Here is a 288,358-nt window from a genome sequence, read left to right as displayed (position 1 = left end):
GAAAATTCCTATTAATATGGTGTATTATACTGATTGATTTTCATAATCACATCATCTTTGTATTTATAGAATAAATTCCACTTTAGTTTTGGTGAAGAATACTTTTAATACGCTCTTGTATTCAATTTACAGTATTTTGTTGAGGATTTTTGCAACCATAGTTGTAAAATATATTGGTCTGTAGTTTTCTTATATCTCCTTTATTGGGCTTTGATATCAGGACAATGCTTGCCTCTGGCTTCCCTGGTTGCTCGGTAAATAATCCGCTCGCCAATTCAGGAAACATGTTTGATCCTTGGGTCAGAAGGATTCCCTGGAAAAATAAATGAAAATGCACTCTAGTATTCTTGCCTGGGAAAGCTCATGGACAGAGGAACCTGGCAGGCTACAGTTCATGAGGTCTTGAAAGAGTTGGACAGGACTTAGTGACTAAGCTGTGCTTGCCTCATGGAATGAATTGCAAAGTGTTCTCACTTTGACTAAATCATGGGATGCCTAGATACTTGGTTAAACATTTTGGGGGTGTGTCTGTAGCATGTTTCTGGATAAAAGTTGTATTATAATTTGTTTACTCAGTAAAGCAGTTGTCCTCCTTAGTGTTGCTGTGCTTTATCCCACCTCTTGACAACCTGTAAAGATAGAAGAAAGAAGAAATTGCCTCTTTCTGTTTGATTGTTTGAACTGGTCCATCAACCTCTTCCTACACTCAGTGTTCCTGTTTCTCAGGCACTCAAATTTAGTTTGGAATCTACATCTTTGGCTACCCGGGTTCTCAGACTTTCTAATTCACTGTGAATTACACTACTGTCTTTTGGGTGTCTCTACTTTGCAGACACCAAATCATGGGATTTCATAACCTTCATAGTTGCATTAGTCAATTCCCCAAAGTAAATACATTCCAGTATACATCTTTCTAGTCTGTTTCTCTAGAGAAACCTGACTAAAAGATCACATTGTATGGTTTTGTAATTAGTAAGAATATATTACATGTTAGATAAACATTCATTTAATTTTGCCTTTGAATGGCTAAAATCAACCAAAACTGTTTCAAAATTAGTGGATTAATTCTGGATTCTCCAAATGTAGGTCTTGAAAAAGTATTGGTTATAAGTAGATTGTTTTGGAAGGTGATGCCAGGAGAAATTTTGAGGGAATGGGCAAAGCAAGAAAGGCGGAAAGCCAAGGAAGTGTATATGTATGAGCCAACTGGCATTTAATCCCACTAGATGTCTTCTGAGAAACCTTGTGGAATATATCTAGAATTACAGTGAAGGGTGAGGCTATTGGGGCATTTACCCTCTATCCCTCATTACACATTTTTAGTATTGTCCCTGGTGCATTAATTCCTTGGCATAGCTGAGCTACTTGGTTATCAGGCAGAGCATACTCTGAAGACCAATTACATTCTCAGAGTAACTGGATATTGTCAGTCTAATATGGGAATAGCCTGTGATAAAATAAAGGGAAATGGAGAGGGGTGCTAACGACAGTTTTGAAGCTTTGGTATTGTAAGAATAGGAATATTCAATATTACAAATAAGAAATGATACATTCCTTTTGAAGAATTTTCCCTCAGTGGCATCTAAATGTTATCTATAAACTTGATATATCAAGGAAATTAAAATTATAAGAGACCTTGACAATATAATTAAAGTTAATTTGCTTCTGGTTATAAAACTAGTTCAGGAGGTTCTTGCTAGATCAATGTGAAAGTTCACCATGTGAGAAGAGTGAATGCAATTAAAATGATATTGACACTTCAGTTTAATTACATAACACAAATGCTTCCATCAGATAACACAAAGCTTTCTAGTGATGTACAAATAGTTCTAACATTTCTATTTCATAAAGAAAGCTTCAAATTGCATTACCAAACTAAAGTTGAAAGAGCTTTAATTGCAATATTTAAAAAGTGATATTTTGTTGTATGGTTAACACAAAAATATTTATTTTTGCCACTGGAATAAGAATTATAACCACTGTTGTACTGAAAGATTTAAGAAAAAATAACACATCTTTTAAACAGAGATATCAAGTAAACATGATGGCAAATAATCACCTTCAAGGGATAATTCACCCCACAAAGATTAATATTCTATTTTTAAAAGGTTATGTATTTTATCCCTCTTATTTCTCTGTATGTTTGATTCTCATGAGAGTATTTTTCAGACATTTACATGGACATCACTTTAATATTTCAAACTCAGGTCAGAAAATGCAACAGAAATGTTAGGAGTACAAATAACTTCATGTTTTGTATTGTCTGTTTGTTTTCCTGTTGTTTTTTTCTTCAAATTCCCTGCTATGCCCCATACAGAGTAGAGAGTTCAGGGCAGAATTGCATAGCAGCTTCTCCTACAGCCTCTCATGGCTATTACCTTCTATGAAAAATTAGACATTCAGATATTGTAATGAATATAATGTGTATTGCAAATCATCTGTCTCTGTTTGACATATATTATTTTGAGGGGAGTGTAATAATTTTATTAAAAGATATCAGAAAATATCTGAATGAGACTTACAGTGAATCTATACTCTCAATTCAATGCTATGTCAAAAATATACTTTCAAGTTAACTTTCCTTCATTCTAATTAAGTATAGTTAATTTATAATATTATATTAGTTTCATATGTATAGCATCAGTTCAGTTCAGTCGCTCAGTCACATCCGACTCCTTGTGACCCCATGAATCACAGCACGCCAGGCCTCCCTGTCTATCAGTATCTCCCGGAGTTCACTCAGACTCACGTCCATCGAGTCCATGATGCCATCCTGCCATCTCATCCTCGGTCGTCCCCTTCTCCACCTGCCCCCAATCCCTCCCAGCATCAGAGTCTTTTCCAATGAGTCAGCTCTTCTCATGAAGTGGCCAAAGTACTGGAGCTTCAGCTTTAGCATCATTCCTTCCAAAGAAATCCCAGGTGCTTAAAGCTCAACATTCAGAAAATGAAGATCATGGCATCCGATCCCATCACTTCATGGGAAATAGATGGGGAAACAGTGGAAACAATGTCAGACTTTATTATTTGGGCTCCAAAATCACTGCAGATGCTGACTGCAGCCATGAAATTAAAAGACGCTTACTCCTTGGAAGAAAAGTGATGACCAATCTAGATAATATATTCAAAGCAGACACATTACTTTGCCGACTAAGGTCCATCTAGTCAAGGCTATGGTTTTTCCTGTGGTCATGTATGGATGTGAGAGTTGGACTGTGAAGAAGGCTGAGCGCTGAAGAATTGATGCTTTTGAACTGTGGTGTTGGAGAAGACCTCTTGAGAGTCCCTTGGACTGCAAGATCCAACCAGTCCATTCTGAAGGAGATCAACCCTGGGATTTCTTTGGAAGGAATGATGCTAAAGGTGAAGCTCCAGTACTTTTGCCATAGTAATTTAATATTTGTATAAATTACACTCCATACAAAGTTATAAAATAATGACTATATTTCATGTGTTGTATGTTATATCCTTGTAATTTGCTTATTTTATACCTAGTAGCTTGTACCTCTTAACTTCCTTCACTTATTTTGCTCCTCCCTTCACCTTTCCCTCCTCTGGTAATCACTAGTTTGTTCTCTGTATGTGGATTCAATTTCTGTTTTGGTATAATGGTTTGCTTTATATATTTTATATTTGTGTTATATATATATATTTAAATATAATTTATTTATTCATGCATAATTATATTCAAATTTTTTTCAGATTCCACATATACAGTGTTTGTCTTCATCCTAATAGTTCAATTTAACATCAAAATATCACTAAAAATAATAATTATCTCCATAGTGATATCTATATTTAATGCAATACTAATCCAACCCCAACAGGCAATTTGTTTAAAAAGACAAGCATATTCTAAAGTCCATTTGTAAATGCAAAGGACTTAGTATACCCAAAATTATTTCCAAACAATTTTAGGACTTGCAATTCCTGATTTTAAGAATTACTATAAAAATGTAATAATCAAGACAGTGTGACATTGATATGAAAAGAGAAAAACAGTGATAGAACAGTAGAGTCTAAAGCCAAAGGTATGTCAATTGATTTTCAATAAAGATACAAAGCAATACAATGTATAAAAGGAAAATATTTTCAACAAAAGGGGATTAAATTATTGGATGAGCAAACGGAAAAAAAAAATTAAATGTGTGTATATATCAACTACTGTCTCATTTCAAGCACAAAAGTTAATTGCAGATAGATTGTAGCCACAAACTTAAAAATTAAACTCCATAAGTCCTTGTAGAAAGCTTAAAAAATTATCATGATCTTTGTATAGGTTGCAAATATATCTTGGATTGGAACAATAATCATCATTCTTAAAAAATACTTGTATAATGATTTTCATAAAAATTTGAAACTTTTCAAGAGAAACTTTTAATAGTGATTTATAAAGCAACACTTTGAAAAGTTGTTTGTAACATGTATCTCTGACAAATCAATCCTTTTATTCAGAAAATATAAAGAAATCATATAACTCAATTATAAAATATGAAAAAATAAAAAATATAGATAAATGATTTGAATATACACTTTACAATATGCATAAGAAATTTTTTCAACATTATACTCATTAGGGAGATGATACTCAAAACCTCAGGAAGATACAGTTATATACACTCTTTGCAATGCCAAGTGTTTAAAAAGGAACTGACAATACAAAATATTGGCAAGAGTGGGAAGCAAATGAAACTCATATGTTATTGTAGAAATAAATAATGGTTAATTAACATTGTAAAATTAAAGTAACATTTTTCTCCATGATACAACAATTCCGCTGCTAGGTTTTGATTTAATATACATGAAAATATATGTATACAAAAAGGTATGTGTATGAATGTTGTTGTTTCCATAACAGCAACAAACTAGAAATGACCTAATGTTCATTATCAGGAGAATGGATAAACAGATTGTAGTATATTTAGTCAATGGAATATCTTCATAAATAAAATGAGCAAATTATTAACACATGATACAAGAATGAACTGCTGCAACATTACTAAGTGAAAGGTAGGCAGGCATAAAATAGTAAATGTTTTAGTGTTCCATTCATCTGTATTTTCGAAGAGGCAGAGTATGATAATAGAAACCAGAATGGCAGTTGTCTTCAATGAGGCAGAAATTAATTGGCAAGGGACATGAGGAAAACTTTGAGAGTAATTGATGTGTTCAACATTTTGATTGGAATGTGGATTACTCCATTTATCAAAAGTCATCAGGCAGTGCACTTAAAAATATAGCTAACCTTATTGTAATTTACCTAAAATTCTATTACACCAAGTTTATGTTTTTCTGAGAAAATCCTAGGAAAAGCAATGGAAATACATTTGAGTGTCACAGAATTCAGTGAAACTGCTAAATACAAAATATAAAACATGATCAATACATATTAGAATTAATTCTTATAGAATTCTTCCTTTCGAATGGGCTTCCATTGTGGTTCAGCTTGTAAAGAATCCGCCTGCAATGCAGGAAACCTGGGTTTGATCCCTGGGTTGGGAAGATCCCCTAGAGAAGGGAAAGGCTACCCACTCCAGTATTCTGGCCTGGAAAATTCCATGGACTGTATAGCCTATGGGGTTGCAAAAAGTCAGACATGACTGAGTGACTTTAACAATGATGTAAATATAATTTATTGTACTTGAAAGTTAACTCGAGGTATCTATGTTTAATTCTAAACTGATACAAAATATGCTGTTGTTGTTGTACAGTCATGAAGTCTTGTCTGACTCTTTGCAACCCCATGACTGTAGCACGCCATGCTTCCTGTGCTTCACTATCTCCTGGAGTTTGCCCAAATTTATGTCCATTGTGATGAAGATGCCATCCAACCATTTCATTCTCCGTCACCCCCTTCTCCTCCTGTCTTCAATCTCCCCCAGAATCAGTCTTTTCCAATGAGTCCACCTTTGCAGCAAATGGTCAAAGTATTGGAGCTCACTTTCAGCATCAGTCCTTCCAATAAATATTCAGAATTGATTTCCTTTAAAATTGCCTGGCTTAATCTTTTTGCAGTCAAAGGGACTTGCAGAGTCTTCTCCAGCACCACAACTTGAAAGCATCAATTTTCAGTGCTCAGCCTTATTCATGGTCCAACTCTCACATCTATACATGACTGCTGGAAAAACCATAGCTTTGACTCTATGGACCTTTGTCAACTAAGTGACGTCTCTGCTTTTTAATACGTGTCTAGGTTTGTCACTGCTTTTCTTCCAAGGGGCAAGCATCTTTTAATTTCATGGATGCAGTCACTGTCCACAGTGATTTTGGAGTCCAAGAAAATAAAATTTGTCATTGTTTCCATTTTTCCTCATTTGTAAAATATGCTAAGAATCAGCCTTAAACCATTAGTTTTAAGGCTCTTAATATAAGTGCATATACATATAACACAGTACTATATGTATTAAAATATGTAAAATATAGTATAAAAATATGAGTTTGGATAAATTTTAACCTACTAACTACAGGGGGAAAAATAGAAGTAAAAAGAAATATATATATATATTTTATCAATGATATATTATCACAATGGTTTAAGCCAAGAGTCACTCTTCAGTTGATATAAGAATTTTTGTTTGCATCCTATCCAATCAATTTTTAAAAGTTTTCCACTATGAATTGTTTTGTAGTTACTCTAAGACTACAACCACCCCAATTAATCAAACAGTATTTGGTGGCAAAATATTCAACTGTGCTTGCTTAGAACTGTCACCTATAAATAATTTCTCAAACCAGATTTTCTTATGTCTACAGGCATTCACAAACTGATGTTTTTCATTTAATCTTATTTACCCATAATATTTTCTACACATCAATAAAGCATCATTAGTTGCATTAATAAAAGTACATAAATTGTATATAAATTGTATATAAATTGTGCATAAATTGATTATGTTTTTGACATTTGTATTTCTGTCCCATAGATATGAAAATAGACCCCAGAAAAATCATTTATAATCTCTTTACAAACCTTGAAAAACACTTGTAAAAAAGAAATAATCCTTTATTTTTGTTATATAGTTTTTCACTGCTCTTATAAGAAAAACAATAAAGGCTAGGAAATGTCAAATAGATTAAAATATATATATAGTAAGGAAATAGTTATCAACATAGAACAGTAAAGTTGCATTTATGATTCAATCTAGCTTTGTCAGATGCAGTTTTCCTTTTTATTTAGAATATTTTAAAATAGAAATACAGAAATTTCACAATTTTAGATACTTCCTTTATTCAGTTTATTGGCATTTAAAGGCATTTAAATACATTGAACACAAACAGATATGTGATGGGGTAGATGTGCTTTTAACGCATGAACATGGCAATTAATCTAGATGAGCTCCAGGGAAAGACTTCCTTTTGGAAACATTTTGCCAGATTTAACAAATAAGATACAGAATGAATGATATTTTAGCATAAGAAAGTTGCAAATATTTCATGGCATATATTGTACTGAAATATTATTTATCTAAACTACAAATTTCATGGGGAAGCCTGCATTTTTTTCTGCAAACAGACTGACGAGATAAGTCAGAAGTTGAGTTTTGAAAAATAAGTTAAAGATATAGGGCTGAAGAATAGGAGATCACACATTTCCTAATCAGATTAAAACAGAATTTCCACAGTTGGAATTATTCAGAGTAGATTGCAAAATGTAGTGATAGGGAATAACAAATGATGATGATGGAGACCAAATCAAATACAGACTGGAAAGAGGAAAGAGGTCTGAACATTTTGTTGAAGATATGTGGCTAAGAAATCAGGGGAGAGATGGTGGCATTTGGAAGATTATTCCAGCCGCAATGAGAACAAGGATATTAAAAGGATATGATTGAAAATAGTGTAGTTATTTATCAGTCTGGAACATTTTTTTAAAATTCACATAAAAATGATGAGAGGTAGATTTAAGGTACTATATCTGATAGATACAGTGCCTGGTGAACTATGGACAGAGGATCGTGACATTGTATAGGAGACAGGGGTAAGGACCATCCCCATGAAAAAGAAATGTAAAAAAGCAAAATGGCTGTCTGGGGAGACCTTACAAATAGCTATGAAAAGAAGAGAAGCGAAAAACAAAGGAGAAAAGGAAAGATATAAGCATTTGAATGCAGAGTTCCAGAGAATAGCAAGGAGAGATAAGAAAGTCTTCCTCAGAGATCAATGCAAAGAAATAGAGGAAAACAACAGAATGGGAAAGACTAGAGATCTCTTCAAGAAAAGCAGAGATACCAAGGGAAGATTTAATGCAAAGATGGGCTCAATAAAGGACAGAAATGGTATGGACCTAACAGAAGCAGAAGATATTAAGAAGAGATGGCAAGAATACACAGAAGAACTGTACAAAAAAGATCTTCACGACCCAGATAATCATGATGATGTGATCACTAATCTAGAGCCAGACATCCTGGAATGTGAAGTCAAGTGAGCCTTAGAAGGCATCACTATGAACAAAGCTAGTGGAGGTGATGGAATTCCAGTTGAGCTATTTCAAATCCTGAAAGATGATGCTGTGAAAGTGCTGCACTCAATATGCCAGCAAATTTGGAAACTCAGCACTGGTCACAGGACTGGAAAAGGTCAGTTTTCATTCCAATTCCAAAGACAGGCAATGCTAAAGAATGCTGAAACCACCACACAACTGCACTCATCTCACAGGCTAGTAAAGTAATGATCAAAATTCTCCAAGCCAGGCTTCAGCAATATGTGAACCATGAACTTCCAGATGTTCAAGCTGGTTTTAGAAAAGGCAGAGGAACCAGAGATCAAATTGCCAACATCTGCTGGGATCATTGAAAAAGCAAGAGAGTTCCAGAAAAACATCTATTTTTGCTTTATTGACTATGCCAAAGCCTTTGACTGTGTGGATCACAATAAACTGTGGAAAATTCTGAAAAAGATAGGAATACCAGACCACCTGACCTGCCTCTTGAGAAACCTAGATGCAGGTCAGGAAGCAACAGTTAGAACTGGACATGGAACAACAGACTGGTTCCAAATTGTGAAAGGAGTATGTCAAGGCTGTATACTGTCACCCTGATTATTTCACTTATATGCAGAGTACATCATGAGAAATGCTGGGCTGGAAGAAGCACAAGCTGAAATCAAGATTGCTGGGAGAAATATCAATAACCTCAGATATGCAGATGACACCACCCTTATGGCAGAAAGTGAAGAGGAACTAAAAAGCCTCTTGATGAAAGTGAAAGAGGAGAGTGAAAAAGTTGGCTTAATGCTCAACATTCAGAAAATGAAGATCATGGTATCTGGTCCTATCACTTCATGGGAAATAGATGGGGCTGCAGATGGAGACTGCAGTCATGAAATAAAAAGACACTTACTCCTTGGAAGAAAAGTTATGACCAACCTAGATAGCATATTGAAAACCAAAGACATTACTTTGCAACAAAGGTCCATCTAGTCATGTCTATGGTTTTTCCAGTGGTTATGTATGGATGCAAGAATTGGACTGTGAAGAAAGCTGAGTGCCAAAGAATTGATGCTTTTGAACTGTGGTGTTGGAGAAGACTCTTGAGAGTCCCTTGGACTGCAAGGAAATCCAACCAATCCATTCCAAAGGAGCTCAGCCCTGGGTGTTCTTTGGAAGGAATGATGCTAAAGCTGCTCCAGTACTTTGGCCACCTCATGCGAAGAGTTGACTCACTGGAAAAGACTCTGATGCTAGGAGGGATTGGGGGCAGGAGGAGAAGGGTACGACAGAGGATGAGATGGCTGGATGGCATCACTGACTCGATGGATGTGAGTTTGAGTGAACTTCGGTAGTTGGTGATGGACAAGAGGCTTAGTGTGCTGTGATCCATGGGGTCACAAAGAGTCAGACACGACTGAGTGACTGAACTGAGCTTAACTGAGTTCATAAAAGAGTTGGAAAGAAAGAAATATTTGTTTATTATAGAAATGTAAATTAGCTGGTCATTTATTAATACCAACTAGATGTAGAGCAATAAAATGAGGGAAAAATGAAGACTCTCTTCTGGTTTCTAATGTGGGTTACAAAGGAGTAATGATGCCATTTATGAGCTCTGGAATGTAGGCTAAGGGTAGTGTTGAGAGGGAGATGGTGAGTTTAATTTCAACATCTTGAATTTGAGACACTGCCAGGAGCCCACACGGGAGATCCCACCCATGACAAGGTCATGTGGAAGAGATCTGATAAGCAAGGCTTCAGGCCTCGAGGGACCCCCCTGGACCAGCTCGAGCATCTACCCCAAAACCAGAATCTGTCTGTCTTACTATTTTATGCCTTTCACCAGCTTTTCTGACATTAACAGGGGGTTATCCCCGATCACCTTTCTCTGGAGAAAATCAGCTTCGGGCTCTAGCTAATGTCTCTTGGACATGAAAGGAATATTTCAAATCAAACCCCCTCTGTTAGCATTCTAGCCTGAGACAGGTTTATCCAGACTTTTGCAGGTACGCTTGTGATTGTTCACAGCCTCCCAACTGTGAGAGGCGTGGGAAACCTAAAAATATAGAGCCTTTCAAAAGTGAAAAACTACTAGTGTAATGCTAGTGTAGAATTTCACTGTTGAGCCAATGCTTGTTGCCAAGTTCCCATATCCCTTATCCATTGTGCACCTGGGAGTGCATTAGTTAACGTAGTTGGAATTTAAGAAAAACAAGCAGTAGCCTTGGAATTAACCACATCAGACCTTTGAGCTAATTGGTTCTTTCTTGTAACTCACTGCATCTTTGCTCCGTGAGAAATGTAACTCTGTTTCTGAGGCTGACATAGATTAGAAATATAAAGAAAAAACATTTCAAGGGAAAATAAGTTTCTGGTTAAACAGCCTTTATCAAAAGAGGATCATAAAATGTCCACAGGCCTCCAAGGCCAGAAGATAATGTACACAACATTGTTTATGGGAAAAGTATGCAGAAAAAATCCTGGTTTTGATAAGGGCAAAACTGCTGGAGTGTTTGGGCTGATTCTGCATGACCTTGCATCTTTCATTTCCCTCTATGTATATGTTAAGGTATAAAAGTCCCTTTTGAATACAAAGTTATGGGCCTCGCTCACTGAAGAAGCTTGGTCTCCCCGTGTCTGTCTGTCTGTCTGTCTTTCTTTCTTTCTTTCTCTCCTCCATTTTCTTATCTGCAACATTCTTTATTTCTCTCCCTAAATCATTCTCTTTGCTGACACCATTTCTCTTGAGAGTTCCCCTGGATCCTGCAGGGACAGGACCCCAGCAAGACACCTGTACAATATTTAGAACTTTGGAGTACGGCATTGTATTTATGGTCTTGGAATTTAGTTCAGTTCAGTTCAGTCGCACAGTTTTGTCTGACTCTTTGGACCTCATGGACTGCAGCACACCAGGCTCCCATGTCCATCACCAAATCCTTGCTGCTGCTGCTACACCTAAGTCGCTTCAGTCATGTCCGACTCTGTGCGACCACACAGATGGCAGCCCATCGGGCTCCACCGTCCCTGGGATTCTCCAGGCAAGAACACTGGAGTGGGTTGCCATTTCTTTCTCCGAACCAAATCCCTAAGCTGGATTAAACTCATATCCATTGAGTCAGTGATGCCATCCAACCATCTTATCCTCAGTCATCCCCTCCTCCACCTGCCTTCAATCTTTCCCAGCATCAGGGGCCCATGTGTCAGTTCTTCAAATCAGGTGGCCAAAGTATTGGAATTTATTAACAGGAAATATTCGCTGAAGATAAAATTATTGAATTATCGGCATAGAAACAGTAGTTTAATTCATGGGAGAAGATGCAATGATTCAGCATTTATATATTATATTATATAGTATATATATATTATGTTAATTATATATAATATATAGTATGAAAAGATTATTTCATCAACTCTAGAAGGTATTTTTGAAACTTCATTTACCTCTTTTAATAGTTTAAAATTTGAAAAATGAAGATAATTTAATCTTCTTTTAAGCAAGCACACAGGGGAGATGTTATAATTCCCATTTTCCAGAGGAAGAAACTCAAATTAGTTGAGGGTAGACAATGTGATCATGGTTATATATGTAATAAGAAAACAGAAGGTCAGTGATATTGTCAGAGGACTCTAAAGATTAGAATGTCTTGATTCAATATTTTTTTACCTTCATCTTCATAATAAACACTATTATTGCTGCTGCTGCTGATGCTAAGTCGCTTCAGTCATGTCTGACTCTGTGCCACCCCATAGATGGCAGTCCACCAGACTCCCCTGTCCCTGGGATTCTCCAGGAAAGAACACGGGAGTGGGTTGCCATTTCCTTCTCCAATGCATGAAAGTGAAAAGTGAAGTCGCTAGTTGTGTCTGACTCTTAGCGATGCCATGGACTGCAGCCTACCAGGCTCTTCCACCCATGGGATTCTCCAGGCGAGAGTACTGGAGTGGGTTGCATTGCCTTCTCCAAACACTATATTCAGTTCACTTCATTTCAGTCACTCAGTCGTCTCCGACTCCTTGCTACTGCTTTCTACCCCATGAATCGCAGCACACTAGGCCTCCCTGTCCATCACCAACTCCTGGAGTTCACTCAAACTTAAGTCCATCGAGTCTGTGATGACATCCAGCCATCTCATCCTCTGTCATCCCCTGTTCCTCCTGCCCCCAATCCCTCCCAGCATCAGAGTCTTTTCCAATGACTCAACACTTCGCATGAGGTGGACAAAGTATTTTAGTTTCAGCTTTAGTATCAGTCCTTCCAATGAACACCCAGGACTGTTCTCCTTTAGAATTAACTGGTTGAATCTCCTTGCAGTCGAAGGGACTCTCCAAGTCTTCTCCAACACCACAGTTCAAAAGCATCAATTCTTTGGCGCTCAGCTTTCTTCACAGTCCAACTCTTGCATCCATACATGACCACTGGAAAAACCATAGCCTTGACCAGACAGACCTTAGTTGGCAAAGTAATGTCTTTGCATTTCAATATGCTGTTCAGGTTGTTCATAATTTTCCTTCCAAGGAGTAAGTGTCTTTTAATTTCATGGCTGCAATCAACATCTGAAGTCATTGTGGAGCCCCCAAAAATAAAGTCTGACACTGTTTCCACTGTTTCCCCATCTATGTCCCATGAAGTGATGGGATCAGATGCCATGATCTTCGTTTGCTGAATGTTGAGCTTTAAGACAACTTTTTCACTCTCCTCTTTCACTTTCATCTAGAGGCTTTTTAACTCCTCTTCACTTTCTGCCATAAGGGTGGTGTCATCTGCATATCTGAGGTTATTGATATTTCACCCAGCAATCTTGATTTCAGCTTGTGCTTCTTCCAGCCCAGCATTTCTCATGATGTACTCTGCATAGAAGTTAAATAATCAGGGTGACAGTATACAGCCTTGACATATGCCTTTCACAATTTGGAACCAGTCTGTTGTTCTACGTCCAGTTCTAACTGTTGCTTCCTGACCTGCATACCGATTTCTCAAGAGGCAGGTCAGGTGGTCTGGTTTTCCCATCTCTTTCAGAATTTTCCACAGTTTATTGTGATCCACACAGTCAAAGGCTTTGGAATAGTCAATAAAACCAAAATAGATTTTTTCTGAAACACTCTTGCTTTTTTGCCCAGCAGATGTTGGCAATTTGATCTCTGGTTCCTCTGCCTTTTCTAAAACCAGCTTGAATATTTGGAAGTTCATGGTTCACGCATTGCTAAAGCCTGGCTTGGAGAATTTTGAGCATTGTTTTATTAGTGTGTGAAATTAGTGCAATTGTGTGGTAGTTTGAGCATTCTTTAGCATTGTCTTTCTTTAGGATTGGATTGAAAACTGACTTTTTCCAGTCCTATGGCAACTGCTGCATTTTCCAAATTTGCTGGCATGTTGAGTGCAGCACTTTCACAGCATCATCTTTCAGGATTTGAAATAGCTCAACTGAAATTCCATCACCTCCACTAGCTTTGTTCAGAGTGATACTTTCTAAGGCCCACTTGACTTCACATTCCAAGATTTCTGGCTCTAGATTAGTGATCCCACCATCGTGATTATCTAGGTCATAAGCTCTTTTTCGCACAGTTCTTTTGCATAGTCTTGCCACCTCTTTTTAATATCTTCTGCTTCTGTTAGGTCCATAACATTTCTGTCCTTTATCAAGCCCGTCTTTGCATGAAATGTTCCCTTGGTATCTCTACTTTTCTTGAAGAGATCTCTAGTCTTTCCCATTCTGTTCTTTTCCTCTATTTCTTTGCATTGATCTCTCAGAAGGCTTTCTTATCTTTCCTTGCTATTCTTGGAACTCTGCATTCAGATGCTTATATCTTTCCTTTTCTCCTTTGTTTTTCACTTCTCTTCTTTTTACAGCTATTTGTAAGGTCTCCCCAGACAGCCATTTTGCTTTTTTGCATTTCTTCTCCATGGGGATGGTCTTGATTCCAGTCTCCTGTACAATGTCATGAACCTCCATCCATAGTTCATCAGGCACTCTATTAGGTCTAGTCCCTTAAATTTATTTCCCACTTCCACTGTATAATCATAAAGGATTTTATTTAGGTCATACCTGAATGGTCTAGTGGTTTTCCCTAACACTATTATTAAGTATATGTTATTCAAAAAAGTAATGACCTAGTTACATTTTTTAAGGTAATAGTTTGTATGTAATATATACAAAGGTTATCAAGAAGATATGCCTACATTTAGTAACAATTTTAAAATTTTCAAGTTGCCAAATTTTTGGTTAAAATAATATGCCATGACATAAAATATATGAACAATGTCAAATATTTCGTGACTGTTTTAACCATGGCTGCCAATGGAGTCAGATGATAAGACTTTTAATTATGGTGTCCATGGGTCCCAATTTGCTTGGTGACCTCCTAGGTTATGTCTATTTTTCTAGTGTAATTGTTTACATCATCCCCTTTCCTTCTAATCTTTTTCCTGCTAAGTGACAAGTTCTGTGGTTTCCAAAACCTATCAGATGTGGTGATATGCCAGGGTTATAATAAGGAGGAATTATTGTTTATGGTCATAGAGTAATATTAGAATCCAATTTTTTCACTCTACATTTTCTATCTAGGTACTCCTCTGTCTATATTTATCCTCTCCTATGTTGTATCAGGATATTTTAGCATCAGGAACTATATGCTGCTTATGATTTATGTTAACTGCCTGATTTTCTACACTATTTCTTTTAATTCACATGGAAAGCAGATTTTAGCTTCATTTTTAAATAAATGATAGGAGAATTGACTCTCAAAGTCATTTAACCTCTAATAATCCTAGAGTCTTGAGCAGAAAAATAGGGATTTAAACCTAGATCCCCAATTTATATCAGGCAACACCATATCCCCACAAGAAGCTCAAGCAAACTGATTGCCTTTATCTCATTTCTAGTGATAAAAAAATCTAAAGAGGGGATTCCTTGTAAACTCTTTAACAAATAAACTAATTCAGAGTAAGCTTGCCCAATCCTAAAAGAGAGAAAGGATGAAGAGAGTTGACTGTAATTTCATATATGAAAACAAGAATTAAGATGAGTGGTTAGCAATTCCTCCATGCTCTGTATGACTAAACAGGCATTCTGGTGTAATGCTTGACTGTGAGATGATATCGGTGCTTGGAAGCATTAAGCAAATACGTGAGTGCTAAGTTTCTTCAGTCGTTTCTGACTCTGCAATCCTACGAATTGTAGCCTGCCAGACTCCTCTGTCCATGGAGATTCTCCAGGCAAGAATATTGGAGTGGGTTGCCAGTTCCTTCTCTAGGGAATCTTCTCGACCCAGGGATAGAACACATTTCACTTGTGTCCCCTCTGTTGGCAGGCGGATTCTTTTACCACTACCATCACCTGCGAAACCCCTAAATAAATATATGGAGCATTTTTATTTTTCATAGTGATTGAAGGATACTGGTACTTAATGGGTTAACAAAGAATGCAGTCTGCAACCATTGTCATGCACGGGGAATTGCTCCTTGCTTCATATGTGATTTTAATGTCCAGCAGTCATAGAGATGAAAAACATGTTTATGATAAACTGGATGTAGAATTTAAATTTCTTTACATATGAATACATTTTTTTTTCAGTTTTAAGATACAAGTTTCCAGGGAACACAAATGCTACTAGTGAGGAAAAAAGATTTTAATTTGTTTTATTCAGGAATTTAGAGTTGTCCTTAATTTTAGGTACTAGACCATTAATAGTAATCCCTCTACTGGTATTTGATTTTCCAATGCAGGACACCGGAAGGGTGTGTTTGTTGTAGCGAACTTACAGTGCATGTGGATGATTACATAATTTCTTCCAATTTTGTCATGCCTGAATATTTACATATTAAAATTCATGTTATTTTTACTACAAATGAATTTTCTCTTATTTCTCCTTATAGTTGTATCGTATTCATCCTTTGAAATTATATTTACAGATGGGCTATATTATCTATGGATTTCATTTCAAAGTAATAAAAAAGGCATTAAGATTATTATTATTTTTTAATGAAAATGTGTGTTGTGTCTACGAAAACTACTTCCTCAAAGGAATAGAGGAATCTCTCTAGAAGGACACTGGAGAGTTCTGACTCATAAACTTTATAAATTCTGAGGAATTTATACCATAACCAAACTTAAAATAGAAATTAGCTTGTCGTATCATACCTCACTGATGGAGTTGGTTATTTTGTTAAAAGAGCTTTGAACACCCCAGTTATTACTGCTCACACCCAGAATATTCAAGGAGATAGATGGATCGCTTTGAAAAACTGGAATACCTCAAGTATTGTCTATATCAGGACACTGTCCTGCAACTTACAGATCCCTTCTTCACGTCTGAGGATCTTATCTAAACTGTTGAGAAGGTTCTTGTCTGCCGGTCCTAGGTATCAGTTCTCTTGGGGAATTTCCTCATCTGGAAATTATTTTTCTTAAAGACATGTCCCCTGCCCTGGCAGTTTGTATTTGTTGTCTTCTAAACAAAGAGTATATAGTCTTGGCTCTCTTGCTTTGAGTTAGAAACTCTTTAAAGAGCCACCTTTGGCACTCCCTGTGGGGTCGACTGATGTCTTATATCTGTGCCGTAAGTCCCACTCTTTGTTTAATGGTGCTACACTCCCTTCTTCCCATGAATATTGATCCCAGGAGCACTAAACACTATGTCAGGCTTAGCTTTCTAGGGAAGACAGCTTGTGACACTCAGATCCTATGTATACAGGCATATTTAGAGTAGGGATTACAGGTGTATATGGATAGATATTTAGAAAAAGATGTAGTAATTGGTAGATAGGTAGATGGATAGATTGACAGATCATCTTTGTTAAATAGATCTAGTAGCCATACAATATAATTACCTCACACTGGAAATGAGGAAACAGTTCTCTAGTCTTGTTATTCATTTGAAGCCAAATAAGTGGCAGTGAGTGACAGAAATCCAGGTGTTCAAGAAAGCAGAGGTTTCTTCCACAACATAGGGCTGTGACATTTAAATTAACAATTTATTCTTTTGATCACTTACATTTACTGTTTCTCAGCTTTAATTACTATTTAATCACTATTCTATTGTCTCTGCATCCACTATATGCTAATTTGCATATTTTCTGTATGTAACGTTGAATCATTTCATCATGTCTTGTTTTCTATTACTCTATCATTTATTACCTTTTTATTATTATTTATGAAGATCAATAATTTAGTAATAAATAATATGTATTCTTAATATATATGCATATTAACAATTTATTATTATTATTTAGAGATTATTTTTATTCCTTAAAGGTGAGGATATTAAAATTTATGTATGCCTAGGTTCATTTTCATCTTCTTTCCCACAAAGATATTCTACTTCACTGTAAGCACATACTATAATTGTGTGCTATATGACATACAATAATGTAATAATATATACTTCATAAATGTATGCAACTCCACTATTTCAGTTATATGTGGCTTCAATTTTTTATTTTGATTTTAGAGTCTAAATAATGCATTTTTCTCTGTCCCTAAACTTTTTTTGCATGTGTTCTTTTGTCTTCATCTCTGTTTTTCTCTTTCTTTACATGTTTTTTATTTCCAGTGTCATCAAATGAACTTCCTTGGTGGCTCATGTAATAAAGAATCTGCCTGCAATGCAGGAGACCCAGGTTTGATTCCTAGGTCAGGAAGATCCCCTGGAGAAGGGAATGGCTACCCATTCCAGTATTCTTGCCTGGAGAATTCCATAGACAGAGGGGGTAGGCAGGCTACAGTACTATAACATGTGAAATTTAATATAAGAGAATACATTGGACATAATAGACTTAAGCATAATCCCTACTAAATTGATAGCATAAGAAGTCATGTTATCATATTATTATGAATTTGTCATTATTGAAATTTGCAAATTTCCCAGGGGTTGGAAAAATAAGAATAGGAAAACAAAGGCAATTATGGCAAAATGTAAATTAATTGGCCTATGTGGATAGTCAATATAAAGGAATGTTAGTTGTTGACTTATACAAATTAATATCAAGGGAATTGAAAAAAATAATGAAGCAACTTAATCATTAAGTTTAATCATTAAATATGTGAGAAAATATATATTTATACACTATAAAATTAAATACAAATATCTACATTGTATTTATATTTTGAAATATACAAGAAAATAACTGCATTATGTATTTATATTTAATCTAAGCCTTTTCTTTTTGGTAAGCATCTTCATTTATTTGGTATCTGTATTCAACAGACTGCTTGATAGCAAAATTATTTTATAGTACAGAGTTAATATTTTTATAACATTTTCACATAACTGCACCCTCTGAACTTGGGATGAAATGAATTAAATGAGGAAAAGGAAAAAAACACTACCTGCTATATACATCTTCAGAGAGAATTTCACCCCCAAAATTAATAGCTCAGAATCATCATCCTAGTTAACAGCTTTATTTAATATTTTTGAATGTTATTTTTCTCAAAACAACTAGATATTTAGTTTCTGTGACAGAATATATTTTTAAAAAATCACTTAAACTTATATGAGAAACTCAATGGCCTGTCTCCAATGACCCACTAAATCAGAATAATTTTTCCATGACAACAAAAAGAAGTTTTCCATATTTCCATGTTTAAAAGTTAATATTAAAGGAGAATTGAAGAACAACAACAAAAAGAATCAATACAGACATTTAGAGTAGCTTGAAGTTTTACTTGCTCAGTCAATGTCCAATATATTACATATATATAACATATATGTTATATATATACACATGTATATTACATGTATATTACATGTATTATGTAATATTCACTTCTACTAGTGTATGAAGATAGTTACCACCCATATTTTTCAGTGTAATTCTCAGGCTTGGACAGGTTAACATGCCCAAGGTTATAGTGTTCATATAGGAAAAAGATGAGCCTCAGATACTGAAGACTCAAGAAAATCCTATCATGTTTATAATAGGGTTTCTCACTCAATTTTTTAAAAATTATTCCCTTTTTTAATAACATACTGATTCAATATAACTATTGAATTTCTGAAGAAACTTATATTCCTCATACTGCAAATTGTATTATGATCTTTAATTTTGCATGTCATCACATAGGCTATATTGTATGTATAAAAATCTCTATCCACTGATAATAGGATAGTTATTAGTATTGTTTTTATTTTATTCAAATTTGATAATAATGTTTAACTTTAGACAAAATTTTGGTATTTTTATTGATAATTTGAACTGATATTATTGTTTTAAGCTATTTCTTTAAAGTACTATATGCAGAAGCAACAGATATTATTTTTTTACTATTTGCAGCATTTCTTCACTAGATTAATCTTATATCTATCATTAAATGCAAATTTTTGATGAGCTTATTTTTTGTTGATTATGGATTATATATGATTACTCAAATCCCCATTTCTATGCATGACCAGCAGCTGGCAGCCTGTTGCTTCTCTGTATATTATTCAATTTTAGTGTAATTTGGTGACTGATGTCCATTTTAAAAGGCACACTTTGCTTGGTAAAATATTTGATGATATGTAAAGTATTTGCCAAGGCTTGATGATTGAGGAGTGCAAATATTGTTGTACTAGGCATTCTTCAAAGATGTCTACAGTATAGTTTGAGATGGAATGGAGATGTGTAATCACTGTCACCAATGTCATTTTTTTTCTTATAATGAAAGACTACAGTGAAGATATTATGATATATGTGCTGTGTTCAGTCTCTCAGTCATGTCCAGCTCTTTGTGACCCCATGGACCAGGCTCCTCTCTCCATGGAATTTTCCAGTGAAAGGTACTAGAGTGGGTAGCCATTTCCTTCTCCAATTATAAGGTATAGTAGTTAAAAAATTTGTTCTGCATCTGTTGACAAGTTATTTCTTATAAACAGCTGCAACAGCACTCCTGGAAATTTAGATTTCTAAACTTTAATTATTTTAGGGGAAAAAGGTATCTGGTGAGAAGCCAGTAAAGAAATCAGAAGAGGGTGAAATTACTAAAGCTTTAATTAAAATTATAGTAATTTATATTCTTTCAAGATTCACTTAAACTGTGTTACTTGAATTGAGCACTGTTAATCTCAGTATCTGGATACATTTTTTTTTTAAATTAAGAGAAAACCCTGATAATGGTTAGATTGGTAATCAGGAAAACTTAATTTCTGTAGAATATGTGTTTACACAGAACAATTCTTTTAAAAGTGGTAATAGGGAAGCCTATATGCAGAAGCTGGATTAGAGTTCTATTTCTTTAGCATATATAGTTTACAAAATAGTTTTAATATGTTTTACATTATTTTATATTCAGTGTTACTGTCTAGCCTTGATCATATTAGTTAATATGTTTGAGGCTTTTTTTACTCATCAGTAAATGGTAGCAATATGTTCTCAACACAAACCCCAACCTGTAGAAGAATCAAATGAAATGGAGGAGATAAAGCAAATGAAAGTATTTTATAAATTTTGTAGCCATACAAAGACTGCTGCTATTATGCTGATTATGTAAATACAGGTGTGTTATGTCAATACCATGTTTCCTGAACTAGTAAATCAACAGTATTTAACTCAAATAACTTAATATTTAATATTTAGTATCATAAAGTTAATTGCATTCATCTCATACTCTAGCAAAGTAATGCTCAAAATTCTCCAAGCCAGATTTCAACAGTACATGAACCATGAACTACCAGATGTTCAAGCTGGATTTAGAAAAGTCAGAGGAACCAGAGATCAAATTGCCAACATATGCTGGATCATCAAAAAAGCAACAGAATTCCAGAAAAACATATACTTTTGCTTTATTGATTACACCAAAGCTTTTGACTGTGTAGATCACAGTCTGTGGAAAATTCTTCAAGAGAGGGAAATATCAGACCACATTACCTGTCTCCTGAGAAATCTGTATTCAGGTCAAGAAGCAACAGTTAGAAACGGATATGGAACAATGGACTGGTTCCAAATTAGGAAAGGAGTAAGTCAAGGCTGCATATTGTCACCCTGCTTATTTAACTTATATGCAGAGTGCATCAGGTGAACTGCCAGGCTGGATGAAGCACAAGCTGGAATCGAGGTTTCTGGGAGAAATATCAATAACCTCAGATATGCAAATGACACCATCCTTATGGCTGAAAGTGAAGAGGAACAAAGAGCCTCTTGATGAAAGTGAAAGAGGAGAGTGAAAAAGTTGGCTTAAAGCTCAACAATCAGAAAATAAAAATCATGGCATCCGGTCCCATCATTTCATGGCAAATAGATGGAGAAACAATGGAAATAGTGACAGACTTTATTTTCTTGGGCTCCAAAATCACTGCAGATGGTGACTGCAGTCATGAAATTAAAATACACTTGCTCCTTGGAAGAGAAGCTATGACCAACCTAAGCAGCATATTAAAAAGCAGAGACATTACTTTGCCAACAAAGGTCCATCTAGTCAAAGCTATGGTTTTTCCAGTAGTCAATTATGGATGTGAGAGGTGGACCATAAAGAAAGCTGAGCACCAAAGAATTGATGCTTTTGAGCTATGGTGTTGGATAAGACTCCTGAAAGTCCCTTGGACTGCAAGGATATCAACCGGTCCACCCTAAAGGAAATCAGTCCCGAATATTCATTGGAAGGACTGAAGCTGAAGCTGAAGCTGAAGCTTCAATACTTTGGCCACCTGATGCAAAGAACTGACTCATTGGAAAAGACAACGATGCTGAGAAAGATTGAGGGCAGGAGGAGAAGGGGATGGCAGAGGATGGGATGTTTGGGTGGCATCACCAACTCGATGAACATGAGTTCGAGCAAACTCTGAAAGTTGGTGATGGACAGGGAAGCCTGGCGTGCTGCAGTCTGTGGGGTCAGAAAGAGTGAGACATGACTGAGCAACTGAACTGACCATAAAGTCCCAGAAAAGCCTTCAAATATACTTTCTTTCAGAACTTCCTTGTAGCTCAGATGGTAAAGGATCTGCTTGTAACCCTGGAGCCCATGTTTGATCCCTGGGCCAGGAAGATGCCCTGGAGAACTAAATGGCAACCCACTCCAGTATTCTTCCCTGGAGAATCCCATGGACAGAGGAGCCTGGCAGGCTACTGTCACAAAAAGTCACAAAAAGTCAGACACAACTGAACAACTAAAACTACTATTACTGTATTTTCTTTCAGTGTATTTGACTCAAGAAATACTCACTCCATTGCAACTACAACAGCAATAATGGAGATATTCACTTATGGGGAGTTTAAAACTTCAATCTTATCTTTGACATCTAGAACTGGCATAATTAATCACTTATAAATAATATTCTTTGTACCAAATGCCATAGTACTAAGTACCAGAGTAGATTCATATCAGAGAAAGAGGTCATATACATACCAAACACTACTTCACTTAGATCCACCTTCCTCCTTCACCAAATCCTCATGCAACAATCTGATAAGCCAAATAGGAGGAACAATGGAATGGTCAAAAGAATGCAAACTTTAACAATCATTGTATAAATTAGGAAATATGCTTCCACAAATGTAAATGATGGCAAAATGTTTCTACAAGCCAAAAAAATAGTAGGGTCCATTTATTGAGTGATCTCCTATAAAAGCAAAATATTTTGTCAAATTAAACCAACACTTCCTATTCCTCATTCCCTGCTCCCTAATGAATGAGAAAATAGGGTTCAAACATTTTATCTAGAAGGTAAATATTTACCTTGAAGGTAATCTTTTTGGGTATCTTAGTCAACTGTATGTGTACTAGATCACTCAGTCATGTCTGACTCTTTGCAACCCCATGGACTTTAACCCACCAGGCTCCTTTGTCCATGGATATTCTCTAGGCAAGAATACTGGAGTGAGTTGCCAGGCCTTCATCCAGGGGATCTTCCTGACCCAGGGATTGAAGCCACTTCTCTTATGTCTCCTGAGTTGGCAGGTGGGTTCTTTACCACTGAGCCACCTGGGAAACACTTTTAGTCAACTACTTGAAGACAATAAATAATATCACAGCCACACTCTACTCACTAGATTTATAAAAAGTTTGACCTAGGAAGGCAACTCAGGAATATACTATGGTTGGCTGATGCCACAATGAGTGAATATAAGCTTAAGGAAAGTTTTTGGCAATAACCCAGAACATTGATCAAGACCCTGCTTCTTTGCCTCTGCTTCTTCTTTGAGACAGATATGTAGGAAAGATTCTCCAGGATGTCAATGCTTCACTCTTTGTCAAGAGTTTAGAACAATATTTCATTCCTGAGCTATAAATGAAATGAAATGGAATAAAATGTGGAAACTGGGGAATGATCATGGTACAACTAACAATAAAGGCAGTGTGTCCTTAGGTTGGCAGCAAAATACAATATTAAAATGTTCGGAGTGGCTGAGAACCCATACTTGGTTGAGGTATCCCAGATTCTGAGCTAAAGTGTGAAGTAGCAGGAATGTACTGATTGGTTCCTAAGTCTTGCTGGTGTCAATATGTCCATGATGTGTTTCTTGATTTTGTCTAGACTATGTCATATTGGATGGCTAATAAACTAGTTCTACAGGTTAGATTATTTAATAAATAAATCTTCAGACAGCTGAGAAAGGAAAATGGAGATAAAATGAAGACAAGAATCATAGTTGTTTTGTTTTTCTTTTTCCAGGTAATTTTGGATCAAATCTAGTAGTGAGAAATGTTTACAAGCACTACAATGCAAAATAAACAATACAGAATAGTCATTACTTCAGTCTAAGTAATGATCTCTCAGAAATGCATTTGGTGTAGACACTGAGAGTTCAGGGCTTCCCAGGTGGCGCTAGTGCTAAAGAATCCACCTGCCAATGCAGGAGATGTAAGAGATGCAGGTTTGATCCTGGGTCAGAAAGATCCCCTGGAGGAGAGCATGGCAACCTACTCCAGTACTCTTGCCTGGAAAATCCCCATGGACAGAGGAGCCTGGTGGGCTACAGCCCATTGAGTCACAAAGAGTCAGACACGACTGAAGCAACTTAGTTTACGTGCACTGAGATTTCAAGAATATCAAGGGCATCAAAGTCAAAGGGACCCACATGACAATATTCTAACTTGTACCTACAATATTCAGTCAAATAATTATGTATTGTTTTTCCCCAAAATGTTTGTTTCTCTTTATTCAAATTTATCCTTATTATTTTTTTCTTTATAGAATATAACTTATTACTCCCTTTCTAAACAGACTACATAATTCCATACTTCTTTTAAGATTGTTCTGAATTTTGCACTAATTTTTCTCTTCTGTGAAGTCTTTCACAGTCTAACAGTTCCTGTCTATTATTTATTACCTCCTAATTAAAATTTTACCAAGGTTAATAGTTAACTCTTTTGTATTGATTAGTGTTTGTTTATGGTTAGTGGAATCATACTAAAGTTAAAAATATTGCTGCAGGTTTTCATTTTCCTCTCTTTTCCCCTTTTTATACCCTGGTACTTACTGGGCATATAGACAAACAATAAAGGTTGAATTGGTATAATTATCATTAAAACATTATTATGTTAATTTTTATATTTGAAAAGGAGAATTTCAAAAGAGTTCTAGTTCTAGCATTGTCCTGCTATAAAAGGAGATAATGAGATACTGAAATAAACATTCAAAGTACGATTTACATTGACCATTTCTGCCTTTTAATTTTTCACTTTAGTAGCCACTGCAGTTTCAATAAAAATCTTTTTTAAGTGTTTTGACTGTATCAATTTTTAAAGTTGAGTGACCTAAAAAGACATATTTTGCTGCTATAAAGTGGAAAATAGAACACTAAAACATGCCTCTTAAATTTTGATATGTTACATATGCTACTTGGTATATGTTGACATATACCAACCACTCTGCTGATTAATGTGATTGTCACAAAGCGGTCAAGTTCCCCTCATCATCTCAGCAGACATCTGCTACAATAGTCAACGGTCAGATGACCTACAGACATGCGGGCAAGTGCTGTTTATAACAGTAGACTCATATATCCAACAATCCAAGATTCATGATCAATGGATGCTATTGTTGTATGTCATTAAAATTTTATTATAGAATATTATCATGGCAATAAATATTTAATACAATGGTATGAATTATAGATTAAACTTTGTGGAAGAGTCTGAATATACAGGTTCTTGTGAAGAGTGAAACAGAAAATGTATGTGATAATCCTGCACTTAATAGCCTCTCAATAGTTGTTTATTATCTCCTTATCATTCCCAAGGAATTTCTTTAATTCAAGATAGTTATATTTGAAGGCAAATAAGAGAGTTAGATAGTTAAGCCAATCTTAAATAGCTGTGTTTGTATGAGATAATCATTGCCACAAACTCACGTATGGCCCATGGACATAATAAGACACATCTGTATCATCAATTTTCCAATTTTCGAGGATACATTTTCCTTCAGTTTAGATAGAATTTCACAAACTTTTGTTCTATATAGTCCAAGCAGTTACACACTGCACCTTCATATTTCTAAGAGACCTAGGCAGAAACAGGGCTGAACTAATAAAATTTTCCCTGTTTGGTTCATTCAGCCTCCTGCTTTTCTGACGCTGATGATCTACTGCAGTCTGGTTTTAGCAATCCCTGTTCATGGTTGTCATCTTCTCTTGCTTTTTACTTCCTTCTTCATGTTGTGCATATATCTCTTTACTTCATCCCCTCATAGTATCCTTGAATGTATAAAACATATTGAATGATTCTGGATGGCAGAATATAATTACAATGCAAGACATACCACAATTTTAAATTCTTCAAATTCTAGAAACGTCTGTATTTTCACATCACAAAAATTATCTTTCCTATTCCTCTGTTATCTTACTCTCTAATTTTCTTTTCTCCCTTTTCCCTCATAAATTTCCTCATTTACCAGATGTGTTATCTTCAAAACCACACACCCAAATCTTCAGCTATTATGATCAATTCCCCAAGATGGCTGGTTACTTTTTATACAAAACAATTTGCTGTTCTCTTTGTTTTTTTTCCTTTCCTTTCAGACTTTTTCCTGGAGTAAGAGTGGTTTGGTGAGTAATTCAGTTCACTTGTCCATCAGAATAGTTCTAGAAAAACAGCCGTAACAAAAGGGTCCCTTATTTTTCCTAAAATTGTAAGTGACTATTTAAACAATTTATGCACTGATATATGTATATAGTAGCAAAATTTATACATAATATCTTATGTATGTATGGTATCCACTCTTACAGTACATAGTGACTAAGTTCAAAGTGTTGATAAAATATTTAAGAACATATAGTTAAGCAAAATAGTCTTCCATGGTACTATTTAGATATATTTGGCTGCCATAATCACATTGTGTTTTTGTTATCTTCTATCTCCATCTCACTCTGTATAGAATTTTTTTATTTCTTTGCATGTGCTTTAAACTTCAAATGCCAGAATGTGCCACATCTATTACTTTATTCTTTCAATTTCAGATGAAGAATGTAGTGCAACGTATACTTATTCTAGGAGCAAATGATGATTGATCCATCATAAGACTTAGCTTAAGACTTTTATTTTTAAAAAGTTGATAAACGAGAATTAGAGAAAATTGTTTGAATTATAATAGACTGATAACATATTAGAACATATCTAAACCTAATTTTGATTTTCAGTTATTATAAAAGATAAAATTTGGTGTATTGGACATTGTACATTTTAAATTTTGTTGTCCTTCCTTTGACTTCACTTTTAATTTTGTGAATTTACAATCCAAATTGTTATTGGGAAAAAAGGTCTCCCTTCCCAATACAAAAGCTCAAAATAATAATTTATTATAATACTTCCTTTCAGTTTTCTCTATATGTTAGTATCTGTCTATATATTACAATTTATTCTAGAGTGACAGAAACCAATTCAAGATGTCATAAGGTAGAATTTTCTAGGTAAGATAGTTGATGATGAGGCTCCTAGCACTTGAAGAATAAAAAGCAATTAAGAAGGTTTGTGAATAAGTGGATGGGCCACTTAAAATCATTTTGATTTCTGAGTATTAAAGAAGCTGGTTTTGTGAAAGAACACAATATCCACGTGAAGATAAAAGATCCACTCTGTGAGGATCCATGGTTTTCAGTCCATTCAGCTTTCTCTAACAAAATATCATAGACTGGGTAGCTTATAAACAATAGAAATTCACTTCAGACACAGTTCTTGAGGTAAAATCAGAGTGCCAGCAGGGTTGGGTTCTGATGAATGCCCTCTTTTGGGTTATAGATGATCAGTTTATTAGCGTGTCTTCACATAGTGAAAGGGAATCTCTGTGTGATCTCCTTTATAAAAGCACTAATTCCTTCTGTGAGGGTTTTCCTTTCTTGAACTAAGCACTTCCCAAAGCCTCCCTCCACAATCTATCACATTGGGCTTTAGGATTTCACCATGAGAATTTGACACAAATTTTCAGACAGTAGAATATAACCATTCTCTTTCTCAAAGCAGTCTTGGTTCCAGAGATCCAGAATTGATGTATATTTAATACATTTGGTTTCACCAGGTCAACTCTGGCTGCTGCTATGACTAAGGGCCCAATATACCAGCATCTGCATTCATGTCTCCTTCATAAAGGACCATGTCTTGCAGGAACCAACCAGCCACTTAGTGTCAGGTTGGCTATACCTCACTGGAAAGGCAATTAGTTTGGATTATGGTTTTATTTTCTTTCTGCCTTGCTTCTGCTTACATCAGTATTGTGGATTCCTTTAGTTTTTTCCTTTCTTTTATGTTGTGCTTTAACATTGATTTTGCAGTCTCATATCTGGTGTCACCTGAAAGACAACACACTCTGAGTTTGGGATACTCTCTGCAGAATGAGGTACATGCTGTGAAAATATTTTACCTTCTGACATAGCATGCGGGTCCCAGATCCATGGGACAGAAGAGCAAACATCAATTCTTATTACATGTGAAAATACATTTCATTCTCATGGCTCTTGAGTCTTAAATTTACATATTTTAAGACTGAATGGTGCTCTAAGGCCTTCACAATAATCATTCTACAGGATTATTTTAATTATAGTCATTTCACCATTTCATAATTCTCTTAACACTGAGTGAATGAAAAAACATATTGCAGTTATTGATATTATCTAGTAAAGTTTTTCTCAACTACCAAGGGGGTTCTGGGTAATGGCTTGACAGTGTAGCCTGTGAGAAGCATGAATAAGACCAGAGAATGTGGATGAGAGGAGGAATGTTATCTCAGTGCCCTGTCCAGTGAAAACAACAGAAGGAACATTAGAGCTGTTTCATACAATGGCACCCCATTCCAGTACTCTTGCCTGGAAAATCCCATGGACAGAGGAGCCTGGTGGGCTGCAGTCCATGGGGTTGCTAAGAGTCAGACACGACTGAGCAACTTCCCTTTCACTTTTCACTTTCATACATTGGAGAAGGAAATGGCAACCCACTCCAGTGTTCTTGCCTGGAGAATCCCAGGGATGGGGGAGCCTGGTGGGCTGTGGTCTATGGGGTCACACAGAGTCGGACATGACTGAAGTGACTTAGCAGCAGCAACAGCATGCCATCAAGATAGCAATGAATTTGGATCCCTCAAGATAGATAATTTGGATGTATTTAAATGTATTCAGTATGATAAACTCTGAGCCATAATCTGGTATAAAGCAAGAAAACATGCACATTAATGATATCTTGTCACACTGAAAAACCATGGCTTACTACAAATAAGTCCAGCAATACATAGGAAAAACAATATGGCTCAGTTGGAAAATTTTCATGAAGACTCCAGTCAAAGCAGTGAATGTCAATGACTTCTCATAGTAAGGCAGCGCTTGAAACAACATTATTTGGTTGTTAGGTGGTACTCTTATTCCCTTTCATAAGACAGGGCAAAATCAACTGACCTCTGAAAGTTAATTCTAGTTCCATGACTATCAAACTTTATCTCTGCCCCCTTTTGTTTTTCATGATAACTTTCATCTTACTTTTCCTTTCTGTTTTTTTTTTTTTTTTAACTTTGGTTAAAGTTACAGCATTCCTTCTGAACAAATTCCTATCCCAAATATTAATACAGTATGGCAAGACATAGATAATACACCCTACATAGATGTGTAATATCTGAATTGCAAGAGATATCAGATTCCTTTGCAAAGAACCAATTTGCAAAGTATATTTTATAAACCAGTGCGCTGCATTCTCAATATTACATATCAATCAATATTTTTTTCTCAGGAGACTAAATTTGCTTCTTTCCATTCTATTTAAGGAGTCTTATATGTGGGTTCATTCCCACATTTTTAGGATAAATTTCCTTATTAAAGAACAAGGCATTCCTTGATTTGTTCAAATTTCTTAAATATTTTCATTCAGTGATTTTACTTTAAAAATAGAGGTTTAAAAAAAAGAAAAATTTTAAAGCAAAGATGTACAAACACATTTCTGTATTTTAAGGATTACGAAATAGCTTCATTAAAAAGGCAAGTAAAACTTCAGTATTATGTCTGCTCATGAAAAATATTTTGGGTTTATTATGAGATTTATAAAAATCTGTAAGACTTGTATAAGTAAATAAGAAATATGTCTTAAGGGAATGACATTCATCCATTAATGGTTGTTCCCAAGGAGAGAACATTTCTTCACAGCCTCTACTGGTCATGGGTGAACTCTACTGTTAATGGTCTGTGAATACCATCATGGATACTCTCCTGGGGACAGGCCTAGTTGCTAATAATTCTTACCATGCAAATATGCTCATTAACCTACAATGGGGATGAAAGTGCAGCATTCTGGAGCTGTTTGCAGCAGTTAAAGTCATTGCCCAGGGTGGATAATTTCTACCATCAGAACAAAAAGAGTGGCTAGTTCTGAGCTCCGTCTTTTTCTCATATCCTGTTGGGCTCTTGTTGCCTTCTCACATCTTGTTGCCTTTCTCCTAAAACCCCATGTCAAACAACTTCTTCTAGTGAGGGTTTCCAGAAGTATCAATGTGTCTGCATTGTCACATATATGAAATAAGGCAGTTCAGAACATAGTAAAACTATGAGGAGTATGAGGTATGGGGAGTATGAGATATCTTTACTGTACATTAATCCCTGTATTTTTGATGTACTTTCACTAAAACCTGAAGGTGTGTAGGTGGAAAAGACAGCCTAATAGAGCTATATAAGGGCTGTAATTTGGAAAAGAGCCAGGGAAAATGTAAGAGAAGTTTTTTACCCTCAATACATGAACTTATTCCTCCTTGAGGGATACTAATATACAATGATAATTATGTATCTGGTTTTGAATGTTTGATAGAGTGATAATATATTCCTCAAACTCTAACCCCAAATTGGAGAATGAAGAAAATGTTACCACTTCTACCACAATAATTAAAAAGCCTGAGACAAAAAGGTATATATTTTCTAATTCCTGTTTTCTCTTCAATCAGAAGAGACTGGCACAAAGAGCCTCAAGTGTATTTGCTTTAACTATACCATTTAACTGCCAGAAATTGCACCTTTTTAAAAAATATTTCTTTAACAGTTTTTACTAACAGAGATCAATATGTAATTTTAGAGTAGGAAAAAAAAAATAAGCTTCACTGTCTGAAAAAAATCTCTCTATCTGAAACCTATGACGAAGTTATGTTTCTTTGAGTGACTGGACAAGATATCAGCATATTTTACTTTTAAGTGTATTTGTTGATGTGTGATTGTTGATTTATTTTCTCTTTGTAAAATGATGCATTTAAATAAAGAACAGTTGTTAGAAAAGGGATTCAGTTCAGTTCAGTCGCTAAGTTGCTTTGCGACCTCACGAACTACAGCACACCAGGCCTCCCTGTCCATCACCAACTTCCAGAGTTTGCTCAAACTCATGTTCATCAAGTCGGAGATGCCATCCAGCCATCTTATCCTCTGTCATCCCCGTCTCCTCCCACCTTCAATCTTTCCCAGCATCAGGGTCTTTTCAAATGAGTCAATTAGTTGCATCACGTGATGAAAGTATTGGCATTTCAGCTTCAGCATCAGTCCTTTCAATGAACATTTAGGAATGATTTCCTTTAGGATTGAATGGTTGAATCTCCTTGTAGTCCAAGGAAGTCTCAAGAGTCTTCTCCAACACCAAAGTTGAAAAGCATCAGTTTGTCTGCACTCAGCTTTCTTTATAGTCCAACTCTCACATCCATACATGACTACTGGAAAAACCATAGTCTTGACAAGATGGACCTTTGTTGGCAAAGTAATGTCTCTGATTTTTAATATGCTATTTAGTTTGGTCATAGATTTTTTTCCAATGAGCAAGTGTCTTTTAGTTTCATGGCTGCAGTCACCATCTGCAGTGATTTAGGAGCCCCCTAAAAATAAAAATAAAGTCTCTCACTCTTTCCATTGTTGATAAGAATTAATAGTCTTTAAATCTTTTAAATTTTGCAATAGATGAAAATCTGATAAGTCTCCAGAACATAAACACAAACACAAATACGTCAAAGGGAAAAAAAAGAAGAGCCTTGAGTACTCATTAAATATAAGCCTGAATTTTGGTTAAAATTCCTAATTTTCTCTAAGAAAACCCAAATTACATTTCCAGAATTTCAGTTTGCAAAAGCTTTTTGTTTTTGTTTATCTTTTTAATTAGCGACATCATTGATAATTAAGTGGGTGAAGTTCAATAGCTCTCAATAAGCAATTTGAAGAAATATTTTGCATGCATATTTAAAGAATATGTTGTCCATGAATTCCCTAGAGAAACCACATTGTATTCTTAAGATAGATGATTGTTTTTACATTTTATATTTTTATCTATTTCTCGTCAAATCCAGCATATTTTATGTTTATTATATTTATTGTTTTCCTGTCATTCTAAAATGTAACATTCATGAAGGCTTGGATTTTGCTAAATTTTCAAATTCTATGTCCAGGAACCAAGACCAATTCCTGGCACCTGATGAGTGCTCAATATACACTTTCATGGAGAATGAATTAGTCAATGATATTCTTTCAGATCTCAGGTGGCTTTTTATTTTACACCATAGACACTAAGGCTTCCCTGGTGGCTCATATGGTAAAGTACCTGCCTGCAGTGTGGGAGACCTGGGTTGATCCCTGGGTTGGGAAGATCATCTGAGGAAGGGAATGGTTACCCACTCCAGTATGCTTACATGGAGGATTCCATGGGCAGAGTAGCCTAGCTGGCTATAGTCCATGGGATCACAGAGAGCCAGGCACGACTGAGTGACTGACACTTTCAGAGACACTATGGGTCTTATAAAATAACTTTTTTTCTTCTTTGACTATCAGGAGACTCAAGATTAAATAGTTGTTATATATGTAGCTATTAAAGAATACCAGCTTAATGTCTTCTGGGTTTGACATAGTGTTGTTGATATTATTTTCTTTTTGTTTTAATTCTCATAAATATTTAATATACTTTCTATTTTGTTATTCATTAATATGATATAAAATACTGTTTTATAAATTTGGAAACTAAGCAAAAAAAAAAAGATAAAGAAAGAAGATGGTATACTAAGATTACAGAAGTGAAAAAAAAGAAAGGTATAAAAACAAGAAGAAAAGAAAGGAAGGAAAGAAGGGAGGGAGAGAAGGAGAGTTATGCAAAAAGGAGGCAAGTTAAAATAAAAATATTAGTAGAACAATTCAATGTGAGGAGTGGTTAAAGAGAAGGAAACTGAGAGGAAATGACTTTGGTAGTGAGGGAGAAAGGACTTGGAAAAACAAAATGAAAAGACTGAAACTACAGAATAGATTATAAATATTTCTTGCTTGAACATATATTCTGGGTAAATACAAACCATGGGTAACTGTACTTTGCTTAGAAGTTGGAAGACCTGTGAGAGTTTTTAGCTCTCACTTCATCAACCAACTAACCAATGAGATGAGATGAAATAAAAGTTTTGCATTTAGGTGATGAAGGTGACCTAATGTAGTAATTGTTTCAAATTCTGAGTAATAGTAGAAATAATTTAGTTGTTTTATAAATAAATCTAGAAGGGATTAAATTAGGCAAAATGCAGGCTGCTTCTGCAGTTAAGAGCTGAGTGATAACTCATATACTCTGAGAGCAATGAACACACAATGAATAACCAAGTATTGGGTTGATAAGAAGAGTGAAATTTGCTTGTCAAATATATCCATCAGTATATTACAAGGAGAATAATTCATGATATGTTTGGAGATAGAAAACACAACTGAACAGTAAGCTACTCCAAAGCACTGGAGTTGGTTTTCCCTCAGCAGTTAGGTCATTGAGCAATACCAGCATTTGATGAAATATGGTTACAGGTTAACACATTAACACAGGAACCACATTCAACTCTTTTCTCTCAAACCTTCGTTCAGAATTATTTTAGAGAAAGTAAGAACTATTTCTCATCATTCAGTCCCTCACAGAAAGTCTCCTCTTTCTGAAATCTACTAAAGATAAGTGTTTTAATGAGAACTGAACAGTTATTGAACTCATATACTGTTGGCTTTCTGTATCTGTGAGTTCTGTATATCCATGAACAACAGAAAGCCTCCATGCTATACCATTTCGTATAAGGAATCTAAGCACCTGCAAATTTTGATATCCCTAGAGATTCTGAAACCAATCCCTCACAGGTACCGAAGGATGGCTGTACTCTTGCATGTGAGTATGTCATGTACTCATATACTCTTGCATATGAGTATGTCAACACTATACCATCCCACTCTTTTTCCCAGTTGGTCTTGTCTCGATTACCTTGCATTGTAATACATACTGGGGTTGGACTGAAAAATGTCTAGTTAACCTTCCTTCCCTCCTCTGCCCTGCTCTGTGTTTTGGGAGACTGACTATTTTGGACTGCATCGATTAAGTGTCCTTGCCTTCTGGCTTCATGTTGGATTTGACCAAAGAGCACAGATGGCAGGAGTTTAGAGAGTAGAGAGAGAAGAGAGCCAGGTTGTTTATTTACTCACTTCTAGTTTGAGTCTTAAAGGGATGTCTTCTATTGAGTAGTCTTCCTTCCTATAACTAGCTCTCACTGGGCTCTAGTTAACATCTCTTTTTCTCTTTGCTCCTTCAGGGTTAATGAAGCAATGATTTTCTGCAGTTGATGGAGCCTGTGTGCATTAACATCCCTTATTGGTTACTGTACCCAGATCACATTGTACTAAAAAGGACCTACTAATGTGCCTTCAAATGATCAGGTTCTGTATCTTTCCAAAATGCAATGACACTGTGTGTCAAAAAATCCATTGTAACCTTGCTATTTCAGTGTCATGGGGAGCTTAACAAACTGGGATTGGAATTAAATACAGGAAAAAATAACTGTATCTTCAGTTCCATCACATCATTAACAAAACAAAGTGATACTATTCGTTTTTGTAATTTTGAAATGACTTACGCACTATGGCAGGGATCAAGACCATCCCCATGGAAAAGAAATGCAAAATAGCAAAATGGCTGTCTGGGGAGAACTTACAAATATCTGTGAAAAGAAGAGAAGTGAAAAGCAAAGGAGAAAAGGAAAGATATAAACATCTGAATTTAGAGTTCCAAAGAAGAGCAAGAAGATATAAGAAAGCCTTCCTCAGTGATCAATGCAAAGAAATAGAGGAAAACAACAGAATGGGAAAGGCTAGAGATCTCTTCAAGAAAATTAAAGATACCAATGGAACATTTTGTTCAAAGATGGGCTTGATAAAGGACAGAAATTGTACAGACCTAACAGAGCAGAAGATATTAAGAAGAGGTGGCAAGAATACACAGAAGAACTGTACAAAAAATCTCCAAAACCCAGATAATCACGATGGTGTGATCACTTATCAGAAGCCAGACACCATGGAATATGAAGTCAAGTGGGCCCTAGAAAACATCACTATGAACAAAGCAAGTGAAGGTGATGGAATTCCAGTTGAGCTATTTTAAATCCTGAAAGATGATGCTGTGAAAGTACTGCACTCAATATGCCAGCAAATTTGGAAAACTCAGCAGTGGCCACAGAACTGGAAAAGTCAGTTTTCATTCCAATCTCAAAGAAAGGCAATGCCAAAGAATGCTCAAACAACCGCACAATTGCACTCATCTCACACGCTAGTAAAGTAATGCTCAAAATTCTCCAAGCCAAGCTTCAGCAATACGTGAACCATGAACTTCCTGATGTTCAAGCCGGTTTTAGAAAAGGCAGAGGAACCAGATATCAAATTGTCAACATCCGCTGGATCATGGAAAAAGCAAGAGAGTTCCAGAAAAACATCTATTTCTGCTTTATTGACTATGCCAAAGCCTTTGACTGTGTGGATCACAATAAACGATGGAAAATTCTTCAAGAGTTGGGAATACCAGACCACCTTACTTGCCTCGTTAGAAACCTATATGCAAGTCAGGAAGCAACAGTTAGAACTGGACATGGAACAACAGACTGGTTCCAAATTGTGAAAGGGGTCCGTCAAGACTGTATACTGTCACCCTGTTTATTTAACTTATATGCAGAGTACATCATGAGAAATGCTAGGCTGAAAGAAGCTAGAATCAAGATTGCCGGGATAAATATCAACAACCTCAGATATGCAAATGACACCACCCATATGGCAGAAAGTGAAGAGGAACTAAAAAGCCTCTTGATGAAAGTGAAAGAGGAGAGTGAAAAAGTTGGCTTAAAGCTCAATATTCAGAAAACGAAGATCATGGCATCTGGTCCCATCACTTCATGGGAAATAGATGGGGAAACAGGAGAAACAGTGTCAGACTTTATTTTTGGGGGCTCCAAAATCATTGCAGCTGGTGACTGCAGCCATGAAATTAAAAGACGCTTACTCCTTGGAAAGAAAGTTACGACCAACCTAGATACTATATTCAAAAGCAGAGACATTACTTTGCCAACGAAGATCAGTCTAATCAAGGCTATGGTTTTTCCAGTGGTCATATATGGATGTAAGAGTTGGACTGTGAAGAAAGCTGAGCGCTGAAGAATTGATGCTTTTGAACTGTGGTGTTGGAGAAGACTCTTGAGAGTCCCTTGGACTGCAAGGAAATCCAACCAGTCCATTCTAAAGGAGATCAGCCCTGGGTGTTCTCTGGAAGGAATGATGCTAAAGCTGAAACTCCAGTACTTTAGCCACCTCATGCAAAGAGTTGACTCATTGGAAAAGACTCTGAAGCTGGAAGGAATTGGGGGTAGGAGGAGAAGGGGACGACAGAGGATAAGATGGCTGGATGGCATCACCGAGTCGATGGATGTGAGTCTGAGTGATCTCCAGGATTTGGTGATGGACAAGGAGGCCTGGCGTGCTGCAATTCATGGGGTCACAAAGTTTCAGACATGACTGAGCGATTGAACTGAACTGAACTGATACATCATGGCTTCTACCCAACTGAAAACTGTGATACTCCAAACTTGATTATTTCCCTCCTAACTGTGGTGATGCAAATTCAAAGAAACACTTTAGAACAACTTAATATGTACAAGAGTTTATGATTTCAAAAAGTGTTACTTCCTTTAAAGTCATTTTATTTTGGTTTCATCACTTATGATACTTACCTACTTTCTAAAATATTTGAACATTGGCTGATTTCTGTTTACTTGGCAGAATATATCAGAGAATGTTCAGAGTGAGACTCTTTCTCTTTCTCTCCCTTCCCCAACCCATCTCCTCCTTTAAGTATTGCATGAGATCCTTTAGAAAGATCTAAAGACCTTATAAAGAATGTATCTTGGCTCATATCAACATTACTGAGAAATTATGTGCCACTACATGCCCAGGAATTCCTCATTTGGCTTTTCTTCTGTTCACAGCAACCTCAAACCTGTCCTCCCCATGACTCTGGTAGTTTAGAGATTTAAGCCTTAGGCCTTAATCTTGGGATCTGATGGTAATATTAATAAATGTGTGGTGTTCAGCTGTTTATTTCATGTTTCTGAACTTTGCTTTCATTAGTTATAAGGGAATGATGATAATAATCAGGTACTGCATTTTTAAAAAAGAAGAAAATCTAGATGAAAATAATTATCACCTAGAAAGTATTAGATAATTATTAGCTATTGTGTTTATTATATTCCCATAAGGATAAACTATATAACACTGTAGAGAGAATGTCTGAATTGTTAGAGAGCCTTTTTTTTTTTTTAAGAGAATCAGGCTTTAAATCTGGCTTTGAGTCCACTAACTTCAGTTTACATTTCTAGTAGCATTTTCAAAATGACTGCCATGGTTTATCTACACCTATTGACTCAGAATCTCTTTCACATTTTTTTACATCTAAGTTCTTTAAAATTATTTAAGCAAAATGGTTTCTTTATATTATGATAGAAATCATCTCTTAAAATATAAGGAATAGAGAAATATTTTGAACTTTTTAATGCTTTTTGATGTTTTTCTTAATTTAGTAAAAAATATTTTTTCTGTCAAAATTCTCTCTCATAATTAAAAATTATATATTTCCTGTTAATTCACTTAACAAATGTTGAAACCAGTTTGAGTGCTGACTAAGAAGATATTTATTTCCCTGCTCATTCATTGAATTTTTTTTCTTGAAGAAAATTTTCATAAAAATAAAATACAAATATAAATTAGTCAACTGAAGGGATTCAATAGAAGTAAAAAAAAATATGTGATGTCTAGTTGTTTTCATTTTATAAAATTATTAAATATTTATTAAGCCTTTTAATTTTACTTTGAGAGTTAGCAACAATTACAGGAAATAAAACCAATGACATGTCATTTGAAGGTGAGGTTTTGTCTGGAATAAAAGCTTTACTGGGTATTGAAAGATAGCCTGACCTAGTTATGATGCAAAACTTTCAAATAAAAGAAGGAATAATGTTTCAAAAGAGAAGGCTAAGGATTTAAAAGATTGCCTTTGAATTTTCCAGAATAATGACTTTTCCTGAGAAACATTCTTATGTTACCTTGTTGGAAGATTAGAATAAACAGAAGCAAGTAAGATAGAATGTTTAGAAGAAGTGATTTAGGAAAAAACAAACAACAACAACAATAAAGAAAAATTCTTTACTTAATGTATGACACATATTTCTGTTTAATAATGCAAATAAGTATAACATCAATATACTGTGAAAGGTGATTTTAAAATGATGCACAAAACTAATTTCTATTGAATTGGCAGACTATATTTTAATCCTGTAAATGTTTTTTTCATCCACATAAGACATCATAAGATGAGTTAGATTTCTTCTGGGGTTTTCTCCAGCAAAAGTTTCCTCGTGCCCCCTTGTAACTCCTTTCTCTCAGACCATTTTATCCCACTCCCCCAGGTAAAGACAACCCTAGTTTGCTTTCTGTATTTGTAGATAAGTTTCAGTCCTCTAGAATTTCATTCTTCAAATCATAATCAATATAATGATTTATTTCCAGATTTCTTCTTGAAACATAATTGTTTTAAGATTATTTCATCTTGTTCCATGTGTCATTATTTCATATTTTATTAAGTTGATAAGTAGTGTTTTACTAAAAGAATATACTATAATTTTTTGATTTGTTAACCTTCTGATAGACGTTGGGTTGTGTGCAGTTTAACTGCCATAAACTTTCTTGTTTAAGATTTTATATAGATATAAAAGTTAATTTCTCTTGTGTAAATATCAAGGAATAGAATCACAGGGTCATTTTTAAGAAACTGACAAACTTCTTCTTCAAAGTTGTTGGACCACTTTACATTTTCTTCATAACTGCTTGAGAGCTAGATCTTGTTTAAGCTTTGTTAAAGCATGAAGAAAGCCTTTAGCTTTGGGTTATATTTACCCCACCACTGAGGGAAAATCCACCTGAGCACAATCAATTATGAGCTTTTCTATTCTGCCTGATGGGAAAAGGAACTATTCTTAGCTCTTGTGAATGCTCGTAGTTGTTTCCTCTTATTCTTTTGGGTTATTTGCCCCACTAGACTCAGCTCTTTTTCTAATATGAATGAGTGGTCAATACTCAGCTGAAGACTTGAGGTCCTTTGGCAGACACCCAGTTCTTTCTCTCTGTGTAGCTCTTTCTTCTCCAGTATTCTGTCCTATACACTACACTACAGGCTCCATCACCTAAACCCAGAAAGACCTCTGAACTCTGTTGGTTTCCTCTCCTTTGGCCAGGCATACAAACTCTCTTCAGGCAAAAACTTATGGCAGTTTTTAGCTCCTATCTTTTGGTTTCAGCAAAAAGGAAATTTATGTCTTATTTGGCTAGAAGCAGAAGTCTACACTTTTTTTTTTAATTGCCTTTTTATGTTACTGTTGCAGAAGATAGTGTGGTCTGTGCTGAGATAAGAGCTTTCAGAGTCAGAAAAATCAAAGAGACCATATTCTCTTCAAGTCCCCAACTTGTAGATAATTCCAACATTTCTATTAATATGAAAATTAATAAATGCTCTATGCAAGTCTCTATTAAAGATAAAAAGATACCAGCTTTTCTTAGTAATTCAAGTTCTTTAATTCTCATAGTAACATGTCTACTTCAGTGGATCATACTCTAACTGTATTCTGGAAACACCAGATTGAGTTTTCAAACCTCTTTCATTTTACCCTTACCCTTGAAATTAAAGAAGAATCTCTGGGATTACGCCTGCAGTGGAGGATACCTGGATTAACTCCCAGGGTCTGGAAGATCACCTGGAGAAGGGAATAGCTACCTACTCCAATATTCTTGCCTAGAGAATTCCATGGACAGAGGAGCCTGGAGGGCTACAGTCCATGGGGTTGCAAAGTGTTGGACATGACTGAGTGACTACATATTTAGTATTCTTAAAGAACTCCCAAGGTGATTTTAATGTATTTGAGAACTACAGTCGTGGACTAATTTATCTTGAAATGCTCAGTGTGTGTGTGTGTGTGTGTGTGTGTGTGTGTGTGTGTGTGTGTGTACACATACACATGTGTATTTGTTAATCAAGTCTAACATAAAATGCTGTCAAATACAAGCAACTTTTTAGAAATCTTGTAAACTTATAGTAACACATAAAATAGTAAAATAACTCTTACTGAGTAAAGATCCCTTTATTGAGATGATTTTTAGGAGTTTGTGATTTTTCTCTAAGGTAAATAAAAGGAAAGGAACTGTAGTTTGAGGGAGTAGTATGATCAAATGCAACAGAATCAAAATCTAGGGAGCATAATATGAAAGTACATTTTATGAAAAAAATTAGGATTTTAGAAAAAATAGTGTATATGTGTGTGTGTGTTGTATTCTATATTTATGTATAACAGAAGTAAAGGAAGGTAGACATAAAGAATGACATGGTTTGCCAGTCCAAATTATAGATTGTATTGTTTTATGTTCAAGGGTTACACTTTATGCTGGTAAAAGGGAATTATCTATACAAGAATTAGCTCACATAAATATAGATCAGTGCTTTGGATGTGGTATATTATCAGATCTGGTAAATATGAACACAGTTTGGATCCACTTCCTATTTTATTTAGGGTCTTAAGATAGTGCTATAGATTGTCTAGAGCTCATATGAATATGCTCAGCTAGATAACAGAAGCTTGAAAGTCAGAGCAAGCTACATTTATTCTTCATGTATTTATTTAATAATTCATGTATCCAAATGACACTGAGGTAAGATCTACATAATACACATTTTCCTTTATTATATAATAAACTATTAAATAATTTGAGAAAATATCACATAGTCCAGTTGCTATCACTAACTGCTATTTACTCACACTGCTATACTTTCTTATGACTAGAACAAAAATTTAAACAATGAACAGATAAAGTTATAAAGAGAGATGAAATTTTTTCTGTTTAATATATAATGTGCTAGTGTTATGGGAACAAAATTTTCAGTTTGAAATGTTCTTGGATGACTTTATTGGTCTGATTATTAATTCGTGATCTATTTTTCAGTTGAAAAATGTGAAGAAATAAACAGTGATATTTAGTGACATGTATTTGTGATCAACATATATTATAACTAATAGCATGCAATGGGATTAGTATCCTTTCCATCAAGGTTGCAGAAGAATCAGTCTAAACACCCAAAGGTGGAATCTATCCAGGAACAAAAATTTAAATTAGGCTTAATTGTGACAATATTAGGTGGCTGAATAGCACATTTTCTGTTAAATATGGAGAGTGGTAGGCAGTTCTGAATATCTTCTTAAAACTTAAGGGAAGAGAGTAGCAAAGAAACACAGTCACATAAACTGTCTAATATGCAAATCGTCTACAAGACATGACCAAGTTACATAAGTAGAATTATTCAAGATAAAAATAGAAAATTGGAATTTTAACTCTGGCTCAAAAATCCATCAAGACAACTTACAGAAAATTGTACTATTAAGCAATAATTCTATGGTGAAAGCTTAAACCAATAATTATTTAGCCGAATGTACTAAGAAAGAGTCATTAGGAAGAACTGTATAGCTTCACTTCTAGATGTTTTAGATTATGTTTTAGATTATGTGAGCATATAATGAAAAACCCTGGTGGTTCAGCTGATAAAAAACCTGCTTGCCAATGCAGGGACCATACGAGACTCGGGTTTGATCTCTGGGTCGGGGAGATCCCCTGGAGAAAGAAATGGCAACCCACTTCGGTTTTCTTGCCTGGAAAAGTCCATAGACAGAAGAGCCTGGCAGGCTACAGTCCATGGGGTCTCAAAGAGTCGAACATGACTGAGCACACATGCATGCATGCAAGCACATAATGAAACTACAATTTTATGAAGCAGATTTTACCTTACATTATTCTGGGCATTTGCTCCTGTTGTGTTTTTCTAAACTAGAGTAATGGTAGACGTAAGAGATAAAATCTCAAATTCCTCTTTTTCATGATAGAATGACTTTGGAACTAAGGGGGCTTTCAATCTCATAAGGAATATGAAGAAATCCATGTCTGAAAATGTTTCATTCTGCTTCTTTGAACAAATAGTAACTAAGCCTTGTGACTCACAACACAACTGTCTGAAAGAGCATTATTTTTTCTGAAACAATGTGAGAAAATGAAAGTGAAAGTTTCTCAGTCATGTCCAACTCTTTGCAACCCTGTACACTATAGAGTTCATGGAATTCTCCAGGCCAGAATACTGGAGTGGGTAGCTTTTTCCTTCTCCAGAGGATCTTCCCAAGCTAGGATGGAACCCAGGTCTCCCACATTGCAGGTGGATTATTTACCAGCTGAGCCACAAGGGAAGCCCAACAATGTTATTATACCTTTAAATAATTATATGTTATCTATGGTGAGGTAGGGCTTCCTTGGTGGCTCAGGGATAAAGAATCCACCTCTAATGCAGGAAGGCAGGAGACTCAGGTTCAATCCCGGGATCAGGAAAATCCCCTGGAGGAGGGCATGGCAACCCACTCCAGTATTCTGGCCTGGAGAATCCCAGGGACAGAGGAGCCAGGTAGGCTACAGTCCATAGGTTGCAAAGAGTCAGACATGAATGAAGCAAGTTAGCACACATGGTAGATGTCTCAAGACTTTTTTTGCATATGTGGATTGCATTTTTGACTGTCTTGCTTTGCTTGGTTAATTTAATTTTGGCTCATCATTGATTTTGTCTGCACACTGTAAGATTTGCCTTAAAATATGAGGAGAAATGGGACATGTGTTTAACTTTGTGACTCCCATAACTTTGGTTCAGATTCTAGCATAGGGAATGGAAAATTAAATATCTAATTGAGTTTGGAAATGATTCATAACCTTCTTTTTTGTATATTATTGTTGTTTCTTAGTCACTAAGTTATGCCCAACCCTTCCTGACTCCATGGACTGTTACTTGCCAGGCTCCTCCCTCCATGGGATTTATCAGGCAAGAATACTGGAATGGGTTGCCATTTCCCTCTCCAGGGGATCTTCCCAACCCAGAGACTGAACCCACATCTACATTGGTAGGCAGATTCTTTTCCACGTGTGTGTGTGTATCACACGTGCTAAAATTTTTATTGATGAAAATTTTCTCAAGTTTTTGTACTTCTTCATTTACTAACCTAAAAATCACATTTAGGATTCTTAATCCTAAATGTATACTTCAGTCAAACTACATTTCCATAAACTACATAAAAGTGGGATTTTACCCCAGCAATGGGGAGAAAATTTTTAAATAATAATAAGCTTATACATACTTATAATGATGTTTGAGTACTATTCTAGAAAAATCAATAAACTCAGATATGCAGATGACACCACCCTTATTGCAGAAAGCAAAGAGGAACTAAAGAACCTCTTGAGGAAAGTGAAAGAGGAGAGTGTAAAATCTGGCTTAAAATTCAACATTCAAAAAATGAAGATCATGGCATGTGGACACATCACTTCATGGCAAATAGAGGAGAAAGAATGGAAACAGTAACAGACTTTATTTTCTTGGGCTCCAAAACCACTGCAGATGGTAACTGCAGCCATGAAATTAAAAGATAATTGTTCCTTGGAAGAAAAGCTATGACCAACCTGCTGCTGCTCCTACTAAGTTTCACAGCATATTAAAAAGCAAACACATTGCCAACAAAGGTTCATATATTCAAAGGTATGGTTTTTCCAGTAGTCATGTGTGGATGTGAGAGTTGGACCATAAAGAAGGCTGAGTGCTGAAGAATTGACGCTTTTGAACTCTGATGTTGGAGAAGACTACTGAGAGTCCCTTGGACTGCAAGGAGATCCAACCAGTCCATTCTAAAGGAAATCAATCCTGAATAGTCATTGGAAAGACTGGTGCTGAAGCTGAAGTTCCAATACTTTGGCTACCTAATGTGAAGAGGTGACTCATTAGAAAAGACCCTGATGCTGGGAAAGATTGGAGGCAGGAGGAGAGGGACAGCTGAGGATGAGATGGTTGGGTGTCATCACTGACTTGATGGGCATGAGTTTGACCAAGCTCTGGGAAATGGTGATGGACAGAGAAGCCTGGTGTGCTCCAGTCCCTGGGGTCACAGAGTTGGACACGACTGAGTGACTGAACAACAACAACATCTTCTAATATAAGACAAAAAGCTATTATTATATTGTTATTTTCTTTCAGGATATTTCAAATATTTTTATGAATACAAATACATAAAAGTACATAAAACACAAATAGAAAATCTTGATCTTCCTTCATGTTTTAGGTGATAGCAAAGACAAATAGAGAATTTATATTTAATTTTCAATAATCTGAATTATTTTCATAATTTTGATTTTTAAGAATTAAAAATAATATACTTTAATAATACTTTATTGTTATAAATAATTTTGATTTATTTTATTTTTTTTAGTTAGAAGTATTCTTTTTTGTTATTTTTTCATTAATTTGTGTCTGACTTTGTGACCCCATGGACAGTAATCTGCCAGACTCCTCTGTGCATGGGATTTCCCAAGCAAGAATACTGGTATGGGTCAACATTTCCTCTTACAGTAAATATTCCCAACCTGTGGATAGAGCCTGTGACTCTTGTGTCTCCTGCATGAGCAGGCAGATTCTTTACCACTGAACCACCTGGGAATCCCCAGAAGTATTATTAAGATATACTATTTTTAATTCTTAAAATTTCTCTTAATATGATTGATTAAAAATGTGTTCTATGATTTGAATTTAAAATATAATCATTTAGCTAATTAAGCAAAGATAGAGACAGATAAAAATATGCTGCAGTACCTCACTCATAAACAGAGGCAGAAAAAACTGCATAAAATACTAACAAGAATCTATCACTGTTTTTCAAAAATGGTAATACATGGCCAGAATAGTTTAATGCAGGAATGCAAAGATAATGAAATATTAGGATCTAGTTATTACTAGATCTAGTTATATACTAGTTATATCTAGTTATATACTAACCAACTGAATAGTGAATAAAAATTAGTCTTTATAGATATTAAAAATATGTGATAAATTATAGAATCCACTTCTGATTATCTATAATGGAATAGGAGTAAGAATAGATTGATTTTTTAATTAATATTAAAAATGAGAATCATAATAATTGATGATGTAAGATGAATTCATGTTATTGTCAGGAACAATATAATCTTTTTTCAATGTTGTTAAAAAATAGTATACAAAGCAATTGCATATAAATATTAAATATATAATAGAAGGCAAATATTGTTTAGATAGCATGCAGTTCTGTCCTTGGAAAACCCTAAAACAGTACCTGAATATTTTCAAAAATTGTAGGAGAATTCAAGAAGATAGCAGGATTCAAAAATCAATGACTTACCTGTTTATGATCAATGTCCAATATGAAAATATGAGTGCTTATAAGCTTTTGGTGATATTGGATAAAGCATGTCAAATCTATCCCTTGCTGAGAAAAATTAAGTCCTCAAATTAATAGGATCTATATGATTAGAGACAGCAGAGAATTAACAAAGTAGTGAAGAATTATGGACTTTCGTTCAACAGAAGGAAATCCAATTCAAATAAACTGAGCATCTGGAGCTTTTTGCGGGCCTTGTTATTATTATTTTTTAATAGCAGTCTAATATAATTTTTGACTTCTTTTGACAAGTGTATTTTAAAGCATAAGTAAAGTTTGATTATTAAAAGATATACCTCACATTACAATGTGTTCTCAAACAATTTTAAAATTGTGACCAAAGAAAAATATGTTTAATATATTTGAAAAGATAATAACACTGCAATAAAATCTATCTTAATTTCAAAATTTCAGGCTGGATAGAAACAAAACAAAGAAAACAGTAACAACAATAAAACAGACATAAAAGGATGGAAAAACTATTACTGTACTATTACTATTACTAACCACTAGAGAAATTTTGCATTATGTTGATAGCAGCTAATGTAGATTTAAAGAGTAAAAGTGGATATTATAGAAAAAAGGAACATTTATTATAATAAAAAGGTGGTTTTACCAGGAAGATATAGTAAGCTCCTAATAACTTAACCTCAAGTGTATAAAGAAAAAAATAGAATTAAAAGGAAAATGAATGAAACCCATTATGAGAATGGAACTTTTGTACACACATTTCTTAGTAAGTTATATAAAAAGCAGGAAGGAAAAGACACAAATTTAAGTTTTTTCAATGAGCAAAATGTTTTAGCAGCAACTTCAAAACTGAGGACATATAATGATCAATAAAATATGAAAGTATATTCATTAGTATAGTTCAGTTCAGTCGCTCAGTCGTGTCTGACTCTTCGTGACCCAGTGAACCGCAGCACGCCAGGCTTCCCTGTCCATCATCAACTCCCAGAGTCCACCCAAACCAATGTCCATTGACAGTGATGCCATCCAACCATCTGATCCTCTGTCATCCCCTTCTTCTCCTGCCCTTAATCTTTCTCAGCATCAGGGTCTTTTCAAATGAGTCAGCTCTTCACATCAGGTGGTCAAAGTATTGGAGCTTCAGCTTCAAAATCAGTCTTACCAATGAACATCCAGAACTGATCTACTCTAGGATGGATGGGTTGGATCTCCCTGCAGCCCAAGGCACTCTCAAGAGTCTTCTCCATCACCACAGTTCAAAAGCATCAATCCTTTAGCACTCAGCTTCCCTGATAGTCGAATTCTCATATCCATACATGACCACTGAAAAAACCATAGCCTTGACTTGATGGAACTTTGTTGGCAAAGTAATGCCACTGCTTTTTAATATGTTGTCTAGCTTGGTCATAACTTTCCTTCCAAGGAGTAAGCGTCTTTTAACTTCATGGCTGCAATCACCATCTGCAGTGATTTTGGAGCTCAGAAAAATAAAGTCTGACACTGTTTCCACTGTTTCTCATCTATTTGTCATGAAGTGATGGGACCAGATGCCATGATATTAATTTCCTGAATGGTGAGCTTTAAGTCAACTTTTTCACTCTCCTCTTTCTCTTTCATCAAGAAGCTCTTTAGTTCTTGTTCACTTTCTGCCATAAGGGTGGTGTCATCTGCATATCTGAGGATATTGATGTTTCTCCTGACAATCTTGATTTCAGCTTGTGCTTCTTCCAGCCCAGAGTTTCTCATGATGTATTCTACATATAAGTTAAATAAGCAAGGTGGCAATATACAGCCTTGACATACTCCTTTTCTTATTTGGAACCAGTCTGTTGTTCCATGTCCTGTTCTAACTGTTGCTTCCTGACCTGAATACAGCTGTGAAAAGAAGGGAAGCAAAAAGCAAAGGAGAAAAGAAAAGATATACTCATTCGAATGCAGAGTTCCAAAGAATAGCAAGAAGAGATAAGAAAGCCTTTCTCAGTGATTAACACAAAGAAATAGAGGAAAACAATAGAATGGGAAAGACTAGAGATCTCGTCAAGAAAATTAGAGATACCAAGGGGATATTCTATGCAAAGATGGGCTTAGTAAAGGACAGAAATGGTATGGATCTAACAGAAGCAGAAGATATTAAGAGGTGGCAAGAATACACAGAAGAACTGCGCAAAAAAGTTCTTCATGACCCAGATAATCATGATGGTGTGATCACTCACCTAGAGCCAGACATCCTGAAATGTGAAATCAAGTGGGCATTAGGAAGGATCACTACGAACAAAGCTAGTGGAGGTGATGGAATTTCAGTCGAGCTATTTCAAATCCTGAAAGATGATGTTGTGAAAGTGCTGCACTCAGTCATTAGTATAGGAAAAATCTAAAATGCTACTGTATAGTGTGATTTTACACCCATCAAAAATAATGAAACTGTAAAGATTGGATAATCTCAAATGTTGTTGAAGATATGAAATAGTAGAAATTATTTAACTACCAGTGGTAGTATAAAGAAAGAAAAAGAAAGAAAAGAAAGCAAAGTCGCACAGTTGTGTCCGACTCTTTGTTACCCCATGAACTGTAGCCCACCAGGCTCCTCCATTCATGGAATTTTCCAGGCAAGAGTACTGGAGTGCATTGCCGTTTCCTTCTCCAGGGGGCCTTCTTGACCCAGGGATCGAACCTGGGTCTCCTGCTTTGCAGACAGATGCTTTACAGTCCAAGCCACCAGGGAAGCACCGTGGTAGTATAAATTGTTGCAATTACATTAGGAAACAATTTTACAGTGTATAGTAACTGTTAAAGTGTATATGTTCCTTGAACCAAGATTTCTCTTCTGAGTATGAACCAAACAAAAATATGTACAAATATACACTAAAACATATGTATACAATTTTAAAGATGTTATTATGTTACAGTTCCAAACTGCAATTAATCTTTATGTACAACAGCAATGCTATGGATAAAGTTATGAGTGAATCACTGTCCTGCCCTGATGGGTTCCCAATGTGTTCTTTCAAATATAAAGAAACAGAAAGAAACGAAAAATGCTCTTTCCTCCGCACTAAAAAAAAAAAATAAGAATAAGAATAATAATACTGTTTCCTAGGTGAATGAGTGGTAAAGAATCCGCTTACCAATGCAGAAGCCACAGGAGATGCCATTTCAATCCCTAGGTTGGGAAGATCACTTGGGAGGACATGCCAACCCACACCACTATTCTTTCCTAGGAAATGCCATGAGCAGAGGAGCCTGGCAGGCCACACTCCATGGATTTGCAGAGTCAGGCATGACTGATTGACTGAGAACACATGCAAGAATGAATCTCACATATGAATGTTTCACAAAAGTAGCTAAACACAAAAGGTTAAGAATTCATATTACTATTTATACAAAATTAAATTACAGAAAAACAATCTATGGTATTAAAAGTCAGAACAGTGTGCATTTTGAGGAAAGATTGAACATTTTGCAATATGTTTATTTTCTATTCATAGATCTTTACATGTGAAATTATTTAAAATAATGTAAACTTGCCTTAGCCAGAGAGCTATTATGTTGACAATTATTATTTGTGTGTTTATTTCAAGTTACAGAAAGAAATTTCATTTCTTGGGATATCATATGGTGACTGTCCACCTTCACAATGTACACACAATTATCAAGTATTTACTGTATGTAAAGTCTAGTTCCAGCACTGATAATGATTGTTTTTCCAGTGAGCAATTTTCAGAGAAACTATTTAAAATGTCGATTTGTGCTTGCACTGTGTGATACAGTATTTTCCTTGACTAACTAACTATGTGCTCTTGGCTCTTCTGCCTTCATTGATTATATAGCATCCTTGAACAAAGACTAATGATCAAACAAGAAAGGCAAAATGGACAAACATGGAGAGACCTAGTTAAAGGAAAAGCCTCCATGTCTTATGTCAGAATTACTCTTCTCAGTTTATTTTTGGACAGTGTCTATGAAGCCTGCATAAGCATAATTGTCAGCATGTGCTGATTCAGTTGTGTCCCTGATTATAAGACAGAAAGTATACAGATTAGAAAGTTTATGACCTAGAGATTCCTCTAAAAGATTGGCTATTCCTTGCCCTAGTATTAGAGACTTGCAACTGAACACGAAACTTCAGTAAATAGTAAATATACAAAATAAAATTTTATAACAGGTAAAATACACTATCTGTATTGTAATATTACTAAATGCAATTCACTTTATCAGTGGTAATAAACAAAATTTCATGTGAATATGCTTCATGCGGAAATAGTTTGTAAATAACTGTAAGTCCCATGTAAAAAATTATTTTGTCTAAAATTTCATCTTAGTGTAAATATTCTCTAGAATGAAATACCTAGCATGGTTTTAAGTGAAATACTATGTTTAATCAAACCTTATTTTCTAACATATGATAACCCCTACAAGATCATAAAACTGTCATCTGCTATAATTTCACAATTGTTTTTAGAAGTAATGGGATACTGATATATATATGTATATATATATGTATATATATGTGTATATATATGAACGCAAGTTTAAAAACATATAACTTTCACATTAATTGATATTCTCATTTGTTTGTGTGCTTAATTGTTCAGTTATGTCCAACTCTTTGTAACCCCATGGACTATAGCCAAGCAGGTTCTTCTGTCCATTGGATTTCCTAGGCAAGAATACTGGAGCAGGTTGCCATTTCCTTTTCCGCGTTTGTTTATCCACTAGCTATTTAATAAATTCCTAATATGTATTGAAAAAAGCTAATATTCTATTCTAGTGATGGTCTTATAACCAATATTGTTAAAATATTGATTAAAAGTGTTGATTAGATGTATTAGTTTTATATACATTTATTAAGATCACATCAACACCAGGTAGTTCATTTCTTTAAAGATCAGAAATAGCTAAAATATAACAATGTGACATATGCATTCATACGTGCATGTTTGTATATGTGTGTATACAAAATATATGTATCATCAGTAGTTGATTTCTAAATAAATTTTTATTTTGCTCTGCTTCAGTTATTTCCACCATTCTTTATCTTCCAGCTCTCTTATCCATTCTTCTGCCTTGGTTATTCTGTTGTTGGTTCCCTCTAGTATATGTTGTTTTGTATTTTTTTTTTTAATCTCAGTTATTGTGTCATTCATTGCTGATTGTCTATTCTTTATCTCTTCTATGTTTTTGTTAAACATTTCCTGTATCTTCTCAATCAGTCCATGCATCCATTCTATTTATCTTTGTCTCCATTTTATTTCCAAGGTTTTGGATCATCTTTGTTATTGTTACTCTGAATTTTTTTCAGGTAGATTTCCCATTTCCTCTTCTTTTGTTTGGTCTTATGGGTTTTTACCATGCTACTTCATCTGCTGCATGGTTTTCTGTCTTTTAATTTTGTTTGATTTACTGTATTTGGGATATCCTTTCTGCAAGATTCAAGGTCGTAGTTCCTCTTATTGTGTGGAGTCTGCCCTCAGTGGGTGGGGATGGGTCAGTATCTTGTGCAGGTTTCCTGACTGAGGGGACTGTCGCCTGTGTTCTGGTGGGTGGAGCTTGATCTTGTCCCCCTTAAGGGCAGTGCCGCACCCAGAGATGTGTTTTGGTGTGTCTGTGAACTTGGTATGGATTTGGGCAGCATGTCTGCTAATGGGCAGGATTGTGTTTCTAGTTTACTGATGATTTGGTATGAGGAATCTTGTACTGGAAATTGTTGGCCTTTGGGTGGGGCCTGGTCTTGGTGCTAAGCTGGAGGCATTTTGGAAAGCTTTCACCAGTTAATGTTCCATGGGATCAGGAGTTCTCTGGTGGTCCAACATCCTAGACTTGGGTCTTCCACCTCAGAGTTCCAGGCCTGACACCTTACTGTAATTCCAAGACTCCCAAAGTCACACAGAACAGAGTAAAAGACAAAGAGATAGAGGAAAATAGGGGGAAAAAAAGAAGTCGATCAAATATAGAAACAAACAAAGGACAGCAAAAGCCCAAGCAAATGGTGAAAGCAGTACTCAACAAACAGGAACACCCAAAAACTGACACACTCACAAAGAGAGAAAAAAGAGGGGGGAAAATGATAAAAACAGGAACCAAAAAAGAAGCAATCAATCAAGGCAATAAATAAACACACATATGAGAATGAATACTAAAAACTAGACCAGCAAAAAAACAAAATCAAAAACATGGGGAAAATGCAATGTAACTGAAGAGTACTGTAAAAATAGGAAAATAGTATACAATATTTTAAAAAATAAAAGCTTTTAGAAAAAGAAAAAGTAAGGAGAGAAATAAAAATTAAATAATAGAAAAGAACAAAAATAGAACAATACAAAAAAGAAAAAAAACAAAGGCATAGATATAGATAGGTAGTAAGAAGAATGTCCTCCTGTGTCCTCCATTGTCCTCACCACACAGTGAGCACCAGCCCATTGACCTACCCAGAAAGTCCTCCAATATTTCTTGGAAGGTTTCTGTACTTGCTATGGGTACTGTGGGCTCATCTCAGACTCAGATCTGGCCTTATTCCAGCTTGCACTTGCTTCCAAAGTCCACAATCGCCCCCAAGATCCACAGACTGAAGCTAATTATGGGGATTTAATCTATGGCACCTGTTGCTGCAGGAGTGCATTTCCTTCCTCTTCTTTGGTCACACAGCCCCTGGAGCTCAGCTTTGGTTATGGACCAGCCTCTGCTTGTAGAGGCTGCCCTCTGATGTCTGTTCCTTGTCCAGACAGAAGAGGACGAACATAGCAGCTTCACTTGCTCAGTTGGGCTGGGGAAAGAAGGGTGTATGGCAGACATAGTTTGGCTATGTGAGGAGTGCCTGCTGTGGTCTGGACCTGTGGAAAGTTGTCACAGTCTGAGGACAGTCGTGCACTCCCCCGGGGATGTTGACCTTGGTCCCTCGGCAGAACTCAGCTGCACAGCCTCCCAGGAGAGTATGGGTAGCAAGCCGTGACTCTCACAGCTTGGTGGCAGCTGTGCCACTGAGGTTGAGACCACAGTGGCCTCCTGTCCTCCACCTCTGTCACCCATGCCAGCTATCCCTCTGGGATAACAAACTGTAGTTATGGGTAGTCTGCCTCTGGCACTCATGCCAGGTTTGGCTTATATACATCTGGAGTAGCAGTTCACAGCCAGGACTTGTCCCATGTATTAACACTCATGAAGTTGGGAGCCTGCAATAGGCAAGCATGTGGAGTTAGAGGGTCTTGGCAGCAACGATCTTTTGCCTGTCTGGGAGGCCCAAGCATTTCCCTGGATCGCTCAGCTGTATCTTCAGAGTATTTTCACAGCAGTCAATGCTGGTCCTCTTTCTGGGGTCCAATCTTGGAAGCCTGAGCCTCAGCACCCAGGCCCCACTTGCCCCAAGAGGTGTGCAAACAGCTTCTCAGCTGGGAAGGGTTGGTCGGAAATGATCTCTGTGGTGATGTCTCTCTGTTTTGCCTTCTGAGAACCTGTTGCCGTGTTCCCTTCTGAGGGTACAGAGCTCCCCCGTCTGACCCCCAACACAACTTGTGAGGGGGTTTCCAAGCATGTAGAAACTTTTCCTTCTTCATGGCACTCTTTGAAGTGAGGGTCCCCATCCCAAGACATTTGTCTCTTTATTTTCGTGTATCTTTTGTCCTACATCATTCTGCGGAGGTTAGTTTGCCTTTTTGGAAGTTTAGGGTCCTCTGCCAGTATTCAGAAGGTATTCTGTGGCAATTGTTCCAAAAGCAGATATATTTTTTATGTAATTGTAGGAAAAAAGCTGATCTCTCTGTCTTACTCCTCTGACATCTTGAAAATTCCCCCTAAAAATGTTTTAATACAAATAATATTCTGTAACATCACTTAAAGCAATCCAGTTTCATAATACTTGATATCACTATCTGTGATTCAGAGATTGCAGATTTGATTTTGCTTTTTAGGAAGCCTTTAATTCCTACCTGGTAAATCAGGAATTTATTGACACTTATTGAAATTTACTGTACATTCTTAATTTAATGAAATGATGAAATCAGCAGATTTTATAGGTGCACAGAGATAAAAGATTCAGTGCTAATGCAAAGAAGGATAGAAGAGATTTAGAATTCTTATGTTATAGATTGAAACTGTGTAAGAATTTTAAGCTTCCCAAAGCATGATGAAGTAAAGAAGAAAAAGAGAACTGAGTCTATATTAAAGGCGTATCTAGAGAAAAGTAAATCCTTTAGCTTATAATCATTTGTTAAAAGAACATAATTTGGGACGTCATATAAATTTTCTCCCTCTGCTGTTAGTAAGCTATGTGTTCCCATCTGCTCCAAGGGTTGAATAAAACATACAGTATCTGATAAAAGGAAGTAGATGAATCATTTATATTTTAGGATCATTTTCTTTATTTTGTAACTATATGTGAGTATTATATCAAATTGGATCCAATTTGTTCCCTAATATATATAAACTATCATACATCATATTTATATCACTCAAAATAATATAGTTTTATGGATATTTGTATTCTAGTTCTTAGAGTATCAATAATTGACTTGCTTACATGTGATATACACTTTTATCTTTCCACAAGCTGTTCCCTGTCTAAGAATTTTATTTCCCCTATGTGTTGTTAGTATGCATGAATTCTTGAGCCAAGGTACCTGGATTCAAAATCTGGCTCTACCATCTATTAGCTGAACAAGCTCTGAAAAGCTTTTTTAAAATATGTTTTAGCATAAATATTTATTTATTTATTTTAATTGGAGTCTACTTACTTTACAATATTGTAGTGGTTTTGCCATACATTGACATGAAAAGCTTCTTGCATTCTTGCATTCTCTGTGCCTCAGTAGCATTATCTATAACCAGGAGCCAACATTCATATCAATGTAATGCAATCAATATGAAAACTAAAAGAAAAAAATGTATGTGTATATATCTTAAGTTCTTTAGAACAGTGCCAGCATATTATACACACTTAATAAATGTCAGCTTGGTTATTTACCACACATAATGTCACTACTTTTATTATTTGATTTAATTCTGTAAAAAGATTTACTAAAATTCAAAAAAGTTTCTTTTTCTTTTTTTTATTTTTTAAATTTTAATATCTTTAATTCTTACATGCATTCCCAAACATGAACCCCCCTCCCACCTCCCTCCCCATAACATCTCTCTGGGTCATCCCCATGCACCAGCCCCAAGCATGCAGCATCCTACGTCAGACATAGACTGGTGATTCAATTCACATGATAGTATACATGTTAGAATGTCATTCTCCCAAATCATCCCACCCTCTCCCTCTCCCTCTGAGGCCAAAAGTCCGTTATACACATCTGTGTCTCTTTCCCTGTCTTGCATACAGGGTCGTCATTGCCATCTTCCTAAATTCCATATATATGTGTTAGTATACTGTATTGGTGTTTTTCTTTCTGGCTTACTTCACTCTGTATAATCGGCTCCAGTTTCATCCATCTCATCAGAACTGATTCAAATGAATTTTTTTTTTACGGCTGAGTAATACTCCATTGTGTATATGTACCACAGCTTTCTTATCCATTCATCTGCTGATGGACATCTAGGTTGTTTCCATGTCCTGGCTATTATAAACAGTGCTGCAATGAACATTGGGGTACATGTGTCTCTTTCAATTCTGGTTTCCTCGGTGTGTATGCCTTCAAAATCAATTTATTTTTTATTAAAGGATAATTGCTTTACAGAATTTTGCTGTTTTCTGTCCAACCTCAACATGAATCAGCCATAGGTATACATATATCTCCTCCCTTTTGAAACTACTTCCCATCTTCCTTCCCAACCCCATCCCTCTAGGTTGATACAGAGCCCCTGTTTGAGGTTCCTGAGCCATACAGCAAATTCCCATTGGCTATCTATTTTGTTATCTATCATGCATCTAACATGTATCTATCATGTTACTCTTTCCATATATCTCACCCTCTCCTAGAAACTTTTATAGTTTCTATAACATTTTACAGAATAATTTTCTATAGACAATTTTTATAGTTCCTCTGATTAGAAATTTCTCATCAGTAAAAGCGAGAAAAGAAGTAAATTTCATTTTTTTTGAATCTTATCAAGAACCCAAATTTATAAAGGGGTATTACTTGAACAGGATCCAAATATACTAATTCATCATTTAAAGTTATATCTGGACCATTTTACAACATGATTTGACGAATTACAACATGATTTGCTTTTGGATCATGCTCGATCTGATGTCCAGTCTTCATTAAATGGTTTTACAATGAATTAGAAAACATGAAATATTATGTTAACAATGGTAAGAATTTCTCTAAGGAAATGTTTAATAGGTATCCTACTGAACTAAAAGACTAAGAAAAGGAAGTAATAGACCACTGCAAAATTTCATTTACTCTTTTTAAACTTATTTTCTCCATCAAGAAATATTCACTTGAGGTTTCATTACTTCCAGTAATTCAGTTCAGTTCAGTTCAGTTCAGTTCAGTTCATTCACTCAATCGTGTCCGACTCTTTGCGACCCCATGAAACGCAGCAAGCCAGGCCTCCCTGTCCATCACCAACTCTGGAGTTCACTCAAACTCATGTTCTTCTAGTCGGTGATGCCATCCAGCCATCTCATCCTCTGTCGTCCCCTTCTCCTCCTGCCCCCAATCCCTCCCAGGATCAGAGTCTTTTCCAATGAGTCAACTCTTCACATGAGGTGGCCAAAGTACTGGAGTTTCAGCTTTAGCATCATTCCTTCCAAAGAACACTCAGGACTGATCTCCTTTAGAATGGACTGGTTGGATCTCCTTGTAGTCCAAGGGACTCTCAAGAGTCTTCTCCAACACCACAGTTCAAAAGCATCAATTCTTTGGCACTCAGCTTTCTTCACAGTCCAACTCACACTTCCATACATGACCACAGGAAAAACCATAACCTTGACTAGACGGACCTTTGTTGGCAAAGCAATGTCTCTGCTTTTCAATATGCTGTCTAGGTTGGTCATAACTTTTCTTCCAAGGAGTAAGCGTCTTTTAATTTCATGGCTGCAGTCACCATCTGCAGTGATTTTGGAGCCCAAAAAAATAAAATCTGACACTGTTTCCACTGTTTCCCCATCTATTTTCCGTCAAGTGATGGGACCAGATGCCATAATCTTCCAAAGAATGCTCAAACTACTGCACAGTTGCACTCATCTCACATGCTAGTAAAGTAATGCTCAAAATTTTCCAAGCCAGATTTCAGCAATACCTGAACTGTGAACTTCCAGATGTTCAAGCTGGTTTTCGAAAAGACAGAGGAACCAGAGATCAAATTGCCAACATCTGCTGGGATCATCAAAAAAGCAAGAGTGTTTCAGAAAAAATCTATTTTGGTTTTATTGACTATGCCAAAGCCTTTGACTGTGTGGATCACAATAAACGATGGAAAATCCTGAAAGAGATGGGATTACCAGATCAACTGACCTGCCTCTTGAGAAACCTATATGCAAGTCAGGAAGCAACAGTGAGAACTGGACATGGAACAACAGACTGGTTCCAAATAGGAAAAGAAGTACATCAAGGCTGTGTACTGTCACCCTGCTTATTAACTTCTATGCAGAGTACATCATGAGAAATGCTGGGCTGGAAGAAGCACAAGCTGGAATCAAGATTGCCGGGAGAAATATCAATAACCTCAGATATGCAGATGACACCACCCTTATGGCACAAAGTAAAGAAGAACTAAGAAGCCTCTTGATGAAAGTGAAAGAGGAGAGTGAAAAAGTTGGCTTAAAGTTCAACATTCAGAAAATGAAGATCATGGCATCTGGTCCAGTATGTCATATTTACATAATTTGTTGTGAAACCAAAATATTTTAATTCTATTCCCCACCAACCCCTGCACACACAAGAAAAGAATATATAACAAAACAAAGTAGTCCATAGGAAAAAAAAAAAAACATTAAGATGCTTTTTTTTAAAGTAATTTAATTTCAACCCTTTGTATATTATAAGAAATATAATATGTATTATTACAAAAATATGAAATCCCCATTGGCATTTCAATATAAGTTTAATTAGACTGATATTTATAAATTTAACTTTACACTTAAATATAGATTATCTGAGTATTTTTTGATATATGATATTATGAGCATATAAATAGTTCGATGATATAATAGAGACAAAGTGATATTATTTATTTTCTCATTAACAATTTTGATTGCTTTAGAAACATAAATCAAAGTATCATTTAAAGGAGATAAATATTCAACTATTAAGTTTTCAACAAATATATATAACAATGACATATTAATTATCAATCGTTACTCAAAATATGATGCATTTTTTTCTATAAGCTGTAAATTTGTATCACATCTTTTTGAAAGAAAAGTTCCCAGAATCTATAACTAAGTTTCCAGAAATTTTTATTTCATTTATAACCATTTTTTTCAAAATATTCAGTATATTAATAGGTTTTTAAATTTTATTTAATTGATTTTTAATTTTTTTCTTTGATTTACATGTACAAAAAATCAGATAAATCTAATTTGTGTACCAGTGCTGCTAAGTCACTTCAGTCGTGTCCGACTTTGTGCGACCCCACAGACAGCAGCCCAAAAGGCTCCCCCATCCCTGGGATTCTCCAGGCAAGAACACTGGAGTGGGTTGCCATTTCCTTCTCTAATGCATGAAAGTGAAAAGTGGAAGTGAATTCGTTCAGTCGTGTCCGACCCTCAGCGACCCCATGGACTTCAGCCTTCCAGGCTCCTCTGTCCATGGGATTTTCCAGGCAAGAGTACTGGAGTGGGGTGCCATTGCCTTCTCCGTCTGTACCAGTACATGTTCATATACCCCTCATTCTGTAAGATAAATCTTATCTTAGAAATTCACTGTAAACTTTGTAAGAATGCTTGTAGAAAACATACGAGGCTCATAGGACCTGTCACAAAAGAACAAACAAATTAGCAAATCAATTATCTGAATATGGAATAAACAATATGGTAGTTTTCCTCTCATGCATATCTGACTACTGACAAATTAAAATCCTGGAGGTATGACCTTGGTCTATAATCTATTGGCTATAACCACTAAATGCTCTGCTTTACAATTAGTTTTATTTTGTACTAATTTTATCATTTCATCTAGAACAACTTTATCCTAAAGTCTTAATTTTGCATTTGATTTTAAAATCTCTTCAAAATGAATCTGAGTCTTCAAGTATATACACACTAGGATTTATATTGAATATTTCAAAAAGTAAAATGAAACAAAGAGCTTTTCAAGTGCATATATTTATGTGTGTGCATATTCAATAGACTTAACTGTGATTCCTCTGAATAATCATCCTCTAAAAAATGTAGCAGATCAATTAAAATTATGCCTATTCACATGTTATTATATAATTCAAATTTCAACTATAAGCAGAACATGCATGTATTACTATAATGGTTTTGAAAACCTATTTGGTAGTGGGGGGAGAGTAATATGTGTTTTATAGAAAAATTCTGGTAGAGATTCTTGAGTAAGTCTTTGTTATCTGAGGAAGTACTTATATCATGTTGTATGTGATGAAGTACTTTTAGCCATGAGAGGGGGGGTCAACAGTGGTTAAAATTCACTGGTAAGGACTGTAATAAATATTATTGGTGGTTTTGATAGAAAAATACTGATGAAGGATTATTTTCATACATAGACTAGGAAGTCTTCATAGAACATCATTAGTACAATAATTTGCACTGGTTTATTTTAGTTAAGCATATCCCTTCCCATCTCTTTAAGTAGGGACACATACTCTTATAATGCCCATGTAACTCAAATCTGAATCCTAGTCTATCCCAATCCCTGACATTTGTGTTTGTCTTTCTGACTGTTTACACTATACTATAAATGTTGACCTTTAGCACAAATCCATTTTCTGGTCCCAGTGGATTTCTCTGCCTACTGATTCTTTGTCTCAGAAGACCCAACACTGACTCCCATATAAGGCATTCTGCCCTTCATCTGGCAGCAAGCCACTTGTGTGTCAGTATTTGCTTGTTTCTTAGTCTAAGGCAAATATGAATTATATTATCAAGTATCAAAAAAATTAGATGACCAAAAAATGAAAATATTTTCCATGTAACTAGTGAAGGAAACAGAGAATAGATTTCTAGAAACATGAGCTTTTATAAAATATTGTTTTAATTCCTCTTTATTTTAAAAATATATTTTGAGATTTCAGAGCAGAGTGGTTAATATTTAGGTTCTAAAACCACAAATTCCTGAGTTCCAATCCTACTTCTATGTCCTTGGATTGTTACTGTCTTGAGTGAGTCACTTAATCTGAGTGTGCTTCAGATATCAGCTATAAAATAGGTAACAGAGTTATTTAATAACTATATTACTATAGTTACTATGCTATTTAATAACTATATTAATGACAATTATTTAGAAAATAGGAAAACAAAATAGTTAATCATTTATATAATTGGGATGATGGTCAATACTGAAATTAGATTGATTATATTCTTTGCAGCCAAACATGAAAAAGCTCTATACAATCAGCAAAGACAAGACTGGGAGCTGACTCTGGCTCATATCATGAACTTCTTACTGCAAAATTCAGACTTAAAATGAAGAAAGTAGGGAAAAGCACTAGACCATTTAGGTATGATCTAAATCAAATCCCTTATGATATACAGTGTAAGTGATGAATAGATTCAAGGGATTAGATCTGATAGACAGAGTGCCTGAAGATCTATGGATGGAGGTTCGTGACATTGTACAGGAGGCAGGGATCAAGACCATCCCCAAGAAAAAGAAACTTTAAAAAAGGCAAAATGGTTGTCTGAGAAGGCCTTACAAATAGCTGTGAAAATAAAAGACATGAAAACAAAGGAGGAAAGGAAAGATATACCCATTTCCATGCAGATCTCCAAAGAATAGCAAGGAGAGATGAGAAAGCCTTTCTCAGGGATCAGTGCAAAGAAACAGAGGAAAGCAATAGAATAGGAAAGACTAGAGATCTCTTCAAGAAAATTAGAGATACCAAGGGAATACTTAATGCAAAGATGGCCACAATAAACAACAGAAACGGCATGCACCTAACAGAAGCAGAAGATATTAAGAAGAAGTAGCAAGAATACACAGAAGAACTATACAAAAAAGATCTTCATGACCCAGATAATCAAGACGGTGTGATCCTTCATCTAGAGCCAGACATCCTGGAATGTCAAATCAAGTGGGCCTTAGGAAGCATGACTATAAACAAAGATAGTGGAAGTGATGGAATTCAAGTTGAACTATTTCAAATCCTAAAAAAAAAAAAAAAAATGATGCTGTGAAAGTGCTACACTCAATATGTCAGCACGTTTGGAAAACTCAGCAGTAGCCCAGGACAGGAAAAGGTCAGTTTGCATTCCAACCCCAAAGAAAGACAATGCCAGAGAAGGCTCAAACTACCACACAATTGACTCATCTTACACACTAGTAAAGTAATGCTCAAAATTCTCCAAGCCAGGCTTCAACAGTATGTGATCAATAAACTTGCAGATGTTCAACCTGGATTTAGAACAGGGAGAGGAACCAGAGATTAAATTGCCAACATCCAATGGATCATCAAAAAACCGAGACTTCCAAAAAAACATGTATTTCTGCTTTATTGACGATCCCAAAGCCTTTGACTGTGTGGATAACAACAAACTGTGGAAAATTCTGAAAGAGATGGGAATACCTGACCACCTCACTTGCCTCCTGAGAAATCTGTATGGAGGTCAAGAAGCAACAGTTAGAACTGGACATGGAACAACAGACTGGTTCCAAATAGGAAAAGGAGTATGTCAAGGCTGTATATTGTCACTCTGATTATTTAACTTACATGCAGAGTACATCATGAGAAATGTTGGACTGGATGACTCAAAAGCTGGAAACAACATTGCTGGGCAAAATAGCAATAACCTTAGATATGCAGATGACAGCATACTTATGGCAGAAAGCAAAGAAGAACTAAGGAGCCTCTTGATGAAAGTGAAAGAGGAGGGTGAAAAATTTGGTTAAAAACTCAAAACTTAACATTCAGAAAACTAAGATCATGGCATCTGGTCCCATCACTTCATGGAAAATAGATGGGGAAACAATAAAAACTGTGAAATACTTTATTTTGGGGGGCTCCAAAATCTCTGCAGATGGTGACTGAAGACATGAAATTAAAAGATGCTTGCTCCTTGGAAGAAAAGTTTTGACCAACCTAGACAGTATTTTAAAAAAGCAGAGACATTTCATTGCTAACAAAGGTTCATCTAGTGAAATGTATGGTTTTTCTAGTAGTCATGTACAGATGTGAGAGTTTTACCATAAAGAAGTCTGAGTGCCTGAAGAGTTGATGCTTTTGACTGTGCTGTTGGAAAAGACTCTTGGGAATCCCTTGGACAGCAAGGAGATTTAACCAGTTCATCCTAAAGGAAATCAGTCCTGAATATTAATTGGAACGACTGAAGCTGAATCTGAAAGTCCAATACTTTGGCCACCAGATGCAAAGAACTGACTCCTTTGAAAAGACTCTGATGCTGGGAAAGACTGAAGGTGGGAGGAGAAGGGATGTCAGAGGATGAGATAGTTGGATGACGTCACTGATTCAACGAACACGAGTTTGAGTAATTCAGGGATTTGGACATGGACACGGAGGCCTGGCATGCTGCAGTACATGGGGTCTCAAAGAGTCAGACAAGACTGAGTGACTGAACTGAACTTAATTGCTGATTTATATATTAATGCATATATTAGAGAGAAAGTAATTTTATGTCTGATAAGACATTGACTGCAAACTTGGTGTATTTCTAAGCTTCTATTGTCTAAATCCAACTTTGAAAACGAGATTTATTTATGCTTCTCATTTAATAAAAGGTGATAATAGTCAATTAAAGAAGTGTTAAAATAATGAGAAGTTTAGCAAAAAGAAATGAGAGAATGAAATGAGTAGAGATTTGATTTTTTAAAGTTGCTTGTAACAAACAATTAATTCTATTAAAAAGGAGAGAAGAAGCAATGCAAAGACAAGCAATTTACAAATTGGTATAAGAAAGCTAGTGAGATGATGTTGAATGTGAGCTGCAAGGGAAAAGTGTAGAAATAAACCGTTTGTATCTTTCTCTATTTGACGATTAAGAACTTAATTGGATAATGTAATTTGGACTAAAAATTTCTACTAAAATGCCTCCAAATATTCAAATCGGACAGCCCTTTTAAAACTCTGAGGCAACTCTGAAGTTTTATTTTTGTTTGTTTGCTTTTTATGTTTTATAAAGTATATCTTAATAACAGTGCTTTCCTTATATATTACTTTGATTTGACACACATAACACATAAATGATGAATCTTTTCAAATGGTTATACTTAGAAAGATCTTTTTTGTACAGTCCTTCTGTTTACTCTTGCCACCTCTTAATATCTTCTGCTTCTGTTAGGTCCATAACATTTCCATCCTTTATGGAGCCCATCTTTGCATGAAATGTTCCCTTCATATCTCTAAATTTCTTGAGGAGATCTCTAGTATTTCCGATTCTGTTGTTTTCCTCTATTTTTTTGCATTGATCGCTGAGGAAGACTTTCTTATCTCTTCTTGCTATTCTTTGGAACTCTGCATTCAGATGTTTATATCTTTCCTTTTCTCCTTTGCTTTTCACTTCTCTTCTTTTCACAGCTATTTGTAAGGCCTTGCCAGACAGCCATTTCACTTTTTTTCATTTCTTCTCCATGGGGATGGTCTTGATCCCTGTCTCCTGTACAATGTGACGAACCTCTGTCCATAGTTCCTCCTGGAATATGAAGTCAAGTAGGCCTTAGAAAGCATCACTACGAACAAAGCTAGTGGTGGTGATGGAATTCCAGTGGAGCTGTTTCAAATCCTGAAAGATGATGCTGTGAAAGTGTACACTCAATATGCCAAAACTTGGAAAACTCAGCAGTGGCCACAGGACTGGAAAAGGTCAGTTTTCATTCCAATCACAAAGAAAGGCAATGCCAAAGAATGCTCAAACTACCATACAATTTCACTCATCTCACATGCAAGTAAAGTAATGCTCAAAATTCTCCAAGCCAGGCTTCAGCAATATGTGAACCATGAACTTCCTGATGTACAAGCTGATTTTAGAAAAGGCAGAGGAACCAAAGATCAAATTGCCAGCATTCACTGGATCATTGAAAAAGCAAGAGAGTTCCAGAAACACATCTACTTCTGCTTTATTGTTATGGCAAAGTCTTTGACTGTGTGGATCACAATAAACTGTGGACAATTCTTCAAGAGATGAGAATACCAGACCACCTGACCAGCCTCTTGAGAAACCTATATGCAGGTCAGGAAGCAACAGTTAGAACTGGACATGGAACAACAGACTGGTTCCAAATAGGAAAAGAAGTACATCAAGGCTGTATATTGTCACCTTGCTTATTTAACTTCTATGCAGAATACATCATGAGAAATGCTGGGCTGGAAGAAGCACAAGCTGGAATCAAGATTGCCGGGAGAAATATCAATAACCTCAGATATGCAGATGACACCACCTTTATGGCAGAAAATGAAGAGGAACTACAAAGCCTCTTGATGAAAGTAAAAGAGGAAAGTGAAAAAGTTGGCTTAAAGCTCAATATTCAGAAAATGAAGATCATGGCATCTGGTCCCATCACTTCATGCGAAATAGATGGGGAAACAATGGAAACAGTGTCAGACTTTATCTTTTTGGGCTCCAAATCACTGCAGATGGTGATTGCAGCCATGAAACTAAAAGAAGCTTACTCCTTGGAAGGAAATTTATGACCAGCCTAGATAGTGTATTGAAAAACAGAGACATTAGTTTGTCAACAAAGGTCCGTCTAGTCAAGGCTATGGTTTTACCAGGAGTCATGTATGGGTTCAGATTTGGACTGTGACGAAAGTTGAGTGCTGAATAATTGATGCTTTTGAACTGTGGTGTTGGAGAAGACTCTTGAGAGTCCCTGGACTGCAAGGAGGTCCAACCAGTCCATTCTAAAGGAGATCAGCCCTGGGAGTTCTTTGGAAGGAGTGATGCTAAAGCTGAAACTCCAGTACTGAAACTCCAGCATGGCCACCTCATGCAATGAGTTGACTCACTGGAATAATCTCTGACTCTGGGAGGAATCGGGGGCAAGAGGAGTAGGGGACGGCAGAGGATGAGATGGCTGGATGGCATCACCGACACAATGGACATGAGTTTGAGTGAACTCTGTGAGTTGGTGATGGACAGGGATGTCTGGCATGCTGCAGTTCATGGAGTTGTAAAGAGTCAAACATGACTGAGTGACTGAACTGAACTGATATTTGGAAAATAAGCAATAGGATATCAGTACCACTCTTCTCAGTATTGAATGAACTTGGTTAGTAGAATATGTTGAAAAGTATGATTAGGAAAAAAAAAATTAACATTTCTATGCATTATCCATTTGCTCCAAATTCATGATTCTATCATCATATTACACTGATGTTAGTATCCTTCCATTAGTGTCAGGGCCAGAAGGATCAAGATCATCAGGTGGTGAAATTTGTTGATATATATCCACAACTTCCTGAATCTCACATTCTGCTGTCTTACTAGTTTTCCAATGCCCTGATGCAATACATTTCTTTTAACTGCAGTATGGTACCACATTTCAAGCATTTCCTCTTCAATAATATTTCACATAACTACATTCAAGAAGCTTAGAGAGTGGCTTCTTGGACATAATTATATTACCATATTATAATAGTTGTGCATATTGACAACAGAGTCTAGAGAATTTTATCATCTTTGTGTAAAAGCACCTATATTTGTTAGTGTGTGTAAATCAATGCAGTAGTTAATGATAAGGTGAGGAAATAATTCATTTGTTTAATAAATATTTGCATAGTACCTATCACACTTATCTTTTCATACCAAGTGTGATAGGTACTATGCAAATATTTATTTGTATGCTAGAGATCTCTTTGAGAAAAATGGAGACACCAAGGGAATATTTCATGTAAAGATGGGCATAACAAAGGACAAAAATGGTATGGATCTAACAGAAACAGAAGATATTAAGAAAAGGTGGGAAGAATACACAGTGTAATTATACAAAAAATATTTAATGACCCAGATAAACATGATGGTGTGATCACTCACCTAGAGCTTGACATCCTAGAATGTGAAATCGAGTGGGCCTTAAGAAGCATCACTAAGAATAAAGCTAGTGGAGGTGATGGAATTCCAGTTGAGCTATTTCAAATTCTAAAAGATGATGCTGGGTGGGAGGGGGGTTCATGTTTGGGAACGCATGTAAGAATTAAAGATATTAAAATTTAAAAAATAAAAAAAAATAAAAATTAAAAAAAAAAAGATGATGCTGTGAAAGTGCTACACTCAATATGCCAGCAAATTTGAAAAACTCAGCAGTGGCCACAGGACTGGAAAAGATCAGTTTTCATTCCAATCCCAAAGAAAGGCAATGCCAAAGAATGTTCAAACTACCACACAACTCGACTCATCTCACATGCTAACAAAGTAATGCTGAAAATTCTCCAAACCAGGCTTCAATGTTATGTGAACTGCAAACTTCCAGATGTTCAAGCTGGATTTAGGAAAAGCAGAGAACCAGAGATCAAACTGCTGACATTCACTGGATCATGGAAAAAGCAAGAATGTTCCAGAAAAACATGTACTTCTGCTTTATTGATTACGCGAAAGCCATGCTGTGGAAAATTCTTCAAGAGATGGCTTATTCTCACCAACTTACCTGCCTCCTGAGAAATATGTATGGCAGTCAAGAAGCAACAGATAGAACTGGACACAGAACAACTGGTTCCAAATTTGGAAAGGAGTATATCAAAGCTGTATATTGTCACCCTGCTTATTTAACTTCTGTACAGAGAACACGATGTGAAATGCCAGACTGGAAGAAGCACAAGATGCAGTCAAGATTGCAGGAGAAATATTAATAACCTCAGGTATGCAAATGACATGACCCTTATGGCAGAAAGTGAAGAGGAACTAAAGAGTTTCTTGATGAAAGTGAAAGAGGAGAAATGCTGGCTCAAAACAACATTCAAAAAAAAGAAGATTATGGCATCTGATCCCATCACTTCATGGCAAATAGATGGGAAAAGAATGGAAACAGTGACAGACTTTATTTTCTTGGTCTCCAAAATCACTGTAGATGGTGACTGCTGCCATGAAATTTAAAGACGCTTGCTTTTTGGAAGAAAAGATATTACCAACCTAGACAGCATATTAAAAAACAGAGACATTACTTTGCCAACAAAGGTCTGTCTAGTCAAAGCTGTGGTTTTTCCAATAGTCATGTATGGATGTGAAAGTTGGCCTATAAAGAAAGCTGAGCACCAAAGAATTGATGCTTTAGAACTGTGGTACTGGAGAAGACTGTTGAGATTCCCTTGAACTACAAGTAAATCAATCAGTCCACTCTAAAGGAAATCAATCCTGAATATTCATTGGAAGGACTGAAGCGGAAGCTGAAGCTCCAATATTTTGGCCACCTGACACAAAGACTTGAATCATTGGGGAGACCCTGATGTTGGGAAAGATTGAAGATGGGAGAAGAAGGAGACAACAGAGGTTGAGATGGTTGGATGACATCACTGACACCATGGACATGAGTTTGAGCAAGCTCTGCGAGTTGGTGATGGATAGAGAATCCTTGCATGCTGCTAAGAGTTGGACATGACTGAGTGAAATGGAGTTATCACACTTACATTGCTCTAAGCCCTATGAATATTGTGGAACATAAGGCCAAAAAAGTTCTCCTTACATAAAAGTTAAGGTCCGTATTGTTTTGTCTCTAACCTCAAAACCCAATTACTTCTATATAATTTTGAGCATTTTGTTCTCTCTTGTTGCAGAATTTTTACCTCCTGATTGAATCATTGATTGATTTTTATATTTGTTCTCTTTAACCTTGAAAACACACACACACTGAGTCAAACATTCAGTTATATCGTTAGAAATTTGTCACTTTTTTATTTGTTTGGAGTTAATTGCTAAGATAATATAAGATAGCTGGAACATCAGAAAAATAACAAAACTTTTCCCTTAACCTAAAATTTAGGTGTCACTTACTATTTTTTAATTAACTTTCAGTCAATTTTATTTTTATTCTCTGCCTGCTAATACTCCCACTGTATTTTTTCACTGATATCCATAAAAGATTTAGCCTCTTCATTGTGTAAGCAGTTTTGAGTTTTAAAGGTAATGTATATGCAGCATTTTTAAAAAATCACCTTAAGTTAATCAATTACTTTAAATGTCAAAACCTCTATGCCTTGAAGTGTGATAGCTGTCTCCTCAATCAGGATAAAACTTGACAGAAACAGAACAAAAGTCTTAATGTTGATCTGTTGCTAGAAGGATAGGGATGGTATATTGGAATATCTTTAGTTTAAATTGTTCAAGTTTTGAGTTTGAATTGAAAGATGCATTAAAGCAAAAATATGATTTTTAAATGAGAACTATGGTAGCATAAGCATAACTTTATCATTTTTACATCTCTGATAGTTGTTTAAACTTATAAATCAAGGGTAGAAATTAGCATGGGCTATAAGATAACACTGTGGTAGAGTTCAAAATAATTTTACATCATAGTTCTGGAATTTCAGGATCCTTCATCTTTTTTTTTTTTTTTAATTTCATAGAATTACACACAGTTACTCAAAAATGTTAGAAGAAAAAATGGACGTGAATATTAAAGAATACCTCAAGCCCTCTGAAGTAGCAAAGGTACTAATCATTCATAATCATGTATTATAGTTAAAAGCAAGCATTTTTATTTTTCACTAAGTACCAAGAGACAGGTACCGTTAGCTACCTGGGTTTCAGAGCTTCGTGTCCTTGGCGTGAAGGGGCTTTCAGATACTTATTTATTCCAGCCAGTGGGATTCCAACAGATGTGAAGAATGGTAGGTAGAGGGTAGAGTGTTTACTTGTGAGCCTCAAATAAAATATGCCCTAAAATGTTCATATTTTAATACGTATAGGAATTTGTATTTCAAATAATCTAGTAGATCCCTTTAATGTAAGAGCTTGCAACTTGAATTCACATTGGGAAATCTTATTCTAGGAAAACAAAACAACATACAAACACAAAAACAATTGTATACCATTTCATAATCCTCTTGCCCTACCATTTACTCTAACCAATTGAATGTTGACTAGTTTCATATAAGCTTTGCCCAGTTTAGTGCAAGTAAAATTAGACTGCACCTTAGTTCAACCAGGCCACTTTCCCTTTGGGGCTGCTCTCATATAAAAATAGAATGCCCAGGAACTCTGGCCTACACACTTGTATTCACTCATAGTCAGAAAAGGTATGTGTGTTAGTTGCAGTCAGTCATATCCAACTCTTTGTGACCCTGTGGACTGTAGCCCATCGGGTTCTTGAGTCCATCGAATTCTCCAAGTGAAGATACTGGAGTGGATTGCCATTTCCTTCTCCAGGGGATTTTCCTGACCCAGGGATCAAACCCTGGTCTCCCGCATTCCAAGAAAATTCTTTACCATTTGAACCGCCAGAGCCAGAAAAGGAAGAGTAGTTAACTTCTGTGGAAGTGTTAAAACCCTTGATGAATGGCAGATGAGGATAAATGCTTTCTTCTTTTCTTCCAGGAAAGGGGTTGAGGTGAACAGTTGTGAAATACAGTTTATAAAACTGCTTATGAGACTTTGGCAAGTGGAAAACCATGCAAACTCAATATTACCATTTTGTACTGACTTTCTCTCCATCTCTATTTTCTTCCTTTTCACTGCATCTCTGTTGCCTGGGTTAACATTCTTAAATAAACTACTGCTGATAAGTGTTTTCCTAACTTTCTGGGAACTCAGACTAAGAGAACAACCTCATTAATGAAATTTTTAGTTATATATAAATGAAGAGAATATTTCCTGCTGGGAAAAAAAAAAAGATAGGCCCTAAGAAAGTAATTGATCCATCTGGACACTCTGGGTTACTTTGGGAGAATATTACATTGGTGAAAATGTTGATAGTGGACAAATCAGGGCATATAACTACTAGCTGCTTCTTGGGATTCAGCAGGCCTGTATCTTCAGATGATTTATAAATTAATACATTTATTTGTGCAGTTTTAATAATTTTGTTTGGAAGATGAGGGCCATCATTTCATGAGATATTTTAGACCACAAGTTCAAAGACAAGACTGCATTCTAGCCCATGTAAAAATGTTTGGCAGAAAATTATAAGCACATTCGTTTTCCATTCCCTTCCTGGACCATAGTATTACTCTAGAAGTATGTTGTTTGATTCAGTAGCCACTAGGTATATGTGCCTGAAAATATGATGAACTCAAACTGGGACATGATCTGAGTGATCTCAGATATTAGTGAATCTTGTAGAAGAACTTTTTCTTTCAACTGCCTTATAAGCTTGACTTTTTTCAGATAAACACATAGAAATATTTTTTATTTCAAAATTAAATCAAAATAAGGAAAATAGAAAACTGAAACCAATGGCATACAATGAGATAAGAAAATTGTGAAGACCACTGAGAGGAACACTGTGTTCTATCTGGGGAACATGGTGGTCTCTCTTAGGTTTTTATTACCTGTGTTTTTACTGTAAAATTCTATGTTAACATTTAATATAAACCAAATAAATTGAAGCTATAGCATTTAAATTTCTAAATGCTATTTCATGAAAAAGTTATGTGGTAATAAAAGTATTAATTAATATATAATCTATTTTCTTTTTAATGTAAATTTATTCATTTTAATTGGAGGATAATTACTATACAATACTGTATTGGTTTTGCCATACATCAACATGAATCTGCCAGGGGTGTACATGTGTTCCCTATCCTTAACCCCCCTCCCACCTAATTGATAAAAATGAACAACTTCTTCTAGATATACACCAATTAAGACAAAAAAGGTACTTGCGTCATCATTATCATGTCCTCATCTTTAACACTTGTATTTCAAATATGATATCTCAGCATGTGTATTTTTAAAATAAAAGCTAATAAAAGTTTTCATTTATTAACTTGTTAGAAAAATACTAACGTGCAAAAAAAAAAATTCAAATGTCAGTTCAGTTCAGTTCAGTCGTGTCCGACTCTTTGTGACCCCATGAATTGCAGCATGCCAGGCTTCCCTGTCCATGACCAACTCCCGGAGTTCATTCAGACTCACGTCCATCGAGTCAGTAATGCCATCCATCCATCTCTTCCTCTGTCGTCCCCTTCTCCTCCTGCCCCCAATTCCTCCCAGCATCAGAGTCTTTCCCAATGAGTCAACTCTTTGCATGAGGTGGCCAAAGTACTGGAGTTTCAGCTTTAGCATCATTCCTTACAAAGAACACTCAGGACCGATGTCCTTTAGAATGGATTGGTTGTATGTCCTTGCAGTCCAGGGGACTCTCAAGAGTGTTCTTGAACACCACAGTTCAGAATCATCAATTCTTCAGCACTCAGCTTTCTTCACAGTCCAACTCTCACATCCAAATATGACCACTGGAAAAACCATAGCCTTGACTAGATGGACCTTTGTTGGCAAAGTAATGTTTCTGCTTTTGAATATGCTATCTAGGTTGGTCATAACTTTTCTTCCAAAGAGTAAATGTCTTTTAATTTCATGGCTTCATTCACCAGCTGCAGTGATTTTGGAGTCCCCCAAAATAAAGTCTGACACTGTTTCCACTGTTTCCCCGTCTACTTCCCATGAAGTGATGGGACAAGACGCCATGATCTTTGCTTTCTGAATGTTGAGCTTTAAGCCAACTTTCTCACTCTCCTCTTTCACTTTCATCAAGAGGCTTTTTAGTTCCTCTTCACTGTCTGCCGTAAGGGTGGTGTCATCTGCATATTGAGGTTATTGATATTTCTCCCGACAATCTTGATTCCAGCTTGTGCTTCTTCCAGCCCAGCATTTCTCATGATGTACTCTGCATATAAGTTAAATAAGCGGGGTGCTGTTAAGCTGCTAAGTCACTTCAGTCGTGTTCAACTCGGTGTGACCTCATAGATGGCAGCCCACCAGGCTCCTCCGTCCCTGAGATTCTCCAGGCAAGAACACTGAAGTGGGTTGCCATTTCCTTCTCCAATGAATGAAAGTGAAAAGTCAAAGGGAAGTCACTCAGTAGTGTCTGAATCTTTGCGACCCCATGGACTGCAGCCCACCAGGCTCTTCTGTCCATGGGATTTTCCAGGCAAGAATATTGGAGTGGGGTGCCATCACCTTCTCCCAAGCGGGGTGAGGAAAATACATTTTTCAAGGTTACACAGAAGGTGCTTAATAATTACTTTGAAATATATTTTAATATATTCCATTATATTTATGTTTAGATTTATAAAATTGGAAATTAATGTTTAATTATATTAAATAAAGTTTAATTAAATTAATTTACATTGTTTCAATCCCTCTTAATTTTGGTTTTTAATAAATTTAAGAAACATTTTTATATTCCAAATATATAAAATATACAGTGATGTTGAAATATAATAATACATTTTAGAAACAAAAGTCTATAAAGATATCAACAAAATAATTATAATAACAGCAAAATAACTTTTTGAATAAGAATGCTGGCTAATGGATATAGAAATCATGGAATTATGAATTAGGAAATGACCTCATATGTTAAATATAAAGTGTAAAAAGAGAAATATTCCCTCTCTCCTTAGTCAACCATTTTGTCAGTACCAACTGAGGAATCCACCATAGCTAAACTTTCTTGAAATGTAAAAGTGTTAGTCACTCAGTTCTATTTGGACTGAGTTGCCATTCTCTTCTCCAGGGGACATTCCCAACCTAGGAATTGAACCTGAGTGCCTTGCATTGCAGGGAGATTCTTTACCATCTTAGCTACCAGAGATCCTAATTGTTTTTGACTGATATTTTCTAAATATTCCTCACAAATTTAGGTTTATATAAGAAAATAACAATAAAGTATCCTCCCTCCTTTTCACATAAAATATGTTATTGTATCCTTAAGACATTTCATTAGTACACTGAGAACTTTCTCTATCTTCAATAGCAATAAAAATAGTGTTGAGTGCAAAGATTATCACATTTTTAAAATTGCTATATATGAGATTGTCCATTTCCCCATGCCTCACAAACTGACTTCAAAATTTTGAAGTTTTATCCAATTGAAGGCTAATTTATATTTCTATTATAAATAAGGAATTTTTTTGACAGCAGTGTGAACTTATTTTGAGTGCCAGTAATTTTTCCAGGAAGTCATTAGTTTATGTTTATCTTATCATTGAAAAATTTTAGTCATACATAAATATTTTGCCTTCTGGGTTTTGAGTCATAATTAGAAAGGCATTTCCATCTTCAAAGCTAACAAAATATCTGTTCACATATTTTCAACTAGTAGTTTGATGGTTAAAACTTCATTTATATCATTCATCCACTTGAAATTTATCCATGAATATGAGCTGACATACATCATGGAACAACAGACTGGTTCCAAAGAGGGAAAGGAATAAGTCAAGGCTGTATATCATCACCCTGCTTATTTAACTTGTATGCGAGTACATCATGAGAAATTCTGGGTTGGATAAAAAACAAGCTGGACTCAAGACTGCTGGCAGAAATATCAGTAACCTCAGATATGCAGATGACACCACCCTTATGGCAGAAAGCAAAGAACAAAAAAGCTTCTTGATGAAAGTAAAACAGGAGATTGAAAAAGTTGGCTTAAAACTCAACATTCAGAAAACTAAGATTATGGAAACCAGTCCCATCACTTTGTGGCAAAAGATGGGGAAACAATGGAAACAGAAGCAGACTTTATTTTGGGGGGCTCCAAAATCACTGCAGATGGTGACTGCAGATATGAAATTAAAAGCCACTTGCTCCTTGGAAGGAAAGTTATGACCAACCTAGACAGTATATTGAGAAGCAGGGACATTACTTTGTCAAGAAAGGTCTGTGCATTCAAGGCTATGGTTTTTCAAGTGGTCATGTATGGATGTGAGAATTGGACTATAAAGAAAGCTGAGCACTGAAGAATTGATGCTCTTGAACTGTGGTGTTGGAGAAGACTCTTGAGAGTCCCTTGGACTGCAAGCAGATCCAATCAGTCCCCCCTAAAGGAGATCAGTCCTGGGTGTTCATTGGAAGGACTGATGTTGAAGCTGAAACTCCAATACTTTGGCCTCCTGATGTCAAGAACTGACTCATTTGAAAAGACCCTGATGCTGGAAAGATTGAAGGCAGGAGGAGAAGGGGAGGACAGAGGATGAGATGGTTGGATGGCATCACTGACTCAATGGACATTAGTTTGAGTAGACTCTCGGAGTTGGTGATGGACAGGGAAGCCTGGCATGCTGCAGTCCATGGGGTCGCAGAGAGTTGGACATGACTGAGTGATTGAACTGACTGATATTCAGTTTTAATCATTTGTTTCCTTTTTCTCTTTTTTCTTAATGAAGAGCTATCCATATTGATAAAATAAAATTTATTTAATTTTCCACTATTTTTCTCCAATGATTTTAGTAAATAATTTGTCCTTAGTCTATTTCTGGGATTTATGTTTTATTTTTAATGTATCAGATTATTCATGGACTTTTGCAACACTGGTTTAATATTTAAAGCTTGATAAAAGATGCTTACTCATTGGAAGGAAAATTATGACCAACCTAGATAGCATATTCAAAAGTAGAGACATTACTTTGCCAACAAAGGTCCATCTAGTCAAGGTTATGGTTTTTCCAGTGGTCATGTATGGATGTGAGAGTTGGACTGTGAAGAAAGCTGAGTGCTGAAGAATTGATGATTCTGAACTGTGGTGTTCAAGAACACTCTTGAGAGTCCCCTGGACTACAAGGACATCCAACCAGTCCATTCTAAAGGAGATCGGTCCTGAATATTCTTTGGAAAGAATGATGCTAAAGCTGAAACTCCAGTACTTTTGTCACCTCATGCGAAGAGTTGACTCATTGGAAAAGACTCTGATGCTGGGAGCGATTGGGCGCAGGAGGAGAAGGGGACGACAGAGGATGAGATGGATGGATGGTATCACCGATTTAATGGACGTGAGTTTAAGTGAACTCCGTGAGTTGGTAATGGACAGGGAGGCCTGGCGTGCTGCAATGCATGGGGTCACAAAGAGTCAGACATGACTGAGCAACTGAACTGAAGTGAACTGAACTGAACTGAAAATGTTTTCTCATTTAGTACAGTGCGTCTTCCCTTATTCAATTTCTTTTTCAAAGATTTCCTATAATCTATGTTTAGCTTATTTTACACATAAATGTTAATAACAAATTGTTCAATTCTAGAGAAATCTATTGGTCTTTTATAGAGATATTAAAAATTTTAATGAGCTTTGGGAGAGAAAAATAGATATGTTCTTTCTTGAATTAACTGCGTGGAATGGATCTGAACTTTTTGTTATTGCTCAAGATTTGCATAAATATGTTTTGAGATTGTCGTTTCTATTCTACAGGAATGTCTTAAATTTTTCATTATATAGATCTTAAATTTATTTGTAAATAAATTATAATTTACTGCTGCTTTGAGAGATATATTCTAATCTACTATATTTTGAAATGTATGAAAGCAATAGTTTCATATAATAATTATTTGTCTCATTTAAAATATTATAGTTTCTTCTCTTTATTTCTCAAAGATACAATTATCTTTTTTGAATCTGATTGATTTACCTTTATTTTTTATAATACCTATACTTCTAGTTTATAAAGGGTTGTGAATGTTATCAAATGTCTTTTTAGCATCTGGATAGGAAGTTGCTAATAGTAGGCCTATATATTCTCCCTCTCAGATACAAGAGAGGTATACAGTATCTCAATCAGCTATCTCTATAAAACAGCTAATGATCACTGCTCAAACCTCATTATTAAACTTTTCAGTAAAATGTTTTTAGTAGAACACCTCTACCCAGATTTTTACTTGTAAATAATCCAGGCATATATGAATTTAGGGAGCATGGTTGGTTAGAAAAACATGTAACCTGTGCAATTAATAAAATATAAAATGAAGAATTCCATAAATGGAAATGACTCCTTTTGTGTGTCTGATGTCTCCACATACATTGCTCAATAAAATTTTATCTGTTAAATCTGAAATAAAGATGCATCCTCATGGAAGAAAGCAAAGGGGAAGGGGTGCATTTTATGAAACTGTGTCGGATAATCTTAGAATTCTCCAAAATGGACATGTTTGTGTTTGTTTGTTTGTTTTAAACTCCTATGTTACAAGCATTGCTTGTAACCTTTGAAATATCAGAAAACTTGATATAATTTGTATAGTTCGTGTTTGTCAACTCAACACTTTGTGTTTAATGGCATCTTTGGGAATGATTATATAATTTGTCTCCATTCATCTGCCATAACGATACATTATAATAATACATATCCTAGTATTGAACCATGCTTTCATTCCAGGACTAATCCACTTTTGTCACAGCGAATTATAGTTTTAATATGCTAGTAGATGTCTTCAGGAATAAAAGCAAAGGTTTATGAAGATTTTTTTCTTACAAATACTTTGGAATTTTTTTTTTAATTCTTATATGTTCTTACTAGTTAAATAGTATTATAATTCTGTAACTAAAAAGGATATATATAACATTCTGTGACTCTGCCTGGGCCTGATGATTTGGGAGGATTGTATATTCTTTGACAATATTCTTCAATTCTGATAAAAAAATATTCATATGACTTAGAGGGAGAGGGAGAGGGTGGGATGATTTGGGAGAATGACATTCTAACATGTATACTATCATGTGAATTGAAGCGCCAGTCTATGTCTGATGCAGGATGCAGCATGCTTGGGGCTGGTGCATGGGGATGACCCAGAAAGATGTTATGGGGAGGGAGGTGGGAGGGGGGTTCATGTTTGGGAATGCATGTAAGAATTAAAGATTTTAAAATTTAAAAAATAAAAAACTAAAAAAAAATATTCATATGTTTATCTCTTCTGTCTTCTATGTGGTATATTTTGATAAACTATTGCCCTGGATATTCAGGAAGAAGTGCATTTGCAGAGTTGAGAAAAAAGATTTCCCCCCCAAATCATTCCTGTGTTCAAGTGTTGTTGGGCTTACTCCATATTTTTCTTAAGGGTGGGTAATGGATGATCACATTATTATTATATTATTGTATATTATATATATGTGTGTAATACTTATGTATATCTCTTTCACAGGTCAGCTTTTGTTTGCATATAGTATTTTTTATTTTTTATAATGTATATTAGTGTTCTTTTTTTTTCACTGTACATGTTTAAATTATTATGTTATATAAGTTTTAACCTTATTGAATTGGATAGTTTCTTATTTGGTTTTGGTCTTTATTTTTTGTTTATAGTTATGGGTTACCATATGTTTCTTGTATTGTTTTTTCTGTCTTATGCTCCATCCAGTTCAAAATTTATGTTATTGATTTCCTCCTTCCCTCTATAGTGATTGATTCATATATTTCATCCACATGAGAATAAGAATATATTTATTCTTATTACAATTTTCCCTTCTTTGAATCTAATGTTTCTGGATTATGGTCCTTTGTTACATGAATGAGGGGTTTATTGATTTTTATTTGGTTTGGTTACTTAATTATAAATGTTTGATTATTTTCATTTGTTGCTTGGCAACAGGTCTTTAGTAAATACTCTTCATCTGATGGTAAGATTTGATACTCCTTCACATTCATGGTTTTACTCAAAGTACTTTTGTTCATTATATCCACATTACATTTTTCCCTTGGACATAATTAAATAAGAAATTTCAGAAGCTAGTGATATTCAAGAGGTTTCTGTGTTTCTCTGTGCGTGGCTTTGTTTGCTAACTGCTTCCTTGCTTGAAGTAGATTTATATTGTCTGATTCTTTGGAAAGACTCCTGCTTTTGCAGTAAATGTGGTACAAAAGTGCTTCTGGCATCAGTCTTCCCTATATTGGTTTTGCATTCATTATTGCAAATCATAGACCAGTTTTGTACTGTAGGATGAAATCTTCATCTTCAGAATTTATTATTTATTTCTTGGTACTTTGTAAGTTGTTATTCAACTGGGCTCTGTCACTCCTCTCCCTACTTCTTAATCCACATCTTTCCCAAGACTTGTGGCAGATCTCATTTCTCTTGTGCTTATTTTAGAATCTGAAGGTTTATTTTTTTACGTTTTTTTAAATTGATTTCCCAGAGTGTTTTAATTTTTTTTTGGTTGTTGTTTTTCTTTTCCCTTTGTCAATTTTTTGTATTTTCCAGGAGAATAAGGAAAAAGGTGCTGAATATTCATTTCTACCAGAAAATTTTGAAATAATTGGAACATATATAAATAATTTAAAAAGCAACAGGATATATAATCTTTTTAGATACATAATCTTTTTCTCTTTTATAAACTTAAAGGTTTAAAAGAACACTCTTCATAGCAGGAAAAAAAAAAGAGTATTATCCTGGATTGTATAATTCTATTAGAAGCTAGTAATAAAAATGATCTTAAAAAAAAGTGGACAACTGGTTATAAAAATAGAGAACCACAAAAGAATGATTATACCAGAGTCATTACATGTTACTCTGTTTTTGTGCACTATGGTCATTAAATTCTGAAGGAAAATGTTTGATTTTAAATTGAGGAATAGGAGGGCGGTCCTAAGATGGCAGAGGAATAGGACGGGAAGATCACTTTTTCCCTCACAAATTCCTCAAAAGAACATTTCAAAGCTGAGCAAACTCCACAAAACAACTTCTGAATGCTGGCAGAGGACATCAGGCAACCAGAAAAGCAGACCATTGTTTTCAAAAACAGGTAGGAAAAAATATAAAAGATGAAAAAAGAGACAAAGGAGGTGGCAAGGGCGCTCCATCCCAGGAAGGGAAGCCTGTTCCCGGAAGGGAATTTTAAGAGAGGTTTCCAAACACCAGGGAATACTCTCCCTGCCGAGTCTGTGGTGAGCCTTGGAAACACAGAGGCCAACATAACAGGAAGGAAAAACAAATAAATAATTAAAACCAACAGATTACAAGCCCAACAGTAACTCCCCCAGCGGAAAAGCAGCACAGATGACTGCATCCGCCACTAGCAAGTGGGGGCAGGGCAGGGACGCGCGGGAGGCGCGGCCTGCAGTGCTTTGTAAGAATCGGGCAGGAACGCCCCACATGTAACCCGAACGATCTAACTTGGGCCAGCAAACCAGACTGTGGGATAGCTACCACGCCAAAAGCTCAAACATAAGACACTGCCAGGACTGTGCACAGAACAAAGGACAGAACGGAAATAGCCGGCTGCAGACCATCCTCCACCGGGACAGGCAGCCAGAGCCGTAAGGGCTGGAAAGGGCCAATTGCAGCCCCGGAGAGACTTTACCTACCAAACTGCAAGCAGGCTTCTTTGCTAAGACTTCTGGTGGTGCTGGACAGTCACCATCTGCCTCACAAGGGGTGCCAGTGGTACACCCAGAAAACTGAGCAGCAGAGGCAGAAAAGGAGACAAGTCGCAGCGACTGTGCTCGCCAAACTCCTGAGCTACTCAGACCTGGGAAGGGCACAAAACACAGTCCCAACCGAATCTGTGCCTCTTGAGGGCTACCTGAGTGCCGAACCTGAGCGGCTTAGACCAGGGAGGTGCATGCAGCCTAGGGCCAGCCTCAGACGGTTCCCGGCTGAGCATTGTACAGCTGGAGTGGTTTGTGTGCCTCGAGAAGGGACAGGTCCAGCGGGGCTGAGACACTGTGTGCACACGACAGTGCTATTTGTTTGCATCATCCCCAACTCTCCACAGTGTGACTCAACTAGTGAGCCTAAAAAACCAGCAAACAGAAGAAGTTAAACAGAGGGAACCACCTTGGAAGTGACCCCACACTGCCCACAACATCAGAGAAGGGCTAGAAATATCTTTACTATTTTTACAATCATTCCTTTTTTTTTTCCTTCTTTTTTTTTTTTGTTTCTAACTTTTTTTTTCAATTGTTGCCTTTTATGTCTTCTCTAATTTTTATTTCTATAACCTACTATTACTTTTCAAAAAAAGACTTTTTTTAAGGCAAACACCATATATAGTCTTTGTGTGGTTGTTGTTGGTGTTTTTTAATAATTCTTGTGGCTTTTTTTTTTCTTTTTTCCTTCTGCTTCTTTTCTTTAATATTGTATTTTTGAAAATCCAACCTCTACTTTAGATTTTTAATCTTTGCTTTTTGTTTTTTGTTGTCAATTTTGTACATTTAAAAACCCAAACTTCACTACCCAATTTTACCTGAGAGTGAGATTACTGGCTTGGCCACTCTCTCCTCCTTTGGACTCTCCTTTCTCTCCACCAGGTGGCCTCTGTCTCTTTCCTCCCCCATCTCTTCTCTATCCAACTCTGTGAATCTCTGTGTGTTACAGACGGTGGAGAACACCTAAGGAACTGGTTATTGGCAGGATTTGTCTCTCTCCTTTTCATTCCTCTCTCCTATCCTCCTGGCCACCTCTGTCTACTTCCTCCCTCTCCTCTACCCTGTATAACCCCGTAAATACCTCTGAGTGGTCCAGACTATGGAGTGCACATAAGGAAGTGACTTCTGGCTAGCTTGCTCTCTCCTCTTTTGATCTCACCACATATCATTCCAGTCACCTCTTACTACCCCCTCCCTCTTCTCTTCTCCATGTAATTCAGTGAACCTCGCTGGGTGTCCCTCAATGTGGAGAAACTTTTCATCTTTAACCTAGATGTTTTATCATTGGTGCTGTATAGATGGAGAAGTCTAGAGGCTACTGTAAAAATAAAACTGAAAACCAGAAGCAAGAGGCTTAAGTCCAAAGCCTGAGAACATCAGAGAACTCCTGAATTCAGGGAACATAAAGCAATAGGAGCTCATCAAATGCCTCCATACCTACACTGAAACCAAGCTCCACCCAAGGACCAACAAGTTCCAGAGCAAGACATACCACGCAAATTCTCCAGCAACACAGGAACACACCCCTGAGCTTCAGTATACAGGCAGCTCAAAGCTACTCCAAAACCTTTGACGTCTCATAACCCATTACTGGTCACTCCACTGCACTCCAGAGAGAAGAAACCCAGCTCCACCCACCAGAACTCCAACACAAGACTCCCTAACCAGGAAATCCTGACAAGCCACTGACACAAACCCACCCACAGTGAGGAAGCTCCATAATAAAGAGAGCTCCACAAATTACCAGAATATCAAAAGGCCACCCCAAACGCAGCAATATAACCAAGATGAAGAGACAGAGGAATACTCAGCAGGTAAAGGAAGAGGAGAAATTCCCACCAAACCAAACAAAACAGGAAGAGATAGGGAGTCTACCTGAGAAAGAATTCAGAATATTGATAGTGAAAATGATCCAAAATCTTGAAATCAGAATGGAATCACAGATGAGCAGCCTAGAGACAAGAATTGAGAAGATGCAAGAAAGGTTTAACAAGGACCTAGAAGAAATAAAAAAAGAGTCAATATAAAATGAATAACACAATAAATGAGATCAGAAACACTCTGGAGGCAACAAATAGTAGAATAACAGAGGCAGAAGATAGGATTAGTGAAATAGAAGATAGAATGGTAGAAATAAATGAATCAGAGAGGAAACAAGAAAAACGAATTAAAAGAAATGAAGACAATCTCAGAGACCTCCAGGACAATATGAAACGCTCCAACACTAGAATTATAGGAGTCCCAGAAGAAGAAGACAAAAAGAAAGACCATGAGAAAATCCTTGAGGAGATAATAGTTGAAAACTTCCCTAAAATGGAGAAGGAAATAATCACCCAAGTCCAAGAAACACGGAGAGTTCCAAATAGGATAAACCCAAGGTGAAACACCCCAAGACACATATTAATCAATTAACAAAGATCAAATACAAAGAACAAATATTAAAAGCAGCAAGAGGAAAACAACAAATAACACACAAGGGATTCCCATAAGGATAACAGCTGATCTTTCAATAGAAACTCTTCAGGCCAGGAGGGAATGGCAAGACATACTTAAAGTGATGAAAAACAATAACCTATAGCCCAGATTACTGCACCCAGCAAGGATCTCATTCAAATACGAAGGAGAAATCGAAAGCTTTACAGACAAGCAAAAGCTGAGAGAATTCAGCACCACCAAACCAGCTCTCCAACAAATTCTAAAGGATATTTTCTAAACAGGAAACACAAAAAGGGTGTATAAACCCAAACCCAAAACAATAAAGTAAATGGTAATGGGATCATACTTATCAATAATTACCTTAAACGTAAATGGGTTGAATGCCCCAACCAAAAGGCAAAGATTGGCCGAATGGATACAAAAACAAGACCCCTCTATATGCTGCTTACAAGAAACCCACCTCAAAACAAGGGACACATACAGACTGAAAGTGAAGGGCTGGAAAAAGATATTCCACGCAAATAGAGACCAAAAGAAAGCAGAAGTGGCAATACTCATATCAGATAAAATAGACTTTAAAACAAAGGCTGTGAAAAAAAAAAAAAAAACAAAGAAGGCAACTATATAATGATCAAAGGATCAAACCAAGAAGAAGATATAACAATTATAAATATATACACACCCAATATAGGAGTATCACAATATGTAAGACAAATGCTAACAAGTATGAAAGGGGAAATTAACAATAACACAATAATAGTGGGAGACGTTAATACCACACTCATGCCTATGGACAGATGAACTAAAAAGAAAATTAACAAAGAAACACAAACTTTAAATGATACATTAGACCAGTTAGACCTAATTGACATCTATAGGACATTTCACCCCAAAACAATGAATTTCACCTTTTTCTCAACTGCTCATGGAACCTTCTCCAGGATAGATCACATCCTGGGCCATAAATCTGACCTTGATAAATTGAAAAAAATAGAAATCATTCCAAGCATCTTTTCTGACCATAACACATTAAGATTAGATCTCAATTACAGGAGAAAAACTATTAAAAATTCCAACATATGGAGGTTGAACAACACACTTCTGAATAACCAAAAAATCACACAAGAAATCAAAAAAGAAACAAATTATGCATAGAAACAAATGAAAATGAAAACACAACAACCCAAAACCTGTGGGACACTATAAAAGCAGTGATAAGAGGAAAGTTCATAGCAATACAGGCATACCTCAAGAAACAAGAAAAAAGTCAAATAAATAACCTAACTCTACACCTAAAGCAACTAGAAAAGGAAGAATTAGAGAGCCCCAGAGTTAGTAGAAAGAAAGAAATCTTAAAAATTAGGGCAGAAATAAATGCAAAAGAAACAAAAGAGACCATAGCAAAAATCAACAAAGCCAAAAGCAGTTTCTTTGAAAGGATAAATAAAATTGAAAAACCATTAGCCAGACTCATCAAGAAGCAAAGAGAGAAAAATCAAATCAATAAAATAAGAAATGAAAATGAAGAGATCACAAGAGTCAACACAGAAATACAAAGGATCATAAGAGACTACTATCAGCAATTATATGCCAATAAAATGGACAGCATGGAAAAAATGGACAAATTCTTAGAAAAGTACAATTTTCCAAAACTGAAACAGGAAGAAATAGAAAATCTTATCAGACCCATCACAAGCACAGAAATTGAAACTGTAATCAGAAATCTTCCAGCAAACAAAAGCCCAGGTCCAGACGGCTTCACAGCTGAATTTTAAAAAATTTCGAGAAGAGCTAACACCTATCCTACTCAAAATCTTCCAGAAATTTTCAGAGGAAGGTAAACCTCCAAACTCATTCTATGAGGCCACCATCACCCTAATACCAAAACCTGACAAAGATACTACAAAAAAAGAAAACTACAGGCCAATATCACTGATGAACATAGATGCAAAAAATCCTCAACAAAATTCTAGCAATCAGAATCCAACAACACATTAAAAAGATCATACACCATGACCAAGTGGGCTTTATCCCAGGGATGGAAGATTCTTCAATATCCGCAAATCAATCGATGTAATTCACCACATTAACAAATTGAAAAATAAAAGCCATATGATTATCTCAAGAGATATAGAGAAGGCCTTTGATGAAATTCAACATCCATTTATGATAAAAACTCTCCAGAAAGTAGGAATAGAAGGAACATACCTCAACATAATAAAAGCTATATATGACAAACCCACAGCAAACATTATCCTCAATGGTGAAAAATTGAAAACATTTCCCCTAAAGTCAGGAACAAGACAAGGGCGCCCACTTTCACCCCTACTGTTCAACATAGTTCTGGAAGTTTTGGCCATAGCAATCAGAGCAGAAAAAGAAATAAAAGGAATCCAAATTGGAAAAGAAGATGTAAAACTCTCACTGTTTGCAGATGACAAGATCCTCTACATAGAAAACCCTAAAGACTCCACCAGAAAATTACTAGAGCTAATCAATGAATATAGTAAAGTTGCAGGATATAAAATCAACACACAGAAATCCCTTGCATTCCTATACAATAATAATGAGAAAGTAGAAAAAGAAATTAAGGAAACAATTCCATTCACCATTGCAACGAAAAGAATAAAATACTTAGGAATATATCTACCTAAAGAAACTAAAGACCTATATATAGAAAACTATAAAACACTGATGAAAGAAATCAAAGAGGACACTAATAGATGGAGAAATATACCATGTTCATTGATCAGAAGAATCAATGTAGTGAAAATGAGTATACGACCCAAAGCAATCTACAAATTCAATGCAATCCCTATCAAGCTACCAGCGATATTTTTCACAGAACTAGAACAAATAATTTCAAGATTTGCATGGAAATACAAAAAACCTCGAATAGCCAAAGCAATCTTGAGAAAGAAGAATGGAACTGGGGGAATCCAGTTGCCTGACTTCAGGCTCTACTACAAAGCCACAGTCATCAAGACAGTATGGTACTGGCACAAAGACAGAAATATAGATCAATGGAACAAAATAGAAAGCCCAGAGATAAATCCACACACCTATGGACATCTTACCTTTGACAAAGGAGGCAAGAATATACAATGGAGTAAAGACAATCTCTTTAACAAGTGGTTCTGGGAAAACTGGTCAAGCACTTGTAAAAGAATGAAACTAGAACACTTTCTAACACCGCACACTGAAATAAACTCAAAATGGATTAAAGATCTAAATGTAAGACCAGAAACTATAAAACTCCTAGAGGAGAACATAGGCAAAACACTCTCAGACATAAATCACAGCAGGATCCTCTATGATCCACCTGCCAGAATCCTGGAAATAAAAGCAAAAATAAACAAATGGGATCTAATTAAAATTAAAAGCTTCTGCACAACTAAGGAAACTATAAGCAAGGTGAAAAGACAGCCTTCTGAATGGGAGAAAATAATAGCAAATGAAGCAACTGACAAACAACTAATCTCCAAAATATACAAGCAACTTATGCAGCTCAATTCCAGAAAAAATAAATGACCAAATCAAAAAATGGGCCAAAGAACTAAATAAACATTTCTCGAAAGAAGACACACGGATGGCTAACAAACACATGAAAAGATGCTCAACATCACTCATTATTAGAGAAATGCAAATCAAAACCACAATGAGGTACCACTACACACCAGTCAGAATGTCTGTGATCCAAAAATCTGCAAGCAATAAATGCTGGAGAGGGTGTGGAGAAAAGGGAACCCTCCTACACTGTTGGTGGGAATGCAAACTAGTACAGCCACTATGGAGAACAGTGTGGAGATTCCTTAAAAAATTGCAAATAGAACTGCCTTATGACCCAGCAATCCCACTGCTGGGCATACACACCAAGGAAACCTGAATTGAAAGAGACACATGTACCCCAATGTTCATCGCAGCACTGTTGATAATAGCCAGGACATGGAAACAACTGAGATGTCCAACAGCAGGTGAATGGATAAGAAAGCTGTGGTACATATACACAATGGAGTATTACTCAGCCATTAAAAATAATACATTTGAATCAGTTCTTATGAGATGGATGAAACTGGAGCTGATTATACAGAGTGAAGTAAGCCAGAAAGAAAACACCAATACAGTAAACTAACACATGTATATGGAATTTAGAAAGATGGCAATGATGACCCTGTATGCAAGACAGCAAATAAGACACAGATGTGCATAGCGGACTTTGGACTCAGAGGGAGAGGGAGAGGGTGGGATGATTTGGGAGAATGGCGTTGAAACATGTATACTATCATGTAAGAATAGAATCGCCAGTCTATGTCCGATGCACATACAGGATGCTTGGGGTTGGTGCACAGGGATGACCCAGAGGGATGTTATGGGGAGGGAGGTGGGAGGGGGGTTCATGTTTGGGAACACATGTACACACGTGGTGTAATCATGTCAATGTATGGCAAAACCAATACAGTATTGTAAAGTAAAATAAAGTAAAAATAAAAATTTTAAAAAAATAAATTGAGGAATAAATTTTACTTTAGATCAGCGTGCGGTGAAATAAAAACTAATTTGATCCTTTTTCAGGAATCACGTATTATTGTTTATATTTAAAAGTATAGTAAGTGGGGGAAAGGCATGGTTTTGTTTGCAAAGTTTATTTTTAATGAATTAAATTAAGTCCATCCTTGCTAAACATGAGGAACAGTGGCCTTTGACAAATCCCACACTAGGTCATTTGTTTTGAGTTCCTGGTATTTTATTTCCTACTTCAGCTCTGTGAGCTAGTGAATCCCTGTGTACAACCAGGGTTTCTATCATAAGTGGAACTATTTACTTATTTACTCACTTACCAATATTGTAAATGTGTAAATATTTTGGCATAATGGATGGAAAATGGTCACTCAACTTTTGTGGATTTTATGGCATAAACAAATAAATAAATCTTTATGCAGTAATGCTACAGAATGAATCTTTGGATCATAGGAGGAGCAAAATATACCACAGTGTAGAAGACAGTATGTGACCACATGGCCAATTTTAATTATTTTATATCCATGCCGAAATTCGACTTTTAAAGTCAAAAATGTTGTTTTTCCTTTTATTTTTAGCAATTGAAACTAAATTAAAGACCTGAATGCAAGATAGGATAGTTGCTAAGAGCTAGATTTGGCTTGGTCTCTGTTGTAAGTCTGCACCATAAAGATTGTTGAAAAAATAGATTTGTGAATCATGTTCACTAAACCTAGTTTAATACATTTGATAGTGTGTAAAATATTGTGACCACTTTGAAAGACCTGTTTGCTGAGCAGTGCTCAATCATGACATTGGGGGCAGCCTTCACATTTTTCCACTATAGAAAGCAGCAGTTGGCCATCAAAATGTGATAGTGTTTGTTTTGGAAAGGATGGCATTCCCTGATGACAATAACAACGATAGTAGTGACAGACAAATCTAAAACCACTGATTTCAGAGGTAAGCAAATTGATAGAGTGATTGTTGACCTAAAACAAATAGGTTGCCAGTTGCTTCTCTAGCGAAGATAAGTTTATTCAGGATCAGCTGAAAATTGCTACTTGGGGTCTGTGGAGAACCACATGTAAGTTCCTGCACAGCATGGGAAGAAGAACACTTACAAAGAGGAAAAGGAAGCTTGGAAAAGCAAGAGTAAACAGAATCCATGGAGAAGAGTTTTCTTCCTTGTGGGCTCTGCTGCTGTCTTCCCAGGGTGTGAGAACACCCCCCTAGTTCTGATCTCGAGACTCTACTTAATTAAAGTTTCTGTTTATTATTTTTCATTTACATGATAAAGATCATGAAATTTTGTTAGAGCGAAACACAGTGGGACTGGGGAGCAAACTCAGGTACTTTCACTATTTCAGACTGATTTGCTCTGTGTGCATTTCTTTAGAAAGTTATCCAAACCACTTATTTAAAAAGGGGCATTGATAAACAAATGGAGAGAAACTGAGGAAGAGGAGGAGGGAAAGAGAGAGAGAGAGAAATCTGGTCTTTGGGCAATTTACCTTTTTGGAAGAAAGGCAATGCCAAAGAATGCTCAAACTATCGCACAATTGCATTCATCTCACACTCCAGTAAAGTAATGTTCAAAATTCTCCAAGCCAGTCTTCAGTAATATGTGAACTGTGAACTTCCAGATTTTCAGGCTGATTTTAGAAAAGTCAGAGGAACCTGAGATCAAATTGCAAACATCCACTGGATCATGGAAAAAGCAAGAGAGTTCCAGAAAAACATCTATTTCTGCTTTATTGACTATGCCATAGCCTTTGACTGTATGGATAACAAAAAACTGTGGAAAATTCTAAAAGAGATGGGAGTCCCAGACACCTGACTTTCCTCTTGAGAAGCCCGTATGCAGGTCAGGAAGCAACAGTTAGAACTGGACATGGAACAACAGACTGGTTCCAAATAGGAAAAAGAGTATGTCAAGGCTGTATAGTCACCCTGCTTATTTAACTTATATGCAGAGTACATCATGAAAAATGCTGGGCTGGAGGAAGCACAGGCTGGAATCAAAATTGCTGGGAGAAATATCAGTAACCTCAGATATGCAGATGACACCACCCTTATGGCAGAAAGTGAAGAAGAACTAAAGAACCTCTTGATGAAAGTGAAAGACGAGAGTGAAAAAGTTGGCTTATAGCTCAACATTCAGAAAACTAAGATCATGGCATACATTCCCATCACTTCATGGCAAATAGATGGGGAAAAATTGGAAACAGTAGCTGACTTTATGTTTTGGAGCTCCGAAATCACTGCAGATGGTGACTACAGCCATAAAATTAAGACACTTACTCTTTGGAAGGAAAATTATAACCAACCTAGACAGCATATTCAAAAGCAGAGACATTACTTTGGCAACAAAGGTCCATCTAGTCAAGGCTATATTTTTTCTAGTAGTCATGCATGGATGTGAGAGTTGGACTGTAAAGAAAGCTGAACACCGAAAAATTGATGTTTTTGAACTGTGGTGTTGGAGAAGACTCTTGAGAGCCCCTTGGACTGCAAGGAGATCCAACCAGTCCATCCTAAAGGAGATCAGTCCTGGTGTTCACTGGAAGGACTTATATTGAAACTGAAACACCAATACTTTGGCCACCTGATGTGAAGAGCTGACTCATTTGAAAAGACTCTGATGCTAGGAAAGACTGAAGGCAGGAGGAGAAGGTGATGACAGAAGATGAGATGGTTGGATGGCATCATCAACTCAATGGACATGGATTTGGGTGGACTCCGGGAGCTGGTGATGGACAGGAAGGCCTGGTGTGCTGCAGTTCATGGGGTCACAGTCAGACACGACTGAGCGACTGAACTGAACTGAACTGAACCTTTTTGGAGGTCAAGGGGAATTTAAGATCCAGTTCACTCAAGGTGAGTTTCTTGGAACAGGATATTTGCTATTAAACTCTTCAGAGTTCAAAAGCATTTTTATTATGAGAATCTTTGGGAAGAATAGGTAAAGGAAGACTTTTATGTGAAAATCAGCCTTCATTTAGAAGTATTCTGAGAATTCCCTGGATATGGAGAGTTTCAAGAAATTTTTAAAAATAAAAACCAATCAAATATATAAGGGAATTTCTCCTCCCAGATATGTACTTTTTGGCTTGGGGTGCTTGAAACAGGCCAGTTTGGGAGGTAGGAACAAGTTTCCAACTTTGCAGCAAGTTGCCAAATATTATACTGAAGGAAAATAACATATTCAAGTATTTGAGCAATAAACATTTTTCACATGTAATTTATAGTCCTGGAACTGGGATTTTAAGAATTTATAATATGTATCTGAACTTGTTCTATTTATCTAGGAAGAGACAAAAGACTTATATACAAAAAGCAAAAAAAAAAAAAAATCCATAATAACCTAGGCCATCTTCCAGGCCATCAATTCCCAAGGTCAGACCTCTGATTGATTGTGACTGACATTTTGGTGAGCATTTTATTCTAGACTATTCAATGAAAATAACTGGCAACAGCAGCAGCAAAGCAGAGATAATCCTTAGTAGCAGAAGAGTGTACGTGTATGTATGTGTGTTAAATAGTTTGGTTTTAATATAGTACAAATTAACATATTATGAGAAAATTTATAGGGTTGAGTTTAGAGGGGGTGTTGCCAAACAAATCCATTCAGTACTGTAGTAACAAGTAGTTAGTGATTGGTGGGTATGTTGAAGGAGGGGAATTTGAATATTAAAAACCCCATATTATCTAAGAGAATAGTGACTAAAAGCAACAGTTTCCCTATGCATGAACATAAAACCTCCCCTACATAAATACTACATTTGGCAATGGAAGAAAACACTTACTTATAAAAACAAATCTGAATTTATGTAGGGAATACATTAAACCATCTGCATAACCATAGCCAATCTGTAAGATAATCGACGTATTCAATTTTTGAAAATTCACACTGTATATAAGCTATTATTTCTGGATAAAAGAACTATGGCTACATGCAATCCACTAAAAAATATATATATAGGTATTATATGTAACAGAAACTACAATTGCTTCACTTTGCTGTAGAATATGCTGGCTTGTACCTTAAAACTAAGGTGCATGGTATTTGAAAACTTACTCAGATTCTATTCAGAACCTAGTATTACCTTAGCAAAAGCTGTCACTAATTTTTTCAAGGTATTAGCTAATTTATCTCAATTGTCCTAAAATGCTTTAATGTATTGAACATGTTAATAATAAGATGTAGCTGTTATTGTTGATAGCAATAAAACTACTGAGCATTATCATTTTATGTGTCAAAAATTCTATGATTTTCAAGAGCTGATGCAAATTTGTCTATCTAGTTGAAACTCCTCGTTTCTGTAAGATTTATCTCCTAATATTTTTAATAATTTCAACGTTTCTAGGATTTATTTGATGATATTCACCATTTTATCTCTTGTACTTTTTCCAACTTACTTTATTTTAAAAGAATTTTAATGTACAAAACTTGAAGAAATGGTATAAAGATCACTTATACCTTTTACCTAGATTTAGTGTCTGTATTTTGCCTTATCAGTTCCTATACATATTTTCTATTGTTTTGTGCTGAATTTCTGAAAGTAATTTTAGAGTGTCATGATATTTCCCCTATAAATACTTCTGTATTCATTACCCAGATTAAGAATATTCTCCTATAAAATCACAATACAATTATCATTTATGAAAAATTTAGCATTAGTATAATAACAAACTAAAACAACTACATTTAACTAATTCTACCAATAATGACTTTTCTATCTGCCCTTCCCCTAGACCTCTAAGTCAAAAATTATGATCTTATTGTCACGTTTCTTCTTTGTTCTTTTTCTAGAATAGTACCGTCCCATTTTACCTTATCTGACATGTATATGTTTAAGAATCTAGGTCAATTGTCATCCTCATTGTAAGATTCAAGTTAGATAATTGTAATACCTGGTTGATAATGTCATCCCTATTCAATCATTATCACAGAAAACACATAGTATCAGTATGTTCCATTTTCAGTGATGCAAAATTGGATCATTTGGCTAAATTTTATCCTCAAGGTCTTTCAACTATATATTGTCTTTTTTTTCAATTAATAAGCAATTTGGAAGGTGATATTTTGAAATTATGTGCATATTCTATATTCTAATGCTCTTCACTGAATTATTTTTGTTTTCACTTATTATCTTGCTTGAATAAATTATGTTTTTTCTTATAAGACAATTCTTGTTTTCACCATGTATACTCTAAAACAGTGGTTCCAGGAACATCAGTATCAACATCACCGAGGAACTTATTTTAAAAAGTCAAAATTTCAGGCTCTATCACATATCTCATAAGAAAGGTAAAGACCAAACATAGTGTTTTAATAAGCTCTCCTGGTGATTCTGATGTACAATAAAGTTGGAAACCAATGCTATAAAATTGCATTTTATTCTAGAAGGTGTAATGGTTATCATCTTTGCTTAAGTATAACTTGACAACACCTTTCATCAGCTGTACCTCATACCTTTAACTTTGTGCTCAGGGTTTAATTATCTCCATGTATATATGTTCACTCTCCCAAACACAAACCTGGAGGAAAATGGAGGTTAACAATTCATGGGACAGCCCCCAAAGAATGAGGGCAGTAATCAGTAGATAAGTAGTCTCCTCTCTAGTGTTTAATGGTACAATTCACAGGTGTATTTTGCAGGATTACTCAGAGGTTCACAACAAGGTGAGCCTCTGTTGGCAACGTGCAATAATGCACCCTAGAGTTAGTTTTCTCTTTTTCTTCATACTGTTTCTAGACCCTCTCAGCTCTTCTCTGAATTTATATCCATGAATAAACTACTTTCATAAATATCATGTTTCAGGTTCTGCTCTCTAAGGCCAACAAAAGATAAAATATTTAGAACCAGATGTGACACTGAAAACCCCACACTGAGTCTGATATGATAGAATTTTATCACTCATCCATCACATGGGGATGTTAAAGGTTATATTGTGTGTGTGTGTGCGTGCTTAGTCGTGTCTGACTCTTTGTGGACTACATGGACTGTAGCCCATCAGGCTTCACTGTCCATGGAATTTCCCAGGCAAAAATACTGGACTGGGTTTCCATTTTTTACTCCAGGGGGTCTTCTCAACCCAGGGACTGAACCCATGTTTCCTTGCATCGGTCTTATGCATTGGTGGGCAGATTGTTTACTACTGCACCACCTGCAAGGCAAGGACTATATTATTTATGGCAATTAGGGAAATGAAAAAGCTTGGAATGTAGTAGTGTCACAATTAGCAATATTTGGTTTTAGAGGAAGATGTTAGATGTAGTATAGGCTTATGTGGTAGTTGTGTAGTGAAAGGAATGGAAGCAGTGGTTATTACAAGGCTGTGAATTTAGATGGGTTTTTGTTGTTAGTGGCTTGTAAGCCTTTAAAAAGCAAAAGATACATTTAGATTATAGCACTTAAAATCCAAGACATGCTGTAAAAATCAAAAGGCTTTCACAACAATATTTAGAGACATCATATCTTACAGGGTTGACTAAGAAAAACTTGGGCCAGGAATTAATTATAAGGGTAATGAAGTTACAGATGATACTAAACATATTGCATTTACAGGTCTAAGTTTAATTCAACTCCCTAGTAGGATAAGAATAATACTCTGAGACTTGTCTGGGATGAGGAAATTTGAATGATGAACTTAAGATTCATGAAACCATAATTTGTTTTGAATCTTTGTGCTCATAGAAGCAGCGTCTCCCTCGTTGAAAGAGGAAACACCTCTTCCCTCACACACACCTCCCTTGTCTAGAAATTTGATAAAGGCTCATAAGTTGTTGATTGCCCTCTTAAAGATTCTCCTCTTCTTTATTGTCACTAGACCAATAACTAAGATCATTTAACAGCACAGCCTGAGCGATAATGAAATTCCATATTGGGGAGAAAATAGTGTATATACACAAAGAATTGTAAGGCTTGCCCAATATGTCCCTGGCAGGACTGGAGTGAACATACATGGAAGTGGATTTTGGAGGTATTGACAAGGGAATGCATAATATAAAGCTAAATAGGAGCAAGATTATTGAATCTTTTGTGACTGAGTAAATTATGTTCTGACATAGACCCAGTGCTCATCCTGATATGTCATTAAGATGTCCAGTTTTTAAAGCTTGCCATAAATAAATTAGGAATGCTAGAATTGCCTTAGCAGTGAATTGCATAAAGGGTCAGAAAGATAAAAGATGTGTATTATTTGAGTTGTTTAAAACTTCTGGAAAATGTCTAGAAGACTGGAAGGCTGATATCCTTTAAGATAGTAGAAAATTAAAATGTTTCAGTTCTTAGACATGTAGTCCATTGACTATGAGAATATGACTCCCCCTTAAAAAAAGATTTTACAATGCCACCGTAAGAATATATGACAATATTTTCTCAGTATTTTGTAAAGCAACCTGTATCCAATTACAGACATATTTTACTTTGAGGAAAGAGACATATTCAGACATTTCTAGTGCATAAACTTTGCCAAAAGACCTTTAAGGCTACTTTAGTTCTCCTCTTAGAGTGGAAGAGAAAATAACCTAGATATTGAATCGAGTTCTGTCCTAGTTTATCATAAAACCATCCCACAGTATTCACTGACCTACTATATAATCATATTTGCAGCTACTACTTCATAATTGATATGGATGTTTAAAGTAATTGAGATAATGCATCAACAAGAAGAATGTTAGGAATTCAGAGAAACTCTTGAAACTGCCTACTTCTTTCTCAAGACAAGAGAACAAATCTGAAATAACATATCAATTTGGGAGAAATGCACCATATTAGACTAAACATTTAGAAGTCTTGGACTGAAACTTAACCCCATTTAGTTACTCTCTGACTCTTGCAAAAACCATGGAACATTGAAGATAATGATGAACTACCATAAATATAATAAACTACATTCTCAGTACAGCAATTGTTATCTCAGTTGATGTATACTTACAAGAAGAGATCAACATTAACTCTGGCATTTGCTGTGGCTCTATTGATATGGTGAATACATTCTTTTCAATCTCTAAGAGTAAAGAGCATTAAAAGCATATATTCTTGAGGGAAGGTCAGTGTAACAAACGGACCCACTTTCCCAAGAGTATATTCTGTCTATTCTGAGTCACAACACAGGCTGCAGGGACATTGATCATGACATTGCAAATAACATAGTGTTGGTACAATATTGTTAACACCATACTAACTGGACAATTTAATAAAGAAATTGGAAGTGTCTTGGATAAGTTATAAGATATATATGTACCCATAGTTCAGTTCAGTCACTCAGTCGTGTCTGACTCTTCATGACCCCATGAATCGCAGCATGCCAGGCCTCCCTGTCCATTACGAACTACCAGAGTCTACCCAAACCCATGTGCTTTGAGTCAGTGATGCCATCTAGCAATCTCATCTTCTGTCCCCTTCTCCTCCTGTGTTAGGGTTAAATCCTTCACAGCGTTAGGGTCTTTACCAATGAGTCAACTCTTCAAATGAGGTGGCCAAAGTATTGGAGTTTCAGTTTTAGCATCAGTCCTTCCAATGATAATTCAAGACTGATCTCCTTTAGGCTGGACTGGTTGGATCTCCTTGCAGGCCAGGGGATCTCAGGAGTCTTCTCCAACAGCACAATTCAAAAACATCAATTCTTCAGCACTAAGCTTTCTTCACTGTCCAACTCTCACATCCATACATGAGTACTGGAAAAGCCATAGCCTTGACTAGATGGACCTTTGTTCACAAAGTAATGCATCTGCTTTTCAATATGCTATCTAGGTTGGTCATAACTTTGCTTCCAAGGAGTAAGCGACTTAATTTCATGGCTGCAATTACTATCTGCAGTGATTTTGGAACCCCCCAAAATAAGGTCTGACACTGTTTCCACTTTTTCCCCATCTATTTCCCATGAAGTGATGGGACCAGATGCCATGATCTTACATTTCTGAGAGTTGAGCTTTAAACCAACTTTTTCACTCTCCTCCTTCACTTTCATCAAGAGGCTTTGTAGTTCCTCCTCACTTTCTGCCATAAGGGTGGTGTCATCTGCATATCTGAGGTTAGTGATATTTCTCCTGGCAATCTTAATTCCAGCTTGTGCTTCTTCCAGCCCATCGTTTCTCATGATGTACTCTGAATATAAGTTAAATAAGCAGGGCGACAATATACAGTCTTGATGTACTTTTCCTATTTGGAACCAGTCTGTTGTTCCATGTCCAGTTCTAATTGTTGCTTCCTGACCTGCATACAGGTTTCTCAAAGGACAGGTCAGATGGTCTGGTATTCCCATCTCTTTCAGAATTTTCCACAGTTTATTTTGATCCACACAGTCAAAGGCTTTGTCATAGTCAATAAAGCAGAAATAGATGTTTTTCTGGAACTCTCTTGCTTTTTTGATGATCCAGCAGATGTTGGCAATTTGATCTCTGGTTCCTCTGCCTTTTCTAAAGCCAGCTTGAACATCTGGAAGTTCACAGTTCATGTATTGCTGAAGCCTAGCTTGGAAAATTTGAGCATCACTTTCTAGCATGTGAGATGAGTGCAATTGTGAGGTAGTTTGAGCATTCTTTGGCATTACCTTTCTTTGGAAATTGGAATGAAAACTGACCTTTTCCAGTCCCGTGGCCACTGTTGAGTTTTCCAAATTTGCTGGCATATTGAGTGCAGCACTTTCTCAGCATCATCTTTCAGGATTTGAAATAGCTCAACTGGGATTCCATCACCTCCACTAGCTTTGTTCGTAGTGATGCTTTCTAAGACCCACTTGACTTCACATTCCAAGATGTCTGGCTCTAGGTGAGTGATCACAACAATGTGATTATCTGGGTCATAAAGATCTTTTTTTTTTTTTTTGTACAGTTCTTCTGTGTATTCTTGCCACCTCTTCTTAACATCTTCTGCTTCTTTTAGGTCCATACCATTTCTGTCCTTTATTACACCCATCTTTGCATGAAATGTTTCCTTCATATCTCTAATTTTCTTGAAGAGATCTCTAGTCTTTCCCATTCTGTTGTTTTCCTCTATTTCTTTGCATTGATCACTAAGGAAGGCTTTTCTATCTCTCCTTGCTATTCTTTGAAACTCTGCATTCAGATGGAAATATCTATCCTTCTCTCCTTTGCTTTTCACTTCTGTTCTTTTCACAGCTATGTGTAAGGCCTACTCAGACAACCATTTTGCTTTTTTGCATTTCTTTTCCTTGGGGATGGTCTTAATCCCTGTCTCCTCTACAATGTCACGAACCTCTGTCCATAGTTCATCAGGCACTCTGTTATCAGATCTAGTCTCTTAAATCTATTTCTCACTTCCACTGTATAATCATAGGGAATTTTTTTTTAGGTTATATCTGAATGGTCTAGTGGTTTCCCTACTTTCTTCAATTTAAGTCTGAATTTGGCAATAAGGAGTTCATGATCTGAACCACAGTCAGCTCCCAGTCTTGTTTTTGCTGACTGTATAGAGATTCTCCATCTTTAGCTGCAAAGAATATAAGCAGTATGATTTTGGTGTTGACCATCTGGTGATGTCCATATATAGAGTCTTCTTTTGTGTTGTTGGAAGAGGGTGTTTGCTATGACCAGTGTGTTGTTCTCTTTGCAATACTCTATTAGTCTTTGCCCTGCTTCATTCCATATTCCAAGGCCAAATTTGCCTGTTACTCCAGGTGTTTATTGACTTCCTACTTTTGCATTCCAGTCTCCTATAATGAAAAAGACATCTTTTGGGTTATTAGTTCTAAAAGGTCTTGTAGGTCTTCATAGAACTGTTATTCAGCTTCTTCAGCATTACTTGTTGGGGCATAGGCTTGGATTACCTTGATATTGAATGGTTTGCCTTGAAGATGAACAGAGATCATTCTATCATTTTTGAGATTGCATCCAAGTACTGCATTTCAGACTCTTTTGTTGACCATGATGGCTACTCCATTTCTCCTAAAGGATTCCTGCCCACAATAGTACATATAATGGTCATCTGAGTTAAATTCACCCATTCCAGTCCATTTTAATTCACTGATTTCTATAAAGTCAACATTGACTCTTGCCATCTCTTGTTTGACCACTATCAGTTTGCCTTTTTTCATGGACCTGACATTCCAGGTTCCTATGCAGTATTGTTCTTTACAACATCGGAGCTTGCTTCTATCACCAGTCACATCCACAAGTGGGTATTGTTTTTGCTTTGGCTCCATCCCTTCATTCTTTCTGGAGTTATTTCTCCACTGATTTCCAGTAGCATACTGGGCACCTATTGACCTGGGGCATTCATTTTTCAGTGTCCTACCTTTTTGGCTTTTCATACTGTTCAAGGGATTCTCAAGGAAAGAATACTGAAGTGGTTTGCCATTCCCTTCTCCAGTGGACCATATTCTGTCAGACCTCTCCACCATGACCCATCTGTCTTGGGTGGCCCCACAAGGCATGGCTTAATTTCCTTGAGTTAGACAAGGCTGTGGTCTGTGTGATCAGATTTACTCGTTTTCTGTGATTATGGTTTCAGTGTGTTTGCCCTCTGATGCCCTCTTGCAACACTTACTGTCTTACTTGGGTTTCTCTTACCTTGGAAGAGGGGTATCTCCTCATGGCTGCCCCTCCTGACCTTGAATGTGGAGTAGCTCCTCTCTGCCCTCCTGCACCCACGCAGCTGCAGCTCCTTGGATGTGGGGTAGCTCCTCTCAGCCCCCGCCCCTGAACTCGGACGTGGGGTTGCTCCTCTCAGCCTCTCCTGTGCTGTCACAACCTGGTGCTTTGGTAGCCGCCCCTGACCTTGGATGTGGGGTAACTCCTCTTGGCCACGCTTCTGTGCAGTCTGTGGCAGCTGCCATGCTTCTGTGTTCCCTATGTGCCCATAGGGTAGAGATAAATATACACAGATTTAGGATCCTGCCCTACTAGTAAAATTAAAAGATTTTAGGAGCTCCATCATTTGAAATTTTCTTAAACTTCCCTTTTATTTTTTATTTTTATATTTTTTATTTTTAAAAAATTTTTATTTTTACTTTATTTTACTTTACAATACTGTATTGGTAAACTTCCCTTTTAATATAAAGGTAGGATATTCTGTTTTAAGCCCACTATCATTAAGAGTCACTCTGCTTGGTGAGCCATTTTAGATTCTGAAGGCAACATATATAAACTATTTTCAAATACTTATTTGACTTTTTTGTTGGGTGCCTCAAAATGTTGTCAGTTTTGAGTGGGGTTTAGAGTAAGTCAGAACATTTCAGCATATTAAAGCCATTGTACCAGCTGACCTACTCCCTTAGAAGATCTGATAGTTCTAGAGATGTTAGTGATATGGCATCTCTGACAACACCCATAAAAGATTCTTGGTCAGTATTAGATGTTTAAGGTTCTAGTGTAGGGTCATATTTTCTGTGGAAACAAATCAGTCAACATTTGAAAAGCAACTCCTGGTGTTGGGTTGGCCATAGTAGAAACAGAATGCCTGACTACTCATTAACTACACATACAGCTGAAGCTCTTGTCAGAAGCTGGTGTCATTAAATACATCATCATGAAGCTGGCTTATATTAGAATGTTATATTCAGGACTAGCTGTAAGATATGCACACGCCAACCAAAAGTAGACATGACTGAGGCACTACAGTCTCTCTGGAACATCCCGAAGAGCAGTGGTAAAAAGGAAATCCTACCAGTAGAGAGAATTTTGGGCAATTCACCTGTCTATTTACTTTGCTTAGAAGGAGAAATGGCCACATGTGGTGTGATTATATATCGATTCATGGGCTGTGGCCAGTGGTTTGGCTTGATGGTCAGGGACTTGGATAGAACATAATTGAAAAACTAGTAATGAAAATATTTGAGAAAGAAGCATATGGATAGGCCTTTCAGAATGGACAAAACACATGGAAATATTTGTGTTCATGTAAATGTTTTCTTTAGCAGAGGAAGATTTTAACAATAAGTGGGTAGGAAGATATGTTTTTTAGATGCCAGTCAGTTTCTTTCCCCAGTCACCTCTGGGAATAGGCTCATGAATAAAGTGGCCATGGGGTTAGGATGAAGATTTTGTATGGGCTCAGCAATGTAGCCTTCTCTTACCAAGGCCAACCTGGCTAGGGCCACGGCTGAGTGTTCAATCTGCCGACAGCAGAGACCAAAACTGTCGCCAGTGTGGCATAATTCCCTGGGATAATCAGCCAGCTAATCTATAGTAGGTTGATTACACTGAACCATCTCCACTGCAGAAGGGGTGGCATTTTGTTCTCACTGGATTAGATACTTACTTTGGATTAAGTTTTTTTTTTTTTTTCTTTCTCTCTCTACACAACACTTCCATCAAAATTAACCATCTGTGAAACGCAGGCTGCCTTATCTAGCATCATGGTATTTCATACAGCATTGCTTCCAATCAGGAAACTCATATCATAGCAAAGAAGTGTGGCAGTGGACAGATGCTCATGGAAATCAATGGTCTTACCATGTTCTCACCATTTTAAAGCAGCTGGCTTGAAAGAAGGATGCAATGACCTTTCAAAAACTCAGTTATAGCATAGGCTAGGTAACAAACAGAATAATGTTTTTTGGGCACCCTCTACTCTTTGTCAACTTGGCAATCATATTAATTTCTTTAAACCATACCTATTCTCCAGATATGACAATGGTAAAGCCATAACTCTACCTAACATGATATAATTTTTCTCCTTACAATGACAAATTTTGCAGGGCTAGTGTAAGGTTCTCTCAAAAGCTGTATATGCTCTGAATTAACTTTCAGTTTAAGGTGCTTTTTTCTGTCTTAGCTAGGATTCCTCAGTCCAGAAATCAAAGGGTAGGAGTGGGCATGGAGCCACTATCTATTACCCCTAGGGACCCACTAGCAAAGGTTTGCTTCCTGTCTCTATGCCTTTATGCTTTTCTGGCCTAGAGGACTTAGTTCCAGAGTGAGGAATGCTTCTGCCATGAGACACAACAGTAATCCATTTAACTGGAATTTAAGTCTGCCACTCAGCCACTTTTGTCTTCTCAGGTCTCTGAATCAACAGACAAAGAAGAGAGTTAATGGCACTATGTGGAGTGATTGATCCTGACTACCAAATGGAAATTTCCCTATCAGGAAAAGATCATAATTATGTATATAAAAGAGCTGTTGTGAGAAACTGTTAGGAACTTAGAGCGGCAGTTGTCACAAACTAAAAACTCAGTAAATGTGAGGTATTCATTGCTATTATTATTGTTATTATTATTATTACAAAGGAGCATTGCACATTTTTTCTTAAGAATTTTAAAAATGTCAGTTGTCTAAATGCCTACTCACAAGGTGAATTTTTGAAACATGATAGTCTATATTCACTTACTGAGTCATTTCAAGAATCAGACTAGACAATATAAGAAAGGACATTATAAGCTTCAGTGGAATACAATAGTTAGATTGTATTATTATCATTATCAAACAAGAATATAGGTAGAATAGCTTATACATTTCATAGGTAGTACATTTTTTGCTTCTTTTCTGAAATGCCTTTGGCATTCAGTTAAGACTGACCATGCTTCATGAAAGTCTTCAGGAGCAAAGGAGAAATGTGATGTAATTTGGTCTTGATCTTTCGGTCTCTTCTGAGAACTCTCCAAAGAATATGGAGATAAAAGTTGAAATTTTCTTAGATCTACTGCACCCTTGTTTTAATTCTACTGTAAAATGTTTCAGAGTCCATTTTAAATTCTTGTTTATATGTAGGCCATGATTAAGTCAATTTGTGTTATTTTCATACCAAATATTCATGAGATGTGTGTTTTGGACATCAGAGGTATACAGCTTAATTTCTAAGAGTCCATGTTTTATGGGCTCTTAGCTAAGAGCTCTAAGATCTTATTCTGGACACACTGATATTTGATAAATTATTTATCATCTTGGGTTACTAATGTTGAATCAGTAACATTAAAATCATAATATTAAGCAGTTGCTGAAGCTGAAATATTTTAAGACACTTAATCATAAAGCTACAATTGATAAGATGACAAACATTCAGTTCAGTTCAGTTCAGTCGCTCAGTCGTGTCCGAATCTTTGCGCCCCCATGAATCCCAGCATGCCAGGCCTCCCTCTCCATCACCATCTCCCGGAGTTCACTCAAACTCACGTCCATAGAGTCGGTAATGCCATCCAGCCATCTCATCTTCTGTAATCCCCTTTTCCTCCTGCCTTCAATCCCACCCAGCTTCAGAGTCTTTTCCAATGAGTCAACTCTTTGCATGAGGTGGCCAAAGTACTGGAGTTTCAGCTTTAGCATCATTCCTTACAAAGAACACCCAGTAATACTGAAGAAGCTGAAGTTAAATGGTTCTATGAAGACCTACAAGATCTTTTAGAACTAACACCAAAACAAAATATCTTTCATTTTAGGGGACTGGAATGCAAAATTAGGAAGTCAAGAAACACCTGAAGTAATAGGCAAATTTGGCCTTGAAATGCAGAATGAAGCAGGGCAAAGGCTAACAGAATTTTGCCAAGAGAACACACTGGTCATAGAAAACACCCTCTTCCAATAACACAAGAGAAGACTCTACGCATGGACATCACCAGATGGTCAACACCGAAATCAGATTGATTATATTTTTGCAGCCAAAGATGGAGAAGCTCTATACAGTCAGCAAATACAAGACTGGGAGCTGACTGTGGTTCAGATTATGAACTCCTTATTGCCAAATTCAGACTTAAATTGAAGAAAATAGGGAAACCACTAGACCATTCAGATATGACCTAAATCAAATCCCTTAGGATTATACAGTGGAAGTGAGAAATAGATTTAAGTGACTAGATCTGATAGACAGAGTGCCTGATGAACTATGGACTGAGGTTCATGACATTGTACAGGAGACAAGGATCAAGACCATCCCCATGGAAAAGAAATGCTAAAAAGCAAAATGGCTTTCTGGGGAGGCCTTACGAATAGCTGTGAATAGAAGAAAAGTGAAAAGCAAAGGTGAAAAGGAAAGATATAAGCATCTGAATGCAGAGTTCCAAAGGATAGCAAGAAGAGATAAAGCCTTCCTCACTGATCAATGCTAAGAAATAGAGGAAAACAACAGAATGGGAAAGACTAGAGATCTCTTCAAGAAAATAAGAGATGCCAAGGGAACATTTCATGCAAAGATGGGCTCAATAAAGGACAGAAATGGTATGGACCTAACAGAAGCAGAAGATATTAAGAAGAGGTGGCAAGAATATACAGAAGAACTGTACAAAAAAGGTATTCACCATCAAGATAATCACGATGGTATGATCACTCACCTAGAGCCAAACATGCTGGAATGTGAAGTCAAGTGGGCCTTAGAAAGCATCACTACAAACAAAGCTAGTGGAGGTGATGGAATTCCAGTTGATGAGTATTAGTCATATATTAAAATTTCTCAAGACACATCTTTTCTTAGGTGAAAAAAATGTAACGAGATGATTGTTAACTTCTAACTTTACAGATAATAATATTGTTGCATCCAAAATTGCAACAAGCATCAAAAAGAGAAATATATCTTCTATGGCTTTTATTTTTTAAAACTTAATTACATTTTCTGTTACTTTTATAAAAGGTTTTATTTATTTGATTTTTTAAAAATATGCAGTGATGTTTAAAATAATATTTTCCCTTTTCTCTTAGCATTATGAGAATATCTGTCTCTGGTTCTCATGCCAAGTCTCACATACAGTTATCTGTGAGAATCATCAACAATGAGCCATTATGTCAAAATCAACCAGTACTGTTCTTTAAAGGGTGGCAGGAAAAAAAAGTACCCATACTACTAAGATGCTTTTATATTAAGGCTCTGCTTTTGAAAATGAGTTACATACTTTTGCCTGCTCTATTTTATCCTTTTGTTTCAGGTGAAATTTTTGTCTTTACCAAATGAAATCTCCTCTACTATTCTAACTTGCTAATATATATCTGGGGGAGCAGAGATGACATATACTATGCTCATTTGATCTCATTTTGTTCTCTAGTTATTTTATTTTGCAAAAGGTCAATGCTTATTTGGTTTCTGCTTCTCATGTCCCTGTCACCTGGTGAAAATAGTTACAGGTTCTGGCAGCTGATGAACACAGGCTCCAGTCCCAGTTTGGCTACTTATAAGCTGTGTGCCATTTGGTAAGTCCCTTGAAATCTCTGGCCCCTAATTTTCGCTCTTATTAAGTGATTATAGTGATTCCACAATACCCAGGATTGCCATGATTTTACTGATACTATATATAAAATTATATATACCCTAGTAGGTACTCCACAAATATTAACACAGAAATTGTAAAAAGGTACCTTTTTTTTCAGTTCCAGATTTTTGATAAATTCTAATAGTCCCACTCCAGTACTCTTGCCTGGAAAATCCCACGCATGGAGGACCCTGGTAGGCTGCAGTCCATGGGGTCGCGAAGAGTCAGACACGGCTAAGTGACTTCACTTTAACTTTTCACTCTCATGCATTGGAGAAGGAAATGGCAATCCACTCCATTGTTTTTGCCTGAAGAATCCCAGGGACGGGAGAGCCTGGTGGGCTGCCATCTATGGGGTCACACAGAGTCAGGCACAACTGAAGCGACTTAGCAGCAGCAGTAGTCACCAAAGTCCACCAAGTTATAGGTCATTAAATTTTTGTCAGATGTTTAATTTATATCAAATTTAAAAGACATAAATGCAATAGGTCACATAATCCTTGATGAACCATTTGTAAAATTGGTATTTAATATCTAATTAAATTTTTTGTGTAATTTCGATATTTTATTTATTTTATTTTTTCTTTTTTTTAAGTTTTTTTAAATTTTAAAATCTTTAATTCTTACATGCATTCCCAAACATGAACCCCCCTCCCACCTCCCTCCCAATAACGTCTCTCTGGGTCATCCCCATGCACCAGCCCCAAGCATGCTGCATCCTGCGTCAGACATAGACTGGCCATTCAATTCTTACATGATAGTATACATGTTAGAATGTCATTCTCCCAAATCATCCCACCCTCTCCGTCTCCCTCTGAGTCCAAAAGTCCATTATACACATCTGTGTCTTTTTTCCTGTCTTGCATACAGGGTCATCATTGCCATCTTCCTAAATTCCATATACATGTGTTAGTTTACTGTATTGGTGTTTTTCTTTCTGGCTTACTTCACTCTGTATAATCGGCTCTAGTTTCATCCATCTCATTAGAACTGATTCAAATGAATTCTTTTTAACGGCTGAGTAATACTCCATTGTGTATATGTACCACAGCTTTCTTATCCATTCATCTGCTGATGGACATCTAGGTTGTTTCCATGTCCTGGCTATTATAAACAGTGCTGCGATGAACATTGGGGTACATGTGTCTCTTTCCATTCTGGTTTCCTTGGTGTGTATGCCCAGCAGTGGGATTGCTGGGTCATAAGGTAGTTCTATTTGCAATTTTTTAAGGAATCTCCACACTGTTCTCCATAGTGGCTGTACTAGTTTGCATTCCCACCAACAGTGTAGGAGGGTTCCCTTTTCTCCACACCCTCTCCAGCATTTATTGCTTGCAGATTTTTGGATCGCAGATATTCTGACTGGTGTGAAGTGGTACCTCATTGTGGTTTTGATTTGCATTTCTCTAATAATGAGTGATGTTGAGCATCTTTTCATGTGTTTGTTAGCCATCCGTGTGTCTTCTTTGGAGAAATGTCTATTTAGTTCTTTGGCCCATTTTTTGATTGGGTCGTTTATTTTTCTGGAATTGAGCTGCATAAATTGCTTGTATATTTTGGAGATTAGTTGTCTGTTAGTTGCTTCATTTGCTATTATTTTCTCCCATTCAGAAGGCTGTCTTTTCACCTTGCTTATGTTTTCCTTCGTTGTGCAGAAGCTTTTAATTTTAATTAGATCCCATTTGTTTATTTTTGCTTTTATTTCCAGAATTCTGGGAGGTGGATCATAGAGGATCCTGCTGTGATTTATGTCTGAGAGTGTTTTGCCTATGTTCTCCTCTAGGAGTTTTATAGTTTCTGATCTTACATTGAGATCTTTAATCCATTTTGAGTTTATTTTTGTGTGCGGTGTTAGAAAGTGATCTAAAGGCTGTGAAAAGAGACAAAGAAGGCCACTACATAATGATCAAAGGAACAAACCAAGAAGAAGATATAACAATTATAAATATATATGCACCCAATATAGGAGCACCACAATATGTAAGACAAATGCTAACAAGTATGAAAGGGGAAATTAACAATAACACAATAATAGTGGGAGATTTTAATATCCCATTCACACCTATGGACAGATCAACTAAACAGGAAATTAACAAAGAAACGCAAACTTTAAATGATACATTAGATCAGTTAGACCTAATTGATATCTATAGGACATTTCACCCCAAAACAATGAATTTCACCTTTTTTTCAAATGCTCATGGAAACTTCTCCAGGATAGATCACATCCTGGGCCATAAATCTAAACTTGATAAATTCAAAAAAATCGAAATCATTCCAAGCATCTTTTCTGACCATAATGCATTAAGATTAGATCTCAAGTACAGGAGAAAAACTATTAAAAATTCCAACATATGGAAGTTGAACAACACACTTCTGAATAACCAACAAATCACAGAAGAAATCAAAAAAGAAATCAAAGTATGCATAGAAACTAATGAAAATGAAAACACAACAACCCCAAACCTGTGGGACACTATAAAAGCAGTGCAAAGAGGAAAGTTCATAACAATACAGGCATACCTCAAGAAACAAGAAAAAAGTCAAATAAATAACCTAACTCTACAACTAAAGCAACTAGAAAAGGAAGAACTGGAGAACCCCAGAGTTAGTAGAAGGAAAGAAATCTTAAATATTAGGGCAGAAATAAATGCAAAAGAAACAAAAGAGACCATAGCAAAAATCAACAAAGCCAAAAGCTGGTTCTTTGAAAGGATAAATAAAATTGACAAACCATTAGCCAGACTCATTAAGAAGCAAAGAGAGAAAAATCAAATCAATAAAATTAGAAATGAAAATGGAGAGATCACAACAGACAACACAGAAATACAAAGGATCATAAGAGACTACTATCAGCAGTTATATGCCAATAAAATGGACAACGTGGAAGAAATGGATAAATTCTTAGAAAAGTACAATTTTCCAAAACTGAACCAGGAAGAAATAGAAAATCTTAACAGACCCATAACAAGCACAGAAATTGAAACTATAATAAGAAATCTTCCAGCAAACAAAAGCCCAGGTCCAGACGGCTTCACAGCTGAATTCTACCAAAAATTTCGAGAAGAGCTAACACCGATCCTCCTCAAACTCTTCCAGAAAATTGCAGAGGAAGGTAAACTTCCAAACTCATTCTATGAGGCCACCATTACCCTAATACCAAACCTGACAAAGATGTCACAAAGAAAGAAAACTACAGGCCAATATCACTGATGAACATAGATGCAAAAATCCTCAACAAAATTCTAGCAATCAGAATCCAACAACACATTAAAAAGATCATACACCATGACCAAGTGGGCTTTATCCCAGGGATGCAAGGATTCTTCAATATCCGCAAATCAATCAATGTAATTCACCACATTAACAAATTGAAAAATGAAAACCATATGATTATCTCAATAGATGCAGAGAAGGCCTTTGACAAAATTCAACATCCATTTATGATAAAAACTCTCCAGAAAGCAGGAATAGAAGGAACATACCTCAACATAATAAAAGCTATCTATGACAAACCCACAGCAAACATTATCCTCAATGGTGAAAAATTGAAAGCATTTACCCTAAAGTCAGGAACAAGACAAGGGTGTCCACTTTCACCGCTACTATTCAACATAGTTCTGGAAGTTTTGGCCATAGCAATCAGAGCAGAAAAAGAAATAAAAGGAATCCAAATTGGAAAAGAAGAAGTAAAACTCTCACTGTTTGCAGATGACATGATCCTCTACATGGAAAACCCTAAAGACTCCACCAGAAAATTACTAGAGCTAATCAATGAATATAGTAAAGTTGCAGGATATAAAATCAACACACAGAAATCCCTTGCTTTCCTATACACGAATAATGAGAAAGTAGAAAAAGAAATTAAGGAAACAATTCCATTCACCATTGCAACAAAAAGAATAAAATACTTAGGAATATATCTACCTAAAGAAACTAAAGACCTATATATAGAAAACTATAAAACACTGATGAAAGAAATCAAAGAGGACACTAATAGATGGAGAAATATACCATGTTCATGGATCGGAAGAATCAATGTAGTGAAAATGAGTATACTACCCAAAGCAATTTACAAATTCAATGCAATCCCTATCAAGCTACCAGCCACATTTTTCACAGAACTAGAATAAATAATTTCAAGATTTGTATGGAAATACAAAAAACCTCGAATAGCCAAAACAATCTTGAGAAAGAAGAATGGAACTGGAGGAATCAACTTGCATGACTTCAGGCTCTACTACAAAGCCACAATCATCAAGACAGTATGGTACTGGCACAAAGACAGACATATAGATCAATGGAACAAAATAGAAAGCCCAGAGATAAATCCACACACATATGGACACCTTATCTTTGACAAAGGAGGCAAGAATATACAATGGAGTAAAGACTATCTCTTTAACAAGTGGTGCTGGGAAAACTGGTCAACCACTTGTAAAAGAATGAATTTCGATATTTTAAATCTAAGAAAGCATTTGTTCAGATGAACACAAATCTAACCACCATGCAATTATGCCCAAAAAACAGAATAAAATTCTGAATGGTAATTATAGTGTGTGAAATATTTTTATCCAAACTAGAAATTTGAATTTCTAATTAAAAACATCTCTCTCTGAAAACTATTTTCTCCTGATACAGATTTTGTTGGTTCACTCTTCCATTAACATAAAAAGGCTCACAATTCCATGAAGCCTAGTTTCACCTTCGCCAACCCCAATACACACACTGTCATAACAGCTGATTTTTAGTATTAGATTAGATCCATTAGTTTATCAGTTCATTCACCAAGAACAGCAAAAGTAGCACTGTGGCTTGCAATGATTTGATTCCTCAGTAAGATTGACCACTGAAAGCTTGTTTGGTATGCCAGTCATGCTACTTAGGGTGATGTACATATGACTTTATGTCTCTTTTCAACCTGCTCTAGAGCTCAGAAATTCTCAGAATATTATGTTTTTTAGTTTCCAAAAATTAAATTAATATGACTGGATATTCTCCAAGTAATTATTTTCAGTGCCTCTCAGATATGGTTAGTGTGTTCTATGTGAAAGTGTGTGTCATAGTTACATCATTTAATCATATTAATCAGACAAATATACACTAAGTAATGGGACTAGAGATTATCCTGTAATGAAGAGGTAATGTAATTTTAAAGTACAAAACTAGGCCAGCATTTGGAGTGGTCTGTTGGATTAATCATTTACCTCAGCACAATAGTTTCGGTTAGTATATATGTTTCAGATATACATAACATATTAGAAATTAGCACTCATCAGGTTTGAAAGCCGCATAAAAATCCTCAGGGGAAAATAACTGGAAAGAAAAATAGATTTGTTGAGACTTGGCACCTTCAGGGTATGACAAATGTGTCTATAGAAAATTTGTAAAAAAAGAAAAGAAAGAAAGAAAGAAAATTTGTGAAAATTGTATAAGAAAACTTTGTGAAAGTAGATAGATGATAGAAATATACTGAATGCAAAAGTGAAGATTATATTTATCTTTCAGGAATAAAATTCTAGATTTCCTAAAATATAAGAAGTAAAGGAATAGCCTATAAAATAAAAGTTTTATCATTTTAAAGTTCATTTTCAGAAACCTCAATAGTTTAATATTGTAGAGATGGAAGTCTTCCCTCTCAGATCAGTGGTAAAGAATGCACCTGCAAAGCAAGAAATGTAATTATGATCCTGGGGTTTGGAAGATCCCTGGAGAAGGAAAGAGCAGCCCATTCCATTCTTGTTGTCTGGGAAACCCTGTGGAAAGAGGAGCCTGGTGGTCTCAGTCCATGGGGTCACAAAAAAACTCAGACATGGTTTAGTGACTGAAGAGCAACAAATAGAATCACCAATAACATAGTCACCATTATAAAGGTTAGTTGTCATTATAAGATCAGAAAAAAAAAAAGTGGGATTACTTCCAATTGCAAAAGTCTGTATTTTCTAATAAATTCTACTTCAGTTGACTGTGTCTCAGATCATGAACACCTTACTGCCAAATTCAGACTTAAATTGAAGAAAGTAGGGAAAATGACTAGACCATTCAGTTATGACCTAAATCAATTCCCTTTTGATTTTACAGTAGAACTGAGAAAGAGATTTAAGAGACAGGATCTGATAGAGTGCCTCAAGAACGATGAACGGAGGTTTGTGACATTGTACAGGAGACAGGAAGCAAGACCATCCTGATGGAAAAGAAATACAAACAAGCAAAATGGCTGTCTGGGGAAGCCTTACAAATAGCTGTGAAAAGAAGTCAGCAATCAATGCAAAGAAATAGAGGAAAAGAACAGAATGGGAAAGACTAGAGATCTCTTCAAGAAAATCAGAGATACCAAGGGAACATTTCATGCAAAGATGGGCTCAATAAAGGACAGAAATGGTATGGACCTAACAGAAGCAGAAGATATTATGAAAAAGTGGTAAGAATACATAGAAGAACTTTACAAAAAAGATCTTCATGACCTAGATAATCATGATGGTGTGATCAATCACCAGGAGACAGACATTCTGAAATGTGAAGTCAAGTGGGCCTTAGAAAGCATCACTATGAAAAAAGCTAGTGGAGGTGATGGAATTCCAGGTGAGCTATTTCAAATCCTGAAAGATGAGGCTGTGAAAGTGCTGCACTCAATATGCCAGCAAATTTGGAAAACTCAGCAGTGGCCACAGAACTGGAAAAGGTCAGTTTTCATTTCAATCCCAAAGAAGGGCAATGCCAAACAATGCTCAAACTACCACATTGCACTCATTTCACACTCTAGTAAAGTAATGCTCAAAATTTTCCAAGCCAGGTTTCAGGAATATGTGAACCATAAACTTCCAGATGTTGCAGCAGGTTTTAAAAAAGGCAGAACCTGAGATTAAACTGCCAACAACCGCTGGATTATGGAAAAAGAAACAGAGTTCCAGAAAAACATCTATTTCTGCTTCATTGACTATGCCAAAGCCTTTCACTGTGTGGATCACAGTAAACTGTGGAAAATACTGAAAGAGATGGGAATTCCAGACCACCTGACCTGCCTCTTGAGAAACCTATATGCAGGTCAGGAAGCAACAGTTAGAACTGGACATGGAACAACAGACTGGTTCCAAATAGGAAAAGGAATACATCAAGGCTGTATATTGTCACCCTGCTTATTTAACTTATATGCAGAGTACATCACGAGAAATGCTGGACTGGAGGAAGCACAAGCTGGAATCGAGATTGCCGGGAGAAATATCAATAACCTCAGATATGCAGATGACACCACCCTTATGGCAGAAAGTGAAGAGGAACTAAAAAGCCTCTTGATAAAAGTGAAATAGGAGAGTGAAAAAGTTGGCTTAAAGCTCAACATTCCGAAAAATAAGATCATGGCATCTGGTCACATCACCTCATGGCAAATAGATGGGGAAACGTAGAAACAGTGTCAGACTTTATTTTTTTGGGGCTCCAAAATCACTGCAGATGGTGACTGCAGCCATGAAATTAAAAGACGCTCACTTTTTGGAAGGAAAGTTATGACCAACCTAGATAGCATATTGAAAAGCAGAGACATTACTTTGCCAACAAAGGTCCATCTAGTCAAGGCTATGGGTTTTCCAGTGGGCATGTATGTATGTGAGGGTTGGACTGTGAAGAAAGCTGAGCGCCAAAGAATTGAAACTTTTGAACTGTGGTGTTGGAGAAGACTCTTGAGAGTCCCTTGGCCTGCAAAGAGATCCAATCAGTCCATCCTAAAGGAGATCAGTCCTGAGTGATCATTGGAAACACTGATGGTAAAGATGAAACTCCAGTACTTTGGCCACCTCATGCAAAGAATTGATTAATTGGAAAAGACTCTGATGCTGGGAGGGATTGGGGGCAGGAGGAGAAGGGGACGACAGAAGATAAGATGGCTGGATGGCATCACCGACTCGATGTACATGAGTTTGAATGAACTCTGGGAATTGGTGATGGACAGGGAGGCCTGACATGCTGCGATTCATGAGGTCACCAAGAATTGGACACGACTAAACGACTGAACTGAACTGAACTGAATTGAAACATATATCAAAACCAGAAAAGCTAGAAAAAAATGAGGCATATATGTGAAAATAACAAGTATTTACTTGAACATGAAAAATATCCAGGTGTCCTTATACACTTTACATGAACCTTAAAAGGATGTGAAATTCAAAATAATTCTTTCCATGTAATAAGTTTTAAAATCCTTTTTTACAGTATGTCATATTAATTGGAAACTAAAATAAATTGAGAACTCTATAGAAATATAAAATTACTATGGTAACAAAATTTTAGAATAATATATTTAACAAGCAAGTCTTCCCCCCACCCAGAGACTATTTCCCCAAGGTGTAATAATATTTATGCCATTGTCTTTAACTCTCATAGTAGGGTGTAAGTGCAGATAGTGCCTAATCATTGCTTATTTCATGCCAAGTTCTCAAGTGATGGTAAATGATTAAGTGCACTGTCCTGCCAAGTAAATCAACTTGTGATGATGACAAAAAGTATAATTTTAGCTTCAAAATCATTCTTATAATTCAGAGCTTATGATCTATGAGAAAGTACCAAACTTGGCACTTAAAAGGGAAAAAAAAATGTTGCATTTTATGCAACCCATCTAAAATCCTTCAATGAATTTTTATTTTCTTCTTCAGGTGTCTGTGCTAATTTCTGATAATTTTTCTTCCCCTATAACTCCTTCTACTCTTCTTTTTCCTATCCTTCCTTCTCCTTTTTTCTTCTTTACAATCTGTGATATCTGAAGTCTCTTAGCAAACAAGTTTCCTATAGCTATAGTTTATCTGCCACTCCTTGTGGGCTCATAGACAAAACAAGCATAATAGTCGGCTTTGACATGTCTCTGAAATGACATATTCCGATAGTGTGTTCTTTCAGGTCCCACCCACCCCCCCCACCCCTGCCGCCTTCTTCTTCTTTTTTTCTAATTTTACCTCTGGCATCATTTTCTATCGAAGTTATTTCATTTTCCACTCAGAAAAATTAACGAAGTGTTAGAATGATCTTTGTTAGTAACCACCAACTACAGCCTTTCATTTATTTTTGGTATTTAAATTGATTTCATATTTCTTTCAAATCAAACTCTGGATTTCTGAAAGTTAAATGATAGTGAAAGTGTTAGTCGCTCAGTCCTGTCTGACTCTTTGCAAACCCATGGACTATAGCACACCAGGCTCCTCTGTCCATGGGATTCTTCAGGCAGAAAAGGATATATGATTATCATTTCTGTCTCCAGGAGATCTTCCTGGCCAGTGGTCAAACCTCAAACTGCCAAATAACAGATGGATTCTTCACCAACTGAGTCATCAGGGAAGCCCAATATGTGATAGTAACACTCATGATTCTTAAAGATTACATATATATGGAATATATACATTACAGTTATTAGAATGATGAAAATAATAACTAGTGTGCATAAAATACTTTTGTTTTGTTTTGTTTTTTTTTTGGTACCTACAAAACACTATCAGTTACTGTAAGTTCAGTTTAGTTGAGTCACACAGTTGTGTCTAACTCTTTGTGACCCAGTGGACTGCAGCACGCCAGGCTTCCCTATCCATCACCAACTGTCAGAGTTTACTCAAACCCATGTCCACTGAGTCGGTGATGCTATCAAACCATCTATCTTCTGTAGTCACCTTCTCTTTCTGCCTTCAATCTTTCCCAGGATCAGGGTCGTTTAAAAATTAGTCAGCTCTTCGCATGAGGTGGCCAAAGTATTGCAGTTTCAGTTTCAACATAAGTCCTTCCAATGAACATTCAGGACTGATCTCCTTTAGGATGGAATGCTTAGATCTCTTTGCAGTCCAAGGGACTCTCAAGAGTCTTGTCCAACACCACAGTTCAAAAGCATCAATTCTTTGGCACTCAGCTTTCTTTATGGTCCAACTCTCACATTCATACAGATTACTCGAAAAATCGTAGCCTTGACTAGAAGACCTTAGTTGGCAAAGTAACATCTCTTCTTTTTACTGTGCTCTTAAGTTTAGTCACAACTTTTCTTACAAGCAGTAAGCATCTTTTATTTCTGCAGTCACCATCTGCAGTGATTTTGGAGCCCAAAAAAATAAAGTCTGACATTGTATCCACTGTTTTCCCATCTGTTTGCCATGAAGTGATGGGATCATATGCCATGACCTTGCTTTCCTGAATGTTGAGATTTAAGCCAACAGTTTCACACTCCTCTTTCACTTTCATCAAGAGGTTCTTTTGTTCTTTACTTTCTGCCATAAGTGTGGTGTCATGTGCATATCCGAGGTTATTGATATTTCTCCCACCAATCTTGATTCCAGCTTGTGCTTCCTCCAGTCTAGCATTTCTCATGATGTACTCTGCATAGAAGTTAAATAAGCAGGGTGACAATATACAGCCTTGATGTACTCCTTTTCCTATTTGAAACCAGTCTGTTGTTCCATGCCCAGTTCTAAATGTTGCTTTCTGACATGCATACAGATATCTCAAGAGGCAGGACAGCTGGTCTGGTATTCCCATCTCTTTAAGGATTTTCCACAGTTGGTTGTGATTTAGTCAGTCAAAAGCTTTGGCATAATCAATAAATCAGAAATAGATGTTTTTCTGGAACTCTCTTGCTTTTTTCATGATCTAGCAGATGTTGACAATTTGATCCCTGGTTCCTCTGCCTTTCCTAAAACCAGCTGGAACATCTGGAAGTTCATGGTTCACGTATTGCTGAAGCCTGGCTTGGAGAATTTTGTGCATTACTTTAATAGCGTGTGAGATGTGTGCAATTGTGTGGTAGTTTGAGAATTATTTGGCATTGCCTTTTTAGGGATTGGAATGAAAAGTGACCTTTTCCAGTCCTGTGGCCACTGCTGAGCTTTCCAAATTTGTTGTCATATTGAGTGCAACACTTTCACAGCATCATCTTTTAGAGCTTGAAATAGCTCAACTGGAATTCCAACGCCTCCACTAGCTTTGTTTGTAGTGAAGCATCCTAAGGCCCAGTAGACTTCTCATTACAGGATGTCTGCTCTAGGTGAGTGATCATACCATGATGATTATCTGCGTTGTGAAGATATTTTTGAACAGTTCTTCTTTGTATTCTTGCCATCTCTTCTTAATATCTTTTTCTTCTGTTAGGTCCATACCATTTCTATCCTTTACTGAGCCCAACTTTGCATTAAATGTTCCCTTGGTATCTCTAATTTTCTTGAAGTGATCTCCAGTCTCCCATTCTAATGTTTTCTTCTATTTCTTTGCACTGATCACTGAGGAAAGCTTTCTTACCTCTCCTTGCTCTTCTTTGGAACTCTGCATTCAAATGGGTATATTTTTCCCTTTCTCCTTTGCTTTTCGCATCTCGCTCTCTCTCATTTTTTTTTTTCAGCTAATTGTAAGGCTTCCTGAGACATCCATTTTGCCTTTTTACATTTCTCTTTCTTTGGGATGATCTTGCTCCCTGTCTTCTGCACAGTGTCACGAGCCTCCATCCATAGTTCATCATGCACTCTATCAGATCTAATCCCTTAAATTTATTTATTATTCCACTGTATAATCAAAAAGATTTGATTTAGGTCATACCTGAATGGTCTGAACATGGAAAAACAGACTGGTTTCAAATAGGAAAAAGAGTATGTCAAGGCTGTATATTGTCACTCTACTTATTTAACTTATATGCATAAGTTAAATGAGAAATGCTGGGCTGGAGGAAGCCCAGGCTGGAATCAAGATTGCCAGGAGAATACCAATATACTCAGATATGCAGATGACACCACCCTTATGGCAGAAAGTGAAGAACCAAAGAGCCTCTTGATGAAGAGGAAAGAGGAGAGTGAAAAAGTTGGCCTAAAGCTCAACATTCAGAAACCTAAGCTCATGGCTTCTGATCCCATCACTTCATGGCAAATAGATGGTGAAAATTGGAAATAGTGTCAGACTTTATTTTTCTGGGCTTCAAAATCACTGCAGATGGTGAGTGCAGTCATGAAATTAAAAGACACTTATCCTTTGAAATGAAAGTAATGACCAAGATAGACAGCCTATTGAAAAGCAGGGACATTACTTTGTCATAAAGGTCCATTTATTCAATCAAGGCTATGGTTTTTCCAGTGGTCATGTATGGATGTGATAGTTGGACTATAAAGAAAGCTGAGTACCAATGAATTTATGCTTTTGAACTGTGGTGTTGGAGGAGACTCTTGAGAGTCTTTTGGACTACAAGGAGATCCAACCAGTCCATCCTAAAGGAGATCAGTCCTGAATATTCTTTGGAAGGACTGATACTGAGGCTGAAACTCCAATAATTCAGCCACCTGATGTGATGAGCTGACTCACTTGAAAAGACCCTGAGGTTGGGAAAGATTGAGGTCAGGAGGAGGAGGAAACGACAAAGGATGAGATGATTGGATGCATCATTGAGCCAATGGACATGGGTTTGGGTGAACTCCCAGAGTTGGTGATGGACAGGGAGGCCTGGCATGGTGCAGTTCATTCGGTTGCATGGAGTTGGACACGACTGAGTGACTGAACTGAACTGAACTAAATAGTCTAGTGGTTTTCCTTACTTTCTTCAATGTAACTCTAAATTTGGCAATAAGGAGTTCATGATCTGAATCACAATCAGCTCCCAGTCTTATTTTTGCTGACTGTATAGAGCTTCTCCATCTTTGGCTGCAAAGAACATAATCTATCTGATTATAAGGTTGACCATCTGGTGATGTCCATGTGTAGTCTTCTCTAATGTTGTTGGAACAGAGTGTTTGCTATGACCAGTGGATTCTCTTGGCAGAACTCTATTAGCTTTTTTCCAGCTTCATTCTGTACTCCAAGGCCAAATTTGCCTGTTACTCCAGGTCTTTCTTGACTTTTGCATTCCAGTCCCCTATAATGAAAAGGACATCTTTTTTGGGGTGTTAACTCTAGAAGGTCTTGTAGGTCTTCATAGAACCATTCAACTTCAGCTTCTTCAGAATTACTGGTCAGAGCATAGACTTCTATTACTGTGATATTGAATGGCTTGCCTTGGAAATGAACAAAGATCATTCTGTCATTTATGAGACTGCATCCAATTACTGCATTTCAGACTCTTTCGTTGACTATGATGACTACTCCATTTCTCCTAAGGGATTCTTAGCTACAGTAGTAGATATAATGGTCATCTGAAGTAAATTCCCCCATTCCAGTCCATTTTAAGTCACTGATTCCTAAAATGTCGACATTCAGTCTTGCCGCCTCCTGTTTGATCACTTCCAGTTTACCTTGATTCATGGAGGCAATATTCCAGGTTCCTGTGCAATATTGCTCTTTACAACAATGGACCTTGCTTCCATCACCAGTCACATCTACAACTGGGTGTTACTTTTGCTTTGGCTCTGTCTCTTCATTCTTTCTGGAGTTATTCCTCAACTGATGTCTAGTAGCCTATTAGGCACCTACAGACCTGGGGTGTTCATCTTTCAGTTTCCTATCTTTTTGCCTTTTCATACTGTTCATGGGGTTCTCAAGGCAGGAATACTGAGGTTCTTTGCCATTCCTTTCTACAGTGGACCACATTATGTCAGAACTCTCCACCATGACCCATCCATCTTGGGTGGCCCTACGCAGCATGGCTCATAGTTTCACTGAGTTAGACAAGGCTGTGGTCCACGTGATTAGATTGATTAGCTTTCTGTGGTGGTGGTTTTCAGTCTGCCTGCCCTCTGATGGAGAAGGATACAAGGCTTATGGAAGCCTCCTGATGGGATAGACTGACTGAGGAGGATACTGGGTCTTGTTCTGATGGTAATGGCCATGTTCAGTAAATCTTTAATCCAATTTTCTGCTGATAGGTGGAGCTGTGTTCTCTCCCTTCTATTTATCTAGGGCCAAACTATGGTGGAGGTCATGAAGACAATGGTGATCTACTTCAAAAGATCCCATGCATGTACTGCTACAGACCATGCCCTCAACCCTCAGCAGGCCACCACCGACCCACATATTCACTGGAGACTTCTGGACACCCACAGGCAAGTCTCCTGTGGGTCACTGTTCCTTGCTCCTTGGTTCTAGTGCACAGGGTTCTGTTGTGCCCTCCAAGAGTCTATTTCCCAGTCCTATGTAAGTTCTGGCAGCTCTATGGAGGTGTTCATGGTGAGTTCCTTCAAGAGGACTTATGCCATACCAACACCCAAAACCCCTGTCCCTGAAGCAGACCACTGCCAACCATAGGTGATGCTCAAACAAAGTTATATTTCAGTCTCTATAGGGTCCTGGGTCCTGGTGCACACAAGATTCATTTGAGCCCTCTGAACATCTCTGGTGGGAATGGGGTTTGATTCTTTGCGAATTCACCCCTCCTACCATCTGACTGGGGATTCTCCTTTGCCGATGGACATGGGCTATCTCCTCACGGCTGTCCAGAGAAGTGCAGAAGCTGCTCCTGACCTTGGACATGGGGTATCTATTCATGGCTGCTCCAGCGAAGCACAGGAACTGCTCCTGACCTTCAGTTCAGATCAGTCGCTCAATCGTGTCTGACTCTTTGCAATCCCATGAGTCGCAGGACACCAGGCCTCCCTGTCCATCACCATCTCCCGGAGTTCACTCAGACTCATGTCCATCGAGTCGGTGACGCCATCCAGCCATCTCATCCTCGGTTGTCCTCTTCTTCTCCTGCCTCCAATCCCTCCCAGCATCAAAGTTTTTTCCAGTGAGTCAACTCTTTGCATGAGGTAGCCAAAGTACTGAAACTTCAGCTTTAGCATCATTCCTTTGAAAGAAATCCCAGAGTTGATCTCCTTCAGAATGGACTGGTTGGATCTCCTTGCAGTCCAAGGGACTCTCAAGAGTCTTCTCCAACAGTTCAGTTCAATTCAGTTCAGCTCAGTCACTCAGTCGCGTCCGAATCTTTGCGACCCCATGAATCACAGGACACCAGGCCTCCCTGTCCATCACCATCTCCTGGAGTTCACTCAGACTCACGTCCATCGAGTCAGTGGTACCATCCAGCCATCTCATCCTCAGTTGTCCAATTCTCCTCCTGTCCCCATCCCTCCCAGCATCAGAGTCTTTTCCAATGAATCAACTCTTCACACGAGGTGGCCAAATTACTGGAGTTTCAGCTTCAGCATAATTCCTTACAAAGAAATCCCAGGGTTGATCTCCTTCTGAATGGACTGGTTGGATCTCTTCACAGTCCAAGGGACTCTCAAGAGTCTTCTCCAACACCACAGTTCAAAAGCATCAATTCTTCTGCGCTCAGCCTTCTTCACAGTCCAACTCTCACATCCATACATGACCACAGGAAAAATCATAGCCTTGACTAGATGGACCTTTGACGGCAAAGTAATGTCTCTGCTTTTGAATATGTTATCTAGGTTGATTATAACTTTTCTTCCAAGAAGTAAGCATCTTTTAATATCATGGCTGCAGTCACCATCTGCAGTGAATTTGGAGCCCAAAAACATAAAGCCTGACACTGTTTCTACTGTTTCCCCATCTATTTCTCATGAAGTGATGGGACCAGATGCCATGAGCTTCGTTTTCTGAAGGTTGAGCTTTAAGCCAACTTTTTCGCTCTCCTCTTTCACATTCATCAAGAGGCTTTTTAGCTCCTCTTCACTTTCTGCCATAAGGGTGGTGTCATCTGCATATCTGAGGTTACTGATATTTCTCCCAGCAATCTTGATTCCAGCTTGTGTTTCTTCCAACCCAGCGTTTTTCATGATGTATTCTGCATATAAGATAAATAAGCAGGGTGACAATATACTGCCTTGACGTACTCCTTTTCCTATTAGGAACCAGTCTCTTGTTCCATGTCCAGTTCTAATTGTTGCTTCCTGACCTGCATACAGATTTCTCAAGAGGCAGGTCAGGTGGTCTTGGATTCCCATCTCTTTCAGAATTGTCCACAGTTTATTATGATCCACACAGTCAAAGGCTTTGTCATAGTCAATAAAGCAGAAATAGATGTTTTTCTGAAACTCTCCTGCTTTTCCCATGATCCAGCAGATGTTGGCAATTTGATCTCTGGTTCCTCTGCCTTTTCTAAAACCAGCTCGAAAATCAGGGAGTTCACCATTCACGTATTGCTGAAGCCTGGCTTAGAGAATTTTGAGCATTACTTTACTAGCATGTGAGATGAGTGCAATTGTGTGGTAGTTTCAGCATTCTTTTGCATTACTTTTCTTTGGAATTGGAATGAAAACTGACCTTTTCCAGTCCTGTGGCCACTGCTGACTTTTCCATATTTGCTGGCATATTGAGTCCAGCACTTTCACAGCATCATCTTTCAGGATTTGAAGTAGCTCCACTGGAATGCCATCACCTCCACTAGCTTTGTTTGTAGTGATGCTTTCTAAGGCCCACTTGACTTCACGTTCCACGATGTCTGGCTCTAGATTAGTGATCACATCATCATGATTATCTGGGTCGTGAAGATCTCTTTTTACAGTTCTTCCATGTATTCTTGCCACCTCTTCTTAATATCTTCTGCTTCTGTTAGGTCCACAAAATTTCTGTCATTTATCGAGCCTATCTTTGCATGAAATGTTCTCTTGGTATCTCTAGTTTTCTTGAAGAGATCTCTAGTCTTTCCCATTCTGTTCTCTTCCTCTATTTCTTTGCATTGATTGCTGAAGAAGGCTTTCTTTTATCTCTTCTTGCTATTCTTTGAAACTCTGCATTCAGATGCTTATATCTTTCCTTTTCTCCTCTTCTTTTCACCTCTCTTCTTTTCACAGCTATTTGTAAGGCCACCCCAGACAGCCATTTTGGTTTTTTTGCATTTCTTTTCCATGGGCATGGTCTTGATCCCTGTCTCCAGTACAGTGTCACGAACCTCATTCCATAGTTTATCAGGCACTCTATCTATCAAATCTAGGCCCTTAAATATATTTCTCACTTCCACTGTATAATCGTAAAGGATTTGATATAGGTCATGCCTGAATGGAGGTATCTCTTCCCAGCCACTTGCAGCTCCAATGCTGTGCATCCGTGCAGTTATTTTACTCACCCCTCAAAAGAATATTTTATTTAAAGAAAAAGCATCCTTAAGGAATTTGTTCTAAAACCAGTAGAATTATGTTAGCAGAAATATGTCTTTATATTGTGTCTCATGTCAGTTTTATTAAGTATAATGGATACATAGTTAGATAGCTGGATATATATTGACATAAATAAACTGAATCATAGATTTCTAAATTGAGAAATTTACAAATATGTAGAAATTAAACAAAATAAAATACATAAGAAATCACAAAGAAAGCTAGCAATACTTTGGGATAAATGAAAAGTAAACCAATAATACAAGTTTTAATGGGATATTGCTAAATCAGTAGTGAGAAGGATATTTGTACCTGTAAACACTTATTTTAAAAAGAAGAAGAAATTGCAAATTATCGTCAATGTTCCAACATTAGGCACTGGAAAAAGTGTGAATTAAAAAGAATGTAAACAAAAGGCAAGGGAAAATAAAGATTAAAGAGTAGTTAAATGAAACGTAGAATTAGAAAATAATAGAAAACCCAACCAAGCCAAATTTTGCTATTTTAAAAAGATCAGTAATTTGATAGAAAAAAATCTGCGACGATTGCCAAGAAAAATAAAATAGAAGGCTAGATTACTAACATCATGAATGAAAAAGGGGAACCACTATAGATACTACAGAAATAAAAATTGATTAAGAGGAAGTAGTATACACAACTGAGAGAGTCATTTCCTAGATAGATTGATAAGAAGTCTAGGGGTCCCCAAGGAGAGAGGGGTCTGGAATTCTCAGGGAGGAAAAAAGGACAAACTTTTTTTTTTTTTTTCTTCTGCATTCCTTAGGGTTATGTATACTGCCTGAGGAAAGTCTCTGGATAAAACCCTCTAGCTAATCCTGTTATCTTAAAATGTAAATTATGGAAGAAGGCCTCATCTTTACAAGGATTATATAACAATATTGTATCCTGCCTGAGGACAGTCTCTGGATTAAACCTTGTGGCTAATTCTGTTATCTTAAAATGAAAATTTTGCGATTAATTTACATATCAAAGGAGCAGTGGCTGCCTGGGCAAAGGAGGGCCTAGAGGAGCTATCCCACTTTGAAGGTCCAGTGGGACTGCAGTGAGGAGATACCCTTCCTCCAAGGTAAGGAGCAGTGGCTGCACTTTGCTGGAGCAACCATGAAGAGATAACCCACTCCCAAGGTAAGAGAAACCCAAGTAAAATGGTAGGTGTTTCAAGAGGGCATCATAGGACAGACACACTGAAACCATACTCACAGAAAACTAGTCAAACTAACCACACTAGGACTACAGCCTTGCCTAACTCAATGAAACTAAGCCATGCCCTTGAGGCAACCCAAGACAGGCAGGTCATAGTGGAGAGGTCTGACAGAATGTGGTCCACTGGAGAAGGGCCACATCAGTATTCTTGCCTTCAGAACCCCACAAAAAGTATGAAAAGCAAAATGATAGGATACTGAAAGAGGAACTCCCCAGGTCAGTAGGTGCCCAGCACGCTACTGAAGATCAGTGGAGAAATAACTCCAGAAAGAATGAAGGGATGGAGCCAAAGCAAAAACAATACCCAATTGTGGCTGTGACTGGTGATGGAAGCAAGGTCAATGCTGTAAAGAGCAATATTGCATAGGAACCTGGATGTCAGGTCCATGAATCAAGGCAAATTGGAAGTGGTCAAATAAGAGATGGCAAGAGTGAACGTTGACATTCTGGGAATCAGTGAACTCAAATGGACTGGAATGGGTGAATTTAACTCAGATGACCATTATATCTACTACTATGGGCAACAATCCCTCAGAAGAAATGGAGTAGCCATCATAGTCAACAAGAGTTTGAAATGCAGTACTTGGATGTAATCTCAAAAAAGACAAAATGATCTCTGTTCATCTCCAAGGTAAACCATTCAATATCACGGTAATCCAAGTCTATGCCCCAATCAATAACACTGAAGAAGCTGAATTTGATCGGTTCTATGAAGACCTCCAAGACCTTTTAGAACTAACCCCCAAAAAAGATGTCCTTTTCATTAGAGGGGACTGGAATGCAAAAGTAGGAAGTCAGAAACACCTGGAGTAACAGGCACATTTGGTCTTGGAGTAGGGAATGAAGCAGGACAAAGACTAATAGTGTTTTGTCAAGAAAATGCACTGGTCATAGCAAACACCCTCTTACAACAACACAAGAGAAGGCTATACACATGGACATCACCAGATGGTCAACACCAAAATCAGATTGATTATATTTTTTGCAGCCAAAGATGGAGAAGCTTTATACAGTCAACAAAAACAAGACCAGGAGCTGACTGTGGCTCAGATCATGAACTCCTTATTACCAAATTCAGACTTAAATTGAAGAAAGTATGGAAAACTGCTAGACCATTCAGGTATGACTTAATCAAATCCCTTACGATTATACAGTGAAAGTGAGAAACAGATTTAAGGGTCTAGATCTGATAGATAGAGTGCCTGATGAACTATGGACTGAGGTTCGTGACATTGTAGAAGAGACAGGAATCAAGACCATCCCCATGGAAAAGAAATGCAAAAAAGCAAAATGGCTGTCTGGGGAGGCCTTACAAATAGCTGTGAAAAGAAGAGAAGCAAAAAGCAAAGGAGAAAAGGAAAGATAGAAGCGTCTGAATGCAGAGTAGCAAAGAATAGCAAGAAGAGATAAGAAAGCCTTCTTCAGCAATCAATGAAAAGAAATAGAAGACAAGAGTAGAATGGCAAAGACTGGAGATCTCTTCAAGAACATTACAGATAACAAGGGAACATTTCATGCAAAGATGGGCTTGATAAAGGACAGAAATGGTATGGACCTAAGAGAAGCAGATGTTAAGAAGAGGTGGCAAGAATACACAGAAGAACTGTACAAAAAAGATCTTCACTACCAAGGTAATCACGAAGGTGTGATCACTCTTCTAGAGCCAGACATCCTGGAATGTGAACTCAAGTGGGCCTTAGAAAGCATCACTACAAACAAAGCTAGTGGAGGTGATGGCATTCCAGCGGAGCTACTTCAAATCCTGAAAGATGATGCTGTGAAAGTGCTGCACTCAATATGCCAGCAAATTTGGAAAACTTGGCAGTGGCCACAGGACTGGAAAATGTCAGTTTTCATTCCAATTCCAAAGAAGAGCAATGCCAAAGAATGCTCCAACTACCACATTGTACTCATCTCACATGCTAGTAAAGTAAGGCTCAAAATTCTCCCAGCCAGGCTTCAGCAATACGTGAAACGTGAACTTCCTGATGTTCAAGCTGGTTTTAGAAAAGGCAGAGGAACCAGAGATCAAATTGCCAACATCTGCTGGTTTATGGAAAAAGAAATAGAGTTCCAGAAAAACATCTATTTCTGCTTTATTGACTATGACAAAGCCTTTGTATGGATCACAATAAACTGGACAATTCTGAAATAGATGGGAATCCAAGACCACCTGACCTGCCTCTTGAGAAATCTGTATGCAGGTCAGGAAGCAACATTTAGAACTGGACATGGAACAACAGACTGGTTCCAAATAGGAAAAGGAGTACGTCAAGGCAGTATATTGTCACCCTGCTTATTTATCTTATATGCAGAATACATCATGAAAAACGCTGGGTTGGAAGAAACACAAGCTGGAATCAAGATTGCTGGGAGAAATATCAATAACCTCAGATATGCAGATGACACCACCTTTATGGCAGAAAGTGAAGAGGAACTAAAAAGCCTCTTGATGAAAGTGAAAGAGGAGAGTTAAAAAGTGGGCTTAAAGCTCAACCTTCAGTAAACGAAGATCATGGCATCTGGTTCCATCACTTCATGGGAAATAGATGTGGAAATAGTGAAAACAGTGTCAGGCTTTATGTTTTGGGGCTCCAAAATCACTGCAAACGGTGATTGCAGCCATGGAATTAAAAGATGCTTACTCCTTGGAGGAAAAGTTATGACCAACCTAGATGTTATATTCAAAAGCAGAGACATTACTTTGCCGACTAAGGTCCATCTAGTCAACGTTATAATTTTTCCAGTGGTCATGTATGGATGTGAGAGTTGGACTGTGAAGAAGGCTGAGCACCACAGAATTGATGCCTTTGAACTGTGGTGTTGGAGAAGACTCTTGAGCGTCCCTTGGATTGCAAGGAGATCCAATCAGTCCATTCTGAAGGAGATCAACCCTGGGATTATTTTTGGAAGGAATGATGCTAAAGCTGAAACTCCAGTACTTTGACAAGCTCATGCAAACTGTTGACTCATTGGAAAAGACTTTGATGCTGGGAGGGATTGGGGGCAGGATGAGAAGGGGACGACAGAGGATAAGATGGCTGGATGGCATCACGGACTCAATGGACGTGAGTCTGAGTGAACTCCGGGATATGGTGATGGACAGGGAGGCCTGGTATGCTGCAATTCATGGGGTCGCAAAGAGTCGAACACGACTGAGTGACTGAACTGAATTGAACTGAACTGGTGAGGTCTTTACAATCTCCAGACATTCTTTAGATTTATTGGAGAGTATATAACTCCATTGCTAACACTAGCAAGGTGGTAGTCTTTCTGCCCCTTTCTGATGTCTGTGTAAAAGCTTTAACTATGTCCTTTATACTTTAATAAAACTTTATTACACAAAAGCTCTGAGTGATCAAGCCTCGTCTCTGGCCCTGGATTGAATTATTCTCATCTGGAGGCCAAGAATCTCGGTGTCTTTGCATGATTCAGCAACAACCTTTCACAACTATATGACAGAAAATTAGATAAATTTTATGAAATAGATTTATTTCTTTAAATCCACAAACTACTAATATTGGGTCTCGAAGGAATAGCAAAGCTGAATATAGTTTCTATAGCATAGAGACTGAATTATTTATTTAAATACTCCCCAAAAGAAGAGACCAATCCAGATGGCATTTCTGGTAAGTTCCAAGAAGCATTTAAGAATTAGTAACTATTCTCTTCAGCAGTGGCCACAGGATTGGAAAAAGTCAGTTTTCTTTCCAATCCCAAAGAAAGGCACTGCCAAAGAATGCTCAAGCTACCGCACAATTGCACTCATCTCACACGCTAGTAAAATAATGCTTAAAATTCTCCAGCCAGGCTTCAGCAATATGTCAACCGTGAATTTCCAGATATTCAAGCTGGTTTTAGAGAAGGTGGAGGAACCAGAGATCAAATTGCCAACATCCACTGGATCATGGAAAAAGCAGGAGAGTTCCAGAAAAACATCTATTTCTGCTTTATTGACTATGCCAAAGCCTTTGACTGTGTGGATCACAAAAAAATGTGGAAAATTCTTCAAGAGATGGGAATACTAGACCACCTATCCTGCTTCTTGAGAAATCTGTATGCAAGTCAGGAAGCAACAGTTAGAACTGGCCATGGAACAACAGACTGGTTCCGAATAGGAAAAGGAGTATGTCAAGGCTGTACATTGTCACCCTGCTTATTTAACTTATATGCAGAATACATCATGAGAAATGGTGGGCTGGAAGAAGCACAAGCTGGAATCAAGGTTGCTGGGAGAAATATCAATAACCTCAGATATGCAGATGACACCACCCTTATAGTAGAAAGTAAAGAAGAACTAATGAGCCTCATGATGAAAGTGAAAGCAGAGAGTGAAATTTTTGGTTTTAATCTCAACATTCAGAAAACGAAGCTCATGGCATCTGATCCCATCACTTCATGGCATATAGATGGGGAAACAGTGGATACAGTGGCTGACTTTATTTTTCTGGGCTCCAAAATCACTGCAGATGGTGATTGCAGCCATGAAATTAAAAGACAGTTACTCCTTTGAAGGAAAGTTATGAACAACCTGGACAGAATATTAAAAAGCAGAGACATTACTTTGCCAACAAAGGTTCATCTAGTCAAGGCTATGGTCTTTTCAGTGGTCATGGGTGGATGTAAGAGTTGTACTATAATGAAAGCTGAGCACTGAAGAATTGATGCTTTTGAACTGTGGTGTTGGAGAAGACTCAAGTGTCCCTTGTTCTGCAAGGAGACCATCCTAAAGGAGATCAGTCCTTGGTGTTCATTGGAAGGACTGATGTTGAAGCTGAAATGCCAATACTTTGGCCACCTGATATGAAAAGCTGACTCATTTTAAAAGACCCTGATGCTGGGAAAGTTTGAAGGCAGGAGGAGAAGGGGATGACAGAGGACGAGATGGTTGAATATCATCACTGACTCAATGGACATGAGTTTGTGTGAACTCCAGGAGTTGGTGATGGATAGGGAGGCCTGGCATGCTGTGTTTCATGGGACAAGACCGAGGGACTTAACTGAACTGAACTGAAACATTCTCCACAAACACAAAATATTCCAACAATGTAAGAATGTTTCCTTTTTCTCCACAGCCTCTCCAGCATTTAATTGTTTAAAGTTTTTAACTGGCCATTCTGACCAGTGTGTTGTTTTACATTATTGTTGTTTTATTTTGCATTTCTCAGGCTTCCCATGTGGCACTAATGGTAAAGAACCTACCTGCCAGTACATGAGACTTGAGAATTGTGGGTTTAATCCCTGGTTTGGGAAGATCTCCTGGAGAAGGAAATGGCAACCCACTCCAGTATTCTTACCTTGGAAATTCCATGGACAGAGGAACCTGGTAGGCTACAGTCCATGTGGTTGCAAAGAGTCACACATGACTGAGCACACGCCTACAATAATTAATGATAGTGGGTATCTTTTCACATGCTTATTTGGCCATCTGTATATCATCTTGGAGAAATGTCTATTAATATTTAGGTCTTCTGCCCATCTTACAATCAGGTTTTGTTTGCTATAGTTATTATTGAATTGTAGAAGCTATTTTTATATTTTGGAAATTAAGCACTTGTCAGTTGCAAATTTTTTTTTCCAGTCAATAGATTGTCTTTTGGTTTTGTTTATGGTTTCCTTTGCTGTGCAAAATGATTTAAGTTTGATTAGGTCACATTTGTTTATTTTTGCTTCATTTCTGTTGTCTTGGGACACTTACACTGTTAGTGGGACTGTAAATTTGTGAAACCACTATGGAAAATATGCACATAATTACTTCAAAATGGACTATAATCCAAATATATAGCTCAAAATATACAATGCTTAGAGGAAACTATTAGAGCAAATCTTCATAAGTTTGAGTTATGCAAAACATTATATATCACACTAAATCACGTGACAGATGAAATCATATATAAACTAGACATCATCAGAATTCAGCCTTTTTGTGTTTTAGAGTACCATAAAAAAGTGAAAAGGCAACCTACAGAATAGGATAAAATTTTTGGAGTTTATACATCTCTTAAAATGCTTGTATCTAGAATATATGAAAGAAATCTTACAACTCACTAATAGTTAAAATAACTGAATTTAACTTATTTATTAAACATTAAACATCTGAAAACATCTTTCCAAAAATAATATAAAGTGGTCAACAAGCATATGAATAAATGCTTAAGATTATTAACCATCAGCGAAATGAAAAATCAGTCACAATGAGATACTACTTCACATACCCTTAACAACTATAATCAAAAGACACAGAGTATAAAGATTTGCTGAGGATGCAGAGAAATGGCAACATCATGTATTCCTCGGATTCCCTGGTAGCTCATCTGGTAACGGCTTCTGCGGTGGCTCAATTCACCTGCAGTGCAGGAAATCCTGGGTAAAATCTGTGGACTGGGAAGATCCCCTGGAGAAGGGAACAGCTACCCACTTCAGTATTTCAGCCTTGAGAATTCCATGGACTATGAAGTCCATGAGGTTGCAAAGTGTCAGACACGACTGAGCAACTTTCACTCTTTCACTTCCATATATTGCTGGTTAGAATGCAAAATGTAAAATGATTCAGTTACTTTGGAAAATGGCAACTTCCCATTACATTAAACATAGAATAATTAGAAATTACACTTCTAAATTTTAGGTATCTAAAATATATGAAAATATATAGCCAGGCACACAAAATAATACATGCATTAGAATAATACTCAGCAATAAAAAAGAATAAGATATTGAGACACATTACAACAGGGATAAACCTTGAAAATGTGCTAGCCACAAAAGACCATTTATTATGTAATTCTGCTTTTTAAAATTCTTGAGACCATGAAATCTTCAGTGACAGAAAGTAGATAAATTCCTGCCTATGTCTGGAGGATTGAGGGAGAAATTTAGAACAACTCTAATTGGCATGTAGTTTTGTTTTCAGGTGATAAAAGTGTTCAAAAAGTATTTGTGGTGGTGGTCATATAAGTGTGAAAAACATCTTAATAAAGATGTATAATTTTTTTTAATTATGAGGTACTCAAGGTGTCAGTTACATTTATTCAGTTTCTCTCGATTATTTCTTTTATTTCCAGATACCTAGTTCAGCTTGAGAGCTAATTTCTGGAAGTGTAATATATATCTTTAATATCTATCTTTTTATACTTCCTCAAATTTACCTTTTCTTATTCTATTGATTTTGCATTTTATATGCATATTTTTAAAGTTAGCATTCTTTTCTTATTTTATTGAAATTGTATCTTCTTAATACTCTCTGGGACTTTATTTTTATCCAGTCCTTCATTTTCTTTGTTCTTCAAGTTATCTCTTTCTCTGTGTTTATTGTTTATATATTTGTTGTCTGTGTGTTTGTGTGTGTGTTTTCAGTTTGGATAACCTGGCCTTTGTCTTCCATGCTAGAATTTTCTTCAAATATGAGGCAAGCAAAAGGAATTCTGTTCCTTTGTCAGTCTTATCACTGCTGGATTACTGTTAGGATGATTCTGTATATATCTGTCTTTTATGCTGGGTTATTTGTGCTAAAAGAAATAGGATTTTATTCTGGAATTCAATTCCCACATTATCTCCTCCAGTTCTCTGAAAAGAGTTTATCAATCAATTTCTTCAGAAAAAAATTGCGTGGTTGTGTGTGTGTGTGTGAGTGTGCGTGTGTGTGTGTGTGTGTGTGTGTGTGTATGCAGTCACTGGTGGAAAATTACCTGATACTTTGAATACAGCCATGGGATAAGGATAGTGTAAGACTGCCACATATGCTCATCTTCAAATTTACATCAGCTTTTATTTTATTTAATATTTCCAACCAAAGTTGGCTCCATCTGCTCTAAGAACAGTTTCTCTCTAAAGCTATACAGGGTAGATTGTATTTCTGCCTCCTTAAATCCCATTCAAACATGATTTGGGAATCATATGCTTTGTTTAAATCCATCAGCATTATTGCGTCATTTGAATCTTCAAAAATGCAGTTCTTTCCTCCATTGATATCTTTCATCATATGTTTTGTTTTTGTGAATTTAAACATTACTGGATTTTCAAAAATGAATTTGGAATTTCAGAAAATCATGGACACAGTATGTGCCCCCTCTATGTTATATTAATTTATAGGCTTCTCTTTTTTTATTATAAACGAAGTGGTTTGTTATGATGGTATAATAATTTTTTTATATGTATACTTTATGAGACTAAGAATTTTTATGTCACTCTGGCTCAAACTAGGAATTGTTAGTGTAAAGTTCAGAGTTATATGTGTCACAAGAAAGAAATTATTTGGGGGTAAAGAGTTGTATATATAAATGCTGCGTGTATTCCTTGACAAACTAGGGATAAAACTACCATTAGGGTTTCCCTAGTGTCTCAGATGGTAACAATCTGCCTATAATGCAGGAGATCCAGGTTCAATCCCTGGGTTGGGAAGATTCCTGGAGAAGGGAATGGCTAACTCACTGCAGTCCCTGGACAAACTAGAAATAAAACTACCATATGTCCCAGCAATCCCACACTGGATTATTCTGAGAAATACTGGGAATATTCTGAGAAAACCATGATTCAAAAGAGAACCGAAAAGCCTTTTGATGAAAGTGAAAGAGGAGAGCGAAAAAGTGGGCTTAAAGCTCAACATTCAGAAAACTAAGATCATGGCATCTGGTCCCCTCACTTCATGGGAAATAGATGGGGAAACACTGGAAACAGTGTCAGACTATTTTGGGGCCTTCAAAATCACTGCAGCTGGTGATTGAAGCCATGAAATTAAAAGACACTTACTCCTTGGAAGAAAAGTTATGACCAACCTAGATAGCATATTCAAAAGCAGAGACATTACTTCGCCAACAAAGGTCCATCTAGTGAAGGCTATGGTTTTACCTATGGTCATGTATGGATGTGAGAGTTGGACTGTGAAGAAAGCTGAGGTCCAAAGAATTAATGCTTTTGAATTGTGGTGTTGAAGAAGACTCTTGAGAGTCCCTTGGACTGCAAGGAGATCCAACCAGTCCATTCTAAAGGCGATCAGTCCTGGGTGTTCATTGAAAAGACTGATGCTAAAGCTGAAACTCCAATACTTTTGTCACTTCATGTGAAGAGTTGATTCATTAGAAAAGACTCTGATGCTGGGAGGGATTGGGGGCAGGAGGAGAAGGGGACGACAGAGGATGAGAGGGCTCAATGGCATCGCCGGCTCAATGGCATCACTGACTCAATGGACATGAATTTGAGGGAACTCTGGGAGTTGGTGATGGACTGGGAGGCCTAGGGTGCTGCAGATCATGGGGCTGCAAAGAGTCGGACACGACTGAGCTGAACTGAACCCCAATATTCATTGCAACACTAATTACAATAGCTAGGGCATGAAAGCAACCTATATGTCCACTAACAGATGAATGGATAAAGAAGTTGTGGTACACATATAAAATAGAATATTACTCAGCCATAAAAATGAGCAAATTTGAGTACATTGTAATGAGGTGGATGAACCTAGAGCCTGTTATACAGAGTGAAGTAAATCAGAAAAGTAAATATACATTAAAGTATATATATGAAATCTAGAAGATGGTGCTGATGAACCTATTTACAGAGAAAAAAATGGAGACCAAATGTAGAGAATGAACTTGTGGACACCGTGGGGGAAGGAGAGGGTAGAACAAATTCAGAAAGCAGCGCTGACATATATACACTATCATGTGTAAAATAGATAACCAAAGGGAAGCAGCTTTATAACACAAGGAGCTAGCCTGGCACTCTGTGATGAACCAAATTGGTGGGATGTGAGAGGGGGAAGAAGATATATATATAAAATTATGACTGATTTGCATTGTTGTTCAGCAGAAACCAATGCAACATTGTGAAGAAATTATTCTCTAATAAATAAATAAAGAATATCCCTCTCACTAGCCAGCACACTGAGTGCAGGTGGCTGCGAGCCGGCACGCTGAGCTTGCCTAAGAGGAGCTACCCCACCTCCAAGGTCAGGGGCAGCAGCCTAGAGTGCCAGGCTGCAACAGCACAGGAATGGCCAAGAGGAGCTACACTGTGTCTGAAGTCAGTGGTGGCCTGGAGGAGACACCCCACGACAGAGGTCAGGGGCGGCAGGGAAAAGCCACCTTGCACAAGAGGTCGGGGGGTGGGTGACCTGTGGAGCCACCCTGAGCCAGGAGGAGCAACGCGAGGAGCGGTAGCTACGCAGGCACGGGAGGGCCTAGAGGAGCTATCCCATGTTGAAGGTCAGGAATGGCGGCGGTAAGGAGTTACCCCTCCTCCAAGGTAAGGAGCAGCAGCTGTGCTTTGCTGGAGCAGCCGTGAAGACATGCCCCATGCCTAGGTAAGAGAAACCCAAGTAAGATGGTAGGTGTTGCAAGAGGGCATCAGAGGCAGACACACTGAAACCATACACACAGAAAACTAGTCAATCTAATCACACTAGGACCACAGCCTTGTCTAACTCAATGAAACCAAGCCAAGCCTGCCGGGCAACTCAAGACAAGCGGGTCATGGTGGAGAGGTCTGACAGAATGTGGTCCACTGGAGAAGGGAATGGCAAGCAACTTTAGTATTGTTGCCTTGAGAACCCCATGAACAGTATGAAAAGGCAGAATGATAGGATACCAAAATAGGAACTCCCTAGGTCATTAGGTGCCAATATGCTACTGGAGATCAGTGGAGAAATAACTCCAGAGAGAATGAAGAGACAAAGCCAAAGAAAAAAAAAATACCCAGCAGTGGATGTGACTGGTGATAGAAGCAAGGTCCGATGTTGTAAATGACAATATTGCATAGGAACCTGGAATGTCAGGTCCATGAATCAAGGCAAATTGGAAGTGGTCAAACAAAGATGGCAAGGGTGAACGTTGACATTCTAGAAATCAGCGAACTAAAATGGACTGGAATGGGTGAATTTAACTCAGATGACCATTATATCTACTAATGCGGGCAGGAATCCCTCAGAAGAAATGAAGTAGCCATCATGGTCAACAAGAGTCTGAAATGCAGTACTTGGATGCAATCCCAAAAATGACAGAATGATCCCTGTTCGTCTCCAAGGTAAACCATTCAATATCAGTTACCCAAATCTATGCCCCAACCAGTAACGCTGAAGAAGCTGAAGTTGAATGGTTCTATGAAGACCTACAAGATCTTTTAGAACTAATACCCGTAAAAGATGTCCTTTTTATTATAGGGGACTGGAATGCAAAAGTAGGAAGTCAGAAACACCTGGAGTAACAGGCACATTTGACCTTGGAATGCAGAATGAAGCAGGGCAAAGACTAATAGAGTTTTTCCAAGAAAATGCACTGGTCATAGCAAACACCCTCTTACAACAACACAAGAGAAGACTCTACACATGGACATCACCAGATGGTCAACACCAAAATCAGATTGGTTATATGCTTTGCAGCCAAAGATGGAGAAGCTCTATACAGTCAACAAAAACAAGACCAGGAGCTGACTGTGGCTCAGATCATGAACTCCTTATTACCAAATTCAAACTTAAATTGAAGAAAGTAGGGAAAACAGCTAGACCATTCAGGTATGACCTAAATCAAATCCCTTAGGATTATACAGTGGAAGTGAGAAATAGATTTAAGGGTCTAGATCTGATAGATAGAGTGCCTGATGAACTATGGACTGAGGTTCATGACATTGTAGAGGAGACAGGAATCAAGACCATCCCCATGGAAAAGAAATGCAAAAAAGCAAAATGGCTGTCTGGGGAGGCCTTGCAAATAGCTGTGAAAAGAAGAGAAGCAAAAAGCAAAGGAGAAAAGGAAAGATAGAAGCGTCTGAATGCAGAGTAGCAAAGAATAGCAAGAAGAGATAAGAAAGCCTTCTTCAGCGATCAATGAAAAGAAATAGAGGAAAAAAAAAAAACAGAATGGGAAAGACTAGAGATCTCTTCAAGAAGATTAGAGATACCAAGGGAACATTTCATGCAAAGATGGGCTTGATAAAGGACAGAAATGTTATGGACCTAACAGAAACAGAAGATATTAGGAAGAGGTAGCAAGAATACATGGAAGAACTGTACAAAAAAGATCTTCATGACCAAGATAATTATGATGATATGATCACTAACCTAGAGCCAGACATCTTGGAATGTGAAGTCAATGTGAAGTCAAGGCCTTAGAAAGCATCACTACGAACAAAGCTATCGGAGGTGATGGCATTCCAGTGGAGCTGTTTCAAATCCTGAAAGATGATCCTGTGAAAGTGCTGCACTCAATATGTCAGCAAATTTGGAATACTTGGCAGTGGCCACAGGACTGGAAAAGGTCAGTTGTCATTCCAATTCCAAAGAAGGGCAATGCCAAAGAATGCTCCAACTACCGCACAATTGCACTCATCTTACATGCTAGTAAAGTAATGCTCAAAATTCTCCCAGCCAGGCTTCAGCAATACGTGAACCATGAACTCCCTGATGTTCAAGCTGATTTTAGAAAAGGCAGAGGAACCAGAGATCAAATTGTCCACATCCGCTGGATCATGGAAAAAGCAGGAGAGTACCAGAAAAACATATATTTCTGCTTTATTGACTATGACAAAGCCTTTGACTGTGTGGATCACAATAAACTGTGGAAAATTCTGAAAGAGATGGGAATCACAGACCACCTAACTTGCCTTTTGAGAAATCTGTATGCAGGTCAGGAAGCAACAGTTATAACTGGCCATGGAATAACAGACTGGTTCCAAATAGGAAAAGGAGTATGTCAAGGCTGTATATTGTCACCCTGCTTATTTAACTTATATGCAGAGTACATCATGAGAAATGCTCGACTGGAAGAAACAGAAGCTGGAATCGAGATTGCTGGGAGAAATATCAATAACCTCAGATATGCAGACGGCACCACCCTTATGGCAGAAAGTGAAGAGGAGCTAAAAAGCCTCTTGATGAATGCAAAAGAGGAGAGTTAAAAAGTGGGCTTAAAGTTCAACCTTCAGAAAAGGAAGATCATGGCATCTGGTCCCATCACTTCATGGGAAATAGATTGGGAAACAGTGGAAACAGTGTCACACTTTATTTTGGGGGGCTCAAAATCACTACAGATGGTGATTGCAGCCATGAAAATAAAAGACGCTTACTCCTTGGAAGAAAAGTTATGACCAAACTAGACAGCATATTCAAAAGCAGAGACATTACTTTTCTGACTAAGGTCTGTCTAGTCAAGGCTATGGTTTTTCCTGTGGTCATGTATGGATGTGAGAGTTGGACTATGAAGAAGGCAGAGCACCAAACAATTTATGCTTTTGAACTGTGGTGTTGGAGAAGACTCTTGAGAGTCCCTTGGACTGCAAGGAGATTCAACCAGTTCATGTTGAAGGGGATCAACCCTGGGATTTCTTTGGAAGGAATAATGCTAAAGCTGAAACTCCAGTACTTTGGCCACTTCATGCAACGAGTTGACTCATTGGCATAGACTCTGATGCTGGGAGGGATTTGGGGCAGGAGGAGAAGGGGACGACCAAGGATGAGATGACTGGATGGCATCACGGACTCGATGTACGTGAGTCTGAGTGAACTCCGGGAGCTGGTGATGGACAGGGAGGCCTGGCGTACTGCGATTCATGGGGTCGCAAAGAGTCAGACACCACTGAGCAACTGACTGAACTGAAATATATATATATACATATATATATATATATATATATATATATATATATATATATATACTGCTCTGTAGATAGTAATCAGTCACTATGAGTGAAATAGTGATTCAGAAACATTTATTGAAAAAATTTGGCATGACTTGCCCTTAATTGACACTTTAAAAGTGATATCTGATCTTCAATCCATTTTGAGTTTATTTTTGTGTCGGTGTTAGAAAGTAATCTAGTTTCATTCTTTTGCAAGTGGTTGACCAGTTTTCCCAAAACCACTTGTTAAAGAGATTGTCTTTACTCCATTGTATATTCTTGCCTCCTTTGTCAAAGATAAGGTGTCCATATGTGTGTGGATTTATCTCTGGGCTTTCTATTTTGTTCCATTGATCTATATTTCTGTCCTTGTTGCAGTACCATACTGTCTTGATGACTGTGGCTTTGTAGTAGAGCCTGAAGTCAGGCAACTTGATTCCTCCAGTTCCATTCTTCTTTCTCAAGATTGCTTTGGCTATTCGAGGTTTTTTGTATTTCCACACAAATCTTGAAATTATTTGTTCTAGTTCTGTGAAAAATATCGCTGGTAGCTTGATAGGGATTGCATTGAATTTGTAGATGGCTTTGGGTAGTATACTCATTTTCACTATATTGATTCTTCCAATCCATGAACATTGTATATTTCTCCATCTATTAATGTCCTCTTTGATTTCTTTCACCAATGTTTTATAGTTTTTATATATAGGTCTTTAGTTTCTTTAGGTAGGTATATTCCTAAGTATTTTATTCTTTTCGTTGCAATGGTGAATGGAATTGTTTCTGTAAATTATTTTTCTACGTTCTCATTATTAGTGTATAGGAATGCAAGGGATTTCTGTGTGTTGATTTTATGTCCTGCAACTTTACTATATTCACTGATTAGCTCTAGTAATTTTCTAGTGAAGTCTTTAGGGTTTTCTATGTAGAGGATCATGTCATCTGCAAACAGTGAGAGTTTTACTTCTTCTTTTCCAATTTGGATTCCTTTTATTTCTTTTTCTGCTTTGATTGCTGTGGCCAAACCTTCCAAAACTATGTTGAACAGTAGCTGTGAAAGTGGGCACCCTTGTCTTGTTCCTTACTTTAGGGGAAATGCTTTCAATTTTTCACCATTGAGGATAATGTTTGCTGTGGGTTTGTCATATATAGCTTTTATTATGTTGAGGTATGTTCCTTCTATTCCTGCTTTTGGGAGAGTTTTTATCATAAATGGATGTTGAATTTTGTCAAAGGTCTTCTCTATATCTCTTGAGATAATCATATGGCTTTTATTTTTCAATTTGTTAATGTGGTGAATTACATTGATTGATTTGCGGATATTGAAGAATCCTTGCATCCCTGGGATAAAGCCCACCTGGTCATGGTGTATGATCTTTTTAATGTGTTGTTGAATTCTGATTGCTAGAATTTTGTTGAGGATTTTTGCATCTATGTTCATCAGTGATATTGGCCTGTAGTTTTCTTTTTTTGTAGTATCTTTGTCAGGTTTTGGTATTAGGGTGATGGTGGCCTCATAGAATGAGTTTGGAGGTTTACCTTCCTCTGAAAATTTCTGGAAGAGTTTGAGTTAGGAAGGTGTTAGTTCTTCTCGAAATTTTTGGTAGAATTTAGCCGTGAAGCCGTCTGGACCTGGGCTTTTGTTTGCTGGAAGATTTCTGATTACAGTTTCAATTTCTGTGCTTGTGATGGGTCTGTTAAGATTTTCTATTTCTCCCTGGTTCAGTTTTGGAAAGTTGTACTTTTCTAAGAATTTGTCCATTTCTTCCACGTTTTCCACTTTATTGGCATATAATTGCTGATAGTAAGACCAGAAACTATAAAACTCCCAGAGAAGAACATAGGCAAAACACTCTCCAACATAAATCACAGCAGGATCCTCTATGATCCACCTCCAAGAGTCCTGGAAATAAAAGCAAAAATAAACAAATGGGATCTATTTAAAATTAAAAGCTTCTGCACAACAAAGGAAACTATAAGCAAGGTGAAAAGATAGCCTTCTGAATGGGAGAAAATAATAGCAAATGAAGCAACTAACAGACAACTAATCTCAAAAATATACAAGCAACTTATGCAGCTCAATTCCAGAAAAATAAACGACCCAATCAAAAAATGGGCCAAAGAACTAAACAAACATTTCTCCAAAGAAGACATACAGATGGCTAACAAACACATGAAAAGATGCTCAACATCACTCATTATTAGAGAAATGCAAATCAAAACCACAATGAGGTACCACTTCACATCAGCCAGAATGTCTGTGATCCAAATATCAGCAAGCAATAAATGCTGGAGAGGATGTGGAGAAAAGGGAACCCTCCTACACTGTTGGTGGGAATGCAAACTAGTACAGCTACTATGGAGAACAGTGTGGAGATTCCTTAAAAAATTGCAAATAAAACTGCCTTATGACACAGCAATCTCACTGCTGGGCATACACACTGAGGAAACCAGAATTGAAAGAGACACATGTACCCCAATGTTCATCACAGCACTGTTTATAATAGCCAGGATATGGAAACAACCTAGATGTCCATCAGCAGATGAATGAAAAAGAAAGCTGTGGTACATATACACAATGCACTATTACTCAGCCATTAAAAAGAATATGTTTGAATCAGTTCTAATGAGATGGATGAAACTGGAGCCGATTATACAGAGTGAAGTGAGCCAGAAAGAAAAGCACTAACACATGTATATGGAATTTAGAAAGATGGCAATGATGACCCTGTATGCGAGACAACAAAAGAGACACAGATGTGTAGAGTGGACTTTTGGACTCTGAGGGAGAGTGGGAGGGTGTGATGATTAGGGAGAATGGCATTGAAACATGTATACTATCATGTAAGAAACGAATTACCAGTCTATGTCTGATGCAGGATACAAGGTGCTTGGGGCTGGTGCACGGGGATTACCCAGAGAGATGTTATGGGGAGGGAGGTGGGAGGGGGGTTCATATTTGGGAACACATGTACACCCATGGTGTATCCATGTCAATGTATGGTAAAATCAATACAGTATTGTAAAGTAAAATGAAGTAAAAATAAAAATTTAATTAAAAATAAATAAAAGTGGTATCTGAGCAAGAGAATATTATACTTGGGTTAGCATTTTTATAAATTAAACTGCCTATTGGAAGAGCATTTCAATAAAGATGAGCCAACCCTTTGTTTCTCCCTTATGGAATTCCTACAGAAAACAAGAACCTTTAACATGGAACAATTAAGACACTATCCGTTGTGGACTGGAAGAGGATCTGGTGCCTGTTATGTGTATGATATCATCACAATTGTGCTCAATGAATACTAAATAACAAAAATTTTCACTGAGTAACAGAATCATCAAATAAACCAAATTTATTTTGAGAAGAGGTCAGAAACAGTCTGTCCAATATAGGAATCCAGGTCATCTGGGATTTGGTAGACATTGAAAAAATGTCTAATAAAGTCTTAATGAAATAAAAAAATAGAAAAGGTAGCCTATCATTTACTTTGAAACAATTGCCCAGTAATATCATGTAAAATAAGGCATTGATACTGTTGTCTCACTGCACTAATGTCTTATAGAACTACATTACTAATTATGGAAATAATTTATTTGACCTCTCAGACTGTAATATATATTATAACATTAAAAGATTCTTAAGTGTGTGTGTGTATGTGTGTGTGTGTGTTGAGTCACTCAGTCATGTCCAATTCTTTCCGACCCCATGGATTGTACTCTGCCAGACTCTTCTGTCCATGGGATTTTCCAGGCAAGAATGCTGGAGTGGGTTGCCACTTCCTTCTTCACAGTGTTTTGAGAAGAGAATTAAAATTTTGGTAGCAATTAAAAAATTATGATATAATTTATAGTCAATAAATCCATATCATAGAGTACATTAGAACTTTTCTCAATAAGAAAATTTGGAGGTAGTAAGAAAATGGCACAAAGATTTTGTTTGTTTTTGCAGTCATTTTAAAACTAAATATGCATTTAACATTACTGAACAGAGATTTTTCCAAAGTTATTCGATCATGGAATACTGATAGCTTATGGTGAATGACGTTGGATTCAGAACCCCCAAGAAAGAAGATTTAGCTTCTGGATCAGGGACCAGGCTTGATCACAAGATCTTTGGGGTAGCAGAGTTTTAATAGAGTATAAAAAGGGACAGAGAAAGCTTCTGACACAGACATCAGAAGGGGAATGAAGAGTGCCCCGATTGCTAGTCTTAGCAAGGGAGCTATATGATTTTTAAATTGGTTATTACAATAAATCAAAAGAATGTCTCAAGGTTGTAGATATCTTACTAGACACACTCCCATAATAAATATTTTAAGATAGCATTTTAAGTTATCTTCATGACCCAGATAATCATGACTGTGTGACCACTCACCTAGAGTCACATTCCTAGAATGCAAACTCAAGTGGGCCTTAGGAAGCATCACTGCAAACAAATCTCAGGGAGGTGGTGGAATTCCAGTTGACCTATTTCAAATCCTGAGAGATGTTGCTGTAAAAGTGCTGCACTCAATATGCCAGCAAATTTGGAAAACTCAGCAGTGGCAACAGGACTGGAAAAGGTCACTTTTCACTCCAATCCCAAAGAAAGGCAATGCCAAAGAATCCTCAAACTACCACACAATTACACTCATCTCACATGCTAGTAAAGTAATGTGAAAATTCTCCAAGCCAGACTTCAACAATATGTGAACCATGAACTTCCAGATGTTCAAGCTGGTTTTAAAAAAGGCAGAGGAACAAGAGATCAAAATGCCAATATTCACTGGATCATGGAAAAAGCAAGAGAGTTCCAGAAAAACATCTATTTCTGCTTTATTGACTATGCCAAATCTTTGACTGTGTGGATCACAACAAACTGTGGAAAATTCTGAAAGAGATGGGAATACCAGACACCTGACCTGCCTCTTGAGAAATCTATATGAAAGTCAGGAAGGAATAGTTAGAACTGGACATGGAAAATCAGACTGATTTTAAATAGGAAAAGGAGTATGTCAAGGCTGTATATTGTCACCCTGCTTATTTAACTTATAGGCAGAGTACATCATGAGAAAGGCTGGACTGGATGAAACAAAAGCTGCAATCAAGATTTCTGGGAAAAACTTCAATAACCTCCGATATGCAGATGACACCACCCTTATGGCAGAAAGTGAAGAAGAACTAAAGAGCCTTTTGATGAAAGTGAAAGGTAAGTGAAAACTTAAAACTCAACATTCAGAAAACAAAGATCATGGCATTCGGTCCCATCAGTTCAGTTCAGTTCAGTCTCTCAGTCGTGTCCAACTCTTTGCGACCCCATTAACCACACCACGCCAGGCCTCCCTGTCCATCACCAACTCCCAGAGTCCACCCAAACCCATGTCCATTGTGTCAGTGATGCCATCCAACCATCTCATTCTCTCATTCCCCTCTCCTCCTGCCTTCAATCTTTCCCAGCATCAGAGTCTTTTCTAATGAGTCAGCTATCTGCATCAGGTGGCCAAAGATCTGAGTTTCAGCTTCAACATCAGTCTCACCAGTGAATACTCAGGATTGAGCTCCTTTGGGATGGAGTGGTTGGATATCCTTGTAGTCCAAGGGACTCTGAAGAGTCTTCTCTAACACCACAGTTCAAAAGCTTCAATTATTCGGCGCTCAGCTTTCTTTATAGTCCAACTCTCACATCCATACATGACGACTGGAAAAATCATAGCTTTGACTAGATGGACCTTTGTTGGCAAAGTAATGTTTTGGCTTTTTAATACGCTGTCTAGTTTGGTCATAACTTTCCTTTCAAGGAGTAAGCATCTTTTAATTTCATGGCTACAATCACCATCAGCAATGATTTTGGAGCCCAGAAAAATATGACAAATAGAGGGAGAAACAATGAAAACAGTGGAAGACTTATTTTTGAAAGGCTCCAAAATCAAAAGACACTTGCTCCTTGGAAGAAAAGGTATGACCAACCTATACAGCAAATTAAAAAGCAGAGACCTTATTTTGCCAACAAAGGTCCATCTAGTCAAGGCTATGGTTTTTCGAGTAGTCTGTATGAATGTGAGAGTTGCACTATAAAGAAAGCTGATCACCAAAGAACTGATGATTTTAAACTGTGGTATTGGAGAAGACTCCTGAGAACCCTTGGCCTGCAAGGAGATCCAACCAGTCCATCCTAAAGGAAGTCAGTCCTGAATGCTCATTGGAAGGACTGATGTTGAAGCTGAAGCTCCAGTACTTTGGCCACCTGATGTGAAGAGCTGACTTATATTAAAAGACTCTTATGCTAGGAAAGATTGAAGGTGAGAGGAGAATGTGATGACAGAGGACGAGATGTTTGGATGGCATCGTTGACTCAATGGACATGAGTTTGAATAATCTCCAGGAGTTGGTGAAAGACAGGGAGGCCTGGAGTGCTACAGTCCATGGGGTCACAAAGAGTCAGACACTGAAGGACTGAAGTGAAGTGAAGTGAAGTGAACTGAGACCCACTCCCATAATAAACATTTTAAGATAACAGGATTAGTCAGAATGTTTTCAAGAAGGAGAAACTGTCCTCAAGCAGGATACATTGTTGTTGTATAATCCTTAGCACAGAGTTTAATTTGATTTGTTTGCTGTGTAATCATCAGCTCCATTTTAAAGGGAAAAAAAATGTTTTATGTGACTAAAAACTAAGGAATGAAAAAAAAAGTTTTTCCTTTTCTCCTCTTTGAGAATGCTGGACCCCTATCTCCTCTTCAAAAGCTGCAGTCCCCTTGTTCTTCCTTGGGGACTGCAGACTTCTTATCAACCTGCTTAGGAATTGATTCTCTCAATACCTTGTAGAAAGAAGCCACTAAGTGATAATATGAAAGTGGAATCTCACTTATTATACCAGGAGAAACAATAGTTTGAAAGAATAAGTGCCCCCTTTCAATGTAATGCATTTTTTTGTAATGCATTTTATTGTGATAAAATACATATAACATTTTCCATTAATAACTACATTCACAATAGCAGTCAACCATTTCCATATCTAGTTCCTGTTGACGTTCATTACTTCAAAAGAAATTCTGCCCCAGTAAGTAGCCAGTCATTCCCCATTCACTTCTCCACCAAGCCTAGGAAATGACTAATCTGTGTTCTGTCTCTCTGGATTTGTCTATATGGGATCTTTAATATAAAGATAATCATGCTATATTTGTTATTTGTTACTCAGTTTTTAAAAATATTATTATATTTTGTAATTCTTGTCATGTATTTAATAAATATTTCATTAGTCAAGGCTTTTGAGAGGCGGAAATTGAGATGACATTATATTGCAATAGACATGTCAGAGGAAATTTCTCTGGAAGTGGGAGGAAAGGGAGAGCCATTGCAATGAGAAGCAGTTCTGAACTTTGTGAAGGAGAGAGAGAACAAAGAAGGATTACATGGGTAGATGCCAGACTACAGTCCAGTTTATAGATTAAGTAAATTTAATTATTTTGTTGTTGATATTATTATTTGTTTTCCCCAAATATGTAGTCCTGTATCAATTACCTTTTTATTATATTTAATCATTTAAAATGAACATTTATTCACACTTTAGTGTATGTGAAATTTAGCAGTGTGTCTAAAGGTATCATATAAATGCTATTTTACTTTAGATTTCCCATATTTCCTAATAGAGTAGGTAAGGGCTGGGTTTCTTAAGTTAACAATCTTCCCTAAAAGTACTTTGAACATTTTACCTAGTTTACTTGAAATATTTGAAGATTTAAACACTTCAAGGTTTATATGGTTACAAAAAGACAAAATGAATTGGATTATATTCTTCTTTTGACAAAAAGTGACCATGTAAATCTTCTCATTTTTAGTAACACAATACATGTATGATTATATAAATAAAATTATTTTGAAATTTTATCTTTATAAAATTCTACGTTATACATAATAAAACCATTTTGAATAGTGATTACTTTGTCAAAAGTTATTTTGACTGATATGCCTCAATCTGACTACTTGATTTATCAAGTAAGTGGCATAAATCAGAGTGAAAATGAGTGGGTTTGACATATATATCAAATCTTTGGAATGAAAAATGGAAGAGTGATGTCTGCTTTAAGAGAAGCTTCTTCATCCTGTGTGTCCTTACCTAACTTGCATCCTCTAACTTCAACTCTGTCAGAAAGTAATTGTGAAGAAACCACTGAAGTTTTGAAAATTTTAAAAGTTTATGGTTTTATTTTGTGTTATTTTATGTGACTGACAGTAAACTCTGACATAATAAATCAGTGACAGAGGAAATATCTATTAAATCAAGTATTCTTCTCCAATTTGCAACACTACTGCTATACATATACATATGATTGATTTTTAGAGTTTGACTTTTGAAGCTCATTTAGCAACAAGGAAAACTATGTTAACTTGATTGTAAAACTAAGTTTTCCAAGGAAAATAGAAGTCATCATTATTTTATTTTTAAAATTTTATTTTTGTTTCTCCAGAGTTAGTTCTCATTTTAAAAGGTCTCCAATAATTGTTTCTAAAATGAATTAAAATATTAAATATTTTCATTTAAAAAAATCTGAGATTCTTCATTCTATTTCTCTGAGACACTAATATGGCACCTAGAGAGAATGATGTAAAAATTAAAAAAGAAAAACAAACTTATTTTTCTAGATTATCACATTTTTAGAGGATTATAAGTTGATAATACAGGTTATCTGAAGAGCATACATTTCCCTTCCTTTTTATTCAGGGATAATTGACATACAATATTATATTTGCTTCAAGTGTACAATATACAGATTTTTTTTTATTTGTATATGTTACAAAGTGATCACTGTAGTAAGTCTAGTTAGCATTGATTAACAGATATGGTTATAGGGGTTTTTTTTGTTTTTGTTTTCCCCTTGTGATGAGAATTTTTAATATCTACTCTTCTGGTAACTTTCAAATATTTAATACAGTTTTTTTTTTTTTTAACTATAGTCACCATTCTGTGCCTCTCATTTCTGTGACTTATTAATAACTGGAAGTGTTCACTTTTGACTTTCTTCTCTAATTTCTCTTACTTACCACCTACAATATTGTGCCTCTGGCAACCACTGATCTCTCCTCTGAATCTATGAGCTTGTTTTTTGTTGTTTCTTAGACCCCCACATATGTTAGAAATTTGATCTTTGCTTTATTTATTTCACTTAGCATAATACTCCCAGTTCCATCCATGTTGTCACAAATGGCAAAATTTTGTTTGTTTTTCTGGTTAAATGATATTCCAGGCTTTGGTCCCTGCTGGTGGTCTGCCTCCTGCCTTCCTGGAATATCTTTTGGCCATAATAAAAGGACAAAATCTTATACCACATATTATTTATTCATTCAATCTATCAACTAAAGTGGCTTCCATATTTTGGACATTGTAAGTACTGCTGTAGTGAAGACTAGGATGCATGTATCTTTTCAAATTAGTGTTTTCATTTCCTTTGGATAAATGCCCAAAATTGGAATTCAGTACAGTTTAATCGCTCAGTTATGTCCGACTCTTTGTGACTCCATGGACTGAAGCACGCCAGGTTTCCCTATCCATCATCAACTCCCAGAGCTTGCTCAAACTCAAGTCCGTTGAGTCACTGATGCCATCCAATCATCTTATTCTCTGTCATCCCCTTCTCCTCCTGCCTTCAATCTTTCCCAGCATCAGAGTCTTTTCAAATGAGTCATTTCTACGTATCAGGTGGCCAAAGTATTGGAGCTTGATCTTGAGCTTGAGTCCTTCCAGTGAATAGTCAGGACTGATTTCCTTTAAAATGGACAGATTGGATCTCCTTGCAGTCTAAGGAACTCTCAAGAGTCTTCTCCAACACAGCAGTTCAAAAGCATCAATTCATTGGCGCTCAGCTTTTTTATGGTCCACCTCAAACATCCACATGTGACTACTGGAAAAGCCATAGGTTTGACCGGACAGAACTTTTTTGGCAAAGTCGTGTCTCTACTTTTTAATAAGCTGTCTAGTTTGGTCATAGCTTTCCTTCCTAGGAGTAACTGTCTTTTAATTTCACGGCTGCAGGCACCATCTGCAGTGATTCTGGAGCCCAAGAAAATAAAGCTTATCACTGTTTCCATTTTTTCCACATCTATTTGCCATGAAGTGATAGGACCAGATGCAATGATCTTAGTTTTCTGAATGTTGAGTTTTAAGCCAACTTTTTCACTCTTCTCTTTCACTTTCATCAAGAGGCTCTTCATTTCCTCTTTGCTTTCTTCCATAATGGTGGTGTTATCTGCATAACTGAGGTTATTGATATTTCTTCCAGAAATCTTTATTCTAGCTTGTGCTTCATCTAGGCTGGCATTCACATGATCTACTCTGCATATAAGTTAACTAAGCAGGGTGACAATATACAGTCTTGACATACTCCTTTCCCAATTTGGATCCAGTCAGTTGTTCCAAATTGAAATTAGTGGATCATATAGTATTGAAATTATTTTATATGTATTTTATAAAATTGGAATTAATGGGTCGTATAGTAATACTACTTTATTTTTGTTTTAAACTTCATATTGTTTGCCATACTGGCTGCACCAATTTATATTCCAACAAATAAAGCACAAGAACTCCCTTTCCTTCACATCTTAGGCAACACTTGTTTTTGTCTTGTCTTTTTTAAAAATAATAACCATTCTAAAAGATGTGAGATAACATTGCATTGTGGAATTAGTTTTCATTTTCCTGATGATTATGAATGTTAAATATCTTTTAATGCACATGGTTTCCATCTGTGTCTTCATTGGAAAAATGTCTAATCAGATTCTCTGCCTGTTATATCACATTTTTTTAATTTTTTGATATTGAGTCATATGAATCCTTTATATAGTTTGAATACTCACTCCTTATCAGATGTATGATTTGAAAATATTTTCTTTCATTCTCCAGGTTTTTTATTTTTTTGTTAACAATGTCCTTTGCTGTGCAAAAACTTTTTGTTTGTTGGAGTCCCACTTTTTGAATTTTGCCTTTCTTTCCTTTACTCTTGGTATGAAATGTAAAATATACATATATATATATATATATATATATATATATATATATATATCACCGAGACCTTATCAGGGAGTTTATCACCTATGTTTTCTTTCAGTCATTTTATGTTTTCAGATGTTACAATTAAGTTCTTAATCTATTTTGAGTTAGTCTTTGTGTATGTTGTACAATAGTGATCCAGTTCATTCTTTTGAATGCTACTGTCCATTTTTCCCAGAACCATTTATTGAAAAGACTGTCCTTTCTCCATTGCATATTTTTGGTATCTATATAGTAAATTGAATAACCATGTATACATGGGTTTATTTTTTGCCTATCTATTTATTCTGTTCCGTTGATCCATGTATCTGTTTTAATGCCAATATCATACTATTTTGATTTCTATAGCTTTGTAATGTAGTTTGAAGTCAGGGAGCATGATGAAATAGATTTGTATATATTGATTTATGTCCTGCAATTTTTCTGAATTCCTTTATTAGTTCTAACACTTTTTGGGTGGACTCTTGAATGTTTTCTTTATGTAGTATGATGTCTTCTGCAAATATTAAGAGTTTCATTTCTTTATTTCCAATTTGTATGCTTTTTATTTTTTTTTTGTTTTACCTAATTACTCTGGCTAGGATTTCCAGTCCTATGCTGAATAAAAATGGTGAGATTGTCATCCTTGTCATGTTATTGGTCTTAGAGGAAAAGCTTTAAGATTTTCACTCAAAGTATTATGTTAGCTGTGGACTTTCATATATGGTCTTTATTATGCTGAGGTGCATTTGCTTCTTACCCACTTTGTTCAGTAATTAACATTACTGGATCCATCATGACTGGATGTTGAATTTTATCTTTTTTTCTTTTTTTTTGCTTTGCAATTATCATGATTTGTTCTTTAGTTACTGAATTGTGGGTGTTGAACAATTCTTTCATCTCAGATTAAATCCTAAGTGGCAATGGCATATAATATTTTAATGTATCACTGAATTAAGTTTGCTAATATTTTGTTGAGGATTTTTGCATCTATGTTCATCAAAGAAAGGACCTGTGATTCCCCCCCCCCCACCCCCACCCCGTGAAGGCCTTGTCTGGTTTTGGTATCAGGGTAATGCTGACATTGTAAAATGAGTTTGGAAGTTTCCTTCTTTTTCTATTTTCTTTGGAAGAAATATTTGTGAAGAAATAGTATTAATTGGATTTGTGAAGAAATAGTATTAATTCTTCTTTGAATGTTTGGTAGAATTTGCCAGTGATGTCATGCTTAATGCCAGGGTGGACACATCACAGGCTGGAATCAAGATTGCTGGGAGAAATATCAACTACCTCCGATTTTCAGATGATAACCACTCTAATTGCAGAAAGTGAAGAAGGATTAAAGAGCCTCTTGATAAAGATGAAAGAGGAAAGTGAAAAAATTCATTTAAATCTCAACATTCAAAAAACTAAGATCATGGCATCTGGTCCCATCACTTCATGGCAAATAAAAGTGGAAAAGTGGAAGCAATGACAGATTTCGTCTTTTGGGGCTCCAAAATCACTGCTGACAGTGGCTGCAGCCATGAAATTTAAACACTTGCACCTTGGAAGGAAAGCTATGACAAACCTAGACAACATATTCAAAAGCAGAAACATCAATTTTGCTTGTCTTTTTGAAGAATCAGCTCTTGGTTTCATTGATGTTTTCTATTGTCTCTATTTCACTCATTTCTGTTCTGACCTTTGTTAATTTATTTCCTTTTACTAATTTGGGGCTTTATTGATTCTTCTTTTCCTATTTCTTTGAGTTGTAAAAATAGGGTTTTTTTTTTTTTTTTGAGATTGTATTTGTTTCTTGAAGTAGACATTTACTTCCGTGTACTTCTTTTAAAACTATTTTTTCTGTACACATTTTGGTAAGTTATATTTCCATTTTTATTTGTCTCAGTGTATTTTGTTCTCTTTTAAGTTTTTGTTGACCCATCAGTTGTTCATTAAATTTGCTGTGTAATTTCCACATATTTGTGAATTTTCTTCTTTTAATTGATTTCTAATTTCATACCATCATTGTCAAAAATGCTTTATATGTTTTCAGTCTTTTCAAATTTGTTAGGACTAGTTTTGTGACCTAATATATGATGTATCCTGGAAAACGTGCCATGTGTGCTTGAAAAAAAAATGTATATCCTGTGTCATTTAAGGTTTATATTTTCTTAATGATTTTCTGTCTAGATAATCTGTCCATTGATGTAAGTGGGGTATTAAAATTCTTTACTATTGTTTAATTGCCATCTACTTCTCTATTCAGATTTATGAATATTTGTGTTATGTATTTGGCTGTTCCTGTGCTGGGTGCATAAATATTTTCAAATGTTATATTGGGATGTTTTTCAGTCTGATATTTGTACAGTGCCCTGGGTATGTAGTCTCCCAATAACTGACTCTCTTATTGTTACCATCCATGGAACCCAGAAATATAAGTCCCCCTGGAATCCAGTTCCATCAATCAAAGGGTGTATTCTGAGTGACAGCTGAAAAAACTGATTCACCAGGCATGAAAACTGAGGCACCAAACATGTTTAGAAACCTCTCTCTGAAATAAACTTGAGCTTTGAAGTGTGACAGAAAGTAAACATAAGGATGGCACCTCCCAGCTGAAGCAAAGCAGAGATGGAGTACAAAGATGGTACTTGCTAAAAAAGAAAAAGAAGAAAAGAGGGGAAAAAAGAGAAAGAAGAAGGAAAAACAGAAAAGGGTATGTGAAAGATGGCATTCACCAGTTTAGCAAGGCAGCAGGAGAACATGGAAGATGGTGCCTACTGGCTGTAGCAGAAAGATGGTCTCCACTGAAAAGAAAACAAACAAAAAAAAAATTACAAGTGTATAGTAGTTTTAGCAAGGCAGAGCAGAATGATGGCACTCACCAATATCCATTGCCAGAGAATATCCCAGAAAACCCTTGTCCCTCAAACCAATACTTTAAAATAAAGAAATTAACGTCTTTCATAAAAAGTCTGGGGGCTTTCCAAAGAGCTGCTGTAGTGACCATGGCGTGGAAACCATTTTAAAATGGTTCTTAGTTCATCACAGCTCTGTGGGTCTCCTGGGCACAAGACAAATCTCCAGAGACAGATGTATGGGGGGCTTGTGTCTCCAGCGTCCATGTTTTGAGTTGAGGTGCCTGACGTGGAGTACAGCAACTTGTTCCTCAGAGAGAATCTCCAGGTTTTGAATTTGCTTCTAACTGTGGCTTGCCCACCATCACAGGAGTAGAGTTTATGGAAGAATTTTGTCTCAGCCTTTCATATCTGCTTTTATGTGGTTTCCTTCTCATTTGCCCAAAGTGAAGGAATTGCTTACAAGTTCTTAGGGCTTTTGCTTTTTACAAAGGAAATCATTCTACAGGTGCTGCAAATTCACTGAATCTATAGGTGGAGCTAAGTTCAGGATCTTTCTACATCACCATTTTGAACTGGAATTCTCTGTACATTTCCTTAATGAGTAATGATAAATGCTGTTCATTTCCCTTGAGCCTTAGAGTAAGCAAAGAGATATTCTAAAGCCCTTTGACAATCTGAAAAAGTGAACTAATAAAAGTGCTTACAGTAAAATGAAGCTTCATTATAAGTAAAATGAAAGATTTTAAAATTGTATTAATAGAATTAAAAGTTTATCTTCTACTTCTTAAAAGTTAATTCCAAGTGGACCATTTTCAATGGAAATTTATATTCACTAATGACTTTATTACCAAGGCTTTAAATATATTGTTTCAGAAAAAAATATTTAAATTTGATTAAATAGTATATCATCAATATTCATTTAATACTTACATTTTTTGTTCTATTGTTCCTGTAAAAAGATGCCGGAGATATTTCATATCAGTAACATACTCAGAAATTATTATAATAATAAGCTATGTCATTGAGTAACTTCCCCCTGTTCACTATTTGTCATTTTTGCACCTGTACAATGATAAGAGAGGTAAGTCATCTGTATGTTTTTGAGGGCATTGAGAAAATTGCTTATAAAACAAAATTTATTATAAAGCATAAATTCAGATATTTCTATTACTGAGTGAAAGTACATATTCTAAAACATGCATTTATTGTCAAAAGCAAAAAATAATCCAGATCCAAAATGTGTTCACTGAAATATATAAAACAAAAAGTTTATTTCTCTGCTAAGTTTTCTACTCTGGAATTTCCAACAAAATTATTCAGAAAAGAAGAAATAATCAAAATATAAATAGGAGCTAGGTTTCTCAGATATTCCAGTGAAGTATACAGGCACATATACACAAGGGACACATAATTTTTAATCAAAATTGATAGGTAAAAGTTGGCATTGCCAAAGGCAAAATGCATTTGAAATCTGTGACCATGCTGTGTAAAAGAAAAGAAAGCTAATATTAAACATCAAGCTGTTAGTATAACCTTATCCTCCACTAGGATTTCAGCTCTACTATTTTAACCAAATTTCTATTGCAAAAATAAATAAATCAGTAATTTATAATATGTTGCAAGTAGTGGTTTGGAATAAAACATAAATTTAAGAGTTCAAGCATCAACAAACATCTAAAAATGTTGCCCATATAAAAGACTAAATTTACTTTAGTTTGAACATTTATAAAGAAAAGAGATAATATCAGATAGAGTAGAGAATGAAGACAGAGACAATTTCATAGAGTGACAGAGGAGAGAGAGGCAGGGGATTGGGGAGAAAGGAGTTGGGGAGAGGGAAAGACTGAAAAAGGAAGAGTATTTGATGAATGCTATTTGCGAACATTGAATCTGAGAAGATGAATTGTGGTAGTAATGAGATCATTAAAAATCATCACTTCTCCCACCACAATCTTCCTTTCACAGACTGTCATTTTTAAAGATTAGATAAGGCAAACAGAATATGAGAATTAGTATACATTTGGTGAGTTGGATAAAGAGAATTGTCTGGAAAGACAACTTTATAAATAGCTTAACATTTTGCTAGCTGAGAATTAAGACAGATTGAAATGCAAGATGGAAAACAACCAAACAAGAACAATAATCTGCAAACACAAAATTGACGAACACTAGACTTGTTTGGGGCTTCCCCAGCGGCTCAGCAGTAAAGAGTCTGCTTGCAATGCAGGACATGCAGAAGACAGAGTTTGATCCCTGGGTCAGAAAGATCCACTAGAGGACCACACGGAAGCCCATTCCAGTATTTTTACCTGGAGAATGCTCTGAACAGAGGAGCCTGGCCAGCCACACTCAATGGGTTCGCAAAGTTCACATGACTGAAGTGACTTAGCATGCATGCATGCAGACTTGTTTGGGGATTTAAAAAACATTTTCAATGAAGCAAAATTATTAAAAACATCAACTGATCATCAAATATAAACATCCTGTAGAAAAGTGACTTCAACCTAGAATTATACTTACAGTTATAAATTCCATAGCATCAGAATCATTCACAAATCTGTACCTTATAGTTATCAATATGTATCTCTTGAGGAGGAAGAAATTTTCCTCTACCCTTCAAGGTTCTTCCAGCTGATCTAAGAATTAAATTGACATGAAAAAAATAAACAGCAAATTAACAGTAAAAAATAAAACACAGGCTCAATAACATGTTTACTTGGGATGGACCCAGGAGAACTGAATAACTCCCCAAAATGGCAAAATACGTCACTTTTAATACCATCTCAGGCTTCCCAGGTGGGTCAGTGGTAAAGAATCACCTGCCAGCTCAAGAACCCCAGGAGATACTGGTTTGATCCCTGAGTTGGGAAGATCCCCTGGAAGAGAAAATGGCAACCCACTTCAGCATTCTTGCCTGGAAAATTCCATGGGCAGAGGAGCCTGGCAAGCTACAGTGCATGGGTCTGCAAAATGTTGGACATGATGAAGTGACTGAACATAGAATAGTACTCACAACTAAAGAGGATACTGGTTTGAGATTTCAAAGGAGGCTAAGACAATTGACAAGGAGGTAGCAAAGCAAAAGCTTAATATATAAATGTTTGTTTGACCATGCAGAGACATTGGGGCTTTCCAAGCGGCAGTAGTGGTAAAGAACCCACCTGCCAAAGCAGGAGACATAAGAGATGCAGATTTGATCCCTGGGTTAGGATGATCCCCTGGAGGAGCACATGTTAACCCACTCCAATATTCTTGCTTGGAGAATTCCAATGGACAGTGGAGCCTGGTAGGATACAGTTCATGGGGTCACAAAGAGTCAGACATGGCTGAAGAGACAGCATGCACACACACACAAAGATATTAAGGCAAAGAAAGGAATTTTAACAATAGACTTGGTTCCCTCTCTTCTACACTTAGTCCACACTAGTGTTATCTATGGTGGTAGCTAGGTGGCTCAGTCAGTAAAGAGTGCCTGCAATGCGGGAGACCCAGCTTCAATCCCTGGGTTAGGAAGATCCCCTGGACAAGGAAATGGCAACCCACTTTAGTATTCTTGCCTGGAGAATTCCATCAACAGAGGAGCCTGGCAGGCTATAGTCCATGGAGTCACAAAGAGTTGGACATGACTGAATGACTATCTCTTAACTTCATTTCCCTTCTCAGAATATGCCCTCTTACCTACATTTTTAGGCAATCAGGAGGAAGGTCAAATTTTTGGACCTTTATTATTTTCAGTTAAAAATAATCTGCATGCCAAAGAGACATTAAACTGCTTTTAATGCTATTACCATGAAAGTTTATGGTATATATTGGTAGATATCAGAAGAAGAAGTAAGAAAAAGTGTTAGTCACTTAGTTGCATCCAACTCTTTGCAACCCCATGGACTGTAGCCCTCCAAGCTCCTATGTCCATGGAATTATCCAGGCAGGAATACTGGAGTGGGTTGCCATTCCCTTTTCCAGGGGATCATCCCAACCCAGAGATCAAACCCGGGTCTCCTGAATTGTAAGCAGATTCTTTACCTTCTGAGCCACTCAGAGGCTAACGTTAAAACCTTTTTAATTTTCATGTAGTGTTACTCAATATTATATTAAAAATAATTAGTTCAGGGACTTAACATTCTAATAAACTATTGATTACAGATTAACCGTAAATGAACTTTTGAGGATGCATATTTCTTTACAAAAAAGAATTAATAAGTTGGTTCTTAAAATGGAAGTAAAACCACACAAGTCATATTGGGACTCAAACCCAGCCCAACCCCAATCTGGGACTTGAACCCACTGTTCTTTCACTGAGATCACACACCTTGCATCAGGACTTAATGAAGCTGCGATTCTATGTGACTCATCACAGAAGGAATTCAATGAGTACTGGGTCAGAAGTGGATTTATATAAAGAGATACACATTCCATAGACAGAATGTGGTGCATCTCAAACAGCAAGTAACACATTCCTCAGACAGACTGAGGGCCATCTCAGAAGGAAAGAGGCCCCCAAAATATGGAGTGGTTAGTTTTTATTGGCTGAATAATACATAGGCTAATGAGTGGAAAGATTATTCCAACTATTTGAAAAAGGGGCAGAGATTTCCATGCATTAGGCCACTGCCCAATTTTGGCATTTTATGATCAGCCTTAGGACTATCATGGCACTGGTGGATATGTCATTTAGCATGCTACTTCATTACGATTAGAGTTTAATCAGACCCAAGATCTACTGGAAGTTGATTCTTCTGCCATATTGGTTCTAACCATTTTATGTTATACCCTCAGGACTATGTCATTCTTCTAGAGGTTATGCCCTGCCCCCTTCCCTCCTGTTTCAGAAGGAGAACTAGAAGAAAATGAAGTACACAGTGTTCATTCCCACTTTCTGTAGAGAGAATCAGTAGATATTTTTTATAACTGATACATTAAGAATAGTGGGTGTTGTAAAAATAATTCAGAAGTTTGAACGTAAACTTCAAAGATGTTTCAGCAGGAGGAACAGAAGAAAATACTATTCTAAAGAGTGAATCTGAGGTTGAGGAAGAGTAGAAGTGAAGTCTTTCACATATCACTGAAGGCATTTTAATATTTAGCTTTAGAAACTGCATACAATTCTTTGTTTAAAAGTATAATTTTATAAAACAAACAAACTGGCAAATGAATTAAAATACAAAGATATTGCAATACAATTTTAGGAGATACATAAGTAAGCATACCTTATATTGCTGTGAACTAAAATTTAGAGAGGTTGTAACTAGAAACCTTGAAATTATCTAATTAAAATATACTCAGAGAATATACAAGTAAATAATGTATTTTGAATATAGCATAAGGCATCAGTGATGTAAAGATGAAGTTTAATAGAGAAAATAGTACAGGGGATAGAGAACAGCACATTTAAAATATGTTACAAGTTATGAGAAATATTTTATGAAGTAACTTTGGATTTCAATTTGATTGAAGTAAGAATTAGTTGATAAGTGGGGGAAGAGAAAGTTGTGAGGCAAACTTAAGATGAGGCCTGATTATTTGGAAACAACCTAGATGTCCATCAGCAGATGAATGGATAAGAAAGCTGTGGTACATATACACAATGGAGTATTACTCAGCCGTTAAAAAGAATTCATTTGAAGCAGTTCTGATGAGATGGATGAAACTGGAGCCGATTATACAGAGTGAAGTAAGCCAGAAAGAAAAACACCAATACAGTATACTAACACATATATATGGAATTTAGGAAGATGGCAATGACGACCCTGTATGCAAGACAGGAAAAAAAGACACAGATGTGTATAATGGACTTTTGGACTCAGAGGGAGAGGGAGAGGGTGGGATGATTTGGGAGAATGGCATTCTAACATGTATACTATCATGTAAGAATTGAATTGCCAGTCTATGTCTGACACAGGATACAGCATGCTTGGGGCTGGTGCCTGGGGATGACCCAGAGAGATGTTCTGGGGAGGGCGGTGGGAGGGGGGTTCATGTTTGGGAACGCATGTAAGAATTAAAGATTTTAAATTTTAAAAAATAAAAAACTTAAAAAAAAAAAAAGACTACATTATGTCAGGACTGCAAGGAGATCCAACCAGTCCATCCTAAAAGAGATCAGTCCTGGATGTTCATTGGAAGGACTGATGCTGAAGCTGAAACTCCAATACTTTGGCCACCTGATGTGAAGAGCTGACTCATTTGAAAGGACACTGATGTTGGGAGAGATTGAGGGCAGGAGGAGAGGAGGATGACAGAGAATGAGACGGTTAGATGGCATCACCAACTCGATGGACATGGGTTTGGGTGGACTCCAGGAGTTGGTGATGGACAGGGAGGCCTGGCATGCTGTGGTTCATGGGGTCACAAAGAGTCAGTCACGACTGAGAGACTGAACTGAACTGATGCCAAGATAAGAAATTCAAACTGTTTTTTTCTGGTGATGTATAGTCAACAAATGCTTTTAAGATAGATGTGTAAGTGATCAGACTTGAATTATAGAAAGATCACTGTCAATGCTTATGTCAGTGGATTGAATGCAGTCAAGCCAATTAACAAGAAATTAAAATAGATGAAGTGAGATGAGGACTTGTAGACAGTGGTAGAAGAAATGCATCAGGAAGGAAGGATGCAAATAAAGTGAGGAGATGGCAATTAAGAACTTAATAACTGAATAGCTGTGGTAGATGAGAAGAAGAAAGATGTGACCAATGTCACACGTGCTTCTAGTGTGAAAGTTTGGAGAAGGAAAAGGCAACCCACTCCAGCGTTCTTGCTTGGAGAATCCCAGGGACTGGGGAGCCTGGTGGGCTGCCGTCTATGGAGTCGCACAGAGTCGGACACGACTGAAGCGACTTAGCAGAAGCAGCAGTGTGATAGTTGTGTAAGGATAGCATCAATTGCTTTATTTGGAAAAATAAAAAAGGAAGAAGCTAAAGACATTTTTCAAATTCCAAATATGAGATTTAAATTTTACATAAAATCCAACTAAGTAAACTCAATTATATAAATTATTTTAATTGGAATTGTTTACATAGATATGATCCTGTCAGTTTATAAGAGAATGTTTTACAACTCAAATTTTAAAAATGGGCCTCATGGATGATCACTTGAACAGTTCTTATCTAACCTGTCTTCATAGATGATGCCGATGGTAAGTGATTGCAGGACTAAAAAAAAATGAATATTAATACATTCAATCATTAAAAAAGAAGATTTGATTCCTTCTAATGCAGACTGATTCACTTTTGTCAAGCAAATTCTCATGAATGAGATACATCATGGCATAAAAAGAATATATATTTATTATACATGAAAATATAACAGAGAGAAAACATTATATATTCAAATGATAAAATTAGATTAGATTTTGCCATATGGTTATACATTTTTTATTATTTAAAGTTTTGTGATGGATAATTTAAAAAGCGTTATAGCTTATAGCATAAATGCTTCTTAAATTCAAAGAGACATAACTATCAGTTCGGTTCAGTTCAGTCGCTCAGTCGTGTCTGACTCTTTGTGAACCCATGAATGGCAGCACACGAGGTCTCCCTGTCCATCACCAACTCCCGGAGTTCACTCAGAATCACGTCCATCAAGTCAGTGATGCCATCCAGCCATCTCATCCTCTGTTGTCCCCTTCTCCTCCTGCCCCCAATCCCTCCCAACATCAAACACTTTTCCAATGAGTCAACTCTTCACATGAGGTGGCCAAAGTACTGGAGCTTCAGCTTTAGCATCATTTCTTCCAAAGAAATCCCAGGCTGATCTCCTTCAGAACTGACTGGTTGGATCTCCTTGCAGTCCAAGGGACTCACAAGAGTCTTCTCACATTCACAGCTGAGTATTGTTTTTGCTTTGGCTCCTTCCCTTCGTTCTTTCTGGAGTTATTTTCCCACTGATCTCCAGTAGCATATTGGGCACCTACTGACCTGGGGAGTTCCTCTCTCAGTATCCTATCATTTTGCCTTTTCATACTTTTTTCATGGGGTTCTCAAGGCAAGAATGCTGAAGGGTTTACTATTCCCTTCTCCAGTGGACCACATTCTGTCAGACCTCTCCACCATGACCCTCCCGTCTTGGGTTGCCCCAAGGGCATGGCTTAGTTTCACTGAGTTAGGCGACCAGCGCACTAAGCGCAGGCGGCTGTGACCAGTGCACTAAGCGCAGCTGAGAGGAGCTACCTGCGCCCGAGGTCAGGGGTGGCGCCCAGAAGGAGCCATCCCGTGCCCGAGGCAAGGGGCGGTGGCCAGGAGTAGCAACCCCATGTCCAAGGAGCCGTGACTGCCCGGATGCAGGAGAGCCGCCTAGAGGAGCCATCCCACGTTGAAGGTCAGGAAGGGCTGCAGTGAGGAGATACCCCTCATCCAAGGTAAGGAGCAGTGGCTGTGCTTTGCTGGAGCAGCCATGAAGAGATACCCTATGCCCAAGGTAAGAGAAACCCAAGTAAGATGGTAGGTGTTGCAAGAGGGCAGACACACTGAAACCATATGCACAGAAAACTAGTCAATCTAATCACACTAGGACCACAGCCTTGTCTAACTCAATAACTCAATGATGTAATTATAAGATTCATCAATTAGTGACATGAGGCCATTTTTACAGCTTTGGCTGTATTTACATGCTTTGTTATTATTTTTAACAAAAAATTTGTGATTGAATTAAGAATATTTTAACTGATATTTAAGTGTAGGTTTTCATGTGTGCTGTCAGACTTGGCTATTTTTATACATGAAAAATTAAAACTTCATAAGAAACAAATCATAGCTTCCATATTATGGATCATGTTACCAGGCTCTTGAAGGGAAACTGAAGTAATGTTGGCTTGCTTCTCCCAGAGTCAGCAGACACAATCTTTTAGACAAGATTGTGGTAAGAGAAAGGATACTTGACTTAGACATTTTGGAGATGAAACAGTTATGAAACCTGAGCGTGTAAACGTAATGACTAGTGCTAGAAATGAACTGGGTCATTTATTAGCAATGAAGACGACAAGAAGTATTGGAAATGAAGAAGTCATGGTGTTGGGTGGGCCATTAACACAGACTTTGGAATCACTCAATTCAGGAAGAATGGGATTGAATGAAAGACTGAACTACTGGCAAAAAACAAATGGATGAGAAATAGTTGGGAGTTTAGAAAAGTAGATGACAAATAGATGAATCCATCAGATCTTCATTAGTCAGTAAATAATTATAATTTGGATTTTGCTCTCTTAGTATAAAAATAAATGCCACAGTGTATTCTATTATGCATTTTCAATAATGCTCATACAATCAATTTACACAACAAAACATTTTATTAGACCGTAAAAGGTAAATTTTATTTGTCCCTTGTTTAAAGTATATAAACAAACATTTTTAAGGTCTGAAATCAAGAAAATTCCTAAGAAAAACGTTTAAGGCTGGAGATAAAGGCAAGGTTTCTAACTTTCAAAATTTTGACAGAGACAAGAGGAGGTGGCAGAGACAGCTATTTTAAGAATATGAAGTGTTATAACCTCAAACTGTTGCAGTTTATGCTAGGATACTGACTCTGATAACATTGTCCTAACTTCCACAAGCTAGTGTATGTCAAAGGAGATGCTAGAGAATTTAGATAAATACTTGTATAAGATAAACAAATAAATAAATGCAGATTATAAAATTGGTAAGGGACCTTGAAGGGTGCACTTGATGATGGTAAAGGAGATGACAATAATTTGGGACTCCCCCAATGAAAACATTGCTCAACTCATTAAGGATTTCTTAGCAAGCAAGTATAAACCCATATGAATGTGTTCTTTTTAAGTGAAAATTATGCAATAATGGAGATTAGAATATTTTAAATGTAATTTAAACACTAGCTTTTAAGTTTGAATTTATTTACTGAAATCCACTTTAGTTCACTCATGTCCCAGGGAGAGTTTGTGCTACTTTCATTTTCTCTTTACAAAGAAACTATAAGTGTCGCTATTTCCATTTTATAGATAAGGACAATTTAAATGAGACAAAGAGGTTTAACATATTGCCTGAGGTTGCACACCTAGTAAATGGTGGAATCAAGAATCTTCCTTAATGGTACAGCTTACTTTCTGCTTTGACCACAGTGACCCAAAATGTGTTTGATGCATCTAGTGAAATTATCTTTTCATTTACAGTTTACATTCCTGAAGCAAATATGTTTTCATAAATCACAATAATTTTGTATTTCATCTTAGAACATTCCATTATTATTTTAGCCTAGAGGTGAAAAATAACTTATGGAAGAATGCATGTGTGGACACTTTATACAGGAAATTAAAAATGTTATCATCAATAGTTTGCATTTTTATGATAATTTTTTTGGTGGTTGTTATTGGCAAAAGCGTACTATAGGGATTTTCTTTTGGTTGGTTTTTACTCATTGATAAGAAAGTAAGTAAATATTTTAAGATTATTATAAGTTTTGGGGCTTTATATTTGTTTTTGCATTGTATCTTCTAATACAGAATATGTCAAAGTATATTTTGTCTTCTCTCTAGAAAAGAAGTATCTTTATCTCTCAGTCGGTTCTATGTAGACTCACTTTATAAGTTTTGGGACCATGTACGATTTCAATTTGCTATTATGCTATAGTTAATATATCTTTGTTTAAATTAATTTAGACATATTGTTGAAATATGGAGGTTTTCTCACAGCCAATTACTTATATCAGTATAAAACAGAGCATTTATATTAAATTTTCATCTTTAGTATACTTATTTATATAAATTGTCAAGTGGTTGTTTATGTGACAGGAGCTATGGTAACTGCTGGGAATATAAAGAAAAATAATTTATGTTTCTATCTGCTATTAAGGGCTCACAATCTAGTTGTTGGCAGAAATATACAATACCATATAATAGAGATTTGAATCAAATGTTCTGGGAGAACCAAAGACAGAAAAGCTAAATGCCTGGAGGGGTAAGGCAAACCACAAAGTGAGTGATTTAAACCCGGACTTCAAAACAGAAGAGTTATGCTTTGTAATTCCAGACAACTTTGGCATAGCCATCACTACGAACAAAGCTAGTGGAGGTGATGGAATTCCAGTTGAGCTGTTTCAAATCCTGAAAGATGATGCTGTGAAAGTGCTGCACTCAATATGCCAGCAAATTTGGAAAACTCAGCAGTGGCCACAGGACTGGAAAAGGTCAGTTTTCATTCCAATCCCAAAGAAAGGCAATGCCAAAGAATGCTCAAACTACTGCACAATTGCACTCATCTCACACACTAGTAAAGTAATGCTCAAAATTCTCCAAGCCAGGCTTCAGCAACATGTGAACAGTGAACTCCCTGATGTTCAAGCTGATTTTAGAAAAGGCAGAGGAACCAGAGATCAAATTGCCAACATCCGCTGGATCATGGATAAAGCAAGAGAGTTCCAGAAAAACATATTTTTCTGCTTTATTGACTATACCAAAGACTTTGACTGTGTGGATCACAATAAACTGTGGAAAATTCTGAAAGAGATGGGAATACCAGACCACCTAACCTGCCTCTTGAGAAATCTGTATGCAGGTCAGGAAGCAACAGTTAGAACTGGACATGGAACAACAGACTGGTTCCAGATAGGAAAAGGAGTACATCAAGGCTGTATATTGTCACCCTGATTATTTAACTTATATGCAGAGTACATCATGAGAAACGCTGGGCTGGAAGAAGCACAAGCTGGAATCAAGATTGCCGGGAGAAATCTCAATAACCTCAGATATGCAGATGACACCACCCTTATGGCAGAAAGTGAAGAGGAACGAAAAAGCCTGTTGATGAAGGTGAAAGAGGAGAGCGAAAAAGTTGGCTTAAAGCTCAACCTTCAGAAAAATAAAATCATGGCATCCAGTCCCATCACTTCATGGAAAATAGATGGGGAAACTGTGGAAACAGTGTCAGACTTCATTTCTTTTGGCTCCAAAATCACTGTAGATGGTGATTGCAGCCATGAAACTAAAAGACGCTTACTCCTTGGAAGAAAAGTTATGACCGACCTTGATAATATATTCAAAAGCAGAGACATTACTTTGCTGACTAAGGTCCGTCTAGTCAAGGCTATGGTTTTTCCTGTGGTCATGTATGGATGTGAGAGTTGGACTGTGAAGAAGGCTGAGCACCGCAGAATTGATGCTTTTGAACTGTGGTGTTGGAGAAGACTCTTGAGAGTCCCTTGGACTGCCAGGAGATCCAACCAGTCCATTCTGAAGGAGATCAGCCTTGGGATTTCTTTGGAAGAAATGATGCTAAAGCTGAAACTCCAGCTCTTTGGCCACCTCATGCGAAGAGTTGGCTCATTGGAAAAGACTCTGATGCTGGGAGGGATTGGGGGCAGGAGGAGAAGGGGACAACAGAGGATGAGATGACTGGATGGCATCACGGACTTGATGGACGTGAGTCTGAGTGAACTCCGGGAGATGGTGATGGACAGGGAGGCCTGGCGTGCTGCAATTCATGGGGTTGCAAAGAGTTGGACACGACTGAGCGACTCAACTGAACTTGGCATAGTCACAGATAATGTGATTTGAAAGACTAAGTTAAATTTGGCTATTTGAAGCTTAATGTGACTCTAACACTAAGTAGTATAAGTAAGTGTGAGATACATATTAGGTTCAGTAACCACTTATTAGCATGTATAACTGAATAAGAAAGAAGAGAAAAAAAGGAAAAGAGAGAAAAAAAAAGAATTGAGGTATTTTTAAATTTATTTTAATATAAATTTATCTTTTTTAATTGGAGGTTAATTACTTTACAATATTGTAATCATTTTGTCATACATCAACATGAATTCACCACAGGTATACACGTGTTCCCCATCCTGAACCCCCCTCCCTCCTCCCTCCCTGTATCATCCCTCTGATTTTTAAAAACTGTGTGAACATATTCTAAACTATTTTATTCAGATACAAATATTTTTCCTAAGATTTTAATGAAATGAATAGATATACTTTAAATATATAGAAAAATATTTTCAGTTATTTTTATGAATTAAATGTATAAATTAACTGTAAATTGTATTATCCTTAAGATTTCAAAAGCATTTCATGAAAGATGGGCACATTAAAGGACAGAAATGGTATGGACCTAACAGAGCAGAAGATATTAAGAAGAGATGGCAACAACACACAGATAATCTATACAAAAAAGATCTTCATGACTCAGATAACCACGATGGTATGATCACTAATCTAGATCCAGACATTCTGGAATGTGAAGGCAAGTGGGCCTTAGGAAGCATCACTATGAACAAAGCTAGTGGAAGTGATAGAATTCCAACTGAGCTAATTCAAATCCTAAAAGATAATGCTGTGAAAGTGCTGCACTCAATATGGCAGCAAATTTGGAAAACTCAGCAGTGGTCACAGGACTGGAAAAGGTCAGTTTTCATTCCAGTCCCAAAGAAAGGCAACACCAAAGAACATTCAAACTACTGCACGATTGCACTCATCTCACATGCTAGCAAAGTAATTCTCAAAATTCTCCAAGCCAGGCTTCAACAGTATGTGAACAGTGAACTTCTAGATGTTTAAGCTGGATTTAGAACAGGCAGAGGAACCAGAGATCAAGTTACCAACTTCTGATGAATCATTGAAAAATCAAGAGAGTTCCAGAAAAACTACTTCTGCTTTATTGATTACACCAGTGCCTTTGACTGTGTGGATCACAACAAACTGTGGAAAATTCTTCAAGAGATGGGACTACCAGACTACCTGACCTGCCTTCTGAGAAATCTGTATGCAGGTCAGCAAGCAACAGTTAGAACAGGACATGGAACAACAGACTGGTTTAAAATTGCAAAAGGATTACAGAAAATCTGTATACTGTCACCCTGCTTATTTAACTTATATGCAGAGTACATCATGGGGAAACATGGCTGGATGAAACACAAGCTGGAATCAAGATTGCTGGGAGAAATATTAATAACCTCAGATATGCAGATGACACCAGCCTCATAGCAGAAAGTGAAGAAGAATGCTAGAGCCTCTTCATGAAAGTGAAAAATGAGAGTGAAAAAGCTGGCTTAAAAATCTACGTTCAGAAAACTAAAATTGTGACATCTGGTCCCATCACTTCATGGCAAATAGATGGGGAAACAACGGGAACAGTGACAGACTCTCTTTTCTTGGGCTCCAAAATCACTGTGGATGGTAACTGCAGCCATGAAATTAAAAGACGCTTGTTCCTTTGAAGAAAAGCTATGATCAACCTAGACAGCATATTAAAAAGCAGAGACATTACTTTGTCAACAAATGTCCGTCTAGTCAAGGCTATGGTTTTTCCAGTAGTCATGTGTGGATGTGAGATTTGGACTTAAAGCTGACCACCAAAGAGTTGATGCTTTTGAACTGTGATGTTGCAGAAGACTCTTGAGAGTCCCTTTTTCTGCAAGGAGATCCAACCAGTCAATCCTAAAGGAAATCAGTCCTGAGCATTCATTAGAAGGACTGACGCTAAAGCTGAAACTCCAATAATTTGGCCACCTAATGCCAAGAACTGACTCATTTGGAAAGACCAGATGCTGGGAAAGATCGAGTCAGGAAGATCTCCTAGAGAAGGAATTGGCAACCCACTCCAGTATTCTTGCCTGGAATATCCCATGGAAGGAGGAGCCTGGTAGGCTATAGTCCATTAGGTCGCAAAGAGTCGGACATGGCTGAGCGACTTCACTTTTCCCTTTTCTACCTGGGAAAGATTGAATGCGGGACTCAAAGGCGATGACAGAGGACGAGATGGTTAGATGGCATCACTGACTCGATGGACGTGAGTTTGAGTAAGCTCTATAAGTTGGTGACATCACCTGGAAAGGGAAGCCTGGTGGGCTGCTGTCCATGGGATCACAAAAAGTGGGACACGATTGAATGACTGAAATGAACTGAACTGAACTAAGATTTCAAAGGAGGCTTCCCTATAAGTGGAAGTGAAAGCAATATGAAATAGCCTTTCTTGACCTTTATTTAAAAATCTCTTTGTATTAACTAACACCAATAGCTTATTATTATTAATGCATTACATAATACCTTTTTATGGATATCTAAAAATATTCAGGTACTTGATAATTTCACTGATATGAATTTTTTGTATTGTTTTCTTATATGTGAGTTTGTCTTATGGATACAGTGAGAAGGCATTTTTATTCTTAAATGATTGTTTACCATAGATAATAATGAGACACACAGAAAATAAAGTGTTGAAATATGAATTTCACAGATCATTACATCTATACATTTTTTAAAATTTTACACATGATTAGAATGATTAAAATCCATGTTGAGACTCTGGTTACATAAAATTATATAATTTAAAAATTGCTTAAATTCAGACAAGATAAATATGAAAAGTAATTAGAATATTGTGAATTTTAGCTAATGTACAAGATTTATAAAAAGTAATGATCCACATTAAATTCCACTTGATTATAAACATCACAAATGACAGTTAAAGCATACAAGCTTTATCATGTATTATTATATGTTCTGTAAATAAAAGCACAAAATGGGTCTTTTAAGACCTGTAAGTTACAGATTTACTACATACTTCAAGGTAAATGAAATACCCTATAAAAGACAAAGATTAATAAGATATAAATATCAGCTTATCTTTATACAGCATGCATTTTAGTACACAGTATTTGATGCCAAAAAATTACAAGTATGAAGATCAGCAAAATTCTTTGAGCTGTTTAACTGCTATTAATCTGTTAATATTTACAGAAATGTTTGTATATTTCATATATAGTAGAAAAATTACATATGTATACAGTTATTTTATACTCAATGTGAAAATAATTATTTCAATTAGAACATATTTGTTTTTCAAGTTTGCATCTAACATTAACTTTAAAATGCATATTCCTTTAACAAACAGAGTTTTATTAGGTGTCATGTATTGGGCGAAAAAATTTGTAGACATGATTAATTTAATTCTCATGTCTTAGTTCTACTATGACAAAATGCTGCACACTGAAGGGCCTCTGATCAACAGAAAAAATTTCCCCACAGTTTGAGAGCCTGGATATGCCAAGATTAAGGCATCAGTGATCCTGGTGAAAGACTTGTTCCTTGTTAATAGATGACCTTCCAGCTCTAGCCTCTCATGCAGACTGGCAAGAGAGCTCTCTGAAGATCTCTTCTATAAGAGCATTAATCCCACTCAATGGGCTTCCCTGGTGGCTTATATAGTAAAGAATCTGCCTGCAATGCAGTATATCAGGGTTGATTCCCTAGAGAAAGGAATGGCAACCCACTCCAGTATTCTTGCCTGGAGAATACCTTGGAGAGAGGAGCTTGGCAAGCTAGAATCAATGGGGTCACAAAGAGTTGAACATGACTGAGCAACTAAGCACACACACTCTCACTCAACATTATTCAGGGAGGGGAGTCTACTTTTATGACTTAATCATCTTGCTAAGATCCCACTTTCAATACCATGATGTTGTGGATTAGATTTCTATATATAAATTTCAGGGGCAAAAACCTTTTAGTCTCATAAAAACACTATAAGGTGTTTTTCATTATTATCTTCATTTAAAGATAAAGAGAACAGATGAACAAATGGCTAGCTCAAGCTAGCATAAAAAAGAATCAGGCTTTGAAACCAGATAGTTTGAATCCAGACCAAGGAGTATCTTCAATCTAGCTTATGTGTACTTTAAATGTATATCAAATCATTGAGTATTCACATGTAGCAATAAATTAATAATACATATTGTCACCTACAAGTAAAGTAAAAATTTGCAACTTACATTTCTTTCTCATCTTCCTTTCTTATCATCCTTCTCATTCTGTCATGGTGCCCAACATTTAAACATACTTTTCATTTTATAGACAGAGAAAAAAGCAAATGTTCATGTTTAATGCAGTAGATTCATTGTAGTGGCTCTGAAAATATGCTATTTCTTTATTAGGGCAAATGAATAGAAAACATGGAATGAGAGGGCAGCTTATCAATGCCCAATGTATAAGAGAGTATATTAATATAGTATAGAATGTTAAATAAACTTTTACTAATCATTATTTTCAGTTATAGAAATGAATATCTTAATCTCTGCACAGACTCTTCACAGTGTCTTCTATTATTTTAAAATTTCAAATATTTTTTGAGTTGGTCTTAGACTCTTACTACAAAAATCTTTTCAAATTAAATGTCTACAAAAAACTAGAAAACTTGCTTTTGATTTGCTCTCTCTCTCTGTAGTACTGGGCTTTGCTATTAATACCAACAGCATTGTTCTATTTGCTTACCTGTAATTTTCTAACTTTAATTTTTATGTTGTTTCTCTTTCAGGTCTTTCTGTTACTGCCTTTCATATTCTTTCCTGCAGGAGTAATTAACTTGATTTACCTTGCCCTACAATGGTGATATCAGCACAGATTTTCTTTCAGAAAATTGGCTTTTGCAAAGGATTCTCCTGTAGGTATTCTACTCGGCAGGAAAATGCTAGGCAACCTGAGTTCTAAAAACCACAGAAGATCAGGAAGTGCCACTGTCCATGATACAGACTTTAACCTACAGCCCTCCTGTTGGTGATGCACATCCCTCCTGCATTCATTGGAGTTCTGTGCCACCAAACTGGGTGGTTCTCTCCAATCATTTGGTTGTGTGGACTGCAGGATTCTAAGTATTCCTTTTATTCTTGTTCTATCCAGCTGAGTATCCTTACATAACAGAATTCATTTATTGTTATTGGATAGGGAGAGTCAAAGAGGACACTTCCTCGTGGGCCTCAGTTCTTGGTAAAGACACAAAGAAGAATCTGAGGTCTTATCCATGGGAAAACCAAGTTTATTGAAGAAAGATACTAAAGAACACCTCAAGGGAAAGATGGGCCAAGCCAAGAGAGGCACTAGTGCCAGAATGATGAGGTACAATGTTTTCAAGAGAGAGCTTTTACATAGACATCTAGGCAGGCATGGACTGAGAGTTTTGATTGGTAGTTGCAAGTTATGTAACAGCAGGCTCTGTTGCATGTCTTTCCCATAATTCAACTGGTTATAATCAGGTATATGTATGTATAGAATATTTATGAACCCTTAACAGGCTCCCCAGCTGTCTAAGTTCACTGGAGGACACAGCTGTGGATCAAGGAGGCATGTTACAGAGTTGGAGAAACCTCTGTAATTAGTTCTATCCACTGTGTGCCGAGGGCACATACTGGAGTTGAAAAAGTCTCTACAGTTACTTTGTAGCATATCTATAAGCTCTCCTGGGCCACACTGGGGTATGTCTGGAGTAGGGTTTAGAGATTGGCTTGAATCTTTTTTGGCCAGGTCACCCATCCCCCTTGTCGTTTGTGCCTAACTTCCTACATGACATTTATAAAGTCTGTTTATTTTTTTTTAATATAAAGAATGTACATTTTATCTTATGATATTTTAATGCTGATCTAAGTTCCTTTTTCTCAATTTTTTTTTCTCTCTTTATGATAACTGAAATCTTACAAGGTGAATTTTGAGTCTTCAGATACTTTTCATTAGTAGTTGTGGATGTAGTAGTTGTGGATGCATTTCTTTTGTTTTACTCTTGGCTAAGAACCACTATCCCCAGTGTTCCCTTTCTCCATAAGTCAGAGAAGCCCATCCTTAACCTTTTGTACAACAACCTCTTTTTAACTCCTTCTCATTGAGAGAAAGCAGAGTAGGCCAAGGCTCTTCTTTGATAAATCTTAGCAAATGGCTTAAGTGCTGGCAAATTTATTTTCAAATATCTATCACCCCTTGTAAGAGAAAGTCAATGCAGACAGTATTTGTCTTTTTCCATTTGTTCAGTGAGAGAACAAGAGTTTTAAGCTCCTAATTTCAGAAAGTACACACAGGATAATTGCCTAGCATGTCATAATCCAATGCCTTATAATAAAAATGTGTCTGTCTGTAGTTCCTACTGATGGGTAACCTTAGAAGCCAAATTTGCATGTAAATTTTCCACTTCTATATTTCATTTGTAAATAACTGGACCAACAGTACATATCTGAGGTAGGGATACCATTCAATAGGCTTGCAGATTACTAAAAGGCACAATGTGAAATGTTTATTTCCAGTTTGGTTTAAGTCTCACTTTGCAGAACATTATATTATGAAATAATAAGAGAAACATGTAATTACTAAATACAGAGCAGACAGATTAAGAAAATATATTAGATCATAGGATTTGAGTAACCAAAAGTTAAACTGATATATCAATTATTTAGAAATTGTTATGGGAGTAGACAAGGTATGTGAAATAGAAGCAAAGGGAAAAGATTTCAAGAAGGGAAGAAATGAATAGAAGCAAGAACCAAAAAATGGTTAAATTTCATTAATGAAGAAATGCTATTATAATAATCCCCAAACATCTGATTCATGAGAAGTTCAGTTTTCTGCTTTTGTCCCTGAGCTAGACTATAAGATGATTTCAAGTTCTGCTTGTTGTGGCTTGCTGCTGCTGTTGCTGCTAAGTCGCTTCAGTTGTGTCCGACTCTGTGAGACCCCACAGACAGCAGCCCACCAGGCTCCTCTGTCCTTGGGATTCTCCAGGCAAGAATACTGGAGTGGGTTGTGATTTCCTTCTCCAATGCATGCATGCATGCTAAGTCGCTTCAGTCATGTCTGACTCTGTGAGACCCCACAGACAGCAGCCCACCAGGCTCCTCTGTCCTTGGGATTCTCCAGGCAAGAATACTGGAGTGGGTTGTGATTTCCTTCTCCAATGCATGCATGCATGCTAAGTCGCTTCAGTCATGTCTGACTCTGTGTGACCCCAAGGAGAGCTGCCCACCAGGCTCCTCTGTTCACGGAATTCTCTAGGCAAGAATACTGGAGTGTGTTGCCATTTCCTTCTCCGTGTTGTGGCTTACTGAATTGCTTTTGGACTAACCCAGCTCACATATATGCATTTAACTAAACTATTCTGAATAAGGCCCTGGCCCTTTGAATTAATTAGGGATGCTATAACAAAACTCATGAATTATTGAACTCAGTAGGACCATCCAGAAAATACATTCACACACACACACACACACACACACACACAAACAAAACCCCTGAGATGAATGTATATGTTGGTATACATGAATTCTTTTTCTTAACACTGCATTTTAAAATTCTCTGCCTGATGAGCAATATAAAACAAAAGATAAATTAACAATGCTACAGATCTATGAAATCCTGATAACCTCACACATGCTACTTTTCTCTCTTTGGTTTGAAAACACTTTAAAATCTTTAATGAAAAGATCATTAAAAGTGGAGGGGATGGGTATTCAATTTTTTTTTTTATTCTACAATATAGTCTCTTCTATAAGACATAAAGTATTATCTCAAAACCTTAAATATGTTTCCTCTCTGGTTTTATTAAACTTATGCCTATAGTACCAAATTTAGATTTCAGGATGATGCCATTTAAAGCATTCTGCTTCCCCTTGAGGTAGGCTAATTTAAACAACAGCTTTGGAAAGATATCCACTGAATATCTCTTTGACCTTTGAGTCAGATGCTGAATCCTGCCTGTGGCTATATCAGTGTCCTTATGGAGAACTGAAAAGAGAAGGCAATGATGCATATTTTAGAATTTAGATTGTTCTTGTTAAACAAATTTCCTCTCTTCCCCAACCACCAGCTGTACTTATTCTCTAAAACTGTAAATTCTTTGTGAAGAAATCACTTTTATTTACATGTTTAATTCTTATGAAATGTTTATGTGTGCATGTTAGCCATGCCTCAAATTATCTGCTATTCCATAAGGTTGGAAAATCACCTGCTTAAAATTAGAGAAATATAGAAGAAATGGGAAATGCATTTCTAAAGCAGATTGAGTTACATTGGCATAGTAATTTGACAGAAAAACCTTAATTACTAAAGAAAGTACTTTCTCTTTGGAAAAGTTCATAAGCCAATGCTGATCATCTATTTTCCCTGTTAAGTAATTGTAGGTATCTATAAATAGGTATATCTTCTCCCACTAATGTTAAATATGCTTTATTTTTATGACACATTGAGATATTTCCCTCATGTCAGCTTCTATTTGATTTTTTCCTTCCCCCAGAACATTTTGTAGAAGTGTAAGTTAAACTAAAAAGATGGACCTAAAAATAGAATTTATAGCATAACTTCAAAAATTTGTTTGGTTTTATATATTTGGTTATTGCAACACTCTGTGTTAAGAATTGATCTTGTAGTTTAAATTACTTTGTGGAACAAAATACAGTATAAATTTTGAAAAATAATAAAATTTCAAGTTTAGAAGAAAAACAAATAATCTATTGCATGAGCATAGCAAAATACTTAATTTAAAGTGATTTCAAGTGTGATATTTAAATATGTCTAAGTTTGTGACTTCATTGGCTGAAATATAATGAAAAGCAACTGTTAATAACTATTTCTATTTTTTTAGTTTAAAAATCTTTGCAATGAAGGTAAAACATTTTAAAATTTGAAATTCTCTTGACTATTTCACAAGGATCAAATATATTGCTAGCAATATTTTCCTTACTTCATTTATATAACACAGTCTCTAATGTTTAAATTTTAAAATGCCACAATGACGCTTGTGTATTTCAGTTACTGTTAACTCTCTCTCTCTGTATATATATATATATATGACATATATATATGACATATATATATATATATATATATGTAAACAACATCATTTAATCAAGGTTACCACTATCAGGATTAGTTGACAAGATGTAGGAAATAATTAGATCAGCAATGAACCCATCACTTCAAGGCAAATAAATGGGGAAACAGTGGAAATAGTAGCTGACTTTATTTTTGGAGCTCCAAAATCACTGCAGATGGTGACTGCAGCCATGAAATTAAAAGACGCTTATCCTTGGAAGGAAAGTTATGACCAAGCTAGACAGCATATTAAAAAGCAGGGACATTACTTTGCCAACAAAGGTCCGTCTAGTCAAGGCTATGGTTTTTCCAGTAGTCATGTAGGGATGTGAAAGTTGGACTGTGAAAAAAGCTGAGCACAGAAGAATTGATGCTTTTGAAGTGTGGTGTTGGAGAAGACTCTTGAGAGTCCCTTGGACTGCAAGGAGATCCAACCAGTCCATCCTAAAGGAGATCAGTCCTGGGTGTTCATTAGAAGGACTGATATTGAAGCTGAAACACCAATACTTTGGCCACCTGATGTGAAGAGCTGACTCATTTGAAAAGACCCTGATGCTGGGAAAGATTGAGGGCAGGAGGAGAAGGGGACAACAGAAGACGAGATTGTTGGATGGCATCACCGACTCAATGGACATGAGTTTGGGGGAAGTCCGGGAGTTGGTGATGGACAAGGAGGCCTGGAGTGTTGCAGTTCATGGGGTCACAAAGAGTCAGACACGACTGAGCAACTGAACTGAACTGATCTGAATGAACTGTTCCATTTTAGTTGCTATAAATCAGTGTTTTAATTATAGGATGAATGCCTTCATTCCACAAAATGGCTTTAAGCCATTAAATTAGAAAAATTTAGTATCAAAACTTAGCCTTACCAAGGTCATTAAATTAATTTTTTTAATTAAAAAAGTAAAGAAAAACTTGTTTGCTGTGATTATGATAATTATAAAATAAATACCTCCATGGTTTATATCTTATATTCATCTTGCAATGTATAATACTAGAAGAAACACAAGGTGTGTTGGAATAAAAATAATACAAAATCCAATCCTAGGCATTTATAAACAAAAAAATAGAAATATATGGATGGATTTTATTAACTTTCTTTTAAAAAGTAAATAAATCATAATGCCTTTATTTGCTAGCTCTGCTTTCAGGTGTACAGGAAATGATATTTCCCATCTTTAAGGGGTGTGTGTGTGTGTATATATATATATATATATATATATATATATTGTTTTTTTTTTTTCAGTAATGCCATTTATTGTTAGGGAAAACATTTAGAGAATATTTATTATTTTTTGTACTCAGAAATAACCTTTTCTTCAACGCTGCTAATAAATGTTTTAAATGTTTTTCCTAAAGTTTAATATGATAGAGAGTACAATATTTCATAAACAGCCTAAAAGTTTTGAAGGATAGTAGAACATTCCACCCCCATATAATGTGCTACTGTGGCATTGGATTATTTTGAGCTAAAATCAATTGAGAAGAAATAGATATAAGAACAAGTCTCTGCCTTCACCAGTTGCCTAAAAGTAAGACATACTATGTAATGGTGCCTATCCTCCCCTCCTCAAACAGGAAAGATTGAAAGAAGTGAAAGTTGCTCAGTCATGTGAGATTCTTTGTGACCCCATGGGATATACATTCCAGGAATTCCCCAGGCCAGAATACTGGAGTGGGTAGCCTTTCCTTTCTCCGGGGGATCTTCTCAGTACAGAGATCAAACCCAGGTCTCCTGCAAGGAAGGGAGATTCTTTTCCAGCTGAGCTATAAGGGAAGCCCAAGAATACTAGAGTGGGTAGCTTATCCCTTCTCCAGTGGATCTTCCTGATACAGGAATTCAACCGGGCTCTTGCAGGGGGATTCTTTACCCTGAGCTATCAGGGAAGCCCTTCAAACAGGAAGGACAGAAGTTAATCACCAGAAATAACTCTGGACTTTTATCAGCTCAGAGACCACAGTAGAGGAATCTACATAACAAATTAGCCCTATCTACCATTAGTGTTTGCTTATTAAGTATGCCCAATATATTTGCTTTATATTTACCTGTCAACAATTTGCTGGCAACTAGACGCTCAAAGTATCTTCTTCTTCTTTTTTTTTTTTTTTTTGTTCTTTTTGTCTCTTTAAAAATGTATTGTATTGTTATGATGTTATGTAAGCCCAAGTTCTAACCACACCTTTGAATAATTACTCATTTCTGAGTACTCCCATGTGTATGTATGATGCACATGATAATGAAAGTGTTTTTCTCTTGTTTATCTTTTGTGAGTCTAATTTATTAAGACCCCAGCTAGAGAACCAAATGAGTATAGAAAAAAGCTGCTTTACTTCTTCTGCAATTTCATTGCATGTATCTTTCATGTACCATAAGCAATGATATTAATATATGAGTATTACCAAACATATCCCTGCCTAAAAACCACTCCTAACTCAAACGTGGAGAAACATAATTGTTTGCTTGATCAGCGTTTGAGCTGTCCTATTTCTTGCAGAGTAACTAAGAGGAAAGTAAATAAATCCATTTATGTAATGAAGAGATGAAACAAGGGGAAAAATCAGCTAGCACTGTCTAGCAAGTGTTGAGAGAGTAAAGACTGGTAATCTCCATGACACTTGGTAGCTGTAAACAAACAGAAATTATAGGAAAGGGAATTTTAATGGTTACTCAGAATTATGAATTTGATCACTTTTAATGTTTTTCAATATGATGAAGAACCACTTTAAGTTTTATTTGATGCAAGCTTTTTAAAACAAATTCAGTCCTACACCAAGACTGGAAATATGCATTTTTAAAAATTCACTTTAAATATCCCCTTTAAAGTCAAAATCTACAGGAAAAGTGGATGTCTATCTTTTTATAATAGTTTTTCAGATACTTAAAATCAGCTTTCATGTCCTTCAACTTCTCCAATGTAGTTTCCTTTCTCCTATTAACATCTTTATTTTCGGAACACTATACACTAAGACTTCCATAACCTTTTCACCCTCTTCTGAAAGTAATATGATTAATAACTGGAAGTAATTTTCAAATAGCATCAACTCTTCATAGGCTCATTCCTTGTCTTGATCAGGATACTCTGTACTAATATGCTCTGATATACCATAAGCATATTTCAGCACAGAAAATCTAACTCTCTTTAAGGTTCTAGGGGTCAATTACAGTCCTCATATTTTATACAAACAGCTGTCAAACAAAATATCCTCCATCCCAATTAATTAAACCTTTGATTTATATGCAAAGATTACATTAATTCATGTTAAATCATTTAACTTGCCAAAATGATATTTTATTATTTAAAACATTTAGAAACAGAGCCATCATTTCCACTCGTGTCATCTACCATTTCTATTATATCAGACATGCTTTATTTCTCATAATGGGACAAATTTTCCATTTCTTCTATATTGCTCAGTTCATTAAATGACACCACAATTCATACAATTTTCTATTTCGACAAAATATTGTATTACCAAAATATGGTTATAGAGTCTATAACCAGGATGCTGCTGCTGCTGCTGCTGCTGCTGCTAAGTCACTTTAGTCGTGTCCAACTCTGTGCGACCCCATACACGGTAGCCCACTAGACCTCTGTCCCTGGGATTCTCCAGGCAAGAATACTGGAGTGGGTTGCCATTTCCTTCTCCAATGCATGAAGGTGAAAAGTGAAAGTGAAGTCGCTCAGTCGTTGCCCGACTCTTAGCGACCCCATGGAGTGCAGCCTACCAGCCTCCTCTGCCCATGGGATTTTCCAGGCAAGAGTACTGGAGTGGGTTGCCATTGCCTTCTCCAATAACCAGGATACATTTACTTTAAGTCATTTGAAGAGTAAACTGAAATGTGTAAAATGCTCTAGATGAAAAGAGGTAATATAATATATATTTGATTCCCCCTATACTAACATGAGCATTTAATGCCAATTCTATCATAACCTGATTTTTTTTTTTTTTTAACTAGGGGAAAGTAAAATTTTGGACTTCCTTGATGGCCTAGATGGTAAAAACATCTGCCTCAATGTGGTAAACCCTGGTTCATTCCCTGGTTTGGGAAGATCCCCTGGAGAAGGAAATGGCAATCCACTCCAGTATTCTTGCCTGGAAAATCCTATGGACAGAGGAGCCTGGCAGGCTACAATCCACTGGGTCACGAAGGGTCAGACATGACTGAGTGACTTCACTATCAAAGTAAAATTTAAACTTCAAACAAAGGGCAAATACCAAAGAAAATAATTACAAAAGCAGCGATAATGAAAGACTGCCACATATCAGTGCACACTCAAATCACATAAGTATAATTTTAGTGTAGCTCAGAGTCAAGCAATAGAGAAACCTGATTAGATTTTCATGTATATAAGCTAATATACGGAAAGCAGTAGTTCAATGTAGTGGGGGGAAAATGCATTTTTAAATAAATATGCTGGAACTACTGACTATATGATGCAAATTTATATCATCATATACCATTTTACAGTTAAAAATGTATTTTTAAATATATTTTCTCTATATGTACTTCACTTCACATGGTAGTATTATATTTGTTTCAACCATCAGTTATAGTTTTCACCACTGGTGGCTCAGACAGTAAAGAATCTGCCTACAATGTGGGAGACCTGGATTGGACCTCTGGATTGGGAAGATTCCCTGGAGGAGGGCATAGCAACCCACTCCAGTATTCTTGCCTGGAGACTCTCCTAGGACAGGACAAGACTGAGTGACTAAGTACAGCACACGCTCATGAGAAGTGACATAGTTTATCACATTCCCCCACTTTTTACTTTTTCTAGTGTTCTCTTTTATAAATTACTGATCCTCTTCTGTTTTCATTTTCTTTCTTTTTAGACAAACTCCTTTAGCTATTCTTTAAGAATAACTCTGGTAACACCAAATTCCCTTAGTTTTCTTTCATCTGAGAATGTCTATATTTGGCTTTAATTCATGAAGAGTATGTATATAGATACTGAATTAATGATTGGCAATTTTTTCTTTCAGCACTGGAAAATGCCACGCTGATTTTTGGCCTCCATGGTTTCAGATGAGAAATTCACTTTCTTTAAAATTGTTCTTTCCCTATAAGTAATATTTCATTTCTCTGTGAGTCTTTTAAATGCTTTATTTTTAGCTTTCAGAAATTTAATAACAGTGTGTCTTGGGGTAGAATTCTTTAGTTCTGTCCTATTTGGAGGTTGTTGAACTTCTTAAAACTGTAGGCTTAGATGTTTGTCTGTGATCTTTTAGCTGTTCAGTTTGGGAAAATGCTATTGATCTATCCTCAAGTTCAAAGATTTAATATACTGTCATTGCTTCTCTACGATTGAGTCTGTTCAGTGAGGCTTATTATAATTTTTAGGTTATAGCATGTTCATTAGTAAAATATTAAAAGTTTTTATTTGCCAAAAGATATAGCTCTTTCATATATGTTTGCATAAGATGGAAGTGAGTAAAATCCAAATATTAAAATATAAAATATAGTATTTTATGTGAAATATAAAATCTCTTACATAAGATATATAAAATTCAGTTCTTTATATTCATTAGTTTTTTTTGTAATTTCTATTTCTTCCATGATATTTCCCTTTGTATTTTTATAATGATTTAGTTTGTCATTTAAATTTTTTCATTATAATTTCTCCTAAAACATGAAATATATATCAATATCAGTCTTTGAGCATATGTGTACCTTAATTTCAAGGAAGTAGAGTTTTTTAACTTGTTATTAACTTCTGACTTTATTATTCTCAAACATGATATTTATTACACTGACTTAGAAATATTTTGAAATTTCTCTTTGGCATAATTTATGAAAACTTTATATTATTTCTCTATACATATGAATATACTATCTAAATTATGGATGAAAAAATCCTTTTATATATAAAGGACAAACTTGTTCATTGTGTTTTTTATTTCAACTACATTGCTGCTAATATTTAATCTATTCATCTATCAATAATCAAGAGATAATTGCAGAAAAAATTACCTTATATATTTATTGTTTTTTTCTGTATACTAATTTTCTTTTCTTTTTACAATTTTATACAAACTCTTACAGTTTAAAATACTTAATATGCCAAGATGTCATATTTTAAGGTAGCCTGTCCAGAATCCCATTAACTCCTATAGTAGGAGAAAAACTTAAGTTTACTTTTGCAGTCCTTGGTTTCCCTCCTCGCCAAACCTTACTGTGTTGATAATATCTCACTTTCAATTCTGAGCTATAATGGAATATTTTCTCCTCTCTCTCTTTTTATTTATATCTCAATATCTAGCTTTGTCTCTTTTGTTCTAGTTATTTTATAAAGACTAAGACTTGCATCCACATATAGTGATTGCTTTTACTTCAAATGTCTTCATGGATTTATTTTATTTTATTTTTATTATTATTTACTTTACAATATTATATTGGTTTTGCCATACATCAACATGAATCTGCCACGGGTGTACACATGTTCCTAATCCTGAACCCCCCTCCCACCTCCCTATCATCCCTCTGGGTCATCCCAGTGCACCAACCCCACTCTTATATTGTGACTTATATATATATATAAGTGTGTACATTGGAAGGACTGATGCTAAAGATGAAATTCTATGGCCACCTCACGCGAAGAGTTGACTCATTGGAAAAGACTCTGATGCTGGGAGGGATTGGGGGCAGGAGGAGAAGGGGACGACAGAGGATGAGATGGCTGGATGGCATCACCGACTCGATGGACGTGAGTCTGCGTGAACTCCAGGGGTTCATGATGGACAGGGAGGCCTGGCACGCTGCGATTCATGGGTCACAGAGTCAGACACGGCTGAGCGACTGAACTGAACTGCACTGTTTTCCGAATATTTATTCATTTAGTTGACATTGCTTTGAACTTTGGTTCTGTTTAGTGGTAAGATTCCAACCTCTCACCTACACAACTACATTTTTAGTTCCATTTTAATTCTACCTCATTCTTTAGAGATTCATTTTTCTTATTATTATAGATTCCTTTTTACTCTTATTTCTTTTATTAATTAATATATTGGGTTTTTCTGTCTTGGTTTTCAAATGTTATCTACATATATGTTTCCCGTAACATTTTTTAGGTATTTATGATAGAAGATATAGGTTTCACCATGGATTTAGTCCACCATTTTGATATGTAAATCTCTATATTTTTAATCTAATAAATTATTTTGTGGACAGGAGACATTGAGGGAATAAAAAAACAAAGCTTTGTGGAAAAAAAATGGGCCATTATCAATTAAGGTTATAATTCTTAGCATTTAAATTTAATGTGACTTATTCTTGCTTAGGAATTACAATCATTTTTTAGAGTGTTAGAACTAGTATTTCCAAAACTCAGAGTTAAGAAATTAAGACACAGAATCTTGGGGGAGGGGGTGCAGTGGAGCAGACAATTCTTCAGGACACTACATCATATACAATTATCTTTGTACCCAAGAACTAAGAATTTGATGAATATCAAGTCAACAATGACTTTGGAAAATGTACTCAGTGTTAACAGTTTACAGAGTGAAGATTCAGATCTTATTTATGCATATTTTGCAGTCTTGTCTAGAGGTTTTTGATAATTTTATTGTAAACTTTCTCGGGAAGTGAAAAAGAATGTAAACTAAGTATTTGAGCTTTCTACTCACTTCAGTTCAGTTCAATCACTCAGTTGTGTCCGACTCTTTGTGACCCCATGAATCGCAGCACGCCAGGCCTCCCTGTCCATCACCAGCTCCCGGAGTTCACTCAGACTCACATCCATTGAGTCAGTGATGCCATCCAGTAATCTCATCCTCTGTCGTCCCCTTCTCCTCCTGCCCCCGATCCCTCCCAGCATCAGAGTCTTTTCCAATGAGTCAACTCTTCGCATGAGGTGGCCAAAGTACTGGAGTTTCAGCTTTAGCATCATTCCTTCCAAAGAAATCCCAAGGCTGATCTCCTTCAGAATGGACTGGTTGGATCTCCTTGCAGTCCAAGGGACTCACAAGTGTCTTCTCCAACAACACAGTTCAAAAGCATCAGTTGTTTGGTGCTCAGCTTTCTTCACAGTCCAACTCTCACATCCATAAATGACCACTGGAAAAACCATAGCCTTGACTAGATGGACCTTTGTTGGCAAAGTAATGTCTCTGCTTTTGAATATGCTATCTAGGGTGGTCATAACTTTTCTTCCAAGGAGTAAGCGTCTTTTAATTTCATGGCTGCAGTCACCATCTGCAGTGATTTTGGAGCCCCCCCAAAATAAAGTCAGCCACTGTTTCCACTGTTTCCTCATCTATTTGCCATGAAGTGATGGGACCAGATGGCATGATCTTTGTTTTCTGAATGTTGAGCTTTAAGCCAACTTTTTCACTCTCCTCTTTCACTTTCATCAAGAGGCTTTTTCGTTCCTCTTCACTTTCTGCCATAAGGGTGGTGTCATCTGCTAGAAAGGTTATGAATAATAGAAATTATTTGACATATATGATTACATTCTGTCAATATTTGTTCAAAGGAGTTTATAAATATTGCAAAATGACTCATATTTAAATACTAAAATAGCATCTATAAAAAATTCCTACCATGGGAAAGCCGTTTTTTTTTTTTTTGGTTACATATATGGTATGCATTTTCTAGCCCCTTGATATTAATAAATGTCATTCAGATTAAGACCCAATATACCATGTGGGTCTGTGGTAAACAATCCAGCTGCCAGTGAAGAAGCTGCAGGAGACACAGGTTCAATCCCTGGGTCAGGAAGATCCCCTGGAGGAGGAAATGGCAACCCACTCCAGTATTCTTGGTAAGATAATCTCATAGGTAGAGGAGCCTGGTGGACTATAGTCCATGGGGTTGCAAAGAGTCAGACATGACTGAGCAACTGAGCATGTACGAAAAAAATATGAAATTAAACTTTTCTCTTGTCTTCTAATTTAGAACAAGTGTTAAGTTCGCTTAATAAATGATTAGAATTGGAGAAGGTGCTATTTTGCAATTCATGTGCAGAAAATATTAGAGTAATGGATTGTTGTTGTTCAGTCACTCAGTCATGTCCTACTCTTTGTGAATCCATGGACTGCAGCATGCCAGGTTTCCCTGTCCTTCACCATCTCCTAGATCTTGCTCAAACTCATGTCCATTGAGTTAGTGATGCCATCCAACCATCTCATCCTCTGTTGTCCCCTTCTCCTCCTGCCTTCAATCTTTCCCAGCATCAGGGTCTTTACTAATGAGTCAGCGCTTCAAATCAGGTAGCCAAAGTATTGGAGCTCGAGTTTCAGTATCAAGTCCTTCTAATGAATATTCAGGATTGATTTCCTTTAGGATTGACTGTTTTGATCTCCTTGCAGTCCAAGGGACTCTCCACAGTTCAGAAGCACCATTTCTTCATGTTCAGCCTTCTTCATGGTACAACTTTCACATCCATACATGAGTAATTGATTACTCATTTGTTATTTGAAATGGAAAGGCTTTATATCAAAATTGGACCTTTTTTGAGACAAGTCTTTATGAATATGCCATAAAAGCTGACAGAAGTTGTTTGAATAAAAGAAAAAGATACGAACATAAACTGAAGAAGAGTTTTGGTACAGTAAACAGTTCATTTTTACTGTATCTTATAGGGACCTAAGTTAACTAACAGTGAAATAAGTTTAGATTATAGAAGATATAAACTCACAGGGTAAAATTTCTATTATTATTTTTTTCCTGATGGTGGAGAGGCATTAATGTTTCATCAAAACATGACCGAATCTAACCTGTTTTGTGAGATAATAATTTGGTACTAATCTACAAAATTAATTAGAAGAAAAGAAAGAGAGATTAGAATTGGAGATAGTAGATACTGTATAGTACACAAATGACTGGGGTTTTCACCAAAATAACAGACATGAGAATGGGAATGGGCCAAATAATTCCTTCCTTGCAATTTTTAGTAAACAAAAAAATCAGAAGTGAGTTTATTGTCTCATTTTTATAGAAAAGAACACAGAGGCACTGAGAGTAATGCAAACATGCTGTAGTAAATATGGTTCATCAGTACACGAGCTGGCAAGTAAAAACTTGACTGAATTACCTTAAAAGTCACATTTTTTTACTATAGTAAGGTATTAAAAAAGTTGTTTAGATAATATATTTATAAATGTCCAAATTGTATATATATTTTCTTCAAATGTATGTGCATTTTATTTCATTTCAATGATATAAAAATTGTGACATTATAGAATATACCAAAACATTTAAGACATTAAACTTTTGTTAGAAAAAGCTTGTCTTCTCACTAAAGGAATAATGGGCATTTTAAAAATAACATTTTGCTTTATATACTGAAAGTGTTAATATGATTATAAGTTGATTTTTGCTATTTGAAAGGCTTTTGTGTTAATAACTTTTAATAACAATTATATTTCCCTTTGCATTTATATTAATATGCCATCATAAGTGACTGCTGCAAACATTTGAAGGCAAGGGTCTTCATAATCATTTTGGTAGCAGTTAAGCAACTCTAAATCAACAGTTTATAACTGCTGTATCAGAAGGAATTGTAGAAAAAATTGTTTTGTAAATAAATAATTGTAGACTAAAGCAATAATGGAAATTGCTAACGGGTCTTAGTAGCAATTTGCCCTAAGTGTTTCATATTACAATAAAGTAATAATGACAGAATAAGAAGCAAAGCATTTTCCAAATTAAAAATACCAGAATTAGAGTCTCATGTTTTGATTTCTGACTCTGTTTTTTCAACTACATTTCATTGCCTACTCCTATTAATATAAATAATGTACAATGAAGAATCCAAATAATATGAAATATAATATGGAAAGGCAGAATTTTTGAATAGGAGATGTTCATAGTATAAAGCAAACTTGATGAAATAAAACTTTACTACTTACTATATTTTCTATGCTTAACATATGATATCAATTTGTGTTGGCTTATATACTAAGTAGATATCAAACTCCCATATTTGTGAATCTAATTTTCATAATTTAAAGCCAACTATTTTACTGAGAAATGTTCATTTTATTCAGTAAATTTCCTTATGTGTTAAAAGTTGTATTCCTAAGACACCATTTTAACTATTTTTAAATTCTTGATAAAATATTGACATATATACTGATTTTTAAAGATAAAATTTTTATTTTCACTTAAATTACTAAAACAACTCAGTTCATATTGTTTATTTTTCATATATTTTTTAAAATCATAATTCTTTAAAAAATATTTTTACAGTATAGTTGATTTACATTTGTTAGCAAAGTGAATATATTATGCATATATATTAATATATATCCATTCTATTTTAGATTGCTTGTCCATAACAGTCCATTATAGAGTATTGAGTACAGTGCTATACAGTAGGTCTTCATTGGTTATCTGTTTTACATGTAGCAGTGTGTATATGTCGATCACACTCTTCCACTTTATCCCTCCTCTACTTATCCCCTGGTCATCATAAGTTAGTTTTCTACATCTGTAACTATTTCTGTTTGTAGGTAAGGGCATTTGTACTCTTTTTTTAGATTACACATATAAGCAATATCATATGATATTTGTCTTTTTCTTTGTGTCTTCTTTGGGCTTCCCTGGTGGCTCAGCTGGTAGAGTCCATCTGCAATGTGGGAGACCTGGGTTCATTCCCTGGGTTGAGAAAATCCCCTGGAGAAAAGAATAGCTACCCACTCCAGCATTCTGGCATAGAGAATACCATGGACAGTGTAGTTCTTGGGGTTGCTAAGAGTTGGACATGACTGAGCAACTTTCACTTTCTTTTCACTTTCACTCAGTAGGGCAATCTCTAGGTCCATCCATTTTAGTAAAAATGACATTACTTCAATCTTTTTATGGCTGAGTAATATTACATTGTATGCATGTACCACATCTTTATCCTCTGTTGATGGACATTTAGGTTGCTTCTGTGTCCTGGCTATTTTACTTTGCTGCTATGAACATTGGGGTGCATGTATCTTTTCAAATTATGGTTTTCTCTGGGTTTATGCTCAGGAGCAAGATTGCTAGATCATATGGTAGCTCTTTATTCAGTCTTTTTTTTTTAAATCTTTATAAATAAGATTTGTGCTGTTGTTATTTTATTTTATTTATTTAATTTTTTATTTATTCAGTCTTTTAAGGAAACCTCCATACTATTCTCCACAATGGCTGCCCCAGTTTACATTCCTACCAACAATGCAGAAGGGTTTCTCTTTCTCCACACCCTCTCCAGCATTTAATTTTTGTAGATATTTTTCATGATGGCCATTCTGACTAGTGTGAGGTGATACCTCATTGTAGTTTTGATTTATATTTCTGTAATACTTTATGATGTTAAACATCTTTTCATTTCACTCTTTTTTATATAATAGTTAAATCTCCATCATGGGACTGAAGAAGTAATTTTATTAACAATTTCCCTGATTTGATGACAATATTAAATGGTTTATATGATCTTTACTTACACATTTACCTCATCCTGATTATTTAGGAATTTAATAAATTTATTCTTTATCTACTGAATCTTACCATACTAATTGCTATAATAATTGCATTAAGTTCAGTTCAGTTCAGTAGCTCAGTCGTGTTCAGCTCTTTGCGACCCCATGAATCGCAGCACACCAGGCCTCCCTGTCCATCACCAACTCCCGGAGTTCACTCAGACTCACGTCCATCGAGTCAGTGATGCCATCCAGCCATCTCATCCTCTGTCGTCCCCTTCTCCTTCTGCCCCCAACCCCTCCCAGCATCAAAGTCTTTTCCAATGAGTCAACTCTTTGCATGAGGTGGAGTTTCAGCCTTAGCATCATTCCTTCCAAAGAAATCCCAGGGCTGATCTCCTTCAGAATGGACTGGTTGGATCTCCTTGCAGCCCAAGGGACTCTCAAGAGTCTTCTCCAACACCAGTTCAAAAGCATCAATTCTTCAGCGCTCAGCCTTCTTCACAGTCCAACTCTCACATCCATACATGACTACTGGAAAAACCATAGCCTTGACTAGATGGACCTTAGTAGGCAAAATAATCTCTCTGCTTTTGAATATGCTATCTAAGTTGGTCATAACTTTTCTTCCAAGGAGTGTTTTTAAATGGATCTGTAAAGAATCAAATAGGTTATTTTGCTGACAAAAATAAATGTTTAAAATAATTTTAGACTTGTAAATAAACCAAGTATTATCACTTACAATATATGAGAAGACAGTTTGAAATCTATTGGATAAATATGTTAGCTGCATAGAACATGGAAAATGGTGAATCTGTGAAGGACCCACAAAACATAATAACTGTTTTAGCACACAGTTTTACTTTGTTTGTATTTATTTGTACTATGCAATTATTAGTAAATAAAATACAAATAAATTAAAATTGTACACTAAAACAGACATTATGTTTTGTGGGTCCTTCATGGATTCACCATATTTCATGTTCTATGCAGCTAACATATTTATCAAATAGATTTTAAAATGTCTTCTCATATATTGTAAGTGATAATACTTGGTTTATTTACAAGTCTAAAATTATTTTAAACATTTATTTTTGTCAGCAAAATAGCCTATTTGATTCTTTACAGATCCATTTAAAAATATGTAGCATAACTTTAATTTTAAATATATCAGTTAGTATGTTTCTTAATACAATCACATATATATAACTTCTTTACTTTATAAAGTTTTGGAAAAATCAGTGCTTTTCATTTCACTTTTCACAGGTTTTATCACTAAACCTTAAATACAACTGTTTACAAAGAAATTTCCACACAAACATATAAGATGATTATCAGGCTTATATAACTGTTTGTATATTTAATACATATTTTGTCTACTTTATTTTTTTGTCTATTTTTATAATGATGTAAATCATTTCATATTAATATCATTGACTTGGTTTTCTAAAAATTCCTGTTTAAAACATAGTGTTCTTACTCTATCTCTGGTCATAACACATTCAGATTAATTGTCTTCTTATGATAATTTATCCTTATCTTTTAAATTATGTTAAAAAAATAACCTCCCTGAGGTGACATATGACTGTTCTTTTCCTATAATAACTAAATGCTTGCAAAAAGAGAAACTATATTACTAATAAGGGATAGTGTGCTGAAGAGATTTCATATATATTACATTTATTTAATATATTAATTTAATTATTTTTAATATAAATTTATTTATTTTAATTGGAAGTTAATTACTTTACAATATTGAATTGGTTTTGCCATACATCAACATGAATCCACCACAGGTACACGTGTTCCCCATCCTGAACCCCCCTGTCTCCTCCCTCCCCGTACCATCCCTCTGGGTCGTCCCACTGCACCAGCCCCAAGCATCCTGAGGAAGGCTTTTCAAAATTTTGTTTAGATTTTTAAAAATTGAAAAATAAAAGATTACACAGTGATTTCATTTAGAGATCAAATTTTGTACAGAACCTAAATTTGTGCATAGTTCCTTAAAAGAAACTTGAAGTTATCTTAGTATTTTATTCTTGCTCTTTTAAAAAATTATAATACACACTTTCATTGCCTAAAGAAATTAGATAAAAATGTGATTATTGGTAATCTCCAATATTACATTTCTACTGCAAAAATACATTAAATTGCTGAGGCTGATTTTGTCAAATTTGTCTCCTAAAATAATGTCATTATGTCTTGGATTTGTTTTTGTTTTTGATCATGGTTATCTAGGTGAAAACTTTAAGGAATAAATGATTAAAGCTGTCATTTTATATAAGTCAATGACCAGGTGTACTTCTAGATTAGATAAAAATCTTCTCTTTTACAAAAAATAAAAAATAAAAACCTGCTAATGTAGATTGTTATGAGATAATAAAAAGAGACAATATAGATACAGCCACTTGAAATTCCAGAATTTCTGGATACAGAATTTGAGAAAGCATTATTTATTTTGCAGAATTACTTGCAGATGACTAAGACTTTAGATTTTAAGAATTGGTGATAGAAGAACCCAGAAAATCAAGCAGATGTCAAAATCTTGTAGTAGATGCTAAGAAATTTGAACTTTGTCCAGTGAGTGATAGGGCCAATTAAAAGCTTTTAAGCAGGGGAATAAGCTGGTCAGATTTGTGTTTATGGAGGATCATTCTGGCAGCAGTGTGGAGAATGGATTGGTTGTGGGCATGATTGGAGGCAGGAAAATTCATTAAGAAACATTTGCAAAGGGACTATTGACACTGGGAATACAAGACCCCCATTCTAGCCTGGCCACTATTATCAGTACTGTTACCTCAAGCAAGACACTGGCCCTGTCTCAATCCCACAGATGCCTAAATTAATGAGAGAATTGGCAAGTTGGTATCTAAGGTCCTTCTTGTTCTGATGGTGTAATATTATACAAACTTTCACAGTATATCCCATACATAATTTAAAAAAAAAAAAAAGGCTTGCTAACTCGGTGGGCATTTGTGTCTTTTTCAAGATGATTTCTATTATTAGTCTTTGTGCCATAAACAAACACAAGTGTTTCATGTATAAATTCAAAAAGTCAATACTAGTGAGGAGTGTAAATCTACTGAAGAACTAGTTTGTTAGTAATCCCCTTGAGGGGACTTCCCTAGTGGTGTTGCCAACATAGTGGTAAAGAATACTGTCAGTGTAGTATAAAGAACCCATCTGCCAATGCAGGAGACGTAAGAGAGACACCGGTTCATTCCCTGAATTGGAAAGACCTGGAGAAGGGCATAGCTACCTAATCCAGTATTCTTGCCTGGAGAATCCTATGGACAGATGAGCATGGTAGGCTACAGTCCACAGGTTTACACAGAATCAGAAACAACTGAGGTGACTTAGCACGCACAATCTCCTTTTGAGTCTCTATTCTGCCTTTATAGGCAGAATATTAATTTTATATTGTATACATTTATAAAATAACAAATAACTATATTGTTATATTTATATATTAATTTTATATTAAAATTTTGAAAACAAAGATCTCTTTTTAACATGATAAAGCTCAGCTAGTGTTTCCTAGTTTTTAAGGCAAGGCAGGGATTGTAACTTATCATCTAACTCTTGTAGTTCTTAAAACATTATGTGCTTATAAAGTATACTGGTAGAGTAGTTATAATGCTACCATTCACAAAAATCCAAGAAATTATGTATTAAATATAGTTGATAGTACAAAGTTTTCAAACATATCTTTGATTTTCAGGGCTTTGTTTTATCCATTCAGTTTTTGACTCATATAGATATATTCATTTTAACTTCTCCTATAGAGTATTTGAAGTAAGTGATAAAACCTTGGACACTGTAGAATAGCTTTACTAACAGTTGTTATTATCCTCATTATCAAAATCACAAAAACCAAGGTTGTATATTCCTTGCTCATCAGTAAACATTTGCTCATTAATGTTTGGTTCAATTTAAATGACTGTGGATACAATATCTGTTTTGAAAAATGTCCACATTCTATGACTGTTATATAAATTTGCATGGTGTGGATAAACTTCTTAGCTTTAGTTTAACTGTGGTGAAAAAACAGCAGAAGTTGATGTTATTTTTGTTTTACATTATTTTTTTTATATTTTTGACCTGGAAAATTGTGAAAGAAAACTGTGAGTGTTTTAAAATTATGACTGTGTTTTCTTGAGAAATATAGATATTCCGCTTTACAAGGCAGCGTTTGTTTTCACAAACATACTTTTTAAAGAACCATATCTCTGCCAGCCTTATAACAGCATCTTCTCTGGGTATTAGGATATTTCTGTCTCTTCAAATTTTTTTGCTCTGGTTTTCATTCACTGCCTGTCTCAGTTACCTGATAGGAACTGCTTATCTGGTTGGTTTTAGCTACTTCAGCTTATGATGGATTCTTTTAGCTCATGTTATTTTTCCTTGTAATATTTTACCAAGATTAATGTACTTTAGAATAAATTGCATATTACATATTGCATGTTAATATAGTAGAAAATGAGTAAATATCACATATATTTTACATGTCTTATACATGCAATGTATTAAATACTTTATGACTACAAAAATAGTTCTAACACTGATGCTATTTATAAAAAATATAACTTTAAATTGAATAGAGCTCTGGTAAACAGAATTTAGCCACCACTCCAGTGTTAACTGTCTGAAGAAACTTGGGTTAATCTATTCATTTGTCTGATAATTCAGATTGATTGTTTTTAAAATGCATAAGGTGAACTGAAGTTTTGTTTTCCTATCTTTAAATAATTGATTTTGAGTATCTATATTCTAAGGCATAATATTCTCTCAGAAAGTTACATTGGTAATTATATAGTTGTATATAATGCAACTCAAAGCATCTATAAATCTCCTATATAAATTTAAAGTTTAGTTTACTATAATATTGATATCTAAGTAAACAGTTTGATGTAGTTCTGAAAACATAATCAATGGAAGAGATAGTCAAAGCTATATGTGTATTGCTTTCTATATGTGTATCATTTCAAGTACTGCCCTCTTCTCCAACACTTCTAATATTGCTTTAGTTCAATTCTACCTTTCTCCTCACAACTTTTTCAAAGGCAGCTTAAATTTTCTCATGAGTCTAGATTTTCTTTGCTCCAATCCTCTATGCTGATAATCATCCTTCTGAAAATAAGTGCTCTTTTACCACTAAAAATAATAAAACAACTGCTACTAACCCTAAAAATCAAAGTCTGAGTTTATTAGTATATTTTTAAAAGTCCTATTTAATTGTATAGTCAGAATTTCACCTATGCTCTGATGCCTAGGTTCTTGTATGGTTCTATAGACACTTAACGGTGTGTGCTGTGTTTAGTCACTCAGTCATGTCCATCTTTTTGTGACCCCATGGACTCTAGCTCACCTCTGTCCATGGGGATTCTCCAAGCAAGAATACTGGAGTGGGTTGCCATGCTCTCCTCCAGGTGCTCTTCCCAACCCAGGGATCAAACCCAGGTCTCCAGCATTGCAGGCAGATTCTTTACCATCTGAGCCACCAGGGAAGCCCAGATACTTAATTACTCACTCTTTAAAATTCAACTCAAGTTTTACCACTTCCAAGAAACAATCCTGAAATTTTCTACATCTAAAACACATGTGTATTTAATTTGTTATGTGCTTTTAAGGCATACATACATATATACTTCAATCTGTATCTCTCTTAAACTGAGGCAAAAGAGGCCTCTGATCTTAGCCAGTTCATTAGAAAACTTACAGTTCATAAACACATAGAAAATTAATTTTATCATTATTAATATATAAAGTACATCCAGGCACCTCTGTCATTTTGGATCAAATCCACAGGTTTTACACAGGGTGATCACAGCCCTAAATGTCTGTTCCATGAGCAGTGTCTTTTGCATCAGTTTTATGTGTCCTTTAAATAATGGGTTTCTGAGTATTGAGAATATTTGTGGATCGTGCTGCTGCCGACACTACAAAATGTGCTGTGACAGAGTGTGGAGATGATTTGAGCAGCAGAAGCATTTAGGTAAGAGAAAAGACAAATTAATTAGCTTGTCAAATTCTTCCTCTCAGCATGAATGCAATAGATCCCTGCATAAACCAAGTATCATTTCCCAGTAGCACTGAGAGACCTTTTATACTTTCTTCACTTTTGTTTCAACTGGTGGTTCAAGAGACATTCCAGAATTACATGCTATTCAGAACAGTTGAAGAACATATTGAAATATTAGACTATCTCTCATTACTGTAAATGTGTATATATAGGCCTAGATGAAATACATGTATAGCATATCAACTCATTACATCAGTAACAAAATGAAAATTGACCATGAGCATTTTGAGGAGTTTTATTTTACATGGAAATTTAATGATAGTTTATTTTTCAAAAAATTAAATTAATAACAATATTTTTATCCTTTGGAATTTTAAGCATTCTTTTCTTTTAATTTTAGTAAATAACTGTTTCTATTTTAAAATAATTATTTTTTAAAAAGCAATGTTAGAATTATACACTTACTTTAATTTTAATTTTTAAAAAATACAAGTTGTACTTTTGAGTACATTTTTAATTCTTAAATTTTGTGAAAATAATTATCATACCAAAAAAGGAGATTTTGCTGCTATGAAAATTGAAAGGATAAATATTATAAGATAATTATATAATAACACATTTATTATATTTAATTAATATTAATCTAAGTATTGCTTCCCCAACAAATAAACAATCAAATATGGGACATATATAGTTAATTAAATGGTCTCTGAGCTATCTGTATGAGATAGATGCTCATCAAACATTCAGTGATGTCAAATTGTTGTATTCTACACCTTAACATTATATAATCCTTCATGTCAGTTATATCTCAATGAAACTGGAAGAATAAAACAGTCTCTGATATTTTGCAGATTTTCAATCATATATATATCATAGCTTTTCACAATTTTTCTACATGTTGATAATGTTATTATGACAGAGAGGGAAGAGTATTTTAAACAATGTCTTATATGTATCTCTAACCCTTAGATATAATCAGTCCTCTTGCTTTTGGCCCCATAAGTATAATAGATCAACATCTTCCTATTATATATGTATTCCCTTCTTTTCTGTGGCCATTCAATGGGGATCTAAACATAATCCCTGTCCCTGGTCAGTGTAAGAAACACAGCATTCAAACAAAATAAATTGTTCTAAGCAACTGACCAGCCCAAGTCCAAAGCATGGGAATCTTTAATCTCATATAAGTAGTTATTACCTGGAATCTTAGAATCCAAGCCAAGATTTAATAACAGATTATGCAGAAATAACTCAAAATTTCCTTTTGCTTCACTGAACCTTAGCTGTCCAGTGTTGAGGTTGCTGTTTTATAAGGCACTTTCCTGAACTTTGGACTTGCGACACCTCAGTGGACAAAGGCTATTCTTTGGCATGTGTGAGAGTGCAGGGGTTGTCTGAAGAGCTTCTCTAGACAGTGGCCTGTTTAAGGGAGGTATGTTCATGTTTGTGTATGTGCTCAGTGGTGTCAGACTCTTTGCAACCCCACAAACTGTGGCCCACTAGGCTCCTATGTCCATGGGATTTTCCAGGCAAGAATATTGGAATGGGTTGCCATTTCCACCTCAAGGGGATCTTCCTGACCCAGGGATGGAACCCACATCTCCTCTGTCTCCTGCATTGGCAGGCAGATTCTTTACCACTGTGCCACCTAGGAATCTTAAGAAAGATAATTGATTCTCATTTATTCTTTATCCATGACACCTACTTTAGTGATTAGCATGCAAAGAATTCTCAGTACAGACTTGCTGAGTGAAAACAGAAATGGATAAATAAAATAATTAGAGGTGGGGCTATCAACCAATTCTCCATTCAGGATACATTCTTTCCACTTTAAGTGTGAAATATATGCAAAATACATGGTGATAGATTAATAGGCAGGCTGATTCAGATACTTAAAATGCTCTTCCACGATAAATAGCTGACAGGACTAAGTATGCTCAATGTTTTAAAAAAAAAAAGTGAAGAGTTTTAAGATAGGATCTTTTTCTTTTTTAAAAAAATGTGTGAAGAATTCCCCTACAAAAAGACTTTGTGCTATGTGTATATTTCTTGTACAAATTTACTTGGGTAATAATAACTAAAATTATATAATTTGGGGGGCTTCCCTGATAGCTCAGTTGGTAAAGAGCCTACCTGCAATGCAGGAGACCCTGGTTTGATTCCTAGGTCAGGACAATAAATGTTATTGATCCTCGGTGTAGTGGATGAAATAAGTAGAAAAATAATGAGAAAACCTTCAATGAATGGTGAAAGATAATTTAGACAATACAATTAGAAATAAACTGAAAAGGAAAAAATAGCATACATAAATACATAGGTAGTTATCAGTTCAGTTCAGTCACTCAGTCGTGTCCGACTCTTTGCGACCACATGAATTGCAGCATGCCAGGCCTCCCTGTCCATCACCAACTCCCAAAGATCACCCAAACTTATGTCCATCAAGTCGGTGATGCCATCCAGCCATCTCATCCTCTGTCGTCCTCTTCTCCTCCTGCCCCAATCCCTTCCAGCATCAGAGTCTTTTCCAATGAGTCAACTTTTCGCATGAGGTAGCCAAAGTACTGGAGTTTCAGCTTTAGCATCATTCCTTCCAAAGAACACTCAGAACTGATCTCCTTTAGAATGGACTGGTTGGAGCTCCTTGCAGTCCAAGGGACTCTCAAGAGTCTTCTCCAACACCACAGTTCAAAAGCATCACCAAAGAAATCAAAAAAGAAATCAAAATATGCATAGAAACAAATGAAAATGAAAACAACAACCCAAAACCTGTGGGACACTATAAAAGCAGTGCTAACGGGAAAGTTCATAGCAATACAGGCATACCTCAAGAAACAAGAAAAAAGTCAAATAAATAACCTAACTCTACACCTAAAGCAACTAGGAAAGGAAGAAATGGAGAGCCCCAGGGTTAGTAGAAGGAAAGAAATCTTAAAAATTAGGGCAGAAATAAATGCAAAAGAAACAGAAGAGACCATAGCAAAAATCAACAAAGCCAAAAGCTGGTTCTTTGAAAGAATAAATGAAATTTACAAACCATTAGCCAGACCCATCCGGAAATAAAGGGAGAAAAATCAAATCAATAAAATTAGAAATGAATTACTAGAGCTAATCAATGAATATAGTAAAGTTGCAGGATATAAAATCAACACACAGAAATCCCTTGCATTCCTATACACTAATAATGAGAAAGTAGAAAAAGAAATCAAGGAAACAATTCCATTCACAATTGCAACGAAAAGAATAAAATACTTAGGAATATATCTACCTAAAGAAACTAAAGACCTATATATAGAAAACTATGAAACACTGGTGAAAGAAATCAAAGAGGACACTAATAGATGGAGAAATATACCATGTTCATGGATTGGAAGAATCAATATAGTGAAAATGAGTATACTACCCAAAGCAATCTACAGATTCAATGCAATCCCTATCAAGCTACCAGCGGTATTTTTCACAGAGCTAGAACAAATAATTTCACAATTTGTATGGAAATACAAAAAACCTCGAATAGCCAAAGCAATCTTGAGAAAGAAGAATGGAACTGGAGGAATCAAGTTGTCTGACTTCAGGCTCTACTACAAAGCCACAGTCATCAAAACAGTATGGTACTGGCACAAAAACAGAAATATAGATCAATGAAACAAAATAGAAAGCCCAGAGATAAATCCACACACCTATGGAAACCTTATCTTTGACAAAGGAGGCAAGAATATACTATGGAGTAAAGACAATCTCTTTAAGGAGTGGTGCTGGAAAAACTGGTCACTAACTTGTAAAAGAATGAAACTAGATCACTTTCTAACACCATACACAAAAATAAACTCAAAATGGATTAAAGATCTAAACATAAGACCAGAAACTATAAAAATCCTAAAGGAGAACATAGGCAAAACCCTCTCAGACATAAATCACAGCAGGATCCTCTATGATCCATCTCCCAGAATCCTGGAAATAAAAGCAAAAATAAACAAATGGGATCTAATTAAAATTAAAAGCTTCTGCACAACAAAGGAAACTATAAGAAAGGTGAAAAGACAGCCTTCAGAATGGGAGAAAATAATAGCAAATGAAGCAACTGACAAACACCTAATCTCAAAAAATATACAAGCAACTTATGCAGCTCAAGTCCAGAAAAATAAATGACCCAATCAAAAAATGGGCCAAAGAACTAAATAGACATTTCTCCAAAGAAGACATACAGATGGCTAACAAACACATGAAAAGATGCTCAACATCACTCATTATCAGAGAAATGCAAATCAAAACCACAATGAGGTACCATTTCATGCCAGTCAGAATGGCTGCGATCCAAAAGTCTACAAGCAATAAATGCTGGAGAGGGTGTGGAGAAAAAGAAACCCTCTTACACTGTTGGTGGGAATGCAAACTAGTACAGCCACTATGGAGAACAGTGTGAAGACTCTTTAAAAAACTGGAAATAGAACTGCCTTATGACCCAGCAATCCCACTACTGGGCATACACACTGAGGAAACCAGAATTGAAAGAGACACATGTACCCCAATGTTCATCGCAACACTGTTTATAATAGTCAGGACATAGAAGCAACCTAGATGTCCATCAGCAGACGAATGGATAAGAAAGCAGTGGTACATATACACAATGGAGTATTACTCAGTCATTGAAAAGAATACATTTGAATCAGTTCTAATGAGGTGGATGAAACTGGAGCCGATTATACAGAGTGAAGTAAGCCAGAAAGAAAAACATGAATGCAGTATACTAACACATATATATGGAATTTAGAAAGATGGTAATGATAACCATGTATGTGAGACAGCAAAAGAGACACAGATGTATAGAACAGACTTTTGGACTCTGTGGGAGAGGGAGAGGGTCGGATGATTTGGAAGAATGGCATTGAAACATGTATACTATCATGTAAGAAATGAATTGCCAGCCTATGTGTGATGCAGGATACAGGATGCTTGGGGCTGGTGCACTGGGATGACCCAGAGAGATGATATAGGGAGGGAGGTGGGAGGGGGGTTCATGTTTGGGAATGCATGTACACCTGTGGTGGATTCATGTCAATGTATGGCAAAACCAACACAGCATTGTAAAGTAAAATTTTTTTAAAAATTAAACAAACAAAAGCATCAATTTCTTCGGTGCTCAGCCTTCTTCACAGTCTAATTCTCACATCCATACATGACCACTGGAAAAGCCATAGCCTTGACTAGCCAGACCTTTGTTGGCAAAGTAGTGTCTCTGCTTTTGAATATGCTATCTAGGTTAGTCATAACTTTCCTTCCAAGGAGTAAGCGTCTTTTAGTTTCATGGCTGCAATCATCATCTGCAGTGATTTTGGAGCCCCCCAAAATGAAGTCTGACACTGTTTCCAATGTTTCCCCATCTAATTGCCATGAAGTGATGGGACCAGATGCCATGATTTTTGTTTTCTGAATGTTGAGTTTTAAGCCAACTTTTTCACTCTCCTCTTTCACTTTCATCAAGAGGCTTTTTATTTCCTCTTTACTTTGTGCCATAAGGGTGGTGTCACCTGCTTTGCCATGCAAATGTAAAGAGATATTAGTAAAGACAAAAAAAATGGTATTTCAAATCTAGTCAAATTAACAGAAAGAATTGCTGCCAAGTATAATTTGGATTTATGACACTTGCTTGTTACTAATGAAATGTCTAGGTGTAAGAAATGTAGACTTGTATGAACAACAGAATGAGCACTATCATCAATTAATAATATGACTACTATTACTTAACTTGAGAATAAGAATAAACCAGTAAATACTATAGCTGTCATAACTCTAAATCTAAAAAATTAAAACCACGTTCAGTTCATCAGCTCAACTGAAAGTTATCTGAATTAGACAGATTCTTAAGAATGTTAGTTCTCATAAGATTTTGCTCCAGATATTGAAAAGGCTTAGTGTAAGCTACTTGGAACAGCACTCTTTCAAATATATTTGTATTGCTACCACAAAATCCTATACCTAATCTGTTTTGGTTGCAAATATACTTATTTAAGTATTGATCTCCATCTAAAATAGATATTGATTATTGAATATCTGCACGACTGCAAAGTATATGTAATAATATTTTGCTATATGCACTCTTTATATAGTCTCTTTCAATTTAAACAATGATCCATGAATACTTCTTGTTTTCTTAATAGAATGTTTCTCAAAGTCTTAATGAAATATAGTCTGAGTAAATAAAGTATACATATTATTGTTTACTTGAAAAACTGCATTTCCTTCAGTCTAGATTTTTCATCAGGATAGAGTTATTGCTTTTACTCTTATCATTTATTTATTTATTTATTTTTTACTTTGTTTTGAAAGTATTTGTTGTCTTAATTGTGTTCTCTGAGATGGTTAAGATCAATCAATAAAGAGCAAAGAATGGAAGAGAGTCTCCCAAGAAGAAGCCAAAGACAGTACTTAGTATTTGGAGCTTCCTAGGGGAGTTGGGAATTAGGACATCTCCAGGTAACTCTTAAAATCATCTAAAACTTTCATAATATGGCAGTATGCCAAGAAGGAAATCATAAAAATTCAGTTCATGCTCGAAGCTTTTGTGATTGCTAATCTTTTGAACATTCAGACCATTAAAGGAGACTGTGTCACTTTTCATTTTAACAATGTTTAATAACAACCATCTGATAAAAATTCCTCATACCATACAGCCTGCAGTAAAAGTAATTTCTCATGTCCTCATCAACAGTGAAACTGTCAAGGAAGTAAATAATCTCACTGAAGAAGACAATGTATTTACCAGATTAGTCTTTGTTCAATTTTCAAAAGGTTCTTAATGCAAACGCTGTCACCATTTTATTTGATACTGTTGCAGGAAAAAAATGATGAAAATAAGTTGAAATATTTTGTTCTGGCTTGTGAAAAACTGCAGATGTCACCAATAGTTTATTACTATTGATTGCTTAATCTGCATGCTAAACACTTTTCTTTGCTCCTTTCTTTTGGTAGTAGACATTTTTTTTTTTTTTTGGCGGAGGGTGGAGAGTGCTGTGCTCAGTTGCTCAGTCATGTGGGATTCTTTGTGATCCCATGAACTGCATCCCACCAGGCTCCTCTGTCTATGGGATTTTCCAGGCAAGAATAGTGAAGTGAGTTGCCATTTCCTCCTCCAGGGAATCTTCCTGACCCAGTGATCAAACCTGCATTTTCCACATCTCCAGCATTGCAGGTGGATTCTTTACCACTGAGACACTGGGGAAGCCAGGAGTAGCTGAAAGATTTTGAGATAGAATCCATTAAGGATAGGAAACACAAAGAGAAAAATATATGACTTAAAGAAATATTTTCAACATATAGACTTTAATAAATAACGCAAATTCTTGACTGTTAGTGGTAATGACTAAGTTTTGTTCTTCATTTCAAATTCTAATGTTTGCTGACATTCCTCTAGCCATCATTATCTTATCAGTAGCCTCTTTGAGCAAAACAAAGGAACAAAACTAAATAGACCTTTTTGTTTTTTAATATATTTTTTGTTACTCTTCTTTCACTTCACCAATTATTCATTTCATATCATCATCAAAATAAAAGTTCTTTGTCTTAACTCTGTATGTCTTTATTTGGATTTTGGATGACTTGGTTATGGTTTTATTTTCTTCCTCTTTGCATACATAATCAATTCTCTTCTTCTCTTATGTACACATTATTGAAGCATATTGTTAATTCAAAAGATAATTTGCAACAAAGTAATATGATGTGTTAACCATATCAGTTCAGTTCAGTTCAGTCGCTCCGCCTTGTCTGACCCTTTGCGACCCCATGAATCTCAGCACGCCAGGCCTCCCTGTCCACCACCAATTCCCGGAGTTTACTCAAACTCATGTTCATCAAGTCGGTGATGCCATCCAGCCATCTCATCCTCTGTCATCCCCTTCTCCATCTGTCCCCTAATCCCTCCCAGCATTAGAGTCTTTTCCAATAACTCAACTCTTCACATGAGGTGGCCAAAGTATTGCAGTTTCAGCTTCAATATAAGTCCTTCCAGTGAACACCCAGGACTGATCTTTAGAATGGACTGGTTGGATCTCCTTGCAGTCCAAGGGCCTCACAAAAGTCTTCTCCAACACCACAGTTCAAAAGCATTAATTCTTCGGTGCTCAGCCTTCTTCACAGTCTAACTCTCACATCCATACATGACCACAGGAAAAACCATAGCCTTGACTAGACGGATCTTTGTTGGCCAAGTAATGCCTCTGCTTTTGAATATGCTATCTAGGTTGGTCATAACTTTCCTTCCAAGGAGTAAGCGTCTTTTAATTTCATGGCTGCAATCACCATCTGCAGTGATTTTGGAGCTGAAAAAAAAATAAAGTCAGCTACTATTTCCACTGTTTCCCCATTTGCCATGAAGTAATGGGACCGGATGCCATGATCTTCATTTTCTGAATGTTGAGATTTAAGCCAACTTTTTCACTCTCCTCTTTCACTTGCAACAAGAGGCTTTTGAGTTCTTCTTCACTTTCTTCCATAAAGGTTGTATCATCTGCATATTTGAGGTTATTGATATTTTTTTCTGGCAATCTTGATTCCAGCTTGTGCTTCTTCCAGCCCAGCGTTTCTCATGATGTACTCTACATATAAGTTAAATGAGCAGGGTGGCAATATACAGCCTTGACATACTCCTTTTCCTATTTGGACCAGTCTGTTGTTCCATGTCCAGTTCTAACTGTTGCTTCCTGATCTGCATATATGTTAACCATATATCACATATTTAATAGTTGTTTACATCTGATATGGACATAACAGTGAAGACAGGCATCTTCAATTTTTGTGATAATTTTATATAGGAAAATCTTAGACCTGTATGTAATGTAAATAAAGTATTATTGAGGGCAATCTCAATGGAAACATTGTCATTATAAGGACATGCACTAAGAGCATGTTATCATTCAAAATTAAATCTCCTTATCTAATCACTTTTTAAGATATCAATATATTAAAGGAATCTTATTCTTGATAAAATGCAAATATAAAATTCCATAATTATAACACAGAATAATTCCCTCCATAAAGGCTTTTGCTTTTATCAAATGATTTTGTTAGTAGCATCACCAAATACCTTTTAATTTATAAATTATATATATACATATAAAATACTCCCCCCCCCCCCCCGGAGGGTATATCCTAACCAAGCAAGATTTATCCTAAATAAAAATATTTCCTTCTGGCTTACTTCACTTTGTATAATCGGCTCCAGTTTCTAACACATATATATGGAACTTAGAAAGATGGCAATGACGACCCTGTATGCAAGACAGGAAAAAAGACACAGATGTGTATAATGGACTTTTGGACTCAGAGGGAGAGGGAGAGGGTAGGATGATTTGGGAGAATGGCATTCTAACATGTATACTATCATGTAAGAATTGAATCGCCAGTCTATGTCTGACGCAGGATACAGCATGCTTGGGGCTGGTGCATGGGGATGACCCAGAGAGATGTTATGGGGAGGGAGGTGGGAGGGGGGTTCATGTTTGGGAATGCATGTAAGAATTAAAGATTTTTAAATTAAAAAAATAAAAAAAATAAAAATATATATATTTCCAAATTATATGTTTGTCTCTTTTTACAACTATAAAAATGAAAAAATAAACCACCAAGAAAAATGAATAGCTAAAACATATCAAACACTTATTATACAATTTGCTAGTGCTTTACATGTGTTAGTTTATATAGTAATTCTTAACATATGGTTTCTTGATCAGCAGCATCTGACTGAAAACTTTTCAGAAATGCAAAATCTCACTAGACAAGCAGAGTGATTCTGACACAAGCTAAAGTGACACCATGGATTGTAGCCTTCCAGGCTCCCCTGTCCATGGAATTCTCCAGGCAAGAACACTGGAGTGGGTAGTCATTACCTTCTCCAGGGCATCTTCCCAACCCAAGTACTGAACTCTGGTCTCCCACATTACAGGCAGATTCTCTACCATCTGAGCCATCAGGGAAGCCCTTAGAACCACTAAACTAAAATAATTTGCATAATCTTTCTTTAATGCATGATCTGTTCTTGTCACCATTTTACATCAGGGAGTCTTAGCTAGATTATCTTGTACAGAATAACAAGGCAAGAAAGTGAAGACTATGTGTCCAAATCCAGACACTTGCTTGATTCCACACCTGTGCCAAACACCATGTGCTTTACTTATAAATAGTAACAAAGATCTTAGGTATTTTAAGCCTGAAGTTAAGTATATCATAAGAATTACAATTATGGACCTTAGAATCAGATCTCCCAAGAGTGAGATTTGGTTTCGTGTTTTTGTTTTTGTTTTTTTTCCCCTTATAGGTAAATATATCAATTTCCTGTGTGTTAAATTAGAGGTCATAACTAAAACACTTGGATTTTAAATATAATTTCTATTTTCTCTATGAAAATTTGTCTCATAGAAGTTTTTCAGGGAAGCTTTGGACAGTCATTAGTCTATTCAAAACTTTATATTGATTATCCTTGACTTTTTCTTTTCTGTGTTTAATCTATTTAGGTAAAATTCCCCAGGTCTGTAAAACCTGCATGAGTCTTAATATGCAATTCATAGAGATAACTGCATTGTATGAAGAGCAATGGAAATCTTACATTGCTTAAAAATACTTTTCCTTCCTCTCTCAGACTGTCATGAATTCCACTGTATTTTTAACGTTTTCTTAATGGTATTTATGTCACAAGCTACTGTGTCAATCTATCCATGTTATTGCAAAGTTAAATAGAATCATCTTATCAAATATCTTTTCACATTGACAGGGAAATGAGAATCTGAAACACCTGGGGGTAATCTAGTTGCAGTTTCGTTTTTATTTAGGAGACAAGTATGTTCTTATCACAGTGCACTTCAGAAATAGAACTGGTCTCCAGATTCTACCATGCTTTTATCCCTGGTCAGTTAAGTGCAACTTAAAGATCATGGGTGGTAAAAATGACAGATTAAGTTGGGGGAGGAACAAAGAAAATTTATTTGGGAGAGCTATTTTGTTACTTCAGGAAATATTCACAGATTTTTTTTTTAATTTTTGTTTTGATTTAACCTCAAACTGTCTTTAGAGGTGTCAAGAAATACCACCACATCTATTTACTCAAGTTTAGTGTCATTTGAAATATAGCCAAAGGCTCACATAAATGGAGATAAAAATACCATTTTTTGTTATCAATACAAATTATTTTTTTAAAATCATGATTTGGATACACAGCCACAAGAACTTGCTAACATTACCTGAGTTAATACTACCCCATCTTTGTAGAAATTCAATATGGAGCAGAGTCTGTCCTGCTAAGGTGAGAGTGTCCCCTCCCATCTCCCACCCAGGTTGACAAAGAGAAAGATGAGAGGAAGAATTGAGGTGAACACGTCTGGTTTTCTTTCCCAAACTCACCATTAAGATAAATCACTATCCCTTGCTTGGGACGTAGTGGGAAGGGGAAGAATAAGGAGAGGTCAAAAGTTGTATACTTTTGCAGGGTTTTTATCTCCCCCCCCCCCCCACAGGGAAACATGAAAAGTAGGTTTCCCTGGTGGCTTAGACAATAAAGAATCTGTCCGCAATGTGGAACACCTGGGTTCAATTCCTGTGTCAGGAAGATCTCCTGGTGTATCACCTATCCTGTTCACAGTACTAGTGGTCTCCCTATGTCTCATTGTGTGCACCATTCTCTGAACCCCTGGTAGTCAAGGCTTGAGCAGGTAAGCTGGAAGAAAATGCTAGGAGCCATGGGAACTGCAAACACACTTATTCTCTCCTGGTTGGCAAGGCAGAAGTAGCAGCACATATAACATCACATAAACACATAAAACCCCTTAGGACTTTTCCAGGTGAAACTTACATATACTTAAGAACAAAAGTAGTGTGTGGCCAAGCAAGTACCTCCTGAAGCACATGTGCAGTGCTATATGCAATCTCTGCTGTTGCACAACCGTGCAAAGTCATTCTTTACAGAACATGGGGCGAGAGACCTGATTTGTGCCATCTTATTAATTTCCTCACACCTAGAGAAGGGCATGGCTTACCTACTCGAGTATTCTTGCCTGGAAAATTCCATGGACAGAGGAGGCTGGCAAGCTACAGTCCGTGGTGTTACAAAGAGTAGGTCATAACTGAGCAACTAAAACTTTCACACTTGTACCCTATATTATTAAGAGTAGACTCAACAGTAATTCAGTGACTTAAAGAGTAAAGATGATTACTTACCATTCATGAAGATTACATAGTGATGTTCTAGGTTCCTTGGGCTTCCCATGTATCTCTGTCAGTAAAAAATCTGCCTGCAATGTAGGGAATGTGGGTTCTATTCCTGGGTTGGGAAGATCCCCTGGAGAAGGAAATGGCAATCCACTCCAGTATTCTTGCCCAGAGAATCCCTTGAATAGAGGAGCCTGGCAGGTTAAGTCTGTGGGGTCGCAAGAGTCAACAGGACTTAGTGACTAAATTATTACTACGTTCGTTATGGTTAGGCTAAGGGATTGTACTGAAAGGGCTGATCCAGCTTCAGCTACTGGCTTCCAAGAAAAATTCCTGAAAGGCTCTAAAGCCCAGAGCTTCCTGAGTCAGAAAGTATACATACCTCCTACGCTCACTGCCTGCTGGAGAAATAGCCATGCTTCAATGTGAGAGAGAGACTAATACATGTGGTGCAGCCATGAATTCAAGAAGAGAATAGATTTGGACAGACAGCAGCCTCAATGGTTTCTCCTTTGACCAGGAAATAATGAACAGCCTTTGTCTTACAAAACAAGCACCTTATATGTTTCCTTAATGTTGTAAATTCAAAGTCCGCTTGGTTGCTACATTCAACTCAAAGTCCAGGACTTCTGGATGATGTACATTTCTGTCCACCAGGTCCTTGTAGCCCAGTGATTTTATGAAATAAAAGGCAAGTTATAATGCTGCTCCCTCCTGCCAAGCACATAATAGACAGAGGTGGAGCAGGGAGAGATTAAACACAATAAAAATTGCCATTAAAAAGGGAAGACTAGAAAATCACAGCAGTTACCCTTCCATAGCAGCAGTTATTGATGAAAGCCTGGTGGGCATGTATAGTCAAGACACCTTGATCTTAAAGTTAAGAAATTTCCTTGAATAGATCAAAGTCCTACTCTCTGGAAGGAACTTTCTTCACCATTATTTTTCATGGCTCCAGATTTGCCCTCTGTGAGTTCTTTCTTGTTCAATATACTCAGATGGCCACTCTGAAGTGGGTGTTTCAGTTGATGTTCTAAGCAGACAGTTAGAGCTTTAAAATGTCTCCTTCCTCCTGGTACAAGTTTGCCCAACTGGGGCTCACTTTATGGTTGGCTCAGTCCCAGACCCTTTCAGTGCAAGTTTGTGGTCACTTTGCAGTATAAGTTCCTTGAAAACTTAGAGGGCTTCTGATCCTTTTGCTTCTAGTTGTCTGTATGTGTCAGTAGCTACACAATAACCAAATCCTTTTCTGGTCATGCTTATGACACCAGATTTATTTCTTTACTTCCTTGCCTTCATTTATGTTATTATCTTGAGACTACTTGAAATAGTAAGATTTGATGGGATGACAACACTCATATTTCTATTTTTGCTGAAGGGTATGTCATGATAGCAAATATAGCCTATGTTCTAATATTTGCTAAAGGGCTATTTTTATGTGAAAATTCTTAATAGATCTCATTGCTTAAAGTGATTTTCAGCTTTATCTCATCACTTCACAGTTCAGAGGCAGTTTGGCTTCTCTATTCTATGAAAAGGGATGCAAGATTTAGCAAATACAAATTCAAGATGCTCAGTTTAGTTAATTTTAGATAAACATTTACTATACTTGTCATATCCTATGTAATAATTGGAGCATTATCATACTTAAATATTTTTTGGTTATCTGAAATTCAAATTTATCTGAGAGTTCTGTATTTTATCTAGTGAGCTTATTTGTGAAGGCCTTAATCTTTGTATCATCTGTATTTCTCCTTGTTAACCAGCCAGTTCTTATCCATGTTGTTGTAATACTTAACAATACTTACATTATTATAATATTTTACTGTAAGTGACAAGGAGCAACCAACAACTAATACTTGCTAATATTTTTACTCTTGTTTCAACAGTTTTGACTAGATCTATGAGTTTGGCAAGCTTGTGATCTGCCTTCCAAATAAAAAGACAGTAAATTTTTCAGTAGCATTGCAAGGATCTTCAACTTTACACCATATGTATATCTGCTATATCCACCCTACAGCCACTATTACTGGTTTTACTAAGCCACTTCTGCAGTTATTTGTTATGGAAGAATTCTACTATAGTGTACTAATTTCCTTCTTCTTTAGGGTGGGGTAGCCACTTTAAAAAGGGACATTTAACTGAGTTATTTGAAAATAAAAATAATCCAATAGAAAGGTGTCTTTCTTCCATTTTTACTAAAGGCCAATTTACTTAGAGCATTCCAGACACAGACATTTAAGCTTGTTTTCTTGGTCTTTGGACTTGTCATAGTTTGTTTCATTTTACTCCATTAATCCAAGAAGATGTCGTTATAATATGTACGGGTCCACATTACTTTTAGTTGTTCATTAATAAAATATATACCTATTTGCAGGTGAAGCCTAGTTGTTGTTGTCGCTTCCTGGATTGGAAGAATTCATTAGTGCTTCTGTAATGAAATTCAAAGATAACTTTTGACTGTATGGTTCAGGTCAGTTCAGCTTAGTCACTCAGTCATGTCTGACTCTTTGCAATCCCATGAACCATAGCATGCCAGGCCTCCCTGTCCATCACCACCTCCTGGAGTTCACCCAAACTTATGCCCACTGAGTCAGTGATAACATCCAACCATCTCATCCTCGGTCATCCCCTTCTCCTCCTGCCCTCAATCTTTCCCAGCATCAGGGTCTTTTCAAATGAGTCAGCTCTTCACATCAGGTGGCCAAAATGTAGCTTCAGCTTCAACATCAGTCCTTCCAATGAACACCCAAGACTGATCTCCTTTAGGATGGACTCGTTGAATCTCCTTGCAGTCTAAGGAAGTCGCAAGAGTCTTCTCCAACACCACAGTTCAAAAGCAGCAATTCTTCAGTGCTCAGCTTTCTTTATAGCCCAACTTTCACATCCATACATGAGTACTGAAAAAACCATAGCCTTGACTAGACAGACCATTGTTGATAAAGTAATTTCTCTGCTTTTTAATATGCTGTCTAGGTTGGTTATAACTTTCCTTCCAGGGAGTAAGTGTCTTTTAATTTCATGGCTGCAATCACTATCTGCAGTGATTTTGGAGTCCTCCAAAATAAAGTCAGCCACTGTTTCCATTGTTTTCCCATCTATTTGCCATGAAGTGATGGGACCAAATGTTATGATCTTAGTTTTCTGAATGTTGAGCTTTAAGCCGACTTTTTCACTCTCCTCTTTCACTTTCATCAAGAGGCTCTTTAGTTCTTCTTCACTTTCTGCCATAACGGTGGTGTCATCTGCATATCTGAGGTTATTGATATTTCTCCCGGCAATCTTGACTCCAGCTTGTGCTTCTTCCAGCCCAGCGTTTCTCATGATGTACTCTGCATATAAGTTAAATAAGCAGGGTGACTGTATGGTAATGACTTTTATTTGAGGCTGAACATCATGAATATAAGAAAAAGCCCCTATATAAATTATGTTTCTTGAAATCCAAGCCCTATGATTCATATAGATCTTATACACTTAGGAGTTCAAAGCTTCAGTCTGTAGACTTGATGGAGACATACAGTAAAAGCAAAAAGCACTGTTGTAATTTCTAGGTGAGGCTCCACTGGAACTAAGTTATTCTTTCTTCTCAGGTTTCACCATTTCTTTAGTCTACTGTGAAATGTAATGCCCTGTTATGTCCGCAGCCTATATTATAAATTTCCCATGACTGGCTTTGTTAGGTCTTTGTAACCAATGCTTACCAAGGCCTGAGATGAAAACCATATGGTTTAGCCATAGCAAAAACCTCAGTTGTTTTGGTTACCTCATTCTACACTTTTTTTTTTTTTTGTCGAAATGTCAAGCCAGCTCACCAATAAATAGCATTCTTCTCTTGCTCATCTTAAAAGAGAGAGAGGAAGAGGAATCTTGAGATGAAAACTGATAGGTAAAAACACAAATTTCTACTTCCAGGCCATCTTCCCTGGTGCCTCAGATGGTTAAAAATCTGCCTGCAATGAAAGAGACACAGGTTCGATCCCCACATCAGGAAGATCACCCAGAGAAGGGAATGGCAACCTACTCTGGTATTCTTGCCTAGAGAATTCCATGGACAGAGGAACTTGGAAGGCTATAGTACATGGGGTCACAAAGACTTAGTTATGACTAAGTGACTATCACTTCACTTTCACATCACTACTTACAGGACATGATATAAGGGGTTTAGATATATTGGCTGGCCAAAAAGTTCGTTGCCTTTTTTTTTTTTTCCCTGTTAGATGACTCTAGTAGCGTTTAATTGTTCTAAACTATATTTGAAACAATGTTGTTAGATTGTATTGTGACCAATGTCATATCAGCATGCGTTAAAAAATAATCAAAACTAGTGACTTTTTGTGTGTCTTCTTTAATGTTGAAGATGGAAGGAAAAAAGCAACATTTTCGTATATTATGATGTATTATTTCAAGAAAGGTAAAAATGCAACTGAAATACAGTACAAAAGATGTGTGCAGAATATGGAGAAGGTGTGTGACTGATCAAATTTGTTAAAGGTGGTTTGCAAAGTTTCACACTAGAAATTTCTCACTGACTATGCTACACAGTTGGGTAGACCAGTTGAAGTTGAGAGCGATCAGATTGAGGCATCAACTGAGAATAATCCACATTATACCATGCTGGAAATAGCCAACATACTTAAAATATCCAAATCAAGTGCTGAAAATCATTAGCACTGGTTTGGTTATGTTAACCACATTGATGTTTGGGTTCCACATAAGTTAAATGAAAGAAAACCTTCTTGACCATATTTCCATATGAAATTCTCTACTTATTTGAAGAACAAATATATTCTTCAGTAAGTAAGTGTATAAATAAACTGTAGTAGATGCAGACAATGGAATAGAATTCAGTGCTAAAAAAGAAATAAGCTATCAAGCCACAAAAAGACATGGAGGAAACTGAAATCTATCTTACTGAGTGAAAGAAGTCAATCTTAAAAGGTGACATGCTGTATAATTCCAACTGTATGGAAAATGCTAAACTACAGAGACAATAAACAGATCAATGGTATCCAAGGCTTCCAGGATAAGGGATGAATAGTTGGAGCACAGAAGATTTTTTAGGGCAGTAAAAGTAATCTGCATGATATCATAATGATGACTACAAGTCAACATACATTTATACAAACTCAAATAACATACAAGAGCTTCCCTGATGGCTCAGATGGTAAAGAATCTGCCTGCAAATCAAGAGACCCAGGTTCTATCCCTGAGTGGGGATAATCCCCTGGAGAAGGAAATGGCAACCCACTCCAGTATTCTTGCCTGGAAACTACCATGGACAGAGGAACTTGGCAGGCTACAGTCCATGGGACTGCAAAGAGTCAGACATGCCTGATCAACTAACACAGTAACAAATAACATAAAATATCAGCCCTGAACCATAATGTAAACTATAGACTTTGGATGATTATGATATGTCAGTATGAGTTAGTTGTAACAAACAATTCTGGCGGAGAGATAATAGTGGGAGAAGCTATGCATGTGTGAGGGTAGAGAGTATAAGGGAAATCTGCACCTTCTCATTTCTGCTGTGCATATTAAAATGCTCTAAAAATAAAGTCAATTTTAAAAAAATGTCTTTTTATATGTATTTTTATGTGCCTCATTTTAAAATAGCTTCCCTTCATATACTTTTATCAACTAAATATGAAAGAATCCTTATTGAATTCTTTATTATTTTTCTAGCTGTAAACATAGTATTTTAGATAACCTGCAACACGAGACTTGAACTAGCAAGGCTACCATATAGTTTTGATAAATATATAACAAAAGTAAGAACATATTATAAGGTATTATAGAAAAACTGTTGTGTGTCAGTCTTTCCCCTGAAATTGAAGGGTCACTGGATGGAATGTGTAAGAAGTTTCTCATCTCTGACAGTTGATACTGAAGACTCACTGACAGTACAATGCTATCATACAGTTGGGCATCATATTAGGTGTCAACATTTCAGTACAAATCCAAAATTCTTTGAGGCATGATTTTTTTAAGCCAAAGGTACAATTAGTTTCCTTAAGCCTTTCTGCTGACTTCAAAAATCTCTCTTTTTAATCTTCTGAATGGAGTAAAACCTAATACAGACAGGGCTGTGTTTTAATTAAACTTAGGAGACAAAAATACCGATAGTGAAGATTTTTTACATATGTCTATCTACCTATTTAAATTACTAATTAATTATTAAAGTCAATGTGGATAGGAATTTTAATTAGAGTTTGATCAACAATAAAATATATTAATCCCATATATCTTATCTGTCATATCAAATTGATATACGATGATAATTTTCTTATCAATTTAAATATTTTAAAACAACCTAGTTTAAAAGATTTAAATAAGATGCCAAAATGTTTGGAGAACAATAGGAGATTCCAGAGATTAAGAAATTTCATTATATGCATATATATATATATACACACACATACATACCACATATATGTCTGTACTTATATATAAGAACAAATCTATCTATTTATATGTATACACACCCATCACATATAGGTATGTACTTATATATAAGGACAAATCAATCTATATATCTTTTTATGTGAAATGCTTGTTTTTACAATGCAACTTGATAGTATTAATTTTCTTAATTTATAAATAATTTTAATTTATATTTATAGTTTATCTCTGGATTATTTCAGATTTTTAACATTATTTTCAGTTTTTTTAACTGTCTAACCAGTTTTGCCTTCTTAAAAAATTTACATGTGTCTTCTGAATTTTCCTCTCATTGCCAGTGCAGACATAATGCATAGGATATGTATTCAATATTTCATTATTTTTATTTCTTTTCCCTACTTATAACACAATTCTCACTTCTTCCCTGTGTCCTCCTTTATCTCCTCCTCTAGAGGAGCTATCCCACATTGAAGGTAAGGAAGGGTGGTGATGAAGAGATACTCTTTGTCCAAGGTAAAAAGCAGTGGCTGTGCTTTGCTGGAGCAGCCCTGTAGAGATACCCCACGCCCAAAGTAAGAGAAACCCAAGTAAGATGGTAGGTGTTGCAAGATGGCATCAGAGGGCAGACACACTGAAACCATACTCACAGAAAACTAGTCAAACTAATCACACTAGGACCACAGCCTTGTCTAACTCAATGAAACTAAGCCATGCCCGTGGAGCAACCCAAGATGGGCAGGTCATGGTGAAGAGGTCTGACAGAATGTGGTCCACTGGAAAAGGGCATGGCAAACCACTTCAGTATTCTTGCCTTGAGAACCCCATGAACAGTATGAAAAGGCAAAATGATAGGATACTGAAGGAGCAACTCCCCAGGTCGGTAGGTACCCAACACGCTACCGGAGATTAGTGGAGAAATAACTCCAGAAAGAATGAAGGGACGGAGCCAAAGGAAAAACAATACCCAGCTGTGGATGTGACTGGTGATAGAAACAAGCTCTGATGCTGTAAAGAGCAATATTGTATAGGAACCTGGAATGTCAGATCCATGAATCAAGGCAAATTGGAAGTGGTCAAACAAAAGATGGCAAGAGTGAACGTCGACATTCTAGGAATCAGCGAGCTAAAATGGACTGGAATGGGTGAATTTAGCTCAGATGAACATTATATCTACTACTGCGGGCAGGAATCCCTCAGAAGAAATGGAGCACCATCATGGTCAACAAAAGAGTCCGAAATGCAGTACTTGGATGCAATCTCAAAAATGACAGAATGATCTCTGTTCGTTTTCAAGGCAAACCATTCAATAGCACAGTAATCCAAGTCTACGCCCCAATTAGTAATGCTGAAGAAGCTGAAGTTGAACGGTTCTATGAAGACCTCCAAGACCTTTTAGAACTAACACCGAAAAAAGATGTCTTTTTCATTATAGGGGACTGGAATGCAAAATTAGGAAGTCAAGAAACACCTGGAGTAACAGGCACATTTGACCTTGGAATGCAGAATGAAGCAGGGTAAAGACTAATAGAGTTTTTCCAAGAAAATACACTGGTCATAGCAAACACCCTCTTCCAACAACACAAGAGAAGACTCTACACATGGGCATCACCAGATGGTCAACACCAAAATCAGATTGATTATATTTTTTTGCAGTCAAAGATGGAGAAGCTCTATACGGTCTACAAAAACAAGACCAGGAGCTGACTGTGACTCAGATCATGAACTCCTTATAACCAAACTCAGATTTAAATTGAAGAAAGTAGGGAAAACCGCTAGACCATTCAGGTGTGACCTAAATCAAATCCCTTAGGCTTCTACAGTGGAAGTGAGAAATAGATTTAAGGGCCTAGATCTGATAGATAGAGTGCCTGATGAACTATGGAATGAGGTTCGTGACATTGTACAAGAGACTGTAATCAAGACCATCCCCATGGAAAAGAAATGCAAAAAAGCAAAATGGCTGTCTGGGGAGGCCTTAAAAATAGCTGTGAAAAGAAGAGAAGCTAAAAGCAAAAGAGAAAATGAAAGATAGAAGCATCTGAATGCAGAGTTCCAAGAATAGCAAGAAGAGATAAGAAAGCCTTCTTTAGCGATAAATGCATAGAAATAGAGGAAAAGAACAGAATGGGAAACACTAGAGATCTCTTCCGGAGAAGGCAATGACACCGCACTCCAGGACTCTTGCCTGGAAAATTCCAGGGATAGAGGAGCCTGGTAGGCTGCAGCCCATGGGGTCGCAAAGAGTCAGACATGACTGATCAAATTCACTTTCACTTTTCACTTTCATGCATTGGAGAAGGAAATGGTAACCTACTCCAGTGTTCTTGTCTGGTGAATCCCAGGGATGGTGGAGCCTGGTGGGCTGCCATCTATGGGGTCACACAGAGTTGGACATGACTGAAGCAACTTAGTAGTAGTAGTAGTAGTAGTAGAGATCTCTTCAAGAAAATTAGAGTTACCAAGGGAATATTTCATGCAAAGATGGGCTCGATAAAAGACAGAAATGGTATGGACCTAACAGAAGAAGAAGATATTAAGAAGAGGTGGCAAGAATACACAGAAGAACTGTACAAAAAACATCTTCATGACCGGGTAATCACGATGGTGTGATCAGTCATCTAGAGCCAGACATCCTAGAATGTGAAGTCAAGTGGGCCTTAGAAAGCATCACTACAAACAAGGCTAGTGGAGGTGATGGAATTCCAGTAAAGCTATTTCAAATCCTGAAGGATGATGTTGTGAAAGTGCTGCACTCAACATGCCGGCAAAATTGGAAAACTCAGCAGTGGCCACAGGACTGGAAAAGGTCAGTTTTCATTCCACTCCCAAAGAAAGGCAATGCCAAAGAATGATCAAACTACCACACTATTGCACTCATCTCACATGCTAGTAAAGTAATGCTCAAACTTCTCCAAGCCAGGCTTCAGTAATACATGAACCGTGAACTTCCTGATGTTCAAGGTGGTTTTAGAAAAGGCAGAGGAACCAGATCAAATTGTCAACATCCGCTGGATCATGGATAAAGCAAGAGAGTTCCAGAAAAACATCTATTTCTGCTTTATTGACTATGCCGAAGCCTTTGACTGTGTGGATCGCAATCAACTGTGGAAAATTCTGAAAGAGATGGGAATACCAGACCACCTGACCTGCCTCTTGAGAAATCTGCATGCAGGTCAGGAAGCAACAGTTAGAACTGGACATGGAAAAACAGACTAGTTTCAAATAGGAAAAGGAGTGTGTCAAGGCTGTATATTGTAACCCTGCTTAATTAACTTATATGCAGAGTACATCATGAGAAACGCTCTAATGGAAGAAACACAAGCTGGAATCAAGGTTGCTGGGAGAAATATCAATAACCTCAATATGCAAATGACACCACCCTTATGGCAGAAAGTGAAGAAGAACTAAAAAGCCTCTTGATGAAAGTGAAAGTGGAGAGTGAAAAAGTTGTCTTAAAGCTCAACATTTAGAAAATGAAGATCATGGCATCCAGTCCCATCACTTCGTGGCAAATCGATGGGGAAACAGTGGAAACAGTGTCAGACTTTATTTTGGGGGGCTCCAAAATCACTGCAGATGATGATTGTAGCCATGAAATTAAAAGACGCTTACTCCTTGGAAGGAAAGTTATGACCAACCTAGATAGCATATTCAAAAGCAGAGAGATTACTTTGCTGACTAAGGTCCGTCTAGTAAAGGCTATGGTTTTTCCTGTAGTCATGTATGGATGTGAGAGTTGGACTATGAAGAAGGCTGAGTGCCAAAGAATTGATGCTTTTGAACTGTGTTGTTGGAGAAGACTCTTGAAGGTCCCTTGGACTGCAAGGAGATCCAACCAGTCCATTCTGAAGGAGATCAGCCCTGGGATTTCTTTGGAAGGAATGATGCTAAAGCTGAAGCTCCAGTACTTTGGCCACCTCATGCAAAGAGTTGACTCATTGGAAAAGACTCTGATGCTGGGAGGGATTTGGGGCAGGAGGAGAATGGGACAACAGAGGAAATGGCTGGATGACATCACTGACTCGATGGACATGAGTCTGAGTGAACTCGGGAGTTTATGATGGACAGGGAGGTCTGGCGTGCTGTGATTCATGGGGTGGCAAAAAGTCGGATGTGACTTAGTGACTGAACTGAATATTCTCCTTCTCCTACCAGTTGTCTCCCCAATCCCTTTCTTCTGCCCTTTCCTTCCTCTTCTTGCTTCTCTTCCCTATCTCATTCTGCCTCTCTTTCTTTCCCTTGGCCCTCAGATGCAGGGATATGAGTTAGTTCTACCACACTGCTCATTTGCTATTGTTGTTCAGTCAGTAAGTCATGTCTGACTCACTGCTTACAGTTTGGTATTATTATCAGTCTCATAAATCCTTCTGTCCTTTCCTTTTCTCTGATGTATTTGCTTATCCATTTATTGATTCCCATTTTTCTTTTCAAATTCCCTTTTTTCATTCCTCACTATTGGTAACTTCTGTTAATGTTTTCAATGGGTATCTTAATTCATGTATATAACTGCCAAAAAAAATAGCTATAGTTTAACTTTCTCTTACTCTTTGACACAGAAACCTATACTGTTTGTAATTCACTGCATCCACTACTGATATCAAGATAGCAATCTTTTCACATATTCCTTTGCTAGTTCAGTTCAGTTCAGTCACTCAGTTGTGTCCGCCTCTGTGACCTCATGAACTTCAACATGCCTGGGCTCCCTGTACATCACTCACTCCCGGAGTTTACTGAAACTCATGCCCATTGAGTCAGTAATGCCATCCAACCATCTCATCCTCTGTCATCCCCTTCTCCTCCTGCCTTCAATCTTTCCCAGCATCAGTGTCTTTTCAAATGAGTCAGCTCTTCCCATCATGTGGCCAAAGTATTGAGTTTCAGTTTCAACATCAGTCCTTCCAATGAATATTCAGGACTGATTTCTTTAAGGATGGACTGGTCGGCTCTCCTTGCAGTCCAAGGGACTCTCAAGAGTCTTCTCGAGTACCATCCGTCGCTAGAGGTTGCACAATTTTGTAGTTGCAGTGCTGATCTGCTGATGAGCTGAAATAGTATAGTTGAGCTCCCACAGAAAGCTCCCATAAATGTTTTGATAAAAATCAAAACGGTAATTCAAATGTCTAAGAGAAGGAAAATAGATACACCATTTATGGTATACAATGTGATTTGGTACAGAGGTAGGTAGGTTTAGTCACTCAGATGTGTCCGACTCTTTGCAACCACATGGATTGTAGCCTTCCATGCTCCTCAGTCCCTGAGTTTTTAAAGGGACTTCCCTGGTGGCTCAGATGGTAAAATGTCTGCCTGCAATATGGGAGACCCAGGTTCGATCCCTGGGTTGGGAAGATCTCCTGGAGAAGGAAATGGCAACCCACTCCAGTATTCCTGCCTGGAGAAGCCCAGGGATGGAGGAGCCTGGCAGGCTACAGTCCATGGGGTTGCAAAGAGTCAGACATGACAGCAACTTCACTTCACTTCACTTTGATTTTTATGATATTGCATACAATGGAGATACAAACTTTGTATATATATATATATACATGCATTTCCATTCCCAAAAGTAGATAGAAAGATATTGATATAGATTAATATGGGGAAATTCCCATCTATAATCATGATTTTCATTTCAGGTGGCCTCCTGAGTGGCCTGCAACAGCTTGGAGCAGGGCATGGGTTCCCAGCCAGAGACTGGACTGGGTCACAGCAGTGAGAGTACCAGATTCTATCTACTAAGCTACTAGACCAGTGGTCAGGGACACAAGCCTGGACAAAGGGACAAAGATGGAAAGTAGTAAAGCAAGTAAAGTATTTATGAAAAGAAGAAAGACTATTGTACATGTGTTTAGGCACATAGGCAGACTCAGAAGGAGAGTGCCTAAGTTGCTGAGTCATGCACTCATGGCAGGTTTTTCTTTTCTTTTTTTAAAATCATTATCATGGGGCATTTCTCCTGGTTTTCTTTTGGCCAGTCATTTTGATTTGCCTAGTTCCCAATCCATATTTGGTATATCTAAGTATCTTCTCATATGTGCACATGCATCTCTTGGACAAGATGGATTCTACTAAAGAAGCATCTGGGTAGAGCATCCCTTGTCATTGCTCCCCATTTGACCTCCAAGGAGCCTTTTCTGTTCTTGTGTGTTTGGGTAGATCTTCTGACTTTGGAAATGAGAAATATGTGGTCTGAGCAGGGCCCAGGCTACTTTCTTAATGTCCTGCTGTTCTCATCTTGAAGTTTTGGTCAATAGGGAATGCATCTCCAATTGCTTTACCCTGGGGGTGGGGTAAATAGAAAATGACAATTTTCTATTTAATATAAAAGAAATGCAAATATAGCCATATAACTTCAGAAAACAATTATTTTAGCTGTAAACACAAAAGGGTAATATTAATTTTTGCTTTTGTAAAATATATCATCTAACTCTATTCACTAATATGAGCAGTGATACTCTAGTTAAAATGGATACTCCTACTGCCCATGTCTTGATTTTTAAAATATCATTCTCCAACTAAAAAAAAAAAAAAAGAAGAAGAAGAAGAAGAAAATCCAAGGCTCCTTAAAGAAATGTCTAATCTAAGTCTGAGGCAATGGATGTACAAGCCAGTTTTTAGCATCTTGTGCCAAAAAGCAAAGAAGTGTTCAAAGATAAATGAAAGTGAAACAAATGGACATAGGCTCCCAGTCATAAAATCCCAGAAAATCTGAACATGAAAAAGCATTTAACATACAGTGTTTCCATTTTATGAAAAAAAAAAAAAACACCACAATTGATGAGGAAACCTCTATTTTATAGAGGAATCCCAAATATTGAATATAGAAGGGGATATAAAATTAGCTGATAGTATATTTGTAATATTCTCTAGTGGTATATGTGTACAAACAAAGATTTTAATTGATTTTAAAGATTGAATAAATAAAAGTTTATGCATCCATTGTGCTAATCAAGTAAGAGTTTACAATTTTATATGTTTCCATTTTAGATGACTATATAACAAACTTTTCCTCTGAAAATAGGTCCAATTTTCTGGTCCAATGGGCACTTTCCAGAATGATTATAATCCCACTCAATAATATAGAAGTAACATTCCAAATATGCACAATGTTATGAAACAACAGGCATATGCATATCCTGCTACTGCAGCTGTGTCTGCAATTTGTTATCCAAATCCAACAGAAAATTCTCAATAAGTCTTTAGAATTATGTAAATGTATATTTTTCATACTTGCTCTTTGTGTGCTATCAAACAAGACAGTTACTTAAGAAACATGGGAAATGCAGGACTACCCATAGCAAATATGGTGCTCTTTTTCATCATTAAAGTTGTATAGTTTCCTATATTACAGAAAAAATAATAATTTTTGGTACTAGAAGGTAGGTAATGCTTTCAAAAAAGTAAATGTACAGTTATTAGAGGACCAGAAAATTAAGGCAATCCATGGCCTTCCATTGAAAAAAATAAAGACAATTATAAGAGAAAAAGCATTTAACATACAGTGCTTCCATTTTATGGAAAAAAATTATCACCACAATTGATGAGGAAACCTCTATTTTATAGAGGAATCCCAAATAGAATTCATTCCCAAATGAATGTAGAAGGGGATATAAAATTAACAGATAGTATATTTATAATATTCTCTAGTGGTATATGTGTACAAGGAGAACCAATGAGTGCTAAAAATTATGTATAATATGATCGGAAATAGCCTATTCCCATAATGTCACTTCATCATCTTATAGATGAGAGGTAAATTGCATACAAGATCAAACAGTGTCAATAATTATGAGTAAATCATACTTATATGCCTTCTAATGTGATTCAACATAAAATACACAGCATCACTTAGTATTACTGAAAAACATAATACATTTTACCTGTTTAATTAAAATTTAATTAATTTAATTAACCTATACGAAGGTCAAGAGGCAACCGTTAGAATCTGACATGGAACAATGGACCAGGTCCAAATTGGGAAAGGAGTACATCAAGGTTGTATATTCTCACATTCCTTATTTAACTTCTATGCAGGGTACATCATGAAAATGTTGGTCTGGATGAATCACAAGCTAGAGTCAAGATTGCCAGGAGAAATATCAATGACTTCAGATATGCAGATGATCTAATGACCACTGTTATAATAGAAGGTGAAGAGGAACTGAAGAACCTTTTGATGATGGTGAAAGAGAATGATGAAAATGCCAGTTTAAAGCTCAACATACAAAAAACTAAGATCATGGCATCTGGCCCCATCACTTCACAGCAAACAGATGGGAAAAAAAGTGGAAATGGAGACAGATTTTACCTACTTGGGTTTTAAAATCACTATGGACAATGACTGAAGCTATGAAATTAAAAGTTGCTTGCTTCATGGTAGAAAAACTGTGACAATTCAAGGCAGCATATTTAAAAGCAGAGACATCAGTTTGCTGGCAAATGTTCACATCAGCAAAACTGTGATTTTTCCAGTAGTCATGTACAGATGTGAAATTTGAACCATAAAGAACTCTAAATTCTGAAGAATTGATGCTTGTAAACTGTGGTGTTGGAGAAGACTCGTGAGAGTCCCTTGGACAACAAAGAGATCAAACCAGCCAATCCTAAAAGAAATTAACCCTGAATATTAATTGGAAGGACTGATGCTGAAGCTGAAGCTCCAATATTTTGGCCACCAGATGGCTAAAAGTGTATTCATTAGAAAAGATCCTGATGCTGGGAAAGAGTGAGAGCAGGAGGAGAAGGGGACAACAGAGGTTAAGATAATTGGATTGGCATCACTGACTCAATGGACATGAGTTTGAGTAAACTCTGAGAGATAGTGAAGGACGCAGAAGCCTGGCATGCTGCAGTCAATGAGGCCTCAAAGATTTGGACTTGACTTAGCAACTGAACAACAACAGTTAAGTATTTAAACATGAATTTCAGTCTATATAACATTTAGAAGATGGGACTTTTTGCAAGAAATTTGTCTGGTTTTCTCAAAAAGTTAATGTTATATTGAAAATGTGGGGAGGGACCCATGCTTTCATTAAAAGGAATTAGATTGACAAATATCTATAGCAAAGTGGGAAGCTTGATTGTATTTTTTATTTAAAACATCAATTTGAGGAATTTTAATATGATTGAATAGTGGGCATTTAGATTTCATAAAGCTATTGATTTTATAAGAGAAATTTGTTGAGGTTATGATATGCATGCTGTATTACAGTGCTGTCACTGAGTCACGGCCAACTCTCTTTAGCCCCATTGACTATAGCCCACCAGGCTCCTCTGTCCATACGAGTTTCCAGGTGAGAATAACAGAGAATTGCCATTTCCTACTCCAGGGAATCTTCTCTACCCAGGAACTGAACCTGTGTCTCTTTGGTCTCCTGCATTAGCAGGTGAATTTTTTACCACTAGCACTACATTGGAAGCACTTTATGATATGCATGTTAAAGTATTTCGGGTTATTTTGCCTATGAATATTTTCCCCAAATATATCTGCATTTTTGCACAAGTGCCACACATACAAATACATGTTAAATCACACTTGTCTATATGTGTATATTGCTGTTGTTCACTCATTCAGTCCTATCAGACTTTGTGCAACTACATGGGCTGTAGCATCCAGGCTTCCCTGCCCTTCACCACATCCTGGACCTTGCTCAAACTCATTACCATTGAGTCTGTGATGCCATCCAAACAGCTCATCCTCTGCCGTCCCCTCTCCTCTTGCCTTCAATCTTTCCCAGCATCAGGATCTTTTTTAATGAATCAGCTCTTCCATTCAGGTGGCCAAATATTGGAGCATCAGTTTCAGCATCAATCCTTCCAATGAATATTCAGAATAGATTTCCTTTAAGATTGACTGGTTTGATCTCTTTGTAGTCCAAGTGACTCTCTAGAGTCTTCTCCTAAGCTCAGTCCCAAAGCATTAATTCTTCAGTGCTCAGCCTTCTTCATGGTCAAGCTCTCACACACATGCATAACTATGGGAAAAACCATACCTATGACTAGATGAACCGTTGTCATCAAAGTAATGTCTCTGCTTTTTAATATGCAGTCAGCTTTGCCATAGTTTTCTTCCAAGGAGCAAGTGTCTTTTAATTTCATGGCCATAGTCATCATCTGCAGTGATTTTGGAGCCCAAGAAAATAAAATCTGTCACTGCTTCCATTGTTTCCCTATCTATTTGCCATGAAGTGAAGGGACTGGATGCCATGATCTTTATTTTCTGAATGTTGAGTTTTAAGCCAGCTTTTTCACTCTCCTCTTTCAACTTCATCAAGAGGCTCTTTAGTTCCTCTTTGCTTTCTGTCATAGGGTGGTGTCATCTGTATATCTGAAGTTATTGATATTACTACCAGCAATCTTAATCCTAGCTTGTGCTTCATCCAGCCCAGCATTTTACATGAAGTATTCTGCATATAAGTTAAATAAACAGGATGGCAATATACACCCTTGACATACTCTTTTCCCAATTTTGAATCACTCTGTAGTTCCATGTTCAGTTCTAGCTGTTGCTTCTTGACCTGCATACTGGTTTCTAAAGAGGCAGGTAATTGGTCTGGTATTCCCATCTCTTGAAGAATTTTCCACAGCTTATTGTGATCCACACAGTCAAAGGCTTTGGCATAGTCAATCAAGCAGACATAGATGTTTTTCTGGAATTCTCTTGCTTTTTCTATGTTCCAGTGGCTGTTGGCAATTTGATCTCTGGTTCCTCTGCCTTTTCTAAATCCAGCTTGAACATCTGGAAGTTCTCGATTCATGTTGAGGCCTAGCTTGGAGAATTTTAGGCATTAAGTTGCTACCATGTGAAATGAGTGCAACTGTGTGGTAGTTTAAGCCTTCTTTGGCATTTTCGTCTTTGAGACTGGAATGAAAACTGACCTTTTCCAATCCTGTGGCTACTGCAGAGTTTTCCATATTAGCTGGCATATTGAGTGCAGCATTTTCACAGCATCATTTTTTAAGATTTGAAATAGCTTGGCTAGAATTCCATTACCTCCACCTGCTTTCTTCATAATCATGTTTCCTAAGGCCCACTTGACTTTACACTGCAGTATATTTGGCTCTAGGTAGTGATCACACCATCATGGTTATCTGGGTCTTTAATATTCTTTTTATACAGTTCTTCTGTGTATCCTTTCTACTACTTCTTAATATCATCTGCTTCCATTAGGTCCATACCGTTTCTGTCCTTTATTGTCCCCATCTTTGTGTGAAATGTTCTCTTGGTATCTTTAATGTGTGTGTATATGTGTGTGTGTGTGTGTGTGTGTGTGTGTGTGTATGAAGAGCTTCTCACTTGGTTCTAGTGGTTAAGAACTCACCTGACAATGCAGGAGACCTAGGAGAAGGAGGTTTGATCCCTGGGTTGGGAAGATCCCTTGGAGAAGGTCATGACAACACACTCCAGTATTCTTGTCTGGAAAATCTCATGGACAAAGGAACCTGACGGCCTATGGTCCATGGAGTTGCAAAGAGTTGGACACGACTGAAGCAACTTAACACAGGCACATATGTATTATACATATGTATATGTGCATATTATATATGCATATATATATACAACATAAACTAGGATGGCAAATATTGATAATTATGGAATATATGTCATCTAGGTGATTAGAATGTAGCTGGCCTTACCTTTTACATTGAATGTTAATATTTTCAATTTAAACATTGAAAATATTTAATTTTGGCTAAAGTCATGTTCTGATCTTTTGTGAGGAAGCTTGTCTTTTTTAACATTATAGATATTAGGTTTTTTATATGTTGGGAATTTGGCTTTGTGCCACTTTTTAAGAAGGTTGGAAGAAATTTTTGTTTTTGTTTTTGATATTTTGTTTTTCTATGTATACATATATTTTCACATTTTTGCAGCTTTGTGTTGCCTCTGCCTGGTTCTAAGCCTGTGTCCTGAGCCAGATGTGGTATACACAGGCTGTTGCTACTGCTTTGTAGTGGCATTTGGGCTAGAAATTCATCCAGGTGTCCAGTGGGTGAACTGGATCAGCTTCTGCTTGCAAAGTTTCTCATCCTCTACCATTCAGAGCACATCAGGCTTAGAGTGAAAAGCTTTTACTATTTAGCAGGATTTTAAGATAGAGAAACCTCACCTGACCAGGTGATTTTAAAGTCTGAAACTGGCTTCAGGCTCTCTTCTCACATTAAGCACTTCAGGGTGATGATCTGAGTATTTTTTGAGTGTTTTGTGCCATCGTGCTACTGTTTTTATTAACACCTAGAGCATGGCAACCCACTCCAAAATTCCTGGGAAACCCTATGGAGGAGGAGCCTAGTGGGCCCCAATCTATGGGGTCACAAAGAGTCGGATACAATTGAGCAACTAACACACTCCCTCAGAGCTCATCAGACCCCCAGGTTCTGCTAACAGCTTTGAATTTTGTTCCTTTTTAGGCAATAAAGATGTGTATGTTGTTTTTTAGTCTTGAAGTGTCCTTTTTTATTTATTTATGTGTTTATGTACCATTGTTCTGTATGCTTGCTATCTATTGGTCAACAAATAATAACTTTTGTATTACTTTTTAGACATCTAGATATCAATTGGTCTTCCCTGGTGACACAGACAGTAAGACTATGCCTAAATGTAGAAGATCTGGGTTCAATCCCTGCATGTGGAAGATCTCTTGGAGTAGGGCATGGCAACCCACTCCAGTATTCTTGCCTTGAAAATCCACATGGACAGAGGAGCTTGGCAGGTTACAGTTCATGGGGTTGCAAACAGTTGGACACAACTGAGGGACTAAGCACAGCACAGATATCAAATATTTTCAGACTTTATCACATCATAAGACAATTTGCTTATATTTTCTTCTAGTGCTTTAGTGTGGAGAAGGCAATGGCACCCCACTCCAGTACTCTTGCCTGGAAAACCCCATGGACAGAGGAGCCTAGTGGGCTGCAGACCATAGGGTCGCTAAGAGTCAGACACAACTGAGCGACTTTACTTTCACTTTTCACTTTCATGCATTGGAGAAGGAAATGGCAACCCACTCCAGTGTTCTTGCCTGGAGAATCCCAGGGACAGGGGAGCCTGGTGGGCTGCCATGTATGGGGTCACACAGAGTCGGACACAACTGAAGCGACTTAGCAGCAGCAGTAGCAGTACTTTAGTGATTCACTTTTTAAAATTTCAATACTTATTCTTTCAGTTTGGAGTTAAATAGAATAAAAGAAAAGAGAATATCACATCAAATCCAAACCATGAAATAAATTCTTAAAATCTATAAAATGTAGTTCATGGACCCATTTTCATACTGAGTTCTCAAGGCAATTGGGTGAAATTAATTTGAAAGGGTGATATATCCCTCCACGAAAGGACTCACAAAGTGTTTTCCTACCTCAGAGTGCATGAAGAAAAAGCTTGCTGCCATGCAAGCAGAGAGATACTGAAATGTTTATGGACAGATGGAAATGTTAGTGGAGGTAAGAAAACTATGAAAAAGTGAATAAAGCAGATGACAGAATTTTTTTTTTTAATGTTAGTAATGACTATTTTTGATTAACTTACCAAAGACCTGAGAAAAGAATTCATGAAAGTAAGGACAAGTAATAGAAATTATCCAAATTGAAGTATGGAGGGAGGGAAAAAAAATGGTGAAATAAATTTTTTTAAAACCCAAAATATCAGAATTCTGTTGGACAACATCAAGGAGTCTAACACTGTTTGGACTCTCACATTGAAAAGAAAAGAAGGAACTGAATGGAAACCTAGAAGCATTTCCTTTCATCTCACTGAGGTGAAATGTCACCTTATCTTATCATATGCAAAATTCCTATATGTATTTATATCTTTCTATGAGCTATTATTTTTGTTTTATTATCTGTTTATTCCATATTTAGTAGGGTTTTCCATTAATAAATGAAAATTTCTTATTTTAATATCTGATTTGACCACCCCTTATTTTTTTCCTTTTGCTTTGCTTTTCTTAATACTGGTTCTAAAATTATTTTCCTTGTAACTTAAAGTATTAACTTATCTAGTGTTAAGAATGAAGAAGGCAATGGCACCCCACCACTCCAGTACTCTTGCCTGGAAAATCCCATTGGTAGGCTGCAGTCCATGGGGTCGTGAAGAGTCGGACATGACTTCACTTTCACTTCACTTCACTTTCACTTTTCACTTTCCTGCATTGGAGAAGGAAATGGCAACCCACTCCAGTATTCTTGCTTGGGCTGCTGTCTATGGGCTAGCACAGAGCCGAATAAGACTGAAGCGACTTAGCAGTAGCAGTAGCAGTAGCAGTAGCAGTAGTGTTAAGAAATATGTTAAAATCAGTGTATTCATTGGAATCACCTTAGGTTTTTAAATTAACTTATGAGAGGCTTGTCATATTTAATATCGAAATGTGCTTTTCCATAAATGCTATATTTTCTCCTTTTTAGAGACTATGTTAATTTATTTGATAATATGTCACAGTTTTTCCCATATGGGTTTTGAACATTTTTTGTTAATGGAGTATATTTTCACAAAAACTAGTGATCCTAAGCTGCATGTTCATTTTAAGATAAGGATTCTGAAGTGCTACTCCACTGAATGGAAATTGGGTGAGGACCAAAACCTTTGTTGGGAATCATCAGAAGCTTGTTTGTTATTTGGACATAGACAGTATATTTACTTCACATATCATTCACTACTTTTTACTCTCTACTCATGTTATATTAAGCTTTCAGGTAGAAATAGAATTAAATGCTCTTAAACAGTTCAGAGTGTACTAATTAAAATCATCATACTAATTTGGAGCCAGAGAAATTCTTAAATTTGGTGCTGTTTAAAAAAAATGCAAAAACTGAATAATGTTAGAGTATAAAAAGATGAATGTGAATTAAAAATGATAATAGCACAGATATTTTTCAAGGAAATTCATTTAAGGAAATTTATTAAATATATATATGTGAATTTTGAAGGATAGGGAAATAAATATCTGATTGAATGAAAACAAAAATGTTATACCAAAAAAAAAAAAAAGATGATAATGTTGATGTAGCAAAATAGAGAAAATGAAAAGTAATTTATATCTCCTTTTGTGTGAGTGCACATGGTTGGCCAGTTATTGAAACACATATGTAAATATTACATTTAGCAATACTTCATTTTAAATAAAATTGCAGATCTATATATTTGTATTGTTTAATTCTTAAAATACAATACTTTTCTTTAAGTTATACTCTGAATTTCTGTCTTTGCTTCTTTCACTTGGGCCTCAGCAGTTGTTCAAAATATGATTTTCATTTCTCTATTCATTTTTTCTCATTCCTTATCAATGTTGGTGATGAAAAACTATTAAATTATATCCTATAAATGAATATTTTATCAAGATGCTAAAGTGAATTTTTTGTGAAAATATTTCCCTCAGTTCTTTTTTTTCACATGACTGTCCTATACTTCTCTAAATTTTATATCAATTATGGTTTGTACTCTAGAGTTATAAAAACAATTTAGATAAATCTGAGATGATGCCATTAAACTGCTCAGTGAGGCCCTTTTGTATAACTGATTCTGCAGATGATATTCTGATTCAATTACATTTTGAGGTATTCATATCCAACTGTTGATTTCTTTCATGTACTGTTATATTGTATGACAATCAATTTTTACATCATTGTTTTATATTGCAATGCTGATTTCAAAATTATTCTATTTTCCATAAATATCTTCTTATTGCTTTGTTACTCTAAATTTTATTTAGCTCTTTCAAATTTGAATTAACTTAAAAAATAACAGATATTTTCCCCCATTACATCACTTTGAATTACTAAAAGGAAAAAGATGCAAAAGGTAGGCTCTCAGATTTCTGTTATGAGTATTTTTGACATTTTAGAAATAGGGAATCATTCGATTTTATTCTCAAAGGATGTTCAATCTCTTAGGATTATTAGGCAGTATAATATAGGAAAGAACCTCAGAAAAAGTGTCCTAAATAATTGGACAAAATTGGCTATTCCTCTGCAAGAGGTAATGGATTTGGCATCAGTTTGTATCATATAATTGTTAGTGATTGAATGTCATACGCAAGAGTTGTCCTGATTAGAACCTTTGACATGAAGATTGCAGTATTTTATCATTGTGCTCATTTAATGGAAACTATCTGATACTATAACTAAATTTTTGAGATGATAACAAAATATACAATGGAACAGTTCAGTTCAGTTCAGTTTCTCAGTCATGTCTGACTCTTTGTGACCCCATGAAACACAGCATTCCAGGCCTCCCTATCCATCACCAACTCCCGGAGTCCACCCAAAGCTATGTCCATCGAGTCGACAATGCCATCCAACCATCTCATCCTTTGTTGTCCCCTTCTCCTCCTGCCCTCAGTCTCTCCCAGCATCACAGTCTTTTCAAATCAGTCGGCTCTTTGCACCAGGTGGCCAAAGTATTGGAGTTTTAGCTTCAGCATCTGTCCTTCCAATGAATATTCAGCACTGATTTCCTTTAGGATGGACTGGTTGGATCTCCCTGCAGTCAAACCAGGGACTCTCAAGAGTCTTCTCCAATACTGCAGTTCAAAAGCATCAATTCTTCAGCACTCATCTTTCTTTATAGTCCAGTTCTCACATCTATACATGACTACTGGGAAAAACCATAGCTTGACTAGATGGACCTTTGTCGGCAAAGGAATGTCTCTGCTTTTCAACATGGTGTCTAGGTTGGTCATAGCTTTTCTTCCAAGGAGCAAGTGTCTTTTAATTTCATGGCTGCAATCACCATCTGTACTGATTTCGGAGTCCAAGAAAAGAAAGTCTGTCACTGTTTCCCTTGTTTCCCCATCTACTTGCCATGAAATGATGGAACCAGATTCCTACCTTTTAGTTACCTGTTTTTTTCTGATGAAGGTACTAAACCTTTAAGGCTTTAGACCCGAAGTTGTATTTCTGAACAAAACAAAAATAAAACTGTGTTTATTAGCTCTCTATCCAGTACTGTTTGGAAAAGCATAAGCATGAAACTGTTCTTTCAAGCATAATTTTTATTATTATAGTAGTAAATTTTGCAGTAACCAAGACATTATATTATTAAAAGAAAAATATTTTATCCTTAAAGTACAAAATATGCCATTATGACTTTTTACTATTTTCATTTTTATTGTTTTCACCTTACATTTTTGATAATTCAAACAATTGAGTTTTGCTTGCTCTTAAGAGCTGTTGGTTTAAGTGTGTGATGACATTTACTTCTTAATATCTTTCAGAATAAAAAGTATTAGTTCCTGTACATTGTTATCATACTGTTAATTTCCCATTGCCATCTATTAGACTTAACTGTTTGTTTTATATTCATATTTGAATACATTCTTTTCCTGTTATAATAATTTCTCCCAGGACAGCCCAAAAGGTAGTATTAAAAAATTACCTTAATTCATGTGCTTTTCAGATACCATATTATAATTATCATATTTAAAAAATAACTCAAATAACAGAGCCTGTACCCTTTATCAACATCTCCCTATTTCTCCCAACCCTTAGTTCCAGCAGTCACATTTTTACTCTGTTTCTACGGGTTCAATTTTTTTCTTTTTTTAAAAATTTCACATATAAATGATGTGATAAATTCTGAGGATTTAATGTATAATATGGTGACTATAGCTGATAATACTGCATTGTATAATTAAAATTTGCTAAGAAAGTAGAAGCTTCTCTGGTGGCACAGTAGTAAAACATTACTATATATATGACATATATTATTTATGACATATAAATTTATGACATTTAATTATTATTATATGACTTACCATTATGATTAAGCAAAGTTTTTGGTTTTTTTTTTTCCTTAATTTAAGGTAAATTTAAGATGATCCTAAATATGTATTAGTTCTAAATCATTTATGGTAGTAACAAACATGATATCATTAGGCTTAGTAAAATTGTGATTTATATTTTAGTTTAAATAATATGAATATAAAGAATTTTTCCAAATACAAATAACATGAAAGAAAAGACAGATTGCCTATAGCATCTTTTGAAAAAGAAACATTGCATATGGAACTAATTTAGGGAAATTAAAGCAACATCTTATATATGAAAAGGGAAACTTTCCAATAATTTGAATAGGCTGTTTACAAGTGAAAAACATTTTTGATACATCTATATATACAAAATTTTAATAGATTATTGATATTAAATATTGCAATATTTTAAATGAATTTAAAATGAAACTGAAAAAGTCTCTCATTTAAATAGTTACAGATATTTAATATTAATAAATTTTGCTTATATACTATTTTTAGTAACTGTAATTTATGTAGATCTTGCTGACATCATGCTGGAATTTATTAAAAAATACACCTGATAGCATATTTCTTGTCCTTGTTTTTAAAGCATCTATCAACATTATTCTAAGACAAAATATTTTGAATCTGTAATCTGTCTGTATAAAAAAACACATTCAAAAATGTGATATTGGTTTTGGGATTTAAATTATACTTTCTTTCAACAGCAACAAATACAACTCATAAACTTTCAAATATCATTTGAAAATATTTTTAACTATTTTTAGATGATACAACATCACCTATTACTATTTCAACTAGTCTCATCAACTCAAACCATAGACATGTATAACATTTTGTGGTGTAAAATAGTTTAAAAAGAACTGGCATAGTGGCATTCATAAGTGAATAATTTAGAGCTACAAGAGTTGGCAAACTTTTTTTTATGTAAAGTCCCAGATGATAATATTTTAGCATCTCTAGGTCATTCAGATTCTGAAAGAACTACCCAGGTGTGCCATTTAACATGATCGTAGTCAGAGGTTTTACACACACACATATGAACAAGTACACATGGACAAAGAAACAGTTTTTACAATGAAACTGTTTGTATGAGTAGGTGTGGGTCAATTTTGACTCATAGATCATAGTTTGTGCACCAGGAAACTAGACCAATCCAAATAAACTTTGAAATCTACATAAAAATTCATATTCTAAAAGGAAAAAGAATACTATAAAAGTAGAATCATTGCAAGTATTTTAACTTGCTATTACCCATTTCCTCTCCCCTAAACATTTTACTTATTTTTTTACTTCTTAAACAAAATATTTTCTGTTTATGTCCAAAACAAAATACCTAAATCCTTTTATTTTCTTGTTCCTCAAAATCAACCTAGTGTTTATAGCTCCTAACTCACTATTATAGTTAACTCATTTATTCTTATTTATACTCAATTTATTTTTCTGAGAAATGAAATATACTTTCAAGCTTCATTTATAAAAATGAAGAAAAAAAGGGGTGATAGAGATGACTCTGTAACATTCTATCTTTTCTTATTTCATGTCTCTTTACCTCTTTTTATATTTGTGCTTGCCTGTTGTTTCCAATGAAGCTTCTAAGAAAACAGGAACTCAAACCAGACCTAAGTCACTAAAAGAATAGATTCAGAGACAACAGTCTTTATACTCCACTTGGCATTGACACAGAGATTTGTTGGTCAGACTCAAATGAAATGGTACACATATAAATGTCAAAGTAGCATGGAAAATAAGAAGACAAACCAACTAAAGCATTTCTGGCACTTTCTTTCTGTTTATAATTGTTGTTGAGTCACTAAGTCATGCCTGGCAGTTTGCAACACCATGTACTGCAGTATTCCATGCTTCCCTGTAATTCACCATCTCCTGGAGTTTGCTTAAACTCATGTCCATTGAGTCAGTGATGCCAATCCAACCATCTCACCCTCTGCCACCCCCTTCTCCTCCCTGCCTTCAATCTTTCCCAGAATCAGGGCCTTTTGCAAAAAGTTAGCTCTTTGTATCAGGTGGCCAAAATGTTGGAGCTTAAGCATCAGTCCTTTCAGTGAATATTCAGAGTTGATTTTCTTGAGGATTGACTTGTTTGATCTCCTTGCAGCCCAAGGGCCTCTCAAGAGTCTTTTCCAGCATCACAGTTCATGTTGATGTATGGCAAAACCAATACAAAAGCATCAATTCTTCAGCACTCAGTACATGACTACTGGAAAAACCATAGCTTTGACTAGACAGACCTTTGTCAGCAAAGTGATATCTCTGCTTTTAGTACACTGTCTAGGTTTGCCATAGCTTTTCTTCCAAGGAGCAAATGCCTTTGAATTTCATGGCTGCAGTCACAGTCCTCAGTGATTTTGAAGACCAAGAAAATAAAATCTGTCACTGTTTCCAATTTTTCCCCATCTATTTGCCATGAAGTTTCAGGTTTATCATCAGTGTGTGTATGTGCTGTTATATCTGACTCTTTGCAACCTTGTAGGGTACAGCTTACCAGGGTCCACTATCCATGGGATTTTCCAGGCAAGAATACTGGAGTGGGATGCCATTTCCTTCTACAGGGGATCTTCCCAATTCAGGGATAGAACCCAGGTTTCTCACATTGTGGGCAGGCTTTTTCCCATCTGAGCCACCAGCAAAGCCCTAGACTTCATGGTGCTACAATAAATGCCATTCTTTTCACTTATGCAGAGGAAATTTCTTGGCCATTTTATCTTAATTACTTAAAAATAAGCTTTCTGCAGAAAGTGAAGAGGAACTAAAAAGCCTCTTGATGAAAGTAAAAGAGGAGAAGTGAAAAAGTTGGCTTAAAGCTCAGTATTCAGAAAACGAAGATCATGGCATCTGGTCCCATCACTTCATGGGAAATAGATGGGGAAACAGTGGAAACAGTGACAGACTTTATTTTTTTGGGCTCCAAAATCACTGCAGATGGTGACTGCAGCCATGAAATTAAAAGACGCTTACTCCTTGGAAGAAAAATTATGACCAATCTAGATAGCATATTCAAAAGCAGAGAGATTACTTTGTTGACTAAGGTCCGTCTAGTCAAGACTTTGGTTTTTCCAGTAGTCATGTATGGATGCAAGAGTTGGTCTGTGAAGAAGGCTGAGTGCCAAAGAATTGATGCTTTTGAACTGTGGTGTTGGAGAAGACTCTTGAGAGTCCCTTGGATTACAAGGAGATCCAACCAGTCCATTCTAAAGGAGATCAACCCTGGGATATCTTTGGAAGGATGATGCTAAAGCTGAAACTCCAGTACTCTGGCCACCTCATGCGAAGAGTTGACTCATTGGAGAAGACTTTGATGCTGGGAGGGATTGGGGGCAGGAGGAGAAGGGGACGACCGAGGATGAGATGGCTGGACGGCATCACTGACTCGATGGATGAGAGTCTGAGTGAACTCCGGGAGATGGTGAGGGACAGGGAGGCCTGGCGTGCTGCGATTCGTGGGGTCGCAGAGAGTCAGACACGACTGAGCGACTGAACTGAACTGAACAGATAGTTCAAAACAAAATTTTAGTATGTTGTAATATAATTTAAATGTTATAATAGGCCAAATATATACTTGGCCTGAAATAATTTGTTCATATTTCACATAGTTTTCAAATATATTTTTGAAGAAATCCATGGTGCTATAAGATGTATAAGGAGAAGGACACTTTTTTATTGATTGAGTTTTGACTGTGCCTGGTCTTCATTGATGTGTGTAGGCTTTCTCTAGTTGTGGTGCATGGGCTTCTCATTGCAGTGGTTTCTCTTATTGTGAAGAAAAGGCTCTAGGCTTGTGGGCTCTGTAGTTGTTGCACACGGACTTAGTTGCCCTGTGGCATGTGAAATCTTCCAGGACTAGGATCAAACTTGTGTCCCCTGCATTGGCATGCAGATTCTTAACTACTGGACCACCAGGGAAGTCCAAGAAGGAGGATAATTTTTAATCAATGATGTACACACACTAAACTACAAAATCATTGCAATGTATTTATTTCCTTAACTCAAACCATCATTTGTCTTCTTTCTAGGTATGTATATCGGAGGGTATGTAATCAAAAGCAGTCTACCCCCTCATGCACATACCACATCACTTGGGAGGATTAATTGAAAAATAATGTCTTTCAACATCTCTGTATCAGAGTTTGTTAATTCAAATTCCTTCAGGAGCCACACAGAAAATATAAAAGGGTAAATATAAATGAATCCAGGATGACCAATGCAAATGACTCTCTTCTAAGTGGGAGATTATATGCTCCAATTAAATGGAGCTACTAAATAGATACTTCCCACTTCAAGTTGTAAACTTCAGTTCAGTTCAGTCACTCAGTCGTGTCTGACTCTTTGAGACCCCATGGACTGCAGCACGCCAGGCTTCCCTGTCCATCACCAACTCCCAGAGTTTGCTCAAACTCATGTGCATCAAGCTGGTGATGCTATCCAACCATCTAATCCTCTGTCATCCCCTTCTCCTCCTGCCTTCAATCTTTCCCAGCATCAGGGTCTTTTCGAATGAGTCAATTCTTTGCATCAAGCAGCCAAATATTGGAGTTTCAGCTTCAGCATCAGTCCTTCCAATAAATATTCAGAACTGATTTCGTTTAGGATTGACTGGTTTTATCTCCTTGCAGTCAAACCAGGGACTCTCACGAGCCTTCTCCAACACCACAGTTCAAAAGCATCAGTTCTTTGGTACTTGGGTTTCTATATAGTCAAACTCTCACATCCATACATTACTACTGGAAAAAATCTGAAGAAGGGAATGGCAAGCCACTTCAGTATTCTTGCCTTGAGAACCCCATGAACAGTATGAAAAGGCAAGTTGTAAAAACCTAACTCAAATAACCTAACTAATGCAATTTGTTTCACATGACTGGAAGTTCACCTTGAGGGTCATCTGTAGTGTTTGTAGTGTTATCCTTATAGTATTATCAAGGCTTTGTTCATTTTTTTTTCCATTTCCCCTCCCCCACCACCTCTATGATGGCATTGTGGCCTCCTTCATGATAACACCTATTTCCTTTCACATCCAGAACAAGAGTGAGAGCCTTCTCAACGAGGTTTGGATTAAAGCTCATTCTTTCTCTGGCTTGGTTAACTTTAGACCACATGGCCATTTACTAGCTAAAATAATCCCTGGGGGTTATTTCATTTGTTGATGGGTTTACTGTTGATTTAAACTGAGTTTTTTTAACAAGTCACCTGCAGGAAAAGCCTGATTATCCTAGCTGGCCAAAGCTAATTAGGACTCACTGTTGGACAAGGAAAAATGGTCAGTTTCTTTTGAGTTCCATAAATTTCATAAGCAAAGGTTGACTAATCAAAAAATGAAATTCAGCTGGAAAGAAACATAAAAAAAATAGATAAATGCTGGTGAGCAATGTAAAGTGCCTCCCTGCTCTGTGCCCAGCAATTTTTAAGTTAAGAAAGCATTAAAAACTGGTGCTCAAACAAATATTATACAGAAATACTTATAGTCCCACCATGCACAGTAGCCAAAAGATAGAAGGAAATATCCAGAAATAAGTAGATAAACAAATGGTTGTATATCTTGTTTTTGTTTAGTTGCTAAGTCATCTCCACCTCTTTTCTGACCCCATGAACTGTAGCCCTCCAGGCTCCTCTGTCCATGAGATTTCTCAGGCAAGAGTACTAGAGCAGGCAGCCATTTCCTTCTCCAGGGGATTTTCCTGACTCAGGGATCAAACCCAAGTCTCCTGAACTGGTAGGCAGATTCTTTACTATTGAGCAACCAGGGAAGCCCAGTGGGATATCTACACAATGGAATACTATTCAACCATAAAAATGGTGAAGTATATATATGCCACAGCATGAATAATCCATGGAACTGTTTTATGCTAAGTAAAAGTCACGGAAAGTCACATTTTGTATGATTCTATTACATGAAATATCCAGAGGTAAGAAACCCATAGAAATAGAAACAGGTGATTATCAGTAACTGAGGTGAGTTGAGAATGGATATGTGCATGTGTGCAACTCAGCCCTCAGTCATGTCTGACTCTATGTAACGCTACAGACTGTAGCACCAGGCTCCTCTGTCCAAGGAATTTCTCAGGCAAAAATACTCAAGTGGCTTGCAATTTCCCACTCCAGGAGATCTTCCTGACACAGGGATCAAATCCATGTCTTCTGTGTCTCCTGCATTGGCAGGCAGATTCTTTACCACTGAGCCTCCTGGGAAAACATGGTAATGGGTAGTGTCTGCTTAATGAGCACAAGATTTTGTTGTGGGGTGGTAAAAATGTTATGAAACTTGACAGAGATGGTGATAGCAGAATATTATGAAGGTACTAAAAGACTACTGAATTGTGCTCTCTCAAATGGTTAATTTTAGGCTATACAAATTTTGCCTAAATAAAAATAATCAAATGAAATCTAAAAAGGACATTTTTTAATGTCTACAAATAGAGGATATTTAATATTTTTTCCACGCTTCTTATGATCAAGTATCCAGTGTTGGCAAATATTTTTGTTAATAGTTTGAAATATAAATATAAATTTGGAATAAAAAAGTAAAACCCAACTTTAGGAAAAATCAGTTTGGCATTATTTTCTAATGTTAAATGTACTCTTCTGATGCAGCCCTTCTCTCTACATCTTACTGAAGATAAATAAAAATATGTATTAATAAAATATCTTGTGTAAAATATTTTAGGTAACATTATTAATAAAAATAAAAAATAGAAAGAACCCAAATAACTATTCACCTGACAGTAGATATAGGAATTGTAGTATATCTGTACAATAGAGTACTACTTAACAATAAAAAAATGATAAATACTAAACAGAATGGATGAATTTTTCAAATGTTACTTTGATCTACCAATAGAGATGCTGTTTGGAGTTTGATACTAAAGGACACATATTATATAATTCTTTTTCTCCTGAAGTTCAGGCAGAAATAAAACTAATGTATACTTCTCAAAATCACTGCTGTGGATGCATTTGGGTGTGGAACATTCAAAGGGGCACAAGGAAACTCTCTGATGTGATGGAGTTGTTTTATTAATAATCTTGACTTTGGTATGGGTTATGTGGGTAAATACATTTGTCAAGGCATCACAATGAAAGCTTAAGGTCTATGTATTTCATTTAAATTATGAAATTATACCTTTTTTAAGTAAAGAAAATAGTGTCTGAAAACATCTGAAAAAGTGACTGTTACATTTAGAAATTCCATTTCATAAGGCCTTAAAGTTCCTCATACCTCTTATAATTAAGAGATTATATTTAATGTGTCTTCTAAATATCTCTTCTTCAAAAGGGTAAAGTAAGAGATTCTTATTTGTAAAAATAAATATATAGATAAGGATTGAGAGGCATGCTTCAATGAATACCCATTATTTCTTTCTTGTTTCATTTGATTATTATTCATTGCATTTGATTATTGACATACTTAGCAAAGTATGCCCTTGATGTATGTACGTATTAGTCACTCAGTTCAGTTCAGTTCAGCCGCTCAGTCATGTCTGACTCTTTGTGACCCCATGAACCACAGCACGCCAGGCATCTCAGTCCATCAACAACACCTGGAGTCCACCCAAACTCATGTCCATTGAGTTAGTGATGCCATCCAACCATCTTATCCTCTGTTGTCTCCTTCTCCTCCTGCCCTCAATCTTTCCCAGCATCAGGGTCTTTCCAAGTGAGTCAGATCTCCACATCAGGTGGCCAAAGTATTGCAGTTTCAGCTTCAACATCAGTCCCTCCAATGAACACCCAGGACTGATCTCCTTTAGGATGGACTGTTTGGATCTTCTTCCAGTCTAAGGGACTCTCAAGAGTCTTCTGCAACACCACAGTTCAAAAGCATCAATTCTTCAGTGCTCAGCTTTCCTTACAGTTCAACTCTCACATCCATACATGACCACAGGAAAAACCATAGCCTTAACTAGATAGACCTTTGTTGGCAAAGCAATGTCTCTGCTTTTCAATATGCTGTCTAGGTTGGTCATAATTTTTCTTCCAAGGAGTAAGCGTCTTTTAATTTCTTGGCTGCAGTCACCATCTGCAGTGATTTTGGAGCCCCCAAAAATAAAGTCTGGCACTGTTTCCACTGTTTCCCCATCTATTTGCCATGAAGTGATGGGACCAGATACCATGATCTTCGTTTTCTGAATGTTGAGCTTTAAGCCAACTTTTCCACTCTCCTTTTCACTTTCATCAAGAGGCTTTTTAGTTCTTCTTCGCTTTCTGCCATAAGAGTGGTGTCATCTGCATATCTGAGGTTATCTATATTTCTCCCGGCAATCTTTATTCCAGCTTGTGCTTCTTCTAGCCCAGTGTTTCTCATGATGTATCTACATATAAGTTAAATAAGCACAGTGACAATATACAGACTTGATATACTTCTTTTCCTATTTGGAACCAGTCTGTTGTTCCATGTCCAGTTCTAACTGTTGCTTCCTGACCTGCACACAGGTTTCTCAACAGGCAGGTCAGGTTGTCTGGTGTTCCCATCTCTTTCATAATTTTCCACAGTTTATTGTGATCCACACAGTCAAAGGCTTTGGCATAGTCAATAAAGCAATAGATATTTTTCTGGAACTCTCTTACTTTTTGATGATCCAGTGGATGTTAGCAACTTGTTCTCTGGTTCCTTTGCCTTTTCTAAAACCAGCTTGAACATCTGGAAGTTCACAGTTCACCTATTGCTGAAGCCTGGCTTGGAGAATTTTGAGCATTACTTTACTAGCGTGTGAGATGAGTGCAATTGTGTGGTACTTGGAGCATTCTCTGGCATTGCCTTTCTTTGGGAGTGGAATGAAAACTGACCTTTTCCAGTCCTGTGGCCACTGCTGAGTTTTAGAAGTTTGCTGGCATATTGAATGCAACTTTCATTCAATCATGTCCAACTCTTTGTAATGCCATGGACTGCAGCCTACCAGGCTCCTCTGTCCTTTGGATTCTCCATGCAAGAATCCTAGCGTGGTTTGCCTTTCCCTTCTCTAGATGTCCTTGACAGATAGTGTAAATTATATTCATCAAATCACATTGGCTGATTCAGTTTACTTGAAATAATATTATATTTCACAAACTACAAGCATTTAAATATCACTTTCAGATCAGTTTTGCAATTATCTTTCACAGTTTCATGATCAATCATAAAATTTTAAGCCTAACGTAATTCACTTCTTATCAATGTAATATTAAAGCATAAAAATCTTGTAAAATTGACTTAACTTACTGTATATTAAACAGGCCTGTGTATTTAAAACATCTATTATGGTGGGATAGTTTTAACTGTAAAAAATAAATTGCTTCAGGAAAAAAATATAGTGTGTTTTTAGCTTTGTTTAAACTGTTTGGGACATCAAAATTTTAGTGCTTTTATTAAAATTCAAAATATTAAATTTTAACTCATATGTTCTTTTAAACTTATATTTTTTATAATTCCAATATATATGTTCAAATAATATTTGATTTCTCCTGAATTCCATGTCTTGTGTTTGAATGTCATTGTCTAATAATCAAGAATCTATTCTATTCAGGAACCCACAAATTTATACATAAAAACTCACATAAATGCTGTTATTTATTGTTAGTTTTGAAGAACTATTTCATGACATTTCTGTTTGTGAGTAGATCAGTCATATTTTCAGTAAAACATAGCAAAAAAAGTAAAAAAAAAAGAAGCAAACTTGATAGTTGTGCTGTGTTTGTCAGCTCTCCAATAAGAAAAACAAATACATTCAAACTGTCATCAATTTAGTAATGGCTATTTTAAAATATTTGGACAGAGTCTAAGGGATAGTGCAGTGCCATAGGAGCTAAGGTGATTGCTCTAGGAAAAGCAAAAACGTGACCCCACCAGAATTATAGAGGGTGCCTGAATGGAGAGCACTGCTGACAGGAGTGGTACAGAGTCAGCCTGAGGCTATATGCCTGGTAGCATCACTGGGCATAAATACCGTCCTTTCCTTGTACTTCCAACCGTTGATCTCTGCCAGGTTGCAATGATACAAACCCAACCAGAATCCAGAGGGGAAGGAGTCATTTTATGCTGCCCATAATGTTTAATCTCAAAGTCACAGAGCAAGGAGGAAAAAGAAGAATGTGTTTAAAAAAAAAAAAAGGCAAGAAATAGAAGATATCTAATCATTTTTTTAAGTAAATATTAGTTCCGTTTTCATCCCAAATCTTTCTTCATTTCTAATTCATTTATGTTACCTAAATTTGATATGAAAATAGAGTAGTCTTTGAATTAATATAACTCCAATTACTTGGATTTCTGCTTGATAGACAATAGTGAACCTATTTTCTTTTTTTCCTTTTGAAAAAACATCATAATTTTAGGCAAAGCAGCATCAGTGAGTTCAGTTCAGTCGTTCAGTCGTGTCCAACTCTTTGTGACCCCATGAATCGCAGCACGCCAGAGCTCCCTCTCCCTCACTAACTCCCGAAGTTTACCCTAACTCACCATATATATACCATATATATAGCAGTAGATTTTTATATCATTCTGTACTTGGGGCCCAAAATGTCAGTAGCCTAAAACAAGGTATCAAATTTGTGTGAGATGAGTGCAATTGTGCTATAGTTCTGCCACTACTTATTCACAAATCAATACTTTACACTCATAAATCAATTCCCCTTTAATGGAAATTCATCTGTTACATATATATCCATGCAAAAGAAAATCATAAAGAAAAAATTGTTAGAATTGTAGGAAAGATTAAAATATATAAGGCAAATAAAGTAAAAAAGAGACTTGATTATCAAATAAATTATAAGACCTGAATTTGGGAAGTTTGTCAATGTTTGAGGTAGTGATCATTATTACTAAGATCACATATATGGGATCATGTTTATCCCCCTTTCTCTTTCTCATCCTTTCTTCCTTCATTTTGCCCTCCCTTCTTTCATGTGTACCACACTTCTTTCCTCTTTCCTTCTTTCTGGCCTTCTTTGTCTTTCTCTTTGTTTTCTTTCTTTCATATGGTGCATTTTTTATTTCAATTCAATTTTATAAAATTTCAAAGAACTTTCATTTTGTTTTATTTTACTTTATAAATACATATTCATGAAATAAATATTACATACAATAGATATATAAATATATATTTCCCATAACAAAATGATAAATGGTAATTATTCCCTGAAGGATAGATATTATTGCACCCAAATGCTAAAATTCAGTTACAAATTGAAACACTGTCAAGATAAATTAGCAAAGCTATATTTATTCAAATAATTTCATGATTTTAAGGTACTATAAAAAGGAGCCAACTCATTCATCTATAAGTAACTGTTGTAGAAATATAATTGTTGTGAAAACCACTGGGATATTGTATAAGATTGAAAATAAACAAGAAAGTAATTATACACATTATGTATATAATAAATATATAATAATACAAAATAAAACACAATATTTATATACAAATAATAGATTATATATGGTAAATATTATAATAATTCATATGCATAATGATAAAAATTGACATAAAAACATAGCATTTCATTGCAGGTATGATATTTCATATAGTTGTTGTTCAGTTGCACAGTCATGTCCAACTCTTTGCTACCCCAAAAATTGTATGATATTTCATACAATTATTTTGGTGTAAAAAATTCAATTGACTTTTGCCTTTTCAAAATTTTCTGTCTTTGTCATTCTACACACCTTTTGTTCTTTTTTGCTCTACCTTCATTCCTAATTATATAAAATCAGAGTATTCCCTATAGAGGCATAATCCTGCCTATGCCATGTGTACTCAAAACTATGAATTCTTCAGATTTTGGTTATATTTAGAAATTCATAGTAAGTAACATTTTCTAAGAATCATTATCCAGGGTAGTGGGGATAATTGCAGGGAAATTTTTTTTTTGAAAACACAATTATCCAAGAGAAATATATATATATTTTTTGCATGTCACACAATTTATTTAATAATGTATACATACAGCAGTTACCACAAAATGTGGGAATGAGTTTGTTTTATCCAAGAAAACATAAAGTTGATAATTTTTATGCAAAAGCATATTCCAGGAACATAGAAAACTGTAAGCTTATAAAACTAAACAAGATATGTTTTCTAATATTAGTTACTTGCTGCATGAGGTGTTTTATATTCTGTTACTAAGTATCTATAATAGAGATGCTGATTTATACTTGCTAGCTGACTCAACAATGAAAAAAATGCCAGCGATAAATTACATAAGGAAGAGCAACTGTCCTGATAGTTAAACATTTCCTTAAAACAACCTATATTTGGAAGCAATTATATCCAGTAGTAGTTGTACTTTCTGTACTTTCTTCTTAATCTCTAATATATCTCCATTAAAGCCTAACACATTTTAAAACATCTTCCCATAAAAACAGACGTAAAGCAAATACAGTCTTAGTGGAGAATGAGCCAACCCAAGCAATTTTCTGCACAGATGTGTTTGTGTTCGGTTTATTTCTTAACTCAACCTCTAGGGAGTAGCTGTAGAAAAGCTGACTCTGAAATTACTCTCTAAGGGTAAATTTTCATTTGATCTTCTATGTGGACTGAAATGCTGTTGGGTAAAAGGCCACCTCACCTTACTGACTGCTTGTACTAACACCTTTAAATGGGATGCTCTTTGGGATAAGTACAGGAGAGAATTTCAGGAGCTGGAGAATTATTTCCTTTTTCTTTCATTTTGTATGTGAATACCGTAGTGATGAACTATTGTAAAGAAAAATGGAAATTTTAGCAATCAAGGAAATATTCAAAATTTTATCTATGTTTCTGCAAAACTTTTCAGTTCTTCCTGGTTATAATAATATTTAAAACCTTTTTATTTAGTCTTTGTAAAAATTTTAATAGATTTAAGAGCTTTGATTTATTGTATTGTAATTAATAAGTGATTGCTTAATCTCAGAGTCAAATATGGTTGCTTACAAAGAGAAACCTCCCTTTCCAGTGAAAAAGACCACCCAGAACATTAAAATCACAAAGTCTAATTCTCATAGTACATATTCATTCTGATAATTAGAATCAAGTAATCCATATTATGTTTTTTTCTTCTATTAATATCAGTGATGATGTGATCCAGAGTCATATTACAATTACTTGCAACTAGAGCTAAAGATATTCTGTCTCTTACTCATAACAAATATAGTCTGTTACTCTGGTTTCATCAATCTCATGTCCAAATTTCCCTAATGTCTTAAAGAAGGATCTATTTCCCTAAAAATTGTTGTATTATGCCTTGTAAGAAAAAGAATGATTACTTTCAATTTAGCAAAAAGTAGTATAGGCAAACCACGTGCAAGGCAATCTGTTATGTGCTGAGGATATGAAGATGAATAGAGCCAGACTCTAAGAACATTACAGTCAAACCATAATACAGGAATATACAACAATATAAATCATGCATGCTGAATGCACCATCAATGGGAAAACTCAACAGGCCCTTGTTGTTTGTAGGAGAAAAGGATGTCTAAGGTGGTGTTTAACTGGGGAAGGACATTTGTGCTAAATTCTTGAGAATGTGTGAGAATTCATCAGATATTGATGTAGAAATTCGTATTCTGTAGAAAAGGAACAGGATTAAATATGTTCAGTACTGATAGTTCATAACTTATTCATTTACAAATTATTTATTGAGTACCTATTAGTTGTCTGAAAATGGGAAACAGGAATTACAAATTTAAGATACCTTTCTTCCAAAGCTCAAAATCAATTGGGGAATATGGTGGTGCAAGCAGTTTAAAAAAAAAAAAAAAGCCCGCCAATGCAGCAGACATAATGAGATATGGTTCGATCCTTGGGTTGGGAAGATCCCCTGGAGTAGGAAATAGCAACTCACTCTAGTATTCTTACCTGGAGAATTACATAAACAGAGGAGCCTGGCAAGCTGCAGTAGTGTCACAAAGAGTTGGACAAAGCTGAAGCAAATTAGCACACACATGCACACACACAATCATCTATGACAACCCAAGACAACAGAGTTCTAAAGTCCTATTAAAGATAGACATATAAGAGTTTTAGAAAAGTTATTTAACCACTTTGAGTTCATAATATGCAGTTTTCCAAAAGCAAGGGCACCACCAATGTATAAATTAATCTGAAAGTTGCACAGTTGTGTCCTATTCCTTGCAACCCTATACAGTCCAAGGAATTCTCCAGGGCAGAATACTGAAGTGGGTAGCCTTTCCCTTCTCCAGGGGATCTTCCCAACTCAGGGGCTGAACCCAGGTCTCCCACGTAGCAGGCGGATTCTTTACCAGTTGAGCCACCAGGGAAGCCGATAAATGAATCTAAAATTAATCAAAGTGTAGAAACGTGGTGAAGATAAGTACTGAAACAACAAAAAAAGTCTGTTTGAAAATACAACAATGTGTAATAGCACAGCAACTTTGAGAAGCTGAAATTAGGAGAAAGAAAGATACCATGAATTGTCCAACTATTTGAGAAAATTCACTGCTTATAAAAATATTTATAGATTACTTATACTATGTGTTAGATTCTACAGTTAATGTTGGATACACAATTAACAATATGTTTTTTTTGTTCCCTTATATTGGAAAGACAGGTACTCAGGAGAATGCAATTAGAGTAATAATTAAATGAGTCTTTAGGTATGAGGTGGAGAAGGAAATGGCAACCCACGCCAGTACTCTTGCCTGGAAAATCCCCTGGATGGAGAAGCCTGGTAGGCTACAGTCCATGGAGTCGCAAAGAGTCCAACACGACTGAGAGAATTCACTTTCACTTTAGATAAGAGGAAAGCATTTATGCAAATAAAATGTTTTATTTAATCATGTGTGCATGCTCAATCACTTCAGTCATTTCTGACTCTTTGCAACCCTATGGACTATAGCCCGCCAGGCTCCTCTGTCCACGGAATTTTCCAGGCAAAAATACTAAAGTGGGTTGCCATGCCCTCTTCCAGGGGATCTTCCCGACCCAGGGATCGAATCCACATCTCTTCTATCTCCCGCATTGGCAGGGGAGTTCTTTACCACTAGCGCCACCTGTGAAATCCTATTTAATCTTACAAATCAGGTTAGTCAGGAAAGACATAGGTGGGCTAAAGAAAAGAGACATCCCAAAACTCCAAAGTAAAAAAGGCGTAAAGTAACAAAAGCAAGGAAAGTGTGGAACTTTCAAAAAACTACAAGGTTATTTCATATGGCTAGAAAAAAAAAGAGAGAGAAAATGTGAAACAGGCCAGTTGAAGTGAAGCATTGTGAAACCAGATCTTGGAATATCTTTTTACATTATGAATCTGTGCTTCATTTCCAGGGAAATGAGAAGGCATGAACTAGAAAGATAATTGTCCTCTTATCTGGGCACCGGAAAAAACACTTTCCTGTAATGTGAGTAGATGCTCTTAATAAGGATAGGAACTGAGGACTATTGTAGTAATCCAGAAAAGAGAGGATGGGAGTCTGGACTAAGGTAATAGGGATTAGGTTATAAATTTACCAAAAAATTGTGGATACTCCTATTTGCTCAGTTGTTTAAAGAGAGAGATAATATTAAACTGTAACCGGGTTTGGGGCAACTGCATGAAGTGGTGCCAGTAAATAAATATTCAACACTTGGCAAAGAAAAAGTAAGGAGTAAAAAGTAGTAGCTTTAGTTTGGATGTGTCATTTGAGAAGAGTAAAGCACAAGAGGAAAATATATAAGAAAATAAAAATAAAATATTTTTTGGAAGTGGAGTGATATGATCATATGACATTTTATGATGATAATGAAAATTAAAAGAATTGATGGAAGAAAAACAGTGATGGAAACGAGACTTTAAATATTACAGATCAAGTTACTATAGATAGTATAAACCAGAATTTCATCTGAATGTGAGGCAAAAAGAGGAGCAGATAGGCTGTCTCTCAGGTTTTAATCTTGGAAAACTTAGTTTAGTTCAGTTCAGTTCAGTCACACAGTCATGCCCGACTCTTTGTGACCCCATGAATTGCAGCACGCCAGGCCTCCCTATCCATCACCAACTCCCGGAGTTCACTCAGACTCGCATCCATTGAGTCAGTGATGCCATCCAGCCATCTCATCCTCGGTCGTCCCCTTCTCCTCCTGCCCCTAATCCCTCCCAGCATCAGAGTCTTTTCCAATGAGTCAACTCTTCGCATGAGGTGGCCAAAGTACTAGAGTTTCAGCTTTAGCATCATTCCTTCCAAAGAAATCCCAAGGTTGATCTCCTTCAGAATGGACTGATTGGATTTCCTGGCAGTCCAAGGGACAGATGATGCTGTGAAAGTGCTGCACTTAATATGCCAACAAATTCGGAAAACTCAGCAGTGGCCACAGGACTGGAAAAGGTCAGTTTTCATTTTAACCCCAAAGAAAGGCAATGCCAAAGAATGCTCCAACTACTGCACAATTGCACTCATCTCACACGCTAGTAAAGTAATGCTCAAAATTCTCCAAGTTAGGCTTCAGCAATACGTGAACTGTGAACTTCCAGATGTTCAAGCTGGTTTTAGAAAAGGCAGAAGAACCAGAGATCAAATTGCCAACATCTGCTGGATCATGGAAAAAGCAAGAGAGTTCCAGAAAAACATCTATTTCTGCTTGATTGACTATGCCAAAGCCTTTGACTGTGTGGATCACAATAAACTGTGGACAATTCTGAAATAGATAGGAATATCAAACCACCTGAGCTGCATCTTGAGAAATCTATATGCAGGCCAGGAAACAACAGTTAGAACTGGACATGGAACAACAGACTGGTTCCAAATAAGAAAAGGAAGGCTGTATATTGTCACCCTGCTTATTTAACTTATATGCAGAGAACATCATGAGTAACGCTGGACTGGAAGAAACACAAGCTGGAAAACTTAAGGAGATGAAAAAAACCAGGGAGATGAAATGGATAAAAAGAAAATTTGAGGGAAAAGATAGGGAGTTCTCAATCAGCACTCATCAGTTTTAAATACCCATAGGGCAGTAATTAGTACACAATAGTGAATGGCAAGAAAATTTCAGGGCTGGAGATTTATTGTGTTTATTTGCTAGAATCTTGGGGGAAAATGAAGTTATTCAAAAGCATGCATAGGTCAAAGTCAGAAGACAGCTCACCAGTCATTCTGTTGGTTGATGGTCAGGAAAAGAAGAGAACAAGTAGCATTATACCTTAGAAATGAAAGCGGCAAGGGGAGTTTCCAGAAGCAAGACATGGGTCAAATTCTCATAAAATATTTAGAAAGATTAAGACAAAAAGTAGATCATAGTATTAGACAAGTTGAAAAGTTTTGGTGGTTTTGGCAAAGCATTTCCACTGGAGTCATGGAAGGAGAATTTACATTGAGGTTTAGTAAAAAACATGGCTATGAAGGGAGCAGATAAGAATGAAAAGGAAGGATCAGGTAAAAGAGAAGGGAGAGATGGGAGATATTGCTGGATTCTAAATGACAGAATGATGGAACATATCTATATTCTAAACAGAGAACATATAAAAGTGAGGGGTTACTTTAGATAATATTGGAGGTTCTGTAGTGCAAAGGTTTCCATTTGTTTCATTTTTTTTGAGGTTTAATTTTTTATTATTTTTTAATCAAATGCTTAAAGGATTTTATTTTATTTTTTTAACCATTTATCATACATTTATTATTTTTTCACTTTACAATATTGTTTTATTTTCACATTCTTTCTATACCAAACTATGCATGAAAGAAAATTTATTTTATTTTTTAATATACATTTATTTATTTTAATTGGAGTTTAATTACAATATTGTATTGGTTTTTCCATACATCAACATGAATCTTTTTATTTTAACAAAGTCAATTTTTTTAACGAATTTAAGCCATTTTAAGTCACATAATTAATAACCTTTGGTTGATGGAATCATCTAATAACTCTACTCTTTATATTGATGGTTCTTTCTGTCCTACATTTTCAAAAAATATCCTTTTTATTCAAGAACCTATAGAGTGAGAAGCACGTGTAAAAAACTAGGACATGATATATTCATGGATTATAACAATTGTGTAGCTTTCTTCAAAAGGAAAGAATGAACCCCAATATTATAAATGATGACTTTTATTTAGAAGTAAATTGTAACTGAATATATTAATAAATCTTTATTTTTCTCTAAATAAAAGACTACTACATCATTTGCACTTAAATTGCTTTAATTTATTTTGAAAATAATATTCATCCATGCATTTTTATTCTAAAGTACAATTAAAAGTCACTGGCTCCAATGTTATTTTCCAGATACTAAACCAAACTGAGGATAAGAAAAAGTCTTTTTCTGAAATATAAAACTGAATAACTATGACAAAATATAAAGTTTTAAATTAAGAAAATAAAAAATATGACTTTGAAAATTAAAATTCTAAATGTAAACAGAATAAAAACAATAAGGCTGCATAGTCACTGCATATGCAAAGACGGGCTCAATAAAGTGCAGAAGTGGTATGGACCTAACAGAAGCAGAAGATATTAAGAAGAGGTGGCAAGAATACACAGAAGAACTGTACAAAAAAGATCTTCATGACCAGATAATTATGATGGTGTGATCACTCACCTAGAGCCAGACATCCTGGGATGTGAAGTCAACTGGGCCTTAGGAAACATTACTATGAACAAAGCTAGTGGAGGTGATAAAATTCCAGTTGAACTATTTCAAACCTTAAAAGATGATGCTGAGAAAGTATTGCACTCAATATGGCAACAAGTTTGGAAAACTCAGCAGTGGCCACAGGACTGGAAAAGGTCAGTTTTCATTCCAATCCCAAAGAAAGGCAATGCCAAAGAAGGCTCAAACTGCCACACAATTGCGCTCATCTCACACACTAATAAAGTAATGAGCAACATTCTCCAAGCTGGGCTTCAACAATACGTGAAATGTGAACTTCCAGATTTTCAAGCTGGTTTTAGAAAAGGCACAGGAACCAGAGATCAAATTGCCAACTTCCACTGTATTATTGAAAAAGCAAAAGAGTTTCAAAAAAAGATCTATTTCTGTTTTATCGACTACACCAATGCCTTTAACTGTATGGATCACAATAAACTGTGGAAAATTCTGAAAGAGATGGGAATACCAGACCACATCTTGAGCCTGCCTCTTGAAAAACCTATATGCAGGTTAGGAAGCAACAGTTAGAACTGGATATGTAACAACAGACTGGTTCCAATCAGAAAAAGAAGTATGTCAAGGCTGTATATTGTCACCATGCTTATTTAACTTATAAGCATAGTACATCATGAGAAACACTGGGCTGAATGAAGCTCAAGCTGGAATCAAGATTGCCAGGAGAAATACCAATAACCTCAGGTATGCAGATGACACCACCCTTATGGCAGAAAGTGAAGAAGAACTAAAGAGCCTCTTGATGAAAGTGAAAGAGGAGAGTGGAAAAGTTGGCTTAAAGCTCAACATTCAGAAAACAAAGATCATGGCATCTGGTCCCATCACTTCATGGGAAATAGATGGGGAAACAGTGTCAGGCTTTATTTTGGGGGGCTCCAAAATCACTGCAAATGGTGACTACAGCCATGAAACAGACACTTGCTCCTTGGAAGGAAAGTTATGGCCAACCTAGACAGCATATTAAAAAGCAGAGATATTACTTTGCCAACAAAGGTCCATCTAGTCAAGGCTATGGTTTTTCCAGTGGTCATGTATGGATGTGAGAGTTGAACTATAAAGAAAGCTGAGTGCAGAAGAATTGATGCTTTTGAACTGTGGTGTTGGAGAAGACCCTTGACAGTCCTAAAGAGATCAGTCCTGAGTGTTCATTGGAGGGACTGATGTTGAAGCTGAAACTCCAATACTTTCCACCTATTGGGAAAAGCTGACCTATTTGAAAACACCCTGATGCTGGGAAATATTGAAAGTGGGAGGTGAAGGGGATGACCCAGGATGAGGTGGTTGGATGGTATCACCGTCTCAATAGACAAGAATTTGAGTAAGCTCCAGGAGTTGGTGACGGACAGGGAAGCCTGGTGTGCTGCAGTCCATTGGGTCACAAAGAGTCGGACATGACTGAGCAACTGAACTGAACTGATGACCCTAGAAAATTCATTATGATTTTTATGCCTCAATTTCCTCATCTGTAAAATGTAGATGATATTAGTACTGAACTTATGAACTCTTTTGGAAAATGAGTTTCTCTCTTTTTCAAAGATTCCCCAAAGAATTTTAAATTCTATAGAATTCTTAAATATAGTATACTTGCTAGACAGGCACTTTAACCAGCTAAGCCATAGGTCAACCTAAATACAGTATAATTATGTTATTTATTATTACAACAATTTAATATTAAGCACATTTCTATTAATTGATCTATATTATATTCAGTTTTTTTTCAATGTCTACATTAAATTGTTGTTGCTGCTGTTCAGTTGCTCAGTCATGTACAACTTTTTGCAATCTCATGGACTGCAGCATGCCAGGTTTCCCAGTCCTTCACATTTCATCCTAGCTCACTCTCTTCTACTCCTGACTTCAGTCTTTCTCAGCATAGGCGTCTTTTCCAATGAGTTGGCTCTTCTCATCTCGTGGCCAAATTATTCGAGTTTCAGCCTCAGCATCAGTCCTTCCAATTAATATTCAGGGTTGATTACCTTTAGGATTGACTGGTTTGATCTCCTTGCAGCCCTATGGTCTCTAACTCACCATGCTTATCTGTCCATGTAAGCTTCCAGGTGAGAATAATGGAGAATTGACATTTCCTACTCCCAGCAAATCTTCTTGAACCAGGGATGGAATCTGTGTCTCCTTGGTCTCCTGCATTAGCAGATGAATTTTTTACCACTAGCACCATCTTGGAAGCCCTTTATGATATGCATGCTGAAGTATTTAGGGTAACTTCATCTATAAATATTTTCCCCAAATATATCTGCATTTTTTAACAAATGCCACACATACAAACACATGGTAAATCACATGTCTATATGTGTATATTGTTGTTGTTCAGTCATTCAGTCCTGTCAAACTCTCTGTGACTACATGGACTGTAGCATGCCAGGCTTCCCTGTCCTTCACCATATCCTGGACCTTGTTCAAACCCATGACCATTGAGTCTGTGATGCAATCCAAACAACTCATCCTTTGTCAACCCCTTTCCTCTTGCCTTCAATCTTTCCGAGCATCAGGGTCTTTTCAAATGAGTCAGCTCTTCACCTCAGGTGGCCAAAGTATTGGAGCTTCAGCTCAGCATCAGTCTTTCAAATGACTATTCAGGATCAATTTCTTTTAGGACTGACTGGTTGGATCTCTTTGCAGTCCAAGGGACTCCCAAGAGTCTTCTCCAATACCACAGTTCAAAAGCATCAATTCTTCAGCACTCAGCTCTCTTTATGGCCCATCTCTAATATTTGTACATGACTACTGGAAAAACTATAGCTTTCATTATATGGACCTTTGTCAGCAAAATGATGTCTTACTTTTTAATTAGCTTTTCAATTTAAATGTGCTCTTTCTTTTCCTGTTTTACACATTTATAATGCATATATTGCATTATAATATTTGCACTTAAATATCTCTTCAGTATTACATTTACCACATTTTATAACTTCAAAAGGAAAGTGAAATCTGCATGGATTCAATCTACCTTAAACACAATAGGTATGTGATTTTGTCATGCAGAAATTAATCTTTGTAATTCTGTGACATAATTTTGAATGCTTTTCTTTGGACTAAGCAAGCAAGAATTGAAATGTGAAAAAGAAAAGCTGTATACTGAAAAACCTGTTTGGATATAATTAGTGCTATGAAGAAATTTTGTAATTAAAAATTGTTAAAAAGAAATTTGAATGAGTTTTAAATTTCAGTATCAATTTTAATTTTTTTAATTTCAATGTATTGGATTTTAAATTGATTATCATTATTTCTGTAATCAAAGTGGTAAAATATACTATTGTACAGAATAATAGTGTTTTAGTTTTTCATTAACTTCTGTACATTTAATGAATGAGAGCTCAAAAATTTGAATGCATAGAAGTTAAACTCTAAATCTTAAATCTTGAAGTACCAATGTAAGTGTGTACATAACACCTTTACCAGACAAATGTATCATCATTCCCATTATATCATTATTTCCATTGCATAGACTAGAAAATTGGAACTTCAAATGGATTTTTTTAATGTCTATGGTTATATTACTTATGTATTGTTGAATTACACCAAGCACAGATTAAGTATAATAACTCTGCTTATTTCACTTCCATGAATATCACATACTCATGAAGTGGATCTGTCTTTTCTTCTCAATCACTATGTATTTTTATATGCTGTGCTCCAAATCTGCAATGTTTCCATCTTAATTCCTGGACAGAACTCTTGTAAAACCAGATATTAAAGATGAAAACCTTTGATATGGCAAGAATTTATAAAATATGAGTAAGTGAGAAGAAACATGACACTTGTTTTCACCTCTCAAGAAAGATAAGTGATGACATTTTGGACTAAGTTAAGAATCACTTTGTAAATGTGAGAATTGTTCAGCATTGCTAGGAGAAACTGTAAAAGGCAGAGATCAATGCTGACTTTTGATAAGAGAAAATTAAGCCATGGACTTCCACCAATTGATGATTTCCAAAATGTTTGTATTTTCTATTGATCATTTCAGTGACTTGAAAAAAATATCAAAAACACATTATTTCTTCAAAGAAATCACAAACAGTGAAACAATGAAACAACACATATAAATGAAAGGTAAAAATAGGGATATATAAAAAAAATAGAACAAATACTAAACGAAGAGAGCTTGTATTATAGTATTAGTACCAGACAGAATTTAGGACATAAATATTATAAAAGCCCTGTCTATAATGATAAAAGGACCAATTCAACAGAAAAGGAGCTCAACAAAGTGACTAAGAAAGATGGAGCAGAATACTTAGGATAGTCAACTCCAGGTGAAAAATAAGACATGTAAAAGGAAGATCACTCCAATATATAAAGAAACTTAAAAAGTAAATTACAAGTAAGCCTGGCAGGATAGAATCTTCTAACTTTTATTTTTCTTACTTGTCAAATTTTATGTCTTTCTCTCTCTGCATATAGATAGATACAGATTTCTAACAGAATATTGATAGAATATGTTGATATTAAAAGTTAATTAACACATTGTAATATAGTTTTAATATGAGATATATCAATATTGTGCTTCCTTTGTTGCACAGACAGTATAAAATCTACATGCAATGCAGATAAACTGTATTATATCCCTGGTTCAGGAAGATCCCCTGGATAAGGGAATGGCTATCCACTCCAGTATTCTTGACTGGAGAATTCCATGGATACAAGAGCTTGAATGGCTATAGTCCATGGTGTCTCAAAGAATTGGACACAACTGAGAGACTAACACTTTCACTTTGTTATCAACATTAGTTAAAAAATAAAACACCTATGTCAACAAAATGAATCCAAAACAAGTCGCATTAAAAATCATAACTTAAAAATATAATATGATTTTGTTTTTTTATTTCGGATCAGTTCAGTTCAGTTCAGTTCAGTCACTCAGTCGTGTCGGAGTCTCTGTGACCCCATGAACCACTGCACACCAGGCCTCCCTGTCCATCATCAACTCCGAGTACACCCAAACCCACGTCCGTTGTGTCGGTGATGCCATCCAACCATTTCATCCTCTGTCGTCCCTTTCTCCTCCTGCCCTCAATCTTTCCCAGCATCAGGGTCTTTTCAAATGAGTCAGCTCTCCACATCAGGTGGCCAAAGTATTGCAGTTTCAGCTTCAACATCAGTCCCTCCAATGAGCACCCAGGACTGATCTCGATGGAATGGGTGGATCTCCTTGCAGTCCAAGGGACTCAAAAGCATCCATTCTTCAGTGCTCAGCTTTTTTTATAGTCCATTTCATAGATCTACCAAGGAGAAAGAAACGGCAACCCACTCCAGTATTCTTGCCTGGAGAACCCTGTGAACAGGGGAGCCTGGTGGGCTGTTGTCCATAGGGTCACACAGACTCGGACATGACTGAAGTGACTATAGCAGCAGCAGCAGAATAGACCTACCAAAATATCAGTGCTTTCAAAATATGTAAATGAAATTGCAAAATATTTTACAAAGTATTGTTATTTTAGCAGTAAAAGATCAAAGTAGGAAAGTGAGATCAGGATATTTATTTTCTAAGCTTTCTGCTTGCTGCTTTGCAATGGGTTGACTCTCTTCCTCTATAAAAGTCATAGTTCCATTCATAGAATCCTCACACTTTACCATCTTTTTGTTTTGCAAACTGAGCTTTTGTATCTTCAGGCCTTGAGTTGGAAATTGCCCCTTTCATATTGCTAGCTAGCTTCAGGATACATAATGTTTCTTGCTGGTTTCCTTAAACCCTGACCACATTTGTATGGTAGTCAGTTTATTAATATTACAAATTACAGTTTGGGAAAGCCATTTTTATTTGTTGACAAGAATCTAACTGATACAGTTAAAGAGTCTGTGTTGGAATGACATGGAAATATAACTCAAAAACAATTATACTAGATTTAACTTAGTTTTGTCAGGCGAGTGTATGCTCCTTGGTTCTTTGTCTCATCACAACAAAGATTAGGAGTGATGGACATTAAAGCCCCCTTGGCGTGTCACAGCTCTTGGGTCTTGGTCAGACCGTGTTATATATAGCTCTCAGGTCTCGAATGGGCCATGTTATAGCTCTTAGACAAATCAATGTTACAGCTCTATTTTACTTAGAAGATAGCAGGAAAATCCATCTTCGAGGTGCGAAAGCACGTGGATCCAAAGATGCAAAGAGAAGAGCGTGCCAGTGTGCAGGAGAGAGAGGGAGAGACAGGGAGAGAGAGAGAAGAACCAGCTAGAGAGAGAGAGCCCTTTGGCTCCTCTTTTTATGTGTGTGTGTGTGTGTGTGTGTGTTTTGTTTTGTTTTGTTTTGTTTTGTTTTTCTCTACCCCCTGGGCCTGCCCTATGCAAATTGGGCTCAGATAGGAGTGCTTTTCTACCTGAAGTCCTCACTCCGGTCCTCAGACCTTTCTTTGACGTTCCTTTGTTTTATTTTCACAGGCTTTTCCCTTCCTTGTCTTTTAGCCACTGCCCTTTTGGACTCCTTTTCTCTATTCTACCTACCTAACAGTTTTATTGTTGATTTCTTTCTAGTTCTTTAATGTATAATACAATGCTCTAAATAACTACTCACCAGAGCACTACCCTTTTTACCTTATAAAATTTAATCTTTGACATTTTTTTAATATTTATAGCAATGAAAATAGTTTATATAAAATAATATTAACACCTGATAGTAAGTATTGAGAAATGACAATATTAACAACAGATTAGGTTCTGTTTTCATTAGAATAAGTTTTACACATAGGTAACACTTTATTCTTATGGGGAAAAAAGGAAACTGCTATGTTATTATGCAGATTTCTCTGCCTGGACAAAATGTACTTTATGAAAATTACAGTTGGAAAAAAAGTAGGCATCCATGATAACAGGAGGAGGAAATAACTAAAACATTCTGTATGAAAAGTAAAATTATCTGAATTTTTAGCTTGGATCTTATATGAAAGAAAAGTACAATTCTTAGGATGTTATAAATTTTAATAGGTAAAACAACTATGCAGCTGTGATTAGTCTTGGGCTAAATGCCTCCTCAGAAGGGTCACATAAGAAACCTTTTATCCTTCCTGTTTAAATCATGAATATTCTGTTGAACACCTTTATTGTATGAGGAAATTTACAAAGTAATGGATAGATTCTTTCATGCTTTATAAACTTTCCTAGTGTGGTAAGTACTGAGAACTGCATTCTCAGAGTTTTAACAACTTGCAGAAAAGTGAATTGAATTTCTGAAGCCTGGGAAATGATAAGAGAGAGGTGAAAGAGAGATAGTGCGCAAATGACCCTAGAGAGTTTGAAAATGTTATGGTCATGTCTTTAGAGAGAATCTCCTAAAAGGAGATAATGGGCGCGGCAGAATCTGTAAAGAAAAGATCTTGCTATCAAGTGCCTGAGAGCATGGCAATCAAGAGCCAGGGCAGTCAGCCAGAACCTGAGTAAGTTATTCAATTCCTTCAGAGTTGAGGCTGTGCCTACACTACCAGAAACGAATTAACCACTGCCACTTTTTCCCCCTCCAAGCTAAAATTAACAGACTATTCTTTTCCCCCACCCCTTTGTTCATTTTATTATAATGTGTGTTAAACTCAGGCATCATGAAAGATATATAAAGGATATTTCATGCGATTATCTGACTTGGTATCTGGGAAATGAATCCTAAAAATTTGTAATTCTTTAATATTGTCAACTCACAAATCTTTTCCCTGTTCAGTTAATAGCTTTTAACCAATGTATTTTACTTCCTTATTATTTCAGTTTTGCATCAAAATATATACCTTGTGAGCACTGCTATCACCCAGAATTGTGTCATACTTGGTTTCTCAAACACTTGAGTTAATCAGTTACAATATTCCCATATTTCCTGACTTTTTATACACTTATATTCCACCATATCTCCCTCCCAAATTTAATTTTTCCATGTAATTGTATTCTCTCTATATAGACCAAATTTAGGCAATCAACCATACTTTTTGAAGTGCTAAACATAAACACCTCATTTCTTTCTTTCTTTTTTGTTTCTCTGACTGGGTCTCAGTTCCCAGACCAGAAATCAGATCTGTACCCCTGCAGTGGAAACCTGGAATCCCAGCCACTGGACTGCCAAGCAATTCCAATCACCTCATTTCTTAATCTATGGCTTTAGTTTCTATTATGGTATTAAAAGGGGCTTCTCAGGTGGTGCTAGTGATAAAGAACTGCCTATCAATGCAGGAGAAGTAGGAGATGCAGATTTGATCCCTGGGTTGGGAAGATCCCCTGGAGAGGTGAATGATTACCCACTCCAGTATTCTTGCCTGGAGAATCCCAAGGATAGAGGAGCCTGGCGAACTATATAGTCCATGGAGTCAAAAATGGTCGGACATGACTGAAGAGACTTGGCATGCATGCACACACAAGGCATTAAAATAGAAGCAATGAAATTTGAGAGTCTTGAATATTATTTCCCTCATCTAAATGGCAAGATAATTTTTTCATAGCTAATTGTATTGTCTTTGCCTCAAGAAAAAAATATACTATTTATTTAAGAGTTCTAACAGTTGTCAGTGTTAAGGACTGGAGAGATGAAAGCCCTGTAGACTTGTAAACAACTGGTATCCTTTATTTCATTAAACCCTGAATAATGCCTTTGGCACATGTATTATTTGTAGCAGCTTGCAGACACCAATTTCTGGGTAAGTGAGAAAAGTCTTGGAGCCACAAGGACAAATAGACTTCCTGTCCTGGGTCACTGACTAAAATTTGATCTCTTTTCTGTTCTGCCTGCCTAACCCAAGGTGCCTATGAATGAGTTTTGGTTCATAGAGTCTAGAATTTTCCTGGAGTGTGCCTCCTGCCATACCTCTGTTTGTCTTATTATTCTACCTCAGAAGACCTCAGCATCTCTTGACAGAACATGACCATTCCATGTTTGGTAGGGGAGGGTATTATTTCACCTGGGCATTTATTTTTGGTATAGCATACAACTCCATCTAGCTTGTGGTGCTGGCCTCATGCAATATTGCTAGAGAGACATTTCAATCCAGGGAAAGAATAAGTCTTCATAGGCTACCTTCTCTTGCTAGGACAGAAACTGGCAAACAGAGTTTGGGTGGGCTTCTCTTGGATGAGGAGAGGCGAGATGTTGTATCTAGCTGTCTTTGGATCTGCAACCAGTTTACTTTCTCCTTAACATTTTATAGCTTTCCTTTCATTGTTTCTTATACCATTTTCTGGATCTATAAATGTGATTAGCATGTGAGAGCTAGGAAAATGGATATACATCATGGATTTGGTCTCATCATGATTCTTTAATATTAAGTAGCTTCTTTTAACAGAGAAGGCAATGACAACCCACTCCAGTACTCTTGCCTGGAAAATCCCATGGATGGAGGACCCTGGTAGGCTGCAGTCCTTGGGGTTGCTAGGAGTTGGACACGACTGAGCGACTTCACTTTCACTTTTCACTTTCATGCACTGGAGAAGGAAATGGCAACCCACTCCAGTGTTCTTGCCTGGAGAATACCAGGGACATGGGAGCCTGGTGGGCTGCCGTCTCTGGGGTCACACAGAGTCAGACACAACTGAAGAGACTTAACAGTAGCAGCTTCTTTTAAGTCATTATTTTATTTATTTTTATTTATTTATTTTTACTTTATTTTACTTTACAATACTGTATTGGTTTTGCCATACATTGACATGAATCCACCATGGGTGTATACAAGCTCCCAATCCTGATTCCCCCTCCCACCTCCCACCCCATATCATCTCTCTGGATCATCCCCATGCACCAGCCCCAAGCACCCTGTATCCTGTATCGAACATAGACCGGCACTTCCTTTCTTACATGATACTATACATGTTTCAATGCCATTCTCCCAAATCATCCCACCCTCTCCCTCAGAGTCCAAAAGTCTGTTCTATACATCTGTGTCTCTTTTGTTGTCTTGCATACAGGGTCATCATTACCATCTTTCTAAATTCCGTAAGTCAGATATTTTAAATGCATTGTTCATTGTATAAAAATGACTAGTCCTATGTGAAATATTCATTTTTCTTATTTCTGTAGTGCTGAAATCTACTGTTTTAAAAAATATTTTCTTCAAAATAATCTTTTACATTCTTAGTTTTCCTGTGCTCAATATTTAAATACAGGTACTCAAAAAATAATTGTTTTGTCTATTTCCTAAAATCATGTTACATTTTATCTCCTGATTTACTATGTATTTTGCTCTGTTTTTAAGTATTAGCATAGTCTGTAATAATTTATGGACACCTTTTTTTTCTGATGCTCAATCTTATATTTATAGTCTGTTATCAGGCATAGTTTCATGAATGCATCAAGAATTTGACAAAAACAAATGCTTAATATTTCATTCAACAGTCATCCAACTGCTAGTGTTTCCTCTAATATTTCCTAAAGCAAATTCTCAATATTCAAGGCCTGGATAATGTTCTTTGTCTTTTGGTTGCTACTTCTAAAAATTCCCCATTGAAGTTTATTCACTGGAACAACTTAGGCCATCATTACCTTGCTCATAAAATATTAGGATAGTGTCTTCCTCACTGTTCTTCTTATACCCACTCTCTTTCTCTTATAAGTCATTCATCATACCACAACAGCTAAACATGAAATATTTTTGCATGGAAACTGAACTAGTCTCAAATCCCCATACATGATTCAACTCTTCCTGTCTTTACACTCTACTCAAATTATTTCTAGGCATTTTCTAGTTTCATATATATATATTTATAATATAGTATTATATTTAAATATAAATATATTATGACAGCTCAACAACATTAGATATTATAATAAAGATATTGCTTTCCCAAAACTCCTGTCTAAATGCCAAATTTTCATCTGAATAGATGAGCCATACCTAACACAAGCACAGTTTTTTTTTTTTTTTTAGTTTTTTATTTTTTAAATTTTAAAATCTTTAATTCTCACATGCATTCCCAAACATGAACCCCCCTCCCACCTCCCTCCCCATAACATCTTTCTGGGTCATCCCCATGCACCAGCCCCAAGCATGCTGTATCCTGCATCAGACATATACTGGCGATTCAATTCACATGATAGTATACATGTTAGAATGTCATTCTCCCAAATCATCCCACCCTCTCCCTCTCCCTCTGAGTCCAAAAGTCCGTTATACACATCTGTGTCTCTTTCCCTGTCTTGCATACAGGGTCGTCATTGCCATCTTCCTAAATTCCATATATATGTGTTAGTATACTGTATTGGTGTTTTTCTTTCTGGCTTACTTCACTCTGTATAATCGGCTCCAGTTTCATCCATCTCATTAGAACTGATTCAAACATATTCTTTTTAACGGCTGAGTAATACTCCATTGTGTATATGTACCACAGCTTTCTTATCCATTCATCCGCTGATGGACATCTAGGTTGTTTCCATGTCCTGGCTATTATAAACAGTGCTGCGATGAACATTGGGGTACATGTGTCTCTTTCAATTCTGGTTTCCTCGGTGTGTATGCCGAGAAGTGGGATTGCTGGGTCATAAGGTAGTTCTATTTGCAATTTTTTAAGGAATCTCCACACTGTTCTCCATAGTGGCTGTACTAGTTTGCATTCCCACCAACAGTGTAGGAGGGTTCCCTTTTCTCCACACCCTCTCCAGCATTTATTGCTTGCAGATTTTTGGATCGCAGCCATTCTGACTGGTGTGAAGTGGTACCTCATTGTGGTTTTGATTTGCATTTCTCTAATAATGAGTGATGTTGAGCATCTTTTCATGTGTTTGTTAGCCATCCGTATGTCTTCTTTGGAGAAATGTCTGTTTAGTTCTTTGGCCCATTTTTTGATTGGGTCGTTTATTTTTCTGGACTTGAGCTGCATAAGTTGCTTGTATATTTTTGAGATTAGTTGTTTGTCAGTTGCTTCATTTGCTATTATTTTCTCCCATTCAGAAGGCTGTCTTTTCACCTTGCTTATATTTTCCTTTGTTGTGCAGAAGCTTTTAATTTTAATTAGATCCCATTTGTTTATTTTTGCTTTTATTTCCAGCATTCTGGGAGGTGGATCATAGAGGATCCTGCTGTGATTTATGTCTGAGAGTGTTTTGCCTATGTTCTCCTCTAGGAGTTTTATAGTTTCTGATCTTACATTTAGATCTTTAATCCATTTTGAGTTTATTTTTGTGTGCGGTGTTAGAAAGTGATCTAGTTTCATTCTTTTACAAGTGGTTGACCAGTTTTCCCAGCACCACTTGTTAAAGAGATTGTCTTTACTCCATTGTATATTCTTGCCTCCTTTGTCAAGATAAGGTGTCCATATGTGTGTGGATTTAACTCTGGGCTTTCTATTTTGTTCCATTGATCTATATGTCTGTCTTTGTGCCAGTACCATACTGTCTTGATGACTGTGGCTTTGTAGTAGAGCCTGAAGTCAGGCAAGTTGATTCCTCCAGTTCCATTCTTCTTTCTCAAGATTGCTTTGGCTATTCGAGGTTTTTTGTATTTCCATACAAATCTTGAAATTATTTGTTCTAGTTCTGTGAAAAATGTGGCTGGTAGCTTGATAGGGATTGCATTGAATTTGTAAATTGCTTTGGGTAGTATACTCATTTTCACTATATTGATTCTTCTGATCCATGAACATGGTATATTTCTCCATCTATTAGTGTCCTCTTTGATTTCTTTCATCAGTGTTTTATAGTTTTCTATATATAGGTCTTTAGTTTCTTTAGGTAGATATATTCCTAAGTATTTTATTCTTTTCGTTGCAATGGTGAATGGAATTGTTTCCTTAATTTCTTTTTCTACTTTCTCATTATTCGTGTATAGGAATGCAAGGGATTTCTGTGTGTTGATTTTATATCCTGCAACTTTACTATATTCATTGATTAGCTCTAGTAATTTTCTGGTGGAGTCTTTAGGGTTTTCCATGTAGAGGATCATGTCATCTGCAAACAGTGAGAGTTTTACTTCTTCTTTTCCAGTTTGGATTCCTTTTATTTCTTTTTCTGCTCTGATTGCTATGGCCAAAACTTCCAGAACTATGTTGAATAGTAGCGGTGAAAGTGGACACCCTTGTCTTGTTCCTGACTTTAGGGGAAATGCTTTCAGTTTTTCACCATTGAGGATAATGTTTGCTGTGGGTTTGTCATAGATAGCTTTTATTATGTTGAGATATGTTCCTTCTATTCCTGCTTTCTGGAGAGTTTTTATCATAAATGGATGTTGAATTTTGTCAAAGGCCTTCTCTGCATCTATTGAGATAATCACATGGTTTTTATTTTTCAATTTGTTAATGTGGTGAATTACATTGATTGATTTGTGGATATTGAAGAATACTTGCATCCCTGGGATAAAGCCCACTTGGTCATGGTGTATGATCTTTTTAATGTGTTGTTGGATTCTGATTGCTAGAATTTTGTTGAGGATTTTTGCATCTATGTTCATCAGAGATATTGGCCTGTAGTTTTCTTTTTTTGTGACATCTTTGTCAGGTTTTGGTATTAGGGTGATGGTGGCCTCATAGAATGAGTTTGGAAGTTTACCTTCCTCTGCAATTTTCTGGAAGAGTTTGAGTAGGATAGGTGTTAGCTCTTCTTGAAATTTTTGGTAGAATTCAGCTGTGAAGCCATCTGGACCTGGGCTTTTGTTTGCTGGAAGATTTCTGATTACAGTATCAATTTCCGTGCTTGTGATGGGTCTGTTAAGATTTTCTATTTCTTCCTGGTTCAGTTTTGGAAAATTGTACTTTTCTAAGAATTTGTCCATTTCTTCCACGTTGTCCATTTTATTGGCATACAACTGCTGATAGTAGTCTCTTATGATCCTTTGTATTTCTGTGTTGTCTGTTGTGATCTCTCCATTTTCATTTCTAATTTTATTGATTTGATTTTTCTCTCTTTGATTCTTGATGAGTCTGGCTAATGGTTTGTCAATTTTATTTATCCTTTCAAAGAACCAGCTTTTGGCTTTGTTGATTTTTGCTATGGTCTCTTTTGTTTCTTTTGCATTTATTTCTGCCCTAATTTTTAAGATTTCTTTCCTTCTACTAACTCTGGGGTTCTCCAACTCTTCCTTTTCTAGTTGCTTTAGTTGTAGAGTTAGGTTATTTATTTGACTTTTTTCTTGTTTCTTGAGGTATGCCTGTATTGCTATAACTATCCTCTTAGCACTGCTTTTATAGTGTCCCACAGGTTTTGGGTTGTTGTGTTTTCATTTTCATTAGTTTCTATGCATATTTTGATTTCTTTTTTGATTTCTTCTGTGATTTGTTGGTTATTCAGAAGTGTGTTGTTCAACCTCCATATGTTGGAATTTTTAATAGTTTTTCTCCTGTAATTGAGATCTAATCTTAATGCATTATGGTCAGAAAAGATGCTTGGAATGATTTCGATTTTTTTGAATTTATCAAGTTTAGATTTATGGCCCAGGATGTGATCTATCCTGGAGAAGGTTCCATGAGCACTTGAAAAAAAGGTGAAATTCGTTGTTTTGGGGTGAAATGTCCTATAGATATCAATTAGGTCTAACTGATCTAATGTATCATTTAAAGTTTGCGTTTCTTTGTTAATTTTCTGTTTAGTTGATCTGTCCATAGGTGTGAGTGGGGTATTAAAGTCTCCCACTATTATTGTGTTATTGTTGATTTCCCCTTTCATACTTGTTAGCATTTGTCTTACATATTGTGGTGCTCCTATATTGGGTGCATATATATTTATAATTGTTATATCTTCTTCTTGGATTGTTCCTTTGATCATTATGTAGTGGCCTTCTTTGTCTCTTTTCACAGCCTTTGTTTTAAAGTCTATTTTATCGGATATGAGTATTGCCACTCCTGCTTTCTTTTGGTCTCTATTTGCGTGGTATATCTTTTTCCAGCCCTTCACTTTCAGTCTGTATGTGTCCCTTGTTTTGAGGTGGGTCTCTTGTAAGCAGCATATAGAGGGTCTTGTTTTTGTATCCATTCGGCCAGTCTTTGTCTTTTGGTTGGGGCGTTCAACCCATTTACGTTTAAGGTAATTATTGATAAGTATGATCCCGTTGCCATTTACTTTATTGTTTTGGGTTCGGGTTTATACACCCTTTTCGTGTTTCCTGTCTAGAGGATATCCTTTAGAATTTGTTGGAGAGCTGGTTTGGTGGTGCTGAATTCTCTCCGCTTTTGCTTGTCTGTAAAGCTTTTGATTTCTCCTTCGTATTTGAATGAGATCCTTGCTGGGTACAGTAATCTGGGCTGTAGGTTATTGTCTTTCATCACTTTAAGTATGTCTTGCCATTCCCTCCTGGCCTGAAGAGTTTCTATTGACAGATCAGCTGTTATCCTTATGGGAATCCCCTTGTGTGTTATTTGTTGTTTTTCCCTTGCTGCTTTTAATATTTGTTCTTTGTGTTTGATCTTTGTTAATTTGATTAATATGTGTCTTGGGGTGTTTCGCCTTGGGTTTATCCTATTTGGGACTCTCTGTGTTTCTTGGACTTGGGTGATTATTTCCTTCCCCATTTTAGGGAAGTTTTCAACTATTATCTCCTCAAGGATTTTCTCATGATCTTTCTTTCTGTCTTCTTCTTCTGGGACTCCTATAATTCGAATGTTGGAGCGTTTCATATTGTCCTGGAGGTCTCTGAGATTGTCCTCATTTCTTTTAATTCGTTTTTCTTGTTTCCTCTCTGATTCATTTATTTCTACCATTCTATCTTCTATTTCACTAATCCTATCTTCTGCCTCCGTTATTCTACTATTTGTTGCCTCCAGAGTGTTTCTGATCTCATTTATTGTGTTATTCATTATATTTTGACTCTTTTTTATTTCTTCTAGGTCCTTGTTAAACCTTTCTTGCATCTTCTCAATCCTTGTCTCTAGGCTATTTATCTGTGTTTCCATTTTGATTTCAAGATTTTGGATCATTTTCACTATCAATATTCGGAATTCCTTCTCCGGTAGATTCCCTACTTCTTCCTCTTTTGTTTGGTTTGGTGGGCAACTCTCCTGTTCCTTTACCTGCTGAGTATTCCTCTGTCTCTTCATCTTGGTTATATTGCTGCGTTTGGGGTGGCCTTTTTATATTCTGATAATTTGTGGAGTTCTCTTTATTATGGAGCTTCCTCACTTTGGGTGGGGTTCTATCAGTGGCTTGTCAAGGTTTCCTGGTTAGGGAGGCTTGTGTTGGAGTTTTGGTGGGTGGAGCTGGGTTTCTTCTCTCTGGAGTGCAGTGGAGTGACCCGTAATGGGTTATGAGACATCAAAGGTTTTGGGATAATTTTGAGCTGCCTGTATATTGAGGCTCAGGGGAGTGTTCCTGTGTTGCTGGAGAATTTGCGTGGTATGTCTTGTTTTGGAACTTGTTGGCCCTTGGGTGGACCTTGGTTTCAGTGTAGGTATGAAGGCTTTTGATGAGCTCCTATTGCTTAATTCCCTGAATTCAAGAGTTCTCTAATGTTTTCAGGCTTTGGGTTTAAGCTTCCTGCTTCTGGTTTTCAGTTTTATTTTCACAGTAGCCTCTAGACTTCTCCATCTATACAGCACCGATGATAAAACATCTAGGTTAAAGATGAAAAGTTTCTCCACCTTGAGGGACACTCAGAGAGGTTCACTGAGTTACAAGGAGAAGAGAAGATGGAGGTGGTAGTTAGAGGTAACTGGAATGAGATGCGGTGAGATCAAGAGAGGAGAGAGCAAGCTAGTCAGTAGTCACTTCCTTATGTGCGCTCTATAGTCTGGACCACTCAGAGGTATTTACAGAGTTATACGGGGAAGAGGAGAGGGAGGAAGTAGACAGAGGTGACCAGGAGGATAAGAGAGAGGAATGAGTAGGAGAGAGACAAATCCTGCCAGTAACCAGTTCCTTAGGTGTTCTCTACCGTCTGGAACACACAGAGATTCACAGAGTTGGATAGAGAAGAGATGGGGGAGAAAAGAGACAGAGGCCACCTGGTGGAGAAAAAGGAGAGGCCAGAGGAGGAGAGAGTGGACAAGCCAGTAATCTCGCTCTCAGGTAAACTTGGGTAGTGAAGTTTGGGTTTTTAAATGTACAAAATTGACAACAAAGATTAAAAATCTGGAGTAGAGGTTGGATTTTCAAAGATACAATATTAAAGAAAAGCAGAAGGAAAAAGGAAGAAAGAAAAAAAAAGAATTATTAAAAAACAAACAAACAAACAAAAAAAACAAAACACCAACAACCATCCAAAGAGTATATATGGTGTTTGCCTTAAAAAAAAAAAAAAGTCTTTTTTTTTTTTTTTTAAATAGTAATACTAGGTTATAGAAATAAAAATTAGAGGAGAAATAGAAGACTTAACAATTAAAAAAAAGCTTGGAAAAAAAAGAAAAAAAAAGCAAACGGCAAAAAAAAAAGAATGATTTTAAAAATATTAAAAAATTAAAAATATATCTGGCTCTTCTCTGATGTTATGGGCCGTGTGGGCTCACTTCCAAGGTGGTTCCCTCTGTTTAACTTCTTCTGTTTGCTGGTTTTTAGGCTCACTAGTTCAGTCGCGCTGTGGGGAGGGGGGATGCTGCAAACAAATAGCACTGTCGTGTGTACACAGTATCTCTGCCCCGCTTGACCTGTCCTTCCTCGCGGCGCACAAACCGCTCCGGCTCTACGATGCTCAGCCGGGAACCGTCTGGGGCCGGCCCTAGGCTGCGTGCACTTCCCCGGTCCAAGCTGCTCAGGTTCGGCCCTCAGGCAGCCCTCAGAGGCACAAATGCGGCTGGGACTGCGCTTTGTGCCCTTCCCAGGTCCGAGTAGCTCAGGAGTTTGGCGAGCACAATCGCCGCGGCTTGTCACCTTTTCCGCCGCTGCCGCTCAGCTCTCTGGGTGGACCGCTGGCGCACCCCGTGAGGCAGACTGTGACTGTCCAGCACCCCCAGAAGTCTTAGCAAAGGAGCCTGCTTCCAGTTAGGTAAGTAAAGTCTCTCTGGGTCTGCAATTGCCCCTTTCCAGTCCTTACGGCTCTGGCTGCCTGTCCCCGGCGGGGAATGGTCTGCAGCCGGCTTTTTCCGTTCCATCCTTTGTTCTGTGCTGGGTCCTGGCGGTGTCTTATGTTCGAGCTTTTCGCGTGGTAGCTATCCCACAGTCGGGTTTGCTAGCCCAAGTTAGGTCGTTCTGGTTGCGCGTGGGGCGTTCCTGCCCGATTCTTACAAAGCACTGCAGCCCGCGCCTCCCGCGCGTCCCTGCCCTGCCCCCACTTCCCAATGGCGGATGCAGGCGTCTGTGCTGCTTTTCCGCTGGGGGAGTTACTGGTGGGCTTGTAATCTCTTGGTTTTAATTATTTATCTATTTTTCCTTCCTGTTATGTTGCCCTCTGTGTTTCCAAGGCTCGCCACAGACTCGGCAGGGAGAGTGTTTCCTGGTGTTTGGAAACCTCTCTTCTTAAAATTCCCTTCCCGGGACGGGCTTCCCTTCCCGGGACGGAGCTCCCTCCCCACCTCCTTTGTCTCCTTTTTCGTCTTTTATATTTTTTCCTACCTGTTTTTGAAGACAATGGTCTGCTTTTCTGGTTGCCTGATGTCCTCTGCCAGCCTACAGAAGTTGTTTTGTGGAGTTTGCTCGGCGTTGAAATGTTCTTTTGAGGAATTTGTGAGGGAGAACGTGATCTTCCCGTCCTATTCCTCCACCATCTTTCCCTCCGACCTCCACAAGCACAGTTTAATTCATGTTTGGGAAATTGAAAAAATAGTGGTCTCCTAATTAACAAGCTTAAGCTTATATTTTGTAAAATATACATATATATAATTTTATTTAAGATTAAAATATTGTTGTCACATTCTGCTAAATATAATAAGGAAGAAAAATGAGCAAAATTGAGTTTTTTACATAAATAAATGTCAACTTGTCATACAAGTAGTTTTTATGCAATTAAAGAAAATTTAGATCAAGAATGAAGGAAATTAAACTAATTTTTACTATTCTAATACATGAATACAAAGATGATTTGCTGTTAACATGTTTTATCTGTACCTCTATATTGGTGCAAGTGAACATGATATATAATTCAGAAGGAACAAACTGCTAATTGGTTTTTTTCCTTAAAAGAATATATTGTTCCTAACTTTTCAAATTTCCTTTTAAGACACAGTTTGCAAAATGGAAGCATGCATGTTTATGTATTTCACTTTCTTATTTTGTTGGCACATATAGTATCAAATGTTACAAAATGTTTTTGTCTTACTCCTTAAAATATCAATCTTGCGAATTGTTCCATATCAGTAAAAGTAGGGCTAGCTTTATTTTCAGTAACTTAATATTAAGTTTGGTTATATATATTATATATATCTAATACACACACCTGTGTGTGTGTGTATATATATATATTTAATATATATATATATTTAATTTGACTTGTACATTATGCTGGACATATAGGTTTCAGTGTAATTTTGATATTGCAAACAACAATGCATTGACTATTCCATCAACACTGAGAATAGTCTGAAAGTTTACTCTACTTTCAAATTGAAAATTTATCATGCCACAGTTTTGTGGATGCCCCCAAAAGATATGAGACACTTCATATTTTGTCCTCATAAAGAAAAATACATTATTCAAAGGCAAAGTATAGTATTTGCTCTGATTCCTGGTGCCCCAGTTTCCACTGACTGCTGTGACAAGATCCAGGTGACACGTGCACACTGAGTACATACTGTGAAAAGAGGAACTCTGAATTTAGAAAACCCAGGGCAGTAAGTCCTTCACCCAAACTTTGTCCCAGAGGGAGACATCATCTTTATTATACTGGGCAATAAACAAAACTGATGTTTGCACTGAACAGAACATTATCTGTATTTCCCAAAGCTATTCAGTACACTAACTTCCTTAAAGAGATAGTTTAGACTATCAGTGACAGCTCACAAGACATGTGGAAATGTGAAAGACTTTTGGAGGATTGGCTCCCAATATGTGTCTATTCAAATGTCACATATGTGTTTTTAACTGGAGGATACATTTCCAGTAATGAAATTGCTGAGCTATTTTTGAAGCATTTTTAATTCGAATCAGCATTTCAAACCATTCTATAGCAACATGTAGTTTCCAGTTTCTCCAGCAATATTGAGAAGTGTCTATTTTGTGAAACCCACTCCAACTCAATGATTTATCAAAAATTTTTAAAAATTGTTTAGATATAATTAACATACATTATATTAGTTTCAGATATGTAACATAACAATTCAATATTTGTATATATTGTGAAATGTTCACCAAAATAAGTCTAGTTGACATCCATCACTATACATAGTTACAAACTTTTATCCCTATGATGAAAACTTCTAAGAATCATCCTTTTTGAAACTTTCAAATGTATGATGCAGCATTATTAACTATAATCATTATACTGTACATTACATCACCATAACATACTCATTTTTATAGCTGGACGTTTGTACCTTTTGAATCCCTTCACTCATTTCATGTATCCCCAACTTCTGGCAACCAGAAGTCTGCTGTATCTGTGAACTCATTTTTATTTTCTCTTTTTTTTTTTTTGTAAGATTTAACATATAAGTGAGATCATACAGTATTTGTCTCTCTCTGCTTGACTTATTTCACTTAGCATAATGACCTCCAGATATGGTAGTTCTATTTTTAATTTACTGAGAAACCACCATATGGTTTTTCCTAGTTGTTGCACCAATTTATATTCCCAATAACAGTGTAGAAGGTTTCCCTTTTCTCCAAGTCCTCCTTCTTAGTTACTTCTTGCCTTTTTTCATAATAATCATTCTCACAGGTGTGAGGTAGTATGTGATTGTGGTTTTGATTTACCTTTCCCATATGATCAATAACATTGAGCACTTTCTCATATACCTCTTTATAGCTTCTATGGAAAAATACTTATTCAGATCGCCTGCATTTTCTAATCAATTTTTTTTTTGCTACTGAGTTGCCCAAGTGTTTTTGATATATTTTGAATATTAATCACTAATAAGGTATATAATTTGAAAATATTTTCTCACATTTGGTAGGTGCCCCTTTTGTTATTTCCTTTGCTATGCAGAAGCTTTATAGTTTGATGTAGTCCACTTGTAATTTTTTCTTAAATGCTTTAACATTTTTACACTTTATGGATGAAATACTATTTTCATAGTGTTAAGGAGGGAAATAATTTGCTTTGAATAGCTAGTATGAACTATAAATTATTTTAGTGTAACTATCTAGATTATTCTTATTTATCATCACCTATAAATGTATGCAAATTTTCTGAGAAGCCTTGGGCACACGGAGCAGTGTTTCGATGATATTTATATTGATCACATTTTTACAGAAACATTAAAACATCCCTTCCCTTTAACTTATGGATTATAAGAATGTGGTTGAAATAGCATACTACTGAATTCTACCTTGGTTGAATGAATATCCATAACTTTTCTTAGAAAAAGATGGAATTTTGTCCTTCTGTTTTATTTTTTATAAATATATTGATGACATTCTACTATATGTGCCTTTTATTATCATTTATTGAATTATTGCACTATTTAGAACCTTGAGTACAATACAAGGCTGAATGGAAGGGATAAGAGTGTATATCTCCAGGTCTGATCACCAATCTCAAGTGGTAAAATATTCATGTATTTACTATTAAATATCTTAGCTGAATTCATTAGTTTCATTAATGTCCTCTTTCAGTTGAAACAGTGATTTAATTCCTTCTTGGTTTAACTAAAGTTCACTTTTTAAATGAATGTATGTTGAATTGTATCAAATAGTTCTGCATCTTTTGATATAACCATATATATTTATTGTTTATAAGCAAATATATTGGTAGATTTTCCATTATTGAATCAAATTGCATTTCTGGAATAAAACACATTTGGTCATGCATCATTAAATGTATTATTATTATTTTAATATAAATTTATTTATTTTAACTGGAAGCTAATTACTTTACAATATTGTAGTGGTTTTGCCATGCATCAACATGAATCCACCACAGGTGTACATGTGTTCCTCATCCTGAACCTCCTTCCCATCTCCCTCCCCATACCATCCCTCTGGGTCATCCCAGTGCATCAACCCCGAGCATCCTGTATGATGGATTGAACCTGGTCTGGTGATTCGTTTCACCTATGATATTATACATGTTTCAATGCCATTCTCCCAAATCATCCCATCCTCGCCCTCTCCCACAGAGTCCAAAAGACTATAACATACATCTGCATCTCTTTTGCTGTCTCACATACAGGGTTATTGTTACCGTCTTTCTAAATTCCATATATATGCGTTAGTATACTGCATTGGTGGTTTTCTTTCTGGCTTACTTCACTCTGTATAATCGGCTCCAGTTTCATCCACCTCATAAGAACTGATTCAAATGTATTATTTTTAATGGCTGAGTAATACTCCATTGTGTATATGTACCACAACTTTCTAATACATTTGTCTGCTGATGGACATCTAAGTTGTTTCCATGTCCTGGCTATTATAAACAGTGCTGTGATGAACATTGGGGTACATGTGTCTCTTTCAATTCTGGTTTCTTCAGTGTGTATGCCCAGTAGTGGGATTGCTGGTTCATATGGCAGTTCTATTTCCAGTTTTTTAAGGAATCTCCCCACTATTCTCCATAGTGGCTGTACTAGTTTGCATTCCCACCAACAATGTAAGAGGGTTCCCTTTTCACCACACCCTCTCCAGCATTTATTGCTTGTGGACTTTTTGATAGCAGCCATTCTGACTGGCGTGAAATGGTACCTCATTGTGGTTTTGATTTGCATTTCTTCGATAATGAATGATGTTGAGTATCTTTTTATGTGTTTGTTAGCCATCTGTATGTCTTCTTTGGAGAAATGTCTGTTTAGTTCTTTGGCCCATTTTTTGATTGGGTCATTTATTTTTATGGAATTGAGCTGGAGGAGTTGCTTGTATATTTTTGAGATTAGTTGTTTGTCAGTTGCTTCATTTGCTATTATTTTCTTACATTCTGAAGGCTGTCTTTTCACCTTGCTTATAGTTTCCTTTGTTGTGCAGGAACTTTTTTCTTTTTCTTTTTTTTTTTTTTTGCTATGATCTCATCTCTCTTTTTCGTTTTTTTTTTTAATTTTTATTTTTACTTTATTTTACTTTACACTACTGAATTGGTTTTGCCATACATTGACATGAATCCACCATGGGTGTACATGCATTCCCAAACATGAACCCCCCTCCCACCTCCCTCCCCATAGCATCTCTCTGGGTCATCCCCGTGCACCAACGCCAAGCATGCTGTATCCTGCATCGGACATAGACTGGCGATTCGATTCTTACATGATAGTGTACATTTCAATGCCATTCTCCCAAATCATCCCACCCTCTCCCTCTCCCTCTGAGTCCAAAAGTCTGCTATACACATCTGTGTCTTTTTTGCTGTCTTGCATACAGGGTCATCATTGCCATCTTTCTAGATTCCATATATATGTGTTAGTATACTGTATTGGTGGTTTTCTTTCTGGCTTACTTCACTCTGTATAATCGGCTCCAGTTTCATCCATCTCATAAGAACTGATTCAAATGTATTCTTTTTAACGGCTGAGTAATACTCCATTGTGTATATGTACCAAGGCTTTCTTATCCATTCATCTGGTGATGGACATCTACGTTGTTTCCACGTCCTGGCTATTATAAACAGTGCTGTGATGAACATTAGGGTACATGTGTCTCTTTCTATTCTGGTTTCCTCGGTGTGTATGCCCAGCAGTGGGATTGCTTTGTCATAAGGCAGTTCTATTTGCAATTTTTTTTAAGGAATCTCCACACTGTTCTCCATAGTGGCTGTACTAGTTTGCATTCCCACCAACAGTGTAGGAGGGTTCCCTTTTCTCCACACCCTCTCCAGCATTTATTGCTTGCAGATTTTTGGATCACAGCCATTCTGACTGGTGTGAAGTGGCACCTCATTGTGGTTTTGATTTGCATTTCTCTAATAATGAGTGATGTTGAGCATCTTTTCATGTGTTTGTTAGCCAGGAACTTTTAATTTTAATTAGATCCCATTTGTTTATTTTTGCTTTTATTTCCAATATTTTGGGAGGTGGGTCAACCTGCTGTGATTTATGTCAGAGAGTGTTTTGCCTATATCCTCCTCTAGAAGTTGTATAGTTTCTGGTCTTACATTTAAACATTTAATACATATTGAGTTTTAAATGTATTATTTATTTTTATTGTATTTATTAATTAAAATTGTGTTGAAAATGTATGTATCATATATTCATAAAGAATACATGTGTATAGCATTATTTGTAATATCTAGGTCTGACCATGGTGTCAGAGTAATGTTAAACTCACAGTATGAAGTGAGAAACTTTTCAGTCATTTCAGTTCAGTTTAGCCACTCAGTCATGTCTGACTCTTTGCAATGGCATGGACTGCAGCACACCAGGCCTCCCTGTCCATCACCAACTCCCACAGTTTATTCAAACTCAGGTCAATTAAGTTGGTGATGTCATCCAACCACCTAATCCTCTGTCGTCCCCTTCTCCTCCCACTTTGAATCTCTCCCACACCTGGGTCTTTTCAAATGAGTTAGTATTTCAGATCAGGTGGCCAAAGTATTGCTGTTTCAGCTTCAACATCAGTACTTCCAATGAATATTCAGGACTGATCCCCTTTAGGATGGACTGGTTGAATCTCCTTTTCGTCCAAGGGATTCTCAAGAATCTTCTCCAACACTACAGTTCAAAAGCATGAATTCTTCGGTACTCAGCTTTCTTTATAGTCCAATTCTCACATCATACAAAAAAAAACTGGAAAAACCATAGCCTTGACTAGATGGACCTTTGTTGACAATGTCTCTGCTTTTTAATATGCTGTCTAGGTTGGTCATAGTTTTCCTCCCAAGGAGTAAGCATCTTTTAATTTCATGGCTACAGTCACCATCTGCAGTGATTTTGGAGCCCAAAACAATAAAGTCTGATCCTGTTTCCACTCTTTCCCCATCTGTTTCCCATGAAGTGATGGGACCAGATGCCAAGACCTTTGTTTTCTGAATGTTGAGCTTTAAGCCAACATTTTTACTCTCCTCTTTCACTTTCATTAAGAGGATCTTTAGTTCTTCTTTGCTTTCTGCCATAAGTGTTGTGTCATCTGAACATCTGAGGCTATTGATATTTCTCCTGACAATCTTGATTCCAGCTTGTGCTTATTCCAGCCCAGCGTTTCTCATGATGTACTCTGCATAGAAGTTAAATAAGCAGGGTGACAATATACAGCCTTGACGTACTCCTTTTCCTATTTGGAACCAGTCTTTTGTTCCATGTCCAGCTCTAACTGTTGCTTCCTGACCTGCATATAGTTTCTAAAGAGGCAGGTCAGGTGGTCTGATATTCTCATCTCTTTCAGAATTTTCCACAGTTTATTGTAATCCACACAGTCGAAGGCATTGGCATAGTCAATAAACCAGAAATAGATGTTTTTCTGAAATTATCTTGCTTTTCCAATGATCTAGGGGATGTTGCCAATTTTGCCTCTGCCTTCCTAAAACCAGCTTAAACATCTGGAAGTTCAAAGTTCATGTACTGTTGAAGCCTGGCTTGGAGGATTTTGAGCATCACTTTACTAGCATGTGAGATGAGTGCAATTGTGCAGTAGTTTGAGCACTCTTTGACCTTGCCTTTCTTTGGGATTGGAATGAAAACTGACCTTTTCCAGTCCTGTGGCCACTGCTGAATTTTCCAAATTTGCTGCCATATTGAGTGCAGCACTTTAACTGCATCATCTTTGAGGTTTTGAAATGGCTTAACTGGAATTCTATCACCTCGACTAGCTTTGTTTGTAGTGATGTTTCCTAAGGCCCACCTGACTCCACATTCCAGGATTCTGGCTCTAGGTGAGTGGTCACACCATCGTGATCATCTTGATCATGAAGATCTTTTTGGTATAGTTCTTCTGTGTATTCTTGCCAATTCTTCTTAATATCTTCTGCTTCTTTTAGGTCCATACATTTTTTGTCCTTTATTGAGCTCATCTTTTCATGAAATGTTCCCTTGGTATCTCTAATTTTCTTGAAGAAATGTCGAGTCTTTCCCATTCTATTGTTTTCATCTATTTCTTTGGAAGAAGACATTTTTACTCCTCCTTCATTTTCACATAAAATTGCAATGCAATTCTGCCTTAAACTTATGTTTGAATTCACCAGGAAAGACTTCTGAGCCCAGAGTTTCTGTTTTGTGGGGAAATGTTTAAACAAAAATTAATTGTCTTAGTAAATACAGAGCCATTCTTGTTATTCTCAAAGGAATTTCAGTATCTTTCCAACAAATGTGGTTGTTTCATTGAAGTAGTCAAATATACTGGTATGGAATATTTCTGTTACCTGCTCAGTCACTCAGTTATGTCCAACTCTTTGTGGCCACATGGATGGTAGCATACCAGGCTCCTCTTAACCAGGCATTATCCAGGCATGAATACTGGAATTTCTTGCCATTTTATACTCCAGGGGATCTTCTCAACACAGGCATCAAACCCACATCTCTGGCATCTCCTGCATTGGCAGGTGGATTCTTTACCACTGTGCCACCTGAGAAACCTGCTCTATGTGTGTGTGTGTGTGTGTGTGTGTATGACTAGAAGGGGAGATCTGAATGTTTTATTTTTACAGAGGGACAAATAGAGTGAGTCAGTCTAAGAAAAAATAACATTTTTTCCAGATTTTTTATTTGTGCTTGTGGGTTTTAAAAATAGTTTCATCACTTTCATAATTGTCTTAAATTCCTCTTTCTATTTATATAAGTTTCTTGTATTTAATATAGCTAGTTGTTTGCTTGTCTTGGTAAGGGTATGAAATCTAATTCAAAAATAAATGCTATAATATAGAGGAGAGAAAAAGTAGTTAAAGACATTTCACACTGGTTGAAGAAAAATGGATTTTCCATCAAGAAAAGTATAAATATATCTTAATATATAACATGGCACTTGTATAGCAAATTTTAAAGCTTTCGCCAATATAGGACAGTGTTTGGTTCACTGATTTATATTTTATTTCAGTAAAGGAGAAAAGTACGAATGCTTTGGACAGAGCTCAATTAACTTTGAAAAGTTCAAAAGTAATTTACAAGGCCATACAAGTATTTAATGAATCGAGTGCCAAGGGAGGTGAAGGTGCTTGAGCAAGTGATAATAATAAACCTCACCCTTTTTGACCCACAAATCATGGATGACTTTCTGTAGCCTGGTAAGCAGGAAAACAGATTTTTCATTCTCAGGATGAAGTAAATCAAATAAATATAAGGAAAATAAGGGTACTCTTTATAAAGTAAACAAATAAAACTTAAATAAAATAAATACATTTGGATAATCAGAGTTATTATTCAGCAAACACCTTCATGCTGCAATTCCTTTATATCTTTGTAGAATATGAAATTATTGAAGGATCAGTTTTCTTTATTTTATTATTTTATTTTTCTTGTAGCTCTACCTCTTCCTCCCAGAAAGTTATGGTGTCTGTCAAAAAGTTACTTGTTTTTATTCTTTTGATACTTTTTTTTTAAGTGACTTGACAATAGTATCCTACTGACTTAAGGTCATTTAAACAAATCATGTGTATTCTCTCTCTCTTCTCTGCTTGGTTTTTATTAAAATCCTCTGTAGTCTTATTATGAAAATAATTTTTTAAAGATCACTTTTACTACATACTGTGAGAGCATCCCAGTATGAATACTCATGGGCCCACATACCACACTTTTCATGTTATCTAAAGTTTTCTAACATTTTGTAATTGCTTGTAACACTGATAACTTGTGCTGATAAAAGTCACTTGTACTAGTATATATAATAGGAAAATAAGAGTGAATTTTTAAATTCTAACATAATACATTAGTTGATATACTAAACATTAGTTAGAATTAAAATTACTTGCCTTTGAAAATTGCTTACATTGACATATAGAATAGAAAATAAGCACTTTTTTCCATAATAATACATTAATTAATGAAATAATCAATAGTTAAGTGAAAGGACAAAGTGTTCCATAGATTTTTGAGTCTTATTTAGAAATAATCAAATGTATGTCTAAGTAATTGATAGTGGAATCCAATGATATACCTTGGAATTAAAATATTGTGTAGGAAAAGTTATTCAAATCATATTAAATACACATATATTTTACAGAATGTTTAACTTTGCCAATTCAGTCCTATACCATAATTATTTCTCAGTCATTTTAGCATTGTGCTATCCAAGTGCATACCATTTAATAACAAAACAAGTATGGAAAGAATATCCATGACTTACTAGTGTCCAATCCCACATAGCCATTATGCAATTTACCTTTAGAATTTAAGTATTCTAGGCCCAAATTACTTATTATTTTGCCATTAAAAATATCTAGTTTACCACATTGTGTCCAAGATTATTAAAACTGCTAACTTTTTCTCAACTTATCTGAATTTGGACTGATCTCTACAAGGAGATCCAACCAGTCCATCCTAAAGGAAATCAGTCCTGGGTGTTCATTGGAAGGACTGATGTTAAAGCTGAAACTCCAATTCTTTGGACACCTCATGCAAAGAGTTGACTCATTGGAAAAGACTCTGATGCTGGGAGGTGTTGGGGGCAAGAGAAGGGGACGACAGAGGATGAGATGGCTGGATTGCATCACCAACTTGATGGACATGAGTTTGCGTAAACTCCGGGAGTTGGTGATGGACAGGGAGGCCTGGCGTGCTGTGATTCATGGGGTCACAAAGAGTCAGACACTACTGAGTGACTGAACTGAACTGAACTGAACTACATTTTAAAAATCTTATAGTTCAAGAAATCTTCCTATCTAGTGTCAGAATAAACTCCCTTTGAAATTCTTTCCCTCATGTTTCACTTCACCTGTGTAGTTTTTTTTTTCTTTTTGTTACTTACTCTTTGTCAGCTAAAATAATAGGAATTTTAAAGTGCCATTCATCTGTTATTTTATTGCCCTTCAGTCAAACTTAGGCACATAAAAAACAAACTTCTTTTTTAATATGTACTGAATGAAAAAAAGCTACAAAATGGCCAAAAATCCAAAAAGGCACATGGAATTCCTATGTGGTCTATCCATCATTCAATGAAGCAGCAACATACATAAATAAGAAGTATACGATTAGAATCATCTAAAGAATATGAGATATTTACAGTTTCCTTTAATATAATGAAATAAAATATTGCTTCTTTAGAAGATATTTCATTTGAGGAAAATTTTTAAATTTATGAAAACAAAGTCTACGTTATAAACTTAAGGAAAATTGGTGTTTAATTCTTATTAGATTTGTCATATCAAAATAGAAACTTCACTGAATAAGTGAATCAATTAAAATAGATTTAAATACAGTATTTTTAGATGAGAGCTGAAATTACAAAAAATTTTAATAAAACTTCTTTTTTGATGTATCTCCAAATGAGACCTCAGAGGCTTATTTCAGTAGTAGAGGCCCATTCTTTTCATTAACATTGATAAATCATCAGTTATTAAAAATCTAAGCTTGCTATTAATACCTTGCAGTTTAATTCATAACTATGAAATTTTCTCACATTTGAAGAGCTGCATGTATGAAATGTCAAGTTCTTTAAGCAATGGCCTTAGGGATTTATTATATTATTAACATATTTATTGGTAGGTATTTATAGATAAAGTTTTATATCTGTTAGCTACATATATGAATATGACTGTAACATTAATTTCCACTGTTAAATGTATCTTTTATTGAGCTTGTAGATAATTATCTTGAGAGTAAACTTAAACAAAATACCTTAACCAAACTGGTAAAAGGAAATTTGGTGCATGAACTTGATAGTAAATTACTCAATGTTTAATTTAGAGACTCAAGTTGAATCTTTGACATGTTTGACGACTGCTGTTCATATTTTTTGCAGATAAATGCAATAATCTTTTCCAAGAATTGGGCAGTAAATAAAAGAGGTTCTGATTTTATTGACAGCCCATGAGATGTGTTCCTACATGTCACAGTTTCTAGAAAACTTGTTTATTAAAAAGGTATAAATTAGTATATAGATAATCACATTGGGAAACAAAATTTGCTTAAGATTATGAAGACTAATGTTTATATCTGTTTGCATTGTGCAATCACTTTTTGAAATCTATTTTTAATTTTTGACTTCTCCTGCATGCAGTTTTCTAGTTACAGAGAGCAGGGGCTACTCTCTAGTTGTGATGCATGGGCTTATGAAATATTCAGCAGGTAAAGGAACATGATAAATGCCCATCAAACCAAACAAAAGAGGAGGTGATAGAGAGTCTACCTGAAAAAGAATTCAGAATAATGATAGTAAAAAATGATCCAAAATCCTGAAAACAAAATGGAGTTACAGATAAATAATCTGGAGACAAAGATTGAGAATATGCAAGAAATGTTTAACAAGGACCTAGAAGAAATAAAAAAGAGTCAGTCAATAATGAATAATGCAATATCTGAGACCAAAAACACTCTGGAGGGAACCAACAGTAGGAAAACTGAGGCAGAAGGTAGGATAAGTGAGGTGGAATATAGAATGGTGGAAATAAATGAAGCAGAGAGGAGAAAAGAATGTAAAGAAACAAGGACAACCTCAGAGACCTCCGGGACACTGTCAAACACCACATTCTTCATATCATAGAAGTCCCAGAAGAAGAAGACAAAAAAAAAAAAAGCCATGAGAAAATCCTTGAGAAGAGTAGTTGAAAAATTCCCTAAAATGGGGAAGGAAATAGCAATCCAAGTCCAAGAAATCCAGAGAGTTCCACACAGGATAAAACCAGGGGGAGTCACCCCAAGACACATATTAATCAAATTAACAAAGATTAAACACACAGAACAAATATTAAAAGAAGCAAAGGAAAAACAACAACACACAAGGGAATTCCTATAAGGATAACAGCTGATCTTTCAATAGAAACTCTTCAGGCCAGAAGGGAATGGCAGGGCATACTTAAAGTGATGAACGAGAAAAACCTACAACCCAGATTATTATACCCAGCATTGATCTCATTCAAATATGAAGGAGAAATCAAAAGCTTTATAGACAAACAAAAGCTGAGAGAATTCAGCACCACCAAACCAGCTCTTCAACAAATGCTAAAGGATCTTCTCTAGACAGGAAACACAGAAAAGGTGCATAAATTCAAACCCAAAACAACAAAGTAAATGGCAATGGGATCATAAGTTCAGTTCAGTTCAGTCACTCAATCGTGTCCAACTCTTTGTGACTCCATGAATCGCAGCACACCAGCCCTCCTTGTCCATCACCAACTCCTGGAGTTTACTCAAACTCATGTCCATCAAGTTGGTGATGCCATCCAGCCATCTCATCTTCTATCATCCCCTTCTCCTCCTTCCCCCGATCACAGCATCAGGGTCTTTTTCAATGAGTCAGCTCTTCGCATAAGGTAGCCAAAGTATTGGAGTTTCAGCTTTAGCATCAGTCTTTCCAATTAACACTGAGGACTGATCTCCTTTAAGATGGACTGGTTGGATCTCCTTGCAGTCCAAGGGACTCTCAAGAGTCTTCTCAACACCACAGTTCAAAAGCATCAATTCTTTGGTGCTCAACTTTCTTCACAGTCCACCTCTCACATTCAGTGGTCATGCCACGGTATCATACTTATCAATAACTATCTTAAATGCAAATGGTTTGAATGCCCCTACCACAAGACAAAGACTGGCTGAATGGATACAAAAACAAGGCCTCTATACATGCTGTCTACAAAAGAACCACCTCAAAACAAGGGACACATACAGACTGAAAGTGAAGGGCTGGAAGAAGAAATTTCATGAAAATGGAGACAAATAGAAAGCAGGAGTAGCAATACTCATATCAGATAAAATAGACTTTGAAATAAAGGCCGTGAAAAGAGACAAAGAAGCACATGACATAATGATCAAAGTGTCAATCCAAGAAGAAGATATAACAATTATAAATACATATGTACCCAATATAGGATCACCACAATATATAAGGCCAATGTTAACAAGCATGAAAGGGGAAATTAAGAGCAACACGATAATAGTGGGAGACTTTAATACCCCACTCACACCTATGGATAGATCAAGCAAACAGGAAATTAGATAGGAGACACAAACTTTAAATGATACAATGGACCACTTATAACTGATTGATATCTCTAGGACATTTCACCCCCCAAAAATGAAATTCACCTTTTTCTCAAGTGCACATGGAACGTTCTCCAGGATAGATCACATCCCAGGGCATAAATCTAGCCTTGGTAAATTAAAAAAAAAAAAAAAATGAAATCATTCCAAGCATCTTCTCTGATCACAATGTGGTCAGATTAGAACTAAAGAGCCTCTTGATGAAAATGAAAGAAGAGAGTGAAAAAGCTGGCTTAAAGTTCAACATACAGAAAACTAAGATCATGGCATCTGGTCCCATCACTTCATGGCAAGTAGATGGGGAAACAGTGAAAACAGTGGCTGACTATTTTTCTGGGCTCCAAAATCACTGCAGATGGTGATTTCAGCCATGAAATTAAAAGACACTGGCTCCTTGGAAGGAAAGTTATGACCAACCTACAGAGCATATTAAAAAGCAGAGACATTACTTTATCAACAAAAGTCCGTGTAGTCAAGGCTATGGTTTTTCCAGTAGTCATGTATGGATGTGAGAGTTGGAATATAAAGAAGGCTGAGCCCTGAAGAATTGGTGCTTTTGAACTGTGGTGTTGGAAAAGACTCTTGCAAGTCTCTTAAACTGCAAGGAGATCCAACAAGTCCATCCCAAAGGAGATTAGTCCTGGGCGTTCATTGGAGGGACTGATGTTGAAGCAGAAACTCCAATACTTTGGCCACCTGATGCAGAGAGTTGACTCATTTGAAAAGACCCTGATGCTGGAAAAGATTGAAGACATGAGGAGAAGGGGATGACAGAGGATGAGATGGTTGGATGGCATCATGGACACAATGGATGCTGGGAGTTGGTGATGGACAGGGAGCTGTGGTGTGCTGTGGTTCATGTGGTCGCAAAGAATCAGACATGATTGAGAGATTGAACTGAACTGAACAGGAAAAACAAGCTATTAAAAATACAAAAATATGGAGGCTATACAACACGCCTCTGAATAACCAACAAGCCACAAAATAAATCAAAATATGCATAGAAATGAATGAAAATGAAAACAAAACAACCCAAAACCTATTGGACTCAGTAAGCCCAGTGCTAAGTGGAAGGTTCATAGCAAAACAGGCATACCTCAAGAAACAAGAGAAAAGTCAAATAAATAACCCAACATTATACTGAAAACAAGTAGAAAAACAAGAAATGATGAACCCCAGGGTTAGTAGAAGGAAAAAAATCATAAAAATTAGGGCAGAAATAAATGAAAAGGAAACAAAGGAAACCATAGCAAAAATCAACAAAGCTAAAATTTGTTCTTTGTGAAGATAAATAAAATTGACAAACCATTAGCCACACTCATCAAGAAAAAAAGGGAGAAGAATCAACTCAACAAAATTAGAAATGAAAGTGGATGAATCACAACAGACAACACAGAAATACAAAGAATCATAAGAGACTACTATCAGCAACTATATGCCAGTAAAATGGACAACTTGGAAGAAATGGACAAATTCTAGAAAAGTATAACTTTCCAAAATTGAACCAGAAGAAATAGAAAATCATAACAGACCTATTACAAGCATGGAAATTGAAACTGTAATCAGAAATCTTCCAGCAATCAAAAGCCCAGGACCACATGGCTTCACAGCTGATTTCTACCAAAAATTTAAAGAACTAACATCTATCCTACTCAAACTCTTTCACAAAATTGCAGAGGAAGGTAAAGTTCCAAACTCATTCTATGAGGCCACAATCACCCTAACACCAAAACCTGACAAAAGTGAAAGTGAAGTCTTTCAGTCATGTCCGACTCTTTGCGACCCTGTGCACTATAGCCAGCCAGGCTCCTCTGTCCATGGGATTCTCCAGGCAAGAATACTGGAGTGGGTTGCCATTTCCTTCTCCAGGGGATCTTCCCAACCCAGGGATTGAACTCAGGTCTCCTGCACTGCAGGCAGATGCTTTATCCTCTGAGCCACCAGGGAAGCCCTTAAAAACCTGACAAAGATGCCACCAAAAAAGAAGCTACAGGCAATTTCACTGATGAACATAGATGGAAAAATCCTTAGCAAAATTCTAGCAAATAGAATCCAACAATATATTAAAAAGATCACACATCATGACCAAGTGGGCTTTATCCCAGTGATGCAAGGATTCTTTAATATCCACAAATCTGTTAATGTGACACGCCACATTAACAAATTGAAAGATAAAAACCATATGATTATCTCAATAGATGCAGAGAAAACCTTTGCAAAATTCAACATCCATTTATGATAAAAACACTCCAGAAAGCAGGAGTAGAAGGAACATACCTCAACATGATAAAAGCCATATATGATAAACCCACACCAAACATTATGTTCAATGGTGAAAAATTGAAAGCATTTCCCCTCAAGTTAGGAACAAGACAAGGGTGGCCACTCTCACCATAGTGTTCAACATAGTTTTGGAAGTTTTAGACATAGCAATTAGAGAAGAAAAAGAAATAAAGGAATCCAGATTGGAAAACAGGAAATAAAACTCTCACTGTTTGCAGATGACATGATCCTCTACATAGAAAACCCTAAAGACTCTACCAGAAAATTACTAGAGCTAATCAATGAATATAGTAAAGTTGCAGGATATAAAATTAACATACAGAAATCCGTTACATTCCTATACACAAAAAATGAGAAAACAAAAAGAGAAATTAGGGAAACAATTCCATTCACCATTGCAACAAAAAGAACAAAATACTTAGGAATAAATCCACCAAAAGAAAAAAAAAACCTATATATAGAAAAGTATAAAACACTGATCAAAAAAGTCAAAGAGGACATAAATAGATGGAGAATACAACATGTTCATGGATTGGAAGATTCAATATAGTGAAAATGAGTATACTACCCAAAGCAATCTATAGATTCAATACAATCACTATCAAGTTACCAATGGTAATTTTCAGAGACCTAGAAGAAATTATTTCACAATTTTTATGGAAATACAATAAACCTCGAATAGCCAAAGCAATCTAGCGAAAGAAAAATGGAACTGGATGAATCAACCTGCCTGACTTCAGGCTCTACTACAAAGCCACAGTCATCAAGACAGTATGGTACTGGCACAAAGGCAGAATTATAGTCAATGGAACAAAATAGAAAGCCCAGAGATAAATCCACGCACTTATGTACACCTTATCTTTGACAAAGGAGGCAAAAATATACAATGGATTAAAGACAATCTCTTTAACAAGTGGTGCTGGGAAAACTGGTCAACCACTTGTAAAAGAATGAAACTGGAACACTTTCTAACACCATACACAAAAATAAATTCAAAATGGATTAAAGATCTAAACATAAGACCAGAAACTATAAAACTCCTAGAAGAAAACATAGACAAAACACTCTCCAGCATAAATCACGGCAGGATCTTCCATGACCCACCTCCAAGATTAATGAAAATAAACGCAAAAATAAACAAATAGGACCTAAATAAACTTAAGAGCTTTTGCACAACAAAGGAAACTATAAGCAAGGTGAAAAGACAGCCTTCAGAATGGGAGAGAATAAAAGAAAACTAAGCAACTGACAAAGATTCAACCTCAAAAATATACAACCAACTCCTCCAGCTCAATTCCAGAAAAATAAATGACCCAATTAAAAAAAAATGGGCCAAGGAAGTAAACAGACATTTCTCCAAAGAAAACATACAGATGGCTAACAAACACATAAAAAGATGGTCACCATCACTCATTATCAGAGAAATGCAAATCAAAATCACAATGAGGTACCATCTCATGCCAGTCAGAATGGCTGCTATCAAAAAGTCTACAAACAATAAATGCTGGAGAGGGTGTGGAGAAAAAGGAACCCTCTTACACTGTTGGTGGGAATGCAAACTAGTACAGCCACTATGGAGAACAGTGTGAAGATTCGTTAAAAATGAAACAGAACTGCCATACGATCCGGCAATCCCACTGCTCGGCATACATACCCAGGAAACCAGAACTGAAAGAGACACAGGTACCCCAATGTTCATCACAGCACTGTTTATAATAGCCAGGACATGGAAGCAACCTAGATGTCCATCAGTAGATGAATGGATAAGAAAGCAGTGGTACATATACACAATGGAATATTACTCAGCCATAAAAAGAATGCATTTTAATCAGTTTTAATGAGGTGGATGAAACTCGGGCCTATTACACAGAGTGAAGTAAGTGAGAAAGATAATACCAATACAGTATACTAATGCATATATATGGAATTTAGAAAGATGGTAATGATGACCCTATATGCAAGACAGCAAAAGAGATAGAGATGTAAAGAACAGTCTTTTGGACTCTGTGGGAGAAGGCGAGTGTGGGATGATTTGAGAGGGTAGCGTTGAAGTGTATATTAGTATCTGTGAAGTGGATTGCCAGTCCAGGTTTGATGCATAAGACAGGGTGCTCAGGGCTGGTGCACTAGGATGACCCTGGGGATGGATGCAGAGGGAGGTGGAAGGGAGGTTCTGGATGGGGAACACATGTGCACCTGTGGCTAATTCATGTTGATGTTTGGCAAAAACCACTACAATATTGTAAAGTAATTAGCCTCCAATTAAAATAGACAAATTAATTTTTAAAAGAAAAAAAACCAGATGTAAATACTGGTAAGTACATGATGTGTCACTTCTATTAGCTTATTTTTGTCACTAAAATTTGTCCTCTTGTTACAAAAAAAAAGAAAGACAAGATAGGAAGTAGTGTTCTACAACATTTAAATTTAAACAAAGTTCATTGGAAATGACCATGAAATTGAGGCACGAATGATATTTAATACTTTAATTTTGAAAAGTTTGAATTATTTCCTTTCTAACAAAAATTTATGAAAGAGCATTAGAAACTGATTTTATTTTGCCTCTGTGCATTAAGGTATTAATGAACATCAAATATTTACATATTCATATATTTATTTATCAATACATGTTTTGTACACATTATATACAAAATATTTTTTGGCTACTATTAGGATTAAAAAACTCAATCAACTATACATGTCTAGGATAGAGATTATAACTGAGTTAAATAGGATATAAACCTAAATAAGTATATTAAATAATATAAACCTAAATACAAAAGGGGAAACAAAAGTATCTTAAACAAAGCTCATCGATAGATAAAATGCTGCAGAATTTCAGAGACAGGAGAAACATCTGTATCTGAGGGACAAAGGAGGAATTCACACTTGAACCAGGAAGCAGAATTATTTGCAGGGAAATAGGAAGTTGAAATTATTCAAGTCTATAAGATAATTATTAGAAAATATATAGAAATATATTTAGAAAATTGAGTTGATTTCCCTGTGCTATACAGTAAGTCCTTATTAGTTATCTGCTCTATATATAGTAGTGAGCATAGGTCAGTCCCAATCTCCCAATTTATCCCTTCCCTCCCTTTATGTTTTGGTAATCATGTTTGTTTTATACATTGTAATTCTATTTTTGCTTTGTGTATAAATTCATTTTTACCCTTTGTTTAGATTCCACATATAAGCAATATTCCAATATAAGCATATATTTGTTTTTATCACACTGCACTCAGTATGACAATCTCTAGATCCATCCATGTTATGGCAAAAGGCATTATTGCATTATTTTTTATGGTTGAATAATATTCCATTGTATATATATCCCACATTATTTTCATCCATTCATTCAGTGATTGACCTTTAGGTTGTATTGGGATGCATGTATGTTTTTGAATTCTGATTTTCTGCAGATGTATATCCTGGAGTGAAACTGCTGGCCAATTTGACATCTCTATTTTTACTTTTTTAAGGAACCTCCATACTGTTCCCCATAGTGACTGTATCAATTTACAGGCCCATCAACAATGCACTTATTCTCAAAACAGAAATAGACTCACAGGTGTAGAAAACAAATGTATAGTTACCAGTGAGGAAAACAGGGGTGAGGAGAGGGATAAATTGGAGGGCTAGAATTGACATATACACATTGGTGTGCTCATGCTCAGTCATGTCCAACTCTTTGTGACCTCATGGACTGTAGCCCATCAGGCTCCTTTGTCCATGGAATTTTCCAGGCAAGCATACTGAAGTGGGTTGCTATTTCCTCCTCCATGAGATCTTTCTGACCCAGGGATCTAACCCATGTCTCCTGCATCTCCTGCACTGGCATGTGGATTCTTTAGCACTGTGCCACATGGGAAGTCTATGTACACACGATTATATACAAAATATATAACTAATAAAGACCTACCATATAAGACAGGGAACTCTTCTCACTATCTGTAATGACATACATGGGATTCTCACTATCTGTAATGACATACATGGGAAAAGAATATAAAAAAAGAGTGGATATATGTATACGTATAACTGTTTTACATTTCTGTACAGCAGAAATTAAAACTATTGTAAATCAACCATATTCCAATAAAGTTAGAAAAATATAAAAACAACTCTATGCTAAGTGAAATGTCAGACAGAGAAAGACAAATACTGTATAATATCATTCTTACATGAGGAATATAAAAATGTACAATTAATGAATGTAACAAAAATGGAAATGGACTCATAGATATAGAAAACAAACTAGTGGTTATGGGGAGGGGTGGATGATGAGGGGAAGGAGGGGCAAGATAGTAGTAGGAGATTAAGAGGTACAAATTATTATGTATAGGTATGAAGATATATTGTACAACACAGAGAATATAGTCAGTATTTTATAAAAATATAAATGGAGTATAAACTTTAACCCATAACCCAATACTGTACAACAAGTGTATCTCAATTAAAAATTGTTACAAGGAAATATATAAAAAATATATAGCAACAAGAAAATATTTGGCCCAGAAAAAGGAATAATATATTCTTATATTTTCATACTAAAATGTATATTCTTTCTCCCACGGATTATTAATATCTTCAGTTCCAGAACATACTTTCCAGTTTATATCCTAAAATCATTAATTTTTACAAAATAACTCAAATTTTAAAAATTGATTTTAGAGAGATAAAGGATATGACATTTGCTTTTTGAGAATCTGAGTCCCCTAATATGAGTTTTGCACATTTTCTCATTGTGCATTAAAAATTATCAAAGCATGTCTGACCACAAATAGCAGGATATTTTAAAGTAAAAAATATAGCAATTTATTATTCCTTTCAGGGCACATATTTTCTTGTTTATATATACAATGAGAGAAAGAGAAAGAAAGAGATTGCAGAAAAGATTTTAACAACAATTTTACACACTTTTTACAGAATGGAAAAATAATTGGATATTTTCCTTAAACATTAGGATTTCATGAATAAAGACAAAGAGAAATGGATTTTTAGATCTATTTTTTTCTATTCTATATTGAAACTATAGATAAGTATCTCAAATTAATTCTGTGTTTTGTGATATGAATATGTACATTCATATTCATGTGTATTTATAGTTCTTTATCATTTGAATCAAGTCTTGAAGGAAAAGCAAATGGTTAATTATATCATTGCATTTCTTGAGAGATGACTCCATAATAGCTTAAGTTTGTTAATAAAACAAAATATAAAATTCATTTTTAAATACTGCAGTCATATGAAAATCTTTGATTAAGAAGAAACATGCAGAGTTGTTGCTTTTTTATTAACATCTTAGAAAATCCTATCTAAAAAATGTATTTACTAACTAGTAATTCTAAAAATAATTGCATTAAATTTGATCTCATGAAGAATTCATAAGATCTAATTTAACATTATTCCTGTTTTTTGAAATGCAAGTTTTTTCATGTTGGTTTATAATGAGTTTGCAAAATAAAAATAATAAACTAATACAAATTCATGTTTGAAACTGGTTTGAAACAATGATTTTGAATAGTAAAACTACAACATTTTATAATCACTTTGCAAGAGGTGTGATACATTTTTTGACTTTTTGTTTCTTTTAGTTTTCTTGTTCTATGCCAAATCATGTACTAAATCTGAAAACATACACCTTAGTTTCCTTGGGGAGATATGTATTTAGTTTCCTTGCTATTTTATAATGATATTTAAATTTTTTTTTCAATGGCATGAACTTTTTAAGAAGCCTTGGAAGACAAAGTTACATTTTTACATTAATTGTTTAACAAAAATCACCCTCCCCAAATGAAAGATAGTATTTTAATTTTTTTCCAAATCAAATTATTCTTAGTTTCTCCAAGGTTCTAGTCTTGAGTTCTCAGACCACTTACAAGCGTCCAAAGGACCAAGATGAAAAACATCTCACTTCCTTGTTCTGCAGTCAGAGAGTTTTTGTACTATCTTTCTATATTGATTAAAAATATTTTTCTTTCTATCTGATTCTCTAACCTTTCTATCTTGTTGACTCCTTTTTATTTACCTGATTAGGTTTAGATTAAAAATCATAGCTTAGGACATTTTAATGACACCATCTATTCAGGAAACTGCTCTGAAGCCCTATACTATGTGCGCACCTAAAAGATGTTGCTTAATTACCCACTGGAGATTTTTAAGATAATTATGCCACTGTTTCTCACAAAAAATCACCAATACATGCTCACACCCACCAGCACACCTCCACTGCCACCACTCTCCTACATAGGTAGGAGAGGCATCACACACTTATAAATATAATCACACATTTTTCATCCTTTGTATGCTTGTATGGATAAAATAACTCTTCATAGGTTCTAGATTGAGGAAAAGAACCCTAGTAAGTGAAGTAAAGTCATACTATATTAAATTTTAACATACCACCAGAAACCACCTTATAAGTCTTTGAAGTGAAGTGAAGTCACTCAGTCATGTCGGATTCTTTGCGACCCCATAGACTGTAGCCTATCAGGCTCCTCCATCCATGGGATTTTCCAGGCAAGAGTGCTGGAGTGGATTGCCATTTCCTTCTCCAGGGGATCTTCCCGACCCAGGAATCGAACCCGGGTCTCCCACATTGCAGGCAGACGTTTTACTGTCTGAGCCACCAGGGAAGCCCTTATAAGTCTTTAGGTGCAATCAATCTTCTTATCTGTAATTTTCCTAGGTTCAACATTGATTTCTATAACTTTTTTCGTGGACAATCAATTTGAAATGTGTGACAATAGTAGTTGGCACAGAGTTTTATGAAATGGATGGATGCCTTCACATTTTTTACTTAAACTGTCATTGCCCCTTTCCTAAGCTGTATTTTTCTCCCTTGGTTAGAGAACCAAAGGATCTAGTTCTCAAGTTTTGTTTTTATCTTTGCATTTCTCCTCTCTTGAGGATATGGTGATGAGTTCTGTCACTGTGTAAGTGTTGAGGAAACTAAAATTATATGATCCTTTAAGATGTGTTTCTGACTGTCCCTGTGTTCCTTAGAGACTCCAGGTCTAAGGTGAAGATTCGAATTCAAAATTGTTAATGTTTCATAACATCATAAAATACTAAAGCTAGAAGGTATATGAAAAATAATCCTATTCTTATTCCCAGTGTCAGACTTTATTTTTTGGGGCTCCAAAATCACTGCAGATGGTGACTGCAGCCATGAAATTAAAAGACGCTTACTCCTTGGAAGAAAAGTTATGACCAACCTAGATAGCATATGCAAAAGCAGAGACATTACTTTGCTGACTAAGGTCTGTCTAGTCAAGGCTATGATTTTGCCAGTAATGTATGGATGTGAGAGTTGGACTGTGAAGAAGGCTGAGCACTGAAGAATTGATGCTTTTGAACTGTGGTGTTGGAGAAGACTCTTGAGAGTCCCTTGGACTGCAAGGAGATCCAACCAGTCCATTCTGAAGGAGATCAGCCCTGGGATTTCTTTGGAAGGAATGATGCTGAAGCTGAAACTCCAGTACTTTGGCCACCTCATGTTAAGAGTTGACTCATTGGAAAAGACTGGATGCTGGGAGGGATTGGGGGCAGAAGGAGAAGGGGACGACAGAGGATGAGATGGCTAGATGGCATCACTGACTCAATGGACGTGAGTCTGAGTGAACTCCGGGAGTTAGTGATGGACAGGGAGGCCCGGCGTACTGGGATTCATTGGGGTCGCAGAGAGTCAGACACGACTGAGCGACTGAACTGAACTGATGTGAAAGAAAACAGTTTCAAAGTGTTAAAGCCTATCCCAAAGTCACAGAGTTTGTTAGCAGCTGAAGATGGACAGAAACCTAGACCTGATCTAACATAACCTTCTGCAGCTAATTGGATATGGAATTTTTCATATGTCAGAGTAGTGACAGTGTAACAATACATCGTTCTCCTTGATTAATGACCATAATGAAAGACTTGTTTAACACAATGAAAGTTAATGCACCAAGCAAATGTATTGAATTTTAAAAGTTTTGATATCTTTCTGTCTGTGTTCTACTTGTATTTTAAGTACGGTCTATTAAATCTGCTTGTGTTACAGTTCAGTTCAGTTCAGTAGCTCAGTCGTGTCTGACTCTTTGCAACCCCATGAATCGCAGCATGCCAGGCCTCCCTGTCGATCACCAACTCCCGGAGTTCACTCAGAGTCACTTCCATCGAGTCAGTGATGCCATCCAGCTATCTCATCCTCTGTCGTTCCCTTCTCCTCCTGCCCCCAATCCCTCCCAGCATCAGAGTCTATTCCAATGTTATAGTTACCAGGTCTATAATACCTGGTTACTCAGGAGGCCATGAAGAAGAAAAAACAAGAACCTCAAAGATGAATAATTATGTTGGAAAGGCTATAGTTAGGGAAAATTCACTCATATGTTAGAGAAAACTGTGTTGTGTTCATGTATGTGTTAAATTTATACATGCAACAAATGAAAATTATCCTATATGTTCATTTAGAAATATTTTAAAACTACAAAGTAAAGGGGAACTGAAAAGAAAAAAAATGCTACTATTTAAAAATTAAATATTAATTTTAGACACTTATGAGAACTCATTAACATTTACAACAAGTGATTTTTTTTATTAGAACTTTTGTTTTACAGGAGCCTTTATAATCACCATCTTAATTTGGCCCCATAATAACTGTGGGACAAAGGCAATGGAAATTTTGTTTTCTTCATATTGCTAGGGAGTCAACATGGTTAAATGATTTGTCCAAGATGAATAAACTAAGTTGTTTAAATCTTAGACCAGAACTCATCTATTATATGTCAAATTAACACTTTCACTCACTTTTAATACCAAATTATTTATAAAAATACAATTATCTGTAACACACATGGTATGATTATTTGTGTACTATTTATTGTTTGTCTCATTTCCTCTCTTTCACAGAAATCTTCCTTAAAAGGAAACTATTATCATTAACTCCCACCAAATGCATTTCAAAATAGCACACTTCTGTCTCTAAAGTATATCTCAAACAACCTAAGGTCCTCCATACAGTCTGAGATCCAGCATAACCTGATCTAGAACTGATGTGAGAAGCAAGAAGTTTATACCCAGGTCTACCAAGTATGGAGGAATGTGCCAACCCTAATATGTATTACCAATAATTTCTAAAAAGATGATTTTATTACATAGGTTAATCCCTGCCATATTCCAAATTGGTTCTTATTCAGACAGGGTTCATGGTGAACATGGGGTTAGTCATGATGCATTAATCTCAATTTACACTGTGAGGGCTTCCGTAATAGCTCAATTGGTAAAGAATCTGCCTGTAGTGCAGGAGACCCTGATTTGATTCCTGGATTGATTCCTGGGTTGGGAAAATCCGCTGGAGAAGGGATAGGCTACCCACTCCAGTATTCTTGGGCTTCCCTTGTGGTTCAGCTGGTAAAGAAACTGCCTGCAATGTTGGAGGCCTGGGTTTCATCCCTGTGTTGGGACGATGCCCTGGAGAAGGGAAAGGTTCCACTTCAGTATTCTCGCCTGGAGAATACCATGGACTGTATAGGCCATGGGTCACAAAGAGTCTGATATGACTGAGCAACTTTCACTTTCACTGTGAGTGCAAGACACTATTTTCAAATTGACTATGTTCAATCATTTTTTTTGAGGGGGCATGATATTGTCAACACTCAACAAACTTTATGCTGCTACTTTCCAATTTCTTCAATCATCATAGCTAGAGAGTATGGCTTTTCTCTCTACCTTATTGAGACCTAGTTTTCACTATGGAACTTGTGGTTTGGATAGTTGAAGCCCTTGACCCAATATTAGTCCTTAACCCAATATTAGCTGAAAGAGATTTCAGCACTTATATTTTCCAATCCACATCCCTTCCTCTAGAATATATGCTTTTAGTATGTTCATTGAAAGTGCTGAATTTAGTAGGATGCATTTCTTAGGGCACAATACTTTACACTTTCAATGTGAATTCCCAGCAATACTATCTACCTTTCAATTTTTTTATGCAGATTCACAGCTTTTACATTTACCCTTGGACTTTGGTATAGTTTTGTTTTCAGATATTAAATTTCCATCTACATTAAATCATTTATCTAAAATCTAATTTAATCTGTATATCATACCTGCAGTTTAGACTTCTCTGGTAAAACACTAAAAGTATTTAGAGGATCATTACTGACCACAATGTTACTAACCAAAACTCAAGAACAATAAGAAAATTAGAAAATATCCAATTTCATGGAAAATTTTTTAAAAATATAAATAATGTATGATTAACAGACAAAATTGATTTCATTATAATAAGGATAGTAACAATACATGGAATAACTACTTGGCTGTGCCAGGAGATGGCCACTGGGGTTTACATACCTCAAATCTCTTAACCTTCACAATAAATTATGAAATTACACAAAATAATGCTCTTGATTCCACTCTTTACAGTCATACTAATTTATTCCTAACTCATGTTCCATCAAAATGTTTTATATTTATTATTTTCTTGAAACAAAATCCAAATTCCTTGTATTTTCTCCCTGCAATCAAGTCATCCTCCATCAAATCCATTATTAAGTAAAACTGGTTCTGCTTTCAACATATATTTCAAATCTATCCAGTCCTTTATCCATGGGCCCAGATGTACCATAAGTCAACATTATATCTGGCCAGGAATACTGCATTTGTCACTTCTTCATAGAATTATTCTTCAGAGAGTATGTCAGAATTAATTTTTATAAGGTAAATGTGGTCTTGTTTTTCCCATTTTGGGGGCTTTCCTGGTGGCTCAGATGGTTAAGAATCTACCTTCAATGTGGGAGATCC

This window comes from Ovis canadensis, chromosome 1 (genome assembly GCF_042477335.2).
Source record: "Ovis canadensis isolate MfBH-ARS-UI-01 breed Bighorn chromosome 1, ARS-UI_OviCan_v2, whole genome shotgun sequence".
Classification (NCBI taxonomy): Eukaryota; Metazoa; Chordata; class Mammalia; order Artiodactyla; family Bovidae; genus Ovis; species Ovis canadensis.
Note: the sequence above shows the minus strand (reverse complement) of the source record.